Raw genomic sequence first — 263008 nt, forward strand, 5'->3', positions numbered from 1 at the left:
GAAATCGACACAATGAAACAGGAAAATTACCGTGCAATAGTTCACATTCCGATTTTCAAATAACCGAAACAAAAACAAAGTACGAAAACAAAATTAACTTCTTAGAATTGAGTACTGTTGTAAATACAGATATTCAGACAGTTTATGTAAATCATTGTATTACATATCTTAAATGTTCCTCGGCAGCCTTATATTTCTATGGCTTTTGACCAAAAGTTTAAATGCGAGTCATCAACCTTTAACAGCTAGATCCTTGAATGCGATCTTTAAGAAAACAGTTATATGCACTTGAGACAACTCGTTCAAATATACACGAAGTTCTGCCATAAGAAGTACCACAGATTCCCTTAACAATACATTTTTTTGCTGCATTTATTTGGTCATAAGAATGAACACATCTGTTTAAATAAAGGTACAATATAAACTTAAGATAATCAGTAAACACAGCAACAGATAAACGCTCTTACGTACATGTAAACTATTAAATTTTGGATACCACACTTAAAACGAAGAAATACCTTAAATTGCTCTACAAAAATTAGCCTATGATGTCGTTTCTTTATGAGCTTACATATATGTCTTTTTTTATGATAAGAAAAAAAACGTGGACAAAACAAAAGCAAAGTCAAGATAGTAGCATTTTTTAAATCGGAAAAATTATTATTAATAGTTTTACATGTTATTATATTTTATTATTTGGAAAAGTCTCCCTAAAGTTTTTCGTTAAAACCTTATATTATATGTAGTATACTTGGGCATACACATCGTTGAGTGAGTAATAAGCTTCTTACGATTAAACGTTCGTTGACTTTTAAGACAGATTAATCGTTCGTTGACTTTAAAGGCAGATTAATTGTTCGGTGATTTTAAAGGATCGATTTGTGCAACCAATTATACAAAAGGTATTATCGCACAACCGAAACAATTAATAACTTATAAAATGTTATATACTTACAGTATTTGGAGTATAAACCTCATCACATCCATGTTTTCATGCTTGTTTTTATTTGGACTATGTGCTAAATCTGTAAACAAATAAGTTGGAAAACAAATTTGTCAAGTAAGTATAACTGCTGTTAGGTGTGCTCGTTAAATAACTACTTGTCTTTTTCTGAAGTTAACCGAATACTACAAAACTGCATAACTTTCTAATAAAAAATAATAAACCTGTGCCAAAAATTCTATGCGTACAGACGTAACGTTAAAAGGTGAGGTACACGAACGTAATATTTAAACGACGTCGTTTTTTGATATTTTTACGAATACGTAAGATCATTATGTCTTCATTTCGTCCATTGTATATGTAAAGAATGTAACAAGCATGATGAACTCTGTGAATCTTTATTGCATATTACAACAATGATATTCTCTTTGCTAAAATATAATTATAAAATTGTATGTACAATTTTAGGTTAACAAATATATGTCCATACACTTTAACATACACAATACTATTATAACGAATAACAACTTCAAGCACTCACTCGTTTAATAAAATTATTAAATTACACATCTAGAAAAAAACTATCATTTGAAAAATATGCGAAGTTAATTAACAATTGGTATTATATATTAAGAAAAAAGAATGATGAAACAAGTATACTGGTATTCATGTTTTCTTGTTTAAAGGGATCTTTTCACGCTTTGGTAAATTGACAAAATTGAAAAAAGTTGTTTCAGATTTGTTAAGTTTTCGTTTTAGTTATGATATTTGTGAGGAAACAGTAATACTGAACATTAACCATGCTCTAATATAGCCATTATATGCATCTTTTGACGATTTTAAAACCTAAAAATTATAAAGCGTTGCAACGCGAAACAATTGAATAATTTGGAGAGTTCTGTTTTTGTCGTTAAATTTTGTGAAACTACGAAGATTGCTTATATAACGTATAAAATACGTCAAGAATGTGTACTCGGCGGAATAGCTCAGTGGGCTAAAGCGTTTTTACTTCAGGACTCCAGGGGCCACTGGTTCGAAACCTGCTCCGGGCAATGTTCTTTTCCTTTTTTAATTTTTTTCTTGATTTTTTACTGGAGCTTTTATGATCCAATGTTTACATTTATCAATATAAAGCATTTAATGAATAAGTTAAAAAATGCCAAAATCTGTGAAAAGGCCCCTTTAAACAAAAATAAGGACAATATTTCATACATTTCAATTCAAACTGAGCGTATAATTCATTTTGATTAAAAATATATATCTGTTTAATTTACGCAACTACTATAAACATTTACACTGAAAAGTCTTCTAAAGTGCATTTAGAAAATACTTTTTTATATTTTGTGTAGTTATCATTAACTTTACACTTAATTCAGTCATGAGTATATAATTATTATTCCTTAAACGCCCAATTTCAAGCGACCGTGCCATTCTATTGCTGTAATCACGTTGTTGTTTCTCCTTTTTCTTTGTTTCATAACGGCGTTGATATTTCATGTGTCTAGCTTTCTTTTTATTCAATTCGTTCTGTTTTAACTTAGTTCGCTGCCTTTGATTGCGTTTCAAGACTGCACTTGGGCACTTCGAAATTATTTCCTTTGGCTTTCTCATAAAACTTTTTGTTTATTTTTCCTTTTTCTTTGCTGTTGTGTCTCCCTCTTTAGTTGTTTACAACGGTTGAACAGATGTGTCATTTTAGCTCCACTGGCCAGAGGCCTGCGGGGCGTGTCATGGTCCTGTGTCCGTCGTGCGTGCGTGCGTGCGTTAACTTTTTCTTTAAACTTCTTGTAACATAACGCACACAAAACGCACATTTTGGGCATTGTTGGATTTATATAATGATCGAAATTTGTACCAAATATCATACAATCTTAAATAGGCAGCCACCTGGATTAACACATCAATAGCCTCGGGTTATAAGTACCGGGCAAGAATATTTGCTTACCTTATGTGTCAATCTTCGGTCATTTCCGTTAGTATTCGTTATGTGTTCGTTGCATTCGTCATAGACATCTGACTTTACACAGCCAATCAGAATTGTACACGTAACAATTATCAAAGCTTTCGTTGTTTATATATATATATTTATATTTATTGTAGTCTCATCAATGTACACAGTATATAATCACATACATAACACAGTTTAAAATACAGTACATTGCCAATCTGAAAAGATTTACAAGAGACTTTAAATGTTGACATGACAAACTTAGAATCATCATAAGATAATCATGATCCATAGACTATACTTTATGTACACTTAATACAAATAAGATCTAAAAGATCCTTGTTAATCGGGTAATTAAAATCTGCCTTAAGAAGGAATGTTATAACACATTATCAAAATGGGTATAAATTAATGGACAGTGTTTGATCAGATTTTTAACACAATTTGGTTAACAAGGGAACTTTAAGATGGAGTTAAAACAATTTAACTGGTAAAACAATTGTCATATATGTACTAAAACATGAATCTAGGAATTTAAAAACTTAAATATGTCAAATATCAAATTTGTTAGGTTTTCAAGTGTTAAAAACAAGTTTCAAATATGCATTAAACATGTATCTAGGATTTTTAAAACTAAAATATGTCTAACATAAAATTTGTTGGTTTTCCAGTATTTACACTATAATACATTTATTACACTACAAATTGTTATTGTACAATATCAGTTTTATTTTGTTCAGTATGTTGAAGCAGGTTTTGGCACTATATATATGTCTGAATTAGATAGTAAAAATCCTATTTTATCAGCATCCGATAAGATTACAAAATGTGCATCTAATTCTTCTGCCTTTTGTAACAAATCAAATCTAATAGTTTCATATAGAGAACAATGTAACAACACATGCGCCTCATCTTCAATAGTATCTGGGCAATGAAAACAGACTCTTTGCTCAACTGGCAAACCATTGTATCTTCCTAACTCAATACCAATCGGCGCAGTTCCACTGCGGAATTTTGCAATAGCTCCCCTGTATGACTTATTAAAAATAGTTCGACAATAGCCTTCAGTTTAATAAGTTTGTTTGAACGTTCTATATAATCTCAGTTTGTTACGACCATTTGTATTTCTAGCAGATTCGCGATTAACATCATTCAACCACTCTTGCTTAAAACTGTCTAATATTTTAGGTAGTACAGAAGCATAAATATCATGTTTTTGTATAGGTATATTAATATTACATAACCTTTCCAAGTTATAATCTTTAAGCATTTTACAAACTTTAAAATTCCAATCTTTACATGTACTTCTTGCAACGTTATTGGCCCATACAAATATCTTCTATTCAATCTACTATGACTCATACAGCTAAATCTACACCAACTGGCTAATACACTTTTCCAACAATTGTAAGTTATAGGCTTCCAGCCAACATCTCCTAAAACAGCAGCATTTTGGGTATATTTCCCAACATTCAAGAAGTAGCGAGCAGCTCTATTCTGCACTGCAGTTATACAGGAGAAATTTTCACAACCCCATATGGAAGAAGCATATGTAATTACTGGAACAACTGTTGACTCGTACAATTTTGAAAAAGCTTCATACGGAATACCCCCAAATGTCTTTGTTTTAGCGATCAACATTCCTAAAGCTCTATTAGCAGATTCAGCAACAGTTCTTGCAGAAATAGAATAATCTAAGTGCTCAGTTAACACAATACCAAGATATTTATATTGTGTTACATAGTTAAGCTGATTGCCACCAATTTTAAACACAAAGTTTGAACGTTCTACACATGGATTACGAAAGTGTACAATATTTGATTTTGCAGGATTTACATTCATGCTGTTTGAAGAGCACCATGTATTAAGAATATTTAACATATTTTGTAAGTCATGCTCATTCTCGGCAATAAGTACTATATCATCCGCATAAAGGAGAATTGATACATTTTCGCCATCGATATCCACTCCTTTACCAGCAGCCTTCAGTTTTAAAGCAAGATCATTTATGTATAGATTGAATAGTAATGGCGACAACGAACAATCCTGCTTTAAGCCAGTTTTAACAGTAAACCAATCAGTGTTAAAGCCATTTAATTTAACAGAATACATAACATTTTTATAAATAGATTTTACAGCATTTATTAACTTACAATGGAAACCAAGTTTTGACAATTTTACAAATAATAATTCTCTATTAATGGAATCGAACGCCTTTCTGAAATCAATAAAGGCACAGTATGTTGATAAACGGCGTTTTTTTTTCGACTATCAATTATACTAGTAAGCGACTGAATGTGGTCAACAGTACTACGACCACTTCTAAAACCGTTTTGCCCTTCGTATAAAATACCTCTATTTGTACAAAAAGAATTCAACCGTGTGTTAACTAATGAACAATAAATCTTATACACAGCCGGTGTTATAGCTATACCACGGTGTGACATTGGGTCAATAGGGTTACTAGTTGATGATTTAGGTATTGGCTTTTTTATTAAGTTTTGTTGCGTATGTTTGGCAAAGTACCAGTTTGAAAACATTTATTATAAAGTTTATGTAAAAAGGAAATTACAAAATTATTTTTCAAAACCTCACCAGGTAGTTCATCCACACCAATGGCTCTATTACGCTTTATGTCAAAAACTGCCATCCTAACATCATCTATCGTAAAATCTTGGATAAAAATACTATTATCAACATCAGGTTCTATTGACAAGTTAACATCAACATTTTCAGAGTCAAAAGACCTAGTCCTCTATCTATATTAATAGGCAGTCTAACTTGGGAAGTCGAAGATAGCAGACGAAATTATTGCTTGCTGTCGTGGGCTGGGCCCGTTGCGGGCTTCGCATGTATCTTGTATTTGACAAACATTTTGGAAACGTTGTGTTGTGTTAATAAGCAGAAATAAAACGCAAAGAATTCAGAAATGGACTCTGTCTACGTTTATTGTGTCACAACGAACTATGCGACAATCTTCTTCTCCTAAACTACAAGTCCAATTCTGATAAAACTTCTCACAAATGTTCCTGGGGTGAATTTCTTTCAAATTTGTTTAAATTATGCCCCTGTGATCAATTTTGACCCCGCCCCGGGGGTCAATAAATTGAACATATGCTTATATAAAGCCTTTTTTGTGCAAACTTTAAAAATCTTCTTGTCCATAACCATTGGGCCTACTGCTACCACATTTGGTATGTAGTGACATTTAATAGTTCTCTACTGTGTTTGTTCAAATTATGCCTCTGGTGTCAAATTTGACCCTGCCCCGGGGGTCACAAAAATGAACATTTGCTTATATAAAGCCTATTTTAAGCAAACTTAAAAATCTTCTTGTCCATAACCGTAGGGCCTAGGGCTACCAAATTCGGTATGTAGTGACATATAATAGTTCTCTACTTAGTTTGTTGAAATAATGGCCCTGGGGTCAAATTTTACCCTGCCCCTTGGGTCACAAAAATGAACATACACTTACCCTGCCCCTGGGGTCACAAAAATGAACATACACTTAAATAAGGCCTATTTTGTGCAAACGTTAAAAATCTTCTTGTCCATAACCGTATGACATAGGGCTACCAAATTTGGTATGTAGTGACATCTAATAGTCCTCTACCAAGTTTGTTCAAATTAAGCCCCTGGGATCAAATTTGACCGTTCCCCATGGGTCACAAGATTGAACATATGCTTATATTGGGCCTATTTTGTGCAAACTTTAAAACCTTCTTGTCAATAACCATTTGGCCTATTTCTACCAAATTTGGTATGTATTAAATTCTTAAAGTTCTCTACCAAGTTTGTTTCAAATTATGCCCCTAGGGTCAAATTTGACCCTGCCCCGGGGGTTACAAAAATGAACGTATGCTTAAATAAGGCCAATTTTGTGCAAACTTTAAAAATCTTTTTGTTCATAATTATGGAGCCTAGGGCTACTAAATTTGGCATGTAGTGACATCTTATAGTCCTCTACCAAATTTGCTCAAATTATTCCCCTGGGCTAAAATTTGACCCTGCCCCGGGGTCACAAAACTGAACATATGCTTATGTAAAGCCTCTTTTGTGCAAACTTTAAAAATCTTCCTGTCCATAACAATAGGGCCTATGGCTACCAAATTTGGTATGTAGTGACATCTCATAGTTCTCTGCCAAGTTTGTTCAAATTATGCCCCTGGGGCCAAATTTACCCCTTGAAGGCTCCAATTAAAAAGTTGTTCAAGAAAATTCGTCAAAAAACATGGCCACAGGAAGTCGTTAAACTTTGCATGTTTATGCGTTTTTGCTATTTTTTCATTATGGGATAAATAAACTATTTTCTTCTCAAACTAAAAGTTTATAAAAATACACGTGGAATAGCTTTTTAATTATAAGAGATAAATGCATACATATCGAGCGTTAAAAATGTAGACCAACATGTTAACTATCCATAAATGTTAACCTTTTACCAAACGACACATTTTGGACTGGCCCAAATTGAAAGAGATTGCAGACGAGAAATAATATTGTATAGGACTATTAATAAATTGGCTGGGTGGGGTAGAAATAATTGTGATAAAAGGAGAAATTGCTCATGAGCAATTTCTCCTTTTTGAAACCGGAAGTCCTGTTTTCAAAACGAAAACAAACTCTTCAGAAGGAGAATGGTCTATTGGATGGTCAAGAATGGCATTGGGTACTTAATCATCCCATATCTACAAAGAAATTAAATTTATAAGCTTTTTTTGCCGTTAATATGATAACCCATCAGTTCAAAAGCACGATCGAAAAAATGTCTGCATATGCTCGGACCAGTCTTAGACGTTATTTACATAATTAGTTCTAAGGTCACAACAACAACAACAACAAACCTACATGCATGCATGGGAATCAAGTCTTTTTTGCGTCCGTTTGTAGGAAAGTTAGGTAAAGCTAATTGTGTGTCATGATATCTCTTTAAACCTCACGCCATATGCAAGTAGTGTTGCCATGATCGAAACATCTTGATGAATTATAATCAGGCTTTTTCCGCCCTATGCCACGGGTCCGAAATTCGGCCCCATTCTTAATGCAAATCTGGTTGTTTTTTTCCCAATTGAAAAAAAAAATTCCCAATTCCAAAAAAAAAAATTATATTTTTTTTACCTTGAAATATATAAGTTAACCTGATCCGGTGTAGAAAATAAAAAGTGTTGCATAATTAAATTATCTGTTGCCTTGAATTTGTTTTAAAAACTGTCAAATATGTTAATGGTTATTTAAGACTTTCCTTATTTTCCTCAAAATCTGGCGCTTCGCACGATTGTTTTCACCTCAAAAAAGGCCAGGCCTTTTCCCCAAATTCAGATTTAAAAACCTGCACTTATCTCACATGTTCATAATACTTTGTAAAATTTTAATAATAAGTTATCAAAATTGTCGTTATTTACCAGTTAACGGCTTCTTTGAAATATAAGAAACACTATTTACATGCGATAACTTTTCCCAATTGAGCCAATTTTGCGAATATTTTTTTCCCAAAATGGGGGTTTTCACGACGCGAAATTCCCAAAATTCCAGTGTGGCGTATTCCCAAAATGGAGCGGAAAAAGCCTGATAATTCAATTTTTCGTCTCATAAACAGTTACTTTGTTTAACAAACAACCTCTACAAAGATATCATTCCTACTGCCTTTAGGCAACTCGTGAAACTGAAACACTCGTAACTTTATGTTTCCTCGGGCAAATATTTTCTTTGTACAATAAACATTTTCTTCACCACGTTAACAATCCTGCTACACTCACTAATGCCTCAAGAATGAAGTAAAGTTCAGATGATCTACGTCATTGGGTATTTTGCATATGTCATGAACTATATAAGTAACAGAAACTTTGAAACCTACAAACACTTTTTTGGAATTTTGGAAAAAGATTCATGATTGAATGAAGGAACTTTCATTAATCTTGTAGAACATGCGTATATTTGATCTTCAGCATCTAAAAATATGTGAAATAGAAAGAACGACAATATCTTTTGGAGAGATAAATGTACCTACGTTATAAGCAAAGGACCTCTACGACAATTCCCGGGCTTTTTAGTCTGTTTAGTTAACACCGTAATAACGTTTCCATATATAAAAATGCTCACTTTCCACCTTTAAGCGCCCATGCAGTGGGACGAGGGATAGAAAGAGAAAGTCACATGCTTGAGTACATTTCAACCCATGCGCATTGCACGCTTTTTTCGCATAAAAAACAGTGGAGCGATACAGGGCCATTATGGCCCTCTCGTTTATTTTTTGTGAGACTGCGAACCTAAACCATATATTTAAAATGATAAATAGTTTTTAATTCAATTATTAAAGTTATCACGTAATATGTGAAATAACATGAGAAACGTTTGACGTCAAGAACATATGAGGTTTGAATTTGACGCCACTGGACATTTTTAAGACATAAGAAAAAAATGCATAATTTTATAATTTTGTGTCGAACGCAATAACATTTGCAGTACATACTCTATGAAAAAAAAACATTTCATTATTCAATGAACATTTCATCATTCGAATTCCGGCGAAGAGTTGGTGAAGAGCTGTTCCTTGTAATTTAGAACCTTATTGAACACCCATTGCACAGCTATGCAGTATGCTACTTAAAAGCACTGCTCTATACGGCGGAAATCACCAGTTTCTTATTTGGATAGCTGGCGAACACCTGGTGAACAGCACTTCATTTTAATTTGAAAAAGTATCGAATAACCTAGTGCATAGCTATACATTGTAATGCTTAAAAGTCCGGCTTTATACGGCCGCAAACAACATTTCATTATTCGAATACTTGGCGAATATCTGGTGAAGTGCTCTTCATTTTAATTTAAAAACCTGTTGAACATCCAGTGCACAGCTATGCATTACGCTTCTTAAAAGCACTGCTCAATACGGCGGTAATCACCATTTTCTTATTTTAATAACTGGCGAAGACCTGGTGAAGAGCTTTTCATTTTAATTTTAAACCCTGTCGAACACCCAGTGCACAGCTATGCATTACGCTACTTAAAAGCACTGCTCAATAAGGCGGAATCACCATTTTCTTATTTGAATAGCTAGGGAACACGTGGTGAACAGCTATCCATTGTACTTTGAAAACGTATCGAACACCTGGCGCACAGCTATGCATTGTGATGCTTGAAAGCCCGGCTTTTTACGGCCGCAAACACCACTTGATTATTCGAATACCTGGCGAAGATCTGGTGAAGAGTTGTTCATTGTAATATGAAACCCTATCGAACACCCAGTGCACAGTTATGCATTATGGTCCTTAAAAGCAAATCTCAATACGGCGGAAATCACCAGTTTCTTATTTGAATACCTGGCGAACACCTGGTGAACAGCTCTTCATTGTAATTTGAAAACGTATCGAGCACCTAGTGCATAGCTATACATTGTGATGCTTGAAAGTCAGGCTTGATACGTCTGCTTTTCATTTCAATTTTAAACCACGTCGAAAACCCAGAGCACAGCTATGTGTTCAGCTACTTTAAATCACTGCTTAGTATGGTGGTAATAACCACTTTCTTATTTGAATACCTGCCGAATACCTGGTGAATAGCTCTTCATTGTATTTTGAAACCCTGTCGAACACCCTGTGCGCAGCTATACATTAAGCTACGTAAAAGCACTCCTCACTATGGCGATAATCACCTGTTTCTTATTTGAATACCTGGTGAACACCTGGTGAAGAGCTCTTCGTTTTAATTGTAAACCCTGTCGAACACCCAGTGCACAGCTTAGCACTGCTCACTACGGCGGAAATCACCATTTTCTTATTTATATACCTGGTGAACACCTGGTGAACAGTTCTTCATTGTAATTTGAAAACGTTTCGAACACCTAGTGTTTAGCTATGCATTGTGATGCTTGAAAGTCAGGCTTTTATTGCTGCAAACAACATTTCATGATTCGAATACCTGGCGAATATCTGGTGGGGAACTGTTCATTGTAATTTGAAGCCATGTCGAACACCCAGTACATAGCTATGCGTTACACTACTTTAAAGCATTGCTCAGTACGGCGGTAATCACACTTTTCTTATTTGGATACCTGGCGAAGACCTTGTGAAGAGCTCTTTATTTTTATTTTAAACTTTGTCGAACACCCAGGCACAGCTATGCATTAAGCTACTTAAAAGCACTGCTCGATACGGCGGTTATCACCATTTTCTTATTTGAATACTACTGCCTGGGGAACACCTGGTGAAGAGCTTTTCATTTTAATTTTAAACCTTGTCGAACATCCAGTGCACAGATATGCATTACGCTACTTAAAAGCAATGCTCAATACGGCGGTAATCACCATTTTTTTATTTGAATATCTGGCGAACACCTGATGAACAGCACTTCATTGTAATTTGAAAACGTATCGCGCACATAGTGTATAGCTATACATTGTGATGTTTAAAAGTCCGGCTTTTTATTGCTCAATGCGGCGGAAATCACCATTTTCTTATTTGAATACATGGCGAAGATCTGGTGAAGAGCTATTCATTGTAATTTGAAACCCTATCGAACACCCAGTGCACAGCTATGCATCATGATGTTTGACAGCCAGGCTCAAGTTGGCGGCATACACTAATTTTCATCTGAATACCTGACGAAGACCTGGTGAACAGCTGTTCATTTTGATTTGAAAACCTGTCGAATACCCAATGCATAGCATTCGTTATGTTATGAAAGGCTGGTGTAGACCTGTAGCATAGCTGTGTATTGCTTTTTAACATCTGACGAACACCCAATGCATAGCTATACATTTCTATTTTAAACAGCTGATGAAGAGCTAACATCTAACAGCCAACTTCATATACATTTTCTAATTCTATAGATAACGTAAATAAGATGTTTATATGACTGCATGTATTACGAAAAAAGTAAATACACACACTCTTCGAATACATTAAAATGCAATTAACATGCTAGAGTGAACACGTCAAATTTGGACATCCGACATTTATATATAATTGCTATACACAGTTCAGAGTGGTATGGTGGGAATATCGCTAAATTTAACAAATGGTTCACTGTTTTTAAGTTTTGACATTTTAACAATGTTAGGTGTTTGAAGAAAACAGTAAGGTATGTTTTCCTTTTTATCTGCATTAAAGAAATTACGTTCAAGTAGGTAGTGAAATTCATCCCAAACAGATTTTGGTTACATGAATGGCATACTCGAACATCACTCTCTACATTATAAAATTTTCTTTTTTCAATAAGCATTTATGGTAAGCACGTCTAAATGAACCCGACAGTTTGCAATGCTATTAGAAAAACTATTACACACAGTTGCTAGATTTGTTAAATAATAACAAGCTATGGTTCTGTATCATTATCTCCACCCTATCATTCACTTTTTAAAAACTGGTTATAGATTCATATTTCTGGTAAATCCGATAGTTTAATTAAAAAATGAGAACAAATTTATTCTCTATTTTCATTTACCGGTACATACATGGAGTTTAATATAGTATATAGTACTTTATTCTTTATTTGAACAGAAATTTGAACACAAAGTTCACCAAATACGAGGCGTTTACGTGTTTCCATCATTTTAAATATTTTTGTTTCCAATTTGCCGTTACCAAACTGTAATTCCAAATAAAGTAGTATACGATTTCCGGAAAAATATATATAGTGTTACGCTCGTTTGTAGAGATATAACCAAATATTCGAAATGTTAACAGGGCTTCTTTCCCTGTTTTTGTGTAGCGGCCTTGTCACCCACACTTTGTGAAAAAAGAGTCGCGAACTGTTCAAAATTGTGAAAAAATGAGTCGCGAACTTAATAAAATCGTGAACATTTGAGTCGCGAACTTCTTGAAATTGTGAAAATTTGAGTCGCGAACTTTTTGATATTGTTAAAATTTGAGTCGTGAATTTCCATTAATTGTGAAAAACGGCCATTTTCACAGTAGGAAAAAAGCCCTGTTTTTAATAAACACTGATTAAATGATGGCTAATCTTGGTAGAAAGAATGAAGATAATGTTACCTTTTCAATGAAAACATTATTATGTACATTTAATGGCTTCATAAAACCAGGGACCTATACAAACAAATATCGATCTCTGTTAAAACATTCACAAACTCGTCAGAAAATAATCACCAGAAATGTCTTGAAACGTTTTATCAATTGAAAGGGTTGGAACCCACTGGGTTAAGCTCTTCACAGATAAATCACATTTGATCACGTCAGTCCTTATAAAACTATTTTTCACACTAACTTTCAAAGTTTGCAATACAGGGATACAGTAAATGAATGGTTGTCCAAGGAAAAGCGCATAAAGTCGCCTAACTTATTTCCATTGTTGCTTTTGCAAAAAGGAAAAAATACCCACAAGGTAAATAATGGCAGTGACTTTCTAAATGAATTACACGATTCAGAAAGGCCATAGATAAAACTAAAGATAATAAAAAATACAGTCAAGGTGCATTTAACTCCGTTCAGACTTACAGATTATGAGAAAAATATACTGGCGTGCGCGCTGTTGACCACCCTTTCTTCTCGCTTATTGTCAGACAACTCCGACTGTGAACTGAACTGCAAAATGTGACAGGTTATCTCCCGCAACGACAAAATAATTGAGCATGCGCATTAAGACGTTCGACAACAACACAAAATTCACCGAGTTATAGATTTGTTTGTGACAGAAAGTTAAAACTAACGTGGTTTTATTCAGTTGGTAGAAATTCCCGTCACTGTTATGAGGTTTGTTGTTGTTTAACTACTTAATTGTTAAAGCCATTATGTGCTGTCATTAAGTATTTAAAAAAAATAAACAGACATTATACATGTCCATTATTTTTAATTTAATGATTATGTCAGTCAGTGTAATGTCAGTGACATTAGTTCTTCTTGAATGCTTTGAGCTTTTGTGAGTTCATACGCACAGCTCAAATATCAGCGACCAATGTAAACAGCCCCTGTTAAGAAGACCACACTAAGCACTGCTAGATGGGCTGCATATCAAAGCCACAGGAAACATTTAATTGCCTGGATGTATGATTTTGATGGCAACGTTTTGTGCAACATTTTGTATTCTATTAAAGAAGTCATCTGCAGATGACCATGCAATATGATAAACATAATAATTGATAGCATATTGCCACCTTAGGAAAAGCGCTGTTTTTTACTTTATTACTGTAAATAAAGTTACTAATACTTGATTGGTTATTGTCTTCTCCTTGTGTGGTACTCTTACATGTACTACAAGGTCCCTGGGGTACGAAAAATATACCTAAAAGCACCCCAGAGTATGTCCGGGTGCTTTTAGGGGTATTTTCAGTTCCCAAGCCGGTACATAGGGGTATACTTCAGAGTGCCTGGTGGTGTTTTTAAGTAAAACCTGAGCCAATATTGAGCCTTACTTATACACATGCAAAACATAATACAACATTCAGGAATTCATTTTGCTGTTCCAATTTTGTGTCATTTCAGAATCACAATTGGAAGGTTTATGGACTTTGCAAGAAACAACCACACAAAGTTTTCAAAAGAATGGAAAGGAAATCAGATTCAGAGATCACAACAGAATTGGCCTTACCTTGTAAGCATTCATTATAATTTCCCATCTGTACATTTCATTTGAAAGAGAACTGAGCAATTTAATTTTGTTATACATTAAAGAAGAAGAGAAGATCAATAATGTCGTCAATGGGAGATGATGATGATTTTGATGGAGACATCTGTTTGTTTCCAATCACTGATTGTGGGAGCTTGGAAGAATCCGAAATTGACACTCACAGCATTAGTGAGAACGAGTCCAACAGGGATGCATCCGATGAGAATGAAAGTGATGATGACTATACACACAAGGAGAAAACAAAGGCGTTTCTGTCCCTTCGACAGAGACGTTTGTCTCGAGCACTTGCCTCGTTTGAAGGTTTGAAGGTGAACATAAACAGAGCTCAGAGGAACTGGCTAAACGCTATTCGTAAGGCACGTCACATGGATGACCCGTGGGAAAAGTTTCATTTAGATGATTACCCAGTAGAGAAGTGCTTCCGTCACAGATACAGTGCTCTTCGAAAAACATGGTTGACAGATGAGGTGAAAGTGAAAATGGAAAAAAAGGTTCGTAGGGTTTGATTCCATATTGCCTTTACTGTGTTGTATGCAGATTTGGTTGAATTTAAAAACAGTTGTTTCATGCATTATTCCTTTTGCCTAATTACCAAAATAAGAATGATGTTCCATTTATTGAAGCCATGAAAATGACAATATATTTATTATACATTTCTGCAGGTACTGATGTCAGTTTTATAGTTAATGAACTCATTAAACAAAGAATATACATATTTGTGTGAAAAGGGACATTTTATTTATAGGGATAAAGCCAGACTTAAAAATGGCAGGAGGCCTAAACAAAAGCAGAATGACCTCTATAGTGAAAAATGGTTAAATTGTTAAATTTGTACATTGTTAGTTACTTGCTGTTTCAGCTTAATATGTTCTAATATTTAAAATGCCTTTTAATATAATTCCATGAGGTATGCTATTTATTAAAAAACATGGTAGGGCATACAAATGGAAGGTCTCCCTCTCCCCATGTTATTCTGCTTTAGCTAAATCCCTAATAAATACAAAAAAATATATATTTATTCTTTTCCCTTTTTAGGCCTTCAACAGAGGTGCAATGAGAGAATGTTTCAGACTGTAAGTTTTATTTTATTTCATTCCTATGTCAATATGCATTCAGCAATATTTTTTCCCAAATGGGAAAAGTACTGGTATCAGACCAATTTTTTAAAATTAACACGAAAAAACCCTTACATTGGGAAGCTTCACGTTGTGAAGTCTTAAGATTTGGAATTTTGTGTTTTTCTCTTTTTATTTTATCACAAATACTTAAATTTGATTTATAATTAAGTGTTGTCAAGTTGTAAATATTATAGTAACTTGGGTCCAAGTCATATTGCTGAATGGGAAATTAGTGTCTTCATTAGGGATGTTTTTCAGCAATAATATTATTGGGAAATACATAGTTTTTCCCGATGGGGAAAGTGCTCTTTTCTGGTACTTTAAAAAAAAAGGAACAAAATCGCTGGCATAACACATTAATTCGATATATATGTAATGATCCAATAACGCTGTATGCTGGTATGTGTGTAATCGTGATATAGCTGGTCCTCAATTTTTTAATTCAACAGATATGAAACAATGCCAACATGATGTTTTTATGCCCCCTTTCGAAGAAGAGGGGGTATATTGCTTTGCTCATGTCGGTCGGTCGGTCTGTTGGTCCGTCCACCAGGTGGTTTACGGATGATAACCCAAGAACGCTTGGGCCTAGGATCATGAAACTTAATAGGTACATTGATCATGACTCACAGATGACCCCTATTGATTTTGAGGTCACTAGGTCAAAGGTCAAGGTCACGGTGACCCGAAATAGTAAAATGGTTTCCGGATGATAACTCAAGAACGCTTAGGCCTAGGATCATGAAACTTGATAGGTAGATTGATCATGACTCGCAGATGACCCCTATAGATTTTCAGGTCACTAGGTCAAAGGTCAAGGTCACAGTGACCCAAAATAGTAAAATGGTTTCCGGATGATAACTCAAGAACGCTTAGGCCTAGAATCATGAAACTTGATAGGTAGATTGATCATGACTCGCAGATGACCCCTATTGATTTTCAGGTCACTAGGTCAAAGGTCAAGGTCACAGTGACCCAAAATAGAAAAATGGTTTCTGGATGATAACTCAAGAACGCTTATGCCTAGGATCATGAAACTTTGTGGGTAGATTGATAATGGCTGGCAGATGACCCCTATTGATTTTGAGGTCACTAGGTCAAAGGTCAAGGTCATGGTGACCCGAAATAGTAAAATGGTTTCCGGATGATTACTCAAGAACGCTTATACCTAGGATCATGAAACTTAATAGGTAGATTGATCATGACTTGCAGATGACCCCTATTGATTTTCAGGTCACTAGGTCAAAGGTCAAGGTCATGGTGACCTGAAATGGTAAAATGGTTTCTGGATGATAACTCAAGAACGCTTATGGCTAGGATCATGAAACTTCATAGGTACATTGATCATAACTGGCAGATGACCCCTATAGATTTTCAGGTCACTAGGTCAAAGGTCAAGGTCACAGTGACAAAAAACATATTCACACAATGGCTGTCACTACAACGGAGAGCCCATATGGGAGGCATGCATGTTTTACAAACAGCCCTTGTTTTAATAAGGTTGTTCATTTTATACCAATCTTTCAATGTTCATCAAAGCATCATTTTTTAGTTAATTGACAAAACAAACTGATCAGTTTGTAGTACTTGTCTCTATGTATCTTTATATATTTATATACAGGATCTCACAAAGTATATCATTTACTTCAGCATGAAAAATAATGCTATTTCACATAAAGTTCAGTTTGTACTAGTTTGTATGATAAATTGTAATTCAGAAAGATACAAAATTAACTTAATCAGTATCATGTGACAATGGAAAAAACTTTTCATTAATAATTTGAGTATAGTATAATTATGATTGTGTTACCATAATTAATGGTTCAGTGAACGAAAAACATTGTAGTACATTGTTTGCATAGACAGCCATGTATCTTATTTTCATGTACTTTACACATCAAAAGAAAATGAGGGAAGCCATTTCAATCTTACTGCACTCTTACTGGTAACTGATGATCATATTTACCAATGCATCATGATCACATGTCACATGTTGCATATCTAATTATTTCTTGGAGGCAAGCCACAGGTTGGGGAAATTGTGTGCATCAACAACAATATTTTCTGTTGTATGATTAGTCATATTGCATTTCTTCCTACAATGAGAAGGCCGTGAGATGTAGGTTACTGGCAGGTAAATAGATATCAGTGCAAGAAAATGTTAACCTGTACTGATTTTATCATGCAAATGCACAAATTGAATGTGTCACATGTATATGTCCCATTTCTCATGCATATTTTGAAGTATGGAAGTTATTGTTAAAAAACTAGACAATCATTAAGAAAATGTGTTATAAGTAGTTAACATTAAAACTTTTGTCTCAAAATTGTTGAATCAACTATTAACTTTGGAGGAAAAACAAGAAGAACAACACATTTTTGTGAAGTATTATGTTGTTAGCTCACCTGAGCACAAAGAAGGTATGGTGAGCTATTGTGGTGAGTGGCTATACGACGTCTTGTGAAGTGTGAACTCTGTCTTAAATTAAGCAGTTTGCTTCAAATGACAACTCTTCCAGATCTCCTATGCAGATTTTTCTTTAACTTTACAGGAATGACCCTCTTTTAAGTTTGTCCATATAGTTCTTGTTCAATGCATGCATTGGCTGGTACATGTAATGTTATATGGTGGTCCACTACGAAGTTTGTTCAAATCATGCACCTTGCGAGCCCTCGTTTGGTCGTTTTTGGGGCCGAAATTTGGCCCCATTCCCCCCTTAAAATAGTATACTTTTTTGCCCTATTTGAGCTAAAAAATTCCCCCTTCAGATTTTTTTTTTTTTTTTTAATTTTACACCTTTGTTGCCAGCAGGTATCGTGCTATTAAACTTTGATCAAATGTATATTTATGTAAATTACATTAAAATATAGCAATTTTAAGTGTTGAATGGTTGGTGAAAAGATCTTCTAAAATTCCCCTTTTCGCCGAAAACGATGCGAAATTCCCCCTCTTAAGGGCCCCGGCCCCAATCCCCCAAAGTGTAGCAAGGGCCCTGCCTTGGGTCAAGATTCGCCCTGCCCTGGGGAGGACATATTTTCAATGTAATGTATATAAAAACTTGGTCTTGGTCATGCATATCTAGGTGGAAACTTAAAAAATCTTGTTAAAGGTTTTGGAATTTGTCATGTTCATCATATGGTTAAGTTTTTTAACCAGGTTTTCCGAAGGAAAACACTGGTTATTAGATTGGCGAATGCGGGCGGGCTGGCTGGCGGGCGGGCGGAACAAGCTTGTCCGGGCCATAACTATGTCGTTCATTGTCAGATTTTAAAATCATTTGGCACATTTGTTCACCATCATTGGACGGTGTGTCGCGCGAAATAATTACGTCGATATCTCCAAGGTCAAGGTCACACTTTGAGTTCAAAGGTCAAAAATGGCCATAAATGAGCTTGTCCTGGCCATAACTATGTCATTCATTGTGAGATTTTAAAATAATTTGGCACATTTGTTCACCATCATGGGACGGTGTGTCGCAAGAAAGAATCACGTCAATATCTCCAATGTCAAGGTCGCCACGACTAAAAATAGATTTAAAAAAACAAACTTACAAAGGGGGTTAATTTTGTTTGTTCATTTCAAAAGTTCAGTTTGAGTTTTCTCCCTTTATCAATTTTTTTTTTCACAATGAAAACCTGGTTTTGTGACAATTTTGTCCCTTGTTTAAGCATGTCCCTGGGGTAGAAAATAGCCCGGCTCATGGGGTCACTTGTTTTTGTCACATGTTCCATAGGTTTGGTATTAGTTATGTAACATTTAATGGTGGTCATCTAACAAATTTTGTCAAATAGTAACCATGGGGTCAAAAGTGGTTTGCAACTGGAGTACAACTTGTTTTCCTTAAATGTTACAGTTAAAACTTCAGAAAATCTCATCTGAAACCCTAAGGACCAGAGGTCAAATATATGGCATGTAATAGCTTATAGCAGTCTTCTACCAGTTAATCGTGCGGTCAAAATTGGCTCTTCATGAACTTGTTTTCCTTATGTCCATAGTGCAACAATATTTTCCCAGCTAAGATCATTTTAGTATGCTAACAGGAATTCATTCAAGCAATTCAGAACCATGGGTCCTTGATTTATAAACATAGTGTACCTAAATTATTGAGACATTGGCCTGAATATCCAATATACAATGTTATTTATGACTGAATGGGAAAAAATTGTAAGGGCATTAACCTTTTCTACTCTATCTAGCCTGTTGAAAACAAGTTGTTTACTATTACAGTGACCTTATCAATAATGTAGGACATACAAAGTGCTGCATTTTTATGAACTTTTTCATGCATGGGTGCTAGTTGTCAGTGTTTAATACCGATTTCAGTTTGTTGTAAATGTTTAGTTGTACATAAACAAAATAGACAACTATTCCTTTAGTTTTTGAAAACCAGATTGTATTATTTTCAAAATTTAGTACTTATATACATGTATTACCCACTTGTGTGTGACTTGAATGTGTGTGAGGATTGAAGCATGTATTAATAGTAGTCTGTTACCTGCCCAGAGCGAGAGGTTATAATTGGAGTTAAATGTGTGTCAACACATACCACCTATCATCACGAACTTCGCATTTAATTAGCATTATATACATTTTGATGTATTCTTTGTTTTATGGCCCTTTAACAAAACTGTGGTTATAAAGAACCACTTGTTGTTGATCTGCCGTTCTGTATTTGAAGCTTGCATATTTATGACATGTTTCATTTTGTGTATGATGTCGAGACTGCGTACAGAGGCATACAAGCTGTGTTGATCTTCTTAATGTGCACTACTGTGTCCTTCTTCCTTAATATCAAGAAATATCTTTGTATTTTCATTTAATGCAAATAATTGTTTTCTAAATTACCATCTGAATGCTAGTGTATTATCTGACCCAAATATTTGTGTCCATGTTTTGCATTGTTCACAGTCAGTAAGAATCTGTGTAGCAAATTTACTGAGCATAATCCTTTCTTCACCATCAATTTAATAACACTAGAAAGTAACCTATAGTGCTTTTAATTACATCTTGTTTGCATCCATGATGTCGTTATTCACATATTATGATACTGACCTTATTTGGAAAAAAGCATTTGACCTGGCATAGAAAGTGAAAGACTGCTATTATGTACTTGGTAAGATATTGAGATGTCCAGATGGTCTTTGACATCCCTAATTTAAAGCCATTGTTCTAAGCTCCTTTGTTCTTAGCAAATTTAAACTCAAATGACAATATATTGATTTGGTTTCTCTCATATTACATGTGCTGTTGGATGTTATTGAAAAAACAACAACTTTTTTCCAGTAAACAAAAATATATAGACCGAGTCAGTTCAATGAAATAAACTAGCAAATGTTTGACTGCATGATTGTTAATGAAATTAACAAGGACTTTCTTACAAGTTTATAATATATATACATATATCTGGCTGGTTACACAGAGGTTTAAAGCTAAAACATAGGTACAAAGTGTTCTTGTTTATTATTAGGACACTAAAAGCAGGGCTTTTAGCTATGTTGGATTGTTCAATAAAATTGTTTTCCAATAAATGTTTTGAGTAAATCAGTTTTATCTCAGATTTGTACAGACACTGCAACAGTATATTTTTTTGAAGGAAGTCTGTATTTTTTATGCTCCCCAAAATTTTTGACGGAAACATATAGTCGCCGCTTCGTCTGTCTGTGTGTGTGTCTGTCCGTCCGTGCACAATTTTTGTCTGGGCTTTTTCTCAGCAATTAATGACCGGAATTCAATTAAACTTTATGGGAAGCTTCACAACCAAGAGGAGATGTGCATATTATCTGCGGGTTCTGGTCGGATGATTTTTCATAGAGTTATGGCCCTTTGAAATTTTCTATAAACTGTACATATAGTGCAATTCTTGTCCCCCCAACTACTAGACGTTTCTTTTTATCTGAATTTAATATAATAATACAATTTTTTATGTCTCTTAATAACCCACAAAAAGCTAGCATCCAGCATTCCTACATGTACATAGCTTTACCATAATATAGTACATTTGTGTATTATGTCTTTAGATCAAACGATTAATAAATAGTCCAAGCTATACTGTCACTTTAATGTCAGCTTCTACGTCTGTATAATGTTTGGTTCAAGGGCAACAGGTCCAATTATCACCTGCAATTTTATACAATTATGCCCTGTTTTTTGTACAAGGAAGTTTACTCCTATAAATATGAGGTCGATTTACATCGGGGGAGCTTACGTCTAATTATTTGGACTAAAGGAAGTTGTACAACATCTCCATATCCCTGTAGTTTCTAAAAGTATTGATTAAAGCAACACATGTGTTTGGGGTCATTGTGCAAGGTATACATATAACAGACAATGTTCCAATACTCTTACCAGCAAATTAACAGAATTAAGCCCTTTTTGTACTTGTAAAATAGCTAACGGTAAACATGCAACATACGCTAATCACTATTTCTATTACAGGTTTTCAATTGAATCCTAACAAATGTGTTTTGCGTCATTCGTTGTGGTAAATTATAAAGTTCCATAACTTTGACCTAAATATAACAAAATTATGCCCCTTTTTAGCTCACCTGAGCACAATGTGCTCATGGTGAGCTTTTGTGATCGTCTTTTTTCCGTCGTCTGTTGTGCGTTGTGCCGCATCAACATTTGACTTGTTAACTCTCTAGAGGCCACATTTATTGTCCAATCTTCATGAAATTTAGTCAGAAGATTGGTCTCAATGATATCTTGGATGAGTTCGAAAATGGTAACCTTTGCTTGAAAAACATGGATGCCAAGGGGCTGGGCATTTTTCTTTATATGGCTATATATGGCTATAGTAAAATCTTGTTAACACTCTATAGAGGCCACATTTATTTCCAATCTTCATGAAACTTGGGCAGAAGATTCATCCCAATAATATCTTGGAAGAGTTTGAGCATGATGGCTGTTGGTTGAAAAACATGGCCGCCATGGGGCTGGCATTTTTCCTTATATGGCTTTTGCAAAACCTTGTTAACACTCTAGAGGCCACATTTATTGTCCAATCTTCATGAAATATGGTCAGAAAATTTGTCATAATGATATCTTGGATGAGTTTGAGAATGGTTATGTTTGCTTGAAAAACATGACTGCCAAGGGGCGGGGCATTTTTCCTTATATGGCTATAGTAAAATCTTGTTAACACTCTAGAGGCCACATTTATTGTCCAATCTTCATGAAACTCGGTCAGAAGATTCATCCCAATAATATCTTGCACGAGTTTAAAAATGATGCTGGTTGGTTGAAAAATATGGCTATAGTAAAACCTTGTTAACACTCTAAAGGCCACATTTATTTTCCGATCTTCATGAAACTTTGTCAGAAGATTTGTCCCAATAATATCTTGTTATCTCAGGTGAGCGACTTTGGGCCTTTTAAGCCCTCTTGTTAAAAAGTAGATTCAGGTTTATGTGAAACATCTCCATATCACAGTTTCTTTTTCAGGAAGTTTCTATTGAAATTTGGCACAGACTTAACGGCCATTGTTTGGTCACTAGCCAAATGGTATAACTTTGACTTTACATTTTGCAGAATTATGCCCAAAGTTTGAACTTCACAAATTTGTCAAGGTAATCATACAACATCTCTATATGACTGTATATTTTACTACGTTCATGCAATTGAAACATGTGTTTTGGGTCATTGTGTGAGGTTACTGACCAAGTTCCATAAGTTATATCCCCTTTTGATCTTAGAAAAGTTTGGTTAACATTTGCGGATAACTAATCCCTATATCTTGATATCTAGTACAGATATTGGACATTTAAATATGTGTTCAAGGTCTTTATGAACATTCACTGAGTGTCACCAGGAGCTATTATTGTGACAAGCTTTTAGCAGGATTATGTCCCCTTTTGTACCTATACAAGATTTAGTATTGTTTATGTGCAAAATGAAATATAGTTCAAGGTTTGCATGCAACTAGTACATGTTTCTGTAACTACCAAAGATCTTCCTTTGAAACTTACCACATCAGACCTGGTACCCAGATATGTCATTAACATGCTTGCTTGGTATACAGAATATTAAACAGTTCAATAACAGGCACTGCTTTCAATCCACAGTTTAGAAGACAGGGCTGTTGAACAATGTGTCTCAATCCATTATGCCTATTATGAGCGCACTTCATTATGGTTCTTTACCAAAATAACACAATTAATCAAGCGTATCCATACTTTGCAAAACAGGATTTAAAGGGAACTTTTCACAGATTTTGGCATTTTTTGAAGTTTTTCATTTAATACTATATATTGATAAATGTTAACATTGGATCTTAAAAGCTCCAGTAAAAAATCAAGAATAAAATTAAAAAAAGGGAAAAAAAAATGCAGGTACCAGGGCTCGAACCAGTGACCCCCGAAGTCCTGGAATTAGTCTGAAGTAAAAACACATTAGCCCTCTCGGCTATTCCGCCAGGTATACACAGTTTAAGTATTTTATACCTTATAATAGCAATCTTCGTAGTTTCGTAAATTTAAACGACAACAACAGAACTCTCCAAATTATTCAATCATTTCGCGTTGCAACCCTTTATAATTTTTAGGTTTTCAAATCGTCAAAAGATACATATAATGGCTATATTGGACTATGGTAAATGTTCAGTAATATTGTTGCCTCACAAATATCATAACTTAAACGAAAATTTGCGAATCTGAAACAATTTTTTTCAATTTTGTCAATTTACCAAACCGTGAAAAGATCCCTTTAACAGACAGACTCAATAAATATGCTTTAAACAGGCTTTCATTGTATGTGCGTAGTAGAAAACTAGCGACCGCATTCTTAGCAATTTAATATATATTTATTGACCTCAGTGAATCATCAATATTACTGTTATTTTTTTGCTTATATTACATCAGCTGTTGTTGATATCAATAAACATGTTGTTAAGTACAAGCACAACATGTTCACATTTACTGGTTGACTTAGGAGTTAATAGATGTTGTTTTTGATGGTTGGGAAGTATTGTCTGTAATAACAGATTGACTTTCTTTTCCTCTTCTTTATGTAATTTGAGCTGCTTGCAGTTCTGTCAATGAACTGGATTTGAAAATAAAACTTAATTATGATATATAAACTATAAGGGAACTTCAGGGCAACCACGTTGTTAATTTATCTATTTGATCTATCTCCCTTGTTAACAATACTGCATAAGGTGTAACGTGTAAGTATAGGAATGCTTGTTGTCCCCAAACGGTTACACCAGAGGGGACTTATGGTTTGCACTCTGTGTGTCTGCCTGTGAGTTAGAAAAATTACATTTAAATGTCATTATATCATGTTTAGGAAGTAAATAACAGAAACAGAATAGGATAATTTAATCAATTTTCTTGCTAGTTTGTTAGAGTAAGAGAACACTTTGCAATGTTGTGATAGCACATGTTGAAATGATGGTTTATGATGTGAGATTATCAATTTAACACAAAATTAAACCATTCTGTTTTAGGGTATATTTTCTGGAAAACTGAAAATCAGTCTCTACAGAATAATCCACAGTGCATATTAATAATCCCTTAATCACAATATAGGGACAGACAGCTTGTGTGTTATAATTTATTATATGGTATATAATTGTGTTATACATCATAATGGGGGTGGGGTGGGAATGTCCTATCAGTCATTGCAGACATGCTGATAATTGTATGCAGGTTATATTACACTAATTCTGATTCCCATAGGGTCCCATTATACTTTGTAAAACTGAAAACTTTCAAAGCATTTTGTTGCCTTTCCGACATATCAATTTTTCCCAATGTGGTATCATGTTAAAGATGTATGTGTCCTCTACCAATAATTGCAATAAAAACATACTGCCTCGCAACTTTTAAGAAAGTAAATCACTGTTGAATAGTAGAAAACAGTGTTTCGGAAGCCTTGTTTCGAAAGATTCAATTGCGCCCCCCCATTATTGGAGATAATGCATTATTTTTCCTGGGTTAAAATTGTTCCATATGTTGTTCAGTCTGTTTGATTCTGGTTAAACAAATGCAAATTCATAATCAACTCCAATTGATCACAGCTTTCAAGCTGAATATTGAAAAGTGCAGCAGAGATTAAATTGTTACTTATATTTCAGCACATAGGTCATAATCCCAACAAAAGTTAAACCACCTAATACATTTCCTTTACATATTATATAGCTTAGCTTTGCTATTTGAGACAGTTTAATTCAAAATTATCCGTGGTAATTGATGAAATTGCAGAATTACTAATAGATAAATATTAACTTTCAATATTTGTTAATATGTTGTGGCATTTTTGGTGCTCATCAGAAACCTTTTATTGGCGTTTCAGGTTGAGAATATATTTTTATTTTTTCACCTTCTCAATTATTTTTAGCTCACCTGAGCGATAGCTCGAGGTGAGCTATTGTGATCACTCAGCGTCCGGCGTCCGTCCGTCCGTCCGTCCGTAAATAATTTGTAAACATCTTCTTCTACTAAACCATTGAGCCAATTTCAACTAAATTTCATGTGGAGCATCCCTAGTTCATGGGACAAAAGAATTGTTAAAAAATTTTTTATCGCATAACCAAGATGGCCGCCATGACCATATATGGTAAAAACCTTAAAAAATCTTCTTGTCAGAAACCGCTCATCAGATTTTCAAAAAATTTCACAGGGATGACCTTTGAGGGCTCCCCTAAAAAAGTTGTTCAAAGAAATTTGATTCGTCAAAAAACATGGCCGCAGGAGCTCGTTGAACTTTGCATGTTTATTCGTTTTTGCCTATTTTGTGAAAACTTTCAAAAATCTTCCACATTTTTTGTCCGATCCTTTCCAAATTTGCACAGTGTCTTTATATCAATGAGGACATGAACCCTACAAAAAATGAGCATTATTGGTCCATGAAGTACAGAATTACCTCCCCTTGAATTTAGAAAATGGTGTTTATGCAATAAAGTCCAAATTTTTCATCCAATTCTTTCCAAACTTGTAAGGATTTAGCATGGTTCAAACAAGGGAAACAACTACGGTTTATGCATGTTCTTTTTATTACAGATTTGCCTCCCTTTAATTCATTCAAAATCTCATTTTACAGCAGAGATTCCAAATCTGACCTGTAAATGAGCCCCATATTTACTGCTGGTGCTATGTTACCTTTTCCCATTTGATCATTCTTAAGTATTGGTCTTGTAATGCTGCTACTGCTACTGCTACTGCTACTGCTACTACTACTACTACTACTACTACTACTACTACTACTACTACTACTACTACTACTACTACTACTTCTACTACTACTACTACTACTACTACTACTTCTACTACTACTACCACTACTACTACTACTACTACTACTACTACTACTACTACTACTACTACAACTACTACTACTACTACTACTACTACTACTACTACTACTAGTACTACTACTACTAGTACTACTACCACCACCACCACCACCACCACCACCACCACCACCACCACCACCACCACGTCTACTATTACTACTTCTACTACTACTGCCACTACTACTACTACTTTTACCACTACTACTACTACTACTACTACTACTACTTCTACTACTACTTCTACTACTACTACTACTACTACTACTACTACTACTACAACTACTATTACTACTACTACTACTACTACTACTACTACTACTACTACTACTACTACTACTACTACTACTACTACACCACCACCACCACCACCACCACCATTCACAGTGACAAAAAACGTATTCACACAATGGCTGCTACTACAACTTATAGCCCATATAGGGGGGCATGCATGTTTTACAAACAGCCCTTGTTTCTATGGGATTTTAACCACAACTGTTCATGTTTATCTCCGACACATATTTTTAGGTCACCTGTCATGAAGTGACACGGTGAGCTTATGTGATCGTGTGATGTCCGGCGTCCGTTGTGCGTGCCTGCGTGTGTCTGTGCGTCCGTCCGTCAACAATTTGTTTGTGTAGACAGTAGAGGTCACAGTTTGCATCCAATCTTGATGAAATTTGGTCAAAATGTTTATCTTGATGAAATCCGGTTTGGGATTGTATTTGGGTCATCTGGGGTCAAAAACAAGGTCACTAGGTCAAATAATAGAACAACCTTCTGTAGACAATAGAGGTCACAGTTTTCATCCAATCTTTATGAAATTTGGTCAGAATGTTTATCTTGATGAAATCTGGGTTGGGATTTTATTTGGGTCATCTGGGGTCAAAAACTAGGTCACTAGGTCAAATAATAGAAAAACCTTGTGTAGACATTAGAGATCACAGTTTTCATCCAACCTTTATGAAATTTGGTCAGAATTCTTGATGAAATCTGGGTGGGATTGTATTTGGGTCATCTGGGGTAAAAATCTAGTTCAAATAAATAGAAAAACCTTGTGTTGACAATAAGAGGTCACAGTTTTCATCCAATATTTATGAACTGTGGTCAGAATGTTTATCTTGATGAAATCTGGATTGGGATTGTATTTGGGTCATCTAGAGTCAGGAACTAGGTCACTAGGTCAAATCATAGAAAAACATTGTGTAGACAATAGAGGTCATAGTTTTCATCTGATCTTAATGAGTCAGGTGAGCGATTCAGGGCCATCATGGCCCTCTTGTTTTTCAAACTTTCCTTTTCAAACTAAAGAAATATTTCGGTCACTGAACATCCTTATTATGTAGGAAATAAGCAGTGAACAAAGTCTTCCTACCCTATTTATTTTGATAAACAATGGAACTATCATTTATTGGCCCAGGTATATATTCAATTTGAGACTTGTTTTGGGAAAACTGGGCTTAACGCATGTGCTTAAAGTGCTGTTCCAGATTAGCCTGTCTAGTGTGCACAGGCGAATCAGGGGCAACTTTTTGCCTACGCTGCATTTTCATTTAAAGACATCCTTTTTTACCAAAAAATCCATAAAAATGGAAAGTGTCATCCCTCATTAGCCTGTGCATGTTGCACACGCTAGCCTGGGGTGACACTTTTTTGTACATGCACCATTTTCCGGGAATGATGCTTAGTTTAATTTGATTCTGACTTCAGGAAGAAGCTGTCCTCATATTCAGGCTCTGATAACTGGAATCACACCCACAACTTTGTTGCCAAGCGATACATGGAGGAAGTGGAGAGGGAGATCTACTTCCAGGACGTCAAACTGCAGATGGACGCGAAACTCTGGGGAGAGGAATATAGTCGACACAACCCCCCGAAAAAGGTAGGCAAAACTCTGGGGAGATAATATAGTCGACACAACCCTCCGAAAAAGGTAGGCAAAACTCTGGGGAGAGGAATATAGTCGACACATCCCTCCGAAAAAGGTAGGCAAAACTCTGGGGAGATGAATATAGTCGACACAACCCTCCGAAAAAGGTAGGCAAAACTCTGAGGAGAGGAATATAGTCGACACAACCCTCCGAAAAAGGTAGGCAAAACTCTGAGGAGAGGAATATAGTCGACACAACCCTCCGAAAAAGGTAGGCAAAACTCTGAAGAGAGGAGTACAGTTAACATAATCCTCTGAAAAATGTTGGCCAGACTTTGATGGGGATGCCAAGAGCCAAACTGTTGTGTGCTTAAACCAGATTTCATAAAAAAGTGTTTGTTGGTTTACCTACTGCTATGATATGTCTTAAGTACTGTTGCAAATTTTGAAATATTCATGCATACCGAATTAATAAACTGTTTACATGTATTCAAAATATTCAAAATGTATTATATATATGGCAGTCAACTGTTGTTTTGTTATAAAACTACTCTTCCTTATTTGAGAAGATTGTTGTCATTTATTTTTCTGCCTGGTTTATTTCACTTTAATGAATTATATTTTAATATGTTATTTAAGTTGATAAACAAAACGTCATGCTTAAAAATAGTCAGAGCTATTGAACGCACTATCAGAGACATTCCTTATAATATAGTATCAAATACTTGTAAAATAAAAGCAATTATGGGAGTGTACATTTATAAATCAAATAATGACTAATGCCAACCCACAGACTTGCTTAAACCTTTATTTACATTGAAATATTACTGTGATATGTCACAGCTGTGTTTTTCTGGTTCTATTTTTACTCTGAAAAACAAACCACTTTATTATATAGATTTGTATGCTTTGTATAAATTAAGAAGCATTCTTGGAAAATTGAGTTACCAGTAAATTCATCTTCGTAAAGAGTCATCATAGATTAGCCTGTGCAATCCACACATGCTGATCAGGGATGACACTTTCCCCCTAAACTTTATTTTTATTAAGAAGAGACCTCCTTAAAAATAAAAATTTCATAAAAGTGGAAAGTGTCATCCCTAATTAGCTTGTGCACATGCTTTAACCCTTTCAGTGCGGGAACCGAATTTTAAAGGCCTTTGCAAACAGTTTGGATCCAGATGAGACGCCACAGAACGTGGCTACTCATCAGGATCCAAACTGTTTGCTATTCTGATAGTATTCTTTGAAAAAAAATCAAAGAAAATGCTAATTGTAGAAATTCAGCAGACGACATTTTTGCAGACGACAAATTTCCCAGCATGCAAAGGGTTAATCCCAGTATTTCCCAGATCAAGATTGCTAATAGAAATGAACAGTTAGATTACTATAATGATTGGTTTTGATTCCTCAATAATAGGCCAAACCACTTGTTGACTGTAGGCAATAAATTATTGGTCATACGCATGCTGCAATCCTATGTACATGTAGATTTGCATAGTTTCACCTGTTTAATAAGTTGTCCATCAGTCCATCTATCTGTCACAAACTTTTCATGGAAATCTTATATATAACTTTTCAATATAAAACCCCATGAGTGTGTTGATATCAATGAGGAGAAGTGCAATTCACAAGAACCATAATCCTACACTTTCTTAAATAAGAGTTATTATCCTTTGTGGTTTTTGTATTATACATTTCTTAAGGGCTTTATCTCAGAAACTCAGAAACTCTACAAGATGTCAACATTAAACTTCATGGGTGTATAGATATTGATGAGGAGATTTTCCATGCACAAGAACCATAACCCTGCACTTTCTTAAATAAGAGTAATTGCCATTTGTTGTTGAGGCAATATATAAATACATGTACTGTACCCTGGGTTGATTACTGCACTTACACGTCATACACGTACTGTACCCTGGGTTGATTACTGCACTTACACGTCATACACGTACTGTACCCTGGGTTGATTACTGCACTTACACGTCATACACGTACTGTACCCTGGGTTGATTACTGGACTTACATGTCTTCTAATCAGATTCAGACTTTCTGTTTTCAATGTAAAATTGATTCATTAAAAATATGTTATCTGCATTTTATTGTCAGCTGCAGATACTTCACAGCTACAAATTAGTGAGTCAAGGCATAACCTTTAAAATTACAGTTTCCTTAATTTCTGCATCCATCAATTAACTATTTTATTGGGAGGGGGGAGGGGGCATTGCACTTGGATGTAATTATTAAAACAGTTTTTTTTTTGCAATACATGGAGACATATTTCAGCAGGTTAATTCTTTGCAATACTGTTGCATTGCAATGAGTTAACCAGCTGAAATATGTCCTCATGTATAATACATGAGGACATATTTCAGCAGGTTAACTCATTGCAATGCATTTGGACATATTTTAACAGGTTAATTCTTTGCAATGCAGGTGCACATATTGCAACTGGTCTATTCCTTGTTTTGCAGGTGGGCATTTTCCTGTAATTTTAACTGGCAAACGCTTTCCTGCTTAAAAGAAAACTCACACAGGCTTTAAGCAACCAGCTTGTTACCAAAACAGCCACGAGCAACTTGCAGTCTGTTCAGGTTTTATGCTGTTTGCTGCTCACCAGTATCTTAGTGTTGGAAATGAAGGCTTTCAAACTTAAATCGACTGAGAATTGTCTTACATTTGATATGATTATCTATGGGACTTCAAACGCTTCAAAATCAGTGATAAAGGGGTATTCTCTGCATTGCAGGTGGACATCTTCCAGATGTACATACTGGAGTTCAAGGACAGGCCTGACTCTCCACTGTACCATTGTGAGCACTTCATAGAGGGAGAGTACATCAAGTACAACTCCAACTCAGGCTTTGTAGATGAGAAAATGAGGAACACACCACAGGTTGGTGGTCACTTGTGGGGGCCTTTGTTACTTAACTGTTCATGATTTGGATCTCATTATTAAGGATTTAATAGGATTAAAATTGATGTATCTGCATGACATTTCTGTATCTCATATTAGTCTCATGCTCATCATTTTGATTCAAGTAGGGCACTTTTCATCTACTAGCATAGTTATGTGTACGTATTACTGGTAAACTAATTTTTCAAGGAAAGCTGTAAGATGACTGACGGTAGTGATAATACTGAAATACTGTTGAATACATGAAACATGAAACATTTAAATGAATAAAAAATTATCTGAGTGTATAAATGACAGACCGTTACCCATTGTAGGCATTCAGTCACTTCACATTTGAGAGGTCTGGCCACCAGATGATTGTTGTGGACATCCAGGGGGTGGGTGACCTGTACACAGACCCCCAGCTGCACACGCTCGATGGCAAAGAATATGGGGACGGCAATCTAGGGGCCAAGGGCATGGCACTATTCTTCTACTCCCACGTGTGTAACGACATTTGTCAAAGTCTGGGGCTCAGTGAGTTTGACATGTCGGAAAATGAGAAAATGATACACGCCAGCAACAAGAAGATGATGGTAATGTTTGTTCAAATGTTTAACCTGTTACTGTTCTTGGGAAGGTTCTAATAAAATACGTTTTGGCAAATGGCACATATTTTCATCATGTCAGCAGTGCTTTATAGTGATTGTGAAATTCATTTTGAAAATTAGCCTTAAGTTTTATTGATGCTGGTCTAACACTTTCACGTAAATGCTTTCCATTTGTTGGACGTGTAAATAATATACCATATGTTTAGACTCTAATAATATTTTAAACTTTAAGGAAGTGCAAAACATTTGATGGGATAATTTGATTCTTGTTCTGGGAAAAATGGGCTAAAGTCATATGTGTAATGTGTTGTCCCAGATTAACCTTTTGCAGACTGGAAAACACTTTCCGCTTTTATGGATTGTTATTGTTTAAAGGTACTTTTTTCTTAAAGAAAATCCACTTAAGACGGAAAGTTTCATCCCTGATCCACATGTGTAGACTGCATAGGCTAGTCTGGGACGTCACTTAACGTACATGCATTATGCCAAGCTTTCTCACAAAGGAGGCTCATTTCAGCGTGTGATAGCGTCGTGCACAATGGCCCGGGGTAGTGAGCTGTGTCTGGCGCCTAGCCCAGGGGAGAGCGTGGACATCACAGAGTTACTGAAGCGGCAACGCTCAATATCCACAACCAGTGACTCAGGCTTTGATGGCGTCCTGTCACCCTTGGACGAGGAACCTGGGTCTATGGAAACAGGCTCCTCAAACAAACCCAGTCCCGCCATTGCTGCACGTAGAAGCAGGCTACGATTCTGTAGCGAATCAGAAAGCTCTGTTACATCCGTGCAGGTAATAGTTTCTTGTTATATAGGTATCTCTTGGCCTTTCTTTATTTATATTTTCGTTTGCTGTAAATCTTGTCTGAGGTTCTGGTAAATTTAACTTCAGCACATGTTAACATCTAACTGCTAATTATCACAGTCATAAGTAAAAGCACTTTTTTTTTAGCTCACCTGATTGCTCAGGTGAGCTTTTGTGACCGGTCTTTGTCAGTCATACGTCAGTCCGTCCGTTAACATTTAGTCGTAAACAATCTAGAGGCCACATTTATTGTCCAATCTTCATGAAACTTGGTCAGAAGGTTCGTCCCAATGAAATCTCTGTCGAGTTCGAAACTGGGTTGTGCCGGATCAAAAACTAGGTCACTAGGTCAAAAAAAAAGAAAAAACTTGTAAACACTGTAGAAGTCACATTTCATGCCCAATCTTCATGTAACTTTGTCAAAATGTTTGTCTTAATGATATGTTGGTTGAGTTCAAAAGTGGTTCCGGTCCGTTGAAAAACATGGCCGCCAGTGGGCGGGTCAGTTTTCCTTATTTGGCTATAAAGAAACCTTGTAACCACTATGGACGTCACAATTTTTGCCCAATCATCATGAAAGATGGTCAAAACATTGGTTTTATTGATTTCTCGGACAAGTTTGAAAATGGTCCAGATTGGTTAAAAAACATGGCCGCCAGTGGGCGGGGCATTTTTCTCTATATGTATATAGTGAAAACATGTCAACACTCTAGAAGTCACATTTTTGGCCCAATTTTCATGAAATTTTGTCAGAACTTTTGTTTCCTAGATACGTGAGTTAAGTTTGAAAATGGTTCCGGTCTATTGAAAAACATGGTTGCCAGGGGGACGTGGCAGTTTTCCCTATATTTATATAGTAAAAAGGCTTGCAAACAATCATGAATTAAGGTCATATTACATGTGAGACAACTCTTCTAAATATTGAATTTAAGAATACAATAGTTACTCCCCTTTGATTATTAATGTTTTCATAATAATACAGTAGTTGTGTTTCATTTATGTGTTAATTGTTATTCGAGGTTGGATGTTTTTATGCCCCCTTTCGAAGAAAAGGGGGCATATAGTGATCGGACTGTCCGTCCGTCCGTCTGTCTGTCTGTCCGTCTTTGCGTCACACATTGCATTTAGGTTTCCAAAAATGCTCATAACTTCTATGTCCCTTGAGATATAACCTTAATATTTAGTATGCATGTGTATATGGACAAGGCCTTTCCTTACGCACACATTTTTTTAGTCCTGTGACCTTGACCTTGAACTTAGGGTCCGCGTTTAGGATTCAAAATCTGCTTTTAGGTTTTGAAAAATGCTCATAACTTCTATGTCCCTTGAGATATAACCTTCATATTTGGTATGCATGTGTATATGGACAAGGCCTTTCCATACGCACAATTTTTTTTACCCCTGTGACCTTGAACTTAGGGTCCGCGTTTAGGTTTTGAAATCTGCGTTTAGGTTTCGAAAAATGCTCATAACTTCTATGTCCCTTGAGATATAACCTTCATATTTGGTATGCATGTATATATGGACAAGGACTTTCCATAAGCACACAATTTTTACCCCCTGTGACATTGACCTTCAAATTTCGGGTCTGCGGTTAGGTTTCGAAATCTGCGTTTAGGTTTCGAAAAATGCTCATAACTTCTATGTCCCTTGAGATATAACCTTCATATTTAGTATGCATGTGTATATGGACAAGGCCTTTCCATACACACACAAAATTTTACCCCTGTGACCTTGACCTTGAAATAGGGTCCGCGTTTGGGTTTCAAAATCTGCGTTTAGGTTTAGAAAAATGCTCATAACTTCTATGTCCCTTGAGATATAACCTTCATATTTGGTATGCATGTGTATATGGACAAGGTCTTTCCATGCGCATAAATTGTTTTTCCCCTGTGACCTTGACCTTGAACTAAGGGCCCACATTTAGGTTTCGAAATCTGCTTTTAGGTTTTGAAAAATGCTCATAACTTCTATGTCCCTTGAGATATAACCTTCATATTTGGTATGCATGTGTATATGGACAAGGCCTTTCCATACGCACACAAATTTTTACCCCTGTGACCTTGATGTTGAACTTAGGGTCTGCGTTTAGGTTTTGAAATCTGCGTTTAGGTTTCGAAAAATGCTCATAACTTCTATGTCCCTTGAGATATAACCTTCATATTTGGTATGCATGTGTATATGGACAAGGCCTTTCCTTACGCACACAATTTTTTCCCCTGTGACCTTGACCTTGAACTAAGGGTCCGCGTTTAGGTTTTGAAATCTGCGTTTAGGTTTCGAAAAATGCTCATAATTTCTATGTCCTTTGAGATATAACCTTCATATTTGGTATGCATGTGTATATGGACAAGGCCTTTCCATACACACAAAATTTTTACCCCTGTGACTTTGACCTTGAAATAGGGTCCGCGTTTAGGTTTCAAAATCTGCGTTTAGGTTTCGAAAAATGCTCATAACTTCTATGTCCCTTGAGATATAAACTTCATATTTGGTATGCATGTGTATATGGACAAGGCCTTTCCATACGCACAAATTGTTTTTCCCCTGTGACCTTGACCTTGAACTTAGGGTCCGCATTTAGGTTTCAAAATCTGCTTTTAGGTTTTGAAAAATGCTCATAACTTCTATGTCCCTTGAGATATAACCTTCATATTGGTATGCATGTGTATATGGACAAGGCCTTTCCATACGCACAAATTTTTTTACCCCTGTGACCTTGAACTTAGGGTCTGCGTTTAGGTTTCGAAATCTGCGTTTAGGTTTCGAAAAATGCTCATAACTTCTATGTCCCTTGATATATAACCTTCATATTTGGTATGCATGTGTATATGGACAAAGACTTTCCATAAGCACACAATTTTTAACCCCTGTGACCTTGACCTTGAACTTCGAGTCTGCGTTTAGGTTTCGAAATCTGCGTTTAGGTTTCGAAAAATGTTCATAACTTCTATGTCCCTTGAGATATAACCTTCATATTTAGTATGCATGTGTATATGGACAAGGCCTTTCCATACACACACAAAATTTTACCCCTGTGACCTTGACCTTGAAATAGGGTCCGCGTTTGGGTTTCAAAATCTGCGTTTAGGTTTAGAAAAATGCTCATAACTTCTATGTCCCTTGAGATATAACCTTCATATTTGGTATGCATGTGTATATGGACAAGGACTTTCCATGCGCACAAATTGTTTTTCCCCTGTGACCTTGACCTTGAACTAAGGGTCCACATTTAGGTTTCGAAATCTGCTTTTAGGTTTTGAAAAATGCTCATAATTTCTATGTCCCTTGAGATATAACTTTCATATTTGGTATGCATGTCTATATGGACAAGGCCTTTCCATACGCACACAAATTTTTACCCCTGTGACCTTGATGTTGAACTTAGGGTCCGCGTTTAGGTTTTGAAATCTGCGTTGAGGTTTCGAAAAATGCTCATAACTTCTATGTCCCTTGAGATATAACCTTCATATTTGGTATGCATGTGTATATGGACAAGGCCTTTCCTTACGCACACAATTTTTACCCCTGTGACCTTGACCTTGAACTAAGGGTCCGCGTTTAGGTTTTGAAATCTGCATTTAGGTTTCGAAAAATGCTCATAACTTCTATGTCCCTTGAGATATAACCTTCATATTTGGTATGCATGTGTATATGGACAAGGCCTTTCCATACACACACAATTTTTACCCCTGTGACTTTGACCTTGAAATAGAGTCCGCGTTTAGGTTTCAAAATCTGTGTTTAGGTTTCGAAAAATGCTCATAACTTCTATGTCCCTTGAGATATAACCTTCATATTTGGTATGCATGTGTATATGGACAAGGCCTTTCCATACGCACAAATTGTTTTTCCCCTGTGACCTTGACCTTGAACTTAGGGTCCGCATTTAGGTTTCAAAATCTGCTTTTAGGTTTTGAAAAATGCTCATAACTTCTATGTCCCTTGAGATATAACCTTCATATTTGGTATGCATGTGTATATGGGCAAGGCCTTTCCATACGCACACCATTTTTACCCCTGTGACCTTGACCTTGAACTTAGGGTCTGCGTTTAGGTTTCGAAATCTGCGTTTAGGTTTCGAAAAATGCTCATAACTTCTATGTCCCTTGAGATATAACCTTCATATTTGGTATGCATGTGTATATGGACAAGGCCTTTCCATACGCACAAATTGTTTTTCCCCTGTGACCTTGACCTTGAACTTAGGGTCCGCATTTAGGTTTCGAAATCTGCGTTAAGGTTTCGAAAAATGCTCTTAACTTCTATGTCCCTTGAGATATAACCTTCATATTTGGTATGCATGAGTATATGGACAAGGCCTTTCCTTACGCACACCATTTTTACCCCTGTGACCTTGACCTTGAACTTAGGGTCTGCGTTTAGGTTTCGAAATCTGCGTTTAGGTTTCGAAAAATGCTCATAACTTCTATGTCCCTTGAGATATAACCTTCATATTTGGTATGCATGTTTATATGGACAAGGCCTTTCGATACGCACACAAATTTTGACCCCTGTGACCTTGACCTTGAACTTAGGGTCTGTGTTAAGGTTTTGAAATCTGCGTTTAGGTTTCGAAAAATGCTATAACTTCTGTCAAAGCATTTAAAGGGGGCATATGTCATCCTATGTTGACAGCTCTTGTTTTTAGCTCACCTTATTGCTCAGGTGAGCTTTTGTGACTGGTCTTTGTCCGTCATCCGTCCGTCTACATTTGTTCGTAAACACTCTAGAGGCCACATTTATTGTCCGATCTACATGAAACTTGGTCAGAAGATTTGTCCCAATGAAATCTCGATCGAGTTTGAAACTGGGTCATGTTGGGTCAAAAACTAGGTCAGTAGGTAAAAAAAAAAGAAAAAGCTTGTAAACACTGTAGAAGTCTCATTTAATGCCCAATCTTCATGTAACTTTGTCTATATGTCTGTGTTAATGATATGTTGGTTGAGTTCAAAAGTGGTTCCGGTCCATTGAAAAACATGGCTGCCAGTGGGCGGGGCAGTTTTCCTTAAATCGCTATAGAGAAACCTTGTAAACACTCTAGAAGTCACAATTTTGCCCAATCATCATGAAAGTTAATCAAAACATTGGTTTTATTGATATGTCAGACGAGTTCGAAAATGGTCCAGATCGGTGAAAAAACATGGCCGCCAGTGGGCGGGGCATTTTTCTCTATATGTATATAGTGATAACATGTGAACAGTCTAGTAGTCACATTTTTTGCCCAATTTTCATGAAATTTGGTCAGAACATTTGTTTCCTTGATTCGAGAGATGAGTTGGAAAATGGTTCCGGTCAGTTGAATATCATGGCTGCCAGGGGGGGGGGGGGGGGGGGGGGGGGGGCAGTTTTCTTATATTCATACATTAAAAAAAAAAAGCTTGTGAGCACTCTAGAAGCTACATTTTTTGCCCAATCATCATGAAACTTGGTAAATAGATTTGTTTTATATATATCTCAAATGAGTTTGCAAATGGTCCTGATGGGTCAATAAACAAGGCTGCCAGGGGGATGGGGAAGTTTTCCTTGTGTGACTATATAGAGAGAAACCTTGTGATCGAACACTATAGAAGTCACATTTTTTGCCTAATCATCATGAAACTTAGTCAATACATTGGTTTTATTGATTTCTTGGACAAGTTGGAAAATGGCTCAGATCAGTGAAGTACACTTTTTAGCTCACTTGATTGCTCAGGTGAGGTTTTAGGATTGGTCTTTTTCCGCTGTCCATCCGTCCACATTTGGTTTGTTAACACTCTAGCATTCACATTTCTCAAGCATTCTTTATCAAAGTTGCTAAAAGATCTCAGTCAAGTTTGATGATGATTAAAATCACATAATTAATGCCATAATAATTGCCCTTAGATTGTCCAAATGTTCATTATATTATACAAAATCCTTGTAAGCAAAATTTGATGTTTAGGGGGTCAACTCAAAATATAGGTCACCATTTCAAATCTTACAAAAACAAAAACACTCCCTACGCCAGAGTTTTGGTTCAATTATGATGAAACTTGACCAGGATGTTTGTCTGGTCAATATCTAGGTCATGTTTGACATTAGGTAAAGATTGAATGAACCGACTCCTCTCAGGTGAGCGAACTAGGTCCATCTTGGCCCTCTTGTTATAAGTAGTTTAGGATTTTGATTATAATCTTTAACACTTTTATGTAAATCTAATATTATTTTTAAATTAATAAATAACTTGTCTGTTATTTCTACCTGTCATAGATCCTAACGCTCCTTTTCTGATATTAACAGAAATTTATAACTGTCCACACTGTGTTCCTGTTTGGATATTAATGTCCTTGAAACATTTGAATTGTATTTTAGAACTCAAGTTACCATGATGGTCATCCGCACATGGTGGGTCGTGTGTTTGACCCTTGAATTTGAGCCAATTGTTTGACTCACAGACTTACCTCTAGCTAACACATTTCCCAAATAATATTTTAACCTATGTTACAATTCTGTTGCACAACTAACAATGCCTTACAATGTCTGGAGGCAAAGCCAGGCTAGCTAACTAAGTTGGTAGAGCCTTGAGTTACAAATCCAGAGGATGGCAGATATTGTTACCAAGCCAGGATAACTTCAATTACTTGTGTTGGGAAATGTCATAAGATAATTTCCCCTGCCATGGATTCACGTACTGAAGTTTTCAATCAATGGCACTTGAATGCGCAATTAGTTTGAAAGAGCATACTGTTAAATACTGTCTAAAATATACACTCTGAACATAACTGAAAAATGATCTTGGTTGGTGTGAAAATGTTGATGTTTATTGATGAAAATGATCAAGTTGCAATTTGCTGATTTTTATGCTTCCTGAAAATTTGCGGGTAACATATAGTTGCCAGTTTGTCCTTCCTTCCTTCTTTCCGTCACACTTCTTTTGTTACAGTTTCTCATAGCGCCTTCATTATTTTACTGATCTCTTACATATTGGGCATGTACGTACTTTGCATGGTCTTCTACCTTTTGATGAGGTTTGAGGTCCCTGTGGTCAAGGTCAAGGTCACCAAGGCTAATAATAGATTTTCTGTCACTTTTGTTACAGTTTCTCATAGCGCCTTCAACATTTTACCAATCTCTTACATATTTGGCATGTAGGTACCTTGCATGGACCTTTACCTTTTGATGAGGTTTGAGGTCACTGGGGTCAAGGTCACCGAGGCTAATAATAGATTTTCTCAAGGTCAAACAAGGGGAGCATCCATCGTTTTCAATGATACTTGTTGTTTATGATTATCAATAAATGATTTCATTTTTTTTAATGATTTTTTTTTCAGTAACAAATTTATTTAAAATGAAGTCACTGTTTTGTACCTAGGTCTTAGACAACATAATGTTATGAAAGGCAGTACCAGTACATATTGCTGTGACATTCTTATAAACCCTTTTATAAACAAAATCTTTGAAATTAAATAGAAATGAAAATACATTGTTGATTTGAGTGAAAACAAAGTGAAATCTCTCATAGAATCTTTGTTAAAAGCAGCTGTGATAAAATTTATTTGTTAAAAATCCTGTTGTCATGTTATCCCTATGTTTGTTTTTTTCTAATGATTGCTTGCAATTTTGTTGATAATGCCTGTACAAAGCCTAAACAATGTGTGAGTTGGCAACAAACTTAAACAGTAAACTGTATTAACTGTAGCTCTTATTGCTAATTTATTTACAGATCCAAATGAGAAAACATATTCTTGCTCCTTTGTCTGAGGTATTTGGAAGGGCTTATATTGCCATAATCCAACTTATTCCTTTCCCAATCAGTCTTATAATGGCCTAGTCTGTACCAAAAAGGTATTTGTTAAGTCCAAGCGCAAGGCTTTATAATGCCCGTTGCACTTTTTATGTTTGCGGCTGTCATAGTCGTATTGATCTTTAAAAAACAACAATATTTGTGTGCATTAATGTCCCAAGACTTTGGTTTTTGATTGAATTCTTTAATTGTTTGGTATTATTAAATGATCTGTATAAATTTATTACAAATGATGAAGGATGTACTTCAGACAATAATGCAATCATCTTATGTATAAAAATGTTAATGAGTCAAAATTCAAAAGGACTATAGCCTGCAAACAAGTATTTGGTGCAGACTGATGACAACAGTGGTACATTTATTGGTATATATTACATTTCCATACAGTAAAATGGCTTCTTATTCATCATAGGTTACTCGGTAAAAATATTTTGTATCAGAGTGATATTTTAAATCAAATCATTAATTATCAAAGTAAAAATTGTGTCTCTATTTGGGGTATCTTCAATAGAAAGTCATGTAGTTCTGAGGTACAGAAATTTCACAAATTAGTGTTCAGAAAGAAAATTGTTGTCTGTATTTAATTAAGTTCCTTAAAAATAAAAATAAATTGCTGTTCAGAATGTTTACCATCTGAAAAATCAATTATACCTATTAATGTGGCCATCTGTATTGAACATAAAAATTCTCCTGAGCATGCCATAACACCTATTTCAATGACATTGCAACCAGTCATTCACATGGACAAGTCAATGACCAAGATACAAGAGTATATGTCATGCCTTCACAGTTTTGATGGCGGAGCAAAGTTATCAGTATATTTTATGATTTGTAATCTGACAGTATTTTATTGATTGCATACAGCTGTACAGTTTGTGGATAATGTTGATACTGACCCTCGGGAGATGGAAGTTTGTCATCCCTCTGTATGTGTACGTTTATTTTCAATACCTGAAATGAATGGCCAACCCAATTTACCATGCGGCTTTGTCAGTCCCCCTTTCCATTTGCTGGTTTATATGACTAAACTAATTTGATCCTTAAATATACTCATTTCAATAGAAATAAACAAAATAAGCTTGTTCTTACAACTTAACATAATAATTGGCATTTTTGAAAAGTATTTTTTAAAGAACAATATCATCTTGTCATGTTTTTTTGAGTGTAATTTATATCTTGATCTGGGCCTGTTTTCAATACCCATTTATTAATCCATTGCTGCAAAGCAGATGGGGTATTGTGGGAATTTCCTTTGATCTCCTGCCTGTCAATTTGTCTGCAAAGCTTGTGTCCACTCTATATATCTCATACTCTTTGAGGGATTGTTATTATATTTGCCTGAATGTAAATGGAATGAAGGCAGACATGCAGGAGTCAGTCACAACCACTCAAGGTCAAGTAATACATTAAGTACTGTAAGGTCAAAAGCGTTCGCTTCCATTTGTTGTGCCAAATTCATATCTTTTATCCCCATTTAAGAATTTTCATGTAACTTGGCTTTAGTGTTTAAGTCATTGAGACGATGTGCAAAGTCAAGCTGGCTTAAGGTCTGTGTCTTACTTAAAGGTCAAAACTGTAAGCCCTGTTCTTTGTTTACAGTTGGTAATTACCAAAGCAACATAGGGAGCCTGCATCATCTTTTACTTGTGTCCAAGTCATATTGTTGTTTTTGTATTATTCTTAATTTGTATAATAATGTATAATAATATAAGTAGTATAGTGTATATAATTATAATAATGGGTTGGATAATACAGGCCCAGGCATCCTATTTGAAGTTATTCTGTCGCTTTCATCTCAGCCTTTTGCATCCATTTTGCAGGAGGAAGAGATGAGGAACTTCCAGCTTCAGATGCAGCAAAGGCATCGTCCCTCGTGTGTGGCCCTGGAAAAGGATCTCAGACAGACCAACCTGGCCCTCAAGTACAATGACTCTGCTCTGGGAAAGGTAATAGCTTGTCTACTTTATTTTTAACCAGGTTTTCCGAAGGAAAAAACTGGTTATTAGATTGGCGAATGCGGGCGGGCTGGCTGGCTGGCTGGCGGGCTGGCTGGCGGGCGGGCGGAACAAGCTTGTCCGGGCCATAACTATGTCGTTCATTGTCAGATTTTAAAATCATTTGGCACATTTGTTCACCATCATTGGACGGTGTGTCGCGCGAAATAATTACGTCGATATCTCCAAGGTCAAGGTCACACTTTGATTTCAAAGGTCAAAAATGGCCATAAATGAGCTTGTCCGAGCCATAACTATGTCGTTCATTGTCAGATTTTAAAATCATTTGGCACATTTGTTCACCATCATTGGACGGTGTGTCGCGCGAAATAATTACGCCATTATCTCCAAGGTCAAGGTCACACTTTGAGTTCAAAGGTCAAAAATGGCCATAAATGTCCCTTGAGATATAACCTTCATATTTGGTATGCATGTGTATATGGACAAGGCCTTTCCATACGCACAACAATTTTGACACCTGTGACCTTGACCTTGAAGTAGGGGTCTGCGTTTAGGTTTCAAAATCTGCGTTTAGGTTTCGAAAAATGCTCTTAACTTCTATGTCCCTTGAGATATAACCTTCATATTTGGTATGCATGTGTATATGGACAACGCCTTTCCATACGCACACAAATTTTGACCGTCCGTCCGTCCGTCCGTGTGTCCGTCCGAAAACTTTAACGTTGCTCATAACTTTTGCAATATTGAAGATAGCAACTTGATATTTGCCATGCATGTGTATCTTATGAAGCTGCACATTTTTAGTGGTGAAAGGTCAAGGTCATCTTTCATTGTCAAACGTCAAAAAAAATAAATTCATGTGCATATCTCCAATGTCAAGGTCGCCACGACTAAAAATAGATTTATTTTAAAACAAACTTACAAAGGGGGTTAATTTTCTTTGTTCATTTCAAAAGTTCAGTTTGAGTTGTCTCCCTTTATCAGATTTTTTTTCACAATGAAAACCTGGTTTTGTGACAATTTTGTCCCTTGTTTTAGTAATATGTAAATGCAGTGGGGTGAAATTCCTATTCCTGACTTGCTGTGCTATGCAATATTGACAATTCTTGGATGCAAAATTTAATCTTTCTAAACATGTATTAAAAAATGACACTTGCTGTATACAAAACACATCAAACCAATAATATAAAAACAACAGATGCAAAATCCAAAACTTAGCATTTCCGAACACATTTGCAATAATGACAATTGCTCAGTGCAAATTGTAACACATGCAAACAGAACAAAGCTTATTCTTGCAGATCCACCATGAGATGGCCAAGTACCACGAAGTGGGTCGGTTCTGTGACAAGGACACCGAGAACATTGACTGGGACTCGGCCCTCTTCCATGAGATACAGGCAGCAGAGCTGGGAGAACTAGAGGCCATACTGACCATGGCAAAACTGTACCTGGGGCAGGAGAGGGATGTGCTCATTAACTGTGTCATCAAGGTGAGTGCTTGATCTGGCACAACTGGCCTTAATGTTTGTTCTTAAAGTGTTGCCCCATATTTGCCTGTTCAGTCAACACAGTCTAATCAGGGAAGACATTTTCTGCCAAGACTGGCATTTTTAGCTCATCTTTTTTTTGAAAAAAAAAAATGAGCTATTGTCATCACCTTTTCGTCGGCTAGCCTTGGCGTCCAGTTAAGTTTTGCGTTTAGGTCCACTTTTCTCAGAAAGTATCAATGCTATTGCATTCAAACTTGGTACACTTACTTACTATCATGAGGTGACTGGGCAGGCAAAGTTAGATAACTCTTGCGTGCATTTTGACAGAATTATGTGCCCTTTTTATACTTAGAAAATTGAAAATTTTGGTTAAGTTTTGTGTTAAGGTCCATTTTATTCCTACAGTATGAAAGCTATTGCTTTCATACTTGCAACGTTTACTAACTATCATAAGGGGACTGTGGAGGCAAAGTTATGTAACTCTGACTGGCATTTTGACAGAATTATGTGCCCTTTTTTACTTAGAAAATTGAAAATTTGGTTAAGTTTTGTGTTTAGGTCCACTTTATTCCTACAGTATGAAAGCTATTGCTTTCATACTTGCATAACTTATTAACTATCATAAGGGGACTGTGCAGGCAAAGTTAGGTCCATTTTATTCCTACAGTATGAAAGCTATTGCTTTCATACTTGCAACGTTTACTAACTATCATAAGGGGACTGTGGAGGCAAAGTTATGTAACTCTGACTGGCATTTTGACAGAATTATGTGCCCTTTTTATACTTAGAAAATTGAAAATTTGGTGAAGTTTTGTGTTTAGGTCCACTTTATTCCTACAGTATGAAAGCTATTGCTTTCATACTTGCAACACTTATTAACTATCATAAGGGGACTGTGCAGGCAAAGTTATGTAACTCTGACTGGCATTTGGACGGAATTATGGGCCCTTTATACTTAGAAAATTGAAAATTTAGTTAAGTTTTGTTTTTTGGTACACTTTACCCCTAAAGTATCATAGATATTGCTTTCATACTTGGAACACTTGCAAACTATCATAAGGGTACAGTAAAAGGACAAGTTGCATAACTCTGGTAGTCATTTTTACGGAATTATGGCCCTTTTTTGACTTAGTAACTTTGAATATATGGTTAAATTTTGTTTTTCGATCCACTTTACTTCTAAATTATCAAGGCTATTGCTTTCAAACTTCAAATACTTTCATGTTATCATGAGGTTACTGTACCTGGCAACTTGAATTTTACCTTGACCTTTGAATGACCTTGACTCTCAAGGTCAAATTATTAAATTTTGCTAAAATTGCCATAACATCTTTATTTATGATTAGATTTGATTGATACTTTGACAAAACTACTATTACCTGACATACCACAATAGACTCCACCCAAACCATTGCACCCAAGAATCCCCTCCCCCCCCCACCCCCCCCCCCACCCCTGAATTTTTTTTTTATTTTTTTGCATTTTTTTCCGCATTTTTTCGCATTTTTGGAAGATAATGTAATAAATGTCCACACCCCCACACTATACACCCCTCTTCACTCCACCCCTCCCTCCTTTGTGATTGAAATTGAAAGTCCCTTCACCTTTAAAAAGAAAATACATGAGCGGTCTGCACCGGCAAGGCGGTGCTCTTGTTATTCCCTGCCATCGGCGGAGGGATATTGTTTTGGCATTGTCCGTGTGTCTGTCCGTCTTTCCGTCCGTCCGGAGCCATATCATGGAAGTGCTTTGGCGGATTTCATTGAAACTTTGTAAAAGTATATATATGGATACTAGGATGATGCACGCCAAATGGCATTGTACACCATCTGTTAATTATGGAGTTATGGCCCTTTGTATCTTGAAAAAATGCTTTTTTGAGTGTCAAATATAACACTTTTGTGTCCAGAAGCATATTGGCGGGGGATATCAATTCAACGAATTTGTTTGTCTTTACAAGAGACTACTTTTTAACAAAAAAATCCATACAATCTAAAGGTGTGGCTTCTGATAAGCCTGCGCTAATAGCACAAGCTAATCTGTGATGACACTTTACTAACATTCATTAAGCCTAGTTTTCAGAGAACTTGATCGTCTCGTATTGTTTTAAGTGCCATGTTTGTCGTTTAATTATTACCAAAATTTTCTGTTTGTTTAGATTTAAATGTTGAAGTTTGGCCATAAACTGTGATGTTTGTGTATGTGGAGATTTAATTATTGTTGTAAGCTGGACGACAAAATATTTGTGAAATCTGAATGTTCTGAAATGTTTTTGATGTACAGACATCTTTGGTCAAGTGTTATGCGCTGTCTGAATCAAGAATTTTACCAATAACAGTATGGTGCACAAACAAAATATTAGACAACACCCATCTACTGGTTGAAAAATTAGAAGAAATTAAACTGAATTCCTCTAATACTTGAGATCATCAGCCTTGTTTTAAAAAGTCACTTACTTGCTTCTGTTTTGCTCTCTTCTGACTGTTTATAAAATGAGTGGACAATTTTACTTTTTGAGAAAATTGTATAAAAAAATACATTTTTTGTTGGGTTATTGAATGTTTTTCTTCACCAGTGTGATTGTGATTAACGATGATTGTAGAAAATCCAGACCAAACTGGGTTAAGTTATGAAAGTCAGATAAAAGAAAGAGAATTTTAATCTGTGAACAACGGGATCCAATGCAGATTCGCACTATGTTAGACATTTATGATTTGCAAAAATATGGATATCAATACACTGGTAGTTGATCAGCAGTGAAGTTTTATTTTATTTTACATGAATGTTACTAAACAAATAGGGACATACAAACCTACAATATTTTTATAACTATGGCTAATTTAAATCCTGTCTTAGTTTTTTTCTCAAACAAATAAACATAAAAACCTTATCTACCGCTACCCCATAATTTTGAGACCTGTAATAAAAACAAACCCTTTTTCTGTTTAGGCCTTATAAAAATTATCAATTATTATTGTTGTGCTGTCTCCAGGATGTTGAGGAGAACGTAGATCAAGGCATGGACTACATGGTGTTGGCTGCAGAGGCAGGGGACAGAGGCGCCATGTTGTATGTAGCCAAGGCATTCGAGACAGGATACCTGCTGGGCAAGCGCAGGTAGGAATAGGCATATAGGGTAAAATGCATAAGAAATTTGCACCGGCTAATTTGGGACAAAATTTTTAGCACTTATTTTATTTTTCGTTCAAAATAAGTCTCTTCTCATCAAAAATCTTATTTAGGAAGACTGCACAGGCTTATCTGGGACAACACGTTTTGTATACGCAATAAACTCCTCTTACACAGAGCAAGGCTCATATGTATACATTCAGAAAAGTGTGAGTCATGTCTTCATTATCATAATCTATTTTTAGAAAACACAATTATGGCAATTCTGAGTTTGATTAATTTATTATTGTTGTGGCATTTATCAAGATAAAGGCATTGAAGCCAATGCACTTTGAGTGACGTGCTTGGGATTTGAGCCATCAGACTAAGACTAGCAAATAATACAGTATTCCCAGTTGGCAGTAGCTAGATGAAGTGGAATCAGGTGAGTAGTATGGAGCCATCATGTCCCTCTTGTTCTTGAAAATACAGTAGCCTTTGTAGGAGAAAATTTCATGATAAAACACAATACCGAACTCTGCAAGTAAAGCATTAGTTCCAGATTACCATACTATGATATAGCCATTCATAGCCCCTGCTAGTTTCGGTTACCATTGTAACACAGTTAATGAAGCCTGCTTCGTCCTGGGAAAACTTAACTTAATACATGTGCATAAAGAATCATCCTAGATTAGCCTGTGCAGTCTTAAAAGGGACAACACTTTCTGTGTTTTATGGAGTTTTTTTCATTTTAAGGAGGTCTCTCCTTAAATCCAGTTAAGTCCCTGATTCAATGACACTTTATGAACATGCTTTTTGACCTGTTTTCTCAGACCAAGCCTCAATGTAAGTCCCTGTTTCCTACAGGGAGGTATCCTGGGAAGATGCCATACACTGGTATGACGAGGCCCTCAACGCGGTCAATGACAACGACGAGGGGGGAGAGTATGACTCCACCATGAATGACCCGCCTTACGCCATCATGGCCAAGATGGCTGAACTGTATCTCCAGGGGGGACATGGGCTGGACAAGCTGCCCGAGAAGGCTGGTATGTGTGCTTGGTATATTATTGATTCATTTGTATCAGTAGTAGTTGATTCCCTGTTTGAATATGTGTCATTAGGTAATTCATTTGTCCCTTTTACTTTGGTTATTAATCCTTAGAAGTGACGCAAGTGAAATGATGATCCTTTAATGGGCTTTGAAGATTCTTTTATAAAATTGCTAAAAGTTCAATTGGATTTATGATAGCTGTTAATTTTATGGTGGCCGAAGTAGTGCATTCGTTGAACTAATTATTTTCTTTTAATAAAACTGTAAATATACATTTAGTACTGTGAAAAAGTGGCTTAATTCATGTGCATTAAGTTTTGTCCCAGATGAGACTGTGCAGTCCACATTTGCTAATCAGAGATCACACTTTTCACTTAGACTGGATTTGAAGAGGGGATTTCATTCAAACAAACAATTTATAAAAGCAAAAAGTAGTCTCTGATTAGCCTGTGCAGACTGAACAGACTAATCTGGGACTACACTAAGCACATGCATTAAGCCCTTTTTTCCAAGAGTAAGGGTCATATTAAGAGTAACCTGGTTTCTGTAACAGCTGAGATGTACAACATGGCAGCCGAGTCTGCAATGGAGGCAATGAAGGGAAGGCTGTCCAGCAAGTACTATGCCCTGGCTGAGGAGGCAAATGCACAGATTGAGGAAGAGGAGTAGTGATATTAATGTATGACCTTGCCCTTTAGTACTGGTACATGTCCTTGAAGTTACCTTACGACCTTGAACTTCTACATATGAGCATGGTTCTGTGAATACTGGGCTAAATGCATGTGCTTACAGCAGTCCGTATAGGCTTATCATGGTCCACATTTTCAGCTTAAACATGCATGTGCTTACAGCAGTCCGTATAGGCTTATCATGGTCCACATTTTCAGCTTAAACGGGATTTTCTGTTGAGAAGAGACTTCCTTTAAATAAAAAATTCCATACAGCAGAAATTGTCATCTGTGCAGATTGCATAGGTTTATCAGGGACAACACTTTGGCATATGCATTAAGCCCAGTTTCTTTAGAATGTACCTCATATGAACTTGAATCGCATCTTTTGAATGTAAACAGTGCACGTAAGGGACAGCTTTGGAGTACCTTTGGTATGTTTGTGTAGAATATTTGAATAAATAGGAATGTCATTGTCCTATATCTTAAAGACAGACTGACACATGTATTTGAAGGAAAACATTGACCTTGGGATTTTGACTTTGACCTTGGCATATAAATAATGCAGAAACAGCATGCATGTGGTTTAAGCTGTTGTATGTTTGCTACAGAATATTGTTTGATAAAGCATATCTTTGAGTGTGAACATTTGTTAAGTATGAATGATATTACTGCTTGAACTGTGAACTGTTAAGGCTCCTTCGTAGCTTCTGCTGAAATGTTTTAGTCCAGTCCTGTATCAATCCTACTGATCACAGTGACACTTATCAAAAACTGTATGGGACAAGAAATCAGGGAAATCTGTATCAGGCTAGACAGACATACTGTAATTAAACATCCTTGATTTGCATAACTTACAAGCTGTATTTTGAATTATGCAGGCTTTAGATATGAAATAAGAGGTTGAAAACGACTGAATTCTTTCCTAAAAAAACAACAACAAACAGAAAGAAACAACGAAACATTGTATCAAAACAACCTTTATTTTATAGCTTGTTTCTCTATCAATTATGTAAGTAGCTTTTTCAGTGTGAACCTATGCACAAGAGTTGTTTTATATTTTATGTTATTGTGAAGATATATTTTTTAATTGTGTATTTTGTAAGTTGTTTTGCATAAAGTCCCATTCACAGTAACAGCTGAGATTGAAAGACATGACCTTTCATTTTTGTCCCTTGATGTATTTATTATTTCTTGTCATTGATATCCTTGTACATTTCTATGAGCGCCATCATGCACAAATTGGTCTTGTGCCATATGCACCAAGCATGGCTATAAATAAGTTTGCAAATGAGATCAGGAAACTTTAGATTTCTACTCAGAGGAAAAGTATAAGTTTATAGTCATAAATATATTTGAGGCGGGCTCTGTGAAAAAGGCGTTTAATGCATGTGCGTAGTGTAGTCAGCACAGGCTTATCAGGGACGACACTTTCCGCAACATTTTGATTTTTGCAATGAAAAGATTTTCTTTAAACGAAAAATAGCATAAAGGCGGAAAGTGTCGTCACTGATTAGCCTGTGCGGACTGCACAAGCTAATTTGGGAAGGCACTTGACGCACATGCATTAAACCCCTTTTTCACAGAGCATGGTCCATTTATTGTTAAGCCTTGTCATTCAAGTAACCAGCATGAACAATGAAACAGTTGTTGCATCTCATTTCATCCAGTGCTTCTAGTCTACCATGCCTTTACATTATAGCAATAGAATTGCATTTGTTCAGTTGATTGTTCATTCAACATGAAAGTTGTGATGGTATTTGTAAAAGAAAACAGCATGAATTCTATGCTTCTCTGCAGCTGTTTAACGAACTTGATCTCATTGCACTAGTACTTGTGTATAATCTTGTGGTGAACATTTCTTAATAGATTAAGTTTTTCTAAATACCAGTGTTTATATATACCTGTCATGGTGTATATACCATATGTGAGCAGCATAGCTTCAGGCCAATCTGGGAATGTGCGAAGTCTGATAAGGAGCTTCCCTTTCCACTAATGAGATCACAAACAGTTGCATGTTGGTTGACTAAATAGGGGTCAGAGTAGCCCCTGACCAGTCTGCGCATATGGCATAGGCCCATTTCACAGTGTTGTTTACATTGATATTATTATTCTCTGAATATTTGCACACCTGACAGAACCTTGCAGTAAATACTAGTAATTGGCTATGGGATATGCGCTTCATATGAAGGTTTTTTTTCCATTTATGGAAGCACATTTGTTTTGTTTAACTTTTTTGTGTGACTATAAGTTTCCTTATTATTGGATGTTGATTCATAACTTGTAGAGTTCTTCTAAAAATTAATATTTGATCTTTATTTTTTCCTGAAATTGTTAACAATATTATCTCCTGTTAATTTGTCTCATTATTTTCATTTCACTTTAACTCGTTCTGTTATGCTGAAATTTTTAGGACTATGCATTTATGTTAACTATTGTTCTGTAACTATGCAAGAGATTGAATTTATTTCTTACATTTATACTTGTTCTTTTTCAATCTGTGTTCAGTGCAGCACATTGATGGTCAACATCATATTTGTTTATGCATTATATTATTGTAGTACATTATGTTTTCTTTTTAAATTCTTTTTGATCATTTCAATACCTCATGATACATAACTGTCTGAATACTCGGTGCTCAATGGTGCATTGTTGACTTGTCAGCATGATGTGTGTGTAAATCTGAACTAAAATCGAATTACATGTACTCAATGCTTTCATTTTAATAGGTTGATTTGATAAGTGTTTAGGATATTTGTCTGGTAAACATTGCATTAATATGTCATCAATGCATGACAATTATCACTGCTGCTCCTTTTCTGCTCTAGTTACTCTTATTTTATGAGCAAATTATAAAATGTTATAAAATTATAGAATGTTATAAAATTCTATAAAATGTTTGTGAATTATTTCCTTTTGGTATAAATGTTAGTATTTTTTCCATAAAATATGTATTTGATAATAAAAACTAGTGTATCTAGTCAGAAAACCAATATGTGTAAGGGATAGTTATAAGTAATATTGGTGGTGTCTGTCATGTTTATATTTGGTGGTCGTTGATAGACTTAAATTTGTATTTGCATTTTTTACTACATTAAATTATTTTATGATAACACATGTGGAGGGAAGAAAACAGAACATCAGTCAGTCTCTCATGTAGTATCATTGAATTTTTGTTGTTTGATACCAGAAAAACTTGTGGGTGTCCCTTTAAATTGTTTATACATTCCAGCTTGGTTTTTGCTCATTTCAAAACATTTTTATGTACAGATAATAAACGTGATTATTCTGAACACTAAAATCATTTCAGTATTATATTAGACTTGTCTTTTTCCAATATCCATTTAAGTCAGTAAAACACCATAGTGGTCTAATACTTTCGTTTAACTAACACTGTTATTGCTACATATTTTCCTGAATGTTGATATGGATAATATTTAGGCCGAGTTCCAATCTGGTTCAGGTTTGTAAAAACAGCTAGGTCACAAAATAATATCTTAAAAACACCTTGTTACCTCTTTAGATGCAGTATTTATGATCCAATCTTGATGAAACTTAGTCATAAAGTTCATCAAGACAATATCTAGAGCGAGTGTTAATCTGGGTCCCCTTGCATCCAAAACTAGGTCACCATGTCAATTATTAGGAAAAAACTGGTTACATGTCTATAGAATCCATGCGTATGACTCAATCATGGTGAAACGTGGTAAGGATGTTTATCTTCACAATATCTATGTTGAGTAATAATCTAGGTCAAAAGTGTCCATTAATTATGTCACCAAGTGAATTCTTGGAAAAAAATCTTTTTACCAGTCTAGAGAAGACCGCTTTTACCACTCTAGAGACCACTTTTACCACTCTATAGTCAGCATGCATAACTAAACTTTTATTAAACTTGGTCAGTTATCTAGACATTATCTAGGCAAAGATTGAATCTAGGTGATATGTGTCCGAAAAAATTTGGTCACAGGGTAAAATATTCGAAAACCCATATTACCACTTCAGAAGCCACATTTATGACTCAGTAATGATGAAACTTGGTGAAAATGTTTTGACAATATCAAGACTGTTGGATCAATTGAACTTGAACTCAAGTGAGAACTGTGGGGCTAGCATAAGCCTCTTTTTTTTGTTTCATCTCATAAATTTCAATATGCCAAGGGGCTGTTTCACAAACAAATTCTATGTACTTTTGGGGATTGGTATTTGCTTATGTAAATAAAGCATTTTATAATTGTGTTGGGATTGCGTTGGTTGATGGTTTGAATATTTTTTTCTAATTGTTTAGAAATAAATATATTTATTATCACTTTAATATGCATGCCATTGTGATTTTATGGTAGTTATTTTTTTCCATTTAAAACTTTTGATTCATTTTTTAGAAGCTTTCTAATGAATTATTGATTAAATTAGTGTAAATGTATATTGTGCACATAACTTTGTACAATTATGAATGTACCAGTAATACTAAGACAGTCAAATATTATTTTTTGTCATATGATCAAGTACTACAATGTAGTTATATTTCCTTCTGCTGCTTTATGTGATTCAAGCGACTTTGCTTGTGAACGGGCAAAGTATTATGCAAAATATTTAATGTGCATACTATTGTGTATGGTTAAACTCTTTCATTAATAAATACTGGTAAGAAAGCTAAGTCTGATAGATCATTATGCAGAAACATATTTGTCTATTTGCTTGTTGCTGTTGCTGTTTCTTTTTTCAACAACCATCATTTTGTCAAGGTCATCTTGAAGGAAATCACTCTTAAGATCATTGAACTATAGGGATGCGTTTTCCTTACTTTTATATATTTTTACATGTTTGTGATGTTGTTGTTTTTTTATTACTTTGTAAGTTGTTTGTTTAAATGTTGAAAAAGTTTGTCATAACTTATGATTAAATGTTGTGTGCATTTTTTTTCAAATGAAGATATTATAGCCTGTCTCTTTGAAAACCTTTCTATTGCATGTGCTTGAAGTATTGTCCCAGATTAGTCAGAGAAGACACTTTCCACTTTTGTGGAACATTTTGTTCAAAGGAAGTCCTTTGTTTTAAGAAAATCTGGTCAAAGAGCAAAATGTTGTTAATAATTAGGCAGTGCAGACTGCACAGGCTAATTTGGAATGATAATTTATGCTCATGTATCAAGGCCAGTTTTCCTAGAGACAATGCTTGGATTATTTTGTATTATAAGAACTGGTGTGCTAACCAAGAATACTTTATGAAAGCATAATGTAATTTGTGTCAATAAAGTGAAACTGACATGGAATTTTATGGATATTAGCAACTTAACAATTTAATGATAAGCAATTATGAGTTTCTAAAGTTAACAAATATGTTTCTTTATTTATCATGGTTTAATCTGTTTTCAACACATGTACCTTCATGTAGAATTAGAGATGGTATTCATAAACAAGAGTATGAAAATAAAATACTACAAATATATTCCTTTGACAAAATGAATAATAATATGTAATTTTTTGTTTGTTTATTTGGCTTTTAAATGTTTATATTTGTTTATATTTTTGTATTTAATGTGAACCAGTAGCCAAGCTGTAGTGGATTATGCTATGAATTAAGTGCTTTGATAAGAAAGAGATCCAGTCTGCACAGGAAACAAAATCAGATTTTAATCAGATATGCAGGCATGCTGGACAACTGACTTGTTGAGGACTTACAGTAAATACATACATTGGCATATTTCTCAAAGTTACTTACTGTATAATTCATCCTTGCAAAGGATTTTCGCTTACAAAATAAGATTGTCGACCTGGTTTGATGTCTTCTTGGGACACGTAATGTGCTTGTTATGTTTTAAGTCATGCCTTTTTATTCAAATAAAGTGCATAGAATGTATGTTTTACCTTGATGACTTGTTGATAAAATTGCATATTGACATTGTGGCCTTTTGCTAGATGTCATATGCAGCACATACTGCTACCATAATACCACTTAAGCCGGTATTAAGCTAAATCTGTCTGGAAACTCTGTGCAAGCACTGCTGGTGCACTATTTACAATTAAGCTTACTTCATTGATTAAGACATGTAAACATGCCAGATGTTGGATGAATGTTATAAACCTTTTATTACTAACCTGCATGAAGGATGCATCATACACCAAATGATCCAATTTATTTATGCTCGCAAGCACCCATCATTTATCAGTTTTGCCTTAAATGATTGTTGATTGGTAAATCTTGAGAAAACTTGATTGGTAATTCATGAAATGACAAGATTGGTAATTTCTGATAGCTGATTGGTAGATCTAACTCCTGTAATACTTCAAATGATCTAGCTTGAACATTTTTATTTAAGAAAGACCTTTATGCATAAATATATTTAGCACATGAATATCCCACAATGTAAGGGTTATGTTGGCATTTAACTTCTGAAACATCTGAACATACAGATATACTGACATATAGAATATATACTCAGTTGAAGTGTCACATATGTTCAAAGTACTAGACTAAGGAATGCAAGCTTTATTTCCTGTTTGTTTCAAATCATTCTCTCCTCAATAGTTTACAGGAAAAATGAACTGATTTCAAAACATGTTTGTCTATTAAGTAATTTGTTGAAAGTTTGAACAGATAGCTGATTGTTCATTTTGAGAAGGTCAAGTTTTAGTTCAATCTTTATCTTCTGTTGGTAAAGGTCATGCACCACTGGTATCCACAGCAACCTCCAAACAGTATTTCAAATTTGTACAGAGCTTTTTTGGAAATCAATTTTAAATTACATGAAAGTTTATCTTGCAATAGAATTACTGTTATCAATATAATCAAACAAAAATATGGGCAGGTTATCTTTTTATATTATCAGCCCACGTAGTGGCAGGTATTAAGAATTGCACTCATCTATCGGTACATTTGTGTATATGTACATATCGAAGCTTGTGTTTTTGCTTTTACTACTGAGTGGATCCTGCTCCAAGTCTCCCAGTTTAAGTACATTCATTTGTAGATGATCAGAAAGAAAGATATTTTGTCTGCAAAAAGTTTTGGCAGAAATATGGCCATTGTTGTTTTTCCTCTATGTAATATATTGTAAAAAAAATTGTGTTTTCAACTGCTCTTAAAGTTCCACATTTAAATGACTTGAATAAGTAGAAAATAAAGAGACCACTTTTTGGCTGGAATGAGGTTTGGCAGAATTATGACCCTTGGTCTTTTTGTATTACGCTATGGAGTATTTAGTCCACTGACTGCCGTTTTAAACTCTAACGACTGGTTGGATCTCCTTCAAAGTTTCACAGTTAAACTAACTTTATGTGTAGATTATCTTTAAGAGAGGAATTTCGGCTTTCAAAAGTTGTTGCAATAATGGCACTTTGTTTTTGCAATATAGAAAACATAATTCCCAAAGTTTGTGTTATAATTTCTTCTTCAACTACAGGCTGTATCTTGCTCACACTTTCACAGTTGAATATCCTCAGTGTGTAGCTGATAGTCAAGAAATTTTGGCTACGCCAATCTTTGGCAGAACTATGGCAGTGTGTCTGTTTTCCAATAAAACAAACATACGCAATGTTGCCCCAAAATTATTCTTTTTCAAATTCCCTTTTAACTACTGGGTAAATCTTGCTCAGAATTTCAAAGTTTAATAACCTTAATGCGTATATGATTGTAAACTAAGGCAATTTTCATTGTGACAATTATTGCCATTCTTCTTCGAGTCTACTGTAGAATACAAAGTGGCTATGTCCAAATATGTGTTGTGGGGGCGTCCGTGTCTGTAACACATTTCTAGTAATTAAACAATTATTATATGTTATGGCACTCAAAGATTCTCACTTTGGACATTTGACTTCTCATTACATGACACACACACACACACACACTTGACAGCTTAACATCTTTGTTTATTGAATAGAAATTGATTACATAAGTGATCACAAACTGGTTTGCGAAATAGAAAAAAGCATACCAGTAAATGATGAAGATGATTTAATATATGTAGTTGTTCAGTCAAATATTGCAACAAAGTACATTTCATAATAATGGCAAGTTGAATGTCCTGCAAAGGTGTTGGAAGTCTCACTAAAATGACCATCCCAATTAGAAAGTAATTGGATTACATCTTGCCTTTATTGTAAGCAATATCACAAAAATAAACAGTCCTCTAGTTATTTTTAAAGCCAATTTTGATTGATTTCATATTTGAAAACCTCAGTTCACATGCATGCAGGAGTGAAGAGTTATGGTTACACTGCTAAGGTCATTGGTTATACAATTTGTACAACATTAGAAGATCAGCTAATAGATGTCACTGCATACACTGTGACTGTTGAAAGACGCTGGTTGAGGTGTTACGCAATCTTCAGACCGGCCAAGGATCGCTCCAGACTCTGAAACAGGAGCCACAAACAACATGAACCTTGCTCTGGCAAAACAAGTCTTAATGCAAGTGTCTTCCCTGATTAGCTGGTGCAGTTTGTGGACTTCACAGGCTAATCAGGAACTACACTTCATCCACATGCATTAAGCCCCATTTTCCCAAAGCAAGTATATTGAATCTTTTAACAATTCCATTTAATACACTGAATCTGTAAAAAATATACATAGTAAAACACACATAATTTCAGCAGAACAAATACTGTTAATCGTCAGTCAAATAAATGCATTTCATTAAATAAATTGGTCTCAAATTATCCCGAAATATGGTATAACTAGATCTATTTTAGTTCCACATGCAAATACTTTTGAAAGATTTATTAGTTAGAATGCCCACTTGTCACACCTGTTGAAAGGTTTGGGTTACAACAATAGGAGAACAGTGTACTTATTTGCTGTACAAATGATGGCACAGAAAATAAAGGATACAACACGAAACATGGCAATGTTATAAAACAAGGTCTTCAACATTTAACATATTAATCTAATTGAATGAGAATAATTCATCTGCCATCTCAAGTTTGGTCTGCAAGTGAACTACCTTCACACACATTTTCATACCTCCAATCCTCCATCCAAACTTTAATCATTGAGCAAAACCACCTATAAAAGAGCAAATTTTGAATAATATAGAGCTATAATTCTGCTTCACTCAATGTGTGTGATTATCAAACTTGTTATATTCCCATAGACATAACATCAAGTTTCACGATGATCCATTGCTTATTATCTGAGATGGAGAGCAGACCAGGTATATTTAGCTATTTTTTATAATTGAAGGGACACAATGCAAAAATGGCTGATTATTTTCCTGAGATATTATGCCCATAACCATCATACCATGTTTTATAATGATCTAATTTAAACAGAGGTATTGAGAAGATATTGTTCTCCTGAGCGTCACCTACCCAACCAACCGCAATGAATGTTCCCATATTGCACTCTGTTGTTTTCATTAATCGATACAATTATTCAATATTAATTAAAACATAAAGGAACAGAATACAAAGAAAACACAATTTATACTGTTTTGTGTCCTTATTGTGCAACGGTTGTGTTACACTGCTGGAATAGTAAATGCAGTTAACCAATCACCAATAATCCATCTCTCCACACACTTAGTTATCTTATTCAGAACACTTATTCCATTAAAATGGAGTGATATTACAACAATAAAGCGACATCTGATTGGCTGATCAGTTAATTTACACCTAGCAAGTGGTCATTTACCTTGATGTCCCAAATGATGAGCTGACCATCCACGCCGGAGGTTGCTATCTTGCTGCAGTTGGCCTTCCCCCCACTGTACTCTGACACCTGCCTGTATAGGACAAGTACCATTGAGCCATGCAATGAGAAAACCGGGCTTACAACATGTGTGTGAAGAATTTAAATTTCTTATCTGTTAAAATGGATTTTTTTTGTTTAAAGAAAGTCTCTTCGAAACAAAAATACAGTCTAGGTGGAAAGTGTTGTCCATGATAAGCCTGTGCGGACTTCACAGGCTAATCTGGGTGATTACTATACGGACACCTATAGAGCCTTATTTTAACAGAGACCTGCTAAAATACACATTTAATCAGTACTTCTCCTAAATACACAAACTTAACTTATTGCATATGGTTTAAAATACAGTGAAATAAAATGTTACAAACATAATCATTAGATGCCAAAAAACCAAACAAGATGATGTTCTGATGAAGGGTCTTAGAGATGTGGTCTTGGTCAAAGAACCATATGCATATCTGAGTGGTAAAATGGTAACCTCAATATACTATGGATGTCAGCTTTCTCTAACTAAATGATCACATACATGATGGTGTTCTGATGCTGAGTCTTCAGCACTGTAGTGGCCTCCGCCCCTGCTGCTCCACGCTTGTCAAGATTCTTGAAACGACTCATAGCTCTACAATAGCATTGAAATACAATGGAATGTAATAAAGCTTCGTTCTGGTGTAAACAGAGCTTATTGCGTGCGAATAAAATGTTGTCCCAAATTGGCCTGTGCAGTGCTCATTAAGGATTTTTTTTAAAGGTAGTCTCTTTAAAACAAAAATCCAGTCAAGGCTGAAAGTGCTGATCCTTATTAGCCTGTACGGACTGCACAGGCCAATCTAAAACAACACTTAATGCCATGCATTCAGTTCAGTTTTCCCAGAACAAGGCTAAATATAAAACAAGAAATTGTCGGAGACGGTTGATGCTCCCAAAAGTTTATTTTGTCACAATATTGCACTATATATTCAGATAAAAGGAAACGTCTTGAGGGGCATAACTTTGGACAAAATAATACGATGGATGGTTTAGCAACTTAAAAATTTCAAAGGGCCATAACTCTCTAAATAAATCATCTAACCAGAACCCACAAATAACATGCGCATCTCCTCAAGGTAGTTAAGCTTCCAATAAAGCTTCATTGAAGTCCAGTCAGTAGTTGGGGAGAAATACCCGGACAAGAATTGCACTATATGTACAGTTTATAGAAAATAGTAGTAGTAGTAGTAGTAGTAGTAGTAGTAGTAGTAGTAGTAGTAGCAGTAGCAGTAGCAGTATAGTAGCAGCAGCATAACAATACCAATACTTAAGAATGATCAAATGGGAAAAGGTAACCTAGCACTGGCAGTAAATATGGGGCTCATTTACAGGTCAGATTTGCAATCTCTGCTGTAAAATGAGATTTTAAATGAATTAAAGGGAGGCAAATGCTGTAATAAAAAGAACATGCATAAATGGTAGTTGTTTCCCTTGTTTGAACCATGCTAAATCCTTAAAATGTCTATTTCCAGTAACTGTGACCTTCACCTGTGACCTTGACCTTTGACCTAGTGACCTCAAAATCAATAGGGGTCATCTGCGAGTCATGATCAATGTACCTATGAAGTTTCATGATCCTAGCCCCAAGCGTTCTTGAGTTATCATCCGGAAACCACCTGGTGGACGGACCAACCGACAGACCCACCGATCGACATGAGCAAAGCAATATACCCCCTCTTCTTCGAAGGGGGGCATAAACAAGTAATCCTCTTCTGGCTCAAATCACTGACCCTTGGAGTAAAAGCATAACAATGAAACGACTCAGCTATCCCTTCTGCTTAAGTCTCTTTCTTTTGTTATACTTATATAAGTGATCCTTGCAATATCACAAAAAATAACGATAACAACAGAACTCTCCAAATAATTCAATAGTTTCAGGTTTGTAACGCAATATAATTTTCAGATTTTTTAAATCGTCAAAAGATGCATATAATTGATATTTATGAGCATTGTTAATGTTCAGTATTACTAGTTGCTTGCCAAAAATATAACTACTATAAAATTTGCAAATCTAAAACATTTTTTCAATTTTGTCAATTTATCAAACTGTGAACAGGTCCCTCCAATATTGAACATACGTCATCTTGCTATCATCAGCGCCCTTGGGAATGTCAAGGTCATGCACAAACTCGATGTTTCCGTTGGGCTTCTGTGTGAAGATTTTGGGGCAGCAGTCGAAACCCTTGAAAAGGATGTGATAATGTTTAGCATTTTATTCAAGGTATTTTTTGTTATGAAAGTGATTTTTACAGTTTTTTTATGGCAATATTATAACATGCTTCATCACCAAAGAATTACTTGTACAAAGATTAGTCCATGGCACAAAAAAAGCAATTTTTCCACAAGATGTCCAAGAACTTTAATGCTTAGCTTTAAAGAGAAATTTGATAATTTTTGTAAGTTAAACATATCCCTTACCACGGCAACGAGGCTGTTCTCTGTTATCCAGGTGATGCCATAGAAAGGCAGGTCCTTCCCCTTGACCACTGACAACCTGGCAACCATCTCATAATATTATTTTCTTAAATATAGGTATATTTATACCTTTTATTTTGGGATTTGCATCAATCACCAAATAAATTGTGAAAAATGGTGTTTCCCTCAAAATATTACATCAGCAGTTTTACTGATAAAATAAATGTTAAAAGAACTTCTTTTTTCAATCTAGTTAAAACAAAAAATTATTGGTATAAATCATTTATTTCCTTTCTTATTATAAACAGTAACAAAATGCATTGATATTTTTTATGGATTTGAATAGGACAGGCAAAGGCAAAAGGTGTGCATTTATTTGTTTTTTTACTTTTTGTTGTCCATTCCCTGTAAATGACATCAAAATAGCTGCTGCTGAGCACATGTTTACAGTTTAGGCAAAAAGTTGTTTTTTGGATACAAAGGGCGCAATTCTGAACTACTTGTTTACTTCTCATACATTTTCTATCAGGTATGAATGAAAGCTACATGCACAGATGATGCCACATTAGGTAACATCATTTTGGGCATACTTTGAAACTCGCAATAATATATAAAAACATTCTAAACACAGTCCTTAAAATAAATTGAGCTCAATTATGCAGAGGTAACATGTTAAAGGTATATAATAAATACCTTATAATATGGCTATAATTCACCATGGGCCTGTGAAGGTGAATCTTTTGATGCATGAACACTCAGGCTGACACAGACAAATGAGCACCAGTAAAGGCCCATGGCTCATCATAGAAGTGTGAAAACCTATAATACTCTGGACGTTGTCTACAATCTTAAAAAGCAACGTGGTTTCTAAATGAACATGGATACTTTCTTTGCTCACTGGTCAGGAAAAGCATAACAAAACAACAAAAATTGTCTTTAACTATAAACCTGGTTTCAAGTAAATCAATAAAATTATTTAAGAGTGTAAACTGTTGCAATTATGAACTATTCAGTCGAGTGTAACCTAAATAAGAGTACTCACTTCTGGCCGTTTGCAGCATCCACAATGCCAATACTGGAGTCATGCCCCACCCAGGCCAACTTCTCACCAGACGCAGAGAATGACACAGAGTGCACCCAACCACCTGTAACCATGGTAACAAACATGCTTCAGTTGTTATACCATTTTATCAAAACACTAGTAATATTCTAGGCAGAGAAACCCATTCATAACATGCAGGTACAATATATTATACTTGGCTCTAAATAATCTGTATATAGGGTTAAATAAAACATTAAACTCCAAAAATGAATACTCACAATTTCAATATTTCAGAATGTGTAAACATGCTTAGCTAGATTTAACATACATTCCTGATTTGTGGATTGTTTTCTCTACATAATTTGAATGTTAGTGCTGACTTATATTCAAAACCAGAAAAATAATAGTTTAACAAACATGCTTGTGTTTGAAATAGCCTTCAAAATGTTCAAATAGGACAATTTAAAAAATTTAACGACATTCAGATATACACAAACCATTCAACAGAGAAAATTAATTGTTCAAAATATTTATTACATCCCTAACTACTTTATTTTTATGCAACATTGTTCATTCCAGTTCCTATTTTTTTTTTCAGGATTTTTCAACCTTTATGCAAGATGAATTGAGTATTGCAAATATCTCCAGACATGTCATTCACTTAGGGAAGTAAATATTAGACTGGTGACAGATTTGGGTTGTAATTGTTGTCAGTGTAACTTCATGATGTAATTCATTACTTCCTCATTAAGATTTAACTCTTCCTGTATTTGTATTTGTGCGCATAGATTCCACTACTTTCCCAAAGTTCCAAACATGATTCCACTTCTTCATACATCTAGGTTTTTGATGGGGGGAGGGGGGGGGGCAAATGAGTATTAAACCTTCTATGAAGAATTTGTAAATGTTAGACAATTATTATTTGACATTATATTAAAGATTATTATCATTCATCGACATTGGAATATAAGCATGCATAAATTACTCCATCTTTTCCATATTTTTTTACTTTGAGCATCTTCTTCATTAAGTTGATATTATGAGAGTAATGCTTAGTTAAATTAGCACTTTGTATATCATTTTATTGAGGATTGGGGTAACAATGGCCAACTAAAATGGCATGAAAAGGCCAGCAATATTTACCTCCGCCAGTTGAGAACTCTGCCATCATATTTCCAAAAGTCATCTTACTGCCCCAGTTAGTGGATGAGGGTTTCGGCTCGACTTCCTTCACATAGGCAGAAAACACCCTGCAATAATATATGTTCATGACAGGTTCAGTTAATATTGTACAATATCCTTGAATTATTGCCATACATATGCTTTTACTTGTAATGGATGAAATGTAAATAAGAATACATACCCTGGATAAAAACTGGTTTGTTTTTAATCATAAACTCGTTTTTGCTTGCACTGACATTTAATTCAATACATATATAAATAACAAGCAAATTTGTTAAATTGATACCCCCTGCCAATATGCTTCTGGACACAAAAGTGTTATATTTGACACTCAAAAAAGCATTTTTTCAAGATACAAAGGGCCATAACTCCTTTATTATCCAATGGTGTACAATGCCATTTGGCGTGCATCATCCTCTTATCTATATATATACTCATACCAAGTTTCAATGAAAACTGTCAAAGCACTTCCGAGATATGGCTCCGGACAAAAAGCATTTTTCCAAGATACAAAGGGCCATAATTCTGTTATTAAAAGATGGTGTACAATGCCATTAGGCGTGCATCATCCTCTTATCCATATATATACTCATACCAAGTTTCATTGAAATCCGCCAAAGTACTTGCAAGATATGGCTCAAGACACAAAAGTGACGGACGGACGGAAGGACAGAAAGACGGACGGAAAGACGGACAACGCCAAAACAATATCCCTCTGCCTATGGCGGGGGATAATAACTCAAGAGTATTTTAAGGTAACAGACGATAGAAAAGTTAACATTATATTAAATGATTTTTTTCTACATTTCACTGTTACCTTAAACAGATTATATTTATGACGTGTACCTCCAAATAATGCCTTGTTTATAAAGACCCATTAATAAGGGTCTGGATCATCAAACATTAGCAACAAATGGTAAATAGCTCATGAACCCTATAATGTCCACACACATGCTGTATAGCACTAATATCATACACATGTAGAGCTGTGAGTTTGTTTACCTGGCTTTGAAGTCAGTGGACCCCGCAGCAATCAGGATGTTGTTGGGATGCCAGTCCAAACTGGGAACCAAAAGAATTTATCATAAACATACATGTGTGTAGGGTTATGGACTTCAGTTAATTGTTTGATACAAAGATATGCATTTTGAAATGGCCATAAGCAAGGGAAAAACTATGATAAATGTCTTACAAGACAAAAGAAGTGAAGCATTATTCAATTGATCAAAGTACTGAAAACTGAAAGTACTTGGTTTTTATATAAATGGATCAAATAATCATTACAAAGAGAAATTCAAGTAAAAACAAGAGCACTGCATAACACTGCAAGCGCTCCGCTGCGGGTGCAGTTTAGAATAAATGAAAGCTTGTCAGAATATTTTTTATTTTTATTAGAAGTCACAGTGACCATGACCTTTGACCTAGTGACCCCAAAATGGGTGTGGTGTGTAGAATTCATCAAGGTGCATCTACATATGAAGTTTCAAAGTTGTAGGTGGAAGCACTTTGATTTTAGAGCCAATGTAAAGGATTTAGCATGACGCAGATGGCGGACGTCAGACGGTGGACAACGAGCTGGCTATGACAATACCTCCGAAAACAGCCAAGCTAAAAATCATTAGTTGTGTTATAATTATTTCTGAGTGAAGTCCGCAAGTGTCATACCATTTAAATTACAACATACTTGACAAACTGTAAGAAAGCTATGTGGCAGCTCAAGCTACCCTCCTGATTTTTGACCAGATACAAGGTTAACTGTATTATCTGTACGTATTATACTTTGGGTACTACAAGACAGCTATGTGCTATGGCCCCTGCTCACCTGGTGATAGTGGACTTGATAGGCTTCTTGATGTGCTTGCTCACCCACCAGTTGTTCTCTTTCTCAAAGTAGCAGATCGAGATGAGCCTGGCTCCACTCCCCACTGCAAACTTGTTCTCTGCAAAAGAAGAGGGGGAAATGCTAAGCGTGAAACCACTGCATCTTCTGAACATATCTAGATGTATATACATCATTACATGAAATAGTTTCACCCTGGACTGTTGATGGGAACAAGAACAAAATTGTTAAAGACCAAAATTTAATGGAGCCAGATGTTTATATGAATTCTTATTTATTTTATGCAAGTAAATGTTTGTAACCAATACTTAAGCATGACACTTTCAGCTTTAATTGAATATTTTGTTTGAATTAAGTATCTTATACATTAAAATCTAGTGACAGTACAAACATGCAATAAGCCCCATTTTCCCAGAGCAAGACTCATATTAATTCATACCATCTGGTGACCAGCGAACAAAGGTTGCAGCCCTGTTGATCCTCAGGATGACCAGGTGTGGCACCCAATCCCCGCCCTTCAGTTCCCATACGTAGGCATTACGATCCTAGAAAATAAGACCAAAGTGTTGGTCCAGAAATATTTAATATCTGTTCATCTTAAATTAAAAGCTTGAAGTCATTCGGTGAAAGGTTACAGTCTGAAAAATATACATATGACTAACGAATACCTTGGAAAATGAGAATGACACTGTATTTAATAGTTCTTTTATATTTATAATTGTCTGTTAAAAACAAAAGCATTATTACAGTAAACAGTACTCAATAAACATATTCATATCATAATAATGTTTACACAATATAAATGTGTTTATTTCTTTTTAAACATTTGGATAATTATTCTGACACGTGTAAGTGTTGGTATTGAATGAAATGAAAATGTCTATGACAGATTTCAGGTTATATTTTACTCACAGCTCCACATGTGACAAGCACATTGGCTTTAGGAGCCCAGTCAATGCTTGTGACTCGCTGCCCATGTTCTGTGAGACAGCCAGTCTCGGTCCAAGAGTCGCCCTGCTTTTTGTACACGTTCACATTGTTGTCATTCAGAGACAATGCCAGTCCTGGAACCAACCCAATTCATGTTTTGGATGAGCTAATTAAGTCAAATGGGAAGATTTATGCAAGTTTTAAAGGATATTTAGCCCCTTATGAAGGTTTTTTAGCCATCAACAATGAAACATCTTTTATATTTATGAAAGTCATGGTACTCCACAACTGAAGTATTTAACTTAAACAGGTGAAATCAAGTGAAGGTTTACCATTCCTATCCTTGCTGAATGAATAACAGCTGATGGGTTCACCGCCAAAAGTGTGCTTCTCAGTCATGGCGATTGCACTTCAATTAAGAATATAAATTAATGATATGTGGATTAAAATATAGTTATGCATAGATATAAATCGATCATGAGACCTTTTTTGATATTCAGAAAATAAATTTTAGGAAATTATTGTCATCCACTACCGGGTACGAACGTTTGAGTGACGAAGGATGCTTAACCAATTTTGTTTTAGTTTAAATATTGCTTGTAAAAAACGATTATTTTCAAGTAATCTTTGAATCCAATAAAAACCTTGTATGTCACCGTATGACGTGAAATTCGCGGACTCTGGTCAGTCAACACGAATTTCTGTTCAATGAAAAAGTAGGCTTCCAACACGTTCGTTCAAGGAAATGACTGGGTACGCCCAATAACATTCTGGTTTCCGGTAGAAGTTAATAATCGACAGGGAACCAATAGGTCAACAGTTGTGTTGAGTTTCACAGTGAGATGTTGCACTTTTTTAGGTTTCTTCTTCTTATAACAAGTTGTGCCGTTGTTTTCGGTGGTAAAGACGAGGATCAGGGACCTGTTATACCACCGTCAAAATGTGAAGGTATGACACAGTTATCAAATAATGTGTTTTGATTTTATTTGTAGTTGGGTAGACTAATTTTCTTCCTGATTGTACTTTCAGTTTGAGTCTTCAATAGTTATTCTTGAACTTCTTGAACAATACACGATTTGTTGATAAAATACATTCTTTGTTTCAAATTTCCGACATTCGTTTAAAAAATCTCATATGAAAATGTATTTGCTATACGCAGAGCAGACATGTGGATACCATCGACAGGTGCAATGTTCACATGGGGATTTCTAAACTAAAATGTGGAGTCTCCTGATTGGCTGACCTGATTTGAAAGTTTCTGTTGAATGTAAACTTAAAAAAAAAATCTTGTACAATAGTAGGGACATTTAAATGTTTATTACAAGTTTACTCGTGAAAATGTTGTTAAATGTAAAGCATTATAATTGCACTGCTTTTCTTTTAATAATCAACCCTTGAGAAATTGTGAAATAATAATTAATATAATTTTGAATATCACATATTGATAAATAAAGGAGACCGTAATAACTCTAGTTTTCGGACACTTAAAAATAAATAATTTTTTTCGTGTCAGAAAATTTTGATACGAAAAATATTTAAAAATTACGAGAGTCCGAAAATTTAGAGACATATATTTTATGGTTGTTTGTCAATAATTATAATGCAATAAAACCAAATATAAATGTGCTATATTTTAACAGTGTTGTACTCTCCTTTCCCTGCTGTAAATAAAATACAACTTCACTTATTTGCAATCTCTTACCTGATATGGTATTTAAAAATGTCATAAAAACAACCATACTGCTTCCTGTATACGATATCATTTCAAATGCTGTTGGGTGAAACCATTGTTTATTTTACAGGTATACATGGTAATCTACCCAATAACAGCGATTGTAATGGTCCATTGCCCTCAGGGCATTCTATGCCAGGTTTAATAACGTTAATCTGGTTGTAAAACTAAATGATCGAAAGGTGGAGTCATTAATTATGGACGAAAAGCCGTATGTCCGAAAATATAGAGTTATGAAAAATAATTATTTTGGCTAAAAAACAGGGTGTCCGAAAATTTAGAGTGTCCGAAAACTTAGAGTAATTACGGTACATAATTACCTGTATGGTTTATGTGATCAGTTAAGGGAAGATGAGCAATGATCACTCAATGGCACAACAAGTGAGAAATATATAAATTTATTATCCAGCATGCCTTAATAATTGCAGCTGCTTTTGAATAGTGATCTAAAATAAACCTATAAAAAATCATTTTTGTGTATGAATATTCTATTCCCTTTAAGCATCTGTACAGGGATTTTTTTTCCTCCTTTATAAAGTACAGGAAAACGGCACATTTACAATTAGAAAAAAACAACAAACTGTAAAAAAAAATTCCCAATTGAAGGTTTCTAAAAAAAATAATTCATAAATAAAATGCAACATATAGTTAGTTTATCTATGCGGCTATATGGATTGAACCAAAATAAATATAATATTGACAACTTGAGAACATTTTGTTATAAATTGTGAAGTATTTGGGAGTAAAAAATCAAATACACCAATTCCCCAATATGAAGTCTTCATGACACAAATTTTCCCAATTTCATGGTTCACGCCGCGTATGCGGATACTTTGATAACAGATGGCACTTTGATACCAGATAACAACAAAAGTCACGCGCGAGAGTTGAGTTCTTCAGCTTTTTTTGCATTTATGTTCTGTTCATTTGGTTTTTAGACACGTAACATTGTTTGGTCGATTAAAGATATAGTACTTTGTATTGCGGAGCAACAAAGTCGTGAAAAAAAAACAGATGATTATTAAAAAGAGATAAAATTTCATCGATACTCTTCATGAATTGGATGATCAGTACGTATTTCAACAAAATAAAAATACTTGGAAATAAATCAAGATCTTGCCAACTAATCGAAATAAAAGATCAATATGTCCATTAATGTTACATGTTAAATTTTAGTTGAATAACGTATTTGAGGAAATTCAAATGTTTTAAGAGTCAGATGCCAAATTTTCATGGATACTTCTTTTACCGATCATCTCAAAGACAATGGCACTTCTATTCCAGATAACTCGACACTTTTTACCAGATATAACACACTCTTTTTAGTGAATCAGAAATGCAAAATTTGCTGTGGAAAACTGCTATAGTAAGCACACAATACATAAAAATGTATGTACTGACGTAAATTAAAAACTAATTACCAAAACATTTTCTTATCCCTTTGGAATATGATAATAAAAGAGAAAGGGAAGTGTAAAGCTCAATATAAAGGGAATTTTCCAATCTCTTTTAAATTTTGTGGCTACGCATTAGTATCGTCTTTATGATGCGATTCTAATGAGCACCAATTACATAGGATTTTATGAGGTGTATTGGTCACTTTAAGACCCTTGCTCCCCTTATCTAGAGTCCTTCTATAAGTTCAATTTAACACAGTCGTGTTGATCCACATGATCTGTTATATTTTCAATTCTCTTAATCTCAATTTACCACTTACTTAAAAACAAGTTTATTATTTAGACAATTATTTTTGGTCGTCACTTGAAATATATTACTTCAGAAATAAGCATTTGAATCTTATTTAAAATTTGCACTTATAATATTAATTATATAAATTAATAGTAATAAGATTTTTGAAAACGAACAACGTCATTGGTTATATTTTACATGTGTATGTAATTACGTTATGCATAGATTCCCAATGTGTCGGGCTTGACAATGCAAATTGATTCGTACTTCAAAATGTTTGGTAAGAATAGCCATGATATACATAAATGCATTTCAGGTATAAGATAAAACTTGGTTATCAGAGTGCCCAATTTGTTGCAAGTCTCTGTTATCCGCAGTGCCCTATATCGGAATCAAAGTATCCACAACTTCATGAATACCACCTATTAAAACATGCTCTATCAGGGTATATATTTCATTGAATACTATCAAAATTTCAGTATTTGAAGCAAAGTGATTACTCTACATGCTGGAATAACAAACAATTTATTGCAATATTTCTAAGTAGTTTTATTTTGTTGAAATGTTTACTGTTCATACAGTTTATGCTGTTTTCCGACTGAATTTTCTATTTTTTATGGAAAAACCTACCTTCCGTGATGTTTTTCTTTGCAATAGAAAATGATACACCATTTATAAACTCAACCATGCGCCTTGTCTAAAAAACTTATCTTAAAGATATCATAAAGATATAACTGAAGAACTTACCTCTTGCGCATGGCTTTTGTTGTTATCTGGTATCGAAGTGCCATCTGTTATCAAAGTATCTGCATACCCAGCGTGTGGTTTTTTCGCACACAATTTTCCCAATTGGACTGGTACCATTACTTTTCCCAATTGAGAAAAAAATTGCTGCTGTAAACACAATAATGGTTCATATTAACATAATTTTGCAAGGAATAATAAGTATGAAATAAATGTGTGTATATAATACTATGAATGAGATATGAAGTTATATGGTTAACCTGTATTGAATTGGAGAATTAAGTACAGGTTTATGTTCTTTCATTTTTCTATGACTGAACCTTTACCCCATCCATGGTTCTTGTTTGTTTCCAGTCTGTAAATTTCTTGCTACTGAGTTAAAATTGCGCCTTGAGGAAACTGGAAAAAGTAAAGAAGTTTTGGAAATTGGTCATGGATTAGACAACAAAAAGAAGAGAATAAAATACAATACTGCGTAAGTACAGTCAGCAAAATACTGTGAAAGTACCAACATTTCTGTTGAGGTATTTTTATTGCCAATTTGGTCTGTGTAAACAGAATGAAACATTCATGGATGAATTAATCAACAATTTAATGAATTACAATTGAAGAAACAATATAAACCTTAAATAAAAATAAACAAAATGTCACTATCTAAAAATATTTAACTTAAATATCGAAATTTTAGAACAAAAAATTACAAACTTGCGACCAAACAAGGGCTTGTTCATTGATACTCAGTATCATAAACTAAAACTATTTGATGGTTGTGTTAGAAGTGTACATGTGATTGAGTGAAAATACCCAAATACTCAAGTGTTGTATGTTAATGTTGTATTTCAGTGAGCTAAGATTGATTGAAGCCCTGCAGGACCCACATATATGTGAAAAGATTCTTGAATACAACATCCACAAGGAGCGTGATGGCAGCAATCGGTTTGCAAAGGGGCAGAGTGAAACCTTCCAAACCCTGCACGGTCTTGTGTAAGTTGGACTTGACAAATTGGTGTTTGATGTTATGTGGCCCGAATGTTGGGATCCTAAAACAACATTTACCGATAGGTCCGTCAGAATATTCTAATTTGGATGAAATTTAGTTTGCATCAGAGTGATACGACTAATTGTTTCTGTTCTACTTGATGCCTCCATCTTTCAGTCTGTCCTTCTGTCTTTCTGTCCATCACATTATGTTTCTGCAAGAGATCAAAGACAAACTTGCTTTTCAGCATTCATATAGTGTGAACATGAGCTTCCTTGTCAGGTTTTCCTGGTCCAATGGTTTATCTGGGAGTTATTGACCTTTATTATTAATGATTTATAAATATGGATTTTCATTTCTGCATGAGACCTAAAACATTATTTATTCTTTTTTGATGAAACTTCCTAGGCAGCACCCCTATCGCGTGAACATAGAATCCTTCTCTCTTCATTTCTGTCCAATAATTTAAAGGGTGTTATTTCCCTTTGATTATTAATGTGTTCAGTTTTCATTTCATTTTGAGCTCTGAGACACTATATATAATTGTGATATGAAATAGATTAAACTTGATGTGCAGTATACCTAAATTTTGGATATGGGCATCCTTTACAGGCCATTCCGGTTGAATGATTTGTACGGAGTTGTTGCCTTTTGCTTATAAATAAGTCATTTTCATATTGATTTTTCATTTCTGCATGATATCTCAGACACAAATTTTGTGAATTTTATTAAACTTGATATGGGCTAACTTTACATGGTGGACATGCACATCATTCTTGGGTCTTCCATTCAAATGTATTTTCAGGGAATAATTTCCCCTTGTTAACTGATTACGTAATTTTTAATTCAGATTTTCTTTCAGCTCATTATCTCAGGAACTTATGATCTAAATTGATGAAAGCTTAAGTACTACTTCCTTTTTTGGTGGACATTTGCATATGATTAGTGCATTCTGCTCCTTAGATTTTTGCAGGGATATATTGATGTTTTATAAATATTTGATACTTTATAATGAATTTTAAGTTTTTGTGCCAGATGACAGGAATAAAATGAAATTTACATTCATATTTCCTACAAAGTTTGCAGTCAAATAATATTAAGCAGTATGGATAATTTGGAAACTATTGCAGCAACCGTGGAGTGAAAGTGGTAATGGACGTGCCCTATGAGCTGTGGAACCATACCTCAGCAGAGGTGGCTCAACTGCACAGGGAGGTAATCCAGACTTAACTCCCTTTACCACTTGTCTCCCCTGGTCTTGACCTCTCCCGCTCTTCGCCTGCTTGTCTGTATTGCTGATCTCTGTGTGCATGTGTTTTAGGAATAAAGGGGTGAAGGTCGATCTAGGGATACCCTATGAATTGTGGGATACGCCTTCTGCAGAAGTGACACAGTTACAGAGAGAAGTATATAGGAATCATTACAATTTACACTACTTCTGTATAACACCGCTGTGCATTAAGATGAACTTATGAATTTTTATTTCTAGAAAGTTTAATTATGATACCAGGTTATCTTGGTCAGGAAAAGCTAAACTCTTTAAAGGTAACAGATTAAAATTTTGTGTATACATTTTCATCAGATACTGGTTATGGGTTAATCTTTAGCAGTTTATTAGAATAATTTACAGGTCCATCAGCCTTTGTAGAGTGCATGAACATGGTGGACGGTTAATATTTAGGAAAGGTGAAGGGTGCTTCAAATAGTTCTGAATGTGTGTTTAATGTTTGTAATATATGTGTTGAAAAATGCTGTATACAATAAGATATTTGTTTTTATGCCTGGCCAGTGCCTTTTATGTGTTTTTTTAGCTCATCTGAGCACAATGTGCTCATGATGAGCTTTTGTGATCGCCTTTTGTCCATCGTGCATTATTCAGCATCATCATTTGCCTTGTTAACACTCTAGAGGACACAATTATTCCGGATCTTCATGAAATTTGGTCAGAAGATTTGTTCCAATAATATCTTGAAAAAGTTTGAAAATGGTTCCAGTTGCTTGAAAAACATGGCCCTCCAGGGGATGGGGCATTTTGCCTTATATGGCTATAGTAAAACCTTGTTGACACTCTAGAGGTCACATTTATTATCCGATCATCATAAAACTTGGTCAGAATATTTGTCCCAATGATATCTTGAAATAGTTTGAAAATGGTTCCGGTTGCTTGAAAAACATAGCCACCAGGGCCATTTTTCCTTATTTGTCTATATTAAAAACTTGTTAACACTCTTTAAGTCACATATATTGTCCAATCTTCATGAAACTTGGTCAGAACATTTGTTGTAATTATATCTTGGATGAGTTCGAAAATAGTTCAGGTCTGTTAAGAAAAACATTGCCACAAGGTGGCGGGGAATTTATCCTTATATGGTTATAGTAAAATCTTGTTAGCACTCTAAAAGTTACATTTATAGTACTGTTAATGAAATTTTGTCAGAACATTAAATTTTGTTCTAATAATGTCTTGGGTTGCACAGAACAGGTCAGTTCCTTTGTATCTCAGGTTAGTGACATTGAGCCTTTCTGGCCCTCTTGTTTATTTATCCAATTATTTCTACAAATATAAATATTAATTGGTTTAAGTATTCCACAAATTGATTATCTTGCATTTTGCTTGCTTGAATTTTTAATCAGCTCTATCACAAATGGCTTTTTTGTCCCTGTTTATACATACAGTACCCAATTTTCTGATATTTTTTATCACTTTGCAGGCAGAACTTCCCAATGCAAAGAAACATGAATACATATAAAACCTTTAAAGGATCAATTGCATGCTTTTATTTTAAGTTTTGTTTTATCCAAGCGTCCATCGCATGTAATAATAGTTTCTGTTACCTGTTAGAGGAAGTAACTGCACATGGTTTTGCTGTCAATTACAATTGTTTCTCATATACATTCTATGCAAGAATGGCAGGCAGCTGAATTGTACCACATTTTTGATAGCGTCAACAGGCATGGCAATTTAAACCACTAATAGCAAGTTGTTTTTAGTATTTTAATTTAACTTGTTGATTTTACATTGTCTTCATACTTTTTAAAGAATGTAATACAGATCCCAATTTGACTGAAAACAACTCTCGTGGTAGTGGTACCAATCCCAAGGTGGTGAGGAAAAACAATGTGTCATTCTTAAGCTTCACACAAATCCTAGTAGTAGCCTGTAGTTGTCCACTGTAATACACATCTTTTAATGACATCTAGTAGATGATCGATGCTCAAGTTGTTGCATAAGTAAAACAAAAGTTACATTTTTATGCCCCTTTTTCGAAAAAAAGGGGGTATATAGTTTCGCACTGTTTGTCTGTCTGTCTGTCTGTCAGTCTGTCTGTCACACTTTTTGTGTCAGCTCTCTAATTCAAATAGTTTTCATCCGATCTTTACCAAACTTGGTCAGAAGCTGTATCTAGACAATATCTAGGTCAAGTTCGAATATGGGTCATGCTGGGTCAAAAACTAGGTCACGGGGTCACTAAGTGCATTTCAAGGATTTAGCATGGTGTCCGCTCTCTAATTGAAGTAGTTTTCATCTGATCGTTACCAAACTTGGTCAGAAGTTGTATCAAGACAATATCTAGGTCAAGTTTGAATATGGGTCATGCTGGGTAAAAAACTAGGTCACGGGGTTACTAAGTGTATTTCAAGGATTTAGCATGGTGTCCGCTCTCTAATTGAAGTAGTTTTCATCTGATCTTTACCAAACTTGGTCAGAAGTTGTATCAAGACAATATCTAGGTCAAGTTGGAATATGGGTCATGCCGGGTCAAAAACTATGCTCATAACTTCTATGTCGCTTCAGATAGCAATTTCATATTTGGCATGCATGTTTATATGGACAAGGCCTTTCCATACGCACACAAATTTTGACCCCTGTGACCTTGAACTTTGGGTAAGGTTTCGAAATCTGCGTTAAGGTTTCGAAAAAAGCTCATAACTTCTACCAAGCGTTTATAGGGGGCATAAGTCATCTTATGGTGACAGCTCTTGTTATGTTTATTTCACACACCATTCATTGAATGCAGGTGTTCTTTTGTTAAATACCGGGTACTGTTAATCAAACAGACTGACGTTAATATAATAGGTAAACGAAATGGAGATGAAATATGCTATGATTTTAAATCTGTTTTGATTGTCATGCTACAGTGTTTTTAATGTTTATAAAGTAGCTCACCTTTCATCAAATCCATTATTATTATTATGTTAATTCAAAGTGTATGCCATACAAATTTAAGTTTCTGGACACTCAAAACATTTTAATGTACTCTTAAGCAGAAAAATAATAATTTTGTGTGACTCATATTTTTCGGACACCCAGATTTTCCCATATAATGAAAGACTTCTATTTTCGGACAGGTGCATTCAATATGAATTTGACCAAACTGCATCCATTGTCACATGGCATTTGTTTTTACAATCAGATGACAAAATTAAAACCAGGCAAATGAATATGATAAGTCATTTGCTGTATTGGCTAAATATCCAAGTTTACCAGTTGTAAAAATTGGTTCACCTGATAGTTTTGCTGTTGAAATGATTGCCATAAGCAGAACCAATAAGTTCTGCTTTATGTGTAAACATGTTTGGGTTTGTATCATTTCAAGAACAACTGTAAAATTGTCAATTTGCGCACATATTATAATCTGATTGCTTTGGAATATTAGTATTTTGCTATTAATTGGTATTCAAATATATGGCCTTGATGATATGTTTTATTAGTGATGTGCAATTTATATTTGGGAAAAACTAGGCACAATGCATGTGTGTTAAGTATATCCTTCCAGTTAAGCCTCAACAGGCTTATAAAGGATTACATTTTCCACCAAGACTTGATTTTTCATGTACAAGAGACTTCCTTTGCACAAAATATTCAATTACAGCTTAAAGGGAAGTCAATTATAAAGCTGCCTAGACTACACAGTTTAATCTGGGACAATACATAAGGCCTTAACAGGATTTTCTCAAAGAAACTTAAAAAACAACAACATAAAAGTGGAAAGTGTTGTCCCTGATTAGCCTGTGTGGACTGCAGATGCTAATCTGGGACAATACTTTACACACATGCTCAGTTGGTATATTGGGGTATATATTTCAGTGTTTCAATGTGGTGGAGCGCTATGAGGAGGTGATAGAAGACTGGTACTATGAACATCAGGACCAGGACATCACGGACTACCTGTGTAGGAAGCACGTCCTCAAACGGGATGACCAAAGTACGCAATACAGCAATGGTTTGATATGTCTGTTATTAACCCTTTCCAACTCATAGACGCCATACGACACATTTGCAGTCCCTTAGAAAATTAAATTAAAATAAAGACCTTTCATACTAGATTCAAGTTTAAAAGGCTGCATTTCCAACTATTTCATACTGATGAGCAGCAAACAGCATAAAAACTGATACAGACTGCAAGTTACTCCCAAGCTGTTCTGGTTTTAGGCCTATTGCATATAGCCATTTGCACTTTGCTCTGAGCAGGAAAGCGTTAAAATAATTAATTTGTTTTACCACAGTAAATGAAGTTTAAAAGGGTGTGCATTGGAGTCACACTTGTCAGTTTGTTGGTCAGTCATCATAAAATATTAAACGTGGAACGAACAATTTCCATATTTCTCAAGCCAATTATTTCAAAATTAAAATTTGTAACCACCATATAGATCATAAGCGTAGGAGATGTTTAATCATCAATTATGCAAATATTCCTGAGTTCTTTTCCCTGAAAAAAGCTGACAAAGCGATGCAGAGTTATTACGGTGATCTCTATCATTACAAAGCTCTTATGTTTATGTACTTAAGTACAGATTGCTCATTTAAACTTGTTAAGAAATTGAATGTGAAGTTACTTGTTTTCTGTACAATTGTTCTGGTTTTGCAATAACTGCTTAGAAACATGATTGATGATACTATTTGGAAAGGAGCAACAAAGTGAAATGAATCAAAATGTATTGTAAAAATTACCTTATGCAAGATTGTGAGATAAGTTTTCAATATCACGTGTACATACTCACAGTAAAGAAGGTAAGGCCTATTTAAAGTTAAGTATGTGTTACTATATTGGGTATACTGAAAGAAAGTATATGAAACTTATAAAACTGACTATGTTATATACAATAAAAGGGAATATGTTTGAGCTCACTTAAAGAAAACCTAATATTTGTGTATAAAGTCAGGGCCCTCGTTTTGCCGTTTTTGGGGCCAATATTCGGCCCATTCCCCACTTAAAATAGTATACTTTTTTCCCCTATTTCAGCTAAAAATTCCCTTCTCTAAAAAAATATATTTTTTTTTTTCTTTAATTTTATACATATGTTGCCAACTGGTATCATGCTATTAACCTTTGATTTTATGTATATTTATGTAAATTACATTAAAATATAGAAATTTTAATTGTTGAATGGTTGGTGGAAAGATCTTCTAAGATTCCCATTTTCACCAAAAACGTTGCGAAATTCCCCCCTCTATGGGCCCCTGCCCCAATCCCCCAAAGTGTAGCAAGGGCCCTGAAAGTGTTGTCCTAGATTAAACTGTACAGTCTGCACAGACACAGAATCAGGGATGACACTTTCTGATTTAGTGTTATTTATGTTTAAAGAAAGTATATTCTTAACGAAAATCCAGTTTAGGGGGGAAAGTGTGCAGCAGCTTAACCTGTTGGGACTTAACAATAACAGGCAAATCTGGCAGGACACTTGTCGCACATGCATTAAGCCCTGTTTTCCCACAGCAAGGCTCAAATCACTGTTAGACCAACCTGTCTCTTCCTCTGTTGCAGAGTGCTTGGATGAGGTGTGGGTTCCAAAAGCCAAGGAGCAATCAGCAGAGAAGGAAGAGAAGAAATCACAGTCCAAAAAGTCCAAGAGCAAGGATAAAAGTATGTACCATAATTACTCTTTAAGTTTTCTGACACTCTAAATGTTCTGACAAACCCTTTCTAGCCAAAATAATTATTTTCTGATAGGGTTTTTGTCCATAATTTATTACTCTAAATTTTCTGACAGTATATTTAACAGCACTATTTTAAAAGATTTCTGCTCCGTTTTCTCTTCTCACTTTGATCATGCGATTTTACTACTGGATTTAGGTCATAAAACCTATCATGCCTGAGGTCAATGGATCATTATATTTTTAACCAGGTTTTCCGAAAGATCAAGCTTGTCCGGGTCATAACTGAGTTCAAAGGTCAAAAATGGCCATAAATGAGCTTGTCCGGGCCATAACTGTGTCCTTCATTGTGATATTTTAAAATCATTTGGCAAATTTATTCACCATCATTGGACAGTTTGTCATGCGCAAGAATTACGTTGATATCTCTAAGGTCAAGGTCACACTTTGAATTCAAAGGTCAAAAATTGACATAAATGAGCTTGTCCGGGCCATAACTATGTCGTTCATTGTGAGATTTTAAAATCGTTTGGCATATTTGTTCACCATCATTTGGCAGTGTGTCAAGCATAATTTGGATATCTGCAACGTCAAGGTCACACTGTGAGTTCAAAGGTCAAAAATGGCTATAAATGATCTTGTCCGGGCCATAACTATGTCATTCATTGTGAGATTTTAATATAAGTCGGTACATTTGTTCACAATCATTGGACAGTGTGTCATGCGAAAGAATTACTTCCATATCTCCAAGGTCAAGGTCACACTTTGAGTTCAAAGGTCAAATATGGCCATCAATTATCTTGTCTGGGCCATAACTATGTCATTCATTGTGAGATTTTTAAATTACTCGGTACATTTGTTCACAATCATTGGACGGTGTGTCGTGCTAAAGAAATAGGTCGATATCTCCAAGGTCAAGGTCACACTTGGAGTTTAAAGTCATAAATGGCCATAAATGAGCTTGTCCGGACCATAACTATGTCATCCATTGTGTGATTTTAAAAGGACTCGGTACATTAATTTTGTTCACAGTTATTGGATGGCGTGTCATGCGAAAGAATTTAAGAGTTCAAAGGTCAAAATCACCATAAATGATAATGGCATAATAATTCTTCAAAATCGCCATAAATTAGCTTCCCTTGTTTTGTGAAGACAGCATGCAAAATATTCTGTGTCAATGCAGCATGTGTGGGTATAAGCCACGTCTGTGACAAAGCTCTAGTTATAAATATATTGTTTTGAAAACCTGGTTTTGTGACAATTTTTGTCCCTTGTCTCTTTTTGGGTAATAACCATGTATACCAGTAATAGACAATGGTTCCACTCAACAGCATTTGAAATGATATCATATTAGGAAACAGTGTGTTAAATGTTTTAGTTTATTGTTCATTATTTCATTAAGAGGAATTAGAGCTGAAAAGTTGTAAGTATTGTAAAGCAGAGAAAGAAGGGTACAACACAATGAAATTATTGCACATTGATTTAAATTTTCTGACAACAAAATTTTTTGTCTCTAAAATTTCAGACAACTTTTTGGATGAGTGTAAGACATTTAATTTATACAGTACAGTTTTCATGAGTTTTTTTGCTCACCTGTGAGCTTTTCGAACTGCCTTTTGTCCCTTTAGGTGTCTTCCATAAACTTTACATTCAAATGTAATCTCTTTTATAGCTGGGCAGATTTTAGCAACATCTTACAGGAATGATCCCTGGGTGACACGTTTCAGAAGTTGTTAACATTATTCTGGTCCGTTGCATATGAGATCAGATAAGGTCCTTTACAAAGATGGTTGAAATCAGGACCTTTTTTAGACTTGCCACGCTCTATTACACCGTTGAGCAATCTAGGAAATCTTTGGCCTCCCTTTTTTTTCACAGAACTGTGAATATGCTAACAAAATAAAATACCAACATGTTATCTTAATTTTAATCATGCAATGTCCTGTGATTCTGATGCATTTGAAACGATGGATTGCAATCAATTTGCTATCAACAGTCCTTACATTTGACCATGTTTACAATTTTCTATTGGGACTATGTTACAACACCCACATGGCAGTAACATTGTGCTGAATGTATTTTTTTTAAAGATTGTTGTTCTGTAGTGGATATATAGTATCAGGATGTTTGATCCATTCTCCGACAGCCTGCTCAAAAGATACCAAGCACTGGTTTAACCCAGTAATCAAAAGATACCAAGTACTGGTTTTATCCAGTAATCAAAATATACCAAGTACTGGTTTTTCCCAGTAATCAAAATATACCAAGTACTGGTTTTACCTAGTAATCAAAATTATCTCTATAAGCCTAATGGTCTTGATGCCATCTTGCTAAAATAAAATTATTTGAATTGATGGAGTTGTTGTCTGTTTATATTTTTCAGGTAAATTGAAAGGTGAAGTGGAAGGCAAAGATGAATTGTGACACCTGAACAGTGGAACAATTTTTTTAATGCTGATTGTTAAAAAACCCAGTTTGTACCAAAGTTTGCAAAATGTGTTTAACATGTTTTGAATTGTTTTGTGCCAAAATATGGAATGAACACATTAATATCAAATATCAATTTGGTGAACATGACTTTAATTTTTGGGTTACTATATATTTTATATAGAATGTATCAGTAATGATCTGATGTCTTTTGGTTGGTGCAAATAGTTTAAATTGTTTCAACTTTAACATCAATTATATCAGTTTCTCAATTCAGCACTAACTGTTGATAATAATCTTGTATTCATGTCAATACAAAAACTGTAGGTTTGTCAATAGACATACAGTTCTAAGCCCTGTAAAAATAGAAAATTAGGCATAATCAAAATGCTTAAAGTGTTGTTCAGTTCCAGATAAGGGTGTAAAGTCTGCAAAGTGGTAAGTGCCATCCCTATTTAGCCTATGAGGATTGCACAAGCCTATCTGGGACTACACTTTACACATATTTATTAAGCCCAGTTTTCCAAAAACGTGGCTCAGATATAGTCCAGCTCATGCAGCGTTGTTTTTTTTGTGTTGGGTGTTGAGTAAATGTATCTCAAAGTATTTGTAGGTGTTTGCTACAATCTCTTCTCTCTGCATTCTTTGATCTGGCATTTAATTGTGTGTTGCTGATATGCATGCAAGCATGTACATGTATATGTAATAATTATGTATGCTTAGTTGAAAATGTCTTAAGCCTGCCTGTGCACTTCATGCTTATGGTGAACTTATGGGATTGTCTTTTTTTGCCCATCCTCCTGTCTTCTAATATTTTCTAGTGAGGACTATAGAAGCCATATTACTGTCTCCTTGTCTTAGCCAGAATATTTGTCAGAGTTATATCTCGGGTGAGATCAAATTGGAGCATTTGGAGTAAAAAACTAGGTCATTTGGTCATGTTTTGAAAAAAAGCATTTAAAAACTTTGGAAATCACATGTTAGGCCTAATCATCATGAAATTTACTGATTACATTTGTTCTTATATATTTTGGCCTAGTTGAAATAAAGTTGGGCATTTTTCTTAATTTGACAATAGTGAAAATTTGCCTACACTTTAGAAATCACATTTTTGCTCAATCTTAATGCAACTTGCTGTTGACATTTATTATTCTAAAGTACTTCTTAGTATCGGCCATGTTCGGATAGTTTTGGTCTATTGAAAACATGTGATCAAGGAAGTTCTTAATATAGAAATATTAAAATCTTGTGAATTTTCTAGATGCTTAATTATCATGAAACTTGCTGCAAAATTTATTTAATGATATCTCAACAAAGTTCAAGCATGGTTCCCAATTGTGGAAAAAAATACTGCTAGGTGTGGGAATATTTTCTTTTTATTGCTTTAGTTAAAAATTCTTGAACACTAACTGGGCAAAACAATTTATTTCCTTCTGGTCTCAGGTTAGCACTCTATAACCATGTTGCCATCTTGTTCTGTATTTTTATTAAATAAATTCAGGAAAGATTGTTTTTGTTGTTGGTTACAAAACGGCATAGAACACACATCCTTGACCGATTCATCCATGAAATGTTCAAGAATGACATTTGAATTTTGTTGAATTAATGTGGTTATAAACCAAAATGTCAAACTGGTAATCAACTACAAAATATTATAAAACATGTGCTTTGTTAGTACAAATATGTACTGCAGTGTACAGTATAGCCTTAAATGAAATCTGTCAGTTGGAGTGCTCTGTCACTTAAAAATCACACAAATCTTTTGCGGGACATCTTACAGATCTTGTTTCATTATAAACACAACAGATTAATATAGAGAACTTGAATTCCATCAACAATTTTTAAGGCGGGCCTAAAAACCAAACATCCTTCCAAAATTAGGAATTAGTGTTGTTGTTTTTGGCCAAGAAATTGTGAATAAAAGTGATTTCAATATAACATTTACTAACTAAAAGGTTCAACTTATAGAGCTGGATGGGAGATGATCTATATATTGAGACTTATTACGAAGTGTATATATTTTGGAATGGGTCCTTCTACAGGCACTAAATTTGAGCTAAAAAACAATGGTTAAGTTATGCAAGAGAGTGCAAAAACCATCCACAAAGGACTTTCCTGCTTGTAAACAACTTATGTCACAGATGAATTTGCAGTCATGTTATTTATCAATTGTCTACAGTGTATTAAAGAGTAGTTTTATCAAACACTACAATTTGTTGTAATTTCTTAATGATGATGTTTGTTGTTATAAAAGTGTGGCCTTTTTATGTCCCCCAGTCTGTACTGGTGGACATATTTTTTTTGCCCTGTCTGTTTGCTGGTTTGTTTGTGTCAAACCTTAACATTGGCCATAACCTTTGAAATATTGAAGATGGCAACTTGATATTTGGCATGCATGTGTATCTCATGGAGCTGCACATTTTGAGTGGTGAAAAAGAATAAATAGATGTGTGTTTGCTGATGATGAAACAAATAAATATGCATAAATTATTTCTCTCTGTCTTAGAATTGTTAAACTACACCATATATTCCCATAAAACTTGGGCTGTGTGTTTGCCACCAATATCAAGAACAACATTCCATATAATTCAGGCATGTATATTGACAAAATAAAGTTATTTTTTCTTATAGATATTCAGGTTAAAGTTTTTATGTAAAAAATGTATAGTGACCTGCATTCTTCACTTGAATCTTGGAATTTAACCTTGTTGTCTTCTCAAAATAGGTTCAACAGGTACTGTTATTCTTTTATTTTCATTAAGTTGAATCTCTTCTGATAGGTTTTCTGGCACAACAGGGCCTAAATCGTTCATGTGAGAACCCAAGGAACTTTATTGTTCTGAGCAGTAAAGTGTATAGTAGGTGTCACAACAAAACTGTCCTAACACTTGGTACCAATGTTTTTTGGCAAACACAATCATGTCTAAAATGGTCCAGATATCATAAAAAATGAATATTTTTTGCAAGTTTAAATGTGATTTCCACCGGAGCAATCATTAGAACATTCTAAAATGTTAAGACATATGCTCAAACAGAGTGACATGCATATTTGGCAATAAATATGGCCTCAAGAGTGTTAAAAAGCTTTTTCTGTAATTGGACCTGGTGACCTAGTTTTTGACACCAGGTTACCCAGTTTCAAACATGGACAAGACATTATTGGAAAAAAATGTTCTGACCAAGTTTCTATAAGACTTGGTGATGACTGTGATCTTGAGACTGTTCACAAGCTTTTTAGCTCACTTGAGCACAACATGATCTGGTGAGCTTTTGTGATCGTATTTTGTCCGTATTGTGTCGTCTGTTGTCAACATTTACCTTGTTGACACTCTAGACACAATATTTATTGTCCAATCTTCATGAAACTTGGTAAGGTCATGTGTCCCAATGATATCTTTTTTTTTTTTTTTTTTTTTTTTCCCAATGATATCTTGGACAAGTTCAAAAATGGTTCCAGTTGCTTGAAAACAAGACTGCCAGAGGGTGGGGCAGTTTTCATTATATGGCTATAGTAAAACCTTGTTAATACTCACAGAAGTGACATTTATTACCCAATCTTCATGAAACTCCATCAGAACATTAGTTCTCATGACATCTTGGATGAGTTGGAAAATGCTTCCGGTCTGATGAAAAACATTTCCACCAGGGGCGGGGCATTTTAATTACTATGGTAATGGTAAAACTTTGTTAACACTAATAGTCGCATTTTTAGTCCAATCTTCATGGAACTTGGTAAGAACATGAGTCTTATTAATGTATTAGACGAGTTTGAAAACGGTTTTGGTCCTGCAAAAAAACATGGCCACCTGGGGGTGGGGAATTTTTCCTTATATGAATATAATAAAACCTTGTTAACAATATAGAAGTCACATGTATAGTCTAATCTTTATGAAACATCGTCAGAACATGAGTTCTAATGATGGCTCGCCTGAGTTAAAAAATGGTTATGTTTGTTCTAAAAACATGGCTGCCAGGGTGCTTGGCATTTTGATGCTCCCCTTCAAAGAAGGGGGGTTATATTGTTTTGCACATGTCGGTCCGTCGGTCGGTCGGTCCATCCACCAGATGGTTTCCGGATAATAACTCAAGAACGCTTGTTACTTTATGGCTGTAGTGAAACTTTGTTAAAACTAGAAGTCACATGTTAAGTGCAATATAAATGAAACTTTGTAAGAACACTTGTTCCAATTACTTCTCAATCTTCTGACCAAATTTCATGAAGATTGGACAATAAATGTGGCCTCTAGCGTGTTAACAATGTTTTACTATAGCCATATATAGCCATATTAGGAAAAATGCCCCGCTCCTGGTGGCCATGTTTTTAAAGCAACCAAAACAATTTTCAAACTCATCCAAGACAGCATTGGGACAAATCTTTTGAGCGAGTTTCATGATGATCGGAAAATTAATGCGGCCTCTAGAGTGTTAACAAGGTTTTACTAGAGCCATATCAGGAAAAATGCCACACCCCCAGGCGGCCATATTTTTCATCCAACCGGCATCATTTTCGAACATGTCCAAGATATTATTGGGATGAATCTTCTTACCAAGTTTCATGAAGATCGGACTATAAATGTGGCATCTAGAGTGTTAACAAGATTTCACTATAGCCATATATAGCCATATAAGGAAAAATCCCCCGTCCCTTGGCAGCCCTGTTTTTCAAGCAAACGTATCCATTTTCAAACTCATCCAAGATATCATTGACAATACATAAATGTGGCCTCTAGAGTGTTAACAAGGATTTACTAAAGCCATATACTGTATAGCCATATAAGTAAAAATGCCCCGCCCCCTGGTGGCCATGTTTTTAAAGCAACCGAAACCATTTTTGAACTCATCCAAGATATCATTGGAACAAATCTTCTGGCCTCAACAGTGTTAACAAGGTTTTACCATAGCCATATATAGCCATATAAGGATAAATGCCCCGCCCCTTGGCAGCCATGTTTTTCAAGCAAACGTTACCATTTTTTAACTCATCCAAGACATCATTGTGACCAATCTTCTGTACAAATTTCATGAAGATTGGACAATAAATGTGGCCTCTAGAGTGTTAACAAGGTTTTACTAAAGCCATAAATAGCCATATTAGGAAAAATGCCCCGCTCCTGGTGGCCATGTTTTTCAAGCAACCGAAACCATTTTCAAACTTGTCCAAGGTATTATTGGAACAAATCTTCTGACCAAGTTTCATGAAGATCAGACAACAAATGTGGCCTCTAGAGTGTTAACAAGGTTTTACATAGACATATATAGCCATATAAGGAAAAATGCCCCGACCCTTGGCAGCCATGTTTTTAAAGCAAACATAACCATTTTCGAACTCATCCAAGATATTATTGAGACCAATCTGCTGACCAAATTTCATGAAGATTGGACAATAAATGTGGCCTCAAGAGTGTTAACAAGGCAAATGTTGACGCCCCACAATGGGTGACGGACGACAGACAAAAGGCGATCACAAAAGCTCACCATGAGCACATTGTGCTCAGGTGAGCTAAAAACATGTCTAACTCAAAGGCCCATAACTTTGCCAAAAATATATTGACCAGAACAAAACACTTCATCTGTAGGTCATGCAGTCACATACCAAAAATCAGCTATGTGAAAGAGTTGTGTAAAAAAAACTCCTGAAAACGGATGGATGGACTGACGGACGGGCAGTGCGAATGCTATATGCCATCCTACCGGTGGAATAAAAAAGTATTATACAGAGGGAATGATTGTACATACTTAAGTGAAAAATATACATCAGTGTTCTGTTGACCGCACTAAAAATGTAAGCCTAAACTAGTTTATATGTCAAAAAACATACAACATATTTTACAACTGTATTCGATTCAACAGTTGTTCTAAATAATTAGTTTTGTAGTAAAACAATTACTCTAATAGGCTATCAAAAGCACACAAATACCAATTACCAGTAGATATTCTCTTCCTTTCTTTTTTTAGACAAAAATCTCAATAATTGCTAAAAGATAATACTTTTTCATTCAGAATATGTTTATAATCACATGTTTATACAGTTCAATACTTTGTATAATACAGGTATAACCTTATATTAATTATAACATTAATGTTTTTGACATCTGACATGAAGGCAGAAAAAGGATTATAATTTCAGCATCAACATAGAAAGTTGTCATACATGCTTATCAACATAGAAAGTTGTCATACATGCTTCTTTAAAATGAATCTGAAGTGCATTGAAACAAGTCATTTGCAAAAGGAGTTTATTAAATTGCTCATTATAAAAGATAAAATGTATCAATAAGCTCTTTTTCTGACCTAGATATAAAATGTGATTTCTAGATGTGCCATTCACAGAAAAATGGAACTTTCATATGCATTTTTGGTCCTATTAATGTTTTTTTTCCATTGGATAAGCTATTGCAATTCCATAACCATGATTTTGTTGTTTCCATATTCTCCCACAATGATCTGGTGTTTGTTGGTATCGTAGCAGACAGACGCTAGCTGGCTCAGTCCATCTTTCGATGAAGCCAGTGTTGCCAGTTTCTTTTTTCCCTCACGATCCACCTGTACGACATTATTGGAGCTGTATCCACATACAAGAACTTGTCCTGCAGGTGTGACATGGACTCCCGTTGGATGTTTTAGTTCAGGGTCAGTGAAGGTGGAGATCAGGCTGCCATCTGTGGCCAGTGTGTAGAGCTTGTGCCGGACGTGGTTGGTTACATAGATCCGGTCACCAGCAGGACTCAATGCACATTTGTACACTACATACATATGATAACACATGTTATATATTAACAGATAAGGACTTTAGTCATGTTAACCTTTAAATAAAATAATCTCATCAAAGACCAATAGTGTTTTAAATATCCACATAAGAGATTCTATTTAATGTTTCCACATAAGAGATTCTATTTTATGTTAAAAAGTATGTATATACATGTATTAACAAAAAGTTTGATATATTGAATATTCAAATATATAAACATTATGTTTACCTGATATGTTATCGCTTTTATCATCATAAAGTTTTTTGACAAGAGTACCAGTCAGTGTGTAGTGGTAGAGAGCAGTGTAATCAGTGATATACAAGGCTCCCTGATGGTGGGCAATTCCAATAGCATTATGTGGTAACTGTAATTTGTTCCCTTTCACCAGCTGCCCATTTCTTACAGACATAAACTGCAAACCAGCATCATGAAGAGTTACAGCCACCTCACTGGATGTGATTTGGCAAATGTCCTCTGGAGAACCAGACACATCACAGTGACTGGACACATTGTAATGCTGGTCAAACATTTTCACTTTCTTATTATAACTATCTACAACAATGACATCACCACTAGGCAGGCTGCAAATGCCAGTGACAGGGTAAGTCTGCCTTGTGTCACTTGATATGTTCACATTATACTCCCATTTCCTCTTCATAGTCAACACCTGATCTGGATTCATCTTGAGTGTGACAGACTGCATACTGTCTATAATACTCCCAAGTCTAGACTGTTTAGACAGGTACTGCTCAATGTCAGTATTTGCCTTGAATATTATTGAACTCTGAATCTTCACTGACCTCTCCTTCAGATATGTATCAGACTCTTGAATTTTGTCCAGACATTTCCTGCTGGCTATAAATGCCACGTCTTTCTTGCTCTTATCACAAAGGCAGTGTACAGCTTCACTGAGTTGTTGCAGTTCATCCTTAAGTTGGTCACATGTGTCAACATCTTTCTTTAGAGAGGTTTCCAATGTGTTCCTAATTTCATCCAATTCTTTCATAGTTGTATTTTCTAATTCATCCAAAGAAGCATTTAATTTTTTACGCAGGTCTCTGATTTCTTTCAAGGTTTCACTATGTGATCCGTCTACAGACTGAATGATAGCCTCTTGTGTTCCCTTAAACTTATTAAGTTCAGCAAGAATTGTTTGGATTTCGTTTGACATCTGCTGCATATCCACTGACACTTTATGGACTGTATCAGATATAAGCGCCACATTGGTACACTGTCTGAAATAGCAACATGACTCATAATTATCAATGTGACAAACAAAATATCTTACTGAAATGAAACATAAAAGGGGTGAAATTGATAATACATCAAAGCAGGTTGTGTAATTACATTTTCAGTCCAATTAAACCCTTATCAATGAATGTTGAAGAATGGAATATCTCACCATTAATGCCCCATTTTGGAATTGTAATATACTTTCGACATTTAAAAATTGATTAGAACAACTCTTAAAATGCTTTAAACAACAGAAGAAAACATTTGGTTTTTAAGTAAGGTATCGGATTTATGAGAGTGGTATCAACATACTTTTTATAAATGTGATCACTCACAACTACATGTTATTTTATTTTATAACCAAGTGTCACTTACCTGTGATTCAGTAATACACAATCAGAGCAGCACAGTTGACTGTGGTCCTGGCAGAACATTTTCAGCTTCTTGTTGTTGTGGATATCACATTTCAGTATCAAATCCTCCATTGTCTTTGCAAGAGGCCATTTATTTGTTTCTCCTCTTCCATACTTCAAATGGTTTACAAATATTTTATCATGATAATAAAGGCATTTTTTACAAAAATACTTCAAACATGTTTCACAAAAAATATCAGCACTTGTTTCAATATTTTTATTTTCGCAAGAGACACATGAATAGTCTTTCACTAAATCAGAACTGTTATGAACTGACCCAACAGAAGTCGCCATTTTCAATAAAGGTATTGTAAACTGTCTTCTGATTAAAAAGTAGTGTATTCTCTTTTATTTTTACTCCTTTTATGAAATACAATTAGAGTTATCAAAACCATGATGTGTTGCATCAAATCCTATTTATGCTGCCTGTTTAAATACACACTACAAAGTCCATATTTAAAGATCTTGGATATAGATAGTTTCAAATTTTTCTGATACCAGAGACGTAAACCATTTTCTGAAAATAGGTGAAACTTGATACATGTATTAAAGGAGCTTGTTCACAGATTTTAATATTTAAAAAGTCATTTAAGGTGAATTTAAGCAATATATTAGAAAAGCCTTAAATAATTAGAAAACAAGAGATGTGTTTGTCAGAAACACAATGCCCCCTTTGCGCCGCTTTGAAATAAAATTAATATATAGCATTTGGCAGGTTTAGAAATGATCTCCCTTTTAAAGCTTACTACGTTCCTTGGATTGTATTTTATGACTTTTGACCTTGAAGGATGACCTTGACCTTTCACCACTCAAAATGTGCAGCTTCATGAGTTACACATGCATGCCAAATATAAAGTTGCTATCTTCAATATTGCAACAGTTATGGCCAAAATTAAAGTTTTTGGACTGACAGATGGACTGACGGACAGTTCAACTGCTATATGCCACCCTACCGGGGGCATAATTTAGAATAAAAGGTAAAATAAACAAAATTGCATCGCCCAGGATTCGAACCAGTGACGTGGAGAAGCAAACCTAACCATCCACCACATCACTTATCAGGCTTCAATATATTAATACAGTGAAATTAAAATACTATCTTCTTAGATAATCACACATTTCTTTCTAATAAATCTATTAAAAAAAGCACTACAAAACGCCTGAATAATGATCTAAACGATTTGATATTTTAAAAAATTCTAAGTCATAAGTGTTGTTTTGGTTGTTAAAATATAATCGATACATTTTTTTAATCCATGATGCCAATTTTTGAGAAAATTGACATTTTGAAAACTATGAACAAGTCCCTTTAACACGGTTCAGTCATTGATAGTTTCAAATTGTCTCATATGTGTACCTTAATTGATTGGTTCATGTTTATAACAGATCTCAAGTGCCTTTCTACCAACAATTTCACTACTGTTCAGAAGTGAATTTACAAACTTAAATGATAAGCTTAATTTAAGATAATCATATCTACTCCAGTGTTAAATTCCTATCAAAATTACAAAGTTAATAAACTTGGACTGGTTTGTGGACTTTGTCGTTTGTCCAACTTCATGCGACAATTTTGCTATGTTTTAATTTCAATAATTGCATTTGCATTTCGCTACTAATAAATATTGTTTGACGCTTCAGCGCTAGCCCTTTTTCAATCCATTTATTTATTGTACTGTTCTTTTGTCCCACTAAGGCACTCTGGTAATTTACAGCGAAAATATAAGTCTAGGTCTGACTAATCCACATTGACTACTCACCTGAATCTCAGATTCAGTGAGCAATATCATTGAGAAATAAGAAGTGTAAATTTAAATGTACTTCAATTTTTTTAAGACAATGAAACTCTGTTATTAAACTTTACCATAATAAAGGAATCTATTAATGGTGGATTACTGGTAATACAATGACAGATTGATAATGAACATACTTTAAATATTTATGCCAGTAGAGAATGGTAAACACTTCTCTTTTAAATAATTTTGTATTCAGTTTTATGTTTACAAACCATAACCTGCCGATTCATAAAAATAGCAGTCCATGTTCCATATTTAAGCCTGAAAGGGTTTTCATAGACACAGTTTTCAAATACAAAGAAGTCAACCCTCATGTATTTAAGTTGGAATATCAATAACTGAGGTGTAACATGGTGAAAAAAAGAATGAAATGGGATTTTGAACTTAGCTGTTCTAATTTATTCTGTATAACCCTGTGTTGATTGATAGCAAAAGCCAACAGCAGTTATTATGTGCATATGCTTTTAACATTTTACATAGAAATACATTTACTGTGGGAACATATATTCTTATAGTGCATTATTATATTTGTTTGCATGTTATTACTAGAAACATGCAGCAGAAATTTGGTACACCTTCATAAGAATGATTATACTTTATGAAAGTGCTATAAAAAATTAAATTGCATGTGCTAGACTTTATTAATATTGTAACTTAAACAATAAATTGAGACCAATTCTGAGTAATGATACATTTCCAGGCTGTACTGAAACATAAAGTACCTTTTCAAACATATCTGGGCAGTGTGTCAAGAATTTGGAACCTTTTCTCCCCTTTAATGTTGTTCAGTAAGGCCACTTATTGGTCTGCACTTTCGCCTCTAAGTTACAATCATTAACATGAATACACGATGTGATAACTGTGATCTTATTCTGTCACATGGTGTTAATGCCCTTGAAAAAATTATCTAAACGTTGAAAGTTTGATCAAAGATTGCAAAATAAGCCATGTGATTTCTTATCTAATATATGTGTACTTGTAACCTTGCATTGTTATCTTGCATTTCACAATTTCGATAATGATATATTTCTGCACAGCATTAATTATTTACGCTCAAGCATTCAAAGTTTTAGTACTGATAAGTTTTCACCCCAATTGGCATGATTGGATCAAACTCAGTAAAGGACCACAACACAATGTTACACACAAAATATTAATGCACTGACCCTTATGATTTCAGAGATGGTTGAAGTTTCCATTTTTAAAATCTTTAGCATTGGTGACCAAAGTACCGAAACTATTTGAAGAACTTTAAATGAGGATTAATTTAAATCTGCACAGAAGATCAGGGGGAGAAGTTATTAAATAGAGAAGTAGACAGACAAACAAGACCAGGAATTTACGGACGAGAGACAACACGGCATTCTAAAAGCTCACCATGAGATTATGATCAGGTGAGCTAAATACTAGTAGGTCCATACTATGGAAACACTAGCAGAAAACTGCGACAAAGTAGAACAAGAGATGTGTTTGTCAGAAACACAATGCCCCTACTGCGCCGCTTTGATTATTATTTTTATTATTATTTTACCTTTGACCTTGAAGGATGACCTTGACCTTGACCTGTCTTCACTCAAAATGTGCAGCTCTATGAGATACACATGCATGTCAAACATCAAGTCTTCAATATTGCAAAAGTTATGGCCAATGTTAAAGTTTTCGAACGGACGCACAGACAGACAGACAGACAGACAGACAGACAGATGGACTGATGGACAGTTCAATTGCTATATGCCACCCTACCGGGGGCATAAAAAGTGTTCTTTGCTACAATAAGGCACCTAGGGGAATGGTCCAATACATGAAGAAATTAACTTATGTACTTTGTTCATAGCATAACTATTTTCCATAATCGATTATCAAATGTGATAAGCATGATGATATAGTGTCCCTTACAAAAACCAGACACTCTGGTTCAAGGTAAAGGTCACAAGTACATATATAAGTAATAAAACCAGAATACTTTATCCAGAGTACGGCTTTCAAACTGGACAGAAATAAAAATTTCAAATATTTGCAGATGTAATAAGCATGATGGTCGAGCGTATAGGATGCAAAACCAAGGCTGTCACAATTAAGTCATTAAACATTCACTGTAAAGGCTTTCTTTGATGCAAAACTTTGTCCTATATGGAAGGATTTTCAAACAGATTATCGAAGTGACAAGCAGCATGAGACAGAATGTCACATGTTATTACTAGGTCTCTAGGGTTAATGCAACAGATTCAGGTATACAGTTAATACGAGGTGATCCTTGTTTCAATGGAAACACAATAGTGCCAGAACATAGAGGTTGCAGGTTCAAAACCCAGCTTAACCCCCGCCTACTTGTCTTCCAAAATGAGATTTTAAACAAAGATGCAGTGTACTCGTACCAAGCACTAAAAGACCCAGGGATGCCTCCGGAACAGGGCGTTTCATGTACCTTGCACATTTGTCTGTAACCCTACTAACAAGTCTGATGGCAGTAATGGCCATTAAAGAAATTCCCAGTGCACAACATTTAAATCTACTAAACACACGCACAATTTATCCTAACTGAAACTCTATTTAGCGCGGATAAATTATCAAATAACTTGCCAGAAGTTAAAAGTTTTTAAAACAAGAGCCAGGTCAAAGATTAATAAATCTAAATATAAAGAAATAAACAGAGACTTTATCCAATCATTATCCCCACGCTTTTTGAAAAGCGTGGGGATATTGTGGTTATCTCCGCCGTCTGTCTGTCCATCTGTCCGTCCTGGCCACTATCTCCTCCTACACTATAAGCACTAGAACCTTGAAACTTACACACATGGTAGCTATGAGCATATGTGCGACCTTGCACTATTTGGAATTTTGATCAGACCCCTGGCTCAAAAATTATGGGGGTTGGGGTGGGGCCGGGTCAGAGATTTTCACTAATTTTTTTATGTTATTTTACATTAACTTCTTCATTTCTACACCGATTTACTTCAAATTGATACTGAACATCTCTTATGACAATACAGTCAATCTCAACTATGCATGGCCCCATTACCAACCCTTGGGCGCTCCGCCCACATAGACCACTCCCACCCAAAATTGCCTTTTACTATAATTTCTTCATTTCTACACCGATTCACTTCAAAGTGATTCTGAACCTCTCTTATGACAATGTGGTCAATCTCAACTATGCACGGCCCCATAACCAACCCTGGGGTGCCCTGCCCACATAGGCCACACCCACCCAAAATTGCCTTTTTCTATAACTTCTTCATTTCTACACCGATTCACTTCTAATTGATACTGAACTTATCTTATGACAATACGGTCAATCTCAACTATGCATGGCTCCATTACCAACCCTGGGGCGCCCCTGGGTCAAACATGTGGCGTGGGGATACGCGTCGGCCTCTGCCGCGCCATTTCTAGTTATCTTTAACATGACTTTTCATGTGACATTGATGGTCTTGTTTTATAAATACATAATGTAGTATTATAAACTAAAAACTTTAGTAATAAATTGAGTCGAGTTCTGAGAAAACTGGGCATAATGCATGTGCGTAAAGTGTCGTCCCATATTAGCCTGTGCAGTATGCACACGCTAATCAGGGACGACACTTTCTGCCTAAATTGGATTTTGCTAAGGAGAGACTTCATTTAAACGAAAAATGTCATAAAAGCGGAAAGTGTCATCCCTTATTAGCCTGTGCGGACTGCACAGGCTAATCTGGGACGACACTTTACCCACATGCATTATGCCCAGTTTTCTCAAAACAAGGCTCAATTTATTACTGCTTGATCAACTACAGGGCCAGATATTACATAAATCAACAAAACTTACAAAAAATGGTCAAAGATTTTCCAGTTTTAATTTAAGACTCCTTTTAAAGATACAAACAGGAATGAAAATTTGACAACAATTCCAGCACCAGGTGCAACAATGCCCATTACTTGATTAATATTTTAACACACTTAGTTGTGCATACTATTCACGAAAAAATGTATTTACAGAAAAAGGTTTCATCATTTCTAAACTAATTATTCGCTTAGATATGAGTGTCACTTTTGGTAACGAGTTTAATGTATGTGTGAAAAGTGTCGTCCCAGATAAGCCTGTGCAGTGCATACATGCTAATAAGGGATAACACTTTCCGCCTAAACTGGAATTTTGCTAAGAAGAAACATCCTTTAAATAAACATTTCCATTAAAGCAGGAAGTGTTGTTCCTGATTATACTGTACAGACTGAACACACTGTCTGGTGTGACACTTTACGCACATGCATTTACACATATTTCCCAGAGCTAGGCTAAAAAACATTGCCATCAACATAAGCATCAAGTGATTCAATTCCAATAGTTCAGATGTTTTATTGCAATACTTGTTCCCATAGATTTTTGGAAAATCCGAAGAAAATATTTCATAAGATTTGCACCTGGAATACAATATTTTAAACTTACTTGCACTTGATAAAAAAAATTAAACATCTTTTTTATTTCTCTTGGTTTACAGTTTTATACACACAATAAGGCATACAAGTGAGGTATTTAATAAGTTAACTTTACAAAGCCAAAAGCTCAACTATTTTCAATAACTATCAACACACAATAATGTAATTTTTTGACTCAATTGTATAATAATAATTACTGGTATTTACACTCATCTAAATACTGATTATCAAGCTATTATCACATATACCCATGTTTCTTAAATCATGCTGGTAATATGGAATAATCAAAGCAAATACATCACATTTGATCTGTTTGTTATACCAACCTGGTCTCCTCATAAAACTTTAAGTGGCCTTAAATTTTATTTTCATAACAAATCATAACTTTATTGGTTCACACATGAAAATTATACATGCGTATTTTAGGAATATGACAAATTAACTTGGTAAAATAATCATGTATGGGAAAACTATGAACATGTCCCTCAAATATTTATTCACTTTGGACAATTTACAAAACTAAAACTTCGAATTAAAAAAACTGTAAAGCATATTTATTTAAACATAACAACAGCACACTTCATACATTATATTGCCTGGATATTTGTTTTCTTCAAACATTACCATGCAAAAATTATGTACTACATTTTGTAATGTATTTCATTAGCATATATTTTCCGAAAAAATCACTTTTTAGCTTTATTTTTCAATTGATCAATGTAGACTCCCATAGCCTTTTGTACAGAGTCTTTGGTGATAAACTGAACAAAGTTCTGTATGTCCTCATCCCGTTTTGCTATCAGTCTGTCCATTGTTGGTTTTCTAATCTGTCGCTTTGTCAACTGCCGCGCAAAGTCTGAAATAAATATAAAAATAAGAAATTAAATTACGCAAACTATATCTAGCCATAATGTTTTCATGTTTCCCAAGTCTCAGAGTATACTGACAAGTGGTTACTGTAGAGAATGACATACAACTGACTGAAAGAATTTTTATAGACAACAAGCGATGTGTTTGTGAAACACTATGTCCCCATATATTTGACCTTTGACCTTGAAGGATGACCTTGACCTCTCACCACTCACAATGTGCAGCTCCATGAGATACACATGCATACCAAATATCGAGTTGCTATCTTCAATATTGCAAAAGTGTACATTAAATTAGCGATTTTGACCCATATATTTGACCTTTGACCTTGAAGGATGACCTTGACCTTTCACCACTCAAAATGTGCAGCTCTATGAGATACACATGCATGTCAAATATGAAGTTGCTATCTTCAATATTGCAAATGTTACAGTTTGCACAAACAAACACACAAACCAACCAACCAACAAACCAACCAACAGACAGGGCAAATTTTTATTTATTTATATTATTTATATAGCTTCAATTTATTTTACAAAAATATATACGTGGGCAGGTCAGATAACTATGTCCATTTAAAGGTTATTAGTTCCCTCAACATTGTTTTTTCTACCCTAGACCTTCAAGGATGATTTTCACCTTGAAATTTTAGCACTCAAAATGTGCAGCTCCATGAGATACACATGCATGCAAAATATCAAGTTGCTATGTTAAATATTGAAAAAGTTATGGCCAAAAATATGTTTGTCAGAAACACTATGTCCCCTTCTGCGCCGCTTTGATTTTATTTTTTTTACCTTTGACCTTGAAGGATGACCTTGACCTTTTACCACTCAAAATGTGCGGCTCCATGAGATACACATGCATGCCAAATATCAAGTTGGTATCTTCAATATTGCCAAAGCATTGATAAAAAAAGCGATTTTGGCCACATATACTTGACCTCTGACCTTGAAGGATGACCTTGACCTTTCACCACTCAAAATGTGCGGCTCCATGAGATACACATGCATGCCAAATATCAAGTTGGTATCTTCAATATTGCCAAAGTATTCATAAAATGAGCGATTTTGGCCACATATATTTGACCTCTGACCTTGAAGGATGACCTTGACCTTGACCTTTCACCACTCAAAATGTGCGGCTCCATGAGATACACATGCATGCCAAATATCAAGTTGCTATCTTCAATATTGCAAAAGAATTAACAAAATGAGCGATTTTGGCCACATATATTTGACCTCTGACCTTAAAGGATGACCTTGACCATGACTTTTCATCACTCAAAATGTGCAGCTCCATGAGATACACATGCATGCCAAATATCAAGTTGCTATCTTGAATATTGAAAAAGTTATTGCAAATGTTTAAGTTGGAGCAAACAGACCAACGTACAGACCAACAGACAGGGCAAAAACAATATGTCCCCCACTATAGTGGGTGGGGGACATAAAAAAGGTATAGGTGAATTGTTTATGAGGAACTATAAAGCATATTTCATTTACCAATTATTCACAGTAAACCTAGCTCCTATTTCACAGTTTATCTGGCAACTTGCATTTTTTTGCTCTTTCTTTTATTCGGATTGTTTGTGGTTCTTGGGTAAGTTGGTTTCCCAACTGAATCATGATAACATATCAATAACACTGAAAGTGTACATTTATAGTTTTTTATCATCATAGGATCCAGATTAAATTTATGAAATATTCCTGTAACAATAGAATCACATTTTTGTCTGAGTAAGAAAAACAAAGTAAATTGCATATTCCTATATTGCCCACTATAAGAGTTTAAGCAACCTAGCTTATTTTTTTCTACAGTTATCAAAGGATCTTAATTTTATTTATCCATTATTTCTGCTACCATATCAACCACAATTTTCATGTGATGAAAAAAAAAAGACTTAAGATGCATATTCACCATTTGGCCCTCCCTCCACACACCACTTTAATAACCTAGCTTTAATTCTTCATCAATAATTGCAGGATCCAGAGTGTGACAGAGGCGTTTTTTTTTGAGTCATTTACATGTGTGCCAATGATATCTTTAGGCGGCCTACCTCCTACCCTCCCCCCCCCCCCAATTTTTGCAACAATTTACACGATTCTGAACAAGAGCTGTCACCATAGGATGACTTATGCCCCCTATAAACGCTTGGTAGAAGTTATGAGCTTTTTTCGAAACCTAAACGCAGATTTCGAAACCTAAACCCGGACCCTAAGTTGAAGGTCAAGGTCACAGGGGTCAAAATTTGTGTGCGTATGGAAAAGTCTTGTCCATATACACATGCATATCAAATATGAAATTGCTATCTGAAGCGACATAGAAGTTATGAGCATTTTTCGAAATCTACACGCAAAGTGTGAAGGACAGATGGACGGACAGTCCGATCACTATATGCCCTCCTTCGGGGGCATAAAAATGTCTTAGAATATCAAAATAAATCAGAAAGCCACATAAACTAGATAGCGGACACCATGCTTAATCCTTGAAATGCACTAAGTGACCCCGTGACCTAGTTTTTGGCACGGTATGACCCATATTCGAACTTGACCTAGATATTGTCTTGATACAAATTCTGACCATGTTTGATAAAGATTAGATGAAAACTACTTCAATTAGAAAGCGGACACAATTCTAAATCCTTGAAATGCACTAAGTGACCCATGCCCTAGTTTTTGACCCAGCATAACCTATATTCGAACTTGACCTAGATATTGTCTTGATACAACTTCTGACCGAGTTTGGTAAAGATCAGATGAAAACTACTTCAATTAGAGAGCGGACACCATGCTAAATCCTTGAAATGCACTAAGAGACCCCATGACCTAGTTTTTAACCAAGCATGACCCATATTCGAAGTTTACCTAGATATTGTCTTGATACAACTTCAGACCAAGTTTGCTAAAGATAAAATGAAAACTACTTCAATTAGAGCTTTGTCACAGACGTGACGAATACCCCCACATGCCCCATTGACACATAATATTTTGCATGTCGTCTTCACAAAAAACAGCGGACACAATGCTCAATTTTTTAAACGCACTAAGTGACCCCTTGACCTAGTTTTTGACCCAGAAAGGCCCATGTTCTAACTTGGCCTTAAGATCATCTCCATAAAACTTCTGACCAAGTTTGGTGAAGATCGGTTGTAAACTACTTGAATTAGAGAGCAGACCATGCTGAATGTTAAAAAACGCACTAAGTGATCCAGTGACCTAGTTTTAGGCCCGGAATGGCCCATGTTCAAACTTGTCCTAGAGATCATTTAGATAAAACTTGTGACCAAGTTTGGTGAGGATTGGATGAAAACTTCTTGAATTAGAGAGCGGACAAAATGGTGAGGTTTAAAACGCACGAAGATACCCCGTGACCTAGTTTTTGACCCGGCATGACCCATATTAAAACTTGACCTAGACAGCATCTAAATACAACTTCTGACCAAGTTTGGAGAAGATTGGATGAAAACTACTTGAATAAGAGAGCGGACAACATTGTGATGTTTAAAACGCACTAAGTGACCCCGTGACCTTGTTTTTGACCCGGCATGACCCATATTCAAACTTGCCCTAGACATTATCAAGATACAAATTCTGACCAATTTTGGTGAAGATTGGATGAAAACTACTTCAATTAGAATACGGACAACATGGTGAGGTTTAAAACACACTAAGTGACCCTGTGACCTAGTTTTTGACCCGGCATGGACCATGCTCGAACTTGACCTACACATCATCTAGTTACAACTTCTGACTAAGTGTGGTGAAGATCTAATTTAAACTACTTGAAATAGAGAGCGGACACCATGCTCATTGTGTAAAACGTACTAAATGACCCTGTGACCTAGTTTTTGATCTGGCATGGCCCATGTTCGAACTTGGCCTTCAGATCATCTAGATAAAACTTCTGACCAAGTTTGGTGAAGATCGGATGAAAACTACTTGAATTAGAGAGCGGACAACATGCTGAATGTTTAAAAGGCACTAAGTGACCCAGTGACCTAGTTTTTGACCTGGCAAGGCCCATGTTCAAACTTGGCCTAGACATCATGTAGATACAACTTCTGACCAAGTTTGGTGAAGATCGGATGAAAACTACTTGAATAAGAGAGCGGACACTTAATACGGACCGACAGACAGACAGACCGACAGACCGACCGACAGACAAGTTCACTCCTATGTACCCCCCTAAACTTCATTTGTGGGGGTATAATTAGAGAGCGGACAACATGCTAAATCCTTGAAATGACTGACAGACAGACTGACAGACAGACTGACTGACGGACAGTGCGAAAGCTATATACCCCCTTTTCTTTGAAAGGGGGCATAAAAATGGCCTCAGCAGCAATCCAAAACAAGAGAGCCATCAGGCCCTAAGGCGCTCACCTGAAAGCCAAAGGAACTAGACTATTCTGAAAAAATGCAAGCTGATTCATGAAGATTATTTTGGACCAAAAAAGTGACTTTTAACATGTTTTTTTTATATTTGACCTTGTGACCTAGTTTTTGAGCTCATATGACCCAGCTTCAATCTCTGGCAAAATTTAATAGGGACAAATGTTCTGACCAAGTTTCATGAAGATTGGCCAATAAATGAGGCTAATATAGTGTCAACAAGTTTTCACTAAAGCCATATAAGGACAACTGACCCCCCCCCCCTGGCGGCCATATTTTTCAACAAACCATAACCATTTTCAAACTCACTCAAGCTATTGTTAGATCAAATGTTCAGATCAAGTTTCATAAAGATTGGATAATAAATGTGACTTCTAGAGTGTTAACAAGGTTTTGTAGTAAATAGCCATTTAAGGAAAAATGCCACGCTCCCTTGCGGCCATGTTTTTTAACTGATCTCAACCATTTTTGAACTTAGCCCAGATATTATTAGTTCAAATATTCTGACAAAGTTTCATGAGCATTGGACCACAAATTCGACTTCTAGAGTGTTAACAAGGTTTTACCATACAGTAAAGCCATATAAGGAAAACTGCCCCGCCCCATGGCGGCCATGTTTTTCATTCAACTGGAACCATTTTCGAAATCGTCCAAGATATTATTGGGACACATGTTTTGACCAAGTTTCATGAAGATTGGACTAAAAATGTGACTTCTAGTGTTAACAAGGTTTTAATATAGCCATATAAGGAAAACTGCCACGCCCCCTGGCGGCCATGTTTTTCAACCAACCGGAACCATTTTCGAACTCGTCCAAGATATTATTGGGACACATGTCCTGACAAAGTTTCATGAAGATCGGACAATAAATGTGACTTCTAGAGTGTTAACAAGGTTTTACTATAGCAAACTGCCACGCCCCCTGGCGGCCATGTTTTTCAATCAACCGGAACCATTTTCAATCTCGTCCAAGATATTATTGGGACACATGTTCTGAGCAAGTTTCATGAAGATTGGACAATAAATGTGGCCTCTAGAGTGTTAACAAGCTAAATGTTGACGACGCACGACGCACAACGCACGACGGACAAAAGGCGATCACAATAAACGGAATTCCGGTTTAACCCAAAAAACTTTCCCCCATGACACGGAATGATGTCTACCATTTTTATATCCCAACACATTTCAGCATGGGACAACAATAAACCCAATCAAACTCCGACAAACATGATCCACAGCATACCGGGCACTTTGAGCCAGTTCTTCATCTCATTGTGTGCGCGCTCCAGGATTGCCTCCCCTGGCACCACATCGTCCACAAGGCCAATACTGTGGGCTTGCTCCGTGGTCATCATGAGGCCCTTCTGACAGCATACCTCAGCTTGCCGCTGGCCTGTAACGTTAATCATCGACTCCACAAACCTGTAACAGGCCAGGGAAAATCAGAGTTTGGAAGTTGAGTAACAACAGATGAATTAAAGTATTATAATATTTCTGAGCTTTTCTTCATTGTCCAACTTACCTAAGAATTTTCACAATATGAATATGCGAAAGTCTCATATAAGGATCTCATAAAGATGCACATAAGTTATTTGTAACTACCATACCTCCTAGGGACAAAAGTAGAAGTGAAAATGTCATTGAAATAGTTGTTTCATTATTTACTTATTCATATTTATAACATTCCCAAACAGGTTAAAAATAATCATATTTCTCCAATTGTACTGATACAATTACCATTAAAATATGAGGAAACGGCCTCATATAAATTAAAACGTGTTGTTAATTATATAACATGCACATATTTTGAACACTTATGAAGTTACAGAATGTTATTGGTACAATTGTATAAAACACAGAATAGTGTACATGTATCAATAATATTCATTCAGTTTACCAGTAATGAATAGTAATTGTATGAAATCATAAAACAAGAGCTGTCTCCATAGGATGACATATGCCCCCGAAAAACGCTTTGATATAAGTTATGAACATTTTTCAAAACCTAAACACAGATTTGAAACCTAAACGCGGACCCTAAGTTCAAGGTCAAAGGGTCCAAATGTGTGTGCGTATTGAAAGGCCTTGTCCATATACACATGCATACCAAATATGAAGGTTACATCTGAAGCAACATAGAAGTTATGAGCATTTTTCGAAACCTAAATGCAGATTTCGAAACCTAAACGTGGACCCTAAGTTCAAGGTCAAGGTCAAGGTCAAGGGGGTCCAAATTTTCTGTGGGTATGGAAAGGCCTTGTCCATATACACATGCATACCAAATATGAAGGTTACATCTGAAGCGACATAGAAGTAATGAAAATTTTTCAAAACCTAGACGCAGATTTTGAAACCTAAACGTGGATCCTAAGTTCAAGGTCAAGGTCAGAGAGGTCAAAATGTGTGTGGGTATGGAAAGGCCTTGTCCATATACACATGCATACCAAATATGAAGGTTACATCTGAAGGGACATTGAAGTTATGAGCATTTTTCGAAACCTCAACGCAGATTTCGAAACCTAAATGCGGACCCTAAATTCAAGGACAATGTCAAATGGGTCAAAATTTGTGTGCGTATGGAAAGGCCTTGTCAATATACACATGCATACCAAATATGACACTTACATCTGAAGTGACATAGAATTTATGAGAATTTTTCCAAAACCTAAACGCAAAGTGTGACGGAAAGACAGACGGACAGACGATTTGATCACTGTGTGCCCTCCTTCGGGGGCATAAAAAGACAATTCATTGTGCACATAAACTGTTAATTAATCAGTACTATGATTATTAACTATTGATGTCAATGCATTCTAATGCATCAAAGACAGAATAAAGATGCTTACCAAAATGGGGGAATGATTCCCTGAAAGGCAAAACATAAGTAATAAGTACAACGCCGATTTGATTATTCGTATATGTGTATAATGTATATGTAAAATACAATTATATTTAAACTGTTTAATATAAGATATTTGTATTTCCAAGAATTATCAATGAATAGCTGATTAAAAAAAATAGACATATAACATTATTCTGATACAAAAATAGCCGGTCTCTTGGAAAACTGGGCTTTATGCATGTGCTTTAAGTATATTCCCTCTATAAGTCATGGACGACACTTTCCACTTTTATGGAGTTTTTTGTTAAGTCTCTTCTTAACAAAAATCAAGTCTAGGTGGAACGTGTTGTCACTTATTAGCTTGTCCAGACAGGGATGCTACTTGTATTAAGCCTGAATTTCCTAGAAAGCAACTCAAATGCATTTTTATATCTACTGAAAATTAAACATATCAGTTTCATATATTTATTATCCAAACTGGAGGTAACCATGCAATAGCCCCATGGCATCATGTTATAACAATATGCACAGTTACATTGGGTCATGTCATTACTAGTCTAGGTACAACTTCTAGTAACAACTAACCAATATCTCAATGATATTGTAATGGATTTAAATTTCGTTTTGTATACAACATTTCAACTTTAAAAAAAACAAGTCACAGATCATATTTAATAATTCAATACTCTGGTAGTAAATCTTTAGAAATCGCATATAGCTAAGTTTCAATAGGAAATGGTTGAAGGTTATATCCCCTGCATCAGCTGAGACCAACACATGTAAGAGTAAGGACCAATATGAACATCTTACCAGTTGTGTTTCATTGAGGCCAATGGTGAACCCTGGGGCCATTATTCTGTAGTCACAGCTCAGGGCCGTCAAACATCCGCCAGCTGGACTGTGGCCCTGGGAAAGAATTGTTGACAGTTCACAGACATGAAGGGTTCAAAACAATCGTGCCTTGATCTGGGACAGGCTTATGAGGGAAGACACTTTCACCTAAACTGAATTTTCTCTAACAAGAGACTTCTTTTGAACAAAAATTACAATAAAAGCGTAAAGTGTTGTCCCTGAATAGCCAGAGCCGACTGCATATGCTAATCTAAGACATTACTTTACACACATGGGATTAAAACTAGTTTTTGCAGAACAAGGCTTAATTAAGTTCAGATATATGCACGAAAGTCATTTTTATTAATTTGTTATTCAGCAATATTCCATGATTAATATTTTCAGTTAACACTGCAACAGCATATATAACTACATGTGATTAGGTGTCAAAGAAAGCATATGTCATTCTGGTTGAAATCAAAGTACTGGCAGTACTGGTGTGATGATGCTTTTGAAGAGGATGGATATAAAACATCAATTTAAGTTTATCTATATCACCAGAATTGTGTATGTTGATACGAACATTTGGGTACGATAAAAAATTTGGGTACGAAAAAAAATTTGGTACGAAAAAAATTTGCGTACGAAACATTTTTGGTACGAAAAAAAGTTAAGGGGTACGGGGAAGTAGTGCCCGTGGGTAACTTGACCCATTGAGCGAAACTGGGAGGCGGGTCACATTCTTGTTCATTAAGTAAGGCAATACATTCATGATGATTCTCGAAAGTAGGTATGAGCACAAAGCCGGACCATGTGAGCTCAATCGTATGAGCACTTGACTATCCGAGTTGGCCCACGAACATATGGATAAGTTAACTAATAGCGAAATGACCTTATACATGTATATGCTGAAATCTAACAATCGAACGAAATATCAAACATGGTATGTACACTTAGGTGGTTGTGTAATTTCTGTTAGAATATCGTATTCAATATGTAAAATTTAAATGATTGTGCCCGCACTTGAGTTTGTTGCCTTGTTTGAGTCTATACGCGCCTAGGCTGCACCCAGTGTGTGTATTTGTGTTTTTCCAAGGTAATGAGTTACCTCCGCGCTGAGGCTGCATAATGTTGGGACCCGGAGTGTGTCCAGCACTCCTACCTAATAAGATTAGATTGACGACAGTTGGGACGAATTTTGAATGATAGCTGCAATTTCCAGCTATTTGTTTTGTACTGAAATACTTTTTTTTTTTTTTTTATATGGTCAAATGCTGCGGGGGGGGGGGGGGGGGGGGGATGAGATTATCCGGAAAAAAAACACCTGTCCGGAATGGTGACCACAAAACATACAAAATATAACATTGCGCCGGGAGCGGTAATCGAACCGGTGTCGTAAAGGTGACAAAGCGAACGTCCTTACCACTGCGCTAGCGGGACGGACAATTACGCAAAGAAATGTTGTTTTATCTATATATATCATTGCAGTGCAGCGTTTACAATTTGCAGGTTCGAAATCGTTCGCATTCTTTAGTTTTGTGATCACGTAAAAAGTTTATTTTACATGTTTTTATTAGCAATTTATTTACTAAATCGAGAACAAATATCAAACAAAATAGAGAAAATATATAGTTGTTTCATTGGTCCATAAAAATAAAATGGATATAAAATTACTTATTTGAAATTAACGTTCTGATACACTTATTGAATCTGTTTCCCCAGGATATGCTGTTCTATTAATATTTACCTTTATCAACACGAACGACAACTCTGCTAGGAGAATGTTATCAATGAAAACCAACGAGCAATCTCCTACGCAGTGGCGAATGCCAAGGGAAGTAACTGAAAAATCGAGTTATCTCAATCGGACTGGCTCGGTCTTTTACATAGGTCGCCATTGTGAAGAATTTTTTTACTGGTTATCAAACCTTGGACGCTGCTGTTCTTTTTGAATTGTTAAACAGGTCCAACAGTAAGGGCTTTAAAAAAAATGCCAATGTTAACTTCCCATAAACTGCATGCTGTTTATTAAAACCATACATTTTTGGAAAAAAATCCTTAGTGACATGGTTTGTACAATATAAATGCTTGCATGCAGTGAAATTTGGGAATACATGTAAATTTCTCCAAGTTTTGTGGCAAAATTCCAAAGTTGCAACAATGGATACACCACGACTTTCAAAAGCAACATGGAATTTATTTGCTATATCAGTCAGAATGTTTTTTTAAGTCTGTGATTTTATAAGCCTGTTTCAGAGCTCCAGATAAGCATTGATTTATCGTTATTACGATTTGTTTTTTTAAAGAAAAACGACAAGAAAATCAAAGTCCATCGTATCAAATGGAGACAGACGGATCCGAATTATGATCGGCCGTTTGATCGTACGGAATTTCCGAGTTCTCGCAGCGAAATTAAATGATAACGAGATTTCCGATACTGGATCTGTGATTTAGTTGATTGTAACCAATTTTATTGTCATTTCCATTTCCGCTCTGCTGTTTATAAAATTAAACATGGCGGCTTCAAAGCGTGGACGAGTTCAAAAGAAACTTCATTATGCGACAGCGCCAAGTATACTTGGTTTCATTTCGTGGCGAGAACAAAGTCCAAAGTCTATAGTTGGCAGTCTATTATCTTATATAGTGTCAAAAGCGGTTGATGAGGTGGAATTGACAATCCTAAACATCGGGGTATCACGCAAAAACAGATCTCGGTATGGAATAATGACTTTCCCTGGTTACAGATTGAAGGCTCGGATGTCGATACTCATTTGAAATGTTGTTCTTGTATTAAACACAATGTTGCAAGAGAGGGCTTTTAAATCCAGAAAGGGTTATGCACACAGCAGCTCATGCAAAGGTCAATAGAGTTTAGTTTGTATATTATATTTTTCATTATAAGATAAAAAACTAATTTAAAATTATGAATTTTGGAAAAAAAACTATTGCGAAAAAAAACTTGTAGTGAAAACTAATTGACCCGAAACCTTATCTGGAGCTCTGCTGTTTTGCTGAATGAATTTGCATGTAATAAACTTACTGAAGAGGGGATGACCATTCATTAACAAACCTTCAAGTTAAGCTGTATTTCAATACTAAAATGCTCTGGAGTTGTATTGTGTACTGTCTAAACTTAAAAATATGAGGACAACTTCCACAATCAGATTTCATGAAGTTCAGACTTCAAGTGTTCAAAAGTTTATGCAAGCCTTGAACAACATGGGCCGCGGATTTTTTTGTTTAAAGAAACTCCCTTCCAAACAAAATTCCAGTATATTCGGAGAGTGTCGTCCCTAATAAGCCTGCGTATAATTGACAGGCTAATTTGGGACTACAATTACTGCACATGCTTGAATCCCCATTTACCCCAAGAGAAGCCCATATTGTTCATTATCCAGTCTCACATTGATGGCGGCAATGGTTGCAAGTCTGGAGCCATACAAGCTGAGCCACATGCCCTGCAGCGTCCTCCAGAACTCCGCCAGTCGATCAGGCTGGGGATTGTACATCTCCATTATGTCAAGGCCTCCACTGAATATCTTGTTGTTATTCTGCCAACATAGAGGTATTCACATTATAATTACATACTTTTACACAGTCACACAATATAAATTTCTCTGTTACATGGTCAGTATCAGGTTAATAATTAAATATTATTCTACAATCCATAAATAAACACATTTGATAGGTCTAGGCTGTTGTCAGCGCACCCCAATATATAACATATCCTTCAAAGACTGGTTTCCTATGTTTGCTCTAAACTAAAATAAGAAACACAAATATAAAGTCCTGGTTCTGCAATTTTTACAATACTATGCAATTTTCCACAAGAGGGCCTTTGAATGAGTTCTAACATTCACTAATTGAAAGACATACTGATAAATGAGCATATTACTTTTTTGACAACATAGACATTTAACTGATGTCATTACACACCTGTTTTTAACAATTACATGTGTGCCAAATGTTGTTATTGTACATGAAACCATTTACGTGAAGTAATTTGATGTTTTGCACAAACGCCATTCAAAGCATCTAGAAACTGTGAAAAAAACCAGCTGTTTTAAGCCCAACGAATAAGACTAATCCCAAGTGACCCAGTTCTACACTCTGTCGAGATATCATTATTGTGTGACCAAGTTTCATGAAGATTGAGAAAATAATATGACCTCTAGAGGTCTTTATTTAATTTGACCTGGTGACCTTGTTTTTGATCTCACATTACACAGTTTTGAAGTCAACCAAAATATTATTCGACACACATTCTGACCAAGTTTCATAATGATTTGGCAAAAAATAAGGCCTCTAGAGTGTTTACAAGAGTTTTCTTTAATATGACCCAGTGACCAAGTTTTTGACCCCAAGTGATCCAGTTTCAAACTTGGCTTAGATATAAATGGGAAAAATGGTCTCACCAAATTTCATGAAAATTAAGCAATTCATCCAGCCTCTATAGTTTTACAAGGCGAATTTGCGTAATGCATGAGTCGCTGCATAACGCAATATTAACCACAAACATCAGACAATCACAAAAGCTCACCTTGTGCTCATTTGAGCAACAAACAACAACTTCAGAAAAGATGTTTCATCTGCAAATAAAAGATTAACTTACCGATGTCAAAATAAGTCCCCTACAAGACTTGTCATTTTCAAGTTTTTCCATAAGAATGTTGATCTCTGTCAAGAATTCCAAGTTGAAGCTATTGACTGGAGGTTTGTTCAGTTTAACTACAGCAACACCTACAAAAGTACATGTATCATTATAATTGTACATATACAGTGAACCCGCGTTTATCCGAAATTCGATAGTCCAGAAAACTTGCGATCCGGACGAAAATCAAGGGGAACGGATTAATTATGTAGTATTTTACCTCGTTAAGTCAGGAATCTCACGTTCCGGATCCAGACATATATTTCGCTACACCAATCTGTGTATTTAGCTGTAATTATGTCTCGTTAATCTAGATATTTGTGTAGCAAAGTGTCTTGGGCCTTGAAACATTAAGACGGGGTGGAGTGTAGTGAAACAAGGTCACTTCCAACAGCCTAGCAAAGAAGTCAGCGTCTGACTACCATTCTGGAGATCGTATGTTCAATCCCCGCTGAAGCTCAGGATCACATTTATTTGCTTCATGATACTTAAGTGAATGACAGGTATCATAATAAATTCAATACACATACTTATTAGATGAAATCTGACCATAGGTTTTTAGATTACATGTTTTGTGTATTAGAAATCAACTTCTAAAAACCAGAGATTTGCCACATAAATGCCTTTTATAACCCAACACAAGCAAAGCATAGCCCAAGTCAGGCTAAGTTCGAAGGCATACAATTTATGAACATTTCGATCACTGTAAAAAGTGTGTCTAGCACAACTACACTTAACGGTATTAATTTATTTCAAGTATCAATTCAATTACTTAAGAAATGCAGTACAAGTTTGCAACACTTAGAAAATGATGAGGTTCTGACTTAAAACTGGCTGAGTTCAAGGAAACAATTCTCAGGAACATGTTGATCATGTTGACATAAACAAGATTTCTTGCACATCTACACTTCATGATGAGGACATATTTTAATTTTCACTACAATACATGTAGCTTAAAAAATGTAGAAGAAGTTTGTCACACACGCTAAAAACATTTTATTAATAACAAGAGATGTGTTTGTCAGAAACACAATGCCCCCTATTGCGCCGCTTTGAAATAAAATTTCAATATATCATTTGGCAGGTTTAGAAATTATCTACTTTTAAAGCTTATTACTTCCCTTGGATTGTATTTTTTTACTTTTGACCTTGAAGGATGACCTTGACCTTGCACCACTCAAAATGTGCAGCTTCATGAGATACACACATGTATGCCAAAATATCCAGTTGCTATCTTCAATATTGCAAAAGTTATGGCCAATGTTAATGTTTTCAGACAGACAGACGGACGGACGGACAGACGGCCAAACGGACAGACAAACAGACTGACAGTTCAACTGCTATATGCCACCCTACTGGGGGCATAAAATTGGCTTATTTCAAGGGCACATAACTAAGGAATATGTGAATCAATGGAAAATGATTAAATAGTCTTGCAAATCTTCACTATATGGTGATGACAAATTTCAAGTTTTAATTCAAAATCACTTGAGTAATTTGCCACACAAACTTTTAACATTCTACGTGTACAGACAAACAAACTAAACCAACCAACCAACCGACTGCCAGACAATGTAACTCCTACATACAACCATTCAACCTTTGTTTGCAAGGATACCGGTATAATAAAACACCACACAGGATTGAAAAAGACAGGAAATAATACAATTCACTTTAAAAAACATGAAAAATGAATAAAGATAGTTACCAGATTTTCCATCCATTTCAACCACCAAGTTTTGTGTTGCTGCAGACATACATCTGTGCAGCCCTTCTGGCTGAAATGGCAGTCTTTTAAATCGTTTGACATGTTGAAGCGCTCTTCTTCCCCAAATCATCTTTAAAGCTGCAAAGATGGAGATAATACTGATCAACTTATTTATTTTTATTATTTTTTATTCTAGTGCAGTAAAATCCTGATTATATGAATAGTCATCAGACCAACCTGATTATTCATATAATTGCATTTTATGCTTACACACATATACAAAACATCCTTCTACATTGCAAATTACTGCTTAGGATTTAACCTACACATGTTAGTATGATAACCACATGTTAATCATTAATATTTAAATACAACACAGGTTTCATTGAATATTGATTGCATACAATTTTTTCTTTAACAAGACTACATAATTATGTAAAAATCTATATATTCATACATGTAAAGCTATAAGCACTACAAAGCATGAAACAAATATGATCCTTGGTTATGGTCAATTATCACTTGCAAAGATCCTTAATTCCATGATGACAGTTTTTGTGCACATGTCTTCTGCAGCTTGTCTCTCATCATGTCAAAACACACACATGTAAGTTACACTGTACATCTAGATTTACAACCTTATTTAACTTGCAAATCAGACAACAAGTGTCAATTGTGATGTCAGAACTACTAAATATAATTCCCCTATTGATATAACTCACATCTTTTCCCATACATGCCAGAAATTTTCAGGTCCAAATCTGGACATTCCATAAAAAATGTCAGGACATTTGACCAAACAGCAGGACACCTTAAACGATCAATCATGCCACCTTTACTGTAGTCAGAAATCAGTATATTACTTACAAAACCTCATAACTTCTGGCAAATATTAGCGATAAATGTGATAACAAATTTTATGAACAAAGTCGTTATCCATTTTCCCGAAATAAACACACATGTACACTATGCGGATGAATCCATAACGTGAAATGAAGGGCATGCCTCTATTTGACATCAATTTTGGACAGGGGCATGCGTAATTGTTCAATGCAATGTGCGCGCATCGAGCATTGTTTTATTCAACCAATCATCAATTAACTCTAAATTTAGATTGATGCAATAGGTACAAATTGTTTTCTGAAAATCAGTCAAAAAATGAAAGTATAAATTCATATGATACTTCAATTTGTATCGGTCAGCGCTCGATTTGTTTGATATACAAACTGGTGTTTTGACAGGTTTTTTAGCCTCAGCTGGTATAATACAAAGAATAATGCGTAATAGAATCTTTGGACTTTATTTGGGCCATGAAATACAAATGCAGTCGGCTTTTAATTCACTTTGATGGATCTATCGCTAGCAATTAGCGACCCCTATCATATAAACACCATGGTGTGAATGCCCGATTAAAATCAATCATTTGCCAATAAAGTACTGATAAGGTGTCAAAAACAACACTGGTTCTCTCGACTAGTAGATATGGTATGTTAATAAGGGGGCAATAAAGGGATAAGCGATGGTAATTTAAGGCTTTAATTGCGAATTTTATTGTGACCTTATAGAACATTATGTCATTTTGTACGAATGTCGGGACAAATTGTGTCACATCAGGACACCGGGACAAACACCCTAAAAACAAGACTGTCCCGCCAAGATCGAGACGTCTGGCATGTATGCTTTTCCACAAATAGTTAATTATTTTTGGACATCGATGATTGTTCCTATAATTGCTTCTTTGCATAATTAGAATGCATATAATTGCATCCTTTTTACTTTTAATTAAGAAGGTAAAATACGGGACAGCAGCTTTAGTTAAAACACGGAGCGTACGTTGAAAAAACTTAATTATTTTATCATCTAGAGTCCGTGGTTAAAATAATGTTGTTGTTTTTTATCATCATGATTTGCCTATATATGAACAATGATCTAAAGAAAAACTTTCAGTTCTAAATCTTCAATATACTTTTTTTGACAATAAGATGTAACATTATAGTATTATCTAGCCGTATATCTAATGTAACATTTAATCTGAATGTCTGACTTTCATAGAAAAATCTCCATATGCAGAGTAAGAACCTGAATAGCTCAGTAGGAACAGAGTCCTACTAGTAGTGCTAGTGAAACTTAATCTAATATTGTGAAAAATCCTGAGCTTCAGTGGGGATTGAACATGCCATCTCCAGTCAGACACTTTAACTATTTTGCTAGGCTGTTGGAAGTGACCTTGTTTCACTACACTCCACCCCTTCTTAATGTTTCAAGGCCCGAAACACTTCGCTTGACAAGCGTCAACCCCTACTGGCCCTACACAAGCATCTCCCCGAAACCATCACACAAGTTAAGACCCATAGTTTGTGTTTGCCTCGTCACCATTATTTTTAATAAGCTTGGGCTCCTGCGTGGCATTGAACTAAAGAGTGGTAGTCAGACACTCTAAACACGTCGCTAAAACGCTGGCCCAACACTAAGTCTCTGGGAAGTGACCTTATTTCATTACACTAATCTACTGACTAATTTGAAGTTGTCTCACTCTCAATATATCTTCCTGAAAGATGGCAACTTTTAGGTATGTATCTTATGGGATGTATAAAGCTTAATATCTTGTAAGGTTGACTGCCAATGTAGAAACGTATTAACTTAATTAAATAATGTATAATGATCCGAAATAAATCAATCTATCTTCCTAAAAGGTGGCAACTTTTAGGTATGTATCTTATGGGATGTATAAAGCTTAATATCTTGTAAGGTTGACTGCCAATGTAGAAACGTATTAACTTAATTAAATAATGTATAATGATCCGAAATAAATGTGAATCCTTCCAGTTTCTAACCTCGGGTGTTCGATTCGTTGTTGACTGATCAACCTACTCACTCAGAAGCTTTGCAAATGTGACTTCACTCTAGATCAGCAGACGATTTATTCCATTAATTTGTTTACTGGAAAGACAGGAAACTACCGAATTCTAACGCATTCTAACTAAAATAAACAAAGAACATAAAATAATCAAATACTGACAGTACTGGTGTGACGATGCTTTTGAAGAGGATTTATATAAAAGCATCTATTTAAATGTATCTACATTACCACAATTGTGTATGTGGGTACGAACATTTTGAGTAGGAAAAAATGGTTACGAAAATTTTGGGTACAAAAATTATGCCCCAAAAAATCGGGTACGAAAAAAGATTTGGTTATGAAAAAAAATTGGGTATGACAAAAAATGGGTACGAAAAATAAATTGGGTACGAGCAAAAATTTGGGTATGAAAAAAAAATGGGTATCAAAAAAATAGGGTGCAAAAATGTAGGGTACGAAAAAAATTGGGGTACGGGAAAGTAGTACCCGTGGGGAACTTGATCCATTCAGCGAAACTGGGAGGCGGGTTACATTCTCGATCAAATATAACAAGAAATATCTTTAAAAATATATTCGACGTGTATTTTCTGTACCACTTGTCTTAAAAAACGTTCTGTTGCAGTAAAACGTTTGTGGGTTATAACATGACGTTTCAGCATATAAATTCAAAACTTGACATGCTCTTTAATTACACCATGCTCTTTAATTTCACATGTAAAGCATACCAAACTTTATATTTCGTTGTTTTCTTTCCTAAGGTAATGATGCTATGTGTACGGACGTGATTTAACATGCCCAAATCTCTTTTGATTATTGTTTTTTTCTCTAATTCAAAGAGCTTAGGCATGTTGGTTCGTTAAGTACGGCAATAATTTCATGATGATTCCCGAAAATAGGTATGAGCATGTGTTCACCCATGAACACATGGTAAGGTTAACTAAATCTCCGCGATATGACCTAATATGTGTTTAAAACAGCAAACAATATCCAACAAACGAATGAATTATCAAACATAGTATGTGCACTGATGTGCCTCTGTAATTTCTGTTTGAAAAGTTTATTAAATATGCAAAATGAGAAAGCACGCATAAGAGCGAGTTTCACAGATATCATACGGCTATTATGCTGTGTAAATACCATAGTCGCTACAACGTTTACAAATGGCAGGTTCGAAATAATTCGTTTTCTTTACACTCATGATCGCGTTGAAAGTTAATTATACACGTTTTAATTCGCAATTTATTTTCTGAATCACGACAAATGTCAAATACAATACAGAAAATGCATAGTTGTTTCATTGATCTATAAACATATAATGGATTGAATATAACTGACTTAAAATTAACGTTTTCAAACTATTATTAAATCTTTTTCCCAGAATATGCTGTCCTATTTACAGCTAAGCTTTCTATATACGAACGTTGATTGTTATTGTTTATATTTCGATATTTCCGCGCATGCGCATTAACTGGAGGGCAAAAACACTGGTTACAGTAACGTAAAGCATGTATAAAGGGCTTTTGCTTCGTCAATATTTTGATAACAAATGCGAAATAAAAATGAATATCTTTAAAAAAAATAGTGCTAATATATTATATTTAGTACCAATACATGTATATTCACATATATATATCGATCCCTCTTCATAAAAACAATGTAGTTATAAGCATCAGAGTAAACGTGGTGGGAATACTAAATACTGACAATCCTACAAAACAAAACATTGAAATTGCCTTATTGTTTCTGATAGTAAGACTTTAATAAATGATATTGCAAAAATAATAAAACACTTATTAATTTGATAATAATTATTAGTGGTATGGATAGGTTTTTTTTCATCAGCTTGTAAGAGGTGCATTTAATCAATTATCAAACAAAGCCAAAAACGGAATACATAAAAAATTTAAATGTTATGGTTATATACTTTTCCAATCAATAAATTTTCGTTTCGTTAACATTGAATGCCAATGTTAATAAATTTTATCATACAAACGCGGAAAAAACCTGCATATTATGCAAATTGAATTGTCTTTGCATGTATATTGAAATCTCTTTACTAGTGACACGGAGCGTATATTGTCATCTAGAGTCTGTGCTAGTGATTATTAGTGATAATTTAAAGTCTAGCATTCTATTATAAACACATTATAAATTTCATTTCTTTAACGCAAGTATTTTTTACCATATTGTGATAGCTTCTTTTCATGATGGTATTGTGTACACTGAAGTAACGTAAAATCTTTACACGTACTAGCGAAGTTTACATTTGCCGGATCCCTTAATTACGTAGCAGTAATACTGCACAATATGTTAAAATTATATTTATTGAACACTGTATTATAATGATTCAATTAACTGGCTAATATAATGCACTAGTTCCTGTTAATCAATTTCTGACAGATTTCGTCATTTTGTAATGTTGAAATATTTTATTGAAGCCACTTTTCTTTTTTGCTTTAAAATTTGGCTTTACTGATTTCTCAAAATGCCAAGAGATGTCATGGAGGTATCGTGAATTGTGTTTAATGAACAGACAATCGTCTGCAACATGTGGTTTATGGCATGGACCCAATGTGCCTTGGTTTATGACACCCTGTTGTCTTTGTCTGGACGGTCTCCGATCATAACGAGATAATCGATTTGTGATGAACAAAGGTGCAATTTAACACCTATGCTGCAACACAGAGTGTCAAAACTGGTGTAACAATTAAATAAATCAATTACATTAATCGATAAAATTTATTTAATGTGTAACAAGGTTAGTTTTTTTTATACATATAGAGGTTACTACATGCATACAGGTATGTTGCTAAGATAAAATCTATCTATTTGTTGTCTGTCTTCATCCTCAATTGTTTTCGTTCATTAAATCTATTTTATTCTGAAAGAATTACAATTTCTGAGACTTGTTTTAACTTCAAATGGTCGCAAAGAAGTGCAAGTAGAGAAATTTTGTGGTAACCATATACCGTATGTACTCTTAAATGGTTTTCCACTCCCGAGTTCGTTTGAAGTAAAAACAAATAATAACAATATTATTCAAAAATAAAGTTCCTTGCATGCTTATGTCTTTTCAGACATCATAATTAAAATTATATTTGATATTATGCATGATTATCAACAAAAACGTTGATTTTGTCAAGGCAGTACTATGAGATAGATATTGAGATAGAGCTTCTGTATATGCGCTTTTTGCCCTCCAGTAGAAACTCGGGTCAATTAGCAGGTGCGCGTGACGTCACTCGTCAACGTTCGTATACCTGTATCAAAGATAATCAGCGAGGTTTGCCGATTAGTAAAATCGAGCTATCTCAATCGGACTGGCTCGGTCTTTTACATAGGTCGCCATTGTGAAGATTTTTTTCATGGTATGATAACTTAGACGAGCTGCTTCGCAGCATCGTCAAAAATTATATTTTGTATATGAAACCATTTATTATAGTAAATTGACCACATATGTAATTTTATAAAAAAAATATCTACATATACAAGTATATCGATCACCCGCAAAAATCATAACAACTAGGTCACCCTGATTACGCCCTCATTGGATTAAATTCCCTAAAATACAGTTTAAAATTTCAATATCACGGATAATTTAATAACTTAAAAGCAATAATATTTTTGAATAATATGTCTTAATTACTATTATTAATGATTAAAATAATAATCAGGAGTATTACCGGTATAGTTTTGATTCTGCATGATCAAACTGATATTATTTAATTGATATGTTTGGAAAAGAATCAATAAGATGTTTAAAGGAAGTACAACAACTGGGACAAACAATGTTTGAAGATGGCTAATAGTATTGCCGACATTTTTACACTGTATTAAATGGGCAATTAGCGATCAGTATTTGTTGCCGACAAATTAACGCACACCCTTTGAATGAGTAACACGTGTCGAAGCGGTACTTTGGTGTAGGCACCGAAAGGGACCTTTTAGTTGAATGTTCTTTTTTAATGGAGCAAAATACTCCAAGATAAGTATAAATACGGATGTTATATATTGAAGTCATTACTTATATTCATTCAAATGAATATCATTCTCTGAACATGCCAAAATACCTGTGCCCTATGTGTTCGGATAGTTGCAGGAATGGTACCATCGATTGTCATGTAAGCCGTGTTTCATTTTGTTTTTGTTATTATATATTTGTAAAGCTTATCACATTACAAGCGTTACGCATGACAATTAGTTAAATCTGTTTAAATGTAAATTTATTATTAGTATAACATGACGTTGAGCGTTTATGTCGATCGGATGGAATGTAGAAGGGGGTTGGATTATTGAAACTAAACAAATATTTAGTGTTTACACTGCGAAATGAAATTAGAATAGTTACACTTACGGTTCGGATAACATGTTTGTAAAGATTCCCGATGGATTAATTAAAAACGTGCCCACGACGAGCTATTAAGTTCTCAATGTCGTCATAACCAGCTTCTCACCTGATCGTCAAACTTCACACCTGTTTAATATATTCATGAAATATCAAGTGAAATATTTAAATTCATGATTGCGCTCAAATGTAGACATGATAAATAATATAATATAAACATATACAACTTGATAAAAAAAGAGCTAGTCGTAATAATAATCCAGTTAATTTAATATTAATACTCAATAATCACAAACTAGAAGTGAATTTTAGAATTAATAATGTTCTACCGAAACAATATATGGAGCGTCGCAGACTTAAACGAAGAAGACATCTATGAAGAAAGCGCTTTAATCAAGATCACGGAACGTGCTATAAGTCAATTGTTAGAGGTAGGGAGCATAGTGAATATGTAGCGAGAGAAGCTCTTGAACAAAATAAAGACAATTTATGTATGCACAGCTCTGTTTTATAAAACGATATTTAAATAAATAGTGTATTTCAATTTTGGGGTGTTGACTTCTCTGTTATATTCGTCAACTAAGTAGCATTATACGCTATCAACAATTCACTGTATAGTTCTATTTCAGACGGACTGCGAGGACAGCCTGGCGATTATTTCTCTGTTTGAAGACGCTGTCTTCTGTCTATGGAAAGAGTCGGTAAGAAAAGAAGTTCATATTATCTATGCGCTCGCTGTAATGGTAACTTTGTTCCAGTTTGCAATCAACTTCAAACTAATTTTGCGTACCGAAAAATGTTCAATACTGCTTAACGAGGTAAATTAGTGTAAATTAAGAACATGCCGAATGCCCCCCCCCCTCACACACATACGATAAATAATAATTCATAGCATACATGTAAGCTAAACAAAACACGTTTTTTATATGTTCAATATTCGCTTTCATGAACACTAAATTCAAGATTAAGAGTACCAGGTTAACCATAAACCCACAATTGAATCACTATATAACTGTTCATGTATGAATAACATTTTGTGTATGTTTCAGGAATAACATTTTGTGTATGTTTCAGAATGAAGCGTTTTTAGACAGTCTGCATACGATATACGATGACGATGAAGTCGAGATGGAATGGGACTACAGGTAAGCCTCGATGGCATTTATTTATAGCTTACTATCTCTGAGAAATAGCCGTTAGATTGGTATATCAACCAGCATTCCAATTCAACTTATACTTTAATTTATGTGTAATAATTAACTGATGTAGTTGGAAAATGCTGCAAGTGGATCTATGTGTTGTTGTTTTTTTACCGTGTATTCACTGTATGAGATTATTTTGCAATATCGGTATCGAAACGTATTATTTTTTTTATGCAAGGCATTGTCATTATAGGGACAAAACATTAAACCCCATTTAAACATTCTGAGCTGACACTTGTTGCAGTAGTGTATCATATATGATGTCATCTTTCAGGACGGAATACGCCCATGATGTCAGTGACGACAGCAGCTGGCTGATACAGCATGACGTCGTCAAGAGGGGTGTCTGCGACAGCTGTCATGGCAATATCCAAAATCTGGGACACATCACAGAAGATCTTAAAGCCACGTTGCATTACAGCGGAATGAAGAGTGACAGTGTCCGGACGGCTTGTATGTCCTGCGGAAATGTGGCGGATGTAGACAATGATAGTGCTGCACGTGCGCATAGTGAATGCCCTTCAATCGAACTGGTCTTAAACTGTACAATTCAATCAAATAATCTGCCACCCAAGGGTCGCCCTCAGCTGGTCGACTGCGCAACTCAAACTGAGATTCAAACCTCTGTGGGCCAGATGTGGCCAGGACTAGCAGACATGCCCCGATACCTTAACCCAATTTTAACGCAACTTATTAAAATCGGTCTACAGATACCTAAAGCCTTGCAGTGGTGATTGCGTCGATAACACGTACATAAAGTCTTGCAGTTGTGATTGTGTCGATAACACGTAAATAAAGTCTTGCAGTGGTGATTGCGTCAATAACACGTACACGAGGCGCTTTGTTTTATAAGGGTTGCGCAGTCCCAAGTTTTGTGCCCCTTAGTAATCTGAATTTAAGATTGCTTACTTTAATGATTCTCAATTGTATATGCTAATAAATAAAGTGTGCATATATTTAATTATGCTGCTGTGATATTTTCTGACTTGATGTTTCTATGTCTCTGTTTTGATTCCCTGTTTAACGTATACGTATCATTCAGAATGCTTTTTGGGAATAATATGGTCATAAATGTGCGCAGTAAATTAATAATAAAATAGAAAGAACAAAACACAATACATATTCTTTTGTTGTATTTTCTATTGTGACTGTATTCACTTCAGCGTGTCGCGCACAAACCGATATCTTCACTGTCGATACTATACTAAAAGATCACAGGTCAAACTACAACAGTTTTGGTAGAAATAAGACATGTTCGCTTTATAACTTCATCAGATTTTGAAGGATTTGGAATTATTGCAAATCTTAACAAAACAAAACTTTTGGTCAAACGCGCACAAGGACCTTAGTGAACTTGGTCACAATTCAAGTTCAACACTGCCCGAGTGTGGGGGTCTTAAAGGGATCTTTTCACGCTTTGGTAAATTGACAAAATTGAAAAAAGTTGTTTCAGATTCGCAAATTTTCGTTTTAGTTATGATATTTGTGAGGAAACAGTAATACTGAACATTAAACATGGTCTAATATAGCCATTATATGCATCTTTTGACGATTTTAAAACCTAAAAATTATAAAGCGTTGCAACGCTAAACGATTGAATAATTTGGAGAGTTCTGTTTTTGTCGTTAAATTTTGTGAAACTACGAAGATTGCTTATATAAAGTATAAAATACTTCAAGTATGTGTACTCGGCGGAATAGCTCAGTATGCTAAAGCGTTTTTACTTCAGGACTCTGGCAGGACTCCAGGGGTCACTGGTTCGAAACCTGGTCCGGGCAATGTTCTTTTCCTTTTTTTAATTTTATTCTTGATTTTTTACTGGAGCTTTTACGATCCAATGTTTACATTTATCGATATAAAGCATTTAATGAATAAGTTAAAATGCCAAAATCTGTGAAAAGGCCCCTTTAATCATTGTCAGTGCTATCTCTAGTGTAAGACTGTCATTTTCATTTGCGTGCTTATTTAATAGCGTTTGAAGAAACGATAAATTGCGTAGATTGCTTACTAGACTGTCGTTGCCATTATGTATAACTTTTTTTACAAACTGTGCCTCTTTTCTCTACCGAACGCAAGATATTAAAAAAGACATATACTAGTATTAAGATTAAATCTATTGATGAAAAAGCCCGAACATACTGTTTTTTTAAGTGGAAAACATGTTATATAATTACGGATTCGGATTTGTATGGATTTTCCAAGAAGTTTGTGTTGTTAATATTTTGATGATGTGTAAACAAATGGTGATCGATTGTCATCCACAAAACATGAAAGAAAAATGATTCAAATCGATATTTCCATATAACAGAAACTTAAAACAATTTTAAATATCGAAATAAAGGTACACGCAACTCTTTAATTTATTATGACATTTGTTAATTTCGAAGTTTCATTATAAATTATAAACCGAAACTGGAACACATCGTCAGATTGTTAGAGTGGAACGCATGTGAGTTTTACATTTCTTGATTGTGGATGTGATTCCTGTTCATAGAAGAAGTTCGAAGCAATTAGAAGTAATTAGTTCTATAATGTGTAGTTTTGTGATGCAGTAATAAATTACTTTTAGGAAATGAAGAAAATAAGAAGATTCATTGTTCAAATGGACACAACTCTTCTATTACATGTACGTGTATGTTATATATTTTTAACTGATGGCCTTTTATATATGTGTCTTGTTCTGATAAAACTGGGCATAATACATGTGCGTAAAGTGTCGTCCCAGATTAGCCTGTGCAGTCCGCAAAGGCTAATCAGGGACGACACTTTCCGCCTAAACTTGATTTTCGGAAAGGAGGGACTTCCTTGAAACTAAAAATACCATTAAAGAGGAAAGTGTCGTCCCTGATTAGCCTGTGCGAACTGCACAGGCTAATCTGGGATGACACTTTACGCCCATGAATTAAGCCCAGTTTTCTCAGAACAAGACACATATATGAGTCTCGTTCTGGGAAAACTGTGCTTAATGCGTAAGCGAAAAGTGTCATCCCATATACGCGCTCAATGGGTCATTGTCGATCTGAAATGGCCCACAAGTCACCCGGGGTTGACTAGAAGCCGATTCATGTCACCCGTGGTGACTGGCGTCGGCTTGAAGTCACCCCAGGGTGACATGAATCGGCTTCTAGTCACCCCCGGGTGACATGTAGGCCATGTCAGGTCGATAATGACCCAATTAGCCATATTAGCCTGTGCAGTCCGCACAGGTAATATCAGATCAACACTTTCCGCTTCATGGTATTTTTTGTTTAAAGTATGTCTCTTCTATGAGAAAATCCAATGTAAGCGGAAGTATTGTTCCCGATGTGCGGACGACACAGGCTAATGCGTTAAGCCCAGTATTCCAAGAATGAGGCTCATATAACGAACACGGACTTTACTGATCAGGCTTACATTTAAAACAAATCATAATTATTATTTATTTAACATGTACATTCTTTAAATGACCAATCATTCATAAACATTTAATTGTTCACAACTTGTCGCCGTTGACAAAGAAAATGATGTGTTTTCATTCGACATGTGTTCACACTCCACGAGTATCTCAATTATCTCGCACGTCTCATCTTCGTCACGGGTCATTGTGCACGTGTTTTGACAGTTATCATATAATAAGGTGAAATGCAAAACAAACATGATTCTCGTATCGTGTGTTTTGAGATGACTGGGTGTAAATTTAGTAATGTGTCGCATATATAATATGGCTGTATGAGAAAAGATTCGTTGCTGGAAATCAGAGAGTTACTTATGATAATTTACGTGTGTATCTGTCACATGCGTGTTACATCACAAACATTTTACATGGGATATCATTATTGCCCAAAAGGAACTGAAATAGCAAGCATAACGACAGGTGTTTGGTTTGGTGGAAAATATTTCAATGTTTGACGCAATGGTCACCGAAAAGCTGGATTTAATGTTTGGGCAGGGCATACAGGAGGGAATGCAAGTGAATGGTAAAAAGTACACGCCACAGCGTGTATTTGATTGTACGGAGGAAACCGATCATGTCCTTACATCAAGCGAAAAAATAAAATATGCTAGACTGTGTGAAACGCCGAGCAGGAGTGTGCGCCGTTTTAAACAAAATTGCAGTCGGATCTTGAACCCGTTATCACGTAAGACAAAAGGGCTCATGCAGACGCCCGTGTGCCCGTCAGCGGACAGTCTGGACGAGCCACTTCGGACGAGCGCCGGGAACGCTCCCTCACCGATGCATGCTTCCTTCTGGAGCATGGACACCCCGGCGACTCAGCCAAGAGGACTCATCGATGGAAGAATGCGTCCGCCGCTGACCCTGTGTGCATCGGACGGACAATTCTTGCGGACCCCGAGTACCCCAAGACGCCTATCTATGTCCAGAGTAGACACCCCACTGCGTCTGTCTATGTCTACGATAGACACCCCGCTGCGCCGGTCGTTTTGGAGCATGAATACACCCAGGCGTTTGTGCACGGGAAGCTTTGGAAACGGTCATGCCACACCGAAACGCCAACTTGTTCGAGTCACGGAAAACGCCATCGAGACATTTGTAAAGGTAAACTTCACTGACCTGTTCGCGTGGATCGTAAATATTGAAATAAATCGTTGCCAAACATGAACATGTTCTTAGAAGTCACTTTCATTTAAATGACTACCGGTAGATATTACTAAGTAATACACGTATTATTTACGAAATACTGAGCGTATATACTCGCAATCGAGGCTTAGCTTACCTGTTTAGAAAACACGTGAAACGCAGCTTCTACAAAGTCTATTGAACGCTGTTCTTATTTTTCCAGGACAATATAGAGTCCAACATACCGGTGATTCGGCATCTGGAAAACCTCTCCTACAAATTGTGGGTGGAATCGGTAAGTTGAACAACTGTCTAGCCGTGGTCCTTGTAGCACTGAACAAATTCGGACGGGGCATAATTTAACAAGCGAGGACACACGATGATTTGCATACCAGTGTGAATTTACTGATTTGTCATATAAAAACTGACGCCATCAGTATATAAGTGATAATACTCTCTTTAACTTATTTATGCCTAGTGGACTCTCCCATCCTTCTAAATTGGATCAATTTATTTCCAAAATTAGGAATGTCTATTATATTTATTTCTATATTTAGAATATTTCTTACAGAAATTCCTTTAAGCAAACAGCGCAGACCCTGATGAGACGCCGCATCATGCGGCGTCTCATCTGGGTCTACGCTGTTTGCCAAGGCCTTTTTTCTAGACGCTAGGCATAAATGGGTTAAACTATGTCAAGTTTATTCATCTTGAATGTATGTTCCGTATGTATGTATGACGTTGACGTGCATTTCGTATCCATGGGTCGCTTTTTACATGGAATTGAAAGGAGCGCAACGTACAGAATAAGTCGATCTACCGATAGATGATACCGTAGATCGTGTTTAGTCCAATTGTGTTTGTCTAAGGATCCCAGGTAATCAACTGGATAATGTAACCATATGTTGTAAGATATTTTTCAACTGAAAACAAGCCCATTATGGGTCAACCAAATCCTTGCGTGACAATGATCATGCAGTTAGACTTTTATTGCACATTATGTTATATTATTTTCCCTATCCTAGTTACCAGTGACGACACTTTCCGCTTTTATAGAATTGTTTTGTTTGAAAGACATCCCTTTTTAGCGATAATCCAGTTTACAGGGTTCTGACTGAACTGGCTTATCTGAAATGACACTTTACGCATGTGCATTGAGACCAGTTTTCCCACAACGAAGCTTTTTTTCTTTCCAGAATACGGCGTTCCTGTTGGAGGCAGCGATGACAGACGACGCCGACGACGACGGGTGGATTTGGGACGAAGACTGCTTCTTTTCCAGGTACGATATGGAATTGCTTATGAATTGCAAATTGCTCTAAGAAAATATGGACGAATACCGAAAGGTGCAATCGTTAAAAAAGCGGACCTAATGCATGTGCGTAAAGTGTCGTCCTGGATTAGCCTGTGCTGTTTTCACAGGCTAATAAGGTATCCCACTTTCCGCTTTAATAGTATTTTTCGCTTAAAGGTCGTCCCTTAGGCGGTGAGTTTCGTCCCTGATAAGAATGTGCGTACGACACGGGCCAATATGGGACGACGCTTCACATGCATAACACCCCGTTTTCTCAAAGCAAGGCTCATTTCTTATTTTTCTCATATTCTGTGGCAGAGTCACTTACTGTTTATGCAAACATTTTAACTTTTTTAACCAGGTTTTCCGAAGGAAAAAACTGGTTATTAGATTGGCGAATGCGGGCGGGCTGGCTGGCTGGCTGGCGGGCTGGCGGGCTGGCGGGCTGGCTGGCGGGCTGGCGGGCGGGCGGAACAAGCTTGTCCGGGCCATAACTATGTCGTTCATTGTCAGATTTTAAAATCATTTGGCACATTTGTTCACCATCATTGGACGGTGTGTCGCGCGAAATAATTACGTCGATATCTCCAAGGTCAAGGTCACACTTTGAGTTCAAAGGTCAAAAATGGCCATAAATGAGCTTGTCCTGGCCATAACTATGTCATTCATTGTGAGATTTTAAAATCATTTGGCACATTTGTTCACCATCATGGGACGGTGTGTCGCACGAAAGAATCACGTCAATATCTCCAATGTCAAGGTCGCCACGACAAAAAATAGATTTTTTTAAAAAACAAACTTACAAAGGGGGTTTATTTTGTTTGTTCATTTCAAAAGTTCAGTTTGAGTTTTCTCCCTTTATCAGATTTTTTTTTCACAATGAAAACCTGGTTTTGTGACAATTTTGTCCCTTGTTTCTTTTTTATTTACGAGTATAAGATTAAACCCTATTATGTAACGATATAGAATTCGTACGCATTGTGAGTATTCTTTTTAGATTAAATAATTGGTTCTCTTTTCAAACCGCCATCAACAACATGTTTACGAAAATATTATATTTTTTTAAGCAGGATTTGGTAACCTGGCAAATGACAGAGGGATTCATTTCGGAAGTGCTCCTTAACGGATAAACGGTTATAAGTTCATGCCTTAATTCCGAATGGTTTATTTCCAGTTCACTCGAGAGTAACGCCGTAAAATCGCTTCAGGATGCGGACAGCGGAAGTTCCATTGGCAGCTCCATCCGGGTGTGTGACGACAGCGACTGCTCATTTGGCTACCTTGCTAGCTGCGAATCACTGGATACGTGCACTGACCAGTTCCCGCAATGCCGTAAACTGTGCGATACAAACCACAAAATTAGCATACCAAAACGAAATAACTTTTGTCACAAATCTCCCGAAATAAGAACATCCACGAATTTTGAATCTAAAAAGGACAGGACGAGAAGAAATGCTGTTTTGGATCATGTGAACACGTTTTCATATCAAAGAGACATATCAGTAACAGAGAATGCTCCAACTGACGATGTTTTGCTGGATGATATTTTGTTTTCGTATAATTGCTATCAGGAAAATGTTCCACGTTCGAACGGTAGTCCTATGGGTATTGCGACCAACAATGAGGATGAGTGGGTTATTGTCGATGACGACTGTGTACCGGAAGTATCTGGTGCAGGCACGCACACTTCTTGTCGTGGACGATCATCTCCCGTCGATATAAAGAGAGGACAAGGAATCGCAAAGTGGAATGGGGATTCGACCAAATGCAAGAAATTTCATGGCAATAAAGATTGTAACGATGATTCGATGGAAATTACTGAATCCGTGGATTTATCCGAGTGGGCTATCTTGTCACTTAATATTACCGAGCGAACACAGTATTATAGAGCGCCGCGTACGGAGCGATCTAGCACAGGCTGTGCGACGGACAACCAACGTACGCTAATCTTTAAAACAGTCCGAGAGGCCATTCGGCAACTGGGCATGGAGGCTGGCAACAACGCCTCAAACAACAGTTACTTCGTCACTTCAGGTGGAGATACACGCGCTCGTATCGATAGACCGGAGACCGACGGAAACGCTTTCTTACAATGCGGTCCGGACAATGTTGTGATTATTTGCATGATGTTACCGAAATTAAAATAACATGAAACATGTGTTTTAATTTAATTTATTTCGTTACGTTTACATCACAATGGGGTCGAGCGCAAACGGGGCTAATTCATTAAAAGATTTTATCATTTCTTAAAATAATATTAAACAACAATATCAATTGAAATACATTATGCAAAAGTATTTTTAACAAACTACTAGTATTTAATCACAATACTCTGCAATCGCAAACAAGGAACTACGTGCATGTTGTCCCGTAGATTAAGCTAGTTTTTGTTGTCACAGAGACAATACTTGACTCCCTTAAAAGTGGACAAAATATATTATTACAACGATAACAAATGAAGAAACGCAAAGCATAGCCTTCAGTGCTAATTTTTTTTTAAATACAACTACTGTTATAACACTAACAGTACCCATATTACTAGTATCTGATATTAGACCCGACTCGATGAAAATACTCTGAATTTAAATACATTATAATTATACAATATATCTGTTTCTAAAAGAGGTACCGCAACTCGTAGGAAAGAGCACCGTCGACAGGTATATACGTGATAAGCGGACACTAACAACGCATTTAATATTATGTAAGACGTTTACAAGATACGGGCTTTTGCGCTCACCGATCACCAATTTTTATTAAGAAAGTTAATTACACCAATGATCACACATTCTCCAATGGCGACGTATCATGATTTTCCACATGCGTATTTACCAAAGCACCATTCGCAGAGTTCCCCACAGTCGAAATAATCAGAATCATGCAGTCGGTTATTGCAACAAGTGCACGTATTGTATCACGGTGTCCGCCGGCAAGGGCGATGACGTCACCGGCACTCTTCATACTGTCCGATTGACTGGAGAGATTTATTGTAGGATATGCATCCGTATGACAACCGATGGGTGATTGTGCAGTAAGATTCACACATTTGTAATATCCGACGGGCGTTACTATAGCTAGATCTCCGCCCTTTTGACACCCACCGATTGGTTCTGTAGTGCTATCTCCGACCTTGTTAGATTCTTTCGTAGCTACTGTCGTGAAGTGATCGAACCTTTTATCTCCCGAAAGCACATGGTCGCTTGGAGTGTTAACGTTACATTCACTCAGAACATTTACTATATTAATTTGTCCACTAAGTATAACTACCGATTCGACATGTTCGTTGAGTTGTTTGAAAATGTCAGTGTTTGCCTTGATTGCTTTTGCACTCCCGTTCGTAACCTTTTCAATTGTTTCCATCAAGGATAAACGAAAATATATTGCATGTTTTCTCATGTTGTAGCCGATTGTTTCTAGCAGAGGATTTGTATCTGGGTCACAAAGACACTTGAACTTTTCAAACTGAAGACGGACTTTGTTGCCGTCAAGCGTCCGGTGAGATGGATACAGGCGCGCAATTGTTCGGTGGCTGATTATAATCACGTGTGTAGTGCTTTCGGCTTTTATTGAACAATATGACGTCTGCTCACCAAAAAGACCCGCTTCACCATACACCAGCGGTTGTAAATGTGACGTCACGTGTACAGCTTGTAATAGGTCTTTTTTCTCGCAGAAGAGTACCTCACAATTCCCATACACTATTACAAATAGTGACGTCATCGGGTCTCCATGCATAATGATATAGGACCCCTTCGGAAAAACTGTCACAGTCATTTGCCCCAATACCAGTATCAACTTCTTCATTTCATCATCTGACCATTCAGAGAATATCGGAACAGTTCTCAATGTCTGCAGGGCCAGACGGCGATAAACAAGACCTGGATCCATTTCTTCGCTCGTTGGAAGATAATGCCGTCTAATTGCCCAGTCAACTTTGTTAGTTTTTGCACCTGCTACAAATCGCCGCGTGCCAGCCCTACTGAGGACAACGACACCGGTACCACTCCTTGCACACACTGTCGCTGTCACGGGAATCTTAAATAAAGCCGACATATCTCCGAAAATGTCGCCGGCATGTAAGGTGCGTATAACTGTGTTGTCGGACGTAAGAACATCCACGAAACCTTCCACAATCACATACAGGCTCTTATTTGTGTCTCCTTTCTTGAGAACGACTTCTTCAGCCGTAAAAAAATCGTAGCTTGAAAACTCGTTCACTATATCTCGAATGTTTGAAATGGGTTTACCGATTAGTTCGAAAACAAACTGTTCGATGACAGTTTTTACTTTTGAAACGACCGCTTCACTAAGATGTCCAACTATGCGTCGCTTTGCCGCCATTTTTTTTTCAAGTGTTTTATCGTCTGTCACTCTAACATCTTTAATGTAGACTGGATCGTTTGACATTTCAGCGACTTTGTCTATATTATTTTCTACTGAAACTTGATCCAGGTTTGTATCGTGTTAATCTTGCTCTTCTGAATTGCATTGTTTCTTCACCGAATTGCCAGTGAGCGTCATGATTGTTGTTGACGCGCAGATGAGATGACGTCATCGGGGCAAATGTCATCGACGGTGACGTTAATTTTCGAATCTGTCGCACACGCGCGCAGCTGACGAAGTTTACAATGAATAAAGCCACGTTAGTCAAAATGGACAGGGTGCACGATGCTTATACCACGTGACTTTTTAAAATCTGTGTTGGGAGAATAAAGCGCGATCCAGTCAACATTTTTAATGATGTCTTTTTTAATATTTCACCATTTTTTATGGGATAAAATAGAGAGCCCGCTAATTCGTGAGAGTTTTCTATAGGTATCATGTTCTTTTTAAACAAATAAGTATTTGCTCAGTCAAGTGAAACCGCGCGTTTGTAATATGAAGTCCCCACACTGATCCGAAATTTGTCTAACCGTTCAAACGCGCGGTTGAGGTGTGTGTTTTTTTAATCGGAAGCGACTATTTTTATCCATTTTAATAATTTCAATATTTGAGCCGCGCTCTATACTAGAAAACGGGATTTCATGCATGTGCGTTAAGTTTCGTCTTAGATTGGCCTGTGCAGTCCACTTAACGCCTAAAATGGAGTTTCGCTATTTCATTGAACGAAACATACGAAAAGCGGAGTTCGTCCCTGATCCGCCTGTGCGAACTGCACAGGTTCATTTTTTTGTCGGAAAAATATCAAATTCAAATTGGATTTTCACGCTATGGAAAACAGATCAACTTTGTCTCGTGATATCTGCAAATCTTATTTTCATAACTTCAAAATCCGATAGGACTTCAATCAAAGGAAATCTGAGGTGATTATACATAATACAGTTTATTATTGATGAAAAAGATGCTACCGACAAATGTTTAAAATAATGATGGACACGTCAAATAACACTTGCGTGAAATTAAAGATTTATATTATTAAATATGATACTGTTGATAACCATTGTAAATTAAGCAAGAGAACCAGACCAGTTTGTTGACATTAAATAAAATTCCCAATTAGTTATGTTAAATCCGTTTGATCAAAACATACTGTTTGTTGGTCGAAACGATATGTGAACCAGATGGTGTTGACAATTAAATCGGACCAAACAGTTTATTCAATACGTGCCTACTTATTTTATTAAAATGTTTACGAGTACTGTTATTCGACGCAAAGGAGTGGAAAGAGACGATTCTGTGCTTTTGTTTTCTTTTAATCAAACGGATATATACCACACTTACTAGTATTTAACTATGGTGTCTTTACAAAGGTTAACATAAAATCCCAATTGTACATAAAATAATAACAAAAAAACGACGACAACAACAACATGCGCGGTGCAATGAACATGTTCTTACCAATGACGTATGTCTCTGTTTTAGCTGTGATATGTTACACAGCGGATAGTACTTCATTGAATTATAAGCTCACTGTACGGGAAAAGTGCTTCGATAGCGCGGAAGTCGCGCACGCGGCGAAGACTGCACATCCGGTGACCAGCGTTCAAATGTGCTCTGCCTTGTGCTCGCACGTCAATGATGTCTCGTTTGTGTATAATGAAAGTGCGCACATGTGCTCTATCTTCCAACGAGCCTTGGAGGAGCGAACCGCTCCGTGCCATACGCCAGTGATTTATGGACTGAAGGTAATCGCAATACGTATGTTATAATACATGTTTTATGAGTACACATGTGTAGACATGCATTCGAATAGTCACATGGATCGTAGAACAATGTTGAATACGTTATGTGCCACTCCCCCTCCCTATACATATAAGTGTTACAGAAATTTGATCATGTCGAACAAACTTCACCGAAATACCGGCAGCGAGAGCTATGTATCTCAAGCAATATGTTTATAATAATGGTTCAATTTATTAGCAATTTAAGTTTTCAATTTACATATGACACAAGTCTTATAATCTTACTTTCAATTTTTTGTTTAAATTTCACAATTATGATATTTTGGCAGTTGGTAAAACTGTTTAGGCGCACAAGCACCCCATGCTGGTGAATATGTTCAAATCCTTAAAACTCTGACAGTATACGTTTATAGTTGAATGCTACTCCAAACATGCAATTTTTTGCTAATGTAATCTTTACTCTATCGTTGGAAAAATATTTAAGAAAATCCAGATTGGGACGAAAACAAGGATATTAGTTTACAATTTCCACTACCCGAAATATGTAAACTTCAATTCCAAACAGTAATTGCTAATCAACAATTTGATTTGCAGGTTCTCGCGGATCTGGGACAATCAAGTACTTCTGAGCCGCAATTTTCAACAAGTTTTCAACAAACAATCTCTCCAGTTGGTATGGGATCGGTCTCATCTACCAGCGAAAGCACAACTTCTACCACAACTAGTGACGCACCAACAACAAAAGCAAGTAACGTACCTGCAACAACATCTAGTAACGCACCTTCAACAACAACAACAACAGTTAACGCAATAACAACAGAAATTAAAGCAACAGCATTAACAACACACAAACCTACTATAACAGACCGTATTGTACTTACCACTATAAATAATGCATTTACTACTACACCTTCTACATCTACAAGCAATGTTCCTGCTACTGCAACCACTACTGTACTTTCTGCTACTACCAATATTGATCCTATTTCTTCAACCAGTAATGCACCAACCACTATAACCATTAATTATCCTACAACCACAACAAGTAATTTTCCTACCACTACAAGCAGTAATGGTCTAACCACTACAACCAGTAATACCCATTCCAATACAACAAGTACTGCTCCTACGACTACAATCAGTAATACACCTACCACTACAACCAGTAATACCCCTTCCACTACAACCAGTAATGCTCCTACTACTACAACCAGTAATGCTCCTACCACTACAATCAGTAATACTCATACGACTACAATCAGCAATACTCCTACCACTACAACCAGTTATGCGCCTACCACTACAATCAGTAATACTCATACGACTACAATCAGTAATACTCCTACAACTACAACCAGTAATGCTCCTACCACTGCAATCAGTAATACTCATACGACTACAATCAGCAAAACTCCTACCACTACAATCAGTAATACTCCCACTACTACAACCAGTAATACTCCTACCACTACAACCAGTAATGCTCCTACAACTACAACCAGTAATACACCTACAACTACAACCAGTAATGCTCCTACCACTACAACCAGTAATGCTCCTACTAAAACAACCAGTAATTATCCTACCACTACAACCAGTAATACTCCTACCACTACAAACAGTAATGCACCAACCACTATAACCATTAATTATCCTACAACCACAACAAGTAATTTTCCTACCACTACAAGCAGTAATGGTCCAACCACTACAACCAGTAATACCCATTCGAATATAACAAGTACTGCTCCAACGACTACAATCAGTAATACACCTACCACTACAACCAGTAATACCCCTTCCACTACAACCAGTAATGCCGCTACTACTACAACCAGTAATGCTCCTACCACTACAATCAGTAATACTCATACGACTACAATCAGCAATACTCCTACCACTACAACCAGTTATGCGCCTACCACTACAATCAGTAATACGCATACGACTACAATCAGTAATACTCCTACAACTACAACCAGTAATACTCCTACCACTACAATCAGTAATACTCATACGACTACAATCAGCAAAACTCCTACCACTACAATCAGTAATACTCCCACTACTACAACCAGTAATACTCCTACCACTACAACCAGTAATGCTCCTACAACTACAACCAGTAATACACCTACAACTACAACCAGTAATGCTCCTACCACTACAACTGGTAATGCTCCTACTAAAACAACCAGTAATTATCCTACCACTACAACCAGTAATACTCCTACCACTACAAACAGTAATGCTCCTACCACTACAACCAGTAATGCTCCTACCACTACAACCAGTAATGCTCCTACCACTACAACCAGTAATACTTCTACCACTACAACCAGTAATACTCCTACCCCTACAACCAGTAATGCTCCTACCACTACAACCAGTAATGCTTCTACCACTACAACCAGTAATACACCTACCACTACAACCAGTAATACGCCTACTACAACAACTAGTAATTATCCTACCACTACAACCAGTAATACTCCTGCCACTACAACCAGTAATACTCCTACCACTACAACCAGTTATGCTCCTACCACTACAACAAGTAATGCTCCTACTACTACAACCAGTAATACTCCTACCACTACAACCAGTAATGCTCCTACCACTACAACCAGTAATGCTCCTACTTCAACAACCAGTAATTATCCTACCACTCCAACCAGTAATACCCCTACCACTACAACCAGTAATGCTCCTACCACTACAACAAGTAAGGCTCCTACCACTACAACCAGTAATACTCCTTCCACAACAACCAGTTATTACCCTACCACTACAACTAGTAATACACATACCACTACAACCAGAAATATTTCTACCACTACAACCAGTAATGCTCCTATTACAATATCTAGTAATTATCCTACCACTACAACCAGTAAAACTCCTACCACTACAGCAAGTCATGCTCCTACCACTACAACCAGTAATACTCCTACCACTACAACCAGTTATACTCCTACCACTATAGCCAGTAATACTCCTTCCATTACAACCATTAAGGCTCCTACCACTACAACCAGCAATACTCCTTCAATTACAACCAGTAATACACCTACCACTACAACCAGTAATAATCCTACCACTACAACCAGTAATGCTCTTACTACTACAACCAGTAATTCTCCTACCACTACAACTAGTTATGCTCCTGCCACTACAACAAGTAATACTTCTATTACTACAACCAGTAATACTCCTACCACTACAGCCAGTGATACTCCTACCAATACAACCAGTAATGCTCCTAACACTACAACCAGTAATACTCCAACCCTTACAATCAGTAATACTCCCACAGCTACACCTAGCAATACCCCTACCAATACACCAAGTAATACTCCAACCACTTCAACCAGTAATATTCCTACCACTACACCCAGGAAAACACCTTCCACTACATACAGTAATACTCATGCCACTGCACCAAGTAATAATCCGACTACTTCAACCAGTAATTCTCCTACCACTACAACCAGTAAAACTCCTACCACTACAACCAGTAAAACTCATACCACTTCAACCAGTAATGCTCCTACCACTTCAACCAGTAATGCTCCTACTACTACAACCAGTAATACTCCTATCACTACAATCAGTTATACTCATACGACTACAATCAGCAATACTCCTATCACTACAAAGAGTTATACTCCTCCTACTACAACCAGTAATACACCAACCACTACAACCAGTAATACTCCTACCACTACAATCAGTTATACTCATACGACTACAATCAGCAATACTCCTACCACTACAAAGAGTTATACTCCCCCCTCTACAACCAGTAATACACCTACCACTACAACCAGTAATAATCCTACCACTACAACTAGTAATACTCCTACCACTACAACCAGTAATGCTTCTACTACAACAATCAGTAATTCTCCTACCAATACAGCCAGTAGTGCTCCTACCACTACAACCAGTAATGCTCCTACCACTACAATCAGCAATACTCCTACCACTACAATCAGTAATACTCACACTTCTACAACCAGTAATACTCCTACCACTACAACCAGTAATGCTCCAACAACTACAACCAGTAATACAACTACAACCAGTAATACTCCTACGCCTACAACCAGTAATGCTCCTACTACAACAACCAGTAATTATCCTACCACTACAACCAGTAATACTCCTACTACTACAAACAGTAATGTTCCTACCACTATAACCAGTAATGCTCCTACCACTACAACCAGTAATACTTCTACCACTACAACAAGTAATACTCCTGCCACTACAACCAGTAATACTTCTACCACTACAACCAGTAATTCTCCTACCACTACAACCAGTAATGCTCCTACTACAACAACCAGTAATAATCCTACCACTCCAACCAGTAATACCCCTACCACTACAACCAGTAATGCTCCTACCACTACAACAAGTAATGCTCCTACCACTACAACCAGTAATACTCCATCTGCAACAACCAGTTATTACCCTACCACTACAACCAGTAATACACCTACCACTACAACCAGTAATATTTCTACCACTACAACCAGTAATGCTCCTATTACAACATCTAGTAATTATCCTACCACTACAACCAGTAATACTCCTACCACTACAGCAAGTAATGCTCCTACCACTACAACCAGTAATACTCCTACCACTACAACCAGTAATACTCTTACCAATACAACCAGTTATACTCCTACCACTATAACCAGTAATACTCATACCATTACAACCATTAAGGCTCCTACCACTACAACCAGCAATGCTCCTACCACTACAACAAGTAATACACCTACCACTACAACCAGTAATAATCCTACCACTACAACCAGAAATGCTCTTACTACTACAACCAGTAATTCTCCTACCACTACAACTAGTAATGCTCCTGCCACTACAAACAGTAATACTTCTACCACTACAACCAGTAATACTCCTACCACTACAGCCAGTAATACTCCTACCACTACAACCAGTAATACTCATACCACTACAAACAGTAATGCTCCTACCACTTCAACCAATAATGCTCCTACTACTACAACCAGTAATGCTCCTATCACTACAATCAGTTATACTCATACGACTACAATCAGCAATACTCCTACCATTACAAAGAGTTATACTCCTCCTACTACAACCAGTAATACACCTACCACTACAACCAGTAATACTCCTACCACTACAACCAGTAATACTCCTACCACTACAACCAGTAATGCTCCTACTACAACAACCAGTAATTATCCTAACACTACAAACAGTAATTCTCTTACCACTACAGCCAGTAGTGCTCCTACCACTACAACCAGTAATGCTCCTACCAATACAATCAGCAATAATCCTACCACTACAATCAGTAATACTCCCACTTCTACAACCAGATATACTCGTACCACTACAAACAGTAATGCTCCTACAACTACAACCAGTAATACACCTACAAATACTACCAGTAATACTCCTACCACTACAACCAGTAATGCTCCTACCACTACAACCAGTAATGCTCCTACAACAACAACCAGTAATACTTCTACCACTACAACCAGTAATACTCCTACATCTACAACCAGTAATGCTCCTACCACTACAACTAGTAATGCTCCTGCCACTACAAACAGTAATACTTCTACCACTACAACCAGTAATACTCCTACCACTACAGCCAGTAATACTCCTACCACTACAACCAGTAATACTCATACCACTACAAACAGTAATGCTCCTACCACTTCAACCAATAATGCTCCTACTACTACAACCAGTAATGCTCCTATCACTACAATCAGTTATACTCATACGACTACAATCAGCAATACTCCTACCATTACAAAGAGTTATACTCCTCCTACTACAACCAGTAATACACCTACCACTACAACCAGTAATACTCCTACCACTACAACCAGTAATACTCCTACCACTACAACCAGTAATGCTCCTACTACAACAACCAGTAATTATCCTAACACTACAAACAGTAATTCTCTTACCACTACAGCCAGTAGTGCTCCTACCACTACAACCAGTAATGCTCCTACCAATACAATCAGCAATAATCCTACCACTACAATCAGTAATACTCCCACTTCTACAACCAGTAATACTCGTACCACTACAAACAGTAATGCTCCTACAACTACAACCAGTAATACACCTACAAATACTACCAGTAATACTCCTACCACTACAACCAGTAATGCTCCTACCACTACAACCAGTAATGCTCCTACAACAACAACCAGTAATACTTCTACCACTACAACCAGTAATACTCCTACATCTACAACCAGTAATGCTCCTACCACTACAACCAGTAATGCTTCTACCACTACAACCAGTAATACACCTACCACTACAACCAGTAATGCTCTTACTACTAAAACCAGTTATTCTCCTACCACTACAGCCAGTAATACTCCTACCAATACAACCAGTAATGCTCCTACCACTACAATCAGTAATACTCCAGCCATTACAATCAGTAATACTCCCACAGCTACACCTAGCAATACTCCTACCAATACACCAAGTTATACTCCGACCACTACAACCAGTAATACTCCTACCACTACAATCAGTAATACTCCTATCACTTCACCCAGTAATAGTCCTACCACTCCAACCAGTAATACCCCTACCACTACAACCAGTAATACACATACCATTACAACCACTAATATTTCTACCACTTCAACCAGTAATGCTCCTATTACAACATCTAGTAATTATCCTACCACTACAACCAGTAATACTCCTACCACTACTGCAAGTAATGCTTCTACCACTACAACAAGTAATGCTCCTACCACTACAACCAGTAATACTCCTACCACTATAACCAGTTATACTCCTACCATTACAACCATGAAGGCTCCTACCACTACAACCAGCAATGCTCCTACCACTACAACCAGTAATACACCTTCCACTACAACCAGTAATAATCCTACCACTACAAACAGTAATGCTCTTACTACTACAACCAGTAATTCTCCTACCACTACAACTAGTAATGCTCCTGCCGCTACAACCAGTAATACTTCTATCACTACAACCAGTAATACTCCTACCACTACAGCCAGTGATACTCCTACCAATACAACCAGTAATGCTCCTACCACTACAACCAGTAATACTCCAACCATTACAATCAGTAATACTCCCACAGCTACACCTAGCAATACTCCTACCAATACCTCAAGTAATACTCCAACCACTACAACCAGTTATACTCTTACTACTGCACCCATGAATACACATACCACTACATACAGTAATACTCATGCCAATTCACCCAGTAATATTCCTACTACTACAACCAGTAATACTCCTACCACTACAACCAGTAATACTCCTACCACTACAACCAGTAATACTCATACCACTACAACCAGTAATGCTCCTACCACTTCAACCAGTAATGCTCCTACAACTACAACCAGTAATGCTCCTATCACTACAATCAGTAATTTTCCTACCAATACCACCAGTAATGCTCCTACCAATACAACCAGTAATACTCCAACCATTACAATCAGTAATACTCCCGCAACTACACCTAGCAATACTCCTACCAATACACCAAGTTATACTCCGACCACTACAACCAGTAATACTCTTACTACTACACCCATGAATACACCTACCACTACAACCAGTAATACTCCTACCACTACAATCAGTAATATTCCAATCCCTACACCCAGTAATAGTCCTACCACTACAACCAGTAATACTCCTACTACAGCAACCAGTAATTATCCTACCACTACAACCAGTAATACTCCTGCCACTACAGCCAGTAATTTTCCTACAATTACAACCAGTAATGCTCCTACCACTACAACAAGTAATGCTCCTACTACTACAGCCAGTAATACTCCTACCACTACAACCAGTAATTCTCCTACCACTACAATCAAAAATGCTCCTACCACAACAACCAGTAATTATCCTACCACTCCAACTAGTAATACCCCTACCACTACAACCAGTAATGCTCCTACCACTACAACAAGTAATGCTCCTACCACCACAACCAGTAATACTCCTTCTACAACAACCAGTTTTTACCCTACCACTACAACCAGTAATACACCTACCACTACAACCAGTAATATTTCTACCACTACAACCAATAATGCTCCTATTACAACATCTAGTAATTATCCTACCACTACAACCAGTAATACTCCAACCACTACAGCAAGTAATGCTCCTACCACTACAACCAGTAATGCTCCTACCACTACAACCAGTAATACTCTTACCACTACAACCAGTTATACTCCTACCACTATAACCAGTAATACTCCTACCATTACAACCATTAAGGCTCCTACCACTACAACCAGCAATGCTCCTACCACTACAACCAGTTATACACCTACCACTTCAACCAGTAATAATCCTACCACTACAACCAGTAATGCTCTTACTGCTACAACCAGTAATTCTCCTACCACTACAACTAGTAATGCTCCTGCCACTACAAACAGTTATACTTCTACCACTACAACCAGTAATACTCCTACCACTACTGCCAGTGATGCTCCTACCAATACAACCAGTAATGCTCCTACCACTACAACCAGTAATACTCCAACCATTACAATCAGTAATACTCCCACAGCTACACCTAACAATACTCCTAGCAATACACCAAATAATATTCCGACCACTACGAGCAGTTATACTCCTACTACTACACCCAGGAATACACCTACCACTTCATACAGTAATACTCATGCCACTACACCCAGTAATATTCCAACTACTACAACCAGTAATACTCCTACCTCTACAACCAGTAATACTCCTACCACTACAACCAGTAATACTCATACCACTACAACCAGTAATACTCCTATCACTTCAACCAGTAATGCTCCTACTACTACAATCAGTAATTCTCCGATCACTACAATCAGTTATACTCATACGACTACAATCAGCAATACTCCTACCACTACAAAGAGTTATACTCCTCCTTCTACAACCAGTTATACACCTACCACTACAACCAGTAATAATCCTACCACTACAACCAGTAATGCTTCTACTACAACAACCAGTAATTATCCTACCACTACAATCAGTAATTCTCCTACCACTACAGCCAGTAGTGCTCCTACCACTACAACCAGTAATGCTCCTACTACTACAACCAGTAATGCTCCTATCACTACAATCAGTAATTCTCCTACCAATACAACCAGTAATGCTCCTACCACTCCAACCAGTAATACTCCAACCAATACAATCAGTAACACTCCCGCAGCTACACCTAGCACTCCTACCAATACACCAAGTTATACTCCGACCACTACAACCAGTAATACTCCTACCACTACAATCAGTAATACTCCTATCACTACTCCCAGTAAAAGTCCTACCACTACAACCAGTAATACTCCTACTACAGCAACCAGTAATTATCCTACCACTACAACCAGTAATACTCCTGCCACTACAACCAGTAATACTCCTTCCACTACAACCAGTAATGCGCCTACTACTACAACCAGTAATGCTCCTACCACTACAACCAGTAATACTCCAACCATTACAATCAGAAATACTCCCACAGCTACACCTAGCAATACTCCTACCAATACCTCAAGTAATACTCCAACCACTACAACCAGTTATACTCTTACTACTACACCCATGAATACACCTACCACTACATACAGTAATACTCATGCCAATTCACCCAGTAATATTCCTACTACTACAACCAGTAATACTCCTACCACTACAACCAGTAATACTCCTAGCACTACAACCAGTAATACTCCTACCACTACAACCAGTAGTACTCATACCACTACAACCAGTAATGCTCCTACCACTTCAACCAGTAATGCTCCTACAACTACAACCAGTAATGCTCCTATCACTACAATCAGTAATTTTCCTACCAATACCACCAGTAATGCTCCTACCAATACAACCAGTAATACTCCAACTATTACAATCAGTAATACTCCCGCAACTACACCTAGCAATACTCCTACCAATACACCAAGTTATACTCCGACCACTACAACCAGTAATACTCTTACTACTACACCCATGAATACACCTACCACTACAACCAGTAATACTCCTACCACTACAATCAGTAATATTCCAATCCCTACACCCAGTAATAGTCCTACCACTACAACCAGTAATACTCCTACTACAGCAACCAGTAATTATCCTACCACTACAACCAGTAATACTCCTGCCACTACAGCCAGTAATACTCCTACAATTACAACCAGTAATGCTCCTACCACTACAACAAGTAATGCTCCTACTACTACAGCCAGTAATACTCCTACCACTACAACCAGTAATTCTCCTACCACTACAATCAAAAATGCTCCTACCACAACAACCAGTAATTATCCTACCACTCCAACTAGTAATACCCCTACCACTACAACCAGTAATGCTCCTACCACTACAACAAGTAATGCTCCTACCACCACAACCAGTAATACTCCTTCTACAACAACCAGTTTTTACCCTACCACTACAACCAGTAATACACCTACCACTACAACCAGTAATATTTCTACCACTACAACCAATAATGCTCCTATTACAACATCTAGTAATTATCCTACCACTACAACCAGTAATACTCCAACCACTACAGCAAGTAATGCTCCTACCACTACAACCAGTAATGCTCCTACCACTACAACCAGTAATACTCTTACCACTACAACCAGTTATACTCCTACCACTATAACCAGTAATACTCCTACCATTACAACCATTAAGGCTCCTACCACTACAACCAGCAATGCTCCTACCACTACAACCAGTTATACACCTACCACTTCAACCAGTAATAATCCTACCACTACAACCATTAATGCTCTTACTGCTACAACCAGTAATTCTCCTACCACTACAACTAGTAATGCTCCTGCCACTACAAACAGTAATACTTCTACCACTACAACCAGTAATACTCCTACCACTACTGCCAGTGATGCTCCTACCAATACAACCAGTAATGCTCCTACCACTACAACCAGTAATACTCCAACCATTACAATCAGTAATACTCCCACAGCTACACCTAACAATACTCCTAGCAATACACCAAATAATATTCCGACCACTACGAGCAGTTATACTCCTACTACTACACCCAGGAATACACCTACCACTTCATACAGTAATACTCATGCCACTACACCCAGTTATATTCCAACTACTACAACCAGTAATACTCCTAACTCTACAACCAGTAATACTCCTACCACTACAACCAGTAATACTCATACCACTACAACCAGTAATACTCCTACCACTTCAACCAGTAATGCTCCTACTACTACAATCAGTAATTCTCCGATCACTACAATCAGTTATACTCATACGACTACAATCAGCAATACTCCTACCACTACAAAGAGTTATACTCCTCCTTCTACAACCAGTTATACACCTACCACTACAACCAGTAATAATCCTACCACTACAACCAGTAATGCTTCTACTACAACAACCAGTAATTATCCTACCACTACAATCAGTAATTCTCCTACCACTACAGCCAGTAGTGCTCCTACCACTACAACCAGTAATGCTCCTACTACTACAACCAGTAATGCTCCTATCACTACAATCAGTAATTCTCCTACCAATACAACCAGTAATGCTCCTACCACTCCAACCAGTAATACTCCAACCAATACAATCAGTAATACTCCCGCAGCTACACCTAGCACTCCTACCAATACACCAAGTTATACTCCGACCACTACAACCAGTAATACTCCTACCACTACAATCAGTAATACTCCTATCACTACCCCCAGTAAAAGTCCTACCACTACAACCAGTAATACTCCTACTACAGCAACCAGTAATTATCCTACCACTACAACCAGTAATACTCCTGCCACTACAACCAGTAATACTCCTTCCACTACAACCAGTAATGCGCCTACTACTACAACAAGTAATGCTCCTACTACTACAGCCAGTAATACTCCTACCACTACAACCAGTAATTCTCCTACCACTACAACCAAAAATGCTCCTACTACAACAACCAGTAATTATCCTACCACTCCAACTAGTAATACACCTACCACTACAACCAGTAATGCTCATACCACTACAACAAGTAATGCTCCTACCACTACAACCAGTAATACTCCTTCTACAACAACCAGTTTTTACCCTACCACTACAACCAGTAATACACCTACCACTACAACCAGTAATATTTCTACCACTACAACCAGTAATACTCCTACCACTACAGCCAGTGATACTCCTACCAATACAACCAGTAATGCTCCTACCACTACAGCAAGTAATGCTCCTACCACTACAACCAGTAATGCTCCTACCACTACAACCAGTAATACTCTTACCACTACAACCAGTTATACTCCTACCACTATAACCAGTAATGCTCCTACCATTACAACCATTAAGGCTCCTACGACTACAACCAGCAATGCTCTTACAACTACAACCAGTAATACACCTACTACTACAACCAGTAATAATCCTACCACTACAACCAGTAATGTTCTTTCTACTACAACCAGTAATTCTCCTACCACTACAACTAGTAACGCTCCTGCCCCTACAACCAGTAATACTTCTACCACTACAACCAGTTATACTCCTACCACTACAGCCAGTGATACTCCTACCAATACAACCAGTAATGCTCCTTCCACTACAACCAGTAATACTCCAACCATTACAATCAGTAATACTCCCACAGCTACACCAAGCAATACTCCTACCAATACACCAAGTAATATTCTGACCACTACAACCAGTTATACTTCTACCACTACACCCAGGAATACACCTACAACTACATACAGTTATTCTCATGCCACTACACCCAGTAATATTCCTACTACTACAACCAGTAATACTCCTACCACTACGACCAGTAATACTCCTACCACTACAACCAGTAATACTCATACCACTACAACCAGTAATGCTCCTACCACTTCAACCAGTAATAGTCCTACTACTACAATCAGTAATGCTCCTATCACTACAATCAGTTATACTCATACATCTACAATCAGCAATACTCCTACCACTACAAAGAGTTATACTCCTCCTTCTACATTCAGTATTACACCTACCACTACAACCAGTAATACTCCTACCACTACAATCAGTTATACTCATACGACTACAATCAGCAATACTCCTACCACTACAAAGAGTTATACTCCTCCTACTACAACCAGTAATACACCTACCACTACAACCAGTCATACTCCTACCATTACAACCAGTAATACTCCTACCACTACATTCAGTAATGCTCCAACTACAACAAACAGTAATTATCCTACCACTACAATCAGTAATTCTCCTACCACTACAGCCAGTAGTGCTCCTACCACTACAACCAGTAATGCTCCTGCCACTACAATCAGCAATTCTCCTACCACTACAATCAGTAAAACTCCCACTTCTACAACCAGTAATACTCCTACCACTACAACCAGTAATGCTCCTACAACTACAACCAGTAATACACCTACAACTACAACCAGTAATACTCCTACCACTACAACCAGTAATACTCCTACTACAACAACCAGTAATTATCCTACCACTACAACCAGTAATACTCCTACCACTACAATCAGTAATACTCCTACTACTACAACCAGTAATGCTCCTAACACTTTAACCAGTAATACTCCTACGACTACAACCATTAATACTCCTACGACAACAACAAAGTCATAATGCTCCTACCACTACAACCAGTAATGCACCTACAACTGCTTTCAGTAAAGCCCCTACTACTACAACCAGTAATGCACCTTTAACTACAGATAGAAATAATCCTACTACTACAACCAGTAATGCTTCCACCACTAAAACAAATAATGCTCCCAGCACTACAATAAGTTTTTCTCCTTAAACTACAACCAGTAATGAACCTACAACCTCCATCAGTAATTCAAATACAGATAAAACCAGTTATGCTCCTTCAACTACAATCAGTACTGCTCTTACCACAATAACCAGTAATGGGCCGACAACTTCAATCAGTAATTCATCTACTACTGCAACCAGTAATGCTGCCACAACTACAATCAGTAAAGCAGCCACTGTTTAACCAGTTATATTCCTACAACTTCAACAAGTAATGATCTTTCCACTACAACCAGTAATGTAGCTACAATAACACTCAGTTATATTCGTACCACAACAACCAGTTATACACCAACCACTACAAACTGAACAGCTTCTACTATTACAATCAATAATACTCCAACTTCCACACTCAGTAATGCTCCTATATACCACTACAACCAGTAATGCTCCTACCGCTACAACTAGTTATGCTCCCACCTCCACAACCAGTAATGCTCATACTACTACAACCAGAATGCACATGAAACTTAAACCGGTCATGCACTTACAACTACAAGCAGTATTTCATGTAGTACTACAACCAGTAATACTCATACCACTAGAACCAGTCATGCACCCACTTCTATAAAACAATAATGCTACTACAACTGCAGCTAGTAATGCTCCTACAACTGGTACCAAGAATACTTCTACAAAAAACGACTTAACCTGCTCATACTACTATAATCAGTAATGCTCCTTCTATTACAACCAGTAATGCTCCCACTACTACAACCAGTAATGCTGCTACTACTTCAACCGGTAATGCCCCTTCCACTAGAACAAACAATTCTCCTACTACAACAATTAGTAATGCTCTTACTGCTACAACCAGTAATGCTCATCCTGCCACAATCAGCAACGCTCCTACTTCTACAACCAGCAATTATCCTGCTATAACAACTAGTAATGAACCAACAATAACAACCAGTAATGCACCTCTTACTAAACCCAGTAATGATCAAACCACTACAACCAACAATGTTCCTAGAACAACAACCAGTAATGCCCCTACCACTACAACCAACAATGTTCCTACTACTACAACCAGTTATGCTCCTCCTACTACAACCAGTAATGCTCCTCCTACTACAACGAGTTATGCTCCTCCTACTACAACCAGTTATGCTCCTCCTCCTACAACCAGTTTTGCTCCTCCTACTACAACCAGTTATGCTCCTCTTACTACAACCAGTTATGGTCCTCCTACTACAACCAATTATGTTCCTCCTACTACAACCAGTTATGCTCCTCCTACTACAACCAGTTATGATCCTCCTACTACAACCAGTTATGCTCCTATCACTACAACCAGTTATGCTCCTCCTACTAAAAACAGTTATGCTCCTCTTACTACAATCAGCAATGCTCCTACTTCTACAACCAGCAATTCTTTTTCTACAACACTTAGTAATGAACCAACAACAACAACCAGTAAAGCTCCTACTACAACATCAATTAATGAACCTACCACTTTAACCAGTAACGCTTCTACTACAACAGCAAGTAACTCTACTACCGGTACATCTACATAGCGGAACGCATCTACCATAACAAACAACCAATAACGCAGCTTCAATGGGGAACGAATTTACTACAACAATAACCGGTGTTCATCCCTCTTCAACGACCAGTAAATCTCATACTACAACGGGGAAAGCATCTACCGGTAATTCAACTAGTAACACATCTTCTTCAACCAGTACCATATCAACTTCATCAAGTAACATATCTTCTATATATATTTTTTTCGAAATATTGATCGAAATATTCTGAGTGTTTATGGGCTTTTAAAACGCTTTTCCAGCGAATTAATGATCAGTGCCATAACTGACGTTTTAGAAATTACCTAAAACACACGTTACACGTTCGATTTCTACGCTCAGCCGCCGTCTTAACTTGTTGTGAGTTAAATAATGCATACACAGACCATTACAGGTATCCGGGAATCCTACTGAAAGAATATTTCGATTTTAATATTACCGCTAAATGTGTAGCTAACTCAGCAACATGCGCTTTGGGGTTACTCATCTCCAAAGATAAAGCGTTCCGAGGGATACCGCTTGATGTCTTCAATAGTACGCCCCAATCATCGACGGCGCCGCCATATGGGGAGCTAAGAATTTCTCGTGCATTAACACTGCACAGCACCGCGCAGGAAGATGCGTCCTTGGCGTCGGCAGAGCGACTGTCAATGGCGACATGGGCTGGGAACCTCCGATCGTCTGTCAGTGGAAGTGCGTAATGAGACACTATACAAAGGGTGAATGCACTGCAACTTGTATAATGAAACAAATATGTTTTAATATTATGAATATTGAACCTGGTTTCTTATCGTAGATACTTTAGAACAATTTTGTTAGTTAATGTCTTAGGAGCCCTTTGTTAAATACACTACTAAATCCTGCAATAACATTTGAATACATTATAAAAACTGTTTATGTGTATTATAGTTTTACTCGTTTATCGATATGTACGTTTTAAAATGTTTTAATGATGTTTATATTATATTGCATTACAAATCTGTTCACACAGTCTCGTGTCACTCAAATTGAGTGGGTTTTGTACATTTTATTCTTTATATTTTGACTCAACCATCTTAAATTCGTTTTTATTTAATAACTCATGTTTTAATTAGATATACAATTTATCTAAAGAAATGAGACTAATAAACTGTCTGTCTGTCCGTCCATCCGTCGGTCGGTCTGACCACTTTGAAAAAATGATCTTGTAAGATTGGCCTCGTTAGGTGCTGGTGTTCATTAAAAAAAATTTTTTTTAAATGAGCCTCGCTGTGTGAAACACGTTAAATGCGTTAAGTGTCGTCCCAGAATAGCCTGTGCAGTACGCACAGGCTTATAAGGGACGACACTTTCCATCCAAAACTGGATTTAATACCTTAATGGCGGATACGTCGTCCTTGATTAGCCTGTGCGAATTTTTTCCATTTAGTTTAATTGTTTACAGGTAAGTAAATTGTCAAATCGTACGTTACACTTGCAAGAAATATCATTAAGTGACCTAACGGTAAAAATACGTGTGCCTCATAAGGTTATTAGATTGAAAGTTGCATCAAAGACAATTATTGATATTTTCGCAATCAGCGTTTTTCCCTCTTCGATGCATATACACATTCAAGATTGTTGTCAATAATAATGGTTAATGATGGCGAGCCAACAAAAGCATATGTGTAAGTTTTCGAGTAAGTAGATGGCATAATAAATAAACTTCTATTATTCATACGGTTATTTCATATTCCTAATTGGTAAATCGTCGACACCTGGAACAGATGATTGCTATCATTTGAAGCAACCTGTTGAGAGTTTAATATGAGAGCATATTAAATGCCTGCAAAACAAGTCCTGCTGATTTTAAAATTTGTATAAAGCGATAGCGCTGGAAATGTGGCGAAGCGGTACGAGTTTTGAAATGGCTTTCTACTGGGTGGATCTTGCAGGTCTTGTGCTGGGATGGCAGGCTCTATATCTAACGATTGTTAGTAGACAGATATTTACGGTAACAAATACGTGCGCGGAACGCGACCTAGTGTGTGCGTCTGTCTGTCTGCAACCGGGGACTTGCTACGCGCTCGGGCTCAATCAGCATTCCACATAACAATCTAACCACGTGTTTGGACCACATTGTAAATTGTGTGAGGGTAGGAAGTTGTTAAGCAATAAAATAACATTAAAATGAATTTGCATTAATAACTTGCACAGGATAAAAAGAAACAATTCCTGTTATTTGTTATCATCATTACAAACGATTCTCATGGAATCTTTACAGTAGCATAAAATCGCAATCATCACTATCAATACAGGTACGCCATTTGATACTTGATTACAGAGACCATTGCTTCGGAAATACATGTACAGGGAATATACCTTATCAGTATTGTGTTGGAAATGTTATTAAATTTTGGCTTGTATGTACTTTACCATAATATGTACATCATGTTAAAATGATAATGTCTTATTGAGACATGAATTACTTTAAAATAATAATTGAAGACAGACAAAAAGCTCATCGTGTTGCAATCATTTTATTAGAAGTCATCTTAACAATCGTACTAGTACTACATGATGAAGGCCACACCGCACTCATTTCGTGAAATGTGACCGGTTGCTATATAACTAAATATGTATTATTTACAATAACCTTACATATAAAATTCACAAGAAAATACAGTCAAAAATATAATTGCTCAATGGTTAAGCTTTATGACAATTTACATTCAAACAGTTCACACATACATAGTTTTCGCAAGTGGCAAACTGGAGTAAACATATTCACTTAAAAAAGTAATAGCACATGTGGGATGCAGTGAATTGCATCTAAATGCGGATAAGCAGTTCGCCAATCATTTTGTTTGAATTTCTTAGTATAAAAAACAGAAATGGTACACTGGAAATTGAATAAGCAGAAAAGCTTGTAAATTAGGAGTAGAATTCAAAGTCTATTAGAAGTAAAGTTCAGAGTAATCAAACAAAGATATGAATAACGAGAGTACATTTTTTTAAATGGTGAATAAAAAAAATGGGCTAGGCATGTCAATAATAATATCTAACAAAACAAGATGTGTTTGTGAAACACAATGTCCCCCTATATGATGTTTGACATTGTAGGATGACCTTGACCTTGTGAAGGATGACCTTGACATTTCACCACTCAAAATGTGCAGCTCCATGAGATACACATGCATGCCAAATATCAAGTTGCTATCTTCAATATTGCAAAAGTATTCATAAAATAAGTGATTTGGGCCACATATATTTGACCTCTGACCTTGAAGGATGACCTTGACCTTTCACCACTCAAAATGTGCAGCTCCATAAGATGCACATGCATGCAAAATATCAAGATGCTATCTTCAATATTGCAAAAGTATTTGTAAAATAAGCGATTTGGGCCACATATATTTGACCTCTGACCTTGAAGGATGACCTTGACCTTTCCCCACTCAAAATGTGCAGCTCCATGAGATACACATGCATGCCAAATATCAAGTTGCTATCTTCAATATTGCAAAAGTATTCATAAAATGAGCGATTTTGGCCACATATATTTGACCTCTGACCTTGAAGGATGACCTTGACCTTTCACCACTCAAAATGTGCAGCTTCATGAGATACACATGCATGCCAAATATGAAGTTGCTATCTTCAATATAGCAAAAGTTATTGCAAAATGTTAAAGTTGGCGCAAACAGACAGACCAACAGACAGACCAACAGACAGGGCAAAAACAATATGTCCCCCACTACTATAGTGGGGGACATAAAAACTGCTTTCAAAAGCAGATTTTATTAGAAATACAGTAAAACAAATTTCTCATCTATACTTAAAATGCACAATGATCAGTGTACACATTTCCATGTAATACCATCTTCTGAACTCACACAAACCGTTTACAATCTTTCTCCAATTACCTCCCTAGCCAAACATATCACTCCATGTCCCTTTAACCACCTTGCTAAACCTTTTTTTCTACCCCCTTTAATCCCACTTCTCAAACAAATCCTCTGCACTGTAAACTCAAATTCCCACACTTTTCACTCTCCATTTAACCTCTTTTCAAATCTTTCACTCTTCCCCTAAAACATAAAGTTCCAAACGTTTCACTCTTTGCACCTTTTATTCCAATCCAAAACCATGCACCATCTGCCCCCTCCCACCTCCCCTTAAACCTCATCCCAAACATTTAGATGACAAACATTTTCCAGTGAGACCTTCCAAATCTTTCAACTATCCCCACCCATTTAACCCTCTTTTTCAAAATATCTCACTATATCTACCTTCGACCCACAGCTCCGTTTCCTCTTGTATTCTCATATCCCAATAACATACATTTTTGCATGCAAAGCATTCTAAAAGAAACAAACATAAGCAAAAAACTAGTATTAAAGATTCATCCAACATTCTATGAACAATAAAATATAACAAATAAATAACAATAAGATTTCTATTCAATGACAAAAATGAACATTTGATAGAAAGAAATAATGAAAGTGACCAAAAGTTCTAAAAGCAGTTCAAGTCTAAAACAAAGGTAAATTGCAATATGTATTATTTATATTATTATTTCAAATTATGCATTTAAATGATCCCTAATTGCATACACATACAAAGATCATAGGTCAAAGATGCCAGCCAAGCATGCATATACATCTTAACTGCATCCATGAAAACAGGTCTATATACAGGCTATGAATTATATGTAAAATCTAAATAATTTCATTACAGGATATTATTTGCTTAAATGTTTAGTTCACAATTCCATCACAAGCATTGTTGCTACAAATATTGTTTGTGCATTTTAAACATGGCAAGTGAAAAAGCCTTCCATATTATTCCATCTTTAAGGCTATACAGTTTGTTTTGTTAACAACTCTTTAACTGTACACACACATTTAAATAATGAATCTCCAGCAGGTTGGTAAAATATGTTAAAGGTATCCCCACGGTATAGCGGAGTTTAGACCAACACATGAAATCCATCAAACAGAAAATATCAATTCCACATCAGAAATTATGAGCCAGCATTCAATTTCTCTCTTTCAATGTATTAACCAGAAAAATAAGCCAATACCTCATAGGTATTATTGTGAAATACTATTCTCTAAACATCAGTTGTTAAAGATATTAACAAAAGCTAGCAAGTTCCCAACTTATTAATATTGAGCACAGACTTGCCAGGTAAAAAACAGAAGCGCTAGTGACATTTTTTTGAGAACAAGTATGTGAAAAAAAGTTTTTGCTCTTCACTTGAAATCGTCTATTTGTTACTAGATAATAGTACCATTCCAAGGGGAGTAACTGTGTTGAGTGGGGCTGTTTCACTGGGTAAGAGCTGAATTTTTTTTTTTGCATTTTTGAAAGTATTAAGAGACATGGCAATGTATTACATTAAATGCAACCAAAAGTCATTCAGAAATGCCATCTTTAATCTATTTTTAATCCATGACTGTCTTTGAATGCAGACATGGTCAGTGCAGAGCTAGATTGTAACTGGTAGGGATGCAACGGGTAACACACTTTTTGTCAGGTCAGATATTGTCAGTCAGGTTTGGTATTTCAGGGTGGGTCTTGACATAAATACAAGTACACATAAACTTTCACTTTCAACTTATTTTATTATCAAGCAAGAAGAAAATATACCAATTAACTCCCAATAAGAATAAACAACTTAAATCCATGACGACATTCCAATACAAGAAACCGTCAGAGACGGGTGATGCTCCCCAAAGTTTTTTTTTGTCACAATATTGCACTATATATTCAGATAAAAGGAAACGTCTTGAGGGCACAGAAGTTGGGGGGAAAAGAATATTTTTATAGAAAATTTCAAAGGGCCATAACTCTGTGAAAAAATCATCCGACCAGACAGCTATTCATGTATGGGATCATAGTACTTATACTTGGTCCAAATTGAGAGCTTATTAGATTTTTCACTTGTTAACCTTATTATTTTCACGTAATTTAACACTATTATAAAAGCTGTAAAATTATATTTGTATTCCTATTCCATTAATAATTTAAAGCTTATAGTGTAAAAGGTATTCAAAGTGACTATCACAAAAAAGATCTCACTTTATGTTTTCATCAAAACTTAAACTTTCAAAATGAAAATGAAAGTAAAGTGACACGTCATAAATTTTGTCACTCGTTTCAAAATAAACAAATCTTCAGAAATAATGAAAAGCTATCTTCCAAGCATTACAGATTTGCACTATTAAAACATTTTAATTTACAGTGAATTTATTACAATTTGTGCCAACTAGAAACAAACAGGAGTCTGTCTTTGTTGTTGTTAAACAAATAGAGAACCGGCTCTGGCTGTGTATATTCACAGTCCACTTACAATAGTCACAACACCTCCACAAATGCATTTTTTATATGTTCCCTGCATATTTACCTTCTTTTGATCTGCCTAAACAGTGTTACACTAGTTTGATTTTTAATAAAGTTCGTTAATAGGGTAATTAATTTGATGGTGAGCTTTTCCTGCATGCCATAAAAATGAACTGTCTAACAAATATCTTTGAGCCAATTGTTTGGGAAAAAATTGGTTTTTCAACTCTCTCCCTATTGGACCTAAGTACTTTTTAGATGTGACTTTCTATATATATGAAATGAGTGTGTAAGTCTCTTAGAATGTATATGAAATAAGTATACAAGTCTCTTAGAATGAAAAATCAACCTTTCCATAATTTCTTTAAACTCAGTAGATAAAAAAAGGGTAGTACCCCACATTTATTGTTTGTTTTGACAGGAAGTTATGTCCTGGTTTCATGTGTAAAACAAATTCAGTTCTCAGTCAATATATTGAATAAATATAAACAGGTCTTTCAGAAAATTAGAATTTTTCATACCCAAAGGCACATTTATCAAATTGCTTAAATACTTCAATGTCAAAATGACAAAAGCAGATGGCAATTGCTATTCTTATATAATAATTTAATCAATTTTAAGTGCTTGAAAAATAATGAATTAACAAAATATTGGATACAAAATATTAAAAAAATAACATAAATAATAGTAAACCGAAATTTTTCCAAATAGTAATAAACCAGATATTTTACTTATAATGGAACTGTTTTTTTTTTCAGGTACCCGTTGCATCCCTAGTTACTGGTGTCCCTGATAAAAGTTTAGGAAACCTTTTGGTAAATTTTCATGAAAGCTTTTCCCTGAAAAGTAACAATTGGGACTTACTGCACTAAACTACTAGTGTTTATGTCAGCATCACAACATTTGAAAGAATAACCAAGCAAAAATAACATTTTATTTATTTTTGGACCTTTTCAAGAAGACTTTTAATGAAAATGTCTAACTAAAAGTGGATTTTTTCACATTGCCCTGAAATAAATCAAGGCCCTATTAATCTAAAGGCGATGTCTTAGTTATGATCACTTTTTTCTAAAAGGTAAAACAAAGCAACTATTGATTTGCTTACTTGTTGAAAAACTATTATTTTCTTAGAAGCTTATATTTTCCATGTACGTTTTTCATTTAAAAAAACACACAACTGCATTAGCCTTGATCAACTTGCCTGTGTTGTGGGCAATCAAAATATATGGTTTTATGTGCAACAAGATCAGACACCTAACCTAGAACACAAAAACCCATCAAGCAGTGATTAAAACAGATAAAACTGTCCAATGAGGATACTTTAAGGCATACAGTTAGTCATTAGTTGGATGCACGCCCATGGCAAGTATTTCTGTGACGTAGGCAGCCATATCGACTTCTTCACTGCTCGCTTTCACAAGGAACGGGTGTCGTAACAGTTCATGGTAGTTGGCACGCTCAGAAACTGACTTCTTCAAACTGACCAAAAAAATTCAACAACATTTGTCAAAGCTTTACAAAAATGAAATACCATTAAACAATTTTAAGGATTTCAGTAAACTAAATGTGTGATACTCATTTTTATAACAAGTTTAATTAACCGTGGTTTCCTGACAATGTTTGAATCTAACACTTTATTATACAAAGATATACATTTGTTCTATAAAGAGTTACTGCTACAAAAATTACAGAAATGACCTCTGCATTGCAAAGGCCTATCCCAAATATGAGCTAGTCTCTGGGTACACCAGGAATAATGCATGTGCATAAGGTATCGTCCCCAATATTTGACAACACTTTCTCCCTTTAGTGGATTTTCATTTAAATACATCCTACCAAAAATTCCATAAAAGCGAAAAGTATCGTCCCTGATGAACCTTTCCAGACAGCGAAGGCTTATCTGGGACAACACTTTACATAATTGCATTAAGAATATATTCCTTTGTAAAATTATGGACCTTGTTTTTCTTAATGTTATTTAATTAATAATGATTGAATTTTGGGACATATTTCATTCTTAATGAGCATTAAAAAAGCAATGAAGCCTTATAACTGTAGAACTTTTTTAATGTTGAGCTGAATTCGGACAGTGATACATTCAGCAAGGATTATTAAAGATATATATATATATATATATATATATGCTAAAAAAAATCATGATAATTATTAGTAAGCAATGGTTCACTTTTAAAACAAATGGGCCTATGTGGCGACTTTCCCATAACTGATTTCAAATAAGTGTAAGCAATGTAGATATTCCTACCATTTGGCAATAAAGTCCTCAAAGTCCTTTGAGAACTTGCCAGCGGGCAGGGTAGGTGGAGGGTCCTTCACGACCTGCTTGAGCTGCTCGAACGGCGTGGGAGCACTAACATATGGGAACTTTCCTGAGGCCAGCTCAATCTGAGGAATAGTAGGGAGAACATTCATCAGAGGACTTGGAAAACTAGGCTTACTGCATGTGTGTAGTGTCGTCCCAGATTAGCCTGTGCACTGAACTTGCTAATCTTGGACAATTGTATGTTTTAACAAGAGTGCCAAACTGTCACAAGATATGCCCGTTCGAAGGTTTTGTACACCATGCTCAATACTTGAAATGCACTAAGTGACCTCAGACCTAGTTATTGACCCGGCATGACCCATATTTGAACTTGACCTAGATATCATTTAGACGTAACATCTGAATAAATTCGGTGAAGATCAGATGGAAATTACTTCAATTAGAGGGCGGACACCATGCTAAATGCTTGAAATGCACTAAGTGACATCGTGACCTCGTTTTTGACCCGGCATGACCCATATTTAAACTTGACCTACATATCATCTAGACACAACTTCTGACTAAATTAGGTGAAGATCGGATGAAAACTACTTGAATTAGAGAGAGGACAACATGCTGAATGTTTAAAACGCACTAAGTGACCCTGTGACCTAGTTTTTGACCCATCCCATGTACGAACTTGGCCTAGACATAATGTAGATACAACTTCTGACCAAGTTTGGTGAAGATCGGATGAAAACTACTTGAACTAGAGAGCGGACACTTAATACGGACCGACAGACAGACCGACCGACAAGTTCACTCCTATATACCCCCCTAGACTTCGTTTGTGAGGGTATAATTAGGTGAAGATTGGATGAAAACTACTTCAATAAGAGAGCGGACACCATGCTTAATGCTTGAAATGCACTAAGTAACATCGTAACCTCGTTTTTGACCCGGCATGACCCATATTTGAACTTGACCTACATATCATCTAGACACAACTACTGACAAAATTTGGTGAAGATCAAGTGAAAACTACTTCAATTAGAGAGCGGACACCATGCTTAATCCTTGAAATGCACTAAGTGACCCCGTGACCTAGTTTTTGAACCAGCATAACCCATATTCGAACTTGACCTGACCAAGTTTGGTGAAGATCGGATGAAAACTATTTGAATTAGAGACCAGACGCTGCTGTGGGCGCCGCCCGCCCGCAGCCAAGAATTAAACTATAATACGCCCTGTTTTTAAAAACGGGCGTATAATAAAAAAGAAGTCTCTTTTCGCAAAACGATTTTTAGTGTTAAGTATCCTACAACTGTTAAGCCCACTTTTCCCAGAACGAGGTTCATTATCAGGTGGTTTGTTTGTTTAAGATTAATCACCTTCATACTACAGGGCTTACTCAAGAATTCCCTCAAGTTGCCACTTTATAAAAATTGACCTTTTTGGCTAAGAAAAATTTCTCTTTGGCTGCAACTTTTTGTTCATAAAACCTAACAAAATAGCCAAAAATAATAAGAACTTTGCCAAACGAAGCACCTTTGGCTAAAGAACATATTAAACCAGGGGAAGCCACGAAACAAGACCTTTTGATATTCAAAATAATACACAAAGGTTCAAAACAAATGATTTTTAATCGTACAAGTCAAATAAGTCTGTATAAATCATGTCACCCCCAGGGTGTGACCAATTTTTACGCAAGAGGCATGATTTCAAAACATCAATCTTTAAACCTCTGACTAATGTGGCTTCAGAGAAAGATTTTAGGCTATTGTACTATATAAGTCTTTGTAACCTTAAGAGCACCCCCAGGTAAGGGTATCACGTTTAAACGTTTAAACGGTTGCGTTTCGTGTTTTGCTCAAAAACGTTTACCAAAACAGTAAATGTTTAAATAACAGTCAATATCACAATAATAAATATTGGTTTGCAAATAACGTAGCTGACTAGCCGTACGAAGTAGATCGATGACGAACTGCGAAATCCGGGTACTTGCGGTAAATCCGGGCTACCGAATTCGGCAGTAATTTATTTCTTATTGGTTAGCGGATGGCACAGACATGAACGGAAACTAACGGAAAATCTTCGCTACTTTCCGAAAATCTTACAACTTGGCAACGAAACAGTGCATATGCCGCCATCTTGAAATATTTTAAGAGATTGACTAGCAAAGTAAAACACTGCGGTAGCATGTTGAAAAGAAATAGTTTAACCAAATTATATATTGATTACATTTTTGAAATTATTCTCGGTTTGATAAATACGGTATAGTATGGTTTATTACGTGTTATTTAGAAGAGAGATTATGGTAATGGTTTAGCGCGAATAATGCACGGGTTTTGTGTGCATGTTTTAGCGCGAAAGCGCACGAGTTTTTCGTTTTGGGGTATATATGATTTGCACATCTATTGAGTCGCCATTCGAGGGTGTATTTGACAGGCAAACGTTATGGAACAAGAAAACAAAATTATAAAGTCTATATTTAGTATATTTTCAGTTCGGTTTTTAGTCCATGTGAGATGGATCTTAACACAAACCGATTCCTTTACTGGGAAAGACGATGGGTGTATTTTCATTTAAGTCTGAAGCAGCTAAGTTTTCTTGATTATTTTGACTCATTTTTTACTTAATATTGTGTTTGAATGAGGTTTTTTAAGTTATGGGTGTCATGTTTTTCGAGACTCTCACTTCCTGGAGATAGTACCTCCAGCATATTTATTGAAATATTGGTATGTTTAAATTTTAGTGTTATTATTTTTTGTTGTCTTTCGTAATGAACGTTTAATTTTAAAGACATTCTTATTGTACGATTACTTAATATTTTCATTTTGGTGTGACTGGTTAGATGTTGAAGTCGGTTTAATATAGCTGTTCGTCATATGCATTTATATATTTCTCGGAATACTTATGATTTATCAACATTCTTTTTAGGTGCTTTATGGATTTTATGGTTTGAGTGATTTGTTTGTTTTTATGTTGATGTCCGGGGTGTGTGCGGGATGCTTTTGATGTTCGTTTGTTATGTTAATTTGCGCAATGAAATTGATAATGTTTTAATTACATTTTTTACTAAATAATACTTAATGTTTACAGTATAATAATAGCTGCTTATTTGTAGATTTCTCTAAAATTAAAGGTTTCGGGAGGTGATGAAGGCACCTAGACACCGGTCTCGAGCCATGGGTCCTCATACGTCCCCCTGCCATTAAAAGAAAAAATAAGAAAACAAAAATGGCAGTAGGGTTGCGTATCCCGCTCGCGGTTTTACCTGAATCGTTTATTACTACTGATTATTGTATGGGGTGTACGTGAAGTCATGTACACTTCTCTTGATTGGTGGTGATGGATGAATCTTGCAGATATAAGCAGCTTCTTTGAACAAATTAATGTTTCACAATTGTTAATTTATAATATTTAAACAAGTTAGCATGATTGATGGGCATTGGGGGCGTCCTGTGTGCACTTTGGGCATCGGCCGGGATCAGTTTATTCAAACAGTAACTCTTTATTTGAGATATATACATGACGTCTAATTTTCATTTTTTCACGTGACACACATGTGCATGTGAATAATTCATAATTACATGCCCTACAGCATTTAAATAGTATCGCTTCAGTTCTTTATACACCTGAACAAAGATGTTACACTGTTTACAGTCGTCTCGAGGCTCATCAATTGAGCGGTGCCGTTGAGGTCTATATCCATTGCACATACAACACATACAGGCGTCAGAAGAATTGTTTTTTGCATTTATATGTTGAAAGTCCTGTCAAATACAAGCACTCACTCCTATTTTGTCTTTGGTTTATTATTTGTATGATAATGATAATGATGATGATATGGGTTATAAAGATGATGAGATTTTAATAGTATTTTGAGAATAGAGAATAATAAATTTACTCATAACTATCAGAGTAACTGGTTTTTCATTTTCTGCGGTCAAACGATATGCACATTGTATTTCATGTGCAAAGTACGTGCATTTTTTTCAGAGTGTCGTTTTTGGAAACAGTATTTTTCATCCATTTTACATTCTGTTTGACGTTCTTTAAATTGTTTTTATAGAATGACGAATACACATGTGGTGATACTGATGGTCTGTTTTATAATATTGTATGGTTTTAATATGTCGTCATTGCGCGAATGGGATATGCACTGAATATTACTTCCGGAAATAATTACTATTTTTAATTTGGAAATTCGATGTTACAGGTGCTTTTTAAACGGACATAGGGATACCGTTTAAACGGTAACGTTTTGTATATTTCATTTCGTTTAAACGTTTAGAAAAATCTGTAAACGTGATACCCTTACCCCCAGGGCATGAGGATGGGGTACCTACAAGGAAATTTTTTACTCAACTTTGTAGAGGACTACTATACAATTTAACATACCAAATACAAAATCTGTGCACCTTATAGTTTCAGACAAGTTATTTTGCTTAAAGTGTATATTAATAATCATGAAGTCTAAGAATGGCTTAGTTAAAAAAGGGGGATAACTTTCGAAATTTGAAGCAAAGAATGATAACAATTACAAATGTACAACTTCTTATTATTAGGAACAACGTTTTTTGTATGCAGAAAAGTGTATGTGAATGCCTTCTGACAAGTTAGTGTATACAGAAATGTACATAATAAGACAGATGAAAAAGACGTCTATGGAGATTCCAGTATACCCTCCTACACTTCATGGCTGCCTCATAAGTATCCATCTCTGTGTGCGACTTCATCATACTATCCCAATATTCCTATTATCTTTTTTGGAAGCTGAATGCCAAATGGCTGAGTGAGCTAAAACAGGTGCAGCAGAGTAAGGTTCAAGGAAAAGTGGGCTCAATGCATGTGCGTAAAGTCTCACCTTAAATTAGCACGTGTAGTCTGCACAGGCTCATCAGGGATGACACTTTACACACATGCATTAAGCCAGATATTTCCAGAACAAGGCTTTATTGATGTCTGCTCATCAAGTCTTTACAAAAGCTCTGCACACCATATGCATGAAATCTACCTACCATAGTGATTCCAAAACTCCAAACATCCGACTTGATGTCATATCCTTGCGACCCATTCTGGGGGTCTATCCTTTCAGGCTGAAACAACCGGTCAGAATGTGTGTAAGCAACCCTTTCCACTTACGGGTAGATACATATTTTGCTGCATTTGTAGTCCTTTAGAAAGTAAAATTTAATTAAAGAGCTTTCTTACTAGATAAATGTTTTAAAAGCTTCATTTCCAACCCTAAAATACTGATGACAAGCAAACAGTATAAAAGTGAACACACTGCGAGTTACTTGCAGTCTGTTCTGGTTTTATGCTGTTTGCACATAGCCATTTTCACTTTGCCTCTGAGTGGGAAAGGGTTAATACAGGGTAAGGAAATCCTGGATTTACTCATGTAAGCTGTATAAATTACAACATGTTTTTATTGTATATTGGACTTATCTTTTCCTAATCAGTGAAACAAATCATTTATACTGAAACGTTATTTTACTAATGTATTTTCAAGGAAAAAAGAAAAGAAAGAATTTCTCTAAAATGCATATCAGATATAAGATGAACATTTATGCATACTGAAATGATATATATTCCTTCATCAAAGGAAGCCTGTCTGACATTAAATTAATTTGTGAGGCATGGTCAATTGACACCAAAACTTCATTGTTTGCATTACCGATAGAACATCGAAACTAAAAAAAAGTATTTTTTAATGTCAGTTTAAAAAATGTTTACTCAAATTACTTAATAAGCCTTAGGCTGCTTTACAATCGACCTACAATATACAGCATTAAACTATCATATATTGGTCATAGACATTTTGTACTTCAGCATATATGATAAGAAATGAGCCTAGCTCTGGGACAACGTGGATCAATGCAAGTGTGTAAAGTGTTGTCTCAGATAAGCCTGTGCAAAGACTTATCAGGGAACACACTTACCTTCTAAACTGGATTTTTGCAAGAAGAACAAGATGCGTTTGTGAAACACAATGTCCCCCTATATGACGTTTGACTTTGAAGGATGACCTTGACCTTGTGAAGGATGACCTTGACCTTTCACCACTCAAAATGAGCAGCTCCATGAGATACACATGCATCATGCATGCCAAATATCAAGTTGCTATATTCAATATTGCAAAAGTATTCATAAAATAAGCGATTTGGGCCACATATATTTGACCTCTGACCTTGTGAAGGATGACCTTGACCTTTCACCACTCAAAATGTGCAGCTCCATGAGATGCACATGCATGCCAAATATCAAGTTGCTATCTTCAATATTGCAAAAGTATTTATAAAATAAGCGATTTGGGCCACATATATTTGACCTCTGACCTTGAAGGATGACCTTGACCTTTCACCACTCAAAATGTGCAGCTCCATGAGATACACATGCATGCCAAATATCAAGTTGCTATCTTCAATATTGCAAAAGTATTCATAAAATGAGCGATTTTGGCCATATATATTTGACCTCTGACCTTGAAGGATGACCTTGACCTTTCACCACTTAAAATGTGCAGCTTCATGAGATACACATGCATGCCAAATATGAAGTTGCTATCTTCAATATAGCAAAAGTTATTGCAAAATGTTAAAGTTGGCGCAAACAGACCAACAGACCGGGCAAAAACAATATGTCCCCCACTACTATAGTGGGGGACATAAAAATCTTTTAAATGAAAAATACCTTAAAAGGGCAAAGTGTTGTCCCTGATTAGCTTATGCAGTCTGCAAAGGCTTATTTGGGCTGACACTTAGCAAACATGCATTTAGTCCTGTTTTCGCAGAGAGAGGCTCAAATAATAAGTATCACATAAGTTTACCTACCGCCATGTAAGGCTTACATCCAGCTTCTATGGTTTTGGCTACAGAGTCCACTAAGTACCCACTAATTCCAAAGTCACATAGTTTCACTTGTCCTTTTTTGTTTATTAAAATATTTGAGGGCTTAACATCACGATGTATCACTTGCAGTTCTGTGTGAAGGTAGTCCAGAGCCTTTATGACCTGGAAGAGAATCATAAAGAGTTTTATTTCTATGCCTTGTGAAATTTGTTCTGCATATCAGTAGTAGATGTAGATATATTAAATTGTTGCACATATAATTACATGTAAACTGATGCCAACAAAGAGTGAAAAGTTAAGCTCAAACATTTCATAAATAGCCAAGCTAGACGCTTAATAATCAAACGAACTTTGTACAAAAGAAAATTGCTGAAATATTTGTTAATATGCATGATACTTGATTCTACTGATTACCTACAAGGTTAATGTTCTACCTAAACATTCACAAACTGCTTTCAGCCTTACCATTTGATACAGTGTTAAACATGCCCCAGTTTTCAGATGAAGAATTTTTTGTATTTTCATCCCATACCTTCATTCTTTACAGTAAACACCAATATCTTATCTGAACAAAACATAAACACAAACTGTATACTGTATTTTCATTGGTTAAACATATAGAACTGATTATGCCCCGCTTCGAAGAAGAGGGGGTATATTGTTTTGCTCATGTCGGTCGGTCCGTCCACCAAATGGTTTCCGGATGTTAACTCAAGAACGCTTACGCCTAGGACCATGAAACTTAATAGGTACATTGATCATGACTCGCAGATGACCCCTATTGATTTTCAGGTCACTAGGTCAAAGGTCACGGTGACTAGAACCAGTAAAATAGTTTCCAGATGATAACTTAAGAAAGTTTACGCCTAGGCTCATAAAACTTCATAGGTACATTGATCATGACTAGCAGATGACCCCTATTGATTGTCAGGTCACTAGTTCAAAGTTCAAGGTCACAGTGACTCAACCCAGTAAAATGGTTTCTGGATGATAACTCAAGAAAGCTTACGCCTAGGATCATGAAACTTCATAGGTACATTGATCATGACTGGAAGATGACCCCTATTGATTTTCAGGTCACTAAGTCATGGTCACAGTGACAAAAAACGTATTCTCACAATGGCTGCCACTACAACTGACAGCCCATATGGGGGGCATGCATGTTTTACAAACAGCCCTTGTTTAAACTTGTTTTAGGGACATCATATGAGCCATGTCATGTAAGAATTGGTCTTATTCTATATGTGGCCAGCTTAGCTCCAAACCTGCTTGCACAATTGTGATGTGCGGTCCTGTGTGGTAAGGAGCTAGGCTGTTGGCAATAAAGTCACTGAAGATTATGTGCTCTCAGAAGCGGACAGGGTAGCTTCTGACAAAACTGTGTTGATGGGCAAGCTGGGCAAATGGCAAGGACACATTTGTGCATGACGTGGGTCATATTTAACTTTTTACTGTAAAATAAATATCATGCATAAATGTTCACTCCAAACTAAAATCCTCGTACAGCGTATGACACTTTTCCTAGGATTTGCTCCGGTATACTCTGTTTGTTGCTGAAGACGGTCTGGTAGAATTTGTCCAGTGAGGCATCCATGACTTCCATGCAGATCATCACATCCCCCTAAAAAGACACCCCAACAAAGTATTACATGGAGAAGTCAATATGGGATGGATAACATGCATACTTATGAATATTCATTACCACTTCAAACTAGTATTAATGCAAGAACTTGCAGGGATCCTAGCTCAGTCAGAAAATACATTTACATCTCTTACATGTTAACAACTTAGAGAGATACAGACCCAGGTTAACCAAAGTCTATTGTTGGTCCACTTGATATCCCCAGTCTTAATTGCAGTTTTTAACTGTGATTAACAAAAAGTGTAGTATTTTATTGCTTATTTTTTTTCTCATATGCATGCAAAAAACAGCATGTAACTAACAGTTAAAGATTTGACGGTAAATAACATTATGCTTTAAGTAGGTATTCCTTTCCATATTTACATATTTATGGGACACATAAGACAAATGTGCACCATGCAGTGAAAAAGGGACAACAGTTACAAAGAGTAAACCAGTTACTAGGACCAATGTATTTCTAGCCAGTATTGAGTGGAGGTAACTGACTTTAGTCTCTCACTTAACAAAAGCTTTCTGCATCATTAAACACAGTAATAATCAGATCTAGCTCTGCATGAATGCACCTCAATCTTTGTTTTCTTGCCCTATATAAGCCTTTATCATACAGATGGTCTGACTGGAAGTCATTTGTCAGAGTACATACAAGAATAATTTCCAATTGTTGGCAGATCAATAATTAATTTTGCACCTGTTTCTTTGAATGAATTTGCATAAAAAAGCACTAAGAAAAGAAGTACCGACATAATAAACCATAAATTAATGCACATACCTCTCTAAAGAGCGCCCCATAGAATGTGACTGAGTACGGGCAGGAGCCACTCCTCATGGAGATGTCCAGGTCCATCAATAACCGCTTCTGTTCCAATGAGTTCACTGTGGCTGTGATACGCTGAACATACACAATAGTGGTAGTTGAAATAGACCAACACCAACTGTCTTTTATGCATGTCAGAATAAGATTGAGTTCAATGTTATTTAATGACAGTGTTGACAGAATAGTATAAATTTAAATAAACATTAGAAAAGTTGTAAGTAAAAAAACTCTAAAAGACTCAAGTAAGACTTTAATGAAAATCTAATAAGAAAATTAGGTTATGGATAATAGTCAGTAATAATCACTTATATCAAAAGAATTATAATTATATAAGTTATTGTTCCATAAAGATACAATTAAAAAGGTCCACGTTGAAATTTGTGGTTATAATGCAGTTGTAGGTTATAATACAGTATTACTTTCATACACATTTTTGACCTCTAGTAAATCCCAACTCACTTTGACTGCCATGATAGTATCAGTGGTCCGATGTCTGACTTTCTCAACCACCCCATACGCGCCACGTCCCAAGGTACAGATGTACTCCAAGTCATTGGCCTCAACTTCAAACGTCCTGTCCTCAATCTTGATTGTAGCCTTCGAATCAAGATCGCGAGGTGGGCTGGAAACAACAGATGCATAACATAATAGATAAAGTTGACATCATAGTAGATAATAACAACAAGATGATGTCGACTCATACAAATCAATGTCATTGATCACATATCAACAGGGATCATATTTTTTTCGGTTTTGTCGGTCCTAGACCGATTGGGGTCGTGAAAGACCGATTGAAAATCCCAAACAGTCGGTCCGATTCTGTGTGCTAAAATTCCCATGTCATGAAATCGATTACACAGTGCACATGCTAACATAGATCTACCCTAATTACATTCTTATCTCGAGTAGGTGTGAAAACCATTCACTGTCTCTAAACCGGTCAGGACCAGTTTATTGCGTGTCATCCGACTAGTATCAGAGTATGACCCCAAGCAGCGAAAATTCGCGCGGTTGTGTATTAGTCATGCGTGAATAACCCCGTGTCTATATCCATCGATAATTTCACTGGCTAGCACACTAATCGGTCCGTTATGTGTAAAATCGTTGACAGTTACTTCGGAGATGAAAACTTCAATGTTCATAATCCTCGTGGAAAGTGTGCATTTCATGCATGTTACAGTAAACTTTCATATAAACAAAGAAGAAAATCGGATATTCTGCAATAATTCATAATTATTGTGGGCGGACCTTATACACTGAAAACACGCGCTGTAACTAAACAAAACATGCCGATACATTTTCCACCAGCGTAATAATCCGGCAATAAATAAATGAAAGTTGCGGATCTGATTGGCAGAACAGCCGAAAGTTATTTTTATGGGCGGAAATTCACACAAAATAGTACACAAGAAAAATAATATACATTGTATAAATCTTTTGTAAAAATCGTGTTAGAATCAAAATAATTCGTGTACTTAATTGTTTGTTGTTGAATAACTCACGACCGGAAGTTTAGATGCGTGGTTTCAAATCACTCGTGCTTCGCACTCGTGATTTAATCCCTACGCATCTTAACTATCGGCCGTGGTTTTTTTTGACAATAAACTATAACGTACACGAATTATTTCTCAACTATTTTTTTGTTGTTGCCAGTATCCAACCTACGCACAGACATTTGTTAGGTTCAGTGCATGTATGTAAGCTATTATTGAGTCGACAACGATTTAAAACATCGGTATAGACTTACACAGATAAATAATAGATATTGACAACGATGAAAAAAAGTCAGATACAACAGCACACGAAACAACAATAAAAGAGAAAAAAATATCATAAAATCAATTGAAAAAACTCGTATGTTCCGTTAAAAAAAGATGCCAAAGGCAATTAAACTTGTACATTTATTATACCACCTTCATGAATGGCAAAATCAATGGTATATATGTTCACGTAATTTGTCATGATTTCCGATATAAATTTTCGGACACTTTTTCCCCATTTAAATCCAGACCGATTGATGTTGCGGGAAAATATGATCCCTGCATATCAATATGTAACCAAACAGAAAAGAAGTCTATAGTGAAAAATACTTACAATTAGTAAATATACAATTTAAAGAATGACAATGAATCGCCATTCTGTTACATGTACAAGGAGAGACAAGAGCTACCTACCCTGCTGGATTCTGGTCGGGAACCACTGTCAGGCGGGCTAACCCTGGAGGCTTGCGCTTCTTCATACCTGAACCTGAAATAAATGACAAGAAATAGGCTTGATATGGTCTGCAGCTTGACAAATAACTTAATTAAAGCTGCAAAATAAAAGTAGCATGCAGATAAAAACACGACATACATCAAGGTTTGATTTCCATATGAAGGAACAGCCATGGCAAAATAACGTAAGCCCTTCAGACATTGCAGATAAAAATTTCATAAGGCTGAATGTGATTTTTAAGATCAGTGGATTTACTGTCTTGTAATTTTCGTTTCCAAAGATTGTAACCTCCTCTTGCAGTCTTCACAATATAATTACACTGTTACAGATTCCTGTGATTTCCTGACATCCTTACAGACAGAATGTCAAAATTCGTATCTACAGCTGTATATTATACTGCAACATTGGTGAATTGCAAGAGCGAATTAGTCACTAGACTTAAACTGTCCGCCAATGAGAAACTGTATGCAAATTTGATTTTCATGCCTTTTATCATGAATTCAATATCTTAATGTCTAATTGTGTGTATGAAGATCATGTAAAACATTACACACTTTAGTGTTATTGATGTTAACTTGAAAGGGGGTATTCAAAATAATCACAATTACATGATTTTTTAAAAGTTTACATGTTTATGAAAAATAATTACAGAAAAGTAATTTTTAAAAGAGAAAGTAAAAGCAAACAAGAATATCAGTGAAATATTCTCCCTGATGATGCACTTTGTCAATCTATGTGTTAATAACCACCTAAAAAAATCTCGGTGACATTGACCCCAGTGACCTAAAACCTCATCAAAAGGTAGAGGTTCATGCAAGGTACCTACATGCCAAATATGAAAGAGATCGGTAAAGTATTGAAGGTGATATGAGAAAATGTAACAAAAGTGTGACGGAAAAATCTATTGTTAGCCTCGGTGACCTTGACTTTGACCCCAGTGACCTCAAACCTCATCAAAAGGTAGAGGTCCATGCAAGATACCTACATGCCAAATATGAAAGAGATCGGTAAAGTATTGAAGGTGCTATGAGAAACTGTAACAAAAGTGTGACGGAAGGAAGGATGGAAGGAAGGAAGTAAGGAACTACAAACTGGCAACTATATATGCTGATTATGCTCCACCGAAAATATTTTGGGGAGCATAATTTGAAATGTTTCCCCAAAAGGTCACAAAAGGCCTGACTAAAATCACATTTACTGAGTTGTATCACAACTTTCTTATGCAATAAAAATTGGGTTGCATTTACATATTGATCTTTAGAGGCAATTAACTAGATCAATCGATCTATTTCACAATCATTCATAAGGTTAAGAAAAGAACTGTAACAAAATTAAACTGTCAATTCCTTGCTCCTACTAGATGCACTGATTTAAAGACCAATATTTGTAAAGGATAAAAAGAATTTTAGAAATTTTAAAAATTCAAGTGATAATGAGATTGAGGTATTTTATGGACATAACTGTTTATCCCCTTTATACTACTGTACAAAACATTCAAGGTGAAGAAATTCTGTTTCCCACCTATTTGTTTAAGTGTTAGAGGAAATAAAGCTATCTACCTGTTTACAGTCGAACCAACAATCAATGTTGTGCTAGATACTGACATACATGTACTGGTACAATTACCAATATTGGTCAACAGCTCAAGCGATTCACCCAGATAGCTAACCAATCAGAAGTCTACTTGTTTAAGAACAATGAATTATCTCATGAAGAACACTCCACAGACTCCAACAAACTCGCTCTATTATAAGTAGATTTTGCACTTCGCTTAAATGCAGCTAAATCTGCCCACATATGAAAATTGACATAAACAGTGTTCAACACAGACTTATCTAAGTAAGGAATCCTTTGGGGAATTCAGGGTGTCCAAAATTTAAGACACTTTCATATCGTATTTTCTGCGTGATAACACATGTTTATATGTGACATGTTTTATTCCCTATCATGTTTGTTTTAAGATTGCAGTTCAATATTTGTTGTCATTAGTTTCATTAAATTTAAAAAATATTTAACCCATTCTAGTAATATTGAAGTTAATTCTTGTAAGGTTAAAAAATAAACTATTTTCTATTATGTATTTTTATATATGCTTGCATGTCTAACCAGACGCAGGGTTAAAACCCATAATCAGAAAATTATTATTTTGTAAGCGTCATAGTCAGGGCTCGAATTTATCTTTTTTTTTCTGCTTGCGAAAAATTGTGAGCAGCTTTAATACCAACTCGCAAAATCAAAAACATTCTCGCAAATTTTGATGGAAACATAAAAAAGCTTGGACATTAGTTTAGTATTATTAAATCAAAATAAAGGTACTTAACATACACATTTTAATTCTGTAAACATACAAAGATATCAGTTCCTTGGACCATAAGGGCCCATATCAGGTTTATTGACCATCTTCATCTACAACAAGTGTTTGTATTATATTAAGTTATTTTTCCAAATTGTTGACTGTTTTCGTAGAAGGATTTAAAATCCGTTTTTTTCTGACTCAACGGTTAACTTTGCTTTATCTTTTGTATTTTTTTTCCATCTGTGGGCAAAAAGAAACAAGTTATTTTTCACTTCGACACTATGTCTGTTCAAGTTCAATGTATGAATAGTCTACTGTTTCACTTCCTCTGTACCAATACCATCTGCATATCTGTAGGTCACATAACCCCAAACCGAAACTGCTGTTTGCAGGGTTACATGCAGTCAGTTTGATACTAAGCACACATTGTTCAGTGCATGCTGCATAGGATTTGTAAACTATCATTGCAAATGATTGGTTTTGGTATTAACTTGAAGGTATATTTGTAAGCAATAAGAAAAAAAAGCCATGTTTGTGCTCTAATTTTTGTGTTGATGGTTCCCGGCTTTGAAAGTATGTCATACTATTTGAGCCCAAAATGGCCGTATGCACTTTTATCAAAACCGGTGTGCCTATTCTAAGGTAAATATTTTGAGTTACCGCATATATAATTTAATTACATGCTTGTTTTCAAAAGATTATGCATTTATCTTTCCAATGATGTATGATGATATAGTGGGTTTGCGCTTGAACATGGTAAAAATTGATATCAAACTTAACTCAAACTTAACTCCTGTAACTATTTTATATGAAATATAGAAGGAAATTAATTGCACATGCGTAACCTGTACTATAATTAACCAGTCTACACAAAGGCGGCGCTTCTGCACAAGGGTATTCGTTTGAGCATTCTATAAATTGACCTAAGATTTAGCGTTCACAACGTCAAGGGCATAGCATTATTACTCATTTCTTTTCACTATTTATTTACTCGCAAAAATATACTAGTGGCTTAAAACTTAATTCGCAATTGGTATTTTTCACTCGCATTTTGCGAGTGTGCGAGTGTTAATTTCGAGCCCTGATAGTTAATAAATTACATCATTAATTGAAATTAAAACAAATTTATCTGCATTATACACAATCATGCAATAAATAGCATATCAATGTTTAACCAAATATTATGTACAATACAAAGTGTCAGTAATTTAAAAAGTAGAAGTGAATACCAATTTCATTCATCATGATCTTGGCCTGCATCCTAATCATGTTGTCCAATAGTCCAGGGTAAATTTTTAACATTTTGATGAGCACCAACTTTACTTGATATATTTCCAATAGTAATATGCTTTTAATGTTTTTGCAAAGATGTCACAATAACATAATTAAATTTTAATAGTAATGAAATGTTCTCTTTCAGTACATTATAGGAAGACCTTTCTTTCAATAAATTCATAACCATTTCACAATGAGGAGAGCTTTGCTTTGACAGCCAGCTGATTGTGTGCATCATGTTTACCACTCTTCATGCGCTAGCTTTTGACCAGGCAATGAATCAATATACAATAAACATGTTCTCCTATCCTGTAAAGTGATTGGCTGTTACAAAAATATCTCCTTGCATTTGATTGGACTGTCTATTCAGGCATTCAGTCCATTCGCATTGTTGTTTGTGTCTTGCTATTATTAGAATAGGAACCTCCAGCTTTACCAAGAAATATTTGAGCAGCTGTAAGTTGAGTGATATTTTAATTAGTAAGACATGACATGCATCTTCTGGAAGCTGTATGTTCATTGTAAAAACTTAGGAGGCAGAGCAGAGAAGCATGACATCCTGCTTCAATATTTATCTTATTACTCAATACTGTAATTCATGGAAAGGGCAGTCAAATACAAAGAAAACATATTAATTAAAACCTTAAGTTAATATTTTTAATTATTGGAATTGTGTACAACATTTTTCATCTTCCTAAATTAAAAAAAATATTTAAGGATGTGGCAAAAGCAGAATAGAGGGAAAGAGTAGGTTTTTATCTCTTTTTTATTTGGCAAGTTGATAAAAAGTACGACCACCCACAACATCTTTTTTGTTAAAAATTGTCCAGTGTCACCAGAGCACGAAGACCACGACTTAATCTCCTACCAAACACAGGATTCGCGTACATTACAACCAATGTGGGTGATAGTTGGATTTACAAAACAATTTACAATGTCCTGTGTTAAAAATACTCCCTCCTTCAGAATTCCAACATTTGTTAAGTTGTTATTATTGTTGTGCTATTTGGGGCCAAAAGCTCACCATGAGCATGCTATGCTAAACACTAAAATACTATCATCCTTAGTACTACTTTTGTTAATCTAATTATGTTGTTAAATAAAATATAATCATATGAATTTTATATACATGTAGTATTTAATAACAGACTGGAACCTGTAAGGAAAAGAACAATGCACATGTGGTGGTATATTGAACTCAGTTGAATCAGTTCTAGTCCTAGACTACACTGATTAAATGTATTTTTAAAATCAAAATATAGGGATTTTTTCTCCAGCATGTTGCACTATTTACCCTTTAATATGAAACCATCAATGCTAATAAGTCAACATTGTGAATGTGTATTTATTCATGTCCTATGACAGAGATTTTTTGCCATCTTTAATAAGAGAATGGCCATATTTCAAAAAGTTGAGAAGTTTGAAACTCAAAATTTCACAATTAAAAGAAGTTCAAAACTCAAATTTTCACAATATAAAATAGTTGCAGAGTAATTTTTTCACAAAATTGAAAGATTCGCCGCCTTTTCCACTTAACAAATATGGAGGAAAAACAATGCGTGAGAAACGGCAAGTTGCAGCTGTTATGTTTGGTGTTTTATCGTGTGTCGTTATTTTAGACCATTTTGTCATGTACCCATATGTAGTGCTCCATTCTGTTACAATTTCTATGACTGCAATCCAGTGCCCCAGATAATTGTTTGGGGAATAGGGTTTTCACCCATTGATTTTGAAAAATAGGGTGATTTCATTCTTGAAATAGGGTGAAATTAGATATAAAAATGCATACCGTAAAATCATTGCCGCTTTAATTCTGTTGAAGCTAGACACTAGTTTTGATTCAACAAAACTGTAAACTATTATCATTAACTTTAATAAACTGATGTTTCATAACATCTTTAATCCTTGAAACTGTCCATAATATAAACTTTTAACTTAAAAAAAAGTTAACAAGAATGATTCGGCACTTATTGGCGTTTGCTTTCTTGGTTCGAAAACGTTTGCGATCGACTAATATTTTGGTGCAACAATCGAGGACGTCTTTCGACCTCTCTTAGACTTTTTTATTTTGCATCGTAATAGAAGCTGAAAATTCAGACGCTTTATAAAGACATGCACAATGAACGACGGATTAAGTCAGATTTAAAACGCATGTATGTCGTCGTACATAATTTGGTCAGACGCTTTATTTAACAATGAAATCTAGTCCACAGAGGGTTTGGATAACTTTCACTGTTTCCCTGCTCCATCATCCAGGCTCTTGCTGAAGAATGCGTCGCCGCATTACGATAATAATTCCAAAGAGAAAATACCGAAAATGAGCAAAGCATTTTCGATTTATTGTATTGTACGCATCAAATTAAATTTGACGAATTTGCGTAAAGGTCAAATCGGTTGCGTTTTCAATACGCATGATATTGTATTTATTTGCGTTTTTAAACATTTAAATAGGGTGAAACACGCAGATACGCAGCTTATCTGGGGCACTGCTGCAATCACTATTTATCTTGTTATACCTTTATAATAAGCATCAGTGAGTTTGATGTGACAACACTTTTGAATAACCTTTTCCAATGTTAATTGGTCTGCTGGAATTTCCATAAGCTTTTCCGAACACTTTTTGTTGTTTATCCCATTAATAATCATGTCGCATATGAAACCATCCTTTTGCGCTCCATATTGGCATTACTCAGCTTTTCATTGCAATTCTGCTATGTTATCCATAACAGATAATTGACCTCTTTTGGTGTTCAGAAATTCATGTCGCTTAATGTTTCTAAAGTTGTGGACACCAAAATGATGATCAAATTTTGTAAGCACAGTGTCCAAATCATATCTATCTTCTGCGGGTCTGTGTGCAATACCATTGTCTTGATCTGCCAACACTTCTGGCATCCATACAAACGAATCATAAATTTTGACACATTCACGACCCATATTGGATAATAATACTCCAACTTTCAGACGTCCTGGTTTGTCATGCAGACCTAATGCGTCCAGGTGAACTAGGAAACTTTGTTTGTAAATCTCCCACTCTGCGGCTACTGCATCTGCTGAATTAAATTCCCGCAAATTTCTAATTCCTTTTGCAGCCATACACTTCAGTTGTCTAAAACTTCATCAATAAATGTCTAGCATCTATTGTTTTCTGTATTCAAGCTATTTATTCACAACCATTCTGACACCATGTAATAACTCTGAACTCGTTGGTGGGTAACTCACAACTGACTTTATTTATAGATTCACATAGATATAAACCGGTGTACGGGAGAAACCCCCTTCCATAAATACGGCATGGCGGAATAAACCCCTTTTCACATTTTGCATATCAGAATAAACCCTCTCGCTAGTTTTGCATATGTGGAATAAACTCCCTTTCATAGCGGAACAAACCCACCCCCTTCCATAATGAAATTATGAGCATGAGGGATTCAAGCCAGAATATGCATGATTTTGTCAAATTTATATAAAATGTGTAGATTCCTCACGCCTTTTTATGCATTAGTTTTTGTGTATTATATGTCTGTTTTATCGTTAATAAATGCGTGTATGTTTTCATCAACTATTTGTTTGTTGCTTTTAAATATATGCTTGTTTGATCTTTGTAAATAAATTAAAATATATTATATTATATTTTTGTCTATTTAATCCTTCAATAATACTTATTACCGGTATTCCCAAATCATAAATTATTCATTTTAATAACATCTTGATTAATTCTAACTACAAAGTATCTTTAAACACGGTGTTTATCGCGATAACGATGTTTGAGATTCACAGCTTGACAATTTAATGTGTATCATTAACAACTTGTGAACAAACGGCCGGTACACTCCTTTAATAAGTTTTTCGCACCTTCATGTAAAGTTATATTATGCGCATTTTTCACTGTTGAATTGAGATTCACAGCTTGAGTATTTAATGTGTATCATTAACAACTTGTAAACAAAAGGCCAGTACACTTCTTTTATCCGAATTTCGCACATTAATTTAAAGTGATATTATGTGCTTTTTTCACTGTTGAATTGAGCTGAAGCTGAAAAGAATTAACAGGTCAAAAGACTGTCCCAGTCCTATAAGCCAAAATGATCCGTATAACAAAATTGTGTCTGTGTGTCGTATGAATGAATCTGCATTAAAACTAAATTAAGATTTACATCGTACATCGAGTCATTTCTGTTGTCAGTTGTCAAAACGAAAGTACGGTTTATAACCAAATGCACCATTTTTTCTTTCCCGGATATTTTTTTGATATGTAGATGCTGCATTAACAAATATAAGTATATATGAAGTGAAAACACCAAAAATAAAAAACGGTTGCAATATACACTAGTCTATATACTGTTAGATGTTCATAACACTTTAATAATGGATTTTGGATAACACTTAGGAAGGGGGTTAATTCCACCTGTCTGAAAACTTGAAGGGGATTTGTTCCGCTATGGAAGGGGGTTTATTCCGCGTATGCAAAATGTGAGAGGACGTTTATTCCGCTATGCCGTTTTTAGGGAAGGGGGTTTCTTCCGAAGGGGGTTTATTCCGGTAATCATATAAACTTCAATACAAGTAACTCATGACTCGTTACATCCGATAAATCTACTATAAACAAGTAGTAAATTGTGTAAAAATTACAGAATAATAAGTATAATCAATACAATTATTTAAGGGACCTGTTCATGTTTTGATAAATTGATATAATTGAAATATTTCAGATTTGCAAATTTTCATTGTAATTATGTTTTTTGCAAGTAAATAGTAATTCTGAAAATATACCATGCTCTTAAATATAATTATTATGCATATTTTGACAATGTAAAAATCTGAAAAACAATGGAATAATTTTGAGAGTTCTATTGATACCATTGTATTTGTAACATTATGGGAATTTGTTTATATAAAGTTAAAAAAAACTCATGCACGAATGGCCGAGTATTCTAAGTGCTAGACTTTTACTCCAAGGTTCAGTGGTTCGAGCCCAGGTGTGGATTAGTTTTTTCTTTCTTTACTTTTATTCTCGTTTTATACTGGTGCTCTTTAATATTATTGTTTACATTTATCAATTTATAACAATTAATTGCAAACTTAAAAACATCATTACATGCCAAAATCTGTAAAAAAAGGCCCTTTTTACAATATGTACCGCAGTGCCCCAGATAATTATTTGGGAAATAGGGTTTTCACCCATTGAATTTGAAAAATAGGGTGATTTCATTCTTGAAATAGGGTGAAAGAGGTATAAAAATGCATACCGTACATAATCATTGCCGCTTTACTACTGTTGAATCTGCATACTTGTTGATTGTTGTTTTATTGATTCAATAAAATTGTAAACTATCATCATTAACTTTAATAAACTGATGTTGCATAAGATCTTTAATCCTTGAAACTGTCCATAATATAAACTTTAAACTTAAAAACAAATGATAACACGAATGATTCGGCTCTTATGGGCTTTTGATTTCTTGGTTCGAAAACGTTTGCAATCAAATGATATTTTGGCGCAACAAACACGGAGGTCTTTCGACCTCTCTGAGACTTTTTATTTCGCATCGTAAATGAAGCTGAAAGTGCAGACGCTTTACAAAGCCATGCACAAAGAACGAAGGTTTAAGTCAGATTTAAAACACATGTATGTCGTCGTAAATAATTTGGTCAGACGCTTTATTTAACAATGAAATCTAGTCCTCAGAGGATTTGGTTAACTTTGACAGTTTTCCTGCTTCGTCATCCATGTGCTTGTTGAATGAAAGCGTCGCCGCATTACAATAATAATTCCAAAGAGAAAATACCGAAAATGAGCAAAGCATTTTCGATCAAAGCTATTGTATCGCACGCATCAAATTCAACTAATTTGCTTAAAAGTCAAATGGATTGCGTTTTCAATACGCATGACATGTCTACGTCTGAAATCGGTTTTAAAATTTCACATTGCGTGCAGCATAACCGTGAACATGAATATGTAATAGAAAATTTGTCCAAGAACACAGGCTTATTATATAAAGTAATTCTGATGTTTTTCACATTGCCATAAGCAGCATAAAAATGGTATGTATGTATTTGTTGAAATTGTTTTAAACAGTTATTTGAAGAAAAGCACCACATACCTCTGTGTTTACATCCATTAATGTTCAAATTGTGAACACCAAAGTCATGTGATTCTGCACCCTGCATTTATGGTTTTGAATTGTTAATAAGACAATATATAATTAAAATTGTGAGATTTGTTCCATATATACATTACTATTCCACTCAAGCACTTTATTACAGTACTGTTGGATAATTATTTAATTCTATTTGATTTATTTGCATAGATAATATAAACAATTAAATTTACTGCCATGTGATGCAATGTTTTTATAAGAGGGGTCATGATGATTGCTCTGGTCAGCTGATTGTTCAGGGTTGTCACTATGATTGTAAACAAAGGAATATTTTGGAATAGTAACCGATTCGGCCGGGGTGAAGGGAGCCGCCTAGGCCCCCTTGCATGCCCAGGGCAAGGCCCTGGTAGGGGGGTCAGGGGGCGAAATCCCCAACCGAAAACCGTTCGATAACCGATAATTGCACGCAGTAAACAATGACAGTATCAATGACGGCATTGCGCACACCTGCAGCAGATTATCACAGGAGAAAATATTGGAGAATGTTGGTGATTTTGTTTTCGCTTTGATATCAAGCATCGTAGGGCGACATGGTGGTCGCCTACATCGCCCTCTAGGATGATCCCTGCTTTGGGACGAGTGGTCCTGAAGCAAGTTTTTGTTGGGCATTCTTAGCTTTGTGCAAAAACACTGCATGTTAAATCCATGAGAACTTAAATTACGTTCCTATACACACTGTTAATTGTGTGATACATGGTTTCACTGATACTATCAACTTGCCAATAGAGAATCACATGCCAAAAAACTTTAAATATTTCCATTAGAATTGTGTCCTTTTGGTTTTTGCGTATATATGACAAGATGTAAAAATAAATGCCATCATATCATTTTTCTGTATTATTATTTTGCCGCAGTACACTTCTGATTTTTTTTCAAAAATGACCAATGAAAGTACGACAGTGAAAAAATATCATATGATCACAAAAACTATAAAATAAACAGTTAATAACCCTGTCATTTAACCAAATTTCAGATTAAAAAATATTACATTGAAAATAAATAAACATTTCCTATAATAAAATGATGTATACAAAAGCAATTACTATCACCAATGAATAAAGGATCTCTGTTTACAGCATTATCTCCCCTGTCAGATCAACAGTTGGAGCATCTTTTCACAAATTTTTTAAATTGTACATTTATCCAAGGGACACACTATGCAACAATTGTTTTTTTATTTGATTATACTTTTTCATGAAATATACTATAGTGACCCCCCCCCCCCCCCCCCCCCCCCACCCCCCCCCCCCTATTGGTGTGACCCCCTATTGGCAAGTTGACTGTATTACTGAAAACAATTACACTTACGAAACATAAAACTTATTACATTTGCAACAGTTGGTCTATGCAAATTTCATCGGCAGGACATCAACCTGTGTTTCTGTAACTGTTGCACAACTAGTAAAGACTGGATGTCAGAGTGGAAAAAATGAAAAGCAATTGTAATTAAAGCAAATTCAAAGCAAACAATGCAAAAATGCGTGCATCCTAGCTATGCTAAAGTGGGCTTTACAAAGGCAGTAAACGTAAGAGAAAGCATTTCCAAACAGTTAAAATAATTTCCTGGCCTTTGGAGTTTGATTCAACTGAAATAATAGCCACAAACGGAAGTGAAATTTTGTGCAACCATATTGGGGAATCTTCGACGAGTTTCCACCCATGCATTCGCAGAATTCAATAAAAGGGTTTTAGCTTTCAAAATAGCTCGTTACTACAGCAATTACTGCATTATTTGACCACAAAACAGAAGTTAAAAGTTGCAACTAACCTTGACCTGACATCATCTACTGTTCCATTCGGTGAAAATGACAGGTGCGCGTTGATTCGGATCTCCTCCGAAATATGTATTGATATGACTGTAACGTTTGTCAATTACACTCACAATAAATTTCTCTTTCTTAACGAACACTATGTTTAGTCTTACTTCTTTCAAATGCGACAAACCAAATCCAAAAAATCATAAACACACATGTCTCCGTTTTCTCACAGTTTCTCTCAATCTAAGTCCAATTGACAGCACGCGGAAACGTGACTAAGGGAAAGCCCGGATGACGTCATTCAGAAGTGACTCATTGCCGCGCGAGGTTTTCCCATTTGGTATACTTACATAAAATCATATATAAATTTTGGCAAATTTCAGCAATAGCACGACACTCTCTTTTTTTTTAATCACTATGATTTCGTAAATTTCCCCATCACAATAGCGTTATGCCTTTCATTGTTCACAGGTAAATATTTTGGATGTTTCAAGGAAACTGTCGGGGTTTTAAATTGCTTAACCCATTGCACAGTTTTGGCCTCTTTTCTCTATGCACAGTCTACTAAAGTCACGTGACGAAAATAAGACAAGATATTAGGATTGACTTTTCAATTTTCATTGAAATCGATTGATGGACATTTAGTTTCAGCAATATGACAGTTACCCCAAATCAACCCTATTATCGGGTTGAACAAATAGCTAGATTTCTACACGATTTCCCACATATAGATTTCAAGTTCGAGAGCGTCAATTCAAGTTTCGATCTCCAACGCAATGACTACAAAGAGGTGAGTTTTTGTTTTTTTTTACTGAACATAGGATTCAAAAAGCAACGATTCCGCAGTTTCTGCCTGAAAATGTAAATATTATATAATAACTTGCCAAAACAGGACACGTCATAAAATATTAAGATGTAAGATTAAATAAATATTGACCCAAACTCATTTAGTTTACTTATTTTTTTTAATTGGCCTAGTTTGATGACAGTTTGACCCATTTTAATAAGATTTGCCCCATTTTAAAAATGATTTGTCTTACCTATATGATCATTAACGCTTATTGTTCCCTATCGGTTAAACCGGAGGGGACTTATGGTTTGCGCTCTGTGTGCCCGTCAATCAGTCAGTCTGACAGTCTGTCACACTTTTCTGGATCCTGCGTTAAATTTAAAAGTTCTTCATATTTTTTTTCATGAAACTTAAAACGTCATGGATAGATGGCAATATGAAGATTATGCACATCATTTCATTTTGTTCCTACGTCAAAAATTTTGGTTGCTATGGCAACAAATAAACAAAATTACAAAAAAAAACTCTGACAATTTTTGCCTTTTATCATTCTTGATAATCTAGAGTGACATATCATGCTATTTCATCAGCATTAAGAAGCCAATAGTGAGGAAGCGCAGCGAGCAAAACTGGCTTCTGAATCATACTTAATAATTCAGATTATTTTAATACCTATTTAATTAAGCTGTTACCATGCACAAAATGGAGTTTGAAATAAGCTGCGAACAAGTTTTTAAATTTTGGATTAATTTGGGTATTAAAATGTGTTTTCCAAGTAGGGTAAATGCATGCATTTTGCATTAGTTTAAAGTAAAATATTTATTTTAGCTTGATTGCATAGAAAGCCTAAGGCTTATTTTAAACGCTATCGAGTCCGTTTTCTGAGACTAGAACTAGTACTTTGTGTCTTTTGGGGAAATATTAAAAACTTTACCACAGTGGGAATCAAATCCGTGAACTCCCATTCGCTAGGGGGACACCATATCCACTACCCCAATGGGACCTGCATTTTGCATTGAAGTGAATCATTATCAGATCATGTTATTGATTTTGTCTGTTGTTTCTAATTAAGCTCTACAGAGTGGGATGCATTAATAATTGCACTTTTAGGATGCAACCAGTGTTGGCAGAATTATGGTCCCTTGTCTTTTTATGCCCCCGGTAGGGTGGCATATAGCATTTGAACTGTCTGTCCGTCCGAAAACTTTAGCATTGGTCATAACATTTGCAATATTGGAGATAGCAACTTAATATTTGGCATGCAAGTGTATCTGATGGAGCTTCACATTTTGAGTGGTGAATGGTCAAGGTCATTCTTCAAGGTAAAAAAAACAAATCCAAGGGAAGTAATAAGCTTTAAAGGGAAGTAAGTAATGAACCTGCCAAATGCTTTTTTTTTTAAATAAGTCAAAGCGGCGCAGGAGGGGGCATTGTGTTTCTGACAAACACATCTTTTGTTTTATGTTATTTTACATTGACTTCTTCATTTCTACACCGATTCACTTCCAATTGATACTGAACATCTCTTATGACTATACTGTCAATCTCAACGATGCATGGCCCCATTACCAACCCTGGGGTGCCCCCTGGGTCAAACATGTGGCGTGGAGATACGTGTCGGCCTCTGCCGCGCCATTTCTAGTGTTTTATTGTTATGAGTACAAATTCATAGTGTAATTTCAATAATATTAAGAATATCAGAATAATATTATAATTTGTCTTTTTTTATTGTTTCAGTCGATCATATTTCTGGCTGCAATACCAGTGGCCTTTTGTGTACTGGTGTTTCTGCTGACATTTGCCTGCCTCTGTTTTCACTGCTGCTGCAAAGACAGACCAACAAAGAGGCATAAAACAACATGCACGCGCTGTGTGCTGGGCCTCTTCATTATACTTGCAATGTAAGTGCAATTTTTAAAGGGGTTTCATTGGAAAAGAAGGTAATTTCGACCAACTATCAAAGATAACCCAGCTGCATTTTAAAGCTTTAGTATAGATACATTTGTTCTCCCCTGATACTTTTCGAAATAATCCGCCTACTTAGAAAATTTTACAATAACTCTGTGTGATTGTTATTAGATGATTCATGTCATTTTTATCAATTTAATAATTCTTTTTAAGGTAACAATGATACACATGTTATTTATTCTTGGAAAGGGTATTTTAATTTATACATTTTATTTATTCTTGGAAAGGGTATTTTAATTTATATTGGTAACTTTGAGTAGATTTTTGACATTATTTCATCTTGAGACAGCTAGTGAAATGTCTTCACAGTTATCAATGAACGTCACTTGAGTGGCAATGGGACCTTATCATGAAGTTTCTTTGTATTTGTCTAAATAGTCCAAATCATATCCCAAGTCATGTTCTTGATTCTTATAGAGGAAGCATTGCTGTCGGATTCTTTGGAAATGAGGAAGGGAATAAAGGTGTCCAGTCTACCATTGATGCCATCCAGAATACAAATGATACTCTATCTGGATCCTTAGATACGGTAATATAGAACTATCATGTCTCTTATCTAATCATGCATTGTTTGTCAATACTCTGACTTTTCCCAGGAGATTTTAGTGCTGCATCACCACAGTGGCTTAAATTCCAAATTAATTGGGCCTTGATGCCTGATTTCCTTACAATTTCCTTACGATGGTAATTAAAAATGGCATAACACAAATCAAGCTTGATTAATCTATTAATAATTATATGAATGCAACTTGAAGCGAGTTCAAGCCTAACTAACAAACAAAAGAAGCTGTACAAATTGCGACTGAAATGAGGATATATTTGAGGCATTATGTTATTAGACCTTTGCAAATTTAAGCAAAAGTACAGAAATTTATATGATAATATAGAAACAAAAACTGGTATTTGGAGGAGACTTCAAGCAAACAGGATATTTTGGCCTACCGAGTTCAAGCCAACCTGATATTTGAGCTGATTTAAATCAAGCCAACAGGATATTTGGGCCTACCGAGTTCAAGCCAACCAGATGTTTGAGCTTATCAAAATCAAGCAAACGGGATTTTTGAGCCTTGCGAATTAAAGCAAATGTCAACTCTATCTATATACATGACTTGACAAGTTACAATGCGATACAGATATTTCAGAATCCATATTCGTGGATCAAACTGCATTGTAATGGATCTGATGTATGTTTAGTTTTGGGAATAAATAGAAGAAAAATAATAATAGCTATGAAGTAATGTAGATTTTGGTAAAATACATGTATAAATTTACATAAAATTAAACTTGCAAAAGAGTGAGCCCCTTCAGTGCTTCCTTGGTGCTGTGCCTATTATTTTATAAGGTTTTACTTTGTTACAACTGTCATGGTTTTTATTTACGCCAAAAAAGACAAAATATCATAACACATGCATGCATATGATATTTCTCTAATTTTAGGTATTAATACTTGTAAGCATACATCCTTTAGTGTCCTGAACCCTTTTGAGCACATTTTGTTATTTAATGGATCTTTTCCTATAGTTTGACAAGGAATATAATTCAGCAAGGCCTATTTACATGTACCTTCACACAATGCTTTTTCTGATCCATATGCCGATTGTTGTTTATAGTCATATATTTGTGTTCATGATAATCAGAAAATGCACTTCTTATTTTCAAAATAGAATATACAACACTTACCTCTCTGCATTTATTTCCTAGCAAATATGTTTATGCTCCCCCTAAATTTTTAGGGGGAGTATATAGTCGCCGCTTCGTCTGTCCGTGCGTGTGTATGTCCGTCTGTGCACAATTTTTGTCCGGGCTATTTCTCAGCAATTAATGACCGGAATTCAATGAAACTTTATGGGAAGCTTCTCTACCAAGAGGAGATGTGCATATTATCAGCCGGTTCTATTCGGAAGATTTTTCACAGAGTTATTGTCCTTTGAAATGTTCTATAAACTGTACATATAGTGCAATACTTGTCCGGGCTATTTCTCCCCAACTACTGACTGGAATTCAATGAAGCTTTATGGGAAGCTTAACTATTTTTTAGGAGATGCGCATGTTATTTGTGGGTTCTGGTTAGATTATTTATTTAGAGAGTTATGGCCCTTTGAAATTTTTAAGTTGCTTAACCATCCATGGTATTATTTTGTCCAAAGTTATGCCCCTCAAAATGTTTCCTTTTATGTGAATATATAGTGCAATATTGTGGAAAAAAACAACTTTGGGGAGCATCACCCGTCTCCGACGGTTTCTTGTTTAAATGTTGTTTTCCCAAAGGCTTTTTGTTTCTATATATGTACATGTGTAAGATCGCTTTCTTCAGGCATTGGCCCTTTCCAATTCTCTCAATATGAACTTCTGTTTGTTAATTGCCATCTTGCAAGATCACATTAGCTCTAAGAGCAGCTTAGCATACCTGTACCAGTATTGAACATGTGTATATTATTTATTGGTAATCCACTGATTCACTTGGGCATTTCTATTGCAATAAGATTTATGTTTAAACAATGATGGTTTACACAGGATCACATTTTACATTGGAATACACATGAAGTGTTGAATGCTTATCATGCCTTCATGTACTACATGTATATCAGTTGAAAGCGCTGGACGGCATTGCTGACAACATCACTTCTATATGGGTGGATGCCTTGAAACAGGTGATAAATGACCACCTAAAAACCAATGTCACAGTGCAGAACGAGGTTCTTAAATTGGTTGAAGATATCCGCAGCCACTCGTCACAAGTTCGAGGGGACCTGCAGGACATTCAGAACAAGGTCAACAAGATTAATTTGGACCCCATTCTGGAAAAGACAGGGCAGGCAGAAAATTACAGGTTAGGTAACCATGGAAACAAGCTTAGTAATGTGAGAGTTTACCTTGTATGTCTTGATAAATGAACACATTGAGAGCTTTAAAGATATAGGATGTCAAAAACCATATTTTGGTGAGTTCTATTAGCAAAACTAATACACGCCTGGATACTGGATTGTGCTTTATTGTCCCCTACCGGTGAAACCAGAGTGGACTTATGGTTTGCGCTCCATGTGTCAGTCTGTCAGTCTGTCAGTCAGTCAGTCTGTCAGTCTGTCCGTCACACTTTTCTGGATCCTGCGTTAACTTTAAAAGTTCTTCATATTTTTTCATGAAACATGACACATGGACTGATAGCAATATGGAGATTATGCACGTCAATTCATTTTGTTCCTACTTAAAAAATTGTGGTTGCTATGGCAACAAATTAAAAAAAAATTACTGACAAGGGTTGAGTTTCACCGGTAGGGGACAATATTGCTTAGCAATCTCTTGTTCATACAGGTACTTGGATTTATTTGTCTATATGTTCCACAAGTATAATGAAAATTTAACAGTTATTTAATGGTGCATTCATTAATTTTATAATTTTACTAAATTTCAGTACAAACAGTAGTAAATAAATTAATTAGATCTAATAGTATATTAAAATATTCATGCACACAGGTCAGATGGATCACAAAGGTATGCAAAAGCTAACATTAGAATAAATATAGTGGTTGAAACGTATAAGGTCAATTTAATGGTAACATATAACATTTAAACTACCTCTATCCACATGCAAATGTATGTTAAGTGATACTTTTGTGATGTCACAGTTCTTATTTTAATTTTTATTTGTTAAAAACATGCATTACTTTACCCTTAAGTCTTTCAGATTTGCAGGTGCTTAAAATATTAGAAAAAAAGTTACTTATATGAATTAAATATGTTTTGTAACACCTTATTTTCAGATGGATTGGCACAATATCCATGTTGTGTTGGGAGATGCTTGTACTTGTTGTGTACATAATTGCCAGTCTGAAGAAATCAAAGTACTGCATCATTTGGTAATTGCACATTACAAGAATTGTTTAGTTGTACGTTTATGTGACAAAAGGAAATTTAAATACATGAAAGTGGTCCTTTAATCCAGACAGTGGAGTTGTCCTTTAATACAGACAGTAAAATTTGTCTTTAAATACAGACAAATACATTGGTCTTTTAATACAGACATTACAGTGGTCCTTTAATTGTACAATAAACTCAGGATAGATATTAACCCTCAGTTGACTAAAAATTATGCTATCACTTTTTTCATAACTGATGCAAATCTGCTTGGTACTGGGATTGCAGTGTGTAAATAAACACATTAAGTATATACATTTGTAAAAGTACAATTAAATATACATATCATCATCAATTAGCATAATGCTCTCTTGAAATGTAAGCTTTTCAGCATTGTATAATACATATGAATCTTTTTTGTTTTTGTTAAGCATGCCATATTGTTTTGTAGTTTATTTTAGGCAACCCATATTATATATTACCCATGCATGCATATTTATTTTCTAGGGGCCTTGCTCCTGGAGTGATGTCACTTCTGCTTGCTTGGGCCAGCACAGGGGTGTATCTTGGTGGATCTGTGGTAAGTATTGTAGGCCAGCACAGGGGTGTGTCTTGGTGGATCTGTGGTGAATATTGTGGGCCAGCACAGGGATGTATCTGGGTGGATCTGTGGTAAGCATTGTGGGCCAGCACAGGGGTGTATCTTGGTGGATCTGTGGTAAGTATTCTGGGCCAGCACATGGGTGTATCTTGGTGGATCTGTGGTAAGTATTGTGGGCCAGCACAGGGGTGTATCTTGGTGGATCTGTGGTAAGTATTGCGGGCCAGCACAGGGACGTATCTTGGTGGATCTGTGGTAAGTATTGTGGGCAAGCACAGGGGTGTATCTTGGTGGATCTGTGATAAGTATTGTGGGCCAGCACAGGGGTGTATCTTGGTGGATCTGTGGTAAGTATTGTGGGCCACCACAGGGACGTATCTTGGTGGATCTGTGGAAAGTATTGTAGGCCAGCACAGGGGTGTATCTTGGTTGATCTGTGGTAAGTATTGTGGGCCAGCACAGGGGTGTATCTTGGTTGATCTGTTGTAAGAATTGTGGGCAAGCACAGGGGTGTATCTTGGTTGATCTGTGGTAAGTATTGTGGGCCAGCACAGGGGTGTATCTTGGTGGATCTGTTGTAAGTATTGTGGGCAAGCACAGGGGTGTATCTTAGTGGATCTGTTGTAAGTATTGTGGGCAAGCACAGGGGTGTATCTTGGTGGATCTGTGGTAAGTATTGTGGGCCAGCACAGGGGTGTATCTTGGTGGATCTGTTGTCAGTATTGTGGGCAAGCACAGGGGTGTATCTTGGTTGATCTGTGGTAAGTATTGTGGGCCAGCACAGGGGTGTATCTTGGTGGATCTGTTGTCAGTATTGTGGGCAAGCACAGGGGTGTATCTTGGTGGATCTGTTGTCAGTATTGTGGGCAAGCACAGGGGTGTATCTTGGTGGATCTGTTGTCAGTATTGTGGGCAAGCACAGGGGTGTATCTTGGTGGATCTGTGGTAAGTATTGTGGGCAAGTACAGGTGCTGACATTTGTCATTGGTGTAAAGCTGATGAGTTAAGCCTTTTTTTCCAGAATGTTACTCATTTATATTACAATAGTTGTCATGTTTCAGGCGGTGAGTGATTTCTGCATGAATCCAGATGCTTTTATTATCAGCCAGTTGGAGCAAAAAGTTTCACCTGGTGAGTGCATCATGCATCATTTCTTACATATTTACTAACTAATAATGAAATATGTTCAGTAATAGGAAATCATGACTTTTAACAAACTTTATAGAGCCTTTATGTATTACATCATTGATTTTAAAAGTTCACACATAAAGTTTGTGATAAAATGTGATGTATTTTGGAGGAAGTTTTTTTTATGCCCCCCGGATCAAAAGATCGGGGGTATATTGTTTTTGGCCTGTCTGTCATTGTATGTGTGTGTGTGTGTGTCCCAAAACTTTAACCAAAACTTTAACCTTGGTCATAACTTTTGCAATATTCAAGATAGCAACTTGATATTTGGCATGCATGTGTATCTCATGGAGCTGCACATTTTGAGTGGCGAAAGGTCAAGGTCATCATTCAAGGTCAAAGGTAAAAGAAACAAATTAAACAACTTTAACCAGAACTTTAACCTTCTTCATAACTTTTGCAATATTGAAGATAGCAACTTGATATTTGGCATGCATGTGTATCTCATGGAGCTGCAAATTTTGAGTGGTGAAAGGTCAAGGTCATCCTTCAAGGTCAAAGGTCAAATTTATGGATTCAAAGCGGCGCCACTGGGGGCATTGTGATTCTGACAAACACATCTCTTGTAATTTACACGGATTTGTGAATATGTTGTTTTATGTGAACATGACTTGTGTTTTAAGTCAGAAGAGATATATAAGCTACACTTTCACTTGTGCCAAACGCACACAAAAATATTATTTTCTCATTTTACTGAGCAAATATTTCACATTATACCCTAAAAGCAAGCAAGTTACTGTAAAACCATTAAATTTTGTGTGGTACGAATTTTTGTAGATTTCGTTGGTCTGCTGAACCACTAATTCAAGTACCAACGATTATTTATACATTTTTAATCCGAAATCGGTCATTTCGGAATGTCAATATCGATACTTTCTTTTGTTCTTTTTTTGTTTTTTTTTTGTAATAGTTACTTCACTTCAGTAGGTCGCATTACACTATATCTTGACTAATTAAATATTTCCGAATCGAAAATGTTCTTATTTTCCACCCATTTGACATAAATTATATTTGTTTGATATTTACTAACATGTTTATGATTACTTAGTATGATAAGAACTACGATTTTAATGAATACTTAGACAGTGTGTTTATATAAAATATCAATTTGTTCACCATCCAGTGCATTAATAAAAATCTAAAGTCGTGTGAGTGTTTCTATTTTTATTCATCATCTTTAATGTACGTTTTATTCATCATGGTAAATAAATATAACATCATCGATTGTTCTCATTTACGTGATGTCGTCAAATTAACAGTTTGCAGATTTATCACATTTGTCAATTAGTGCCAATTAAAGTTAAAAGAGACATAACGGTTTTCACACATGCTTTTGGGGACCTTATTACTCAATTGTTACTACTAGGGGACAGATTGCGCTGAGAATTGCAAATACTGTCAAAACAACATTGATGGCAATTAACGAGCAGGGACCCACAAGTGCGCCATTTAATCACTCATATTGACAATTATTGGCCACACTTTCATGCTTCAGTGCACATGAACCTCAAGTCTTGCTGTCAACACAGATCAGCAGATTATGCTTTGTTATTACTCTGGTTGTTTTAATAAAAGTTTAATGGCGGTCAGTCTTCCCCAAAAATTTGAAACCCACGAAATTACGTATCAACGAATTAGTTGTTTTTTATTTGAAATCCAGGAAATGACGTGTCAACGAATAAGTTGTTTTTTTATTAAACCACGAAATTTCAAACAGACGAATGTCTATACGTTTACAGTATTTAATAATTGATGCAACTATAGAACCATAGAATAAGATGATATTGTTTGAGATTTCAGATTTTGTATCCATGATACCATTCATGATTTGTGAATGTTGGCTTTAAAAATTGGAAAAAAAGTATACCTTGTACCTTCAGCTGTCATTCAAAGCTATGTCCAGTGCAAGAACCAGACGGACCCTCAGACATTCTCACAGGTATTGTTGTTTGAAAAGCCATATATCCCAACTTAAGACTGGTCTGGCATTCGGAATCAAAATAAATCTTAAGTTTGTCATTTTAATATTTTGAGCCTCGCTGCGAGAAATTGGGTCTTAATGCATATGCGCAATGTGTAATCCAATATAAGCTTGTGCAGTTTGCACAGGCTTGTCAGCAATTACACTTTGTTGCCTGTATGATATATTTCCTTTAAAGGAAGTCTTTTTGGCGAAAAATCCAGTTAGGTCAAAAGTTAAGTGCCTATGCAGACTGCAAAGGATAGTCTGGATCCACACTTTACGTAGGTACATTAAGCGCGAGGGTCATATTATAATGATATAATATTTTTGAAAGAATAAGATTATTTGAAGCTCTTGACATATATGTTGCAATGTAGTTTCAAAGAAGGAAGCACTGTAAAAGTTTAAGTCAGAATGTGTTGTAGTGAATTTGAATCTTTAATTTTCTTTCAGGCCTTACGTGATGCGTTAATGTATGTCCAAAAAGCCAACGAGACATTAGATGATATACTGAGTAAAACAGCCAAGTACAACATCTCTAAATATGTAAGTATGGTAACTTTATTGCTTTAACTCCTGCCACCTAATGCAAAATGTGTTTCATGGCACAAGTATTCAGATAATTTATATTCAAAAATATACTGCAAAAAAATCCTGAAAATTGCTTTTTTATTATTGTACAGAAAAATAAACTGAGAATAATCATACGTTTGCTACCTTGGCTCTTCTTGCCTCAAGTGAGGTTTAAGTTTTGTTAAGACTGAAATAAAAGGTTTATTGCAAGTTTTATGTTTTAGTCTTAGAAAATAGCTACTCAAGAATATTCCTTTGCTCTTTTACTTAAGTATGATTGATAATGGTGTAAACATCTATTGATTGAAATACACTGGCTAATTTAAAAACTGCTATGCTTTTATATTCTATATTGTTAATGCCTGTGTCTGTGTGTGTGTTTTTTAGCTCACCTGAGCACAAATTGCTCATGGTGAGCTTTTGTGATTGCCTTTTGTCTGTCGTGCGTTGTGCGGCGTCAACATTTGACTTGTTAACTCCCTAGAGGCCACATTTATTGTCCAATCTTTATGAAATGTGGTTAGAAGATTGGTCTCAATGATATATTGGATGAGTTCGAAAATGGTTACATTTGCTTGAAAAACATTGCTGCCAAGGGGCGGGGCATTTTTCCTTATATGGCTATATATGGCTATAGTAAAATCTTGTTTACACTCTAGAGGCCACATTTATTGTCCGATCCTCATGAAACTTGGTCAGAAGATTCATCCCAATGATATCTTGGACGAGTTTGAAAATGATGTCGGTTGGTTGAAAAACATGGCCGCCAGGGGGCGGGGCATTTTTCCTTATATGGCTATAGTAAAACCTTGTTAACACTCTAGAGGCCACATTTATTTTCCGATCTTCATGAAACTTGCTCAGATGATTTGTCCCAATGATATCTTGGATGAGATTAAAAATGGTACCCTTGGCTTGAAAAACATGGCTGCCAAGGGTCGGGGCATTTTTCCTTATATGGCTATATATGGCTATAGTAAAATCCTGTTAACTTTCTAGTTTGCTCAATCTTCATGAAATTTGGTCAGAACATTGGTTTCCTGTGTAGTAAAGTTTGGTTTTATCATGTCAATATTATGTGACATTAACTGTATTATGTAATTTTTCATAACACAGAAATTTCATAGTTAACATAACTGTTTTAGTCATTAACACTTATGATAAGCCTTTCAACTAAGAGATAACTGAAAGAAAGACAACATGTACATGATTTTGCAGTATTTATGCAGTATTTATCTCCCTTGTTTAACCTGGTTCAGTAATCTATTTTTAGTTCTGCTCTGGAAGTTGGGAAGATATTGATCATTGATAAATGCACTGTTCTGAGGGAAAATTTACTACTCTGCCATTGATCCCTTCTGAACTGTATAAAATAAGCTGTTTTGGCTGATTTAAACACCTCTTGATGCTCTCTTGAAAAATTAACAGCTCTTGAAAAAGGTTGGAATTTTGAAATAATTAAACTCTAAATTATTTTTAACACCAGCATCAAGACATTTTGGCATTATTTTCTAAATAATTCTTATTATTTAGATTATTTCTATTTGGCATTTTCTAAATTAGAAAGACTCTATTCTATTTCAATAACTTAAGTAAATTTTTCTTACTTTTACATTTGATTCACTGAAGTTTCCTCATCTCCATAAATATTGTTCTTTAGATTAAATTAGACCTATTTTGTAAACTAGATTTTTGAAGCACTTTCTAGACTAACAGTAACTGATATTTATATCAGTTTTTTTGACAGATTTTGAACTTCTTTTTACATTTCTTATGGTATTTGCTGTATGTTGTTCATTTTTGTAACGATACTTAGTATCTTTAGACTTGGCTTGTACCTGTTCTTAATTTTCTGTCATTGTTCTTCATTTTCCGAGTTCTTTGAATAAAAATTAGTTATTTTTTGTTAAAGCTGCCTTGGTTTTCACTTATAAATATATTCTTTGAGTGTATTTAGGCGTCCCTGACTGAACGCCTTTAGTTAATTGAATTACAACCAGTCAGTATAGTCATCCTGACCGGAAATAAGAGTTCGTCAAATAAATATTTCCGCATTACATAAGTGCTCACAAAGTAACATAACTTGTAACCGTCCTGTGACCGGTTCATTTGCGTAAGCGAAGGAGACGGCACTACCACACCTGGAAAGAACAGTTGAGTTTGATAATGGTTTGGATCGGTAAAAAACATGGCCGCCAGGGGGGGTCTTTTTCCTTATATTTATATAGTAAAAAAGCTTGTGAACACTCTAGAAGTCACATGTTTTGCCTGATCATCATGAAAATTTGTCAAAACATTAGTTATGTGGATGTCTCGGACGAGTTTGAAAATGGTCATGATCAGTGAAAAAACATGGCCGCCAGGGAGTGGGGCAGTTTTCTTTATATGTATATAGTGACAACATTTGAACTGTCTAGAAGACACATTTTTTTCCCAATCTTCATGAAATTTGGACATATCTTGGAAGAGTAAAAAAATGGTTCAGGTCTGTTAAAAGAGGCCATTTGTTGTTCATTCTTCATGATACTTGGTTAGAACATTTGTTCCATTGATATCTTGGGCTGCAAAGAACAGGTCATTTCTTTTTATCTCAGGTGAGCGACTTTGGGCCTTTAAGGCCCTCTTGTTTCATATCAGCCTTATTCTGAGAAAAGTGGGCTTAATTCATGTACATGAAGTGTTGTCCCAGATTAGCCCATGCATTCTTCACAGGATAATCAAGGACAATTTTTTTGCCTTCACTGGATTTTCGTTAAGAAGGGACCTCTAAAAATTTCATATAAAAGGAAATTGTTTTCCCTGATTAGCCTGTACACAAATGCATTAAGCCCAGTTTTCCCACAACATGAGTCATATAACAAATGGTGCAATAATAATATATTTGTTTGATTCCATGTTTGTGTATCCATAGTGGGTAAGATTTTGTGTCGCATGATGGTAGATAAGTGCTAATTGTACAATTGATGAAAACCTTGTCAAGCCAATAGGCATAATTTAGTTGTTTAGATAGAAAGTGTGCTTGGAGTAGGATTACAACAAGGAGTTCTGAAAGCTATACACAGGTTCCAAACAATTCTTATACATCAACAACTGGTTTGATATATTAGTTTTTTTGCTTCTTAGCAGAAATATTACACATTATATTTTACAGTCCTTAAGTTTGTTTATCTTTTCAAGTTTTATATACAACTGTACTTATATGATAGATTTTAAAGATGTATTTTGTGGCTTTTCAAAATGCTTATTTAATGTCCTTAAATACAGAAACACATCTAATGACATTTTAAATTTAAAGTTTTTGCTACATTATTATTATACCATTAAATTCGTTAAAAAAAACGAAAAAAATAAATAAATGTTCATATTTAATTGATTTTCCTTAAATTTACTACTAAATTGCAAAGACAAATGCTTCCAACTAAGGCAAGTGATGTAACATCCCAGCGATTTTCCTTGTCAAATTGGGAAAAGTACCCGTACCGGTCCAATTGGGAAAAATTGAGTCGTGAAAACCTCAAAATTGGGAAAAATCGAGTCCTGAAATCCTTAAATTGGGAAAATCGCGTCGTGAAGTTTGGGTCTTATTATATATTATAAATAACAAAATATTATAAAGAACACACAAAATCAATTACTAGTTGTTTTAATCTCTTATAAAGCAATGTCTCTCTCTTTCATTTTTTTGAAAATTTCAACAATCTTTGATGTTTGATCATCACTCAGTTGCTTGCATCCCTCTCTGCACAGCATCATTAGTGCTGTCAATGTGTCCTGTGATAGACGGTTCCGATTGATCGTGCAAAGATTGTTTGAAATCTTGAAACCAAACTGCGTCAGTAAACGGGATCCACTTGCCTGATTACCCTTTTTTAGTTTTTTTGCATAATATTTGCTATTATGACTCATTTCAAACAACGATAAGGTTACAAACCGACGTAAAACAGTACGCTGGCTGCCTCAATCTCCACGCAGAGTTGTTGTTCCTTGCTCTCACATATAACTCTGCGAAAGGCTCAGCCCTCCATTTTGTCTATAAAATAGATAAAACCGAACAAACGCATTCAACGTATATTTGATTGGATATTTAAGATCGCATGCATTAAATTAAGAAATATGACTTTTAAATGTACGATAAATCATGCAAAAACTTGCGAGTTTTAATGCAACTCTTTGGAACTAATTTATTGCCCATTTACTCAGATGGAATCATTCCACGCACTTCACAAATGTAAACAATTGAACATATTTTTTTTGAGTGATGTTAGGAATTGCTTCGACGTGTGTATGTATGTTGGTTTCTTAATATAAAAAAAACATATCAATTTTATAATAATAAATTAAGACTGATATAAGATATCATGGTATTAGACGGTTTTCTTTAATGCAGTGAATGAAATGTAACCGTCGTGCAAGAGATTGTTTAGTATTCTGTAACCTCAATGATGAACGCTTGGAATGATCATGACATAAATGAGACGCTTTCATAACAATAGTCCGTTCTGAGCCCAACACAGAGGTGAATGTAAAGTAACCGTCGTGCAAGAGATTGTGGCTGCCTGACAAAAGAACCGGAAACAGTAACAACTCTATTGAACGCGCTTAATAATAAAACCCGAAATTAATCAAGCGCGTGGTTACACACAACTATACGATTTTCTTTGTTCGCTCGCCGAAAGTTGGGTTTTGTTACGAAACTTTCGATCGTTTTGAGAAAAAATTCGGACGCCGATTGGGATTTTTTCAGATGCCGATTGGGAATTTTGGAATTTTCGCTCGATTGGGAAAGTACCGTTTACCGGTACTTTATAAAGAAGGAGGAAAATCTCTGCATCCTTTTGTTGTTAATGTATTCCTGTACTTGTAGTTCAATGTTTATAGAATGTTTTCGCTCCTATCTATCTTAGAAAGCAGTGATTAATTTCTTGATGCATTTTGGTATTGTCACTGTACACTGTCTGTCAAGTACACACATTTTTGTTGATGTGTTTTCTCAAATGATGAAAAAGAAACTTGAGATATGTCATCAATATGAAGAGTAGATGTGTTAGAATATTTTATCCATCGCCAGTGATCCATACATGTTTTAGTATTTGCCCTTGAACATAACTGACTAAAAGTACAGTTTACATGAAAATCTATAATCCTTAGTTTCTTCCATATCTGTCAAGCAATTACCGGTAAATTAAAGCTTCAAATTTTGTCACAAGATACTTTTTTCCTTTTAACAGAAAGAGATATTAATCCTGAAAAAATAGCTGAAAATGCAGTTTACTTGTATAAGTCATGTTTTGAATAAAGGCTCTGTTTTATTCACCTGTACTTGAAACTTTCATGTTTCACTTTGTACTCTTCATATTGAGTTTATTGAGTGACTCCTGAAAGTTTCAAGTACTGGACCTGTGTTTTTCTCTATGTGACTCGCGATGCACATGTAGTTGGAAATTTCAGATTCCATTATATACTCGGAGTTAATATAGAGCACAAGAAGAAATCTGAAAGTTAAAAAAATAGTATAGATATATATAAGTTTTGGATGCCTGCAGCAAACTGGCGCAGCCAATGTTAACCTTTTTCCTCCGTAGAAGCAATTTGAAAATACCTGTATGCAACCAGCATAAAACCAGAACAGTCTGTGAGTAACTCGCAGTCTGTTCAGGTCTGATGCTGTTGGCTGCTCATCAGAATCTTACTGTTGGAAATAAAGCCTTTCAAACTTGATTATAGTCAGAATTGTCTGACATTTAATTTGATTTTCTAACAGACTACAAACTCTTCAAAGTATGTATATATGAGTATCAAGGGTTAACTCTTTCAGTGCTGGAACCGAATTTTGAAGGCCTTTGCAAACAGTTTGGATCCATATTAGACGCCACACAACGTGGCGTCTCATCAGGATCCAAACTGTTTGCTTTTCTGATAGTATTCTTTGAAAAAGTCAAAGAAAATGCTAATTTTAGAAATTCTGCAGACGACATTTTAGCAGACGACAAATTTCCCAGCATGCAAAGGGTTAATGGCTCTTAGTACCATTCCAGCTTGAGGCGCCAGTGCGTGCCCTGAGGGAGGGCCTGAGGGAGGCCAATGCAAACGTGATCAGTCTCAGTAACACCGTGTACTGTGGACAGATCCACACCAACTATGTGAAAGCCCTGCACGGCATCTGCAATAGAGCTTTGTAAGCGATACTTGATATTGTTGCTTAATGTCAGTTATTGTTGTTATTTTGATCAAAACTTTGCGTAATGTTTTGGTCATGTTTTTGCTTCATGTTTTAGTCATCTTCATTGCCTTTAATTCAATATTTTAAAATATATATATGAGCCACGTGATGCTTAAATGAGTCTTGTGCAATATGCAGCCAGCATAGCTATAGACAAGCTTGTGCAAACCTGCATTCTGATTGTGAGCTACCTTGTCAGCATAAAGTCACGCCAGGTTTTGCTGTCTCATCAGCTTACATGGTAGCTCCTAGCCAGACTTCGCAATGGGGCGTTCTTGTCTACAGCTAAACTGGCCTTATATGGCATTAAGACCCATTTTCGCAAGATGCTGCTCATATTATGTTTTGGTTTAGAAGTATTTATCATACTTTGGATTATCATGAATGAGTAATACAATTGCCATTCGATTCGTTTGCCAAATTAATACCCCTTTGTGTTTGTTTTTGAGTCACTTTCTAATCCAAAATCAACAACATCGAGGCATTTTCAGGGTGGGCATGTCGTTGGTGTTACTGGTTCTACCCATACTTGGACTATCCTTGATGTTTGTGCAGTGCCTCGCCCCCAGGATCTGGCTGCTTCTTAGTAGACAGTGAGTGCAACCAGTGCATTATATTGGTCTGGAAGAATCACATAATACATAGAACATGGACAAAAATGATTAATACAGCTAGCAGGGTGTGATTTCTCCTCCTTTCAGCTGATTTGCTTCTTGTCAGTACCAATATAGTTTCTTAAGGATGTTCGATCGTTTCCACTTTACGTTAATTGATTCACTATATCGTAAAAAATAAAAACCTTTGTATATTTTCACGGTTTCAAAAGATAAGGTTTGAATAAACGAGTGAAAATTCTAGTTTGACTGTTTTGATTATGCGCCTATAAATTTTCGTTAATTACATATTTTCGAGATTTACTGCAATGAAACCAAGCGTTCGATTGCTTGACGTCACTTCGTGATCGACATCGATGAAACGCTTGCTTATGCTGTAGAAGTTATTTTCTGTGCAAAAACAAGCGTCTATTAATAACGAAACGATAACTTGTCAACAATGAGAATCAGATACTTGGCTTAATAATTTTCATTTAAAATGTCTAATTTGGATATAATTCGGAATACAAAACGAAACTTAAAAGGTAATTTTTTTAAAAAACGTTCCAAAGCACAATGTGGATTTCAATAGAAATACTATTTCCACCGACAATCAGGATTTCCGGTATGACCACTGTTATTTTGACGATTTTTTTATCGAATCGTCGGTAAGCGTGACCACATGTGACAACAGCGATGCCAGTTGGAAAATTGGTAGACGAGTCGTTGAACTCGACACATTGGCCGAATCGCTTTCAGCATGCAGTGCTTGTCAACTCAAGTGCCATGAATTTACTTAACACAGTAGAAAGCAGGGATTTCGGACTGGCATGTGTTTTGGACATCATTTAGTTTTCAATCAATAATTTGTCAACTTTGTCACAGATTGGTTTTTAACTTTCCATGTGCATAGGAATTGGACAGTATATAACCCCTATTTAAATTATGGTCACTTGGTCAAAGGTCAAGGTCACAATAAGTGTGAAAATTGTTTCAGATCAATAACCCTTCAACTGAAAAATTCTCTTAAACCACAATGCATAGAGAACGGATGTGAAGGAATCTCTTCTACGATTGTTCAAATTAAGCTTCGAAATAAGTCCTGTCCTGGGGGGGGGGGGCAATGTTTTTCCCTCTTATGTTTATTGTAAACACTGCAAATGTATTTTAAGAAGTTTACATTGTACTTGGGTGAGCGACCCAGGGCTCTCCTATTAATGGAGCTAAAATGGATTCTGTGCAATTTCTATGTAAAATTTTTGTTTTGTTTTTTCAGAGCGTACTTCTCACTTAATTCAGATAGCTACAGTGCATTCAACTGGTCAGTTTTCAACATCATTTGATGCCAGAGAAGAAGATGTCATTGAAAGCGTCAGAAATAACTGGAGTGACAGTTGTTGGCGACTCTGTGATTGTCAATGGACAAACAGTAACAGCTGTCCCCATCAAATCTGCATTGACAAGTTTTATAACATTCTTACAGAAATGTTCACCGGTTATTTTAGTTGGGCATAATATAGAGTCTTTTGATTGTAAAGTGTTGCTCCATGCTATCCATACTTGTGGAAAAATGTCTGAGTTTCAGCAAAATATTTGTGGCTTTTTAGATACTTACCAAATATGAAATCATATTAGCAGAAAAATTTAGTTAAAGACGTCATTGGTGAATTATACATGGCACATGGCGCTCTACAGGATGTTTTAGCTTTTCAAAAGTTAGTGAACTCTGTTCCTCTTGACCAAAATGTTGTTAACAAATATTCATTCAGCTATGACCGAGCAGTATTAGCATACAATGTGTAACTAAATGTTGCTTCCAACATCAAATCTTTGCAAACCATGATTGATACAAAAGTTATACGCGTGTAAGTCAAGGTGTTGCAAGGAAAGTTGCAGGAAGTGGATTGCAACTTAAACATTTGAGTACTGTATCAAAAAGAAACGGACTGAGTGGTTTGAGGAGCCCCCTGTCAGAGGTTACACACAGACAAATCAGAGTAACAAAATCAGAGAAAAAAATATGAGCAATAGCGAGTTATTTGTTGCCTGACATATAAACAATTGTAATTTTCATCTTGTATATAGATTAGCTATGAAATCTAATAGCTGTTACATAAAAAATTTTCCTTCTCGATGACAAACATAGTTGTGATTCTTATGTCAGTTGTATTTCTCATGTTTCACCTAAGTTGTAAGATATTTTTGGCAGTGCATTAAACCACAGATGGTGTGTGAAACATAATTGCCCCGCTAATTGTATTCTATGTTGTTTTTTGTAGATGTACTAATCTGATAAAAGTATTTGCGTAGCCTGAATTTTGATTGTTGTTGCTCTCATTAGTAGTTGTTGTGTACATGTGTATCCTATATATGGACAACAACACATTTTTGTTAATGAATTGCAAACATGGCTTTGCTTAATGTGTGTGATTTGTGTCACATATTTAACCAGGTTTTCCGAAGGAAAAAACTGGTTATTAGATTGGCGAATGCGGGCGGGCTGGCTGGCTGGCTGGCGGGCTGGCTGGCTGGCGGGCGGGCGGAACAAGCTTGTCCGGGCCATAACTATGTCGTTCATTGTCAGATTTTAAAATCATTTGGCACATTTGTTCACCATCATTGGACGGTGTGTCGCGCGAAATAATTACGACGATATCTCCAAGGTCAAGGTCACACTTTGAGTTCAAAGGTCAAAAATGGACATAAATTAGCTTGTCCTGGCCATAACTATGTCATTCATTGTGAGATTTTAAAATCATTTGGCACATTTGTTCACCATCATGGGACGGTGTGTCGCACGAAAGAATCACGTCAATATCTCCAATGTCAAGGTTGCCACGACTAAAAATAGATTTAAAAAAAAAAAAAAACTTACAAAGGGGGTTATTTTTTTTTGTTCATTTCAAAAGTTCAGTTTGAGTTTTCTCCCTTTATCAGATTTTTTTTTCACAATGAAAACCTGGTTTTGTGACAATTTTGTCCCTTGTTTACATTGTTCTATATCCGAATAACAGTGAAATAATCATTATCTTGAATTTCATAAATTATAATTTGGCAAAGTTAAGAAAACCATGAAAAATCAGCTTCAGATGGCCCCCAAAAAAGACAAATGTATTTCTCATGTGTCCAGCTTTTGACATCCTAAAAGAAGCCTTATTATACATGCGTTCAACATAAAAAAATGAACAATACCTTTTTTATTGACATTCTTTTTGCAGTATCTGTAACAATGCCGTTCACTAAACAATAGTGTATCACAGCACAAAGCAGTACTATTTGTAAAAAAATTATATATTAATTGATGTCTGGTTTTTAGCTCCACTGGCCAAAGGGCAGTGTCCTGTGTCATGGTCCTATGTCATGGTCCTGTGTCCGTCGTGCGTGCATGCGTCCGTGCGTTAACTTTTCCTTAAAACATCTTCGTCTCCTAAACTACTGGTCCAATTCTGATAAAATTTCTCAGGAATGTTCCTGGGGTGAACCTCTTTCAAATTTGTTCAAATTATGCCCCTGGGGTCAAATTTGACCCTGCCCCGGGGGTCACTGCCTATTTTGTGAAAACTTTCAAAATCTACTTGTCCATAACCATTGGGCCTAGGGCTATCAAATTTGGTATGTAGAGACATCTAATAGTCCTCTACCAAATTTGTTCAAATTATGCCCCTGGGGTCAAATATGACCCGCCCCGGGGTCACAAAATTGAACATATGCTTATATAGGGTCTATTTTGTGAAAACTTTACAAATCTACTCGTCCATATCCAAATTTTGTATGTAGTGGCATCTTATAGTCCTCTTAAATTGAACATATGCTTATACAAGGCCTTTTTTGTAAAAAATTAAAAATCTTCTTGTCCATAACAGTATGGCATAGGGCTACCAAATTTGGTATGTAGTGACATGTAATAGTTCTCTACCAAGTTTGTTCAAATTATGCCCCTTGGGTCAAATTTGAAACTGCCCCGGGGGTCACAAAACTAAACATATGCTTATAAAGTGCTTATTTTGTGAAAACTTTAAAAAATCTTTTGTCCATATCCATTGGTCCTAGGGCTACCAAATTTTGTATGTAGTGACATCTTATAAACCTCTACCAAATTTGTTCAAATAATGCCTCTGGGGTCAACTTTGACCCTGCCCCGGGGGTCACACAATTTAATATACGCTTATAAAGCGCCTATTTTGTGAAATCTTTAAAAATCTTCTTGTCAAAAACCATTTGGACTATGACTACCAAATTTGGTTTGCAGTAACATCTTATGGTCCTCAACCAAGTTTGTTCAAATAATGCCCTTTGGGTCAAATTTGACCCTGACCCGTGGGTCACAAAATTGAACATTGTATACGTTTATATCTTGCTTATTTTGTGAAAACTTTTAAAATATTCTTGTCCTTAACTCTAGGACTTAGGGCTACCACATTTTGTATGTAGTGAGATATAGTAGTCCTCTACAAAGTTTGCTCAAATTATGCCTCTGGGGTTAAAGTTGACCCACCCCAGGGGGTCACAAAAGTGAACATGTGCTTAAATAGGGCCTATATTTAAGTATTTGCACATGCCGAGAATATTTTTTTCAGCCTTTTTTCAGCAGTGGAGCGATGCAGGGCCATCATGTCCCTCTTGTCTTTAAATACACATCACACAGTTCTAAAAATAATAATTTTAAAATAATACATATGTTCAATTTACAACCCACAACGTGGGTAACAGGTGGGTGGGGTAATTTAAGATGTTTATTTGAACATCAACATTGTTTTTTCATTTGTTACATCTGAAATATTTTCATAACAATGTACATTATAAATATTTCTACGTGTATCACATTTCAGTTGATAATTTGATTGTTATAGAGCAGTTATTATATAGATATGTTTTAATTACTATTACAATGTTAGTCATTATATTTGTTAAATTAAGTCCATATTAAAATGTCTGTAGCAAAAAAAAATCCAAGGTGACCTATCAATTTCTTTACTTCATTTTAATGCTAAGCTAGTTGCCTTTAATTATTGAGAACTTCAAATGAATATGAATATTACATCAACAGAAATATGTATCTGTATTACATGTTATCTATTTTGAACTGTGCAATAAAAAATTCAAAACAAACAAAAAACTAGTCATACTTATTACTCATTATTTTTTATGATTTCCAATATTTTTGGTTTTTAAAGTGTTCAGTATGATAATACAAATGTTACAGTTGCTAATCTAATACAATCTCAATATTACTATGCCATTTTAAATGTATTAAACACAAACATTTTACCGTACCCTCAATTTTATGCCCCGCAAAAATGACATTTTTTCAAACGCACATGGCATTTAAAAACCTTCGTTATCTCAAAATTATTCACGGTGACCTCCCTTTTTTATTTTATATTTATTTCAGATACAGATCCATTAATCACCATACAAAAAATTATAGCATTCCGGATATTTTGAAAATTTTCACAAAACGATCGAACATCCTTAAACAGCTACAGTACCTGCTGAATGTATTGAAAAAGGAATATTTTCAGTTAATTCAGAAAGGGGTAGTGGATATTGCCCCCTGGTGTCATTCCAGAATCAAATCCAAGGTACCTCCTTTTCATGCTAATGCATATGGATATTGTGATCTAACATTAAAGTTCATCCTTAGAATTGAAAAAAATATGATTACATTTTTTATCCTCATCTATTTTTTGAAAAAAAATTATGAGCTATTGTCATCACCTTGGCGTTGGCGTCGGCGTCCGGTTAAGTTTTGCGTTTAGGTCCACTTTTCTCAGAAAGTATCAATGCTATTGCATTCAAACTTGGTACACTTACTAACTATCATGAGGGGACTGGGCAGGCAAAGTTAGATAACTCTGGCGTGCATTTTGACAGAATTATGTGCCCTTTTTATACTTAGAAAATTGAAAATTTTGGTTAAGTTTTGCGTTTAGGTCCACTTTTCTCAGAAAGTATCAATGCTATGGCATTCAAACTTGGTACACTTACTTACTATCATGAGGGGACTGGTTAGGCAAGGTAAGATAACTCTGGCGTGCATTTTGACAGAATTATGTGCCCTTTTTATACTTAGAAAATTGAAAATTTGGTTAAGTTTTGTGTTTAGGTCCTTTTTATTCCTACAGTATCAAAGCTATTGCTCTCATACTTGCAACACTTATTAACTATCATAAGGGGACTGTGCAGGCAAAGTAATGTAACTCTGACTGGCATTTTGACAGAATTATGTGCCCTTTTTATACTTAGAAAATTGAAAATTTGGTTAAGTTTTGTGTTTTGGTCCACTTTACCCCTTAAGTATCGTAGATATTGCTTTCAAACTTGGAACACTCGCAAACTATCATAAGGGTACAGTAAAAGGACAAGTTGCATAACTCTGGTTGTCATTTTTACGGGATTATGGCCCTTTTTTTACTTAGTAACTTTGAATATATGGTTAAATTTTGTGTTTCGATCCACTTTACTTCTTATGTATCAAGGCTATTGCTTTCAAACTTCAAATACTTTCATGCTATCATGAGGTTACTGTACCTGGCAAGTTGAATTTTACCTTGACCTTTGAATGACCTTGACTCTCAAGGTCAAATTATGAAATTTTGCTAAAATTGCCATAACTTCTTTATTTATGATTAGATTTGATTGATGCTTTGACAAAACTACTCTTACCTGACATACCACAATAGACTCCACCCAAACAATCCCCTGTGCCCTCCCCCCCTCCCCCCCCCCCTATTTTTTTTTTTTTTTTAAGATCATCTCACAAATGACCACCACACCCTCACACTATACCCCCCCCCCCACCCCACCCACCCCCCCAAATTTTAAACGGTTAAAAAACACAAATATTTATTTTTATTATTTTATGTTTGAAATACCGTCCAACCATCGCACCCAAGAATCCCCCACCCCTCCCCCCACCCGAATCCCCCCCCCCCCCCCCCCCCCTAAATTTTTTTTTTTTTTTAAGATCATCTCACAAATTACCACCACACCCTCACACTTTACCCCCCCCCCCCCACCCCACCCCCACCCCCCAAATTTTAAACGGTTTAAAAACACAAATATTTATTTTTATTATTTTATGTTTGAAATACCGTCCAACCATCGCACCCAAAAATCCCCCCACTCCCCACCACCCCCCCCCCCCCCCCCCCCCCCCCCCCCCCCGCCACCCCCCCCCCTCTCCCCGAATTTTAATTTATTTTTTTCGCATTTTTGGAAGATTATGTAATAAATTCCACACCCCCACACTATACACCCCTCTTCACTCCGCCCCTCCCTCCTTTGTGATTGAAAATGAGAGTCCTTTCACCTTTAAAAAGAAAATAGATGAGCGGTCTGCACCCGCAAGACGGTGCTCTTGTTGTTTTAATTTGCAACACGTACTATTTTATGACCACTTATTGCAGGAAAGAGATTAAAGAAGTTGATGTTCGAGACCCGTTCTTACCTCGGCCCCCCAACTACAATGGGTATGGAACAATCACAGAAGAAAGGACCCCCTTGCAGAGCCCACCTGACTTGTGAGAACCTTGGGATTGGGTTAAAATTTCCCAGTTTTATCTGGCTGTGTTTGTGTTAGCTCTGGGTTAATTTGAAAGTAATAAAGGACAAATTAATTTTAAAAAAATTCATGTCAAACTGCTGGTCTTTGCCACTACGCTTAAAAAAATCCTGGAAAAAGGCCTGTAAATTCAATATTATTTGTAAAAAATAATGATGCAAGGTTGATGGAGTTGTTGTATATTGGTAAATGTTATAAAGTCCAATATCTGTTCTATTTCCAGCCGGAATGATGGTGACATTATGACAAGGTCAGCCAGAAGTGTCTCTGATGACTCCCCACCACCCGCTGTAAGTGGCTTTGTTTCACAATGGCTCTTATTGAGCACTGTTCTAGAAAAAGTGGGCTTAATACATGAACATAAAGTGTTATCCCTGATTAGCCTGCACAGTTTGCACAGTATTATCAGGGACAACACTTTCTTCCCACACTCTATAAAGCAGAAAGTGTTATCCCTGATTAGCCTGTGCAGACTATCCCTGATTAGCCTGTGCAGACTGTTCCTGATTAGCCTGTGCAGACTATCCCTGATTAGCCTGTGCAGACTGTTCCTGATTAGCCTGTGCAGACTGTTCCTGATTAGCCTGTGCAGACTATCCCTGATTAGCCTGTGCAGACTGTAAAGGGTAATCTGTGGTAAATTGTAGGCACATGCTTTAAGCTCAGTTTTCCCAAAACAAGGCTCTTTTGATGACATAGAATTTTATTTGTAAGTATGACTGTAACAATATACCAAAAAATTATTGCAATATGCCATTTCCATATTGTACTGCAATGTGTGATTCTAGTATATATTAACAAAGCAAAATATGTTTACGCTTTTTATGTTTAGTTTTAAAATGTTAATAACAAAAGAAAAATATTTTACATTTTGAAATTTTTATAATTGTTACTTTAAAATAAACTGATATTACTTTGAATAGTTAAGATATTTATAAATGTGTATTCTGAATTGGATGAACTGACAAGTTGTGTCATGTAAACCATATTTTGTTCTATTCTCTACAACAGCAGCATGCAAACTGTTTTAAATAACATATAAATATATATATATATATATGTATTTATTATATTTGCAATAAAAGCTTTGGTATATGGCTGCAGTTTTTGTAGTTACCACGTTTTAGTATTTGTTTCCTCCGCAAAATTATCAGAAAATGTCAGATATGCTATATCCTCTTATTTCTCGGTGGTAATCATTGAAGGATTCTTTACTAGAAATGTTAATCAGAGATACAAGATTAACACTTAAACTGGGATATGTTTGTTACTTATTGCTACAAAGACAACTTGTTATGAGCAAGCTTAACCCTTTCTCCATCAGAAGCAAAGTGAAAATGGCTTTTGCAACCAGCATAAAACCAGAACAGCCTGCGAGTAACTCGCAGTCTGTTCAGGTTTTTTGCTGTTTGCTGCTCATCAGTATCAAAGGCTTGGAAATGAAGCCATTAAAACTTAAGAATCTAGTAAGAAATATCTTTAATCAAATTAACTTTCTTAGGGACTAAAAACACGTCAAAATACATATCTAAGTGATGAAGGGCTGGGATATGTTTGTTACTTATTACTTTCAAAGCAACTTGTTATGCGCAAGCTTTATGGTCTAGGTCATGCTTACAAGTCAATACAGGATACATAAAAGTATGAATGACATTCATCTAGTTTACTGTTTAAATTTATGTAATAATTTTTTTGTTGTGACCAGATTTAACATTTCTACAACAATTTAGTGACATGTCTTGTGATATTGTTTTATGGTACGTTTATACAATGCCAACCTTTCCATAGGATCAAATAAGGGCCACTCTCTGGGAATACGAGGCTTAATGCATGTGCATAAAGTATTGTATCAGATTAGCCTGTGCAGTGCCCTCAGGCTAATCAGAGATGATGCCTTCAGTCTAGACTAATGTTTGTTTAGAAGAGACTTCCTTTAAACGAAAAATTCCATAAAGTGAATATTGTCTTAACTTAATAGCCTGTGCCACAGGTGGTTAGCGTGTGGCTTTGATATTAATTAGTGAAAACATCAATTTTGAAATTCTAAAATTTGACCCAGCATTTGTAAAAATATTGCAAGATATGTACATTTCTAGAAAGGAAATTCATTTCTGTGTTTAATAAGACCAAGTTTGTGCACAATTGATGAAGTTCTGGCTGTTCAAAGCGATGCACCCTGTTTTCAGGTAATTTTGAGTTGAATACCTTGTAATGTATATACTTGACAGAATTTTTTTTTTCCAAATAAGTTGATATTTCATTATAATTTGATTATTTTTCATTCAAAACACAATGTGTTCACTAATGTATATCATAGCCACACGCTAACCACCTGTGGCCTGTGCAGGAAAATCTGAGAAAACACTGGAGTCACATGCATTAAGCTTGGTTTTATATTTCAACTGTACGACTTAAGATTATACAAATTATTTGTTCACACTTTTATTTTTCAAACTTTGTTTACTGTGCATTACTGTAAATACTTGTGTATTTCTATAGTACTTGTATGAAGTTTCATTCTGAAACGGTAATATGACATTATTTCAATAAAATCTTAATTCTCATAGTCAACAAATATTGTTGTTTCTGATTTGTTTGGTGTGTCAAGAAAATAACAGTGTACAAAAATGTCTGTAATGTGTCTCTTGTAATCTTGATGTTTATTCAGCAAATGAATTTTCCATGTATACAACCTTGAATTTATCAGGCACAGAATGTTGAGGCATTATTGGATCACAGTGAACAACACACTCAACAGGAATGTGAACTGGGTGTTACATTCACTAATTGTTACAATCACTCTTTGTTACATTCACAAAAGAAAATTATAGAAAGCAATATAAGATGTTTCCAGCATTCCTAATTACAATGAACCTAAGTCTGTGAAAAGTAAAAAATGTACTTTCTAATTTTGATTATGCAAATGACAACTTATTTAAAATTTCACCTTAAAATTCATGGATCTTCTTGTAATGATGTTGGCAACAGAAACAGCATTATTTGGAGTTGCATAGAAATTAAATTGCCAGCATATTTCTGTCTTAAGTCTTTAAAGGCTTATAGATATGCCACAATAGTGTTCGTAGCGTAGACAATTGTGTATGCGTAGTGACATAAAACCACACCTGTAAGTGTTGTGTGCAGTATTGTTGCATCCATATCTTTGACTTCAGTTATATCTTTGCTGTCTTTTCTAAATATTTTTTCCAATGCCATTTGTTTTTTAACTTGAAATATCAAGTTTCTTTGATTCTTTAAATTAAGTCTGTAATGTACAATCAGGATAAAATGTGTAGGGTCAATCCGGGTAAACTTGGACACTTTTCAGCTGCCATCAATAGCTATGTTTTCCAATGACCAAAACAACGGTATATTTCGGACTATTAAAGGCTACCGAAAGCATCAAACTGTACTCTTCGGATTTTATCGTTATGTGCAGACGTATCATATGCGGATTTATTGTAAATTTTAAGCAACTGTCGTAACCGCGAACCGGGTAAACTCGGACGAGGAAGGTAAAACTCGGACAGCTCGTGGAAAATTTCGGACACGTTGGGAAAAGTCCGACACATGTATGATTAAAAAAAATTATAATATAGGCTATATCAAGTAATCACTTATTGTATAAGGTGGTATACAGGAAGCTAATGGATACATATACTGAAGTTATTGTCTCTAGCAGAAGCTCGAAACGATAATCCAACAAAACATTCTTGGTGGTGGTAAGTTTTACTAGATCTAATATCTTACTAGCCAAACAAAAATATCTATACTATTAAGCAAATTCTGGGTAGTAAAATGCCACAACTTCTCGGATTTTGTTTTCATTTATTTAGTTCCAATGTATAAATTTGGTAATGCAACCACAGTTTACTGTTTTGAAATCTTTATTTTATTTGATTTGTACACAACATTTCCAGGTTGTTGTTAACTTTAGAATCCGACAAAATTAAACATACAACTTTTTTTCAATTTATCTTTGAAAACTATTATTGGTGTTGTTCTGCGTTATTTCTTGTCGGCCACGGGACCGATTAAGATAATTATATTAGACCATTGGGCCCGTATTCATCAACGTTTTAAGTCTATAATATAGACTCAGATTTAAGACAGAAATCGAAATAGTGTTATACCAAAGATTCTAATCACACAACAACCGCATTCAACGGAGAGATAACTAAACAAGGATCGCTTTTCATTAATTCCACATGATTTGCTTTCTCTAGAAAATTGATCATTGTGGATGTATAAGTTACTATAGTAATATTTTGTGCATCGAACATGTCACCAATTATTTTGTTTTGTAAGTAGATCTTTGATAAATGTATAACTCTGAGAAATAAAAATGATCATACATTTATAATAATAGTTGAAATGTGCATATTATAAATTAATCATTGTTTATCCCTATTCTATACATATATACATTATATACATCATATACATATGTATTATGTATGTTTGTCAATACAATTATAATGTTCGTCGAGTAAAACTTCGTTTACATATTCCTGCAAACTTCAACCATTATAAAAACTTTTATAACTTCAATATTTTGTTCACAAATTAAAATATTTAAATTGCAAAGCAATGCGACAAGTCTTCTCGTACACTGTTCACGTAACAGTCTTTCACTTTGAAACCCACACTGCATCGTTGCATCGGACCCTTACGATCGAACTTAGACGGGCGGTCTTTTGCCTTAAAATAAAAGGCGCCGTCTACGAACCTGAAGACATTCCCAAGCTTAATTGCATCTTCTTTTCTGACATAGCACAGTTGCCTGTGAAATGCTGCATCGCTGTAGACTTCTATGACATTTTTGTCAACAGAGTTTTGAGGCTCCCGGCAACAAAAGAATGGTGTTCCGATTTCAAACTCGCTAGAAGCCCAGCGGTGCATATGGCCCTATTCCACAATGAAAACAATCCCACGATTCACTATGATTTATCACATTTATTGAATCGGGAAAACTCGTGCCGGTCTATGATTCAGTTAAGACATTGGTACGATTGAGTTATGACGAATCGTGGGGTTCGGTTGAAATCTTGCGAATAGGGTCGCGACTTCACTACGATGTGTAAGGATCTACTGCCATTGTATTAAGAACGATGCAGATCGGTCACGACTAAGCTAGGACCTCAACGAACGCATCCATGAGTTAGGCGCAAATATCTATTGATATTGATCTAAATCGCGAGAATCTTAGCGGGCTTGCAACTCACTCGGGTTGAACTCGTGAGTCTTGAAAAAGTCGTAGCTGATTGGTAGACAGATCACGTGATCACCGATTTCCCGATTGAGTCACAATTCCATTTCAACACCCAAGAACACACTACGACGCTGTTACGAGTCAAATGCGATTAAATTTAGTCTTGGAGGTCCTGGCCAAATTTTTAACACGTCTGACCACGATTTTTCGGGGCTCACTAGTTGCAGAAATCACTTACGACGGGCCCACAACTAGCTGCAAATGTGCAAGGACCTTGGCCGATAGAGCTACGATTGTGCCCGACCTCAAAATCTTGGAAATCAGGCAAATCGTGGGGAATCGGGTAGTAGTGGAATACCCCTAATACCGAAAACCTATACCCCATACATGATTACGTTCTTCGTTTTATGAAAAGTAATAATCCTATCATAAAAAATATTGGCCAAAACATATGCACACTAATTTGCAATGAAAAATATCGATGAAAATTAACTTATCATAGCTAAAGGTATAATGGCAAAGTAGAAATAGGAAAAGGGAAACAACTCGCATATGAATGAGAACACCAAGTATAGTCTCTGCAGCCTTAAGACTCTTCTAGAAAAGAGATTGTGTGAGGCAACGAACTTTATTAAGCGGGAAAAATTGACTGTCCGACATTTTCTTGAGCGATTTTTCAACAGGGAAAACTCAGACAGTGCCTTTTTTCTCATTTAATGTTAATAACATTAAAGTTATCCATGAATATTTAAAACATAAATGCTCTCTATTGAATAAGAATCACTTTTAATAAAAAATTGGATATTAAAGTGTTATATTACCCATAGGAAGTAAAGTTTTTCCTTGAACAGACTGTGAAGGTTTAGATGGCGTTGTTTTGGTTTTGAAAGGAAGTTCGCAGAATATCCCAGAACTCATTTAAATACAAGAGGAATTCCCAATGACGTAGTATTCTTTTTTAATATCAGTTCTAAGAATAACTGTCTTATTCATTAAATCCAAAAATAACTGGTGTTTACCCCTGTCCGATTTTACCCGGATTGACCCTACATTTGTTAGTTTTAAATATTCCTTGCTTATTTAAATTGTGTTATTTGTAATTAGTTCTGACTTTGTAATATTTCTTGTCATTGACAAAATGCTTCTGTATATTGAAATTTCTTAATTGAATGTAAAACGTGTTTAATTCCAGTTAAATGGCAGTAATTCGTGGCTTTAATAACATCAGACTGGTCACACATTCTGCTCCTTGCTTTCAATGTAAGATTGTCACTACAACTGCACTAGTTTGTGCAGTTTTTTGTCTATTTTAAAAACAACAGCTTGGCTTGTCTGGTGATGGTGTTTGATTGTGTTCTCCGCGTGTTTTGCTGTTGCAGAAGATCTAGCTTAAATTTCAAACATAAAACAACAGAACAAAATATGTTTCATTTATGTTTTGAAGCTTAAACAAGGCCAGTGTGATCATGTGACCTGTTCCAAGACCTTTGGGCTATATAGCCGCTTGTTAAAACAAAAAATGTTTACAATTTTCAATTAAAGGAATTATTCTCTATATTATGTGGGTTAAATGAGTTTAGGAAGACAAATGGACATTTGTCTTTTTCCTCTATAGAATTTATAGTCCCAAAATTCAGTGTTTTCAACTCCTGTTTAGCTACTTGATAACTTGTTCAAACTTTAGGCTATGACATGATTTTGGGATTTATGGCCCTTTGTCCGTTTTTCCTCTATAGAATATATTGTTTCAGAATTTTGATTTTACTTCTAAAACTACTGGCCTTACTCAAACTTTCATATTTGACTGAGAGTAATATGTAGTTGATCGTTAAAAAAGCAATTTTGGCTGCATCAAATTTAGACAGAATTATGGCTTTTTGTATGTTTTTCAAATATTGTCCTTATAATGCTCTAATGTTCTTTTACTTCTCATATTCTCAGGTTCATTTCATGTTCTTGTGCAATTTCGTTTTCAGTTGTATTGTTGCCTCTATGTTTTCTTTTATTTTTGGTCTTTAATTCTGTCATGACTACCATGCAAATGTGCAAAGACGTTTTATGACAAGTTGTTAATACTTTGTTGTATTCCTCTTTAACAAATGATTATTCAAATAAAGATTTGTCTTTATTATTTGATTTTTATTTCTTTTTGCAGTACAAAAGAGTGAGCAGTTATTCTGAACAAGTACTTGATCTTGGGACATTTCCCACTCGAAACAGTGGGATAAATCACTATGCTAGTAGCAACATTTAGGGTCAGAGTTTTTTCCCCTGAACTATAACCCTCTAATTTGTTACAGATCTGGTGGTTTTCTTTTGATTTAAAGACCAATTTCCAATGTATCAACAACATATTGCATACTAAGGATTATGATTTGGTAATTCTGAGTATTGTTATGCTCTCACAGAGTGGGAGCCAGCATTGCACTTGCGTCACCTGGAATAATCCCCAGAAGCTTGTGTCTAGAACTCCTCTGCAACTACACGGTTATTTAAGCTTAACCCTTTGCATGCTGGGAAATTTGTCGTCTGCAAAAATGTCGTCTGCTAAATTTCTAAAATTAGCATTTTCTTCGATTTTTTTTCAAAGAATGCTATCAGAGTAGCAAACAGTTTGGATCCTGATAAGACGCCACGTTCTGTGGCGTCTCATCTGGATCCAAACTGTTTGCAAAGGCCTTTAAAATTCGGTTCCCGCACTGAAGGGTTAAAAATTCACAGTTAGAGGACTTGAAGTAGATGATCTTTCACTTTTGAATGACCATAATGAGTGGATGATTATTAAGGAAGGAAATTTGGCTGCAACAAGTTTTGGCAAATATGTGGCAATTTTTCTGTTTTTCTATGATATAATAAATAGTTCCCTGTAGCTGTGTTTTCAACTACTTGTAAAGTTGTGGGCGGATCTTTCTCTAAATTTCACAGTTAATATCCTTAATGGAATTTCAGCTGCAACACGTTTTGGCAGAATGATGGCCTTTTGTCTCCTACCGGTTTCACTGGAGGGGACTTATGGTTTGCGCTCTGTGCGTCTGTCTGTCTGTCAGTCCGTCACACTTTTCTGGATCCTGCGAAATCTTTAAAAGATCTTCATATTTTTTCATGAAACTTGAAACATGGATAGATGGCAATATGGATATTATGCACATCATTTCATTTTGTTCCTAGGTAAAAAATTCTGGTTGCTATGGCAAAAAATAAAATAAATAAAAAATCTCACAATGGTGGGGCTGGTAGGGGACATATATTGCTTGGCAATAGTCGTGTTTAATTAAAAATATCTTTGTCTGGTTTTATATTTCTCAATTTTTTTTTTACAGTAGAATGGCCTGTAGGTGGCAATAATCTTTGTAAAAAGGAATTTTTGGTGTGACTAGTCCTGACGAAATTATTGTCCTTTGTCAGTTTCTCCACTAAGATTATAAATTGTAGTCATCAAATGTCTATTGGTTGAATGTTACTAAAAAAATTAACATAAATGATTATCATGAAGTTGAATGTTTTAATGATCATGATATATATTACCTTAAAACATAGTATTTATTTTCATTTTAGTGGTTTTATGAAGATAAATTTGAAGTCTAATACATTTTTCTGATTTTTGGCAAAATTTTCAAATTTTTTGCCATGGGCTTATTTGGCAGATTAAGCTCTGGTAAAAAGGGTTTGTTTGTGTCCAAACATGTGTTGTGGGGGCACCTGTGTCTGTGACACGTGTCTAGAACTTTATCAATGACTATCCTACACATCTTAATGGCAACTAGATTCATTTTTTATTTATTTTTTACTTTTAGAATAATACTTACTGATTATGGTTGGTTAATAGAGCTATAAATGAGCAATAAAATTTGTCATCAGTCATTTTCGAAAACACAATTACGGTACTTGTTTGTCAATTTTTAGCGAGGCTGATTTCAGAGAAAACCCGAGCTATTGTCATAGTCAGCTCGCCGTCCGACGTCCGCCGTGCTAAAACCTTAACATTGGCCATAACTTTTTAAATATTGAAGATAGCACCTTGATATTTGGCATGCATGTGTATCTCATGGAGCTGCACATTTTGAGTGGTAAAATTTCAAGGTGAACATCATCCTTCAAGGTATAGGGTGCAAAAAGCAAAGTCAAGGGAAGTAATAAGCTTTAAATGGACATAGTTATCTGACCTGCCCACGTATATATTTTTGTTAAATAAATCAAAGCGGCGCAGTAGGAGGCACTGTGTTTCTGACAAACACATTGTGGTAAAAGGTCAAGGTCATCCTTTACGGTCTAGGGTAAAAAATACAGATTTAAGGAAAGTAATAAGCTTTAAAAAGGGAGAAAATTATTCAATATTGAACATAGCCACTTTACATATTTGGCATGCATGTGTATCTCATGGAGCTGCACATTATGAGTTGTGAATTTACAGTCACGGTAGTGGCTTTTAATTATTTGCTACTAAAAATAGAGATTTGTTACAGACAATTATTTTCAAGCGAAGTAATTTATATAATTATAAATCTCATATTATATATTTCCTTACCAAGAATTGAAGTTCTTTTCACAGTTACTGTACAGATTTATTATTTTGATTATTTATAACCCAAATGATTGTGTTGTCAAAGTTTTTTTTAAATGATATAATTATAATTTCTTTGATGTTCATTACCGGTACATACCTGTGGACTTATGTCCATATATACATGATCAACTCTGGCTATGATGTTTTTTTATGAAAAAGAAAAAAAAACTCTGGCTATGATGTCTTTTAAACCACAGGCGTTGGTTGTCAGTGATGTCTGACTTTGTCATAATATAATTGACTTTGAGACCCCCTCCCCCCGGTTGGATTGGACAAAATTCAAGGGAAGTAATAACCGTTATAGGGAGATGATGTCTATACTTGCCAAATGATAAATAGAAATTTTATTTCAATGCGGCGCAGTAGGGGGCATTGTGTTTCTGACAAACACATCTCTTGTTGGGTCACTAGGTCAAAGGTCAAGGTCACGGTGACCTCTAAAAAAAAAAAAAAAAAAAAAGATTTTGACAAGCTTTCGCAGCCTAGCGTGGCACCCGTTATGAGGTGCTCTTGCTTCAGAGAAGCCCCAGACTCCTCAATCTCTAATTTTGAAATTGGTCTTGTTTTTAACTGTTTTTATGGTGGTGTTGTTTAATGACTAATTTGTTGTTAATACCAACTTCTCACTGTATTACGTTTCCTTGTTTGTTTTGTTTTATACATCCCTAACTGTTTTTATTTTACATTTTTTCAGTTTGATGAGATTGACTTACCAGTATGTGAGAAATAGAATAACAAAATTACTTTGTTAATTAAATAACACAATTAATTGGAATAACACCGTATAAGACTTGGTGTATTATTATCTTTCTATTCTGCATTACAATAATCTGTTATTTACTTAACTTGTCAATTTACATGGGTAATATGTTTTTCAACAACAACTTATAAACTCCATTTTAGTTGGAGAGCTTAATATATTATATAACTGAATTGTAGGTGGTAGATTTTTATTTGCAACTTTTTGGACATATCAAAGGCTTTTTGGCTGTACATTTTTTAATCATTGGTTATTGGTGCTTCTTGAATGGGGGGAGCACTTTGTCTGTCCATCTAAAGTCTGATTAATCAGATGTAAATCACAGGTGGTGAGCATGTGGATATGATATTAATTAGTGAAAACATTATTTCGAATGATAGATAATCATATTACATGTACAACGAAAAATAAACTTTTCTGAAGGAAACAAATTCACTATCAAATATATTACAAGGTATTCAACTCAAAACGGGGTGCATTGCTTTGAACAGCCATTACTTCATCAATTGTGCAGCGATTTTCATGAACCTGGTCTTATTCAACACAGAAATAAATTTCCTTTTTGGAAATGTATATATCTTGTTATATTTCTACACATGCTGGGTCAAATTTTAAGAAATTAAACGATACACAATTCGCATGACCTACTTGATACCGAATAGACAGAATTCATGAATAAAATCTCCAGTTGTAAAGACACACCTTCGCATTGGACCAATGAAATCACTCGTGTGTTTAAAATGTCAGTTAGTTGAAATGTATGTAAACAAAGGTTTCAAACGGCACTGGACAGTTAGTTTTGATGCATAATGCAACAGCAAGCACGGTAAGAATGTTTTTTCATATGTTTTATTGAATTATGGTATTGAGGTCCATGAACTTTGCAGGGAAAATGCCTTTTACTCTGTGAAGACTTCAGTCTTAGATACTGTCTGATCAATGTTAAGTGGGTTATGCGCGTTGTGTATCATGTTATTTCTTAAAAGTTGACCCAGTATTTGTAAAAATATTGCAAGACATGTACATTTCCAGAAAGGAAATTCATTTCTGCGTTGAATAAGACCAAGATAGTGAAAATCGCTGCGCAATTGATGAAGTTATGGCTGTTAATAGCGATGCACCCTATGTTCGGTTGATTTTGAGTTGGATACCTTATTATATATATTTGATAGTGAATTTTTTTTTCAGAAAAGTAGATTTTAGTTATAATATGATTATTTATCATTCAAAATGATGTTGTCACTAATTAATATCATAGCCACACGCTAACCACCTGATGTAAATGAGTTTGAAGATAGTGTGAAACAAATCTCTGTGGTAATTGTATCTGACATACTTGATGTCTGTCTGTCCATCAGTCAATCTCCATGAGTCCTGAAATGTTGTTACCTAATGGAACTATAATTATTTTCTGAATTACACAAAACGTTATACATGTAAACAACATGCCCCATATGGGTGGACATGTTAAGATGGTCTGCTGGTTCATATCCAATGGTTTTTAGGACAATATTGCCCAAATTATCACAAAAATACATTCTAAAGATGTTTTTGTTTTTTTGTTTCAAGGCATGATCTTTTAAACTATTATCTGAATTTGATGGGAGCTATATTGAATTCATTGCTGATTACCTTTGCATGATATTTGGAGCATTCTAATGGCATTTTTATGCAGCTTCCCAACCAAGAGGCTTCAGGTTGTTGCTGTTTGTTGAACTTGCACGGCCTCTTTGTTAATTGGCTTAAATGAATTGGCCATGTGCAACATCAGGGAACATCCATCAGTTTAAGGGATATTCTTTTTAAATGTAGGAACTGAAGTACCTCAAGGAGAATTTCAGTGTGCTCATAAGTTGTTACTAAAGTTGATCAATCCCTTATATTACTGTTGTAACTGGTACATGTAACTATACAACTGTTATATCCGGTCTTATACAATGATGTTTGGTCAATTTCAGCTTTTGCACTAATATCACTTTTAATTAGCTTTAACTATCACAGAAGTTAAAAGAAATATGAGATCAAAATGTGTATGTATTCAATCATTTAAAAATATAGTTATAATGTATATTTTTATTTTACTCAAGTATGACTAAAAGGCGCTTATTTTAACACATGCAATATTTAACCAAACTGGCTAAACGTATTATTTCAACATAACCATCTCTGCTGCTGCTGTTTGTTTCTAAACACGGCAATAATGGCAAAAATGCAGAAATTTTATGGAACAAATATTCCTAGTTAAGTTTTTTTGTGTCTGTTGTTAGTTTAATATTTCTGATGTTTAAATTTGTTGAACACAGTTATAGATGAAAGATCATTATTTATAAGTTAATAACCCCATTTTCTTTTTATTTCATGTTCCTTGTTCATAATATAAATGGAATTCTTTGTGCATTTTTTATTTTACCTGGCTTTTTTTTAATGGCTACGTTGAATTGCAATTTTCAGATCTTAAAATATTAAATACTGTTCCATTCTACAGTATACCAGTACATGTAGATCAAATATGACTCGCCTTGGTCAATAGTCCAATTATGTCCCTTTTTTGTTGCATGCAATTTTTTTTATCACAATACACAAAGTAAAGTCATTGTTTAATTTTTCTATTGCAGTATTATCCAGGCAGTTTTGTAGAGCAATATTCCAGACTGGGCACGTTCCCTCAGACTGAGAGGCGCAACTATTAGTTGCATGTAGCCGCAAGCCTCCCACCAATCAGAAGCAAGAATTTAAGTCAAGCAAAGTATTTACTATGGTGCAATAATGTTTGCAGAAATGGGACAGGAACTGACCAATGAAGTTTGTTGCTAGATATTTAAATACCAGTCCTGTACAACTGCCACTTTGTAAGAAATAGTGCCGGGAATTTTTATAGTTGATTGTTACCAGTATATTTTGTAAGTTGTTTGTGTCTTATAATATTGTTGTCTGCTTTTTTATGCTTAACTTTTTTGAAAAAAGGAAAGCTAGTCTACTGGCCCAAGCATCTGCGTCAAAGCCTGGTTCAAGATTTTTGGCAATGCTAGTCTCTCAGGAATGGCTGAAGGGATTTCATTCAAACTAACAACGTATATTCCCTTTAAAAAATGGCCCCATTCGCCAGGTTTGGTTAAACTTAGGGGCCATTTTACACTTAATAATTTAAGAAGCACTGTTTAGCCAGATTTATGTTTTTTGGTTTTCTAGTTTCTTAGGAATGGATTAGGTAATTTCATTCAAATTTACAACATGTAGTTCCCTTATTTAAATGAAACAATATTTCAATTTCGGCAAGGCATAAAGGAAGATAAAGGTAAAGGTGATTGTAACTTGGTATTTAAAAATGCTGTCTTCTTATATTTTTTAGAACAAATTGAGCCATTGTGATGCAACAATATAAATATTTTTCGACAACTTCATTTTTGCTTGCATATTGACTACTTGGGTCAAGGTCAACATATATTTTAGTAAATAGATTTATGATATGGTTTAAACTCTAAAGTCAAGGTTTATGTTTCTTGTAGCCTTGTAGGATATTTTGCAAATTAGAAAAACACTAACTTATTTGATAGCTAAAATAACTTAACCCCTAAACAAACAGTTAAGCTTAGAAACTCGGACAAAAACAAGAAAAGTTGAGCGCTGTCCTTGCACAGCTCTTTTTTATAAAAAAAAATAATTGTACTTTTGATTCTGTAAATATTTTTTCTGATTGTGTACAAAATACCAGTGATACATTTATCAAGGTCTTTCTAAGGCTATGTTGTACAAGTTCTACAAATTGGTAACTGATTAGATAGAAATTTTATTTAAATATATGCTAAAACAATTACCCATAACACATACATTTTGTATGTTGTTCACATCTAATTATCCAAAATCAGTCTCTAGAATTTTCCTCCTCTTGGATTTCTCCTCAATCACACCCTTGAATATAGTGCCTTTTTATGTGCATGCATGTATAAGCATGTAACTTTTTTAGTCTTTACAGTTTTGATATCATAATTTATCTAAATTCCTGTATTACTTTGTTATAATAATATCCGTAATAATGCTTAACAAATAAAACCCTTGTTAAATAGTATCTACATGTACTTATGTGTGGAGTCTGTACAGGCTTATCATGGACCACTCTCCTTCCTGGACTCGATTTGTGTTTTTCAAAGAACAATTCATTAAAAGCATATTATCGTTCCTGATTAGATTGTGCTGACTGCCCATATTTTTCTATCATATATTTTATATAATCCATGAAAAAAATTAAAGCGGTTGTTTAGTTAGAATGTTTTATATGTTTAATTGTTTGTATATGACTGTTAATACCTTAGATATGTAAATAGTGTTTGTAAGTAATAATTTGTGTAGGTAACTTGATTTATCAAACTAATAGTATAGACAATCAAATTTTAAATAAAAAAGATAATAGTTTTTTAAAAAGTTAAATAGTTATAGATGTAGATAATATTTTTTATACATATTTATGTAAAGTAATGTTCTCTATTTTTTGCAGCTTGTTTTACATGTAGTTCAACTATTCATTGAATAGTTCAAGCTTTATTTGGTACTTGTTTGATTGTATTGATGAAATGCTCTGGCTGAGTAACTAACTTACTACATTATCAAATCGAAACATCAAAAACGCGTGCAGGCTTATCATGTAAGATCATTGACAGAAAATGTAATAACATTAGACTTACTGAGTGGACAAATATTTAAGCACACACTGTCATGGGGCATCTCCTGCTGGTAAACCAATCAGTCTAGTTTTGTAATCTTTATTGTTGAGCTATTTTGATAAGTCAATGCATGGCATTTGTCACAGTGCATTGGGTGTTATGCATCTGCAGTTTGTAGCTTGTTACTACTCTAGAGGCCCCATTTGTTTTCAAATATTGATAAAACTTGGTCAGACTGTGTATGTTGACAATGTCTATACCATGTTCAAATTTAATTTTTGGCGTCTAGAAGCATGGTTCCCAGGTTAAATCTAAGAAAAACCACGTTCCATCTCTAGAAGCCATATGTATTACTCAATCTTGATTGAACTTTGTCAGAGGCTGTCTTGACAATATTAAGGCGGAGTTTGAGTGTTGATCACATGCGGCTTACAAATAGGTTACCATGTTAAATCTTATAATATAAAAAACTTTTTACCACTCTGGAAACTACATGTATGATTCAATCTTGATAAAACTTGGTCAGAATGGTAATCTTGGCAACATCTTAGCCTAGTTTGAATCTGAGAAACATGCATCCAAAGGTCAAATCTTTGACAAACGTATGTTATCAATCTAGAAGCAGCATTTATTACTCAATCTTGAAACAAAAATGGTCAAAATGTTTATTTTAACAATATCAAGGCTGCATTGAAATCTGAGTCAAGTGTTTAAAAAACTAGGTCACCAGGTCAACTCTTTGACAATTGGTGTACCTTGAGGTGAGTGCACTATGGCCACCATAGCCCTCTTGTTTAGAATAGTGCTGTGTTTTGTATCTGCATAATAACTGTGTCTAAGTCAAAAATTGATGTTCTGTTGTAGGAAGCGGACAACGACAACGAGCGAGGCATGGTATTGTAATGCGCATGGGAGGGGGGGGGGGGGGGGGTAAGAGTGTTATGGTAAGGTTTAGGATTAGGGGTGGGGTTTGGGTTAGGGTTAGCCTTAACCCTAACCCGACCCATAACACTCACTCTAACCTAACCATATCCCAGGGTTATCTCGCCTATACCATGCCTCGCTCGTTGTAACTGTCCTCTTCCCGTTTTTATTGGAGAACATTATGCCATTAGTATTGTCAGAGGTCTGAGTTTTAGAAAAGTGTGTGGGGTAAACAATTTTAGGAACAGATTTTGGCTTGGTCTAAACATTCTGCTCTTAAGAATAGGATGTGCCATATGAGATGTAACGCTGTTTCTTTCTGTCCATTAGCCCGATGCCTTTTAGAAAAAGAGAACTTCATGATCCATATTCTTTTTTGGTAAATCTTATTTTGTTTATTCATTTGGGGACAGGGCACTTGTTTCTGTTTGTGACACACAATAAAACTGTTTTTATCTGTCCTTTTACCTTTTAAAATTTTGTAAAGCTCTCTTTATATAAATGACGTCTGCAAAGAAGGAACTACTGTACCAAAAGAAGATAAAGATGCCAAGTTTGTGGGAAAAAAGTGCATTAAATATTTATACATATGTACATTAAATTGTCTGTATGTTAATCATTGATCTCCAATTGTTGAGATTACTATTTTGTATGTAAACAGTAGTATTGCTCATTGTATGTCGTCATTGCTCATTACTTCATGCCCTCTGCAGTAGCCCCTTACCACTTAGATACGTGTTTTTACGCATTTGTAGTCCCTTGGAAAGTTATATTTAATTTAAGACCGTTCTTACTTGATTCAAGTTGCTAAGGCTTCATTTCCAAACCTTAGAAACTGATCAGCAGCAAACAGCATAAAACCTGAAAAGACTGCGGGTTACTCGCAGGCTGTTCTGGTTTTATGCTGTTTGCACATAGCCCTTTTCACATTGTTTCTGAGTGGGAAAGGGGTAGCAGAGTTCTCTAACTCCTGTGGTAACTTATGATACTTTACATGTTTACTGCTTTTTCTTTTGTATGAGAGGAAGATGATTATACATGAAGTTCCTGTAGAAAAGCCAATATTAAAACTAGTCTTATAGTTCCCTGTGGCAGAACAAACATTTGCAATACAGGGATTTTTTATAGCCAGTATTTGGTCATATTCCTTGTGGCATCTTTTCTCTTTTCTTGTCCCAAGCTTCCTTATGGATTTTTTTTCCGACTAGATGTTTGCAATTATGAGAGAATCATTAATGTGTAGAAATGAAGACTTGAAAAGGAAATAACCACTTTACTAATGTGTTTTTGTTCTAAAATTTGTATTTTATTCCCCTTAAATTAATACTCATTTACATGTAAAAAGTACAAACAAATAGTCTTTTCCCAAAATCTTTCTTAAGCTCCAAATGTCATGAGTATAATTCATATTCCAAAAATTGGCTAGAAAAGGCAGGGTAAATAATGTGAGTTATTGTTAGTTTTGAATAACAACGCTAAAACTTCATTAGCAGTATGGTAATTCTATAACTACATTCGTGTTTACTTTGATGTTAGCATTTATTTTTCACAAAAGGCTTGATAGAATTTTTGATAAAAAAGTTAATATTCTTAAATAATGAAAAGTTATTGTTTCAATAAGCCCTGTGTTAAAAATGACCTGTTTGGGAATGAAACTGTGATTTGGTCCGTCTCAATTGATACAGTAATCTTCAACATGTACCAATTAAAAAACAAATATTATTTTTTAATATAAACTTTAAAAGATGTTTTTTGTTGTTTTTTTGTTGATAATGTAACTGTTGATTCTTTTGTATAAATAGTCTATGGTTATTAATCATATTAGTATGTAAAGTTGTTTCATGTTTATTGTATAAAATTTATTTTTGTAACATGTTTATTGAGTGGTATGATTTATTAATGTCATAAAATTAATAATCATTTATTGTTGTTCTGTTTTTAGATACTAATTATTTTTCTTGTTTGTTTAATAAATAATTTTTTTTTCATATGGTCATTTTAAACAACCCATCTAGAACCATATTAGTGGTTTTATCTGCAACATTTTATATCGTCCTATTAACATTTCATGAAAAAGGTTAGTACTTAGCTTACAACAAGCTTCGAGAGTTATTGTTTCTAACATTCATAATAATGGTATATTATGACCGAAACCTACAGTATCAGGAACATTTTAAATGTCACAAAAAATAATATTGAACAATAATTGATGTATGTTTTTTATGCCCCCCCTTCGAAGAAGAGGGGGTATATTGCTTTGCACATGTCGGTCGGTCGGTCGTGTCGGTCATTCGGTCCGTCCACCAGGTGGTTTCCGGATGATAACTCAAGAACGCTTGGGCCTAGGATAATGAAACTTCATAGGAACATTGATCACGATTCGCAGATGACCCCTATTGATTTTGAGGTCACTCATTCAAAGGTCAAGGTCACGGTGACTCGAAATGGTAAAATGGTTTTTGAATGATAACTCAAGAACGCATATGCGGCCAACAGGGCTAACTCTGAACAATATAACTGAAGCAACTGGTCTGTAATCCTAAATCTATAATTATCAGTCCAATGAAACATCATCATTTGAGTAAAATAAAGTGGATTAGAAAAAATATCAGAATATGAGATTTTTTTGTATATTTTGTTTATTAAATATTGTGTTAAAGTTTTATTTTGTTGATTAATAGAAATATAAGCAGGACAGGGGAGGTAATACACTATTATATCTTTCTTATATACAGGGGAAACAAATGTAATAAGTTTAAATTTCATGTTTAATAAAAAGAGGATATTTGTTCATGTCAGTGTGAGATCATTTGTTTTTTTAAACATCTAATAAATTACCACACCCCACATTATACCCCCTCTCACTCCCCCCTATCCCCCTCCCATTTTTTTTATACATCTAATAAATTATCACATCCCACATTATACCCCCTCTCACTCCCCCCTACCCCCCAAAACCCCTCCCACTCCCCTACCCCCCCCATTTTTTTTAAACGTCTAATAAATTACCACACCCCACATTATACCCCCTCCTCTCAGTCCCCCCTACCCCCTTTACCCCCCCATCCCCCCCCCCAATTATTTTTTTTTAAACATCTAATAAATTACCACACCCCACATTATACCCCCCTCTCACTCCCCTCTACCCCCCCCCCCCCCCCCATTTTTTTTTAAACATCTAATAAATTACCACACCCCACATTATACCCCACTCTCACTCTCCCTACTCCCCCACCCCCCCAAAAAAAATAAAATATTTTTTTAAACATCTAATAAATTACCCCACCCCACATTATAACCCCCCTCTCTCACTCACCCCGAAACCCCCCCAACACCCCAATTTTTTTTTAAACATCTAATAAATTACCCCACCGGCGCAAATTCAAATACCCCCCTCGCACTCCACCCCTACCCCGCAAAACCCCTCTCACCCCACGCACCGCCCCCCCCCCCCCCCCAATTTTATTTTTTAAACGTCTAATAAAGTACCGCAACCCCCACATTTACTTAACCCCCCTCTCACTCCCCCCTTACCACCCCCCTTCTAACCCGCCACCCCCCGCCCAAAAAAAATATTCCTTTTAACATCGAATAAATTACCACACCCCACATTAATACCCCCCTCTCACTCCCCTCGACCCTCCCCCCCAATTTTTTTTTTAAACAATCTAATAAATTACCACCACACCCCACATATAACCCCCCTCTCACTCCCCCCGACCCCCCACCCCCCCCATTTTTTTTTTTTTTTACATCTAATAAATGGACCACACCCCACATTATACCCCCCTCTTCACTCCCCCCTACCCCCCCCCCCCACCCCACCCCTGCCCCCCCCCCCCAAAAAAAAAGTTTTTTTGTGTAAACATCTAATAAATTACCACACCCTTCTGAATTGATCCTACCTCCAAGTACACACTCATGTTGCCAAGCAATTTCTTAGATTTCTTTTTTTTCTGAACCTTGATTTATGAAAAGAAATTTAACATGTTAAAAAAAGAAAGAATAAAAACAAAACATTTTCTTTATTGATAAACATTTAACACATAATTACAGAGCCTTTTTATATCTGTAGTGCATCAAACAACATGTATGTAATTTTGTTTATCTATATTCAGGAAAGTGATTTTCATTCTCTACTTACATTGTACATTGAACATGTACATCTTCCTTAAGAATGTTAGACAGTTGTAGAATCCGTGTCTGGATAAGGATGTTAAGAAATTATGTAAAACCTTAAAGGACATTATGGTATGAACTTATTATCTATTCCCACAAATGTGTATGAAATCAGTGAAACTTCAAAATCTCTGTATGGTCATTACAGCAGGTAACTGAAAGAGTATGTACATTATACACAGCGCTTTTTACATCTTTAGCAAGGGCCCTATAAAGGTCACTTCCTTCAAGAGAAAGGCCCCTTACTCTGAGAGAATTTCTTTAAAATGATGCAATGTTTCTCAAATTTCAAGCTTAATTTGGGAATTTTGTTCCGCTTTTTCAGATGTGTCGGTAATTTTTTTTCCAAATTTGAAGGCTGGGCCCTCTCCCCAAATCAAGATAACAACCCCTATTACAATGAAAGTGTCAGAAAAGTCAAGCAGGCTTACTTGGTATAACTCTTGTTAGCATGGCATTTAGAAAAAGAGATGTGTTTGTCAGAAACACAATGCCCCCTATTGCCCCGCTTTGAAACCATACATTTGACCTTGAAGGATGACCTTGACCTTTCACCACTCAAAATGTGCAGCTCCATGAGATACACATGCATGCCAAATATCAAGTTGCTATCTTCAATATTCAAAAAGTTATGACCACACTTTAACGAAGGTTAAAGTTTTAGGAAAGAAAAATACAATGATCTTTGGCCTTGAAGGATGACCTTGACCTTGACTTTCCACCACTCAAAATGTGCAGGTCCGTGAGATACACATGCATGCCAAATATGAAGTTGCTATCTTCAATATTGCAAAAGTTACCAAACTTGAACCAAGGTTGAAGTTTTGGGACACACACAAACAATGAATGAATGAATGAATGACAGACATACAGGCCAAAAACAATATACCCCCGATCTTTCGATCCGGGGGCATAAAAGGCAAATAATTAAAGTATATTTTAATAAGCTTAACATACCAGAATGAAATGGGGAGGCATATAAATTGGTCATTAAATGTGGCTTAATATAATATGATAAATTGCCTTTATTTTCAAAACAGATAACACATTGATAAATCAAAAACTAGAATAATAGTTTAAAAGTAGTACCAGAAAATAAAGTAAAAAAAAGTTTTATTCAGCTGCATATATATTTCTGCTGTACATCAGAAAGCCCCTTCATGTTCACAAGACATTTTCTCTGTTGGGAAATCCCCATTTGTTTGTCAGATTTTTTCCCCAAGAACATTACAAGTTAGAAATAAGTCCCATTGAATACCTGTGATGTAAGTATGTTGCCTCATTGTTGTAGTTTCATATTTACACTGCTTTTTATGCTCCCCCAAAATTTATTTTGAGGGGAGCATATAGTCGCCGCTTTATCTGTCCGTCCGTGTGTCCGTCCGTGCACAATTTTTGTCCGGGCTATTTCTCAGCAACTAATGACCGGAATTTAATGAGACTTTATATGGGAAGCTTCGCTACCAAGAGGAGATGTGCATATTATCAGCGGGTTCTGGTCGGATAATTTTTCACAGAGTTATGGCTCTTTGAAATTTTCTAAAAAAAAATTCTTGTCCCCCCAACTACTGTGCCCTCAAGACGTTTTCTTTTATCTGAATATATAGTGCAATATTGTGACAAAAAAACTTTGGGGAGCATCACCCGTCTCCGACGGTTTCTTGTGTTAACAGTTTGCTGTAATTTGTTGGCATTGACCTTTAGATATGTTTATTTAGACAAATACGTGCATTTTCTTACATAAGATAACTTTTCTGATGGTGGTTGTTTGTTGTCCTATTAAAGATATGGACTATTAAGGGCATATAAATAATAGCAGTTGTTTTACTTGCTTCATTGAAGTACTGGTACAAGTAGAATGTGAATACATTGACACATATTTTCTGCGCGAGAGTGAGAGCTTCTAGACCATTTGCCTCATTTTGTAGAAAAAATGAATGTTAATGTTTAGTTATTCAAGTTTGCTTTTTGTAGACTAGCACTATATACCATTCATTAATTTTCCGGCAATGACTTTTGTCATCAACAGTTCCTATAGTCATATATATAGTTATATAGTCACTAGCGTCGTGCAGTTTTATAATGGCTTTTATAGCGTTATTTCCCAAATTTCTAGGACCTATGTCAGATTATATGAAATCAGATTGATAATTGGTGTTAATCACATGAAATGCTTGCATTTAGTGATTTATCAGTATTTGGCTACAAACTTGAACATTGGGTTCGCCCCAACATGGGAGTGGCAAGAATTCATCATGTAGCTGCAGGTCTGTTATTATCAGACCATCCCCAGATGTTTGTTACACTAAGTACATACATGTATCTGTTAATGATCAATAAAAAGAAAACAATTTCTATATGTTGCTCTTATGCACATGAATTTTATGTCTTTGTGGTATAATAGGCTTGCATATGAACAAGTACAGCAAAACATGGACTGATGCTTCAATAACCTATGATAATGCCAAAATATTTTTATTCAAAAATAGCCTGATAAATGCATGTACATTTCCAATATACCTATCCATGGAGTGTTTTCTTAAGGAAAAAACAATAATCTGCTCGTGTAAACAAAGTTATGCCTTTTACAAGCCACATACCATATCATTATTTGAATGAAACTACAATTATTGGTGTGAGTGGGTGAGCATTTTTTTACCAAGACCTCAGGTCTTTATCCGTTGTCAAGTGCAGTATGGGATAAGTCTATTAAAGTTATTATCCAGCTAAAAGCGTTGGGCCTTCCCTGTTTATTATCCCCACGTTTTTGGAGAAAAAGTGGAGATATTGTATTGATGTGCGTCTGTCTGTCCGTCCTGGCCACCTGCTCCTCCTACACTATTAGCACTAGAACCTTGAAACTTACATACATGGTAGCTATGAGCATATGTGCGACGGTGACAGTGACAGAATTTTGATCTTACCCCTGGGTCAAAAGTTATGGAGGTTTGGGCAGGGCCGGGTCAGAGATTTTCACTCATTTTTTTAAATGTTATTTTACATTAACTTCTTCATTTCTGCACCGATTTACTTCAAATTGATACTGAGCCTCTCTTATAACACTAAGGTCAATCTCAACTATGCATGGCCCCATTACCAACCCTAGGGCACCCCGCCCACATAGGCCACGCCCACCCAAAATTGCCTTTTACTATGATTTCTTCATTTCTACACCGATTCACTTCAAATTGATACTGAACCTCTCTTATGACAATATGGTCAATCTCAGCTATTATGGCCCCATAACCAACCCTGGGGCGCCCCGCCCACATAGGCCACGCCCATCCAAGATTGCCTTTTACTATAATTTTTTCATTTCTACACCGATTCACTTCAAATTGATACTGAACCTCTTTTATGACAGAACGGTCAATCTCAACTATGCATGGCGTCATTACCAACCCTGGGGCGCCCCTTCCACATAGGCCACGCCCACCCAAAATTGCCTTTTACTATAATTTCTTCATTTCTACACCGATTTACTTCAAATTTTACAGAACATCTCTTATGACAATACAGTCAATCTCAACTATGTAAGGCCCCATTACCAACCCTGGGGCGCCTCGCCCATAATAGGCCACACCCACCCAAAATTGTCTTATACAATAATTTCTTCATTTCTACACCGATTCACTTCTCATTGATATTGAACTTCTCTTATGACAATACAGTCAATCTCAACTATGTATGGCCCCATTACCAACCCTGGGGTGCCTCGCCCATAATAGGCCACACCCACATAGGCCACGCCCACCCAATATTGCCTTTTACTATAATTTCTTCATTTCTGCACCGATTCACTTCAAATTGATACTGAACCTCTCTTATGACAATACAGTCAATCTCATCTATGCATGGCCCCATTACCAACCCTAGGGCGCCCCGCCCACATAGGCCACGCCCACCCAAAATTGCCTTTTACTATAATATCTTCATTTCTACACCGATTCACTTCAAATTGATCCTGAACCTCTTTTATGACAATACAGTCAATCTCAACTATGCATGGCGCCATTACCAACCCTGGGGCGCCCCGCCCACATAGGCCACGCCCACTCAAAATTGCCTTTCACTATAATTTATTCATTTCTACACAGACTTACTTCAAATTGATACTAAACATCTCTTATGACAATAAAGACAATCTCAACTATGTATGGCCCCATTACCAACCCTGGGGCACCCCGCCCATAATAGGCCACACCCACCCAAAATTGTCTTTTACTATGAATTTCTTCATTTCTACACCGATTCACTTCTAATTGATACTGAACTTCTCTTTTGACAATACGGTCAATCTCAACTATGCATGGCCCCATTACCAACCATGGGGCGCCCCTGGGTCAAACATGCGGCGTGGGGATACGTGTTGGCCTCTGCCGCGCCATTTCTAGTTTCATTTTGTTCCTACGTCAAAAATTCTGGTTGCTATAGCAACAAATATAAAAAATAATTTTAAAAAATCTGACAATGGTGGCACCGGTAGGGGACTTATATTCTTGACAATAGTCTTGTCTTAATTTTGTCACATTCTGTTGGCATTTTAAGATGTTAACACAGCAATTTTTGTTTGTTCTATTAGGAAAAGTACTGGTAACAGCCATATTGGAAAAAATTAGGGCAAAAAACACGCTGAAATTTCGAATATTCACATTGTGAAGTCTTCACCTTGGGAAATTGGCGTATTTTATTTGTTGCCAACGAAAAACTTTTAAATTGATAATTAAGTGTTGTCAAGTTGTCAATATTATATTTTCTGCATAGGGAAATGAACTAAATGTTGCATTTTATTCATAAAAACTCTGTTGAAACCTTCAATTGGGTTTTTTTTGGACAGCAATTGTGAAATTTTTAGTCTTTTCTCCATTGGGAAAGTGCCGTTTTGCGGTAGTTTATAAAGAAGGAAAAAAATCGCTTAACATTTCCAGAAAAATAACAACAATACCATAAACTGTGATAAACATCACATTTATTTTAGGCTGTAAGAGAAGTTAAGTAGGCCTATTTAAACTGTGCCATACATTTCTAAAGCATCCAGGATGCACTTTCAAAAACAAAATGTTACACAACCACTGAATTGGTAATAAATTTTAAATTCCTTGTAAAAGGAAGCTGTGGTTCCCATCAAGTGTTTTCACACAGTCTTGGAGACTCAAGTCTGTCGGTCAAACACAATGTACTAACATTAATGGCAATACTGTAAATCCAAGACAGTTGTGAATGCTTTCACATATACAGATATTGTCATTATTTGTTAATTCTGAGTGCTGTCTCGTTCACCAATAGTGTCATATTGAGAAAATAGTGAAGGCTGTCACATATACAGATGTTGCTATTCTTTGGAAGTGCTGACTGCTGTAACATCTACCAATAATGCCATTTCAAGAAATTTGTGGATGCTAACATATGTACAGAAATTGTTACACAAGAAAGTTGTGACTCCTGTCACATGTACTGATATTGTCAATTTAAGAAAGTTGTGACTGCTGTCACATGTACTGATACATGTATTGTCAATGTAAGAGAGTTGTGACTGCTGTCACATGTACTGATACATGTATTGTCACTGTAAGAAAGTTGTGACTGCTGTCACATGTACTGATACATGTATTGTCAATTTAAGAAAGTTGTGACTGCTGTCACATGTACTGATACATGTATTGTCAATGTAAGAGAGTTGTGACTGCTGTCACATGTACTGATATTGTCACTGTAAGAAAGTTGTGACTGCTGTCACATGTATCTCTATTCCTGTGAATGCTGTCACGTAATGTTAATCTTGTGATAGTTGCCACATGTATCCAATATTCATGTGAAAACTGTTGCATTTACTTGAGTGTTATATATTTCTTTATACGCCCGTTTTTAAAAACGGGACGTATTATAGTTTCACCCTTGGCGGGCGGGCGGTGGTGGGCGGCATCCACAGCAGTGTCCACTCTCTAATTCAAATAATTTTCATCCGATCTTCACCAAACTTGGTTAGAAGTTGTTACTAGACAATATCTAGGTAGAGTTCGAATATGTGTCATGCCGGGTCAAAAACTAGGTCACGGGGTCACTTAGTGCATTTCAAGCATTAAGCATGGTGTCTGCTCTCTAATTGAAGTAGTTTTCATCTGATCTTCACCAAATTTAGTCAGATGTTACATCTAAATGATATCTAGGTCAAGTTCAAATATGGGTCATGCAGGGTCAATAACTAGGTCTCGAGGTCACTTAGTGCATTTCAAACATTGAGCATGGTGTCTAAAACCTTCGAACGGGCGTATCTTTTGACAGTTTGGCACTCTTGTTTAATGTTATAATATAAAATGTATTAACTTCAAACATAGAAATAATTATTTACACGTATATTTGCAATAAAATGTGCGTATTTGCGTCGTCATGCCATTCTGCTTTCAATTCTGAATACATATGATGCAAGCATATACATTTGAGATGAAAAGGTTTGTTTTTAATAATTATAGTTAATTTTAAAATGGATTAAAATGATTCACATTGTGATCATTTGAACAAAGTTACATTCAGCCAATATTCATTATCACGATTTTTGCAGCTCCAAAAGCAGAACTGAAACCACTGAAACTTGTTAGTGTTACACAATATGATTGCACTACTATTAACTAGTTTTATTGGGGTAATTATCGGATTAACGGTCATCATCTATGAAAATGTACAGTCTCTTTACAAGAACTGGGACAAACTGCCTCAAAAACCACTTATAAGAACTATAATTGTTGCCAGTAAAATAGGAGAATTCTAAAATAATGAATGTCCAAGATCTGACCTTGGCCAAATTTTACTATGTAAATAAGGAAGTAGTAATTTGAATTGCCATCTTTGGTGTTCAGATGTTTGATACATGTATGTAATTTTCTTTTTCGAAATTACTTCTGTATGGTACTAAGTTGAATGACATTCTGAAACATTTATGCAGCAGCTGCATACTGTGTCATTTATGTTGGCATTATATTTGATTATTTTAATTGTTTGTTCTCTATTTCCTGTGCGCATGAGGCTTATTATGACTTTTGAACATTCTTCTTGTACGGTTTATAACTATGGCATTTATAAATGTAAAAAAAAGTCAATGACATTTATACAATTAAAAATAGAGTCAATGGCATTCACATGGGTTTTCACCTAATGTTACAGAGGCTGCTTAAAGGCATCTTCCCAATGAAAACTCTTTAACCTTTTGCATGCTGGGAAATTTGTCGTCTGCTAAAATGTCGTCTGCAGAATTTCTAAAATAAGCATTTTTTTCAAAGAATACTATCAGAATAGCAAACAGTTTGGATCCTGATGAGACACCACGTTCTGTGGCGTCTCATCTGGATCCAAACTGTTTGCAAAGGCTTTCAAATTTCGGTTCCAGCACTGAAAGAGTTAAGATCATTCAATGTTCTCTTGAATCGGAATTTACACCTAAGCTTTTTCATTTCCCAAATCAGCTATGTAAATGATAATTCTTCCAAAAATCATAAGCCTCTTTCCAGTGAGAGAGAAAAATCCCTCATTATTATAAAACAATTACTTGCATGATTGTAAACTGTAATAAGGGAGGATTAACTGGCAAATACAGTACCGCCAACGCTGAACCAACATAATCCTCGGTCACGCCACGGCCAGAATCGTTTGTACTTGGCGGCGCGTCGTGTAATCACGCAGAGTAACGTCGAGGCACTCGGCATCGATCCGCGCAACAACGCCGAGTCTATATTAACAGACAGACAGACAGACAGTTTATTCAGACTTATACATAAGCACATCGTATTCATACACATATATATACATTGATTTTTGTCACGTAAATAGGTTAACAATATTACATTACATAACATAACATAAATGGTCATTTAAGAATACAAGTATAAATAAACACAATCAATTACAAGAATACGTAAATTCCATCAAAGCGGTAATGAAATTTATTTTTTTAAACATAACATAACATAAATAGTCATTTACGAATACAAATGTAAATAAACACTATCAATTGCAAAAATACGTACATTCCATCAAACGGTCTTTATAAATAAACGCAATCAATTGCAAGGATACGTATACATGTATTCCATCAAAGCGGTGATGATTTTTTTTTAAACTTAACATAACAAAAATGGTCATTTGCGAATACAAAAATAAAGAAACACAATCAATTGCAAGAATACGTAAATTCCCTCAAAGCGGTAATAAATTTGTTTAAACAACATTATTTAGAATTGTATTTCTTAAAGCAAAAGCTTCCTTCAAATATATACATACATTTGAAATAACTGATTTGTCACATGAAACTAATAACTGGTGGAATTTATATACAGATGGGTTTATAAACTTTATATAAAATTTACGGCTTATATATTTTTTCCTTAGATCAGTGTAACATCGGCATATACATATAAAATGGTATTCATCTTCTAAATCCAAGTCATTACAACATAAACAATAACGTTCATTTCGTGGTATGTTATTTTGGGCGTATCTCCCAGTTTGGATTCTAAAAGGATGTGCAGAGACTCTTTATCTTACAAAAAATAGTCGCAGTCGTCTAGGTAGTAAATCTAAATATGTTTTATATTCCAGACAGTTTTTAAAAACTTTATAATTGTCTAATACAGTACTATTATTAATTTTACCGTACCATTCTTGTTTAAAATTGTCAACAAGTCTACATTTGAACTCGCTAATAAAACTATTAACATGTACAACGTTTGGATTTTCAAAAACATAACCAAATCCAAAATTATTAAACATGTTCTTGACATTTGAGACCCAGTTTGTAAAACCTTTATTACAGTCGCTCAAGGCTTGTTTGTACACAGTGTCCATTATGATATTATCATTGTTCAGAACTTTAAACCAATATTTAATAATTTTAACAAACCTGTTTACATACAATTGATATCTACCCAATTCTCCATAAACAGCAACAGTACATGTATTTATTTTTACTTGTAGTAAGCGTTTGCAAAATTTTAAATGTATACGTTCTTAATCATCGGACTTCGTGAAACCCCATACTTCTGAAGCATAATTTAATATCGAACCCACAAAAGAGTCAAACAACTGGCAAAATATTTTCGGTTTTATGTCAAATTCATTGCATTTAGAATGTATTCATGGCCTTAAGGGCTTTACCAATCAAATGCTCATGGTTTAGTTTAAAACTTCCAGTATAATTCAACACTGTGCCTAGATAGTTAAAGTTATCAACAACTTCAATAGAATTACCATTATATACACATTTTTCGTTTTCTTTTAATCCCCCTCTCTTCCGAAATACCATTATTTTCGTTTTTGCAGTGTTAACATTTAACCCACAATAATTGAAATATAAGTATAAATTATCTAAATGAGTTTGAACTTCAGCCGGGGACTTGCCTAAAATAGCCATGTCATCAGCAAATAATAATAAAATCAACACAATATCATCTATATTCAGACCAGAATTAATGCTATCTTGTTAGTAAAGTTCCAGGTCTTCAACAAATAAAGAAAACAAAATTGGCGACATTACCTCCCCTTGCCTCAGTCCAACAGCATTACTAAAATAATCTGAATAAGATGAGCATGATTTGACACGTGACTTAACATTTGCATACATATCTTTTACTATTCTAAGCAATTTACCTTGTATACCAGACTTAAACATTTTCAACCATAATTCATTGCGATAAATACTATCAAAATAGTGGTAAATAATTTGGAAAAGCAGCTTACTAATGTAATCCCTCTATAGTTATTGACATCATTAACTGACCCTTTTTTATGCAAAGGGATAATGACCCCTTCAGTCCATTTATCGATACAAAAATACCGTTAAATACATCACATAAATGGGCAGACAAAATATCACTGCATTCAAGAAAATATTCATTTAAAATACAATCGCTACCCGATGATTTATTACGCTTTAAATGTTTTATTGCATACTTAACTTCTTCAATTGATATAGGTACGTCAAGTTCAGGAAATGCTGAATTTTTTAAGTTAAAATCATTATTTAAACAAAAATCTTCTGCTTCAGTATTGCAAAAATCAGACATATTGCTACTAAGGTTTTCAAAAAACGTTGTAAATTCTTCTAAAGATATTTTACTTTTAATCACGTTCGTTTTCGATTTGAAAAATCGCCAGAATTCCCTTGGTTTGTGTTTTCTTAAATTTTCAATATCTGACATTTTTTCGGCGTTAGCTGTATACGCCAGCTTTTCACCTTAGCCTGACCTTTGTAAACGACCAATCAATTCGAATATAAAATTTTCCGCCGGTAGGCCAGAAACTTTTTGCAGTAGAAAACGGTCAATCTACAAACAGATTTCACATTAACATTAATATGTTATTCCATCGACTTTCTATTTTTGGGAAGTGTAGGGACAGGGATACTACAGTTCGTTTAGCAACGAAGTTAATTGCGTATTCTGCATGAAACAATTGTAGCTCTATCTCTAATAATTAGGTTTGAGAGATGGAGCAGTTTCACACTCAATTCTCGACATCAATACAGAGTGCGTGTCCCTTTATATTTAGAAGAATGTCAGCGCCAGAGCTTAAAGGCTGTGTTCTCATATTTGGTAATTACTACGATATTGCATTATGTGCACTCAAAAAATTTAGATCATATAAGAATCGTTGTTAAGTAACCTGATATACGCTTTGACGAACATATTAAAAATTGTTTTCTAAATTAACCGTTAAACAAGAAAATGTTTAAAGCTTTAAACAAGCCGTCGTTTCAGCAGCAGAATTGTTACCTAACTTTAATGCATTGCATTCCAATCCGCAAGGTATCAAGGTCAGTTTGCGGTCAGTTGCAGAAATCTTTATATAAACGCCGTCTCGTAAACTTTGTGTACTTGAAGTCTGTTTTGATCAGAAAGATACTAAATAAAGATATTCGGCGATATTATTGTGGTATGTCAATCATCGATTTTTAATATGTTTTCAACATTTGCATGATAAGGACCAATTTTGATACAATTAATTAGAACTATTTATCCATTTAGACTAGTTTATTAAGCATGGGCACAATAATGCACTATACTATTATTATGCAATTAAATAAGATTCGAGTATTGCCGGCTGACCTATATGCACTCGTTTATTTTCATGTTTATTGTGTTTTTCTATTCTGTAAATATAGATATCTGAGTAATAATATCACATAAAGCAAAATAAGCCACGAAATCTTGCGCAACACCCCGTAATTGATTTGCTTGTGATGTAGCTAAGAACTGCGCAGAAAAAAGGCATCCGCTACTTTTTATCTCATAGAGATAACTTTTGATCGTTCATAAACATCGACCACAATCAACGCCGTATATCTTTTTTAAAGATATTTCTTGTTTCCTATAACAACAGGCTTTCTTCTTACGAATTAAAACCTTAAATTAAAATCTGCTGCATACGTATGCGGTGGATTGAGTGAAAAGATAATTATACACCTACATGTACACTTGTGCAGCGTAGAAATCTAGATTAACGCTACTTTCATAGTTATTATTTTCACGTTTTAATAAGCGATATGACACGTAATGCGCTTTAACAAATTATTGTTGAATTAATTCAGCACAACTGTAAATATTTCGTTCAATTCTCAAATGAGCATTATTAAATTTGTTAAATTAAAAATAGGCTTCCGAATTTTAATACTATCGCGACATTAACAAATTCTAGCGTCAAATAAACAGTGCTAAAATATCCTTTGTCTCAATAAAAAGCAGGCATGTTGTAGAACGTCGCATGGAAAGTGTGGGTGTATTTTGTGTTGTATGAACATCACGTCAGGCGATTTACGCGTGTTCAGTGGAAAAAAAACCCGCCCTGATTGGACGTTATTTCATCACATCTTTAAATAGCAACAAATGCAAAAATTTATGTGATACTTCAGAAAAATGGCGAATGTTTGTGTTTCTTGAACACTTTTATAGTAAATATTTACCAGAATTTGCTTAAAAAACTGGAATATACGGGAGATCCCAGAAAGAAAAAGTAGATCTACATTTACTTATCGACTTCCAGATGGCCTCTAATATTTGTTTGTTCTGTTATTCTAAACAAAAGAAACTTCATCATTTTTGTTCTATACAAATGGTGCATGGTAACTCATTCAATACCAAACACAGAGCCTTGAAAGTACTCCATGCATACACAACTTTTTGCATGTTTTTTTTTATATATTTATACCCCCATTACCATTGGTGATGGGGGCTATATAGGAGTCACTTTGCCGGTCGGTCGGTCTGTCTGTCTGTCTGTCCCGAAATTTCATCTGATCTTCACCAAACTTGGTCAGAAGTTGTATCTAGATGATGTCTAGGTCTAGTTTGAATATGGGTCATGCCAGGTCAAAAACTAGGTCACGGGGTCACTTAGTGTGTTTTAAACTGAAAGTTTGTCAGGACCATAACTATGTCATTTATCTTTTGATTTTAAAATAACTTGGTACATTTGTTCATCATCATGGGACGGTGTGTCGTGTGAAAAAAGTACGTCGATATCTCAAAGGGCAAGGTCACACTTGCAGTTTAAAGGTCAAATGCTTGTCCGGGCCATAACTTTGTTATTTATTGAGAAATTTTAAAATCCTTTGGGTAATTAGTTCACCATCATTGGACGGTGTGTTGCGCGAATGAATTGTGTCGATATCTACAAGGTCATGGTCACACTTTGAGTTCAACGATCATAAATGAGCTTGTCCGGACCATAACTATGTCATTCATTGTGAGATTTTAAAATCATTTGGCACATTTGTTCACCATCATTGGACGGTGTGTTGCGCGAAAGAATTATGTCGATATCTCCAAGGTCAAGGTCACACTTAAAGTTCAAAGGTCAAAAATGGCCATAAATGACCTTGTCCGGGCCATAACTATGTTGTTCATAGTGAGATTTTAAAATCATTTGGCACATTTGTTCACCATCATTGGACATGGTGTCGCGTGAAAGAATTACATCGACATCTCCAAAGTCAAGGTCACACTATGAGTTCAAAGGTCAAAAATGGCCACAAATGAGCTTGTCCGGGCCATAACTATGTCGTTCATTGTAAGATTTGAATATCATTTGGCACATATGTTCACCATCATTGGACGGTGTGTCGCGCGAAAGAATTACGTCGATATCTCCAAGGTCAAGGTCACACTTTGAGTTCAAAGGTCAAAAAGGGTCATAAATGAGCTTGTCCGGGCCATAACTATGTCGTTCATTTTGAGATTTTAATATCATTTGGCACATTTGTTCACCATCATTGGACGGTGTGTCGCGCGAAAGAATTATGTCGATATCTTTAAGGTCAAGGTCAAACTTTGAGTTCAAAGGTAAAAAATGGCCATAAATGAGCTTGTCCGGGCCATAACCATGTAGTTTATTGTGATATTTTAAATTCATTTGACTCTTTTGTTTACCATCATTGGACGGTTTGTCGCGCAAAAGAATTACGTCGATATCTCCAAGGTCAAGGTCACACTTTTAGTTCAAAGGTCAAAAATGGCAATAAATGATCTTGTCGGGGCCATAACTATGCCATTCATTGTGAGATTTAAAAATGACTCTGTACATTAATTTTGTTCACAGTCATTGGACGACGTGTCATGTGAAAGAACTCAAGAGTTCAATGGTCAAAATGGCTTTACATGATTATGGCATAATAATTCTTAAAAATCGCTAAAAATTAGATTCTCTTGTTTTGTGAAGACAGGATGAAAAATAGTCTGTGTCAATGCGGCATGTGGGGGTATACGTCACGTCTGTGACAAGGCTCTAGTTTATATTCTAAAAATGAACAATTTTAGACTACTATTGCAACTATCTTATATACATAAATAGATATAGGGCTCTCTATTTCATCCATTTCGTTTTTTTACATTTTAATCTATATTGACATGGGCTTTTATATAATGTGTAAGTGCATGGTAATGCCAGAGAGTTGCACACAATCAGCAGCCATCTTGACCCATCCTGTGCTCATTGCATGGTGTGCTGTTTTGTTTGACAGAACGTAACTATGAGATAACTTTTGCCAAAGCTTTGTCCTTGCTGATTGTTTCAATGTCACTGCTGTGTTTATATTTGAATAAATCACCACTATAAATTGATTTGAATATTGTTGTTTTTGATGGAACATTTGCCTGGTCATCATTTTGTACATGTATTAAAATTTAACATGATGGACGAGTTTTTACACAATTAAACACTAGGTTCTTCTTTTAGTGTTCCTCTTCAGATATTGCTTTACCAGTCCATCTCGCCTATGTGGAATCTTAAATATTTAGTAAAATTTACCCGATAATTTTGGTGCATTCATAAACCACCATTATGTGTACATGGATTGTGGTTGAATGATATGATTGCATTTTATCTCTCCCTTGGGCTGTTTTTTTAGTTGAGAGCGTTAGCTCACAACTAATGAAGAGAGGCAGTTTTCCAGGTTAGTCTGCTTTAGCTACGCTAGGAATGATAATTTTAAGTCAGTCTGCTGTAAGCTACGCTAGGAACGATAACCACTGCCTTTCTTCACTACCTGCAGTAAAATTATGCAGACGAGGAATGCTAGGAACGTATGCTCTACTACTGCAGTGTGAGTATGTAATCAATAGTTTAACAGCTTGTAAGATAACATTGGCCAGTCTTGAGTTTATGATCGAAATCTGTACATATTGGCTGCTTTCAGGGAAAACGTGGCTTAATGCAAATCAAATAAGATTAGCCTGTGTACACTGATTAGCCTGTGCAATGCGCATAGGCTTATCAAGGACGACACTGATTTAATGGTGTTTTTCGTTTAAAGACAGTCTCTGGTACTGGGATGACAATTAATGCATTGCATTAAGCCCTGTTTCCCCAAAATGTTGCTTAAATTATCTTTTTATGCCCCCTCCCCCCTTCGAAGAAGAGGGGGTATATTGTTTTGCACATGTCGGTCCGTCCACCGAATGGTTTCCGGATGGTAACTCAAGAACACTTACGCCTAGGTACATTGATCATGACTTGCAGATGACCCCTATTGATTTTTAGGTCACTAGGTCAAAGGTCAAGGTCATGGTGACTCGAAACAGTAAAATGGTTTCCGGATGATAATTCAAGAACGCTTACGCCTAGGATCATGAAACTTTATAGGTACATTGATCATGACTGGCAGATGACCCCTTTTCATTTTCAGGTCAAAGGTCAAGGTCACAGTGACTCGAAAAAGTAAAATGGTTTCCTGATGATAACTCAATAATAATAAGCCTATGATCATGAATCTTCATCGGTACATTGATCATGACTGGGAGATGACCCCTACTGATTTTAGGTCACTAAGTCAAATGTTAAGGTCACAGTGACAAAAACGTATTCACACAATGGCGGCAACTACAACTGACAGCCCATATGGGGGCATGCATGTTTTACAAACAGCCCTTGTTTATTAATGATTTGGAAAAAAACAATAACATCTCAACCTGTGCTATAAGACACACTCTTTATAAATTTGAATGGGGTGTGTTCATTTCAAACTTGCGATATAAAAAGCTACAACATAATTTTGAAAACTGAGTTGCGTCTAACAGCGAACAACTAAAGTGCCTTCAGCGCTTTGATTAGCGAGTGTGTTTAAAAATAAAACAGACAAAACGAGACTATTGCCAAGCAATATATGTCCCCTATCGGCTCCACCATTGTCAGAATATTATTGTTTTTATTTATTTATTTTTTATATTTGTTGCCATAGAAACCAGAATTTTTGACTAAGAACAAAATGAAATGACGTGCATAATGTCCATATTGCCATCTATCCGTGTTTGAAGTTTCATGAAAAAATATTAGGAACTTTAAAAGTTATCGCAGGATCCAGAAAAGTGTGACAGACTCACGGACTGACAGACTCACGGACACACAGAGCGCAAACCATAAGTCCCCCTCCGGTTAAAGGGTAGGGGGCAATAAGTGCATCTTATTAATAAGTGCACAAATAAAGTCATTCTCATGTATATTTCTAAAATTTAATACTAAGAATATATTGTTTCATGCAATTTTGGGTATTATGTCATAGTCGGCCAGCATAGTTCCAGCCGAGCCAAGGCAATCACTGTCCACTGTAAAGTCCTGTATGTTTCGTGGTCTCATTGGTGGACAGGGTGCCTGGATGGGCAGCAGGAGCTGGAGCTACAAAGGCCGCATATGGTATACGACCCATTTTTGCAAGACGCGGCTAAGATTAACACTTCTTTAAGATTCTTTATTGTCTTGTTGAGCAACTTGTTAACTGTTGCGAACCAAATCTAAGTTATGTGAAGAAAGCGCTCAATTGTACATTTAATTAACATCTTTCAAGTGTTTATACTGGTCCGGTTTTATTTTAGACTATATTTCGTTCAGCTAACAAGAACCCTGGAGCGTATGCATACAGCTGTCGATGCCATTAGCTTTGAGGTACACTTAGCCTTCTTGTACCAATTTCTTTGATTTGCAACTTTCAACATACAGACGAAATTTATATTTTATACTCATTAAACAGTATCCTTCATAGCATACGCCTGTACACATTATCAGTTAAACAACGTCGAGATTAAAGAACAATATGTACCGAAAAGGAACAGTTAAAATACAGGCCAAAATACCAAAAAAAGCTCTTTATCCGAATTTCATCTCTGACAAAAACTGGTGGCTTCAGAATCTTCTTCGTGTTTGCCATGTCTTGGAATGTTAATAGTTGAGCCTTTAACTGGGAATACTGGGCTAAATGCATGCTATTAACGTGCAGTCTGCACAGGCTAGTCACGGATGACACGTTCCTCCTTTACTCGATTTTCATTAAAAAAAAGAATTCATTTAAACGAACAAATCCATAAAAGCGGATAACTCTGGTAAGACTGCAAAGGCTTATCTGGGTTAACAATTTACGCACAAATGATCCATTAAGTGAGCAGCACACATATATACGCACAATACAATAAGTAGTGCGTTCATGATTCTTCTTGAGTTATAATATTTTCCTTATGATTATACTTGTTTACTCGACCTTCATTTTAACGAGGAAGAAAACACCAACAGATCTTTACAAGTACCTGCTATTGTTATATAACTGATAAACAAAAGATTACTTCCGTCCGAACAAAGTAATTGAGGACAAAGTATGTTAATATAGCAATTTTTAAATCTTACAAATACAGATTCTATAATCTGAAATATCTTGATGATTGACGGGTGTATGCTTATTCTTCCATATATGTATCCATACTTTTTTCTCCACTTTTAAATAGTTTTTCCAGTCTGCAGTTGATTTTAATTGCGAGCGCCCTTAGTCGTGTTAGTAGGGTTCTGAAGACTGGCGAGACGTCTCCTTCCAGAGAGACGTCTGGATTAACAACGGGAACAAAAGGGTTCTGGGAAGGTGTAGCATATTGTATTCTGCACATCGCTTTCACGTCTGATGCGGAAGACTTATTGTAGGGCTAGTTGTGTTTGTATGATATTAAATCTGTAAAATTTGTGTTTTTAGTAAGAATACTACTTAACATTACATCAAACAAATGCATTTCTAGGCAAAACAGTATTGTCAATATATGAGTATGATAAGTCTATTGCTAATACAACTGAATCACTAACTGCAGGTTGAACTAATTTTTCTTGAATTCTCTTTTATGAGTACATACGTAAAGCGAACCAGAGGGTCAATAGCTGGGAGTTGGATTATTGCAACTACAGGTTGAATTGCAACTTAAATTTTAAACCCCTTGACAAAAAATAATGCAGCATATGTGCACAAGTACCATGGATCAAATATTTATAAATAACGATTTGAAACACCAACTCGGACCAATAGAAAGTATCGGGAATTCGCGCGGCGAAAACGATTGATAGATCTTTGCGTGTATCTACATGCAACATTAGTATGTACTATTCCAAATCGAACATACAACACCATATTTGTTCAGCTCTCTATGACATAAACTATATAATGTTTGGTTTCGTTTAAAATCATGGCTGTATTCAGCTAACATGTTGTATTCAAATGTCGATTTGTTTTATAGAATCACTGAACATTCGAGCATTCGAACAATATATGTACATAAATACAATTAATTGTATACGAATAAATCTCCGAGGTGTCTTTAAAATGAAGAAAACAATGTTTTCTTACACATATATTAATTTATTTTGATTAGCAAATAACTATTTTATGTGAAATAAACTGTTTGCGTTCAAATTTGTAAGCGTGCATTCGCTAGACAACTCGGTGTGTGCAAACATGTTGATTTCGCATTTCATAAACGGAGAGACGCACTTGAAAAGGCTCACGTTAAGTAGTGTTATTGCAATAAATCGCGAAAGCAGGATGTATTAAACTTTGCAATTTTGTGATTTTGCAGGGCCGATTGTGCTTTTTCAGCTAGATTTAGCATAAACCTTATCTGCAATCGCCAAAATGCTTATTGTCTTCTTCATTGAATGTCAAACCTTTTCAACTGTTCATGGCAAAATAAGACGTACATGTCGGTTTGAATAAGAGAGTAGTAGTTGTTCATAGTTTATTTACAGGTCATTACATTTCCGGAACTGCATAATATGTCAGGACCTCGCGACCTTGCCGGGGGGGAGGGGGCGGTCAGTTGGCCGCCCTCGTCCTTTGAGCGAACTAAGTAACGCCGCCCGTGTACATTTCCATTTAAATCTATCGTTTACTTCTCGCAGTCGTAATCTGAATGGCTGCATGGATTAGCCCCGGTTACCTTCCGCAGCTCCTCGTCCTTAACTCGACCCGCCTTCCGTCGTTGGATAGATGCGTACAGGGTTAACATTTGAAAAGGCTTCATAATTTAGGGAAGCAGCTTGTGAAGACAACCGACGCGAGGATACGCAACGGGTCACTTAAATTGCCGGTTTAAGCGAAGCCATCCGCATAGGTTTTCCGAGATACCAAAGCTATACTCTAGTAGAAAAATGAAGTATTCAAGACGTTACTCTGCGGGCGCCACCCGTCGATGGCACGAAGTTCACATCCCGACTGACCGACGGAAAGTCTCATAATTAAATAAGGGATTGGTTACTACAATATGTGCCACACTCTGTGAAACCCGGGCTTAATGCATGTGCGTAAAGTTTCATCATTGGTTAGCATATGCAGTCTACATAGGCTATTCTTGGACGATACTTTCCGCAAATTTTCGTTTCACAGATTCTTCATTTAATCTGGGGCTACACTGTATGCACATCTATCAAGCCCGTTTTCACAAAGCGACCCTTATATGTATCGCACCTCTAACCGCAAATAAACAAATTCAGTATGTACACAACTTAACTGCGCCTACACGGCTTGCAGGAACGTCTACCAACATAATTAAATCCCTCAATAAATTACCTTCGAGTCAATATTTTATATTCAAATGAAGCCCAATTTGCAAGTCAACGAAACGCCTTTACCACACCACGTAATACTACTGTAAGGCAAACTATAAGGTGAATCGGTACATACGTTAATTCATTTGCGAAATGAAGTTTTTAAAGCTGACTGTATATCAGTTGCATTTTGTGTTTGCGTTTTAAACGTTAAGGTTATCAGACTTATTTTGATTTTAAAACCGGCTCCTTCAGAATAACAATGGGGAAAGTCACATTTTCGTTTTAGAAAGGACTAGACAGCTTTATGTTGCCATTTTTACCATTACCTGTTTTACAAAAATCAATATGGCCTAAAGGACCCGGTCGCTCAACTCATACATGCACGAACAAAACTGTTTCACTTATTTGATGACCACCATACAATGTAGAACAGTCGCTCTAAAAATAAAACCCCTAACCTTTGCGGTTTCAAAGAATAAGATCTTTTAAGTTATTTACTACCTAACGTCTATATAAATCATGTAACCCCATTGGGTCGTGGTTAGGTTTAACCCCAGGAGCATGCATTGGTCGAACTACCGGTAGGTATAGAAAACTATACATTGTAAAACACAAAATACTAAAGCCCTGATCCTTGCTGTTTCAAAGAGTTTGAAATAGTTATTTATTATAAATCATGTTACAAATGGGCTGTGGCCAGTTTTGACTTCAGTGGCATGATTTCTTGGTACAGAACCATCAGACAATCGTACGAAACAAATGTTAAATCCCTGATCATTCAGGATTCTGAGAATTTTAAGATGTCTTTTTTTAAATCTATTCTAGCTCTGGTTACTTACATATACTTACATATGCAAAACACCGCAATGTTGTAAGCATCTTTAAAGAGTCATCCAATGATAATTCCAGTGAAAGTTTAGGATGAAGTGTCATTAAAAGAGAAAGAAAACAAACGCATGCACTTACGGACGACGGACATCACTGTATCATTAAAGCCCCTATAAGCACGTTGTGCTCAGGTTAGCTGATAAACAGTCTATGTTGAAAAACATGTAGGCGTCACAGAAAAAATCTTAAAAAGAGTGCATGCATGCTGAAATGGACACTAAAAGCGATTCATTTATTCATTTCACAACTTAAGTTGCGGCAAATCAGACGAATATCTACCGATAATCAATGTCGTGTGGCCTTACCTATCCAAACAGATCTGTGAGCTACAGTTTTAAATACGCCCTTAACCTCTCTGCGATATAGACTAACCAAAGCTTAAAAGGTTTCAAGATTTATGTATAAGCATTTAAAGAAATACGTAATATAATTCGAAATACGGAATATAAATTCGTAACTATTTATGGGTTTATTATTTGAAAATGGTTACGTTATTTTATATTTTACATATGAACACGTTGAGATCTAGGTCCATGATAAAACGTTTACTTGTAGATTTTTTTTATTCAATAACATTCATAAAAGCAAAACATTGTTTACTGGGTTAAGAATAAAAGGATGTTTCCATTTACACGACCGATCCGATATTTTGTTGCAAACCCTTTACTTTTTTTTGGGGGGGGGGGGGGGGGGGGGGGGTAGTACTTTTTGCGATCATTTTGCTGCCCAGAGTCGATTTTATTAGCATAATTAACCATTATTATAAATATTAGGACCTTATTAAAGAAATGTAAGATGTTAGTGGAAAACAGTTATTTTTGTATCTTCTAATCAAACGTTAGGTTTATAGTATAAAGTAGACAGGTACACATATTGTTTGGTTCTTGAACTACAAACCATTATCAACTAAGTAATTAACGGAATACCGATGTATACAGATCACATAATATCTCATAATCTGCTTGAAATAACTTGGGTACAAAGTAGATCTATATCTTAAAGTTGAATATATCTTACTGATTTTAAAGATATACATTTGTAAGATCTGTGTCTGATATTTGAATAAAGTATAACCTCTGTATTCCCTGTGATTTTCAATTAATTGGTTGCTTAAAGCATTGTAACAACACCAAACTGTGACGTTCGGTTGTGGAGTCTTGAGCTGACGCACTTCAGCCAAAACAAAGCCTAGAAGAGCAAATAATTCATCATTATATTAAAGATTTGAAGTGTACTTTTTGCATTTATAATTAAATTAAGCAGATAAGCTTGAAACAAACGTAATTAGAAATATGTTCCATTTTCAATAATTAAACTCAACAATAATGAAAATCTAAACCATCCCTTTAAATGTACTCGTTGTCATCCTTCATAGCAATATGATTAAAACGTATCCTCACATGTAGATATATACACCAATCTAACTGTTCCATGGAATGTTAAAACAACTGAATCGCATTTCACACAGCACGCCTACTCAGTGATTGTCGTCGGCAGGGGTAGTAGAGCCGTCGGCATTCTGATCGTAGTCTTCAACTTTCTCCTCAGTCAAGAACCGCTTGTTTATGGCAATTTTCACGCAGCTGTCAATCAATCTAGCGTTGGGAAGCGGCACGACGGATTTCTCCGCCTCGCCACTATCCGACTTAACCACGATCATTTCCCGCGTTAATGATGTGTCCTCATTTTCTCCCCCCACTATGAAGATCTTCCCACGGTACTGCACCGCGCCGTAGTGTATGCGGCGGAAGGACTTCACAGTACCGACGAGGTTACACGACTGCGAGTTCGTAGCATTCGGGTTATACTCAACTATTTTGCCACTGAAAAATATTATAAATATCCTTCTTCCGGAAGTGACAGCCTTTGTTAATTTAGAAATGATAGTTAGACTATTTAAATTTGTACACTGATTTGTTCGTGTGTCAAAACACTGGACAATGCCCGTGTCTGTTTTATCGTTCTTTTCGCCCCCAAAAAGCAATATTCTCTCCCCCGAGACCGCCGACGAGAACGAGCTGACGGGCGTCGGCAGCTGGGAGACTTCCTCCCAGGAGTCCTCGCTCATGTCAAACTTTTCGATGCTGGCCAACATCCGGTTCCCTTCCGGCAGTCTGTGGTCATACCCGCCTATGACGTACAAGCTGTTGGTGAGCGACGCCATGACATGTCTACGGCGACCTTGGCACAGGGGCTTTCCGATTTTCCACTTGTTTTTATCAGATCTATATTTTAGAAATGTCTGGGTCCGACTACCTCCACCTGTAAGGCAAATATCGTTACCATACGTGCAGGTGGCAAACTCGATTCCAGGATCAAACGGTAAGGATTCCAACTTGAACCATTTCTCCTGGGCAAAGCTATAGCCCAAGACGTCATTACATCGCTTATACGGGGGATGCATCGACATGCATCCACCCATTACAACAAGAACTTCGTCAAACTGACTGCAGCGGCGGTAGTGAGTGACTTGAGAGTTTGCCTCCTGGCGCCGCGCCGGAAGTAACTTGTACTGTATGGCTTCATCGATATACTGCTGTGCCAGTGGATCATCAATGACTGGGGAGTTAGGAGACTTTAATAAAGACAGACGCTCCGCTGATATATGACCCAGGCGGACGTTGGCGAATATTTGGCCAAGCTTTTGTTTTCGCACTGCTGGGTCCCCGCGCCTTGCCCACAAGAATACTGCTTCGAGCACAGTCTCTTCGTCGGACACTTCGAGATTGTCGTGTTTCAAGATCTGAATGATTTCGTATGCATCTAATCTCATAAACGCGTCGGTTTTTATCAGAGCCACAAAATGTTTGTGAATCTTCTTTATGGCCCTTGCTTTAACCTTCTCCCAACAATGAATCAATGAGAGTCGCCAAATATCAATACAGTTTTCCACATCGATATACGGCTCCAGAATAACCTCACACTTCTCACACAGAGACTTTATCTGTAGCAGTGAAGATGCCTTAAGTAACTTAATCACATTCGCCTGAGTTACAACCTCTTTTCCAGTGTAAATGTACTCCATTACGAGCTCAAACGTGTCCGCCTCCATTTCCTTGAACGTGATCTCCCCGCTAACACTCTCGCGCATCCCAGACGAAAACATGGCGTCAAAATACGGTGAGGTAGCGAACAGGACGGCTTTGTGGCACTTGAACACTCGGTTCTCCACCATGATGGTGATGTCCGAATGCGCGCCGGTCACCCACAGCTTCTCCAGGCCCTCCGTCAAGTGGTGCAGCCGTGGCGTCGTCAGGCCGGAAGCGGAGGATGCCAGGCTGCGGGTGTCGTCCGCTTCATCGTCATCGCAGCAGTCTTCCGCTTCTGAAATGATCGTTGACGTTGATTATCACTCATAGTTAAGAAAATTGCTTTTAATTTATGCATATTCGTATAAGCTGTAATGTCATGCATAATTGTGAATTTAAAACCACTGATGTTTTTATTACAAATCAGCAAAAAGCTTCTAGTTTATGCATATTCGTATATTGCCACAGTATCACACATACATGTTTTTTTTTCTAACGAGCTATAATCGCATTAAGCACAATGTTTATCATATGCATCATATTCGTATAAAGGCACAGTGTCGTCATACCTATCATATGCATCATATTCGTATAAAGGCACAGTGTCGTCATACCTAAACGTTTATATAAAATAACGGCTACGGTATATCGTATTTAGAAAAATGCTTATTATATGCATGTTCATGACATATATAGCTACACTGTCACGAATACATGTGTAATTAAAACAACGAGCTACAGTTACATTCAACAGCACTGACACGTACTTCCTTAAAAGAAATCTTAATCTCTTTTGATAAGAAACGGATTGAAGATACCGGTAACAGATCGTGATCACAATAATAATTTTGTGCGATTACAACACATTTTTGGACCGACTAAATATAAATGTATTTATAATTTTCCTTTATAAAGTCAACACGATGTAACGTATAGTTTTGATATCATGGACGATTAGCTCTATGCGCTGGTAAACCAACTTACACATCAAAAGTGTGAGTTGATTAACTGATCGTCGTGATATAACAGAGATACTAATGAAAGCGGCGAACAATACAGGTATGCAAACAGGTATATTTCGAGTTTGATCTATCCATTTGTATTTTTTAATTCCATCTATAGTTTTACCAACAGGTTTAAGTAACATAATATAAATATCAAACTACGACAATAAGTTCGCCAGAGCGAGTGCAATATCTAGATAATTAACAAAATCGTGCGTCACACCAATTTGCATTACGCCCACATTTCGAGTTCATGTACATCTATAGGTGTGTGTCAAAACATCATTCATCTCCTAATCGTTCTGTCCTGACGGTGATTCACACAATAATGTGCAAGCGTTGGTCAATATAACTTGTAATTAATTATAAAAAATAGAAATGATACGTTTGAATGTATTATAATGATTTTTTAAATGCTAATTAAATAGAATTTAAATCGTTCATGATTATCATATTTCAAATATATTATGAAATTATCTTTTTCGTTTGCATACAACCATTTAGAGACGTAGCTTTAGACAGTAAATAATGATCGTGTTGGGTGCTGGTTTTCCAATTAGAATTTTTATAAATTAGTGCTTAAAAGGTAGGGGTCAGTGTTAAATTACGGTTGTTAAGAAATGGTCATATGCAATAACAACCTAAGTATCCCGCGTCGTAAGTGTTGTATAAAGCGGTGTTTTAGCGAAATGATCATGTAAAATCTACTTCATGCCCTTAGGTAATCTACTCGCAACCCCTCTCCTTAAAGGTTAACGGTACCCACTGCCTTCACACGTAATATCTCTTAAAATCTAGAAATATTGCATTTCCAGTTTGTAACTTTAAATGGAATTGGTAACATGGTTTGCCGTCAAAGATTATAAGTTGAATAGAAAGACAAAAAATGTCGACGAAACCATTAATATTTACATGTTTTATCGGTTATGATCACGTGGTTGGTCACTTTACTGATAATGGTGGCAAGGACTGGATAAGAGCCATGCTCGGTTTAGTAAAATCATGGCGCTGAAGTTGCTGCTAAGGACAGCAATCATGGGCAGTAAACTCGCTATATGGGCCGAATTCTCGATGCATGTGCGGTAAGTGACGCCCCGAACTAGCTTGTGCGGACTGCACTGGGACTAATCAGGACACACTCCACTTGTATGGATTTTTCGTTTAAATGAAGTATCTTCTAAACGAAAATCTATTATAGGCGGAAAGTATCTTCCTGGTTAACCTTTACGGACTGCGCAGGCTGATCACGGAGGGCAGTTTACGGTCCGAGCGAGGGGCTCACATTCAAACTTAATAATTCAGGACGATGTTTTATCCCATTTTATACAGCGCTTAATAGAAAAACAAGAGCGACTATGTTACCGCCATATTTAAGTGTAGAATATTAAACCACACGCAGTAAACAAACACGAAGAACAAAAGCAAACACTTAAACGAACAAAACGTTTACATACTTCTTCAACCAAACGTTTACAATCGTCTTCAATCAAGTGCCATATTTAATACTTAAATTGACAGCTATTTAAAGCTATGCCAGCACTTAGTTTCTTCATACAAAATAGAGAATAAATCGCTGCATACGCTAAACTGACTAAGAAAAGTAGTCGATCTGTAAAATTTAATATAAGACCAGCACTAGAAAAGCGTATCGTTAAGTGTCTGAAAGAGGCTTCACAATTTCATTCCTGATCAATTTAATTTGTTGCGAGTGCAGGCAAGATAATTGTGCAACTTAAAACGATTACTTCTTAAGACATGTATCCTTTACTCCGGGAAGGTATTTTTCTTCCTTGACAATTACACAATGAAATAACAATGTGGAGTCTCAATGGCCAAATACAATTCAAGAACATAAAGCAAGACCGACAGGGGAGTATCATTGCATTTACTGACGGGTAACATGGATTTCCCTAGTGATCATATATCATAATCAATACCGGCAAGTGGTTATGGATCGTCGCCATTACTAAGATCGACGTTAACCCATTTATGCCTAGCGTCTAGAAAAAAAGGCCTTGGCAAACAGCGTAGACCCAGATGAGACGCCGCATGATGCGGCGTCTCATCAGGGTCTGCGTTGTTTGCTTAAAGGAATTTCTGTAAGAAATATTCTAAACTTAGAAATACATATACTAGACATCCCTAATTTTGGAAATAAATTGATCCAATTAAGAAGGATGGCAGAGTCCACTAGGCATTAATGGGTTAACTCTAGACGAATCAGAAAACCAATATGTACACTACGTACATGCATAATGCATGCATTTCTTCTTGGTTAATTTGAAAACACAACATACAATTGTCTACTCTTCAGATGGACTATCACAATAGGCAATCGAAACCAGCCGTCAATTGAACGATTAGTTTGCTTACAATGCTAACAATACCTGTATATTTTGCTTATATTTAGTTGTGTATTTTAATATTATTTTTATACAGGCAATATGCCATTCTTATCACTTAACCAGGAGAAGAAAACGTCAATAACACTATCATCGGAAAATCATGACTACACATTTATAAAAGGTGGATTGATGTAATAATCCTCAAAACAGACGTATACATTTAGCGATAAAGCCGTCCTGACATAAAACTCGTACCTAACAACCATGATATGTGAAAGCTTCGTATAAGAGACACGCGAGGACTGTTGCCTGGCAGCTACTTGTTTCCGCAACAAGATACATTTATTATTGCATGTTTTGACTCTGATTTTGGATTCAAAGTCCTTCCGTGCCGTATGTGCTTTTTGATTTAGCAATTTTCGCATGTATTTAGAGAGGCCGAATTTTTACGCATCAATCTATATTAATTGTTATATTTCAGTATGTACGGGAACAATACTATATATAAAATACATTATTTCGAACTCCCATAAAGACACAAGGTACTGGTTCTACCCATGAAACTTATACTAGAGCGCTTCAATAAGCCGAAGGATTTCGATGCAATCGAGTTAAAATATATTTTTATCCCCACGCTTTTCGAAAAGCGTGGGGAAAATGTGGTTATCTCCGCCGTCTGTCCGTCCGTCCGTCCTGACCACTATCTCCTCTTACACTATTAGCACTAGAACATTGAAACTTACACACATGGTAGCTATGAGAATATGTGCGATAGTGCACTATTTGGAATTTTGATCTGACCCCTGGGTCAAAAGTTGGGGGTTGGGATGTGGCCGGGTCAGAGATTTTCACTCATTTTACTAACAACATGCGGCGTGGGGATACAGTCGGCCTCTGCAGCGTCATTTCTAGTTTTAAACTAACTACAGTATCCTTTAAAAATATTTAAGTCACTGAAGTGGTAGAGGTAATGATTTTAAAGCTGATTAGGCACCCGTTTGAAGTTATGCGTTGTAATGTTTGTATAAATCACTATTGCCTTCACAAACTCGCTATATTATGATGCTTTTCCTAAGTTCTATTTTATTTGAATTCGCCATGCTTTAAATCAACCTTTACAACAGCGCCAATAGTGGAGGAAAAAAAGTTTATAACTTAAATACAGTTTCCAACCCTAAACATATTGGTGCCGCCACAAAATCTTCTATTTCGTGCTGAATCGGAAGAAGAATATTATTCATTACAAAGTTGTGGTATATGCATTACTCAGAGTTTAAAAACAACAAAGTATCCTTACATTATGCGCAAAGAAGCGCGCATGTGTGTTGGGCTAAATTCACTTGTTTATAAAAAAAAATAACGAGATATGTGTTTGTCAGAAACACTATGTCCCCTTCTGTGCCGCTTTTAAGCTATATATATTGACCTTTGACCTTGAAGGATGACCTTGACCTTTCACCACTCAAAATGTGCAGCTCCATGAGATACAGTTGCATGCCAAATATCAAGTAGCTATCTTCAATATTGCAAAAGTTATGGCAAAATGTTAAAGTTGGAGCGGACATAAAAAACAACAACATACCTGCCATAAATATTCTCCTTTAAATGTGTTGATATATCAAAGACATTTAAATACTTTTGCTACAAAAATTCACAAATAGAATAAAATGTTAAGAACAAAAATGTGTTTGTCAGAAACACTATGTCCCCTTCTGCGCCGCTTTGATTTTTTTTTACCTTTGACCTTGAAAGATGACCTTGACCTTTCACCACTCAAAATGTGAGGCTCCGTGAGATACACATGCATGCCAAATATCAAGTTGGTATCTTCAATATTGCCAAAGTATTCATAAAATGAGCGATTTTGGCCACATATACTTGACCTCTGACCTTGAAGGATGACTTTGACCTTTCACCACTCAAAATGTGCGGCTCCATGAGATACACATGCATGCCAAATATCAAGTTGGTATCTTTAATATTGCCAAAGTATTCATAAAATAAGCGATTTTGGCCACATATATTTGACCTCTGACCTTTAAGAGATGACCTTGACCGTTCACTACTCAAACTGTGCGGCTCCATGAGATACACATGCATGCCAAATATCAAGTTGCTATCTTCAATATTGAAAAAGTATTCATAAAATGAGCGAGTTTGGCCACATATTTGACCTCCGACCTTGAAGGATGACCTTGACCTTTCACCACTCAAAATGTGCAGCTCCATGATATACACATGCATGCCAAATATCAAGTTGCTATCTTGAATATTGAAAAAGTTATTGCAAATGTTAAAGTTGGAGCAAACAGACCAACAGACCAACGTTCAGACCAACAGACAGGGCAAAAACAATATGTCCCAATACTATAGTGGGTGGGGGACATATAATATATATATATATATATATATATATATATATATATATATATATATATATATATATATATATATATATATATATATATATATATATATATATATGTTATATACAAAATTGGTTGAACTAAACTGTATGTTGTGCACACATATGACCAGTTGTAATACGATACGCATTTTTAACATTTAAACATGTTTTTGCCTTACCAGTTCTATTCATGTTCACGTTCAGCGATTTTTTCCCTTCTTTATAAAATACCCGTATAAGGTACTTTCCCAATTGAAGAAAAACTACAAAAGTCCCATTTTGCTGTCTGAAATTCCCAAATTCGGTCACTTTTGTTCCAAAAAATGCATTATCTGAAAGTTAACAAATAAAATAAGCTCTTACCCTGAACATTTCATGCCAAAATAAATGTAAGTCAATATTTGAGTTGATTTTTGCTTTTGATACCAAGCAACTTGAAAAAAAACACTGATTCCCAATTGGAAGATTTCACGACGCGAATTTCCCCAAATTCATGGATTTTCGCGCTAAGTTTTGCCAATTGGTATTATGGTACGGGTACTTTTCCCAATTGGGAAAGAAAACTCGCTGAATTGTTTATGAGTGTGTCATAAATATTGTTTCTTTAATACGAGATCAGTTTTGAAATTGTAGTCGTTCATGTCATTATTGACCGGGACGAAACGTGTTAATTGAACATAGACGAAATAATCCTCCGAGCGATATAACACAGTGAAATAGCTAACTAGCAATTGACAACCGACATTTATAGTAAGGTAAAGTACAGTTTCGCTTTAAGTATAAGTATTTATGACACCAGACATTTTGACCAACAGTGACAGTGTATGTAGCAGTTTTCCCTACCAAACCTTTATTTACAAACACACGATAAATACAATAAACGGTCTATAGAGTATAGCTGACATTGTTAAACACATTAAAGTGAATGTACACCAATTATAAACCAATTCATTATGACAACAAATAACAACTTACGCATACCAGAAGCGACCGACAAAGTGGACAATTCACTTGACAATTCTTCCACATCCGCCATTTTCCCGAGGGTGACGGGCCACGTTCTACCCCCTCCCTTGTATTTTCTTTGTAGACGATATTTGTTGCACACAGCTGCTAGGATATCCAACTACACAATGTATATGTAACTCCGACTATAAACACTTTATCGACTGTCGGTCTTAAAATAGAAGGCGATAATGTCACGTGGGGAGAGCTTAAAGCTACATCATTGTCTTTTTTTATAAACGCTTGCCGTCGCGCTGTTGAGTGAAAGCAGATCGTTTCGTTTTCATATAACATTTTATTATCGATACAGACAGGGCCGTACCCAGGATTTTTTTACTGGGGGGGGGGCAACCGGGGAGGGTTTGGGAGAGGTCCCCCCTCCCTATATATATACTTTTTTTAATTTGGCACTTTGCAAGGTGAATTTTAATGCTTATAAAAAACGTATTTTGTGATATGAATTAATGGAATATAACAAGTAAATCAGCACATTTCGGAAGTCTTAAACTTAAAACATTGGTGTGAATTCACAACAATATTAACAAGAAATATCTTTAAAAAAAGATATACGGCGTTGATTGTGGTCGATGTTTATGAACGATCAAAAGTTATCTCTATGAGATAAAAAGTAGCGGATGCCTTTTTTCTGCGCAGTTCTTAGCTACATCATAAGCAAATCAATTACGGGGTGCTGCGCCAGATTTCGTGGCTTATTTTGCTTTATGTGATATTATTACTCAGATATCTATATTTACAGAATAGAAAAACACAAGAAACATGAAAATAAACGAGTGCATATAGGTCAGCCGGCAATACTCGAATCTTATTTAATTGCATAATTATAGTATAGTGAAATATTGTGCTCATAAATAAACTGGTCTAAATGGATAAATATTTCTAATTAATTTTATCAAAATTGGTCCTTATCATGCAAATGTTGAAACCATATTAAAAATCGATGATTGACATACCACAATAATATCGCCGAATATCTTTATTTAGTATCTTTCTGATCAAAACAGACTTCAAGTGCACAAAGTTTACGAGACGGCGTTTATATAAAGATTTCTGCAACTGACCGCAAACTGACCTTGATACCTTGCGGATTGGAATGCAATGCATTACAGTCACTACGTTATTGTCAGTAAGACCGGTGTAACACTTCGCAACCCCTTCTGCGAACTCCGGTGATGAACTGTATATAAACTCTGACTTTCACAAATGGCCGCGAATTGACCCGAAACCTCGCGAGTTGAAATGCAATGCAAGTAAGTACTAAATATGACAACATATAGCCTTTAGTATAAACGCTTTTGCGCTGGTAATTCTCTGAAAATAAAAGGTGAACGCACAAACTGTATTTATGTCGAAAATTGATTGTAAAACTGTTCTATCTATTGAGCCTTTTCATTAGAGATAAAATTGTTTCATGCAGTAAAACAGTGTTACAAAGACGCGGATATGTTTCCAATGTTCTGGTGTTATACTCAAATCAGCCAATGGAATAAATGAAGTGTATTCATTCGTACCTAGCCGCGGGAAATTTTATTTGAGTATTATTGGACACTTACAAAGGTCAAGTCAGGGTGAAAAGCTGGCTTAATACAGCTTACGCCGAAAAACTTTAGATTTCCGAAACTTACAGGTTTAAACTGACAATTATCCACATCAACTCTCGTATTGCTTCCACCATTTTTTTTCACAAATCAATAACGTCACAGGTTTTTTTAATCTGATTTTTTGGGAAAGACCTTGTCATTTTTCAGGGGAAAAAAAAGCGCGAAACGTCTAATATTTGGGGGAAATAATGAAAGTCTTAAATAATCAATTTAACATATTTGACTGTTTTCAAACAAATTCAAGGAAAAAGATGATTTAATTATACAAAATTTTTCTACACTGAATCAGGTTAACTTATATAATGAGATCAATTTGTTGTTTCAATTTTCACTTTTTTACCAATGAGCCATTAATGGGTTGATATTACTCAATTCTCGGTACTCAATTATTTTAAATACTGAATTCTGCCAAATTCTTATCTGTTGCTCGGCAAATTTATGAATCTGTTTTTCTTTTAAACAAACATGTTAACTATCTCATCGTAGTCTTTTTCAGTGATTTCTTTTCAAAAATTATAAATACTCAGTTTTAATACCTTTGTCAGTGTTTTTGTTCCGGTTCAAATTCAGGGCCCTATTCTCAATGCAAAAAGTATATATTGGGACCTAAAAATTCCCAATGAAAGGTTTTTAAAAAAACTTTTAGAAGGGAAAAATACGTCTAGGGCCTTCTCAACGAAGAAAAAAAACTTGCGACGGCAATTACCAGACCATAGTCTACGAACTCCTGTAGCAGTTGCTTCCATTCGCTGCACGTATCAAAATACATGTTACATCAACCATCGATAGATGAAGCATTCATGATCACAATGGGGGACTGATCGGGGATGTGTGTACAAGGCGATAAGAAAACATTGCCTAGAGGCTTATCTCGATTGGCGAGCGTTAATCCCCTTGTTTATCAGGGACAATAAAACATAACTGCTCTTTTGTTTTGAGGGAAAGTATACTGTGGGCCCTTGCACGAGAGAAAAAATTGCAGTGGGCCGATTATTAAAAAAAATCATAGTTCGACAGCCAGCTTGTGGGGGGGGGGGGGGGCCGGGCCCCTGGGCCCAAGGCCTGGGTACGGGCCTGACAGATGTATCTTCATATTTTCACATCATATAACAGCCATATTAATTGCTAATATCACAATGCGAGAACGTTTATTTGAGGGTTTGCATTGATATTCCACTTGGAATTAAATCCGTATACTGTAAAATAAGAATGGATTTGAATTAAATCCGTATACTGTAAAATAAGAATGGATTTGAACGTCTTTTCTGTAATAAAATCATGTTTTTACACGAAGAAGCAACAGTTGATGTATAAAAACAAGCTATAATACGACATTATCTCACCAATACATTGCAATTTGCAAATGACATATTAACGTTTGTATCCGTCATAACTCCCTTTAAATTAAGGCTCATTGGGTCATTGTCGACCTGAAATGGCTCGAAGTCACCCGGGGTGACTAGAAGCCGATTCATGTCACCCTGGGGTGACTTCAAGCCGATTCTAGTCACCCGGTCGGCTTGAAGTCACCCCAGGGTGACATGAATCGGCTTAAAGTCACCTTAAGGTCACAAGAATCGACTTCTAGTCGCCTCCCGGGTGACTTCAAGCCATTTCAGGTCGACAATGACCCAATGAGCTCAATTCAGCTTATTGGGCAACTTACTAAAGCAAACTTTAGTAAAGTTATTATTACATGTTTTAATATATAAAAACGATCAACTAAGCGCATGAATTTTTTATTAACGTTAGCCCAACTTACCAAATGGCGAAAGTATGTAACCACGTGTGTGACTGATGTTATCAGTCATTGAAATTCATTATACAGGTGAACGTCCATATTACAGATCTTGATAAAAGTTGATATAAAACATTGTTTTTAAAGTACTAACATTATTATAGACTAGTTATAATTATATGACATACTATTATCTGGCGCTCTCAACCACACGCATGTTTCCATTCAGATACATGAATGTTTATTTGCGTTGTTGGTATTTAAAGGGGCCTTTTAAAGGGATCTTTTCACGCTTTGGTAAATTGACAAAATTGAAAAAAGTTGTTTCAGATTCGCAAATTTTCGTTTTAGTTATGATATTTGTGAGGAAACAGTAATACTGAACATTTACCATGGTCTAATATAGCCGTTATATGCATCTTTTGACGATTTTAAAACCTAAAAATTATAAAGCGTTGCAACGCTTTATAAGTAAAAAAATGCCAACATCTGTGAAAAGGCCCCTTTAACAGATTTTGGCATTTTTTTAACTTATTCATTAAATGCTTTATATTGATAAATGTTAACATTGGATCGTAAAAGCTCCAGTAAAAAATCTAGAAAAAAATTTAAAAAAGGAAAAGAACATTGCCCGGAGCAGGTTTCGAACCAGTGACCCCTGGAGTCCTGCCAGAGTCCTGAAGTAAAAACGCTTTAGCCTCCTGAGCTATTCCGCCGAGTACACATTGTTGACGTATTTTATACCTTATATAAGCAATCTTCGTAGTTTCACAAAATTTAACGACAAAAACAGAACTCTCCAAATTATTCAATCGTTTCGCGTTGCAACGCTTTATAATTTTTAGGTTTTAAAATCGTCAAAAGATGCATATAATGGCTATATTAGAGCATGGTTAATGTTCAGTATTACTGTTTCCTCACAAATATCATAACTAAAACGAAAACTTACGAATCTGAAACAACTTTTTTCAATTTTGTCAATTTACCAAAGCGTGAAAAGATCCCTTTAAAGGGGCCTTTTCACAGATTTTGGCATTTTTTAAACTTATTCATTAAATGCTTTATATTGATAAATGTAAACATTGGATCGTAAAAGCTCCAGTAAAAAATCAAGAAAAAAAAATAAAAAAAGGAAAAGAACATTGCCCGGAACAGGTTTCGAACCAGTGACCCCTTGAGTCCTGCCAGAGTCCTGAAGTAAAAACGCTTTAGCCTACTGAGCTATTCCGCCGAGTACGCATTCTTGACGTATTTTATACTTTATATAAGCAATCTTCGTAGTTTCACAAAATTTAACGACAAAAACAGAACTCTCCAAATTATTCAATCGTTTCGCGTTGCAACGCTTTATAATTTTTAGGTTTTAAAATCGTCAAATAATGCATATAATGGCTATATTAGAGCATGGTTAATGTTCAGTATTACTGTTTCCTCACAAATATCATAACTAAAACGAAAACTTACGAATCTGAAACAACTTTTTTCAATTTTGTCAATTTACCAAAGCGTGAAAAGATCCCTTTAAGGGTCTTAATTAAAACATTCCATTTTGCGTTAAGTGTTATGGTTGCAGTGCAATCGACATGGTAACATGGTTTATCACATGCTATACCCTGTTTGCGTAAATATTTATTTAATTTGCTCATTTAAAAGCATGTGATAAAAAGATCTGACACTCGTTGTCATATCATACCATATTTTATTAAACTCGTCCAGGAAATTCGTTAGTAAGCTCGCCAAAGGCTCGCCTACTAACAAAATTCCTGAACTCGTTTAATAAAATATGGTATGATATGACAACTCGTGCCAGATCCTAGATGTCTACTTAATAATCGGGAGGTCTCGCATGCGATCTCTACTCTGAGAGCATTCTAAATATCAACCCACTGGACACAGATTTCTGGATTCTGGATTTTATCCAGGAAACGAAATGCATAGCGTACGTCAATAAGCTTTAGGCTTGCTATCCAAATGAACGTAAATAAACAGGTTTAAACTAAACTAACATCATCATTAATGGTGTTTAGTCGTCACAGGGAATTTATGAATGAGTTCCCTTGATGATAACTCAAACCAAGCTGTAAACTTAAACTAATTAAGGTTATAATTTTCGTCTTGCCCTCATCGAATCTCTTATCCGCAAAATTATCACAGAGCAGCGATCAGCGGTTTGCTAGCTAAAAAGTCTATTTAGATCGCTTATTTGGTTATCAATTAAAAAGAAACGACAACTTTGACGTACAAATACATCTACACATGTTCACACTTTTACTCCACTAATCAATATCTTAATGAGGTAAAAAATAAACACTTAAACTATGACGTCCATGTGAACACTGAGACTGTGACGTCCATCTGAAAACTGAGACTATGCCGTCCTTGTGAATACTGAAATTATGACATCAACTTGAACAAAGAGACTATGACGTAGCGTGAACGCTGAGAGACTATGACGTCAACGTGAACAATGAGATTGTGACGTCCATATGAATAAGGAGACTATGACGTCCATGTGAACACCGAAACTATGACGTCCATGTGAACACCGAGGCTTTGATGTCCGCGTGATCATTGAGACTTTTACGCCTGCATGAACACTTAGACTGTGAACTTACGTGAACACTGAAAGGCTAAGACACCCATGTGAACATTTAGACTTTGACATACATGTGAAAATTTGAGACTACGAAACTAATGTGAACATTGAAACAATTATGCCCATGTGAACATTGAGATAATTAGAACAATGAGTCAACAAAGTCAATGTAAACACAGATATTATGATGTTCATGTAAACATTGAGACTATGATGTCCATGTGAACATTGAGACTATGACGCCCATGTGAACATTGCGATAATGACATCAATGTGAATATTGAGACTATTAAGTCAATGTGAACATTGAGACTATGATGTCCATATGAACATTGAGATAATGGCGTCCATGTGAACATTATGACTATGAAGTCCATTTGAATATTGAGATAATAGGAACACTGAGACAACAATTGAATATTAAGATAATAGGAACAATGAGACAACAAACACCATGTAAACACAGAGATTATGATGTTCATGTGAACAGTGAGACTATGACGTCCATGTGACAACATGTACAGATTTAACAACCACATGAGCATGATCATTTTATTATCTAAATAAAAATTTATGACATGCACAAAACAATGCCTTTAATTTGTTCAATTCACACAATTTACACATTTTATAAATATCAAGAGCTGTCACAAGACAGCCTGCTCAATCATTCCTCTGCTTTGATAGGATAACACACATTTTCGATCATACACCTGATATAAGGACTTAAACTTGTAAAAAGGGATTATAATCCTGCTGAGATGCTGATAACAGCTATAGGTTGGTCTGTGAATATTCATAAAGACCTGCTCAAATATGTAACCATATATTGTTAATATAGAGATATGGGGTAGCTCCATTAAACATGAACAAGAATTGTATAACAACAAGAAAGAATATGAGTCATGTTCTGTAAAAAGGGGGTTTAATGCATGTGTGTGAGTGTCATCCCAGAGTAGCCTGTGCGGACGACACTTTCTGCCTATACTGCATTTTTGATAAGAAGAGCATTTCTTTAAAAGAAAAATATCATTAAAGCAGAAAGTGTCGTCCCTGATTAGCCTGTGCCGACTGCACAGGCTAATCTAGGACCATACTTAACGCACATGCATTAAACACCTTTTTACTGAGAATGGCCCATATAAAATATTTATTACTTGCAGGTCTAAGTTATGGATATTTTTCAGTGACCAAACACAATGACTCAGAACACACATGTAAAAGTTTCAATTATCTGTAAAAAAAACAACAGCAAATTGGAGATGTTTCGGGTTGCCTTAACCAAAGTTTTAAGTACCAAAAAGGGAGCCTAATTCAGGTCAGAGTTACAAAACTTGAAAAGTGATCTCAAACAGTGACCCCAAACACATGCATTAAACTTCAATTAAGTAATGGTAGAAGAAACAGTGATATGGAGATGTTACATGTTTATCTTTACCAGAGCATTATGCTTACACAATTGCCAACATTTGGGCGAGTAGCGTAACTAAACTGTACTGTGAATTAAATACAAAACAAGACTATTGCCAAGCAATGTATGTCCCCTACCGGCTCCACCATTGTCAGAAATATTTATTTTATTTTGTTTATATTTGTTGCCATAGCAACCAGAATTTTTGACGTAGGAACAAAAAGAAATGATGTTCATAATGTCCATATTGTCATCTATACATGTTTCAAGTTTCATGAAAAAATATTAAGAACTTTTAAAGTTATCGCAGGATCCAGAAAAGTGTGACAGACTCACAGACTCACGGACTGATGGACTGACAGACACACACAGCGCAAACCATAAGTCCCCTCCGGTGAAACCGGTAGGAGACAATTAAGCACAAAGCTTGCGCTTAGAAAGAGATTTAAATACACATTTCAGAAAATTGTGTATTAATCAACATAACAGTATAATGTGCACAGTATGTTTTTCATTTTAGCTAACATCATTTATTCTACGAACTAAGCTATTATACGCATTTTACCATCAAGTAGAATAGAGATTTTCTACACTAGGCTAGAAACATATTTATAAGATACAAATGCTTCTTTTGAATAATCAATGAAAGATTGAAGGACACGCACATGCATAGGGATAACATTCCTGTCCCTTCGCCTTTCTTCTGCTGGCACTGACATAAAACAGGACCATCACTAACATCATCAAGCCAATATAATACATCTATGAGGGTTTAGTTTCAAATGTTGCAGCCATACATTTACAATACAATACAAAATACTAAATCAAAATTATTATATAAATACAAGTTTGCCGCCTTCTTTGGTTTCTAAATATGTAAAGCATAAGGATAGTTATCCAAAAATCATATCATTGTAACATTTCTTGACTCATGGCATTACACAAGCACTCCACAAAATATAACACAAAATGGCCTTTTATCATACCGCTACATCGATATCTGCTTTATATAACCCTGCCTGATATATTTTTTATCAGTACAACAGTAAAATGTTATATCAGTCAATATTTGGAGGTAGTTCATATTAAGCGGACTATAAACTTATCATTTTTGTTAAAATAGAATCAGATTCAACAGGACAAACAATTTGATACCAAGATGTTATATATTTGTGTACACAAAAAGCAAAATAAACAGGAAAATGCATATTTTAAAAATATTAAGCGCAAGTACCCATGGAATCAGTATTAACACATCAAAAGTAAAAAATCATATTCATTCACGCAAAAAATGCAGTGTCATAGCAATTATATTTCATTATTTCTTTTAAAATGGGGAACGTAGAGGTATGATACACAGGCAAACAGATTACTGCCTGATCTTTTTGTAATACATCAGCCTCAGCATGAATAAAATAACAGCTCAGCAAGCATCGCCATTAATTTTATTTTAAGCCTCACCTGATATATTACAAAACTATCAGGCAGTAACCTCTAATTTTCTGTATATCATGAACATACTTGAGTCAATAGTTTGTCTCAACTTTGAGTTTTCTTCCAAACTTTTGGAGATAAGGTTGACTGTCATGCTAAATTTGGTATTCACAGAATTTTTGTTTTCCGAGTCTGAATCAATCGTGAATTTAAGAATATATGAATATTCATTCAGTTTAGGTTTGAGATACTTTTTTAAAAGGGTCTTTTCACAGATTATGGCATGTTTTGAAGTTTGTCATTAAATGCTTTATATTGAAAAATGTAAACATTGGATCTAAAAAGCTCCAGTAAAAACAAAAAGAATAAAATTTAAAAAAGAAAAAATAGTAGCCCTCAGCAGGGCTCGAACCACTGACACCAGGAGTCCTGTAGTAAAAACCAATTAGACCACTCGGCCATCCTGTTAAGCATGTATGACAAATGTATTTATACTTTATTTAAGCAATCTTCGTAGTTTCACAAAATATAATGACAACAAAAGAACTTTCCAAATTATTCAATCGTTTCGCGTTGCAA

General features: G+C 35.8%; 13 protein-coding genes across 23 annotated transcripts; 7 read left to right on the plus strand and 6 right to left on the minus strand.

The window, feature by feature from the left end:
- The first annotated feature begins 13470 nt into the window (after positions 1-13470).
- Positions 13471-54961, plus strand: LOC127865985 (eukaryotic elongation factor 2 kinase-like). 3 transcript variants are annotated; one of them, XM_052406144.1, is made up of 13 exons: positions 13471-13594; positions 14324-14959; positions 15504-15541; positions 28588-28759; positions 31500-31646; positions 31982-32242; positions 32775-33047; positions 39393-39425; positions 42645-42770; positions 44081-44272; positions 47265-47389; positions 48248-48429; positions 48988-54961. In XM_052406144.1, the coding sequence occupies exons 2-13, from the start codon at positions 14531-14533 to the stop codon at positions 49101-49103; spliced, it is 2094 nt and encodes a 697-aa protein (XP_052262104.1). In that variant the 5' UTR covers positions 13471-13594; positions 14324-14530; the 3' UTR covers positions 49104-54961. The 3 variants fall into 3 exon arrangements, with proteins under 3 accessions (XP_052262104.1, XP_052262103.1, XP_052262105.1); XM_052406143.1 differs by lacking the exon at positions 39393-39425 and adding an exon at positions 40744-40782; XM_052406145.1 differs by lacking the exon at positions 39393-39425.
- Positions 54962-56949: 1988 nt separating this feature from the next.
- Positions 56950-67031, minus strand: LOC127865990 (actin-related protein 2/3 complex subunit 1A-A-like). Its single transcript, XM_052406153.1, has 13 exons — positions 66870-67031; positions 66558-66634; positions 66208-66359; positions 65735-65840; positions 65278-65395; positions 64458-64517; positions 63417-63523; positions 62274-62376; positions 61235-61310; positions 60895-60998; positions 59316-59408; positions 58733-58823; positions 56950-57456 (listed from the first exon to the last, which is right to left on the minus strand). Exons 2-13 carry the CDS (start codon positions 66622-66624, stop codon positions 57418-57420), a joined length of 1116 nt encoding a protein of 371 aa, XP_052262113.1. The 5' UTR covers positions 66625-66634; positions 66870-67031; the 3' UTR covers positions 56950-57417.
- Positions 67002-82181, plus strand: LOC127865993 (protein canopy homolog 3-like). 2 transcript variants are annotated; one of them, XM_052406161.1, is made up of 7 exons: positions 67002-67173; positions 70745-70865; positions 71234-71374; positions 72500-72584; positions 76459-76576; positions 78137-78235; positions 80630-82181. In XM_052406161.1, the coding sequence occupies exons 1-7, from the start codon at positions 67068-67070 to the stop codon at positions 80668-80670; spliced, it is 711 nt and encodes a 236-aa protein (XP_052262121.1). In that variant the 5' UTR covers positions 67002-67067; the 3' UTR covers positions 80671-82181. The 2 variants fall into 2 exon arrangements, with proteins under 2 accessions (XP_052262121.1, XP_052262122.1); XM_052406162.1 differs by lacking the exon at positions 72500-72584 and adding an exon at positions 72691-72775.
- Positions 82182-82583: 402 nt separating this feature from the next.
- Positions 82584-91854, minus strand: LOC127865987 (uncharacterized). 2 transcript variants are annotated; one of them, XM_052406147.1, is made up of 4 exons: positions 91584-91854; positions 89031-89182; positions 87651-88657; positions 82584-87416 (listed from the first exon to the last, which is right to left on the minus strand). In XM_052406147.1, the coding sequence occupies exons 1-4, from the start codon at positions 91593-91595 to the stop codon at positions 87064-87066; spliced, it is 1524 nt and encodes a 507-aa protein (XP_052262107.1). In that variant the 5' UTR covers positions 91596-91854; the 3' UTR covers positions 82584-87063. The 2 variants fall into 2 exon arrangements, with proteins under 2 accessions (XP_052262107.1, XP_052262106.1); XM_052406146.1 differs by lacking the exon at positions 91584-91854 and having other exon boundaries at positions 89031-89590.
- A 2823-nt stretch (positions 91855-94677) lies between these two features.
- LOC127866018 (enoyl-CoA delta isomerase 1, mitochondrial-like) lies at positions 94678-113560 on the minus strand. Its single transcript, XM_052406251.1, has 8 exons — positions 113405-113560; positions 110571-110708; positions 108824-108951; positions 107616-107762; positions 104191-104286; positions 103385-103404; positions 101782-101960; positions 94678-96130 (listed from the first exon to the last, which is right to left on the minus strand). Exons 2-8 carry the CDS (start codon positions 110698-110700, stop codon positions 95961-95963), a joined length of 870 nt encoding a protein of 289 aa, XP_052262211.1. The 5' UTR covers positions 110701-110708; positions 113405-113560; the 3' UTR covers positions 94678-95960.
- A 4826-nt stretch (positions 113561-118386) lies between these two features.
- On the plus strand, positions 118387-120050 carry LOC127866026 (uncharacterized). Its single transcript, XM_052406262.1, has 3 exons — positions 118387-118476; positions 118850-118920; positions 119252-120050. The coding sequence occupies exons 2-3, from the start codon at positions 118904-118906 to the stop codon at positions 119709-119711; spliced, it is 477 nt and encodes a 158-aa protein (XP_052262222.1). The 5' UTR covers positions 118387-118476; positions 118850-118903; the 3' UTR covers positions 119712-120050.
- A 2524-nt stretch (positions 120051-122574) lies between these two features.
- LOC127866003 (uncharacterized) lies at positions 122575-126987 on the plus strand. Its single transcript, XM_052406180.1, has 4 exons — positions 122575-123514; positions 123759-123830; positions 124732-124817; positions 126004-126987. Exons 1-4 carry the CDS (start codon positions 122858-122860, stop codon positions 126974-126976), a joined length of 1788 nt encoding a protein of 595 aa, XP_052262140.1. The 5' UTR covers positions 122575-122857; the 3' UTR covers positions 126977-126987.
- Positions 126986-129374, minus strand: LOC127866004 (uncharacterized). The gene has a single exon (XM_052406181.1). The coding sequence runs from the start codon at positions 129234-129236 to the stop codon at positions 127611-127613; it is 1626 nt and encodes a 541-aa protein (XP_052262141.1). The 5' UTR covers positions 129237-129374; the 3' UTR covers positions 126986-127610.
- Positions 129375-130639: 1265 nt separating this feature from the next.
- LOC127866734 (mucin-5AC-like) lies at positions 130640-139768 on the plus strand (the record flags this gene model as incomplete). Its single annotated transcript, XM_052407495.1, has 9 exons — positions 130640-130674; positions 132958-133604; positions 134178-134300; positions 134874-135398; positions 135564-135929; positions 136365-136574; positions 137364-137510; positions 138036-138857; positions 139728-139768. Coding segments are annotated over exons 1-9 (2916 nt in total), but the record flags the coding sequence as incomplete, so codon positions are not given.
- Positions 139769-141034: 1266 nt separating this feature from the next.
- On the plus strand, positions 141035-145683 carry LOC127866735 (mucin-5AC-like). The gene is made up of 5 exons (XM_052407496.1): positions 141035-141611; positions 141737-141803; positions 142906-143288; positions 143414-143456; positions 144082-145683. Exons 1-5 carry the CDS (start codon positions 141035-141037, stop codon positions 144710-144712), a joined length of 1701 nt encoding a protein of 566 aa, XP_052263456.1. The 3' UTR covers positions 144713-145683.
- Positions 145684-148912: 3229 nt separating this feature from the next.
- Positions 148913-178536, minus strand: LOC127866014 (dual specificity mitogen-activated protein kinase kinase 6-like). 2 transcript variants are annotated; one of them, XM_052406246.1, is made up of 9 exons: positions 178024-178536; positions 166484-166556; positions 164769-164931; positions 164265-164384; positions 163358-163474; positions 161836-162015; positions 160021-160098; positions 155000-155139; positions 148913-154215 (listed from the first exon to the last, which is right to left on the minus strand). In XM_052406246.1, the coding sequence occupies exons 1-9, from the start codon at positions 178037-178039 to the stop codon at positions 154071-154073; spliced, it is 1032 nt and encodes a 343-aa protein (XP_052262206.1). In that variant the 5' UTR covers positions 178040-178536; the 3' UTR covers positions 148913-154070. The 2 variants fall into 2 exon arrangements, with proteins under 2 accessions (XP_052262206.1, XP_052262205.1); XM_052406245.1 differs by lacking the exon at positions 178024-178536 and adding an exon at positions 170049-170308.
- LOC127866005 (protein tweety homolog 1-A-like) lies at positions 178504-221367 on the plus strand. 5 transcript variants are annotated; one of them, XM_052406182.1, is made up of 15 exons: positions 178504-178802; positions 180540-180703; positions 181188-181299; positions 183359-183600; positions 184532-184627; positions 185133-185205; positions 186288-186357; positions 188295-188353; positions 188831-188923; positions 194986-195125; positions 195662-195763; positions 203173-203286; positions 203551-203617; positions 210695-210794; positions 216479-221367. In XM_052406182.1, exons 1-14 carry the CDS (start codon positions 178668-178670, stop codon positions 210791-210793), a joined length of 1566 nt encoding a protein of 521 aa, XP_052262142.1. In that variant the 5' UTR covers positions 178504-178667; the 3' UTR covers position 210794; positions 216479-221367. The 5 variants fall into 5 exon arrangements, with proteins under 5 accessions (XP_052262142.1, XP_052262143.1, XP_052262145.1 ...); XM_052406183.1 differs by lacking the exon at positions 210695-210794 and adding an exon at positions 213798-213818 and having other exon boundaries at positions 178506-178802; XM_052406185.1 differs by lacking the exon at positions 210695-210794 and adding an exon at positions 209732-209799 and having other exon boundaries at positions 178508-178802.
- A 23160-nt stretch (positions 221368-244527) lies between these two features.
- LOC127866001 (kelch-like protein 24) lies at positions 244528-253879 on the minus strand. 2 transcript variants are annotated; one of them, XM_052406177.1, is made up of 2 exons: positions 253602-253879; positions 244528-247165 (listed from the first exon to the last, which is right to left on the minus strand). In XM_052406177.1, the coding sequence occupies exons 1-2, from the start codon at positions 253660-253662 to the stop codon at positions 245319-245321; spliced, it is 1908 nt and encodes a 635-aa protein (XP_052262137.1). In that variant the 5' UTR covers positions 253663-253879; the 3' UTR covers positions 244528-245318. The 2 variants fall into 2 exon arrangements, with proteins under 2 accessions (XP_052262137.1, XP_052262138.1); XM_052406178.1 differs by having other exon boundaries at positions 253608-253877.
- Between the last annotated feature and the right edge of the window lie 9129 nt (positions 253880-263008).

The sequence above is a fragment of the Dreissena polymorpha genome, chromosome 2 (assembly GCF_020536995.1).
Source record: "Dreissena polymorpha isolate Duluth1 chromosome 2, UMN_Dpol_1.0, whole genome shotgun sequence".
Classification (NCBI taxonomy): domain Eukaryota; kingdom Metazoa; phylum Mollusca; class Bivalvia; order Myida; family Dreissenidae; genus Dreissena; species Dreissena polymorpha.

Coding starts and splice junctions, on each gene's coding strand:
- LOC127866005 (XM_052406182.1), top strand. CDS start 178,668: ATGACAGTTACCCCAAATCAACCCTATTATCGGGTTGAACAAATAGCT. Junction 178,803..180,539: donor AACGCAATGACTACAAAGAG/GTGAGTTTTTGT, acceptor TTATTGTTTCAG/TCGATCATATTTCTGGCTGC. Junction 184,628..185,132: donor TCAAAGTACTGCATCATTTG/GTAATTGCACAT, acceptor TTTATTTTCTAG/GGGCCTTGCTCCTGGAGTGA.
- LOC127865993 (XM_052406161.1), top strand. CDS start 67,068: ATGTTGCACTTTTTTAGGTTTCTTCTTCTTATAACAAGTTGTGCCGTT. Junction 67,174..70,744: donor ACCACCGTCAAAATGTGAAG/GTATGACACAGT, acceptor GTTTGTTTCCAG/TCTGTAAATTTCTTGCTACT. Junction 72,585..76,458: donor TGGCTCAACTGCACAGGGAG/GTAATCCAGACT, acceptor TATATATTTCAG/TGTTTCAATGTGGTGGAGCG.
- LOC127865990 (XM_052406153.1), bottom strand. CDS start 66,624: ATGACTGAGAAGCACACTTTTGGCGGTGAACCCATCAGCTGTTATTCA. Junction 63,524..64,457: donor TCCACTGACTTCAAAGCCAG/GTAAACAAACTC, acceptor ATATTATTGCAG/GGTGTTTTCTGCCTATGTGA. Junction 61,311..62,273: donor GATGCTGCAAACGGCCAGAA/GTGAGTACTCTT, acceptor GATGGTTGCCAG/GTTGTCAGTGGTCAAGGGGA.
- LOC127866004 (XM_052406181.1), bottom strand. CDS start 129,236: ATGTCAAACGATCCAGTCTACATTAAAGATGTTAGAGTGACAGACGAT.
- LOC127865987 (XM_052406146.1), bottom strand. CDS start 89,362: ATGGCGACTTCTGTTGGGTCAGTTCATAACAGTTCTGATTTAGTGAAA. Junction 88,658..89,030: donor TGTGTATTACTGAATCACAG/GTAAGTGACACT, acceptor TTGCTATTTCAG/ACAGTGTACCAATGTGGCGC. Junction 87,417..87,650: donor TAAAAGCGATAACATATCAG/GTAAACATAATG, acceptor ATATGTATGTAG/TGTACAAATGTGCATTGAGT.
- LOC127866014 (XM_052406245.1), bottom strand. CDS start 170,121: ATGTTAAAAATTTACCCTGGACTATTGGACAACATGATTAGGATGCAG. Junction 163,475..164,264: donor ATGGGGCGCTCTTTAGAGAG/GTATGTGCATTA, acceptor GTGTCTTTTTAG/GGGGATGTGATGATCTGCAT. Junction 154,216..154,999: donor GAGGACTTTATTGCCAAATG/GTAGGAATATCT, acceptor TTTTTTGGTCAG/TTTGAAGAAGTCAGTTTCTG.
- LOC127866018 (XM_052406251.1), bottom strand. CDS start 110,700: ATGATTTGGGGAAGAAGAGCGCTTCAACATGTCAAACGATTTAAAAGA. Junction 103,405..104,190: donor GCCTCAATGAAACACAACTG/GTAAGATGTTCA, acceptor TTTGCCTTTCAG/GGAATCATTCCCCCATTTTG. Junction 96,131..101,781: donor GAACTGGCTCAAAGTGCCCG/GTATGCTGTGGA, acceptor TATTTATTTCAG/ACTTTGCGCGGCAGTTGACA.
- LOC127866003 (XM_052406180.1), top strand. CDS start 122,858: ATGTTTGACGCAATGGTCACCGAAAAGCTGGATTTAATGTTTGGGCAG. Junction 123,515..123,758: donor CCATCGAGACATTTGTAAAG/GTAAACTTCACT, acceptor TTATTTTTCCAG/GACAATATAGAGTCCAACAT. Junction 123,831..124,731: donor ACAAATTGTGGGTGGAATCG/GTAAGTTGAACA, acceptor TTTTCTTTCCAG/AATACGGCGTTCCTGTTGGA.
- LOC127866001 (XM_052406177.1), bottom strand. CDS start 253,662: ATGGCGGATGTGGAAGAATTGTCAAGTGAATTGTCCACTTTGTCGGTC. Junction 247,166..253,601: donor GTCGGTCGCTTCTGGTATGC/GTAAGTTGTTAT, acceptor CGATCATTTCAG/AAGCGGAAGACTGCTGCGAT.
- LOC127866735 (XM_052407496.1), top strand. CDS start 141,035: ATGAATACACCTACCACTACAACCAGTAATACTCCTACCACTACAATC. Junction 143,289..143,413: donor TGCTCCTACCACTACAGCAA/GTAATGCTCCTA, acceptor ACAACCATTAAG/GCTCCTACGACTACAACCAG. Junction 143,457..144,081: donor TGCTCTTACAACTACAACCA/GTAATACACCTA, acceptor TTCTACATTCAG/TATTACACCTACCACTACAA.
- LOC127865985 (XM_052406143.1), top strand. CDS start 14,531: ATGTCGTCAATGGGAGATGATGATGATTTTGATGGAGACATCTGTTTG. Junction 14,960..15,503: donor AAGTGAAAATGGAAAAAAAG/GTTCGTAGGGTT, acceptor TTCCCTTTTTAG/GCCTTCAACAGAGGTGCAAT. Junction 33,048..40,743: donor GCTCTGTTACATCCGTGCAG/GTAATAGTTTCT, acceptor ATTTATTTACAG/ATCCAAATGAGAAAACATAT.